The sequence below is a fragment of the Bicyclus anynana genome, chromosome 25, assembly GCF_947172395.1.
Source record: "Bicyclus anynana chromosome 25, ilBicAnyn1.1, whole genome shotgun sequence".
Classification (NCBI taxonomy): domain Eukaryota; kingdom Metazoa; phylum Arthropoda; class Insecta; order Lepidoptera; family Nymphalidae; genus Bicyclus; species Bicyclus anynana.
Genome location: NC_069107.1, coordinates 2,414,193 through 2,702,550, shown reverse-complemented (window position 1 = coordinate 2,702,550; position 288,358 = coordinate 2,414,193). Strand labels below are relative to the sequence as shown.

The 288,358-nt window shown below is 35.4% G+C and overlaps 3 protein-coding genes and 2 long non-coding RNA genes across 10 annotated transcripts in view; 3 read left to right on the top strand and 2 right to left on the bottom strand.

Moving 5' to 3' along the window:
* The first annotated feature begins 24,175 nt into the window (after nucleotides 1–24,175).
* On the top strand, nucleotides 24,176–30,975 carry LOC112056627 (trypsin-1-like). The gene is made up of 5 exons (XM_052889420.1): nucleotides 24,176–24,180; nucleotides 25,218–25,649; nucleotides 26,781–27,036; nucleotides 29,816–29,965; nucleotides 30,778–30,975. The coding sequence occupies exons 1-5, from the start codon at nucleotides 24,176–24,178 to the stop codon at nucleotides 30,931–30,933; spliced, it is 999 nt and encodes a 332-aa protein (XP_052745380.1). The 3' UTR covers nucleotides 30,934–30,975.
* A 34,880-nt stretch (nucleotides 30,976–65,855) lies between these two features.
* Nucleotides 65,856–232,409, top strand: LOC112056136 (zinc finger and BTB domain-containing protein 24). 4 transcript variants are annotated; one of them, XM_024096502.2, is made up of 10 exons: nucleotides 65,856–66,294; nucleotides 117,743–118,285; nucleotides 122,403–122,468; nucleotides 123,290–123,388; nucleotides 127,043–127,111; nucleotides 177,158–177,389; nucleotides 218,921–219,105; nucleotides 221,139–221,304; nucleotides 222,419–222,643; nucleotides 223,309–232,409. In XM_024096502.2, exons 2-10 carry the CDS (start codon nucleotides 117,794–117,796, stop codon nucleotides 224,286–224,288), a joined length of 2,514 nt encoding a protein of 837 aa, XP_023952270.1. In that variant the 5' UTR covers nucleotides 65,856–66,294; nucleotides 117,743–117,793; the 3' UTR covers nucleotides 224,289–232,409. The 4 variants fall into 4 exon arrangements, with proteins under 4 accessions (XP_023952270.1, XP_023952290.1, XP_023952304.1 ...); XM_024096522.2 differs by lacking the exon at nucleotides 65,856–66,294 and having other exon boundaries at nucleotides 116,941–118,285; nucleotides 123,290–123,358; XM_024096536.2 differs by lacking the exon at nucleotides 65,856–66,294 and having other exon boundaries at nucleotides 116,941–118,285; nucleotides 222,479–222,643.
* Nucleotides 116,853–118,023, bottom strand: LOC128199478 (uncharacterized). The gene is made up of 2 exons (XR_008252116.1): nucleotides 117,885–118,023; nucleotides 116,853–116,930 (listed from the first exon to the last, which is right to left on the bottom strand). It is a non-coding gene; the product is annotated as an uncharacterized LOC128199478 (long non-coding RNA).
* Nucleotides 118,132–119,324, bottom strand: LOC128199477 (uncharacterized). The gene is made up of 3 exons (XR_008252115.1): nucleotides 119,159–119,324; nucleotides 118,353–118,568; nucleotides 118,132–118,267 (listed from the first exon to the last, which is right to left on the bottom strand). It is a non-coding gene; the product is annotated as an uncharacterized LOC128199477 (long non-coding RNA).
* A 32,900-nt stretch (nucleotides 232,410–265,309) lies between the features above and the next one.
* The window catches only part of LOC112056645 (zinc finger protein rotund-like), a 213,620-nt gene continuing 190,571 nt past the window's right edge, over nucleotides 265,310–288,358 (top strand). For all 3 annotated transcript variants that reach the window (XM_052889393.1, XM_052889394.1, XM_052889392.1), the window contains exons 1-2: nucleotides 265,310–265,537; nucleotides 276,016–276,697. In XM_052889393.1, the coding sequence (XP_052745353.1) occupies nucleotides 276,521–276,697 (177 nt within the window). In that variant the 5' untranslated portion in view covers nucleotides 265,310–265,537; nucleotides 276,016–276,520. The remainder of the gene's footprint in view (nucleotides 265,538–276,015; nucleotides 276,698–288,358) is intronic.

Below are 288,358 nucleotides of genomic sequence, written 5' to 3'. Positions count from 1 at the left end.
TAACAAGTTAGCCCGCTTCCATCTTATAATGCATCATTACTTACAATCAGGTGAGATTGTAGTCAATGGCTAACTTGCAAAAAAAGTCAAGGGCTAACTTGTCATTGAATAAAACTTATTTACAAAGGACCGTTTGAACCCTCGTGACAGTTATTTAATTTTTTTTTATTTTATTATTTGACTTGCTACGTCATTTCCACTGTTATAAATAAACTTATTTGTCCTTTTTATTTTTTAACAATGTTATTAATACAAAATATAAAAAACACTATTAAAAAATTAAAAAAAAATCAAACCCCCGCTGCGGGACATTTGAGTACACTAGCAACCGACGGTCAGGGCTCCAGAGTGAGGAACCTCCTCACAATACGCGCCGTCTCAAGAATCACTGCCTTCTGTATCCGACTCTTGATCCAACAGTTAAGCGAAAGCGTCTTAAGGTGTTGGTCGAAGGTTTTCGCTATATGACCATTGACTGAAACAACTATCGGAAAAATATAGTTGACTCAACTCAATAACTATTAATCATTATATTAGTTGTATTTTAATATAATTATTACGAAATCACAGTATGTAAATGTGTTACCAGATAAAAATAATTTCCACACAATAACTCCACCGGCGAATTAAAATGATTCATAGATACGCAAAATAGTCGAGCGAAATGTAAATGTGTGCTTTTCCGTAACACTCCGTTGTTTTCCAAACAATTTGTAAGGCAAATTTTTAGTGTGACGTAGCGCGGATATCCTCCGAGCTAACTAACTATTCGCAGCCGGATAACCGGCGTAAATCTTACATTAGAGCCGCGCACAGGCGCACGGGAAATTGGCTCGCTCGGCATTGTAGAGATTACCTGATATTTTTTGTGAATAGGTAATTCAAATTCTATGTAATGTTGTGCGGACCTCCGAACCTCATAATATAAATTGAGTACACGCCGCCGGATAAACGACGTAAATATTACATTAAAGTCGCGCATACACACGGGACATTGGCTCGCTCAACAATGTAATAATTAGCTGATTTTCATCATCATCATATCAGCCGATGGACGTCCACTGCAGGACATAGACCTTTTGTAGGGACTTCGAAACATCACGATACTGAGCCACATGCATCCAGCGAATCCCTAGCTGATTTTGTTTTAGCTTAATTGGAAAATTTACTTAAAATGAAAATTCGTCGAAATTTTTGTAATTTGAAAAATGGGCGACTTACAAAATATTCTGTCTCATTACAACATTGGATTTGAATTGACAATTTTATTCAGTAGCAAAAATGCGAACTATTGAAAATATTTTCATCCAGTTTCAGCCGAATCAGCAAACAATGAGATTTGTTTCATATTAGTTTGGCGATTGGCAATTGCTTTTGACAGGCCTCAAAAATTAATTCTGAATACTAAAAAATAGGAATATATTTTTAAGGATATTATGACAAATATTTTCATGTATTCATGTATATTTTACACAAACATAACGATTAAAGTATATTTTTTAAGGATTTTCAAATAAATTAAGCTTTTAGCAACCCACTTTCGGCTCACTGTTGAACACGAGTCTCCTCTCAGATTGAGAGGGGCTGACCTAACGTGGATTGGCAGACAGAATTAAGAAAATTCTCATGTATGCAGGTTTCCTCACGTTGCTTTTCCATCAGCGTTTCTAAGTAGTTAGTAAATGCACATAACAGAAAAGTTGGAGGTGCATACCCCAGACCGGATTCTAACCTGCGGCCTCCGAATCGAAGGCAGAGGTCATATCTACTGGGCTATCACGGCTCGCTCAGGTGTGTAAGCGGGGCTGTCAATCTTACACACCAGCTGGGCTATTCTGTAACGATGCTTCGTATAACTCGCAAATGTGAGCCGAACTCGAATTCACCTATATATCTCTCTGTCTTACACGATACTATAGAAAGAGAAAGATAGAGGTGAATTCGAAATACGCACGTGCAAGTTAAGATAGTCACAGAATAGACCTCCAGATATTAATTTTGACGCCTACGTACATTTAGAATACTGTTACTCCATTGCTTGATGGGTGTTATAGTAAAAAATAAATTTAGACATACTATAATAATTATTCGGACTTTTTGTAATCCAAGGGAGCGTTCACCTGTGCCGCATATCTGGGCTCAGGCAATGGTGTTCGCGAATTCCCGCGCCTACATACCGGCGCGCCGTCGCGTGCCACACACTTGTCACCTCGTGTGTAGTGTGTTTCATGATTGGGGAGATAAAAACTGTTACAACTGATTTTGTACGAGATTAGGTGACGCTCACTTAAAGGACTAAGAATCTGGGAAACTCAAAATTACCTATACATCTACCAAATGTCGTAATATGCGGTAACTAATCATAAAGTCTGTATTGTGGCGGATTTGGAAGGTAGCAGGAATCATACTTCACGACCCACCGCCTTCCAAGTATAGTGTCATCATCATCATCATCATCATATCAGCCGATGGACGTCCACTGCAGGACATAGGCCTTTTGTAGGGACTTCCAAACATCTCGATACTGAGCCGCATGCATCCAGCGAATCCCTGAGACTCGCTTGATGTCGTCAGTCCACCTGGTGGGGGGTCGACCGACACTGCACTTACTTGTGCGGGGTCGCCATTCCAGCACTTTAGCACCCCAACGTCCATCGGCTCTTCGAACTATGTGCCCCGCTCATTACCACTTCAGCTTCGCAACTCGTTAAAAAACCATCAGGAAAAACATCGAGGCAATCCAGGACGTAATGAATACAGTGAGAAGAAAACGGACCAAACCATTTGATTTAGTGTTTAGTGACCAATCATAGTAGATATAGTGTTAAGTATTACATGGAAAATGGTTAAATTACTAATTAGTCACATATGTAGGCTACAGTCATATAAGTAGGAATACAGTGAGAAGACTCAAACGGACCAAACCATTTGATTTAGTGTTGACCAGTGATAGTATAGTGTTAAGTGCTACATGGAAAATGGTTAAATTACTAATCAGTCACATAAGTAGGCTAGTCGTAATCTTATGTAGTTCCAAATTGGTACTTTTAAAAACAGAATGTAGACAAATCGTACTGATACATCGATAACGCATTTTATGTTCCCTTAACACTGACATCTGCTCAAGGACCTTTCGACCCCAACAACAATAGCGCAAGAAAGGGTCAACTGTGCCCAACTGGCCAAAACCGGACCTTGTTCCGGTCGGAACCGGTTTGCTCTAACGCGGACACCATGACACAAGCATGTTGCAGGACTTCCGGGTACCGGAGAATGATTCGTGTTTACCCTAATTAATTAATATTATAAAATTAAGTGAAATTGTTCACGTAGATTTTTTTTCGTTATCATTGCATCTGAATAAAAGCGTAAAATAGTTAAAATTGTTTCTATTGTGAAGTATTGATATTTGCTACTATAAAGTAGTAAAGTATATTTACTTAAAAACGATACCAATGATAACACAAGCTTATAAAAAAAATAATTTTCACAAACTAATTGCATTTCACAGTTTTACTTTGTTTATCCTAATTAATTAATTACGGAAACTCGTGAAATTATTCACGTAGTTTTTTTTTGTTATCATTGTATCTGAAAAAAAAAAATGAAATAAAACAAAACATAAAATGGTTAACATTGTTTCAATTCAACCACATAAAATCCCGTTTTGTTCTTTGTAAAACTCGTATTTTTGAGTTTTACAAATTTATATACCTTATAATCCTCAAAGTATTGACAACCGGTTTCTTCTCTACTATATTTTACCGAAGTTATAGCTGTTATTTGCTACTGCAAAGTAATATTTGTTTAATATCATAAATGCACAAAATTAAAACATAATATTTTGATAATTCTTGTCATTTAATTATGTATCGGCCACAGTCATTGCTTTTCAAAGTTTTACTTTAAAGTAATTTAATATTTCGATATGACAAAACATAAATTCAACAAACTTGTAATTTTTGCTTGCACAGTTGACTGTGATAAATAAACAATACATAAAAATCTTTTAGTTTTAACGAGACCTTAACTCATAAAATTAAAATATAATTATGTCCGGCCTTGCCTAAAAGCAGTATTTGCAAAATACTCAATTTACGGGTCACCCTAAACTGACCATAGTAGCTAAATTGCATTCAACTGTGTCTATCTTATTATTACAAACCCAAACAAAAGAGCAGGACATATGGACATCGGTCTAAAGGTATTATTTGCTTTTTTTATTTGCAGTCACGTTCATAAATTGTTGTGGATGTTAACGAAAGGACATGTGGCGCGAAAGGGTTAAAAATAAAAAAAAAAGATAAAAATTGTCTATTGACAGTCCGTTCAGAAACGGCTCATTAGTTTTGTGTAGAAACAGAAATATACGTCTGTGGTATAAGATTTATATATTAGTTTTCTGTTACTTTGCGAACCCTGGCTACTTAGCGAAGATGCCTCTTCAGGTATTAAGCTTCTTTGTGATGTTTACTATCTAATATAGCCTAGTGGATAATTGACCTCTGTCTTTGATTCTGAGGGCGTAGGTTCAAATCCGGTCCAGCGCAGGCATTTACAACATTTCGGTTGTGCTTATGAAACTAAATATCACGTGTCTCAAATGGTGAAGTAAAACCATCGTAAGAAAACCTACATACCTGAGATGTTTTTTAATTCTCTACGTGTGTGAAGTCCAATTGGGTTGTTGTTGTGGACTATTAGGCTAACTCCTCTCATTATGAAAGGAGAATCGTGCTCAACAGGGCGTTACCTTTGGAAATATACTTTATTATACACCAAAAAGAATAATAACTAGCAAGAAATGAACTTAAAAACTAATGTACAATTGGCGGCCTTATCGCTAATGAGCGATCTCTTCCAGACAACCAATCGAAAAAGAGAAAATAAATACAAGGAGTAATGAATAATGAAGAATGACGGAACTTTTTAAGGAGCTAAAGCTCATCCTAAAGTTGTATAATGTAGATATACCTATACATTTTTTATTATTTTTAGGCATTGTCTATTTAGTTGTATTTTATATTTTTGTAGTTATATTGTTTTATGTAATTTTTTTTTTTTTCTTTTTTTTATTTTTTTTTTATTTTTTATTTTTTTTTATTTTTTTTTTTCTTTTACTAATTTTATTACTTTTGATTACTGTTGTTTGCGCCCGTGATGTCATCCTTTTAAAGGCTTCCACTGAAAACCAGCGCTGCAGCTAGCTGCAGCTTTAAGCTGAGTGGGAGACCTTTATTTGGTCAGTGCGCTTTTACTTTCAATTTTCTTCTTCGTTGTAAAATATAAAAGCTTAGTTTTAAGTTTACTGACCAAATAAAAATATTTTTCTTCTTCTTCTTCTTCTACAGTAGAATCCGTTTAATACGATTTCGCAGGGACACAAATAAAAACGCGTCTTAGACGGAAAAACGTATTTATTATACGGGATGTCGAATCGTATGAAAATATGTTTCAAGTTGTAGGGACTGGCGTAATGGCGTAAAATGACGTATAATGCGAGAAATGGGGATGATGACTAGGTTTGAATATATTGATTTTTATGATACATTCGGGTAAATAAGGTCAATGTTAACTGATTTATACATAAAAAGCAAAGATAGTCAGGATATTTGCAAAATAAATAAGATTATAAAATTTCAAAATCTATCAAAAAATCTTTTATCGTAATTAGATGAAAATTCACAGTTTTAGCTTCCTTACATTAAATGTGACATTTTTTAATAAATGAACTATAAACATAAACGCTCAAATAACAAAGATATTAGTAATTTTGTTTGTACGCACATACAAATCTAACGCTCATTACATTACCTACGACGTCATTAAGTTCGTGTCATTTTGTATGGGGCGTTTTTCAGGGATCCGCGGCAGCGCCGCAAATCTGACCCTTTAAATCCCTGTAGCTCCGAAAGCAATGATCGCAGATACCCTGTTACTTATACAAAATTGCTTTACTATTAGCGTGCTCTTAATTTATAAACAATTTAAAAAACTGTCATCATCCCATCGTCTTAAGCGGGTTCTACAGTACTCATAATGATAATACTTGTTTGAAGATAGAAACAAAATCGATGTTTTCAATTTGTCCTCGTTTAGCATAAAATATTACACGGCAATCACGCGAAATATCGATAAATTCGAAAGATGTTGCTTTTTATCGATTGTCTTACATATTCTGACTGCCTGGTACCATCTGATTAGGGTTTGGGTTTTATAGCGAAATTATTTTTGTTCCAATTTTGAATTATTGCTAACTATCAGGCAGAGTTAACATAAACTGCCTTGTTAGTAACAATTCGTACAATGATGGGCTCCGGATCCTGAGGTCTTAGGTTTGAGACCTAGGTTGTGAAATGAGATTATCTATTTCCAAGCACTTCGGTTTAGCATGTTCTTTTAAGAAATAAAATATTTGAACTTTTTAGAGCAACCCAAGACTCGAATCCAGGACCTCGTGATAAAAGTCAAAATACATTTTGTTCAAATAGGATAAATTTACAAAGGCATTTGATACGTCTGTTATTGTTATAAGATACTGGTGATACACGAAGTACATTAGTCAAAAACTTAAAATATTATAATTCTTAGCCCGCTTTCATCTTAGACTGCATCATCACTTACCATCAGGTGAGATTGTAGTCAAGGGCCAACTTGTAAACAATAAAAAAATTAAACTTACGAGCTACATAGGCTATTTGGCTGGTGGGAGGTTTCGGCCGAGGCTAGTTACCACCCTACCGGCAAAGACGTACCGCCAAGCAATTTAGCGTTCCGGTACGATGCCGTGTAGAAACCGAAAGGGGTGTGGATTTTCATCCTCCCCCTAGTTAGTCCGCTTCCATCTTAGACTGCATAATCACTTACCATCAGGTGAGATTGTAGTCAAGGGCCAACTTGTAAAAGAATAAAAAAAAAAACCATCTTATAAACAATGTTCAAATGAAATCAATTAGTTAAAGGTGTTTGTTTGTTTGTTTGATTGAACGCGCTTATCTTAGGAGCTACTGGTCCGATTTGAAAAATTCTTTCAGTGTTATATAGCAAATTTATCGAGGAACACTATATATTATCCCCGTTTTCTTACGGGAACGGGAACCACGAATGTAAAACCACGCGGTGTGCTTGTAATCTATAAAGTAAAAAAGAAAACAAAACCTATAGGACGAGGATTTAAATCCACACTCCTTTTGGTTTCTACGCGACATCGTACCGGAACGCTAAATCGCTTGGCGGTACATCTTAGTCGGTAGGGTGCTAACTAGCCACGGCCGAAGTCTCCCACCAGCCAGACCTGGATCAATTAAGAAAACCTCAGTCAACCCAGCCGGGGATCGAACCCAGGACCTCCTTCATGTAAATCCACTGCGCGTAGTAGTGGTTAAGTACTTGAAATACAAGTAGCAATTTCGAAGCAACAATGATTAGTAGTGTCTTCGTGTTTAGTGCATTGAATTTATGTGGAAACGACGTGTAATTTGAAAAAGGCATTATAAACAATTTATAGCCCCGCCCATCGCTCGGCCTCTGTCATTACCATGGCCTACGGTACGTGGACGCATTTTAGAATTATAGGAATTGAAATTAACAATGGTAAGATATGCGTTATACACACAAACAGATATACAAATCGTTGTGCATCATCTATAAAACTGGTCGAATTCTATTCGCAATTTGAGATTTTACTTGTAGCATTTGTAACAACAAACGTTAGCGTGGCATAACGGACGACAGCGCCATCTAGAATCTATACTTATAATACGAATTCTGTACATTATTACATTCTGTACATCGAAGATATTTTGAAAATTTTTGTTGGGGGGCATTATATAATCAATACTGAAGCTAAAAATATTTTTTTTCGATTTTTTGTCTCTCTGTCTGTCAGACAAACGAATTTCTTTCGTCATGTTTAGGAAATATCCTTTGATTAATTCGTTTTGAATATTATATCTGAGGGCCTAGTGACAGTTTGATACTGTTACTATCGCGTTAACGTAAACGCGAATTTCTAAGAAATTGAAACAGCGCCATTTTGTGGCACTACTGCACAACTGTTTCAGTTCAATATACATTTGCGTTTACGTCAACGCGATAGTAACAGTATGAAAATATTGAAAACTCCCACTAGGCACATTGATAAGCAAACACAACATAATATGTGCATAATACCTTTTAATTCAGAAAATAATTAAAACAGCAGATATGCAAAACAACAGAATACAGTTACAACGTGAGTTAGCATAATTGTTTTGTCGCTAAACCAGTTAAAAGTAGCAGCTGCATTAAAATCCTAACAAAAGATTAAAAAGGTAAGAAAGGGTCAGTGAAACCAGATTGACCGGTCGGTCCTATTCAAAAAATAGACAATACCGGCCCCGAAACTGACCCCTGGGGGACACCGGTCACTTTCGCGCTTTTTATCCAAAACCGGTATTAAATCTAAAGGGTTATAAGTTTTGGTTATTATTAAAAATGTTCTGTCTAACGGTCTATCAAATGGAGTGGTCAGTTTTGTATTTGTCTTTGGTGGTGACCGGTGCGACACGGTGTCCAAAGCGTTAGTTGAATTCATACTCGTAGTTGAAGTTTCACAGAAAGACGGAATATTTATCGTACTTTTATCAATCTTCTTACAGTCATTAGAAAAGTGAAGTGAAGTTATTTTTTGAAACATGTAAACTATTATTATCATACAACTTGGTAACTTGAATAATTATATTTTGTAAATTCAACACAAAAGTTAAATAATTAATATTTAAGATTACATCTTTTGTAACCCCATTAATTACTGCAAATCAATTAACAGTAACAGTCTTAGTTATATCATTATCCCTGGAATAAACATAACATTATGTATTCTGTGCTATATTTAAAACCACTTTATAGTCAGCATGTTTAAAGTTTTCGTCTTTAATTCCTTAAATTAGGTAAAATATCAAATTTTCTATAAAATAAGTGTAAAGATATAAATTATTCACTTAATGTTCCTTTACAAGTCGCTTTCCCGCGTCGAAAAAGGCCAAGAACTTAAAACGAGAAAAAAAAACAACAAAACCCAGCTTCCGTGTCGTAAAAAAAAATCGCCGTACAATTATCACCTCCCCCGTTTTTCCTCGGCAAATAGAATTAGGCGTGAATTAAATTATCCTGGGAATTAACATGGATAATAGCGGGGCTCTCTTCGCTTTTTCCTTATTTTTCCCGCCTTTTTAACCGTTTTTTCTGCTGACACGTCCCTTGTCGGTGACGTGGGAAACTCACCCGCCAATTTTGAACGACAAATGTTGTGCTTGTTCCCGCTTTAATGGAAGTTTTTATTTCCACTCTCTCGATATGGGACCTCGTGTTAAAATTTTTCATACTTGATTTTATCGACGAAGCCATTTTTTTTCGTGTAATGTGACCTTATTTGATTTAATTTTGCTTTTTAGCACAATGTTAAACAACGGATTTTTTCCGATAAATGTTTGAGTGTTTTATTGACCTATGTTCAATATTTTTGACAAATAAAAGTTTTAATGAAAAATTCTGTGTTATTCAGAATAATGTGTATTTCTAAAATAAAGTATATAAATAACCTATATTGTGGTACCAGGACAGGTTGAGCAAAGATCTAAGCAAAAAAAAGTATAATCATGGTGTAGGTATAGAAGAAAAGAGCAAGAAAGAAAAGTTAATAATAAAAGTTAAGTTAATAAGAAAACTTATAATTGTACCTGCATTAAAGTACGTATAGGTATCAACAACAAGTATAAATAAGCCATAACGAATATGAAGTCAATGTTCCTCAAAAGTACAATAACAGTTCAAGAGATATGTTCGTTTGGTAATTATAAGCAATATACGCTTAAACGATCTAAGGTTAACTGTACACCAATGTAGTTGCTAGCATAATATGATGGAAGAGCCATGAATTTTTAATTTTTTGCAATTAATTTTTTTTAATAAAGGTTTGTATGTAAATAAATGTTTTTAATAAATTTTCAATTCAATATAAACAGGATTATTTTTAATTTTTATACACTCGATGCATAATTAGCAAAATATCAATTTAAAATGATTTTACTGTGTTTTAATTTCACAAATATTACTTGCAATATTCAAGCATCTTTCTAATATTGAAAATTGTAATAGATCATCAATGATGATGGAAAGATAAAACAAATGAAAAATGTAATAAAGATACAATTAAACAATTTTTTTTTAATCAATTAAATAATATTTTGACTTTTTGATAAATTATCAAATTAAGTGTGATTCATGTAAGCGTAAGCTAATATTAAATCGTTGGCACTTCCAGGCAAGCAGTACAACAAAACATTTATTTGATGCAAGGGCTAAGAAAGGGGGCCTTTAAAATGTCGAAAGAAGGCGAATTTTCCCCAAGGGTGCGCCTCCCCCTTAATTATATCTTTAAATTTCTAAGTGCATTTTTAGAAAGGAGGGGTTTTATATAAAATGGCGCACATTTCTGGGGTGCGAGGGTGATTTTGGGGATCGGAATTAATAATGGATTTTCTAAGTTTTGGTGAATTTGCTTTATAGGCTTTAATTACTTTTTGATGAGTTTTTTAATTGATATTATTGAATATCTTTGATTTCATGTTTTATTAAACTAACGAATTAAACATATGGATCTACGGATGGAAGGATATAATTATGTAAAGATTTTGTAGAATGTATACTTATTGTATAATGATAAAATATAAATAGAAACATTAAAAGTGAATTTTATAAAAGTATTATCTTAAAACCTACAAATTATACAGATACATACAATGATTTTTTTAAAACTAAGAAGCATTATATATATAATTGACAGATATATCAATCTACTGGATCTAACACTGTAAAAATTCACATCTCGATCACTTTACAGTTGGTTAGGACTAAAAAAAAATCAAATTTTCAAGATATGAAAATTTCCTGGACGCAGATGAAGTAAGGAGCGGCCATTATTTAATAATTAATATGGGAAGGTACGCAATTATTATTATGACATAATACTATTTTAAGCATTCATATAATATCTTGATTCATGATAAATTAAACAAAACAAAACATCAGTATAAGAAAAACAAAAGGAAGAGAATCTACCTACATTAATCAAAATGAAAGTACATTAAAAGCGTAGAAAGCGGAAAGCGGACCACCCTCATCTTAGCAATTTAAAACAGGGGATGCACATTTATTTCTTCTTTTCACCCTCCAAGGCGTCAATTTAAATCTGACCTACCCTCCTTGCAAATTACCTTATAGTTAGCGTTATATAAGATAAATAAGAAGGGAGCCAGGGGTCTACCTTGAGTGGTGCCCGCTCGGGGTAGCATCCCCTAAAAAAGCCCCTTCTTAAATCGAGGGTGGTACGTCACGGTAGGATTGTTTCTTATTATTATTACTTTTTTGTATTGAACTGTAGGTAATTTAACCGGCTTAAAAAGTAAGCGTTTTTTAATCTAGGTAGGTATTTTTGTTAAATTTTAAAGATATAGTAAATATGTGAAGTAACAATATTTTAATTATAATATCTATATTGACAGTGTCGAACTTTTACTTAAATCAAATTGAAAAATGAAGCTTTCAACCCCTGTTTCACCCCCTTCTGATTTAATTTTCGCAACAAAAAATATCCTACAATTTTCTTCGTATTATGGTTTCAAATAGTGGCAAGTTTTATTTGAATTCATTCAGTAGTTTCAGCGTGACAGACAGTCAGACAGACAAATATAAAGAAAAAATTATAGGCTTAGTATCGATTTTAAAATATCCTCCAACAATTTTTTTTTAAATATCTTGAGTGATATATTGAATGAATATAAAGGAATATAATGTACAGATGTTGACCGGTTACCATTTATATTCTAAACTAGATCTAGGGCACACTAGCACTTCAAAACTGAGGCGAACAAATGTACATAATTGTCCTAATTTAATTTAGTCGCTTATTTAAACAACGAAAGTTATTTTAATACATAATACCGAATATTAAACAAAGTCGAGTTGTGTGTTTAGGAAGTGTTAAAACTATATGTACATAAATATAATGTAAGGAAACTCAAAATAAATTAAAAAAAAATAATTGGGCATGTGTGAAGTCAGTGGAGTTGCTAAATTCGGATCGCTTTTTGCGCTGATTTTGTAGGCACGTAATATATCTAGGTATAGTATAAAATAATCAATGCCTGTTACAGTTTTATTAGTTTAAATTGTAAAATACCTACATAGTAGGTAAGTATTATATTTCTCAGCTTCAATCGACCCGATTTTATATTAACATATTGTAGTATGCTACAGCCTATGACACAGTTTTTTAAAGTTAATGGGATTTTTTCAAAATATCACCATGGCAACCCAAACACCACCTCCGCGCGGCCATAGGTCGCCATTTTCATTTAGTTTAGAGTTAGGGATATTGAGTAGTTCACATATTGGGTAGAGAAGAAAATAAATATTTGCTACATATGGGAGGGTGCTTATTTATAAATCGGGTCAAGTGAATCTGATCATATAATTATGATCGAACTTCACTTCCAGGTAAGTTCGTTTGATCCTTAATTATTAAATTATTTGTCAAAATATCAATCTTAATAGATATAAGAAAACAAACATAATTTTATTTACAGATGTCCCAGAAGTCCAGATAAATATAAATAGACCTAATTCGAAATTCAAACGAAAATTTCAGAACGCAAGCCGCCATTATACGCCCGCGGAATTCGAATGACGAATTGCGGGAGGTTTTTCTTGTTTTAAAAACCATAATCATATTTGCTGTTCTAAATACAACATTTAGACAAATATCGCTCTAAGTTCCTTAAGTTAAGGGTGTATGGTGTCGTTTGTGGGCGGTAAATGTCGTGGCAAGATATCTCCCCGCTGTCTGTAGCATGGATTTATCGTCTTGCAAGGGGGCAGAGGAAAAATAAGAAAGGGATGTTTTTCCTGGGGGACGAAGGGTGGTTATTCAATTAAGGCGGGTGGCGCGGGCGATTAATTATGCTTTCGGAATTATGGATGTAAAAAATTAAGAAAATCATACTTTAATGGCGTCACTGATAAACGACATTGTATTTTCAAAAGAGATCGACATTTTAAATATATTTATGGACCCAAATTTAATGAATGTTACAAAGTCCAAGTAAGTATCATTAAATAATAATAATATAAGTTTTAGAATGGTTTAATTTCAGTTTTATTGAAAGTTTCCTAATCAAGAAATGGTCAATGGTCTACATTATAAAATGCACATTATAAAAAATTTTGTTGATTTTGATTTATTATTAAATGAAGAATTTTCCGTATTTTTTTTCTGTAACGTGCTGGGCCTCCTAATGGTCGGTCTCCCATTCTTATTTTAACTGACTGAAAAAATGAATTTTTTTACACCCTTTGCTTATGTAGTGTCTATGAAGCGAATTTTGTATGTACTGCCGGTTCTTCCCCGGACTAGCTCTGTCACAAAAAATCACTAAACTAACGAATCATCATCATCATCATCATCATCATCATCATCATTATAAGTCGATGGACGTCCTTTACTGAACATATCCCTTTCCAAAGAACTTCCAAAATACGCAGTTTTAAGTCTCCTGCCTCCAACGGTTCCTTGCAACCCGCTTGACATCGTCGGCACACCAAGTGAGGGGTCGACCAACACTGCGCTTTCAGGTGCGGGGTCGTCGTTCCAGCACCTTGAGACCCCATCGGCATCCTTGAACTAATATCGGTACCTACCTAACTTTGGTTCTTCTGCGATCTCCTCATTTCTGATTCGATCGCACAGAATAACTCCAAGCTCCAATAGCTCCATTGCGCTGAATGATGAATTGTCATCATTAACAACCCATATTCAGCTCACTATAGAGAACGAGTCTTCTCTCCGAATGAGAGACCAGGATTGGCAGACTTTTCTTTTCAGAGAATTTTCTTAATTCTCTACGAGTGTGAAGTCTGCCTATCCGCAATTTGGCCAGCGTGGTTGACTAAGGCCTAAACCCTCTCATTCTGAGAGAAGACTCGTGCTCAATAGTGAGCCGAATATAGGTTCTTAACGATGATAATGAAAGAACCTTAAGTTTGAAAACATTAGATAAATACTTTATAGGATATCAGTTCTCTGACCTTATTTCAGGCCCTTTACATGAATCAAAACGTACGTTGACCTACTACACCGCATATGTGAAGGTTAAACACGTGTGATCAAACGATTAACGACTTTACACAATTAACATACAGTTTATTTCAGCTTAAATATAGTAATTATCGTAAGTGTAGTGAAGTTCGTATAAGTTTTAGTATTAAATTGTTAACTTTTGTTATTTGTTTCGATTATTTTGTATCTATTTTTGACATTGGCACGTAAATGAAATTGTTTTTGTATAATTACTTGGTTTTTCATTATTTAACACAATTTATTTAATTTAAATGTGGGTTCGAATCCAGTCCAGGGCATGCATCTCCAACTTTTCAGTTGTGTGCATTTTAAGAAATTAAATATCACGTGTCTCAAACGGTGAAGGAATCCTGCATACCAGAGAATTTTCTTAATTCTCTGCGTGTGTGAAGTCTGCCAATCCGAATTAGGCCAACGTGATGGACTATTGGCCTAACCCCTCTCATTAACCCCTCTCATTCTGAGAGGAGACTCGAGCTTAGCAGTGCGCCGAATATGGGTTGATGATGATGATTTAATTTATGTGTACCTAATGTAAACAAACGTACCCTACTGATATACTTGCTTGTATGTTCTCAAAAGAATCACGAGTCAATTAAACCTATAGAAATGAATCAGTAGTTTAAATAGGCCTCTGCTTACCTCAATCAAATTGATTTGTTTATAATGTGTTATTTGATATAAATCGAAGAAGGCGCTACAAACAATTACAGGCACTCATGGCTTAAAATTTTTGCTTTCTCAGCATGGCTTAAAATTTTTGCAATGGTATACCATAGGGAGCCTACCAGTGGTAGAGTATCTATAAATAGTCAAATTTGACGTTTTAAAAATGCTTGTACAAAGCCTACTTTAAATACACGATTTTTTTATTTAAATTTGAATTTCTATGAATCAACGCAAGATATATTTTCGACACTTTTCAGTGCAACTTTTCATTAGGTAATTCATTAACTAGACAAACTTACGTGAATGTGTAGATATCCGATTAAAATTAACATAATACAGATTACTATAAACGTACAAAAAATCTTTACCCAACCCATGTAGGTAGATAAAAATCCACACCCCAAAAATTTCGCATAATTCAAAACATTCGAAAGCGAAAAAAAAAGTCCCAACCCTTGGACCAATTAAAATTCGCATCGACTGTACCATCCCCACCTTGAAGGTGCAGACTTTTATTCTGCCCGGTCCACCCCGTTTTAAAAGGAGCCATCTTGGGACCCGGGCGAGGGGTGGCAAGGGTGGGGGGTGTACTTTTCTCTCCAAGTGTTGTTTTAATTCCGCCAAATATCTTTTCGCGAATACCTCGGTGGAAGTTTTGATATAATTTCCTCTTATATTGTGATCATGCGGCTTTTTATTTGGCTTCTAATTCACTTTTATTTTTACCTACAATACCTATACTATACTAATACCTAAAGAGGTAAAGAATTTATTTGTTTGCTTGCTTGGTTGAACGCGCTAATCTCAGGAACTAAGCTGCTTCGAATTGAAAAATTCTTTTAGTGTTAATTTTATCGGGGACAGCTACGACTAATAGGAGCGGAGAATCAATAAATTTGGCAAAAATGAGAAATAGTTGAATAGGAACGCTATTGGTCCTTTAGTAAAGATTTATTTGTATGTATTTTAGCAAATAACATATTATTTTCAAAAAGTAATAAAACTTACCTGTTAAATTAAAAACATTATATCTACATTAAAAAGCATCTTTGTGCTATTCACTGAACGGTTTGAAAATGGTGTCTTATTAATTTATGATGATATGAAATAGGTGGCTATAGCCAGATCAGAATCAGATTTGACCTACATAAAATTGGTTTAATAGTTTCCTATTTAATGCAAACAAACAAACAATCAAAGATTTTCTCTTAATAATATCAGTAAAGATTATAAGGGCTTTTTAGCGCTCTGTAGGTATGTATTGTCTTAATATATTATATATTTATTATTGTAATTAAAGGCCGTTCGAGAACAGTTTTGTTAAAAGATATGTTATCGCCGCGTTGCAACGACTTGCGGTACGGACGGCTTCAGTGTGCTCGTAGCGTTCGAGCCGTCCACATCTCTTGTTGTGTAATTCTTTATGGGTTACCTGGGATAGGCGGGGAGAGTGACGTGAGTGGAAAAGGGAAGTATTAGTTAACAGTCAAAGGATCCTTTAACCCTACACACAACGTTCACAAGTGCGTAACTTCACTCAAGGTCATTCTCTGCCATTCTAGGATCTTATTTTGGTTACAGTTTTTTGTTAATTAAGTTGTCCTGACAAATGTTGTGAATTTACGACATTAATTTTCTTATTTTTGTAATCACTTCTGACTCTGCTAAAAGATAAAAATCTTAATAAACAGGGCAGAAATCACTCTGTACACAAAATAATAAAAGGAGAGTTCATTAAGGCACCTCGTCTCCGCGTCGGAGCTCGTAGATTTAGAATGAAGCCGACATTTGCATGGAAATTAAAATTTACCTGACCTGCAGCTAGATAGTGGACTTAATCCCTTCTTTCCTTCCACCTCACTGAACCCCACCTACTTTTATATTCATTAAAACTATTCTTTATGCAATAGGTCACTTGCGAAAAAAAAGAGCGCGATTAAAGATCCGTTTATCTACAGACATTAAGGTTCGAGTTCACCGACATTCGTTTGAACATAATCAACCGTTTAAATAAGTTCACCACAGCCCATATCCCAGTTAAAGACGTAAATCAGGCGGTTATCTTAACCGAGCTTGCATACCCCGGTTATTCTTCGGTTAAGACGTCTTTGACAGATATATTTGCAGGCTATTTCGTGAATTTTACTCAACTCAACTACCAAAATCCAAAGGACCCATAAAATTATAAAAGAGTATATTTTTCAACTCAGAAATTATTCTTTGTCTCCCTTATATCAAACACTTCCTAGCTTCGAGGTTTTATGAAACTGGATGCTACCAGCTTCGATTTCCAAACAAAAAATATAACAAAATGACAAATAATTGTCAATTTGACATGGTAAATAATAAATCAGTGTTGCCAAGACGTATGGTGCATGCCCCGGACCGGATTTGAACCAACGCCCTCCGAATCGAAAGCAGAGGTCACATCCACTGGGCTATCACGACTCAGTCTACCTAAGATGGAAGCGAACTAACTTATTAGGAGGAGGATGAAAATCAATACCCCTTTCGATTTCTACACATCATACTGTAACGCTAAATCGCTTGACGGTACGTCTTTGCCGGTAGGGTAACTAGCCACGGCCGAAGCCTCCCACCAGCTATGTATGCTAATCACTATAGTCATCTGTCTCCTAGGTATCTGAAAGTAAATTTTTGCTACCTGCCGCTCCAAGATAAGTGTAATAAAAGTTACCCTAATGTGAAAACTTGCTAATGTTATCGGCATACGTGATCTCGCCTTTTCGGGCGCAAACGATCCAACTAACGTTTCTCGACTTTTGGCGGCAAAAACTGTAATTATGTCGGAATTGGGTTGGGTTGTAGTTTTACTATTTGTTTTTGTATTAAACTTTGTTTGAGCTTTGTTGAAATTGTTTTTTTTTTATAAAAATTAAATGGACTGTACTTAGTTTGATATGATTTATCTATCGTCAAAAGTATGACATGCGTATGATTGTGCCAGATTAAGGCCTAACCCCTCTCATTCTGAGAGGGTTTAGGCCTTAGTCCACCATGCTAGCCCAATGCGGATTGGCAGACTTCACACACATATAGAATTAAGAAAATTCTCAGGTACGCAGGTTTCATCACGATGTTATTCCTTCACCGTTTGAGACACGTGATTATCTATACTAATATTATAAAGTAGAAGAGTTTGTTTGTTTGTTTGATTGAACGCGGTAATCTCAGGAACTACTGGTCTGATTTGAAAAATTATTTCAGTGTTAGATAGCCCATTTATCGAGCAAGGCTATAGGCTAAATTAAAAAAAAAAAAATATCCCCATATTACTACGGGCACAGGAACCATGCGGGTGAAAGAGCGCGGCGTCAGCTAGTTAGGTGATATACTTCTTAGAATATAGACTGATCGAGATGCGATCTTCTTATCCTATTATCGAGAAGCAAATAGTAACGCTGGAGCAGCGAACCGTGTTCAAGGAATTCTTTAAGACATTATCCGCGGAGTTATTATCGACTTTCAGCTTTCGCAGCGTTTGCAGATTCGTTCCACATTATTCTTTGTTACGACTTCCAATTTTTATTATTATACCTACTTAGATAATAGTACTTTAAGTATACCTACTGGTGGTATATTTGCATTTATTTTTTCTTTTCGTAGTAGGTGATAGTTGCGCTACATCATGAGTGGTGCCGAAATATGTGCATATAATGTAACTCGTTCAACTTTTATAATGGCGTATTCTTAAGAATAAAGAATTAAAGAAAAAAGTATTGATAAATACCATTTTTGTAGATAGTTTTGCTAGCTACAATTTGCGGTAAAAATCCAAGAAAAATATCGAAAGTTTAGACCCTGAATATCTTTTTTAAGCGCCCTTGGGATCGATGTCGCGTTCCATACTTTCAATCTACAGTAGACCAGACAGACAGACACACCTTGTACTTACAGCAGTAACTGCTGTAAGTACAAGGTCTTACTTAAATTCAGCTTTATCGAAGTTTTTGTTGATTGATTACTATTTTTATGTTTAACTAGCGAAATTTCAATTTTTCACATATCCCGCGGTAACCATGGATTTTTCCGGGATGAAAAGTAGCCTATGAGTTAATCTAGAGTAAAATCTATTTTCATTCTTAATTGCACCTATATAGCTGCAGCGTAAAGAAGAAACAAACTTACACACTTACACACAAACTTTCGGCTTTATAATATTAGCGTGACTTTAGCTCTAATTTATAAATTATAACTTGTCTTACCACCATAATTATTATCAGATTTTTACCTTTATAATATTAGTGTTATTATAACTTTAATTTCTAAATTACAACTTTTCTTACCATCATAATTATTATCAGCCTATTTGTATGGCTCAGTACAGACCACGGCCCACCTTATAAAATAAATGAATTGGAGCTTAGACACATCACGCTACTGCAATGCGGGTTGGCGAGCAACACTACAATAATGTCAATAATAATTATAATTAAAATAATTATTAGGTATTTACTAAATAAACGTAATTTGACTTTGTATTTACCTATGAGGCGTAGGTACCAGGCATCCATGAGTATAGAAGAGGTAGTATAGAAACACAATCAGAACAAATGACCGAAGCTAAGCGACTACGGACGGGTTTACGACAATGCCTATAAGAAAACGGGCGTCGCGTTATAAAATTTGCATTCGGCTGGCGGCGTAGTGCAGGCGGGGGCGGCTTGGAAGTATGGAGAGAGATTTTGTTTTTTTAAATCGAAATCATACTGATATTATAAAGAAGAAGAAAAAATTTCGCGTATGTGTAATATGTCTTTTACTTTTTCTTGATGCAATGACTAAATCGATTTGGCTTATATTTAGAAAGGAGATAGATTATACCTTGTTCGAACAAGCTATTTTTATTCCGGAATAATTTCATGATTACCGCGTATTTCATTATTTGCAAAAATTAGATAGATAGATAGATATACTTTATTTGCACTCCACAAAGACAAATACAAGTGAAATAAAAACAAATTAGGAAGAGATAAGCATACAAAAGGCGGCCTTATCGCTAAGTAGCGATTTCTTCCAGACAACCTTCGGTTTAGGAAAACTTAAGAACATCAGCAGGTGGCGTAAAACCAAAATAACCATAGGATTAGTAATACACATACATACAAATAAAAAATTAGGATTATTTCGCGAACGGAGTTCCGCTAGTAAAATAAATACAAGCTTCTCTGTGAATGAATACTCGTAAATGTTCTATAACAACCATTGAAAAATAACATCGTCACATTCCTTGTAGTAGTACCTATCAAGCTATTCCTGTATTTTACATTGTAGCTATAATTAAAACCGGTCACACGTTGTATCGATATCTAATTTTTGTTATTTATTTTGAACTTCGTAAGCGTCAAAATGTTTCACAAATACATAATATAATCACAGATTTTTTCCGAAACAAAAAGTAGTCTTTATGTTGCTGACTAACCTCGGACGTCTATTTTCCAGTGACGTTCCCATTCAAATCGGTGCAGCCTTTCCAGTGATTAGCCCAGACAAACAGACAGACGACTGAAGGAAATTTTGATAAAGATTGTTTGTCTTTTAGTATCGTGTAATAAATAAGTGCTTAAGAAAACAGTTATTTTAAAATCACAGACAGACATTTCAATTATATTTTTATGTTTTGATGGTTCATTAATTATTTAGTATAATTTAGTAATAAAAAAAATATTTTTTTGACATTCTTTGTTTTATTTTGTCAATTAGCTTTTGAAGATAAGAAAAAACTATAAGTTTAATAAGGCAAGTTAGATCATGTAAACAAATTAATGATGACGTAAGACATGATTGCTTACGACAGACATGGACAAACTACCACCTTCCATGGCAACCGAAGGTCCTGATCTTCGTCCTCTGTCTCTATTTTGCATGCCTAGTTAGCTTTTTTTTTCTTTTTTTTCTTTACAAGTTAGCCCTGGACTACAATCACACCTGATGGTAAGTGATGATGCAATCTAAGGTGGAAGCGGGCTAACTTTTCAGGAGAAGGATGAAAACCCACACTCCTTTCGGTTTCTCCACGGCATCGTACCGGAACGCTAAATCGCTTGGCGGTACGTCGTCTCCCACCAGCCAGACCTGGACCAATTAAGAAACCTCAATCAACCCAGCCGGGGCTCCACCGCGCATACCACTGCGCCACGGAGGCCGTCATATAGCTCCATGTGAATGAATCGTTCAGAGTTCGTGTATTGGCACAACGAATTTCGTATATTAGCACGTGCAAAAGACACTTAACCGAATTTGGCCCGACTTGATATGTACTGTCTGTGAGCGTGACAGATAAGCACAGAAATAATACTCGCTTGTTTACGCATGTGACTTACCGTTGAAAAATAACTTCATTACAATTCTGATCAGGGTTTTGTTGAGACTAGCCACAACGCTCTACAATTGCTTTTAAAGACACTATTTACGACCACCACAAGTTTGTCTGTATTTTTATTCCGGCTAATTTCCGAAATGACTGAAACGGTTTTGATGAGACTTTCAAATGCAGATATCTGATTAGGTAAGTATATTTTGTAATGACTAACATAAGCTTCTTTTACTGAATAAATAACATCGCAAACTAAATACCTAAACAGTATGACGTCATCGATTAAAAAAATACCATTTAGGTATGTATGTAGCATAAGCCACCTCCATACCACTGTACCCAAGGAGGGGGGTGTCCAACCTCTCGGAGGCGAAAGGGGGGTAAACAGGAAAAAGGAGGGTAGGAAAATTTCCATTTTCTTACGTCTTTCCAGAGCCCGCTCTGCAGCAGTTTTTGATTAACGGACGGCAAGGGCGAAATTTCATTATATATTCACCCCCCCCCGGCTTATTTACTTGGGGGGTATTGTTCGGAATATCGACGGAGATTCTTTTGTTTGAGATGTTTAAGATAACTTTGGGAGATGGCGACTTGCGCATTGTATTTTGGAAATATATTTTGAAGGAACATTTCCAAGATATTCTTACATTTTAGGTGAGTAATACCTTTTGTATTGAGCAGGTAGGTACTTACTTACCTTTTTATTACAATTTTAATGCCTTTTGTCTTGTGTACGCAAAGATTTTACACTATTAGATATGTCACTAACGCGTCGACCCTGAGGCTAACAAAGGTGGCTAATTGTCTTAATTTAATTTAGTCTGTTTGATTAAAGTTATTTAAATTTAAACAAATAATACTAATATTTTTTCAAATCGGACCAGTAGTTCCTGAGATTAGCGCGTTCATTCAAACAAACAAACTCTTCAGCTTTATAATATTAGTATAGATTACTTATACAAGTTCCGCCAAAGCCTTTTAAAGCGGGTTTTAAAAACTCCACATCCTCTCTCCAATATGGAGGGAGACTGGGCCTATAAAAGAGGCAAAGAATGAGTAATTAAAAAAAAATATTTTACTATTCGACGATAATTAATTTACCTACTAATTTTCTTTCATGGACATATTCTTATTTTTTAACCACATAGAATCCATGGTTGCCATTTCTAAAACAATCTGAATTCATTTATTTGATTTTTTTAAATAGGAAAGAATACAATAAAGAACATAAGTTAACTTATCATAATAACCATTATACATTTATTTCAATTACACTTAGTTTTTAAGCACTTTTGAAACGTCTAGTTATGTCATGATTTAATTTAATGGTGGTAAGTAAAGTCGAAAACTTAAAATTAATATTACGAGGGTTCCAAAGCGCCTTTGTCCGAGAAGAGTCCACAACAAACTCAGCCAAGGTTAAGGCAGCTAATGGTCAGAAATTGTGGCTTAGTTCTAGTTCTTAGTCGTCGTTATCTAACCATATTCGGCTCACTGCTGAGCTCGAGTCTCCTCTCAGAATGAGAGGGGTATGCCAATAGTCCATGGTGGCCCAATGCTGATTAGCAGACTACACACACAGAGAATTAAGAAAATTCTCTGGTATGCAGGTTTGCTCACGATGTTTTACCTCACCGTTTGAGACACGTGATTTTTAATTTCTTAAAAAGTTTTAAGTCCTCAGTAGAGTTTTGAAATATAGACCTTCTTTCAACCAAGTTCCCAATAAAAATTCTCAGCCCGTAATCGGGGATTTTGGTCAATATCTGATAGTGGTCGTTACAAAATAGATTTAAATACTTATTTTAGTTAAATTATTATAATAATCAATAATTACCAATAAAAAATACTCCTTCATTTTCTTTAATTTTTGTGAATAGCTTATAAAACATTTAAGAACATAAGACCCCATTTTTCTTGATTAATACAATTATGGTGCAACGCTTCGTGTCGTACCTAAGTACTGACTCGAGAATGTATTCGTTTTTGAATTTTGTTTTTGGAGTGGCTACGACACCGCAAAAATGTTTTGCGTAGCTTACATAAAATTCTTTGTGATAACATCACATTAAGTTAATCTTATTTTAATATATTAAATATCAGTAAAATAAAATATTTAAACTTATATTAAAATGGTTCAAAATATTTTCTTGTTACTTTTTTACTACTCAACAATAGATGGCAGCACTTTCATAAAAGCAAAATAAACATATAAGCATGTTTACTATTAATTTTATTTGTTATTAAATTTTAATATTTTATAAAGACACTTTAAATAATTTTTAATATATTTTACAGGATAATAAGCATTATATATTCGAAATACAAAGCTTACAAAGTCGTCAGTAGATGGCGCAATTCGTTTCTTATAAGTTTTCACAATCATGAAATAGGTGGCAGCACTATGTTATTCTTTCTGAAATAAATGACAACAATGTGAAAATTACAGAAAAATGAAAAATATAAAATTGTTTAAATTTAGATTTATAAATGAAGACAATGAAAGAAGAACAAAACAAAAACTTACTAAGAACTAAGAGTTTGTATTGCAGCTGTTTGCTTGTAAGAAAATGATTAAGAAATTAGAAAACCGACATTAGAAAAATTACAAACACGTTAGCAATTTAATCAGTTTTTAATCAAATAAGAAATCCTTGTCTTGTTATAATTGACGCGATTTTTTAATTTCACGGTCAATTATACTAACATGATTGATTGTAATTTATTATTTTGTATGACTTCATTAATTTCTTTAATACAAAAGTCATGGTTTCGTATAGTAGTGTTATAGCAATATTTAAATCTATTTGTGTATATTTCGCATTGAATATTGTTGCACCGGTTAATTTAAATAGTAAATATCGCTTTTTCTTATAATATAATGTACTTATTAATTAATATTTTATTAAATTTTATTATGTAGATATAGATTTAACCAATAAATATTCATTACATTTTCTCAATCGAAGAAACAAATCATCACTCTTTCTCTAATGAAGTAAGCTATTTTTTGCATAAATGCCATTTTCAAAAATTGTAGGTCAGATTAATACTCTTTAATTAATAATAAAAATAATACTCGCAAGCTCGTTACATTTTTTTAAGTTTTCTCAGTTCGATCTTCAAGAATCTATAGGTATAAATCTGTACATTAAGAAGAGGTCAATTCTGTACATGAAATATATTTCCAAAATAACTATCAGGGGGTGATTATTGATCGATACTGATGCCAAAAATGCAATCTGTCTGTATGTATGCTGTCTGTCTGTATGTTCGTTATAGAAACAAAAACAACTCGACGGATTTTAATGAAACATGGTACAATTATTATTCATACTCCTGGGCAGGATATAGTGTACTTTTCATCACGCTACGATTAATAGGAGCAGAGCAGTGAAGGGAAATGTTGGGAAAACGGGAGAAGTTACTCCATTTTTACAGGGATACTACTGTAAGGGTTGGTTTAAAGAGGTCTAAGGGCGGACGAAGTTGCGGGCGTCTGCTAGTTTCAAATAGAATACGTCGCTAAGCGGATGAAAATGAGATTATCAGTTTGGGATATCAATGTAGACGAACTGACAAGTTTTTATACTTAACTTGTTTGGACCATCGTTGTGCCTGAAAAAGGACGCCCTTCATTATCTTTACATCCAGTTTACAGTTTTACATTAAGTTGGTCTTATTTTTGAGGTTTACTTTTTAAAAAAAAAGTCATTTGATCGGATTTTGGTCTAGAGACTGATCTCCGATAGACCAACAAACAAGAGAAAAAAAAAAAAAACTTTTTAACCGACTTCAAAAAAGAAGGAGAATCGGTTTAGTCATTTTGTGTTAAAATCAAAATCATTGAAATACGTTTTTGAAGTCGGTTCCATTTTTATGTTACGCAGGCGCATAAATGGCGGTTTTTATACTATTACCTACCCAAAAATTGCTGATTAGATCTATAAATATTATGTAAAGTATTTCATGTACAAAGTAGATTGTGAATATTAATTAGTGGGTATAATAGAAAATAAAGTAATAACTTAAAAGTCAATTACTAAAATGTACTTACTGTCATGTGTTGCTTTTAGAATACGACCTCATAGTCATACCCATATACAATGTGAAACGTAGTCTTCTAGAAACAGAAAAATGGCCGAAGCTTACAAAATATAAACGTAACGATCTCTCAAGACTAGATATAGATCATTATGAAGAAGCAACTGAACTAATAGATATAGACAACTTGGATTATAATAATGATAGGAATGATGTACAATTAGAAATCAATGAAGTACATAAGAAGATCGATGGTAATCTGGGTCGATATGGTCATATGATGACCATGGATGATGGTCAAGATAAAATAGTGGGCGGTACAGAGGTTGACATCAATTTGTATCCATATCATGCTGCGTATGGTACTAATTGTGGGGGGGCGATTTTGGATAAAAAATGGGTCATCACAGCTGGACATTGCGGGTAAGTAATTGTTTTACGTGTCATTTGTAATTTATATATCGAGAGAATACTTTGCATTGGACTTACCGTGCGTGTGACAGGTCCAATGTATGGGATGTCCAATGAATTTAATTACGAGCTGAACCCAGTAATTGTTATGGTATAGTTCTAAGGAGCTCCTTTAAAACTATTTAAAAAAACAGCTGGTTAGTTTACTTTTAATAACCTCGTAATTGATAGGTATAAGTCGGGTGGAGGGTCGTTTACCAAAAGTTGTAACTAACCAGATGTTTTTTTCGTCATCAACCCATATTCGGCTCACTGCTGAGCTCGAGTCTCCTTTCAGACTGAGAGGGGTAAGGCCAATAGTCCACCACGCTGGCCCAATGCGGATTGGCAGACTTTACACACGCAGAGAATTAAGATAATTCTCAGGTATGCAGGTTTCTTCACGATGTTTTCCTTCAGCGTTTGAGACACGTGATATTTAATTTCTTAAAATGCACACAACTGAAAAGTTGGATGAAAACTGCACACAATTGAAAAGATCTTTTGTTTCTGTTGCTTAATTAATAGTTATACAACTTAACAGCTACAAATTGCGTCTTACAACTGGTACATTATCTTGTTACGACGCTCAAAATTTTTATTACCTACCTACCTACCTACCGAGTAGTAGGTAACTCAGTTAGCTACCAGAATCAAGAATTCTCTTAAATAAAAATGTTGAGCGTCTCTTTAATCTTTAAATAATAACAATTAACAATGATTGTTTGAACGCCCCTACAAATCTGAAGATCATTATGTATCTACCTACGACGTCATTAGTTCGTACCATTTTGTATGGGGCGTTTTTCAGGGATCCGCGGCAGCGCCGCAAATCTGACCCTTTAAATCCCTGTAGCTCCGAAAGTAATGATCTCAGATACCCTGTTACTTTTACGAAATTGCTTTACTATAAGCATACTCTTAATTTATATATAATTTAAAAATATGTCATCATCCCTATTGTGAAAATATTCCACGGATCCTGGCCTAGCATTACAAATAAAAGTGCTTTTAAAGATTTAATTAATTAGAAAACATTTTTGCCTTTTTTAACATTATCATAATTTTTCAATTATAAAAAATATCAAAAACTTTAATTCATAGGAAGAAACCATTCATAAGAGTTGGATCCAAGTACTTCAACCAAGGCAGAAAACACAACATAAAGAATTACTTCGTCCACCCGATGTGGTCGGCCAGTGCGAAGGAGCATCCTTTCGACTTCGACTTCCAACTCCTGGAGCTGGAGGAACCCCTGAAGTTTGGAGACAACGTCCAGCCGGTGAAGGTGGCTCATATCGAGGACATGGTGATAGGGAAAGTTGTTAGTGTCACTGGATGGGGAAATACACAGGAAAATGTAAGTGGAAAAGTCTCAGACTGTCAGGTATTCATCATCATCATTATCGACCCATATTCAGCTCACTGCTGAGCTCGAGTCTCCTCTCAGAGTGAGAGAGCTTAGGCCAATAGTCTACCATGCCAGTTATGACTAAGGTATGCAGGTATCCTTACGATGTTTTCCTTCACCGTTTGAGACCTGTGATATTTAATTTTTTAAAATGCATACAACTGAAAAGTTGGAGGTGCATGCCCTGAACCGGATTCGAACCCACACCCTCCAGAATCAGAGGCAGTGGTCATATCTACTGGGCAGTGGCGTGCACTTCATACATGCATTAAAGTACTGCATACTCTAAAAGTTGTCTTCTTAGTGCTTGCTCAACTGAAAAGTTGGAGGTGTATACGCCTTCAGAATCGAAGGCTATGGTCATTATCCACTGGGCTATCAAGGCTCTCATTTTAGCTATACATCTTACAAATTGGTTCCCGTACTTTTTATCTACATACGTATTTTATCTGTAAGCTGTAGGTACATATTATATTAACTCTCTAAGATACTGAAGAGCATCGCAGCGCTATATCAAGAGCCGGAACATATGCAATAACTCCTCGGAACATAGAGAGCATATAGGCTGCAGTATTTATGGCCTACAGAACTAGATGGTCGGGTCCTTGGCGCTATGAATATCAATTTCTTTTATTATCTATGATCGTTTTATTTGTCTGTGAATCAAATTCATTTATATTATATCGTAGTAAAGATAATATATAAATGCAAAAGGTCATTTATCACTAAATCTTGAGAACAGCTTGACGTATAAAAAAAAATGGTTGTTTTAGTTCCTGCAATAGAACATTTTATAGTATCTAGATTAGTGTCTGCGTTGATGACTATTTAGACTATGGACCTGTTTCGCACCCAAATTCACCAACAAAAAAGTCTGTCGTTTTTTGAGGGGGACGAGGTAAACTCACACACCGAAAATATTTAAGACCGTTAAATATATTATGTGTCCATATATTATTTTATAGTTGAGTGTAGTGACACACAACTATAAATTTGACTCGCAATACACATAAATTTTTACACAGTCTAACAAACACATCGCTTAGACTTACCACAGAATATATACATAGAATATTCGATTACTTGATCGATTTTTTGCTGTTCCGTCAAAAGACCCGATAATTTTTAGAAATTGTTTTTATTACAAAGTTGATAAAATTACGGAAAAAAATACTTACAAATGAAATCTTACTCCATGTTTTACTAAACAACAAGTTTTTGGCCGTTTTTCATGCCATTCAACTACACAAACGAGCATTTTTGGGAGCTCTTTACACGACGAAAACGATTACAAGAATGAAACGTCGATTCTATAGCAACAGTTTTTATAAACGCGTTAGATCATTGATTTTTGCCAGAGGGGTAACGGTTAGCGAGGCAGGTCCTGTTATTATTGGTCGAAGTATAGGATTGATATTAAACATTATTTTTTTATTTCTATTTATTTAGGTAATGGGCCATTTTTTTTATAACCCATCACGTTTTCTTAAAAACAATAGCTACTAATTTGATTTTAATTTAATTTTACGGAGGGTTTGTGTTCGAATCCGGTCCGGGGCATGCACCTCCAACTTTTTAGTTGTGTGCATTTTGAGAAATTAAATATCACGGGTCTTAAACCGTGAAGGAAAACCATCGTGAGGAGACCTGCATACCTGAGATTTTTTTTTAATTCGCTGCGTGTGTGAAGTCTGCAATCCGCAATGGGCCAGCGTGGTGGACTAAGGTCAACCCCTCTCATTCTGAGACGAGACTCGTATTCTACAGTGAGCTGAAAATAGGTTGCCAATGATGATGAAAGCCAAAATAATAATACAAAGCAATAATACAAATATTTGTTCAAAATTGGTTGTTTTACTACTTATAATTGAACATCTCATACTATCTAGATCATTGTCTGTGTTGATCATTTAGGACTGGTATTAAATAACTTCGTAATTTCTTAACCAGTTTTGAAAATTCTTTTTTTGTTTGATAGAGTATACTTTCAGATTGGTCCCATTTAATTTTCATGACAATCGGTTCAGTAATTTTGTGTTAAAATGAAAAAAGCGAAATTTCCCGTACTGTGGCGCTTTCGTTCACTATGCTAGGACGCACTTAAAAAATAAAATCTTTTTAACAGAAAAATTGAACCGACTTCAAAATCACAAAAATATACTAAAAAGCAAAAAAATAACATCGTAAGTACTACCTTCTGATCACTTTGAAGGCGGTACCAACACAGTGATGCATTAACTAAAGCCGATTAAAGCATAAGCTTAAGGTTAAGGAATTTTAAGACCGAAAGAACTTCTCATGGTTTGTGGTGGATTTTTGTGATTTTAAAGTCGGTTCAATTTTTTGTTAAAAGAATTTTATTCATATTTTTTTTATAACCCATTACGTTATAAAAACCATAGCCACTTATAATATACTGTTAATCTCTATTATTTGACGGCCGCGTGGCGCAGTGGGTAGTGACCCTGCTTTCTGCATCCACGGCCGTGGGTTCGATTCCCACAACTGGAAAATATTTGTGTGATGAGCATGGGTGTTTTCCAGTGTCTGTGTGTATTTATACATTATATGTAGTATATAAATGTATATGAATATTATAATATCAACTATCTTAGTACCCATAACACAAGCTACTCTGTATGCTTACTTTGGGGCTAGATAGTGATGTGTATTGTTTAAGTATATTTATTTATTTACTATTTATTATTATTATATTATTAATCTCCAGGGTCCGTACTCCAGTAATCTCCGCGCTGTCCGAGTCCCCATCATAGCCAAGGAGAACTGCCAGCGGGTTCCCTTCCCCTACTTCCGAGGTGCTCTCACCTCCAGGATGTTCTGCGCTGGCTTCTCAGAAGGGAAAAAGGATGCTTGTCAGGTTAGAGTGTAACAGTACATCCATACTAATATTCATCATCATCATCATCATATCAGCCGATGGACGTCCACTGCAGGACATAGGCCTTTTGTAGGGACTTCCAAACATCACGATCCTGAGCCGCCTGCATCCAGCGAATCCCTGCGACTCGCTTGATGAGTGATCGTCAGTCCATCTGGTGAGGGTCGACCTACACTGCGCTTTCTACTGCGGGGTCGCCATGGGACCCCAACGTTCATAAGGTCTTGAGCTATGTCGGTGTCGGAGCTATACGGTTAAAGGGTTGGATTCAAAGTAACAGGTCTAGAGTTTGATCCTTTCCCGTTAGACTGTTGTGGTAACCACACTTAGCATTATCGCTTTATTGACGGGGAAAGTGACGTCACCATGACGGTGAAGATATTATTTTTTATTAAAAAATATGTTAACAATTGCATCTACTTTATTGGTTTATTAGTTATTTCGAATCAAAAGACCCGGGTTCAATTTATGGGTCGCACTGTGAAGGTTTCTTTCAATATATATTAACCCTCGCGGTGAAAGTAAGGAAGAATAACTAAATGTCTGCATATATACTCGAGTGGGGTCTCAAATGAAAGCGCATTGAATGAGACTTGATCAAGAGTGTAATAAATAATTTAATGACAATCGGGAATTTTTCAAAATTTTCAATGTTTGCTTTTAATTAAATTAAAGTTCCTCAGGCTTACTAAATACCGAGAGGCCTAAACTTCAATATACTCTACACTTACGAGTACAGGGTGGGACTAAACAGTAATAATATTTTTTTTTAATTAATTTTTTTTTTGCAGGGAGACTCCGGTGGTCCAGCGGTAGCTTATGACAGACTTCTGGGCATGGTGTCCTTCGGTTATGGATGCGCCACTCCTGGCTCTTACGGGGTTTACAGCAAAGTCGCCAAAGTCAGACCCTGGATTCAACAAGTGACAGGATTAACTTTGGACTAACTCTGCGTTAAGAGAAATATATTTTACCCTTTTCTCTATCTACAAAACACATGATTGATGAAAATTTCGTTTAGTAGCTTAATTTATTTAAATAAGTTTAATAAAATAAAAGTTCTTTCGTAATATTTAATGTTTTAAATGCATGTAATTAAAAGCCTCAATAGCTCAACGGTAAGAGCGGTCGGACTCATCACCGAGGGGTGGTGGTTCGATCCCCGCCCCGTTGGTTTATTGTCGTACCCACTCCTAGCACAGTCTTTCCCGACTAGTTGGAGGGGAATGGGAATATTGGTCATATTACAAAAGATATTATGGCAAATATTCTTTAAAAAAAAAAAAAAATAAAAAAAATATATATTGACTGTATTCATTGATTGACCTTTGCCTCCGATTCCGGAGGGTGTAGGTTCGAATCCGTACCGGGGCATGCACCTCCAACTTTTTAGTTGTGTGCATTTTAAGAAATTAAATATCATGTGTCTCAAACGGAGAAGGAAAAACATCGCGAGGAAACCTGAAAAATATAATGATATTTTTGGCTGGTGGGAGTTACCGCCCTACCGACAAAAACGTACCGCAAAGCGATTTAGCGTTCCGGTACGATATCGTGTAGAAACCGAAAGGGGTGTGGACTTACGTTCTCCTCCTAACAAATTAGCCCGCTTCCATCTTAGATTGCATCACTTACCATCAGGTGAGATTGTAGTCAAGGGCCAACTTGTAAAGAATAATATATATATATATATATCAATTGTGATTAAAACTGAACTAAACAACTAGGCCACTCCACCGTCGACGGTTCTACGAATATAACCAAAAACACGATACCAAAATGGCGGCCATATTAAAATATGTTATTAGCTAATGAATTAGATAGCGGCCACCGCGTTTGATGTTTAGAATTTTGGAAATTCGCCAAAACACGATCATTACCGATTTTACTTCATTAATAACGCAGGCCGGTTTACTGGGGGTCGTGGATTGGATTCCCATTTGTAGAATGTGAATTTTTGCCGTCACTTGCCGTCCGGAGTGATTGCGTTACGCAGACACACACGGTCAAGTGAACTGTTAAGTCTGTTACGTGCCTTTGGATGTGGGCAGTGAAAAAATGACAATATAGTTAAAGGTGTGGTTTAAGAAAGAAAGAAGAAAGAAAATATATTTATTACTACATTATGCCACACATCACAATTATTTAAGAATAATACCCTGCGATATGTGGCATAACCTAGAAAAAGGTCCTAGCTCAGCATATTGCTGTATGCTCCCCATGAACAAAGAACATACAGCGCTGATTTTCAGCTAGGACCCAGTTCTAAGTGCCACCACGAAAACAGGCAACATAAACATATATTTAAAGCAAAACCAAATTAAAACTTATAACTAGTTTAAAAAATATAAAAAAGAACAAAAAGAAAAACTATATAACATTAAAGTACCTACAGTATTAAAACCAACAATCAAATTTATTCCCAAGTTTAAATTTACCTACAATACTATTATTATTATATTTTCTTACTATAACTGCATAATAAATAAAAAAGAAAAAGAAGAAGAGGTTTGTTATACATTTTTACTACCCATTGTTTAACGCGATGCAATGGGGATGATGACTAGGTTTGAATACATTGATTGTTATGATACATTCGGGTAAATAAGGTTAACGAATTTATATTGAGATTTCATTATATACCTACAGATTGTCTGGATATTTGCAAAATAAATAAGATTATAAAATTTCAAATTCAATTAAAAATCTTTTATCGTAATTAGATGAAAATTCATACAGTTTTAGCTTCCTTACATTAAATGTGAAATTTTCAATATATGAACTTTTCATTTGAAAACTTTCAACTTGAAATATATACCTATGTATATTTTCAATACATAAACGCACTAATAACAAAGATATTAGTAATTTTGTTTGAGCGCCCATACAAATCTAACGATCATTATACCTACGACGTCATTAGTTCGTACCATTTGTTATGGGGCGTTTTTCGGAGATTGCGGCAGCGCCGCAAATCTGACCCTTTAAATCCCTGTAGCTCCGAAGGTAACGATCTCAGATACCCTGTTAATTTTACAAAATTGCTTTACTATTAGCATACTCTTAATTTATATACAATTTAAAAAACTGTCATCATCCCAGGCCTGTAGCCATGTGGCACGTCGATTCTCTTTTTACAAACGCTAACGCTTCGAAAATTTAAAAATGTACGGGAATAACATTCACTATCAACAGGTCACGTGATCAAGTTGTCGATCGTATCTATCATTCCCATACATTTTGTTAGTTTTCGAAGCGTTAGCGTTTGTAGAAAGAGAATCATCCTGCCACATGGCTAAGGCCCTTGTTTCCATACTGGCGTAGTCTCTAGGGACGACACACCGATCCGGCCGGAGAGAGTTCTAACGACAGCTTTACGTGCTCTCCGAGGCACGTAGTAGAACAACTTGCTATCAAATCAAAATCAGTTTGAAGTAGGCTTAGTTCTTTGATTATATATCTATATATTTGATTATATATCTATATAGCAACCTACTTGACTGGGTCTGTCTTTCGGTTCCGATTAGATATCCCCGTCATTGCAAGAAGCGTAAAACATTTCATATCCCTTTCGCTAGAACACATCTCGGAAACCAAGCCCCCGTTGCTCGTATATGCGCAAAATATAATGAACTATCACGTTCTATACCTGGCATCGACAAAAAAAACTCACCGATCATCTGTCGGTGAGTTCTTCCCCATAATAATTAAGTTAAGTTATATCTGTTTTGTTCCTTGTGTGGTATTTGACTGTTTACATGTTTTTTAGTTTTTAGTGAATGTTGTGTGCACTTGTCATAGATGTACGTATAAGTCAATGTGAGCTAGTTATATATTATTTGTGTATGTCTCTATATGTATATTGTAAGTGTACGTAAATAAATAAATAAATAAATAAATAAATATATATGTATATAAAAGGCTTAGTTTAATAGTACAGGAAATCTAGAAAAAGTCGTATAGGATTTGTAAAAAAATTAAATGACTCGAGGTTGTTTAACCATCGGTAGGGAGCGACCCAACAAGCTTAACTTACAAGTTAAGTACATCGACCGCCCCCCCCTCCCCTTGGGGTAGTTCAGAAACTCGAAAAGTTTTTGGATTGTATTTTTCTCCTAAACTATGAGTTTTTAAAGTTTATTTGACAAAAAATGTAGAGGACATTCTCATCTACAATGGGGATGATGACTAGGTTTGAATATATTGATTTTTATGATACATTTGGGTAAATAAGGTCAATGTTAACTAATTTATACATAAAAAGCAAAAATTGTCTGGATATTTGCAAAATAAATGAGATTATAAAATTTCAAAATCTATTAAATTTTTTTTATCGCAATTAGATGAAAATTCAAACAATTTTAGCTTCTTTACATTAAATGTGACATTTTTTAATATACAGACTATAAACATAAACGCACACATAACAAAGATATTAGTAATTTTGTTTGAACGCACATACAAATCTAACGATCATTACATTACCTACGACGTCATTAGTTCGTGCCATTTTGTATGGGGCGTTTTTCAGGGATCCGTTGCAGCGCCGCAAATCTGACCCTTTAAATCCCTATTACTCCAAAAGTAATGATCGCAGATACCCTGTTCCTTTTATAAAATTGCTTTACTATAAGCACACTCTTAGTTTATATAGAATTTAAAAAACTGTCATCATCCCTATTAATGTCATTGAGGTACCATCGTACGAGTGTAAATACGGAAGGTAGGTGGCGCCGAAGTTGCTTGAAATGTGTTTTTTCAGCGTATTTTATTGTAAAAAAAAATTTTACAACTAAAGTACACAAGAGAAAAAATATCACGTGTCTCAAACGGTGATAGAAAACATCGTGAGGAAACCTGCATACCAGAGATTTTTTTTTAATTCTCTGCGCGTGTGAAATCTGCTAATCCGCAATGAGCCAGCGTGGTTTACTATTAGCCTTACCCCTCTCATTCTGAGAGATACTCGAGCTCAGCAGTGAGCCGAATATGGGTTGATAACGACGACGACGACGTATAGCGCGAAGCAATTGTAATGGTATCTCTGTTTCCATACTGGCGTAGTCTCTAGGGACGACACACCGACCGGACCGGAGAGAGTTCTAGCAACAGCTTTACGTGCTCTCCGAGGCACGGCCACAGAAAACAATTGTATCAAATCAAAATCAAAGATCGTTAAAAACAGATTTTTAACGATGAAATCCACAGCATGAATGTAAAATGTTCGTTAATCGAATCTTGATAAAAAATTAATAAAAAAGTTTATTTAATTATTATCAAAACTATACATGAAAAACAATCATAGTGTAAATGTTATGTTTATATTTGCTTGTTAGCGATTTACAGTCAGTGATTGGGTTAGTTGCACATATTCATAACTGTTGGAATAAAATCCAATGTTGTTAGGTATAAAAAAAGTTTATAAATGCTAATAGTGTGTCAGACAATGTTCCAACCATTGGCCATACCTTAATTTACCAAAAGGCTGGCTTTTGTCTGGTGGGAGGCTTCGGCCGTGGTTAGTTACCCTACCGGCAAAGACGTACCGCCAAGCGATTTCGTGTTCGGGTACGATGCCGTGTAGAAACCGAAAGGGGTGTGGATTTTCATCCTCCTCCTGCCAAGTTAGCACGCTTCCATCTAAGACTACATCATCACTTAACATCAGGTGAGATTGTAGTCAAGGGCTAACTTGTAAAGAATAAAAAAAGGCATGTTGGTCAATTTATGTTACACTATACGATAGTATTTTGTAATTGGGTGTAGATAAATTTGTAAAATGGTGATAAACAAATAAATAAACCCTGGTTGAGTTTTGTTGTGGGCTCTTCTCAGACCACGTTTGAATTGGCATGGGTTTCGTCGCCCCAAATATAAAATTATAGTTTACTAACCTGATAGCCCAGTGGATCTGCCTACGATTCAGAGGGCACAGGTTTGAATCCAGTCCAGGGCATGCACCTCGAGCTTTTAAGTAATGTGCATTATAACAATTTAATATCACGTGTCTCAAACGATGAAGAAAAACATCGCGAAGAAACCTCTATACCAGAGAATTCTCTTAATTCTCTACGTATGTGAAGTCTGCCAATCCAGCATTTGGCCAGCGTGGTGAACCAAGGTCTAACTCATTCTGAGCTCGTGCTCATCAGTGAGCGAATATGGGCTGTTAATGATGAGGTTACTAACAGACGTCCGCGACTTCATCCACCCTTATGGTAGGCGTCCACATATCCGCATCGCATCAAACGGATTTTTATTTTTCCGCTAGATAAAATTCGTTTGATGCGATTCGTACGATGCAGCTCAGTGGACGCCTGCCGTTAGTGATTGTGACAAGGTGGTGTGTTATTTTGTGACAGGGCCGGATTACGACTAAAGGTAGGCGTCCACTTATTTTTTTTTAAGGATACTGGGAGGCTATGACATAGACATCCAAGAGGCCCCATACCAGGTCAATTATGGTGATATATGTGGTGGTGTTATTATCCATAGGAAATGGATTTTAACTGTAGCACATTGCGGGTAAAATATTTTTCTTTTATAATACATTCAAAAAATGAGTTTGTCTGTGATTTCAAAACAAGTGTGAAACTTAAGTGCTGTAGAGTTGTTTACACGATACCAAAACATAATCGATTTTTAATTTTATTATTTATTCTTTGTGTCTGTTTGGCCGGCCGGCACAGCTAGACCGATTTTAATGAACCTTTCACTGGAAGATAGAGGAGGTCATTGAAAAACATAACTTTATCCCGGACAATTACATGGTTCCCGTGGGAACTTAACTTAAGAAACTGAATTTCACGCAGACGAAGTCAAGGTCTTTTAAATAAAAAAAAAAATAAACAAAAATTTTTTTTAAATTCTAACAACATAAAAAGTTATTCAAACACAAAGATAATAAAGATAATATAAAAATCAAAGATTTCTTTGTTAAGTATTTAAAACTTGATTTATCAGCTATGTGAAAATTTCTTAAGGTTCTTCAGGTCGAATAAAAACTTAAGGTGTTGGTCGCAGCTTTTCGCAATAAGATCACTTAAGTTGGGGTCATTATCATATTTTATATCTGAGAGTGATAGCCCGCCAACCCGCATTTTAGTAGCATGGTGGCCTAAACTCTATATTTAGAGAGAAAACCCCGACACTGTTAACTTAATTTTGTAACATTTTTAGCTCGGAATCTAACTTTATCCGTACAGGAAGCAAATATCGTCTCGAATCTCCGAAATTAGAAATAAGAACCCACTTCATACATCCCTTGTACAAAAGAAACCATTCATTCGATTACGACGTGCAATTGTTAGAGTTGTATAGCGAGTTACAATTTGGAGAAACTGTGAAGAATATTGCAATCAGTGATGGAGAAATTGGTGAATTTATTTATGTTTCTGGTTGGGGATACTCGAAAGAAAAGGTAAGCTTTGTAAGTCATTATTAACAATCCATTTTCGGGTCACTGCTAAGCACGAATCTCCTCTCAGAGTGAGAAGGGTTAGGCTAATAGTCCACCACGATAGCCCAATGCGGATTGGCAGACTTCACACACGCAGAATTAAAAAAAATCTCAGGTATGCAGGTTTCCTTCACCGTTTGAGACATGTGAAAATGCACACAACTGAAAAGTTGGAGTTGCATGCCTCGTACCGGACTCGAATCTTCACCCTCAGGAATCGGAAGCAGAGGTCATTTTTTTTTTAAGAATATTTGCCGTATCTATACTAATATTATAAAGCTGAAGAGTTTGTTTGTTTGTTTGATTGAACGCGCTAATCTCAGGAACTAAACTGGTCCGATTTGAAAAATTCTTTCAGTGTTAGATAGCCGATTTATCGAGGAAGGCTATAGGCCTATATATATATTATCCCCGTACTCCTATGAGAAGTCTATGAGAAGAAGCTAGTCTTTGAATTATGACCAATATTCCCATTCCCCTCCAACTAGTCGGGAAATACTGTATTAGGAGTGGGTACGACAATACACCAACGGGGCGGGGATCGAACCACCACCCCTCGGTGATGAGTCCCACCGCTCTTACCGTTGAGCTATTGAGACATTAACTAACCTAAATAACTAAATTAGGCTGACGAAAATGATTGAGTAGGTATATAAAACACGATCAGGTTAATGATCAGGGAATCAAACCCTACGTACGTAGTTTCGAACTACTGCACTACTGGGGTCGTCTGGTAGAAATAATGCAGCATCAGTAGAAGCCGGACATCAGTCATCTGCAACGATAGCTTAACGCGTGGATCGATACTCGCCATATTATATTCATATTTCCTTTAATGCAATGCAGTACCGATTTTTAAACGCTGCAGTCATGCAACGTTGTTTCATCCGATGAAGCGGTGTACAGATTCCTGCTGGCCTATTCACTAACTCTGGTCTAGCCACCTATTACAATTAATATCAAATGATTAACAACCGCATTTTTCGTATTCCGTAAAGCAGATTGTTAACGAAAATCTCAACGGCAATCACACTGGTGCCGTGATAGCCCAGTGGATATGACCTCTACCTTCGATTCCGGAGGGTGTGGGTTTGAATCTGGTCCGGGGCATGTAACTTCCACCTTGTCAGTTGTGTGCGTTTTAAGAAATTAAATATCACGTGTCTCAAACGGTGAAGGACATCATCGTGAGGAAACCTGCATATCAGAGAATTTTCTTGATTCTCTGCGTGTGTGAGGTCAGCCAATCCGCATTGGGCCAGCGTGGTAGACTATTGGCTTAATCCCTCTCATTCTGAGAGGAAACTCGAACTCAGCAGTGAGCCGAGTATGGTTTGATAATGATGATGATGATGAAACACACTTGTTAGTAATTTGGATCAGTTAGCAATACATTAATAGTGAATACGAAATCAGGTGACTTAAGAATTATTTACATTAACTAGTTGGTTAAATTCGTGTATATCCACTAAAGTTACTCAAAGTAAGTGAATAGGCCCGCTGGACTTACTTTCTCGGTATTTTTCGGGTTAGCAAAGAAATATACTATTTACCCTTAATATACTATATACCCTTAAGTACGATTTCACTAGATGATAAGTGATGATGCAGACTAAGATGGAAGCGGGCTGACTTAGGAATAGGATAAAAGTCCACACGCTAAATCACTTGGCGGTACGTTTTTACCGGTAGGGTGGTAACTAGCCAAGGCCATACTACTGCACCACGGAGGCCGTTAAAATCTATTGTAGTTCGTTATTCGTTTGTCTGTATAGTATTGTAGATACATAAGAAGGCTCATAGTCACACGGCGAGTGATGAATGAGCTATGCTAGGAGTTTCTCTGCGTGATCGAATCAGAAATGAGGAGATCCGCAGAAGAACCAAAGTCACCGACATAGCTCAACGAGTTGCGAAGCTGAAGTGGCAATGGGCGGGGCACATAGTGCGAAGAGCCGATGGACGTTGGGGTCCCAAAGTGCTGGAATGGCGACCCCGCACTAGTAAGCGCAGTGTTGGCCGACCCCCCACCAGGTGGACTGACGACATCAAGCGAGTCGCAGGGATTCGCTGGATGCAGGTGGCTCAGTATCGTGATGTTTGGAAGTCCCTACAAAAGGCCTATGTCCTGCAGTGGACGTCCATCGGCTGATATGATGATGATGATGATGATGATCTTAGTTATATTTTCAGGGTGAATACATGAATGTATTGCAGCAAGTGAAAATGAACTTAGTTGATAAGAAAAAGTGTCAGATGATTGAAAACGTGTGGTACAATCATACATTAACTTCTAGAATGTTCTGCGCGGGAAACAAAATGGCAGACGCTTGTCAGGTAATCAACTGATTACGGTAAAAATACTTTCTTCCGAAATAAATCTCCAAACAATCTGAAAATCAGCGCTACAGTTACTTAACTGTAGCATCGAGGTGAGGCAACCCCCATCAGCCAGAAGTATTACAAAATACTAAGTTTAGATATACATACATAATTTATGTAAGAAGTTGGTAGTTTCTTGTTTTGGCTTTTTTTTTTTTTTATTCTTTACAAGTTAGCCCTTGACTACAATCTCACCTGATGGTAAGTGATGATGCAGTCTAAGATGGAAGCGGGCTAACTTGTTAGGAGGAGGATGAAAATCCACACCCCTATCGGTTTTTACACGGCATCGTACCGGAACGCTAAATCGCTTGGCGGTACGTCTTTGCCGGTAGGGTGGTAACTAGCCACGGCCGAAGCCTCCCACCAGCCAGACCTGGACAAATTAAGAAAATCTCAATCTGCCCAGCCGGGGATCGAACCCAGGACCTCCGTCTTGTAAATCCACCGCGCATACCACTGCGCCACGGAGGCCGTCAAAAAATAAACGACTTTATTATTATTATCACACTAATATTAAAAAGGCGAACGTTTTTGTGTGGGGTATGTTTGTTCCACCTCTACATTGCGGTAGCTACCTACTACCTATTTGGCTATTTGGAATGGAAACAGATTTTACTCTTGATTAACTTATTATTATCAATACATATTCGGCTCACTGCTGAGCTCAAGTCTTCTCTCAGAATGAAAGGGGTTAGGTCAATAGTCCACTACGCTGGCCCCCTGCGGATTGGAAGAAGTTCTCAGGAATGCAGGTTTCCTCACCGTTTTGAGACACGCGATATTTATTTAAAAAAAACCATTAAATTAAATTAAATTAAATCATGACATAACTTGACGTCGAAATGATCAAAAGTGCTTGTATACTAAGCCTATTTGAAATAATTTTATTTATTTATTTATTACATACATATATAAACATTACAGGGTAAATCTAATGCGTTTATATAATTCGTGATTGGCAGAAATTCTCAGGAATGCAGGTTTCCTCACCGTTTTGAGACACGCGATATTTATTTAAAAAAAACCATTAAATTAAATTAAATTAAATCATGACATAACTTGACGTCGAAATGATCAAAAGTGCTTGTATACTAAGCCTATTTGAAATAAATTTATTTATTTATTTATTACATACATATATAAACATTACAGGGTAAATCTAATGCGTTTATATAATTCGTGTGTTCTATCTATAAGTCCTCCATTACATGAACATATTTGTGAAATTTAAATTAAATTTAAATTTAATTTTTTTTATGCATTTTTTAACTAAAAAAAGTGTAAACAGTTAAAATTGAAAATCAATATAGAAACATTTAGCATTGTACACAGACAAACAATTTAAATTATTAACTATTTGTATTGTCAGTTGAATTGATCGCAGCGGCCCGGCAGTGATCTATTGACACCTAATAAATCTAGGTCCCAAACTCGATACAATGGCCGAAGCTCGCAATCGGGTAGAGATAAAATCGATTTCCACGCTCTGTGCTGCTGGAAACAGTTTCCGATATTGATGTAATCAATACTTTTAGCAGACTTGGAAGTGGTTTACAATAGGAAAACCAATGTCGAACAAAGACATTCACAACATTTGTCAGAATAACTTAATTAACAAATCAAACTGTAGTCCAAATGCCCTATAAAGGCAGAGAATGACCTTGAGTGGAGTCTCGCACTTGTGAACGTTGGGTGTAGGGTTAAGGGTGCCCTTGAGAGTTAACCAACACTCCCCTTTTCCGCTCAAGTCACTCTCCTCGCCTATCCCAAGTAATCCATAAAGATTTACACAAGTAATGTTACGGACAGGAGCTACATTCCCCGTGCGGCGTCAGTGGTGACTAACGCTGATTGGTCAACCGCTGACGCCCCCCGCTCCCCGTACGTCTCTCAGCCCCCGCGACCGCCCCTCTCCCGTTCGGTCTAACTGACCGCAGTGCCGGACGGGGGAATTGTATATAATCCGAGCCCCCAGTGATGAAAAATCACTTCCGCTCCAACCGTGAACCGATCCAGAACCTAAGAGTGTGAAGTACAAGATCCAGAACCAAGAACCACGAACCCCTTCATTATCAAGAACCCCTGACCCTGAACCATTGCAATAGTGATCCGACCATGAAAATACAGTCCACTTAATCGATGGAGGGCTTCTAATTTATTATGATTAATCCCTCCCCAACATCTTTGGTCCTTCGAGCCGGATCTCTGAATCAAGAACCGAACAAGAACTCCCTAATATCTTTGGTGCATCGAAACGGAACTCTGAACCCTGAAGAACTCAAGAAACGGACAGTGAAGAATTGAACATTGAAGAAACAAACACTGAAGAACCGAACTCAAGATTAGAACACTCAAGATACGAACATTCACGAACAGAACACTCAAGAACCGAACACACAAGACCCGAACACACAAGAACCGAACTCTCACGAACCGAACACACAAGAACCGAACTCTCACGAACCAAACACACAAGAACCGATCTCTCCCGAACCCAATACAAGACCCGAACACACAACATACGAACACGTCAAGATGGTGCGAACTATGGCTGAAGACACACAAATCGAAGTTGAACATGGCGAGGCCATTGCGTTGCAAGATCCGAACCCTCGTGCGCCGAACCCAGCTCGTCATGTACAGATTCAATGTGTGGAGTCTTTTTGGTCTACGTTCGTACCACCTCGCCACGAACAAGCGCGTCTGCAATCACCGACGCGATCAACAAGCACGCTGAGAACCTCTGTAAGCACGACTTTGCGCATAAAGCAGGCCGAATATGAGGCGGCAGTACGACTTGCCGCTATCAACAAGCTAAAACTGCAAATTGAATATGAGCAACAACAAATGGAACTAGAAGCGGAAATTAGAAAAGCCGAGGATGACCTTGCCAGACTCCAAAATGCACGAGGCTCTGAGATACCAGCCGACAGAAGTCTTCGTACAGAGGCTTCACCACGCCACGCAAATCCTGCACGAGGGGAGCGGTCCTCCCATTTCTCTCCTGAGCGTGTCGCCGGACAATCTCACGTTGCCAGAACCTCCGATGGATCCACAGATTGGAACGAACCTGTACGGAACGAGCAAGAACTGCTGCCTGTTCGGAGCTCGAACAGCTCTCGAGTTTTGTCGATTCCTGATGAACTCACTCAACGTCGTGAACGGGATGAACCAACGCCGACACCTTTGGGAACTGAACCACATTGCTCAGAGCAGACCCAAGAACTGCTGCTGATGCCCGCTCATGATACCACTGTATTCGATGCATCGCCAGATCGAACCAAAAGTCAACAGTACACGAAGAACCGAGCACCAAACAAGAGAGGAAATCTGGAAACCTTTGGCCAGCTAGGACTGCTGAGCCATTCTAGCGTCATAAAAGAAAAGAACGCATTGCAGAACCTATGGCGAGTGCATGTATCCGCAGAAGTCACGGACGTATTCAGAACCTGGCACATGCAACGCCGTCAGCTTCCACGTCGTAACAATACGAGGGGAGCTCGATCCACTCAGCTCAACGAACCTCTCAGACCCGAACCACTCAGAAGCTATCCGAACCGTGGATGTAGCACCGATGTCCCCGTGATCAAGAGCATGACCAGAACAGAGGCGCGACAATCAATTCCAGACAATATGCAGCGCTACACGAGGGGAGCGCGATCCGCTCAACTCAACGAACCCATCAGAACCGAACCACTCGGATGTTATCCGAAACATGGACACACTGATGAACTCTCCGTGATCAAGATGAATAATGGAATAATGGCGCAACAATTACTGCTAAGTAATACGCGCTACAAATTAAAGAACCTATGGGCTGGCGTGGATGATTTCTCCGTCGTGCACGCCACTATCAAGAGTGTTGTGAATGATGTTCAACACAGCGCAATGGTCATCAATCGCCAGCGACTGAAGAAACAAATGAGCCTTCATGAACGAAAATTGATCCAGCAACGAACGAGCCATCTATGCAAGCTCAAGATCAAGATAGAAGATCCAGTAACTTGGCACCTTCAAACATGCCGAGCACACGCCGCGAGATCCAGACTTCTCAGGATATACAAGTGCAAGTACCTGAGTTCAAAGAAGCAGCACTTTATTGGACCAGAAGCTCGCTGTCCTGAACGTGGAAAAGAAGAGCTACGCGGAAGCTTCGCTGAGGGGAGAGATGTTACGGACAGGAGCTACATTCCCCGTGCGGCGTCAGTGGTGACTAACGCTGATTGGTCAACCGCTGACGCCCCCCGCTCCCCGTACGTCTCTCAGCCCCCGCGACCGCCCCTCTCCCGTTCGGTCTAACTGACCGCAGTGCCGGACGGGGGAATTGTATATAATCCGAGCCCCCAGTGATGAAAAATCACTTCCGCTCCAACCGTGAACCGATCCAGAACCTAAGAGTGTGAAGTACAAGATCCAGAACCAAGAACCACGAACCCCTTCATTATCAAGAACCCCTGACCCTGAACCATTGCAATAGTGATCCGACCATGAAAATACAGTCCACTTAATCGATGGAGGGCTTCTAATTTATTATGATTAATCCCTCCCCAACAAGTAATGTGTAATTCTTTATGTCGCCACGCTACCCCTCTCTAAATCTCTACTCTTTACAAAGCAACCTAGCGTCGGCACGAGCCAAAACATGATCGAGCTACGTCGTATCAGTTCCAGACTACTATACAATACATATAAATAAAATTCAAGTATCTGTCTGAATTGGTCCAAGCGCAGTGTTGGTCGACTAGGTGGACCGAGGACATCAAGCGGGTTGCAGGGAGCCGCTGGATGCTGGCGGCTCGAGACCGTTGTTTTGGAAATCCATGCAAGAGGCCTATGTCCAGCAGTGGACGTCCATCGGCTGATAATGATGATGAATGATATCTGTCTGTGATTTATAAATAAGTGTGTTTTTAAAGTGCTTATAGTTATTTACACAGTATTAAAAAAACCAACAAATTTGTTTAAAAATTTTGTCTATTTGTCTGGAGTAGGTGAACAGATTTTAATAGAATTTTCACTAGACGATAGGCTATTAGAGAGAGTCGTGATAGCTCAGAGGATATGACCTCTGCCTTCGATTCGGAGGGCGTAGTTTTGAATCCGGTCCGAAAAACACCTACAAATTTTCAGTTATGTGCATTTTAAGAAATTAAATATCACGAGTTTCAAACGGTGAAGGAAAAACATCGAGAGGAAACCTGCGTACATAAGAATTTTCTTAATTCTCGGCGTGTGTGAAGTTTACCAATTGGGTCAGTGTGGTGGACTATTAGCCTAACCCCTCTCATTCTGAGAGGAGACTTCTGCTCAACAGAGAGTCTAATATGAGCTGTTAATGATGAACTGATTTTCAAAAAGGAGATGGCTGAATATGGGTTGTTAATGATGAACCGACTTCCAAAAAGACAGAGGTTCTAGGTTCAGCTGTATGTATGTTTTTTTTTTCTACAGGGCGACAGTGGGGGCGCTGCCGTATCCTACGGCCGATTGGTCGGAATCTCGTCTTTTGGATACGGCTGTGGTCGGAACATCCCCGGCGTCTATGTCAACGTATCTAACCACAACATTAGACTGTGGATTAGAAGACATACTGGTCTACAATAAAAACTAACAGCCATATTTATTAACTATGTAATTGTCTCACCACTAATAGTTTTATTTTAAAGTTCTTGTTCAATTTTTTTTCTTTTGGTTTATGTCAAAATGTGTAAATTTAAATATATTTTGTTTTTTTTTCTTTCTATTTCTCAACTTTAAGTTCTATTATTCGTACGACCTATACTTTTTGCATGCTGTGGCTACCTATAAGTTAAATTATATGTGTTAAGCTACCCTTATTTGTAAAATATTTTGTATAATTATATATAAATATAATTTGTACAAACGAAAAGGAGATTTAAACCCACGTCTTACTAGACACGGGCATAAGTTAGTTATTTCTGCATATCGTCTCCAAAGAGTTAAAAAATCTTTTGTGGGTTTGGGTGTACTCTTCTATAACAAGATCCCCAAGACTGTGATGGACTTGCCAATGCACAACATTAAGCAATGTGTTAAAAAACATTTACTTAGTCGAGGTTACTACACTATTGATGAGTTCCTTAACGACAAAGGTGCTTGGAGGCCATTGGATCAGCTTCCACCTTCACACAGGAAATAAAACTATAAGAAATTGTAATTTAATTGTTATCAAATGTAAATTGTAATACTGTATGACTTTTTCAAAAGAGCAACTGTTGAGTTTCTTGCCGGTATCTTCTCAGCAGAACCTGCCTTCCGAACCGGTGGTAGAATCTTTACAAATGGTCAACTGACGTGTCAAAAGTGCTTGTAAACTGAGCCTACTTGAAATAAATGAATTTTGATTTTGATTTTGAACAAGTTAGCCCGTTTCTATCTTAGATTGCATCATCACTTACCATCCGGTGAGAAAAAATAGCAATATGATATCCTTTGAAATTGTGAAAAAAATATCAAAGATGATGCAGTGATTCAAAGCTCGCCAAGTCACACAGGAACAACGTGGTGGGCTAAAGTTCCATATCCATTCTCCTAAAGAGAGAAGACTGGTCCTTAAATAGGTTGATTATGATAAAAAGTGATGACTATTAGTAGTGACAATGAAGAAATGATGATGGTTTCTGATGATGAATGTCATCAATATTTCGATATCCGAATCTAATTTAACAATGCATTTTCAATTCATCACGTCTGCAAAGCGTTAAATGCATTTCCAAATTTTCCGCACGAAAAATCCACCAATTTGTCTGCGAAAAGCAATAAAATGCTACAGTACAAGCCTGCGCGCCCATTAAAATCGGCGTATCGGCAGAAATTTCCAAGCGAAAAATCTCTGAAAAACATTTTCCCATTTTCCCTCGAAATCCCACCCCACGGATACATACGTACCCTATATAAACACCCTATATATAATGTTAATGTAATTATCTGCCTTCAATTTTGTATAAATATGTTTTTGTGTGTGTTAAAACAGCGTTTATGTGTGTATAAACTCGCCTCATACAGATGCATACAAGCGTGCGCGTTGCATTTGTATGCGTTTATTTTATCTACGCTGTTTGCCGTATATTGATGCTGGGGGGTACCACCCGACTCCCAACACCCCCGGGGGTCATGATGACGATGACGGGTCTGCGCAAGTGCTAGAGCGGGACAGAACTAAAAACTATCTAGGCTTCCTATAGCACCATCATTTCACCCTGCGTTGTGTATAGCACTTCAGCTATTCGCTGAGAGCTGGTGACCATTTTACTTATAACCTTTTAAGCATTATTATATTTTTAACAATGTTGTAATTTTGGATTACATTGCTTTACTCACTTCAATATGTCTGTCCTATGAGCACGGCTATTCTCTAACGATGTTTTGTATAACTCGCAAATGCGAGTTTCGAATTCACCGCTATCTTTCTCATTCTACAGTATCGTGTTAAACAGAGAGAGATAGAGGTGAATTCGAAACTCGCACTTGCGAGTTATACAAAACATCGTTAGAGAATAGTCTAGCTGTAACGATATTTGTAGAGAATCACACTAGTGTGTGTGAAAGTCAAAGTGTGTATGTATAAAGGCGGATTTACATTTGTCTGACGTGCCGTGTCGTGACGCATCATAACAGAATTGGTATCATACATTTTGTATTGTGACGTTTACACTTATGTGTGACATGTCGTGATGGCTTCTGATGCGTCGCATACAAAATGTATGATACTGATTCTGTTCTAATGCGTCACAACACGACTCGTCAGACAAACATAAATCCGGCTTAATTGTGTGTGTGTGTGTTCCTCCTTTGTGCTGCGGTTACTAAAGCGATTTGGCTGAAATTTGAATGGAAATAGATTTTACTCTAAATTAACACATAGGCCACTTTTCATCCCGGAAAAATCCATGGTTCCCGCGGTATTGTGAAAAACTGAATTCCACGCGGACGAAGTCGCGGGCGTCCGCTAGTTAGTAGTTAGTAGTTTATAAATCGTAAGAGTGAGTTTCCAATTCGTCTGTATCTTTCTCTGTCTATAGTATCGTGTTAGACAGAAAGAGATTGTGATGAATTTCTATGGAGTTATAAAAACTTTTTCCAGAATAACGCTACAGTTATATACAGTAATTATAAACGAGTGTTTACTATTCGAAACTTTATTATTTTCAATTATTAAATTCCTATTTGTAAAGTTTTTATATAAATGTCAGATTTTAATTTGCGTTTTAAAGAAAAATTTGGCATCAGATGTCATCTTTCAATCTAGTTAATAATAAAAATTATTTCAAATTTTTCAATCTATTAGAACGATAATCGTCTCTTTAAGACCATTTAAAAAAAAGTGTCAACTAGCCTATTAAGACGTTGTTTGAAAAATCGACATCAAGCGGGTCGCTACTTGATGCTGGCAGATCAAGACCGTGGTGTTTGACAGTCCTTACAATAGGCCTATGTCCAGCTGTTGACTCCATCGGCTGACAATGACAATGATGATTTTTTTTTTATTTTTTACAAGTTAACCCTTTACTAAAATCTCACCTGAGTAAGTGATGAGGCAGTCTATGATAGAAGCGGGCTAACTTTTTACGTGGAAGATGAAAATTTATATTCCTTTCGGTTTGTACACGACATCTTACCGGATCGCTTGGCGGTACGTCTTTGCGGGTAAGGTAGTAACTAGCCATGTTCGAAGCCTCCCACCAGCCAGAATTGAACCAATTAAGAAAAACTTTAATAGGCCCAGCCAGGGATTGAACCCAGGACCTCTGTCTTGTAAAGGGCTATAAATGTTTAAGTTTTCCTTTCTTCCACTAAGTTTTCAGTAGCAGTCTCTATCATCATTATACTAGATATATCAGATAATATACCAGATAATTGCAGAATCCAATCGTTACTACCAATTCGCATTAGACCAGCGTCATGGGTTTTAGCTCCAATTGCGTTCTAACATAAGAAGGAAGCCTGACTCTGTGGAGGACTTTTCAAATACGCCGATAATGATGAATGACGAAAACTTTCAATCCGCCCAGCTGGGAACGAACCCAGGACCTCCGTTTTGTAATACCATTTCGCCACAAAGGCCGTCAAAAGATAGTTAGATAGACAGATAGATATACTTTATTTGTACACCACAAAGACGACAAATACAAGTGAAATAAAAACATACCAAGAAGAGATCAGCATGCAAAAGGCGGCCTTATCGCTAAGTAGCGATTTCTTCCAGGCAACCTTCGGTTTAGGAAAACTTAAGGACATCAAAACGTGATGAGACAATGAAGATAATGTTATGAATATTATTTAAACGGGTGCATACCACGATAAAACGACGAGATTTTTATTGTCGATATTTCGAACCAGTTGCATGGATCGTGGTCACGACGGGACTGAAGTTGCTAACAGCTGATGTCAACTTCGCATCTCGCAACGATCCATGCAACTGGGTCGAAATATCGACTTTAAAAATCTCGTCGTTTTATCGTGGTATGTACCCGTTTAAATAATATTCATAATGAACAACCACGAAATAAGTTTAAAATCAAGACAATGTTACTGATGTTTTAAAAATCTGGTCGCTTGCTCCTAGACTACAGCCATTTTTCGTTAATACCGCGTTTTATTGATATACGAGCGTCCGGCCGGCGCAAGTAAATTATTAAAATTTTTCAACCTGTACCCGCGCCGCGTCAAAAGCGCAAATGGCTTAATGAAAATGGCTGCATAAAGCCTAATATTAAAAACTACTTTTCATCATAAAGGTCGGTACTTACTAATAATTATTTATTTACTGCGCGGATATCGGGGCGTGGAATTTTTAATTGTCGTGTCATCCCTTTGTTTGCTTACAGCCTTATGGGTCTGTGGTTAGTTGATTCAGCCTATGATCATGAGGGTCAAGATTCATATTCTTCTTCAGAGAGATCCGCGATAGATAGATGTAGGTTTGAAAGCATCGGGCAAGCACCTTTAACTTTTCAGTTAAGTGCATTTTAAGACATTAAATATCACGTGTCTCAAACGGTGAAGGAAAAACATCGTGAAGAAATCTGCATAAATAAGAATTTTCTTAATTCTCTATGTGTGTGAAGTCAGGCAATCCGCATTGGGCTAGCGTGGTGGGGTAAGGCCTTAACCCCTGTCTAACTGAGATGAGACTCGTTTTCGCCAAATGATGGGGTCATGTGCCTCCATGGGATTTTTGTAATTGTTTAGTTTAGGAGTCCCATGACTTGGGCATTCCACCACCATACAAGCTAATAGTAACATAATTATATTGAAAGTTATCAATTAGCTCAATGTTATAGGAGCCGGACTCATCACTGAGAGGTCGTGGTTCGATCCCCACCCGTTGGTTCATAGTCGTACCCACTCCTACATACACTCTAACCTATACCACTCTTTCCGACCAATTGGAGGGAAACGGGAATCATTAGTTATATTTAAGATACGTGTATTTTTTTTTTATTTAAATTAAAAAGTATAAAAGCAAAAGGCTCTATAGAATCATCAATGGCATTCTTTAGTAGAAAATTCACGGCTGGTATATTTTTTTAAAGATTTTTCAGAACACATCACAAGAAAATCTTATGCTGAAGAAAAACGGGTAAGTATACTGTCCATGGGAGAAAAGTAAGAATTCCAACTGATGAAGGAAAACTTAAAACTAAAATAACTATAGACGTGGTTCTTACAACTGAAAATCATTTTCGAAGCACTTAACAAACTAATCTTTTCCTGAAGTTTCTTGTAAGAAATCGAACCTAGGTCCTGGATAAATCCACTGCGCACACCACTGCGCCACGGAGGCCGTCATCACTTCTTGATTCCTGAAGACATCCAAACATGACGATGCTGAGCCGCCTTCATCCAGCGAATCCCTGTGACTCGCTTGATGTCGTCAGCCCACCTGGTGGGGATTCGACCGAAAAAGCCTCAATTCATCAACCCCTAATCGGCTCACTGCTGACTGAGCTCAAGTCTCCTCTCAAAATGAGAGGGGTTAAGCCTTAATCCACCACGCTGGCCCAATGAAGATTGGCAAACTCAAACACGTAGAGAATTAAGAAAATTCTCCGGTATGCAGGTTTCTTCACGTTGTTTTCCTTCACCGTTTGAAACATGTGAGGTCATATTCCCTGAAGCACATGGAATCATCTCCTTCGAGGTAAACCAGTATAGCCGAGCTGGCTTAAGTTGGCAATCGCTCAGATGAAAATATTTATGTGAGATATACAGGATGCTCGGAAGCATTTCCCATAACTTCAATGTGTTGACGAGTCCACTTATAGGAGCCGGACTGCATAAGTAATATTTTTTTTAACTAAAAAATAAAAAAAAACAATTATGTTTTAATACAAAGGAATTCAAATAATTCTGACTCTCCATGTAACATACGCCTTTATCTATCCTTGCATTTTCTAATACGTAAAACTTGGCTACGTCATAATTATAAGGATGCACTAAAAGGGACATGTTATAGATCTATTTACAAAAATAACGTCATATAATATGTCGTGCATTGTCATCCAATCTTAACGTGTATACAAAATTTCAGCTCAATCGGTTGAAGATATCTACTTCAAAATTGAGCTCAAAGAATCCACCGTAACATCCTACATACATTGCAAGTTAAATAAAAGCTTTTAAAATATTATTTACCCCGAAAATACTAATTTTAGAACGCATGTTCCTTAGACATTTTTAATTACTTTTTTATAAAGAATATAACACTAGAGTTACGGGACATACTCCCGAGCACCCTGTATAAAGCCTCAAATAAAAATTGGAATTCACCTGATTTGTGCTGCGTTTAATTACTCAAATGTGTTAATGCGATACGATACAGTAAACAAAGCGATTAACACTGTCACATAGAAATTTTAAGACCCCATGATCCGAGGATCACTCGCCACTGCGCAAACTGAGCCATTGTCAAACATTAATAAACTCAATACAAATCACAGACTTTTGTATAAATTTCAATTTCGTTTTTTTTAGAAAAGAATATTTGTCATATCTTTTGAATATGACCAACTAGCGGACGCCCGCGACTTCATCCGCGTGGAATTTAGTTTTTCACAATTCCCTCGGGAACCATGGATTTTTCCGGGATAAAAAGTAGCCTATGTGTTAATCCATGCTATAATATATCTCAATACCAAATTTCAGCTAATTCGGTTTAGTAGTCCAGACGTGAAAGAGTAACAAACATTCATATCATTAAAATCATCAGTTTTCGCAAATCTCAGGAAAGCATGGATTTTTTCGGGATAAAAAGTAGCTTATGTGTTAATCAAGAGTAATATTCATTTCCATTCCAAATTTTAGCCAAATTGCTTCAGAAGTAGCGGCGTTAAAGAGTAAGAAACATCCAAACATCCATACAAACTTTCGCGTTTATAATATTAGTAGGATTAGTAGGATATTCCCATTCTCCTTCCTAATCGGGAATGACTGTAAAGTGGGTACGACAATAGACCAACGGGGCAGGGATCGAACCCGCACCCCTCGGTGATGAGTTCGACAGCTGCAGTGTACCTATAAAGTACCTATTAAGTACGTAAATACATTTTTTTACATGTATTTTTTTTTATTCTTTTACAAGTTAGCCCTTGACTACAATCTCACCTGATGGTAAGTGATGATGCAGTCTAAGAAGGAAGCGGACTTGTTAGGAGGAGGATAAAAATCCACACCCCTTTTCGGTGTCTACACGACATCGTACCGAACGCTAAATCGCATGGCGGTACGTCTTTGTCGGTAGGGTGGTAACTAGCCTCGACCGAAGCCTCCCACCAGCCAGCCAGTTTCCCTTGACTACAAACTCCTGATGGTAAGTGATGATGCAATCTAAGATATATAGGCGAACTGATTAGGAGGATGATGATAGCCAATCGTATATTTTTACTAGTAGGTATAGTATTTAAAAGAGCAGAATAGTATTTGAAAAAAATAGTAGTTTTTAACCGACTTCAAAAAGGAGGAGGATCTCAATTCGGTCGGTATTTTTTGCAACGTACTTAAGTACAACAGCATAATAGTTAGCTCAGAATCGAACCCTATTACTTCCAATTACGATCTATGTGCGGAGCAGGCTAGTCACCAGAACCGGGATAATAAATTCAAATTATGTTATAGATAGGACAAAGTGAACAAAACAAGTAACCACTTGATGTTTAAAGTGCCTCAATGGCGTAGTACTTAGTAAAGAACGTAGATATCAACTTCGTCATTATCATTAACAACCTATATTCGGCTTACTGTTGAGCACGAATCTCCTCTCAGAATTACAGAACTCTCTAATTTGCCATTTAGATCGAAGCGAAATTCCGTGTTTCAAATGGCAGCAGAAATTAAACTTTGTATAGGTAAATGAACATCATCTTTCAACTTAGGCTTAGTGTATTTATTTATTTGGTCCATATGTAATTATGTAACAATTTTTACATAATTACAAATTCAAAAATACAAACACAAGGCTCTTTACAGTTTTAATAAAGCAGAGACATGCTTATTTCCGTAAAATTAAAAAGACAATTAAACAGAGATGAGAAAAGTGACTATAACGCAACAAAAAGAAACAAAAAAAGTATTAAGGTATTTTCACAATAATTATTTATCAATTTACAAGTAAGTATGTACTATTTATAACAAAAATCTCAGTTTTCAAAATCAGTGTACAATGAATGCTTTGCCAACTTGAGGCATTGGTGTCAAACCATATGTGGTTACTACTAGTTATTACTAGTATTGTAAAAACATGTGGTAACTAAATAAATAAATATACTTAAACAATACACATCACTATCTAGCCCCAAAGTTAGCATACAGAGCAGCTTGTGTTATGGGTACTAAGATAGTTGATATTATAATATTCATATAAACTATCACCATTATCAGTGTCATCATTTATTTGAATAGTTTTCTGTAGAACTACTCCTTGTAGGAGATTTCCAACATCATTAGCTCCTCTAAATGTCGAGGGAATATCTCAAACCCAATGAGTACACTGCTGTTGGGCTAGGTTAGTTATAAGCCATACACAATGCGCGCCGTACAACCGGAGGGTTTAGAAATGTAGCCTCTAAACACATGTAGACAACGACCATTGTCTAACGAACAGGCAACCAACCCACCAGCACAGTAGTTAGAAACGATCAGGGAATCGCTAATTCGATTCCAAATTATAAACGTTAAATGTTAATTATTAAAGTGTCGAATGCGTTTAATAAAGTAGGCAAATCTTTATAGGTAACATTACCTTGCAGCAATTTCGATAAAATGGCCGCCTTTATATTATATAATTCGGGGCCCGCCTGGCCATTTTGTATATAATCTTTATGTATACAAAATTCGCGGTATTGATCGCGCGTTGATAACGCCTCAGTTGATATTAATAACAAGCAAATAGTTTATTCTAAACGTCCGCGCAAATTGCACACATAGACGCATGTAATTTGTAAATTGAATTCCTCGGTCGGGTTCTACTAGAGCCTCCAGCCGTATATATATGTGGAGTTTTATAATAAACACACAAAATCATTATTTGATGATTCCGAGGTGTACGCGGGAGCGTGGAGTGAGGCCCCCCGAGGGAGGTGCCCCATCCCCCGGCTGGGGGTCGCTGCAGCAGCGATGCAACCTTCCGACATCAGTGTGGCCAGCGAGGCTGATGACGACGCGTGCTTACCACCTACGCATCGCGTGCCAAACAACTCAACGCGCCAAAAAACCTACAAAAAATTAATCAAAAAAAAAATTCAAAAATTTCAAACGGCCTAAAAACTCAAAAAATAAAAAAAACAATCGAAAATTTAAAAATACCAATCTTTTGGTTTAACAAAAATTTCGAAAACATTACGCGCATGCGTTAGAGTCATCGCTGCCGCCCGCTGACACATTCAAGAGATAGTTTTATGCAATAGACGATATTCAGTTTTTTCACATAATCATCTTAGATTTTAAGTGATCGATTAACCAATAGTATTCAGCAACACTTGAACTCTTCGCAATAGATCGGAACACCGGTTTAATTTTCTGTAAACTGTAAAATTAGTGTTAAGGCAACTGAAAGGCAGTTCAGCTCGGATTCGTCGTGAAAGGGCTAAGTAACATCGAAACATCTTCGACCATCCGGGAGGAACGGCCAGCAACAATAAGAAGAAGAAGGAGAAGAAGATCCATGGGAAGACCACGCCGAAGGCAGTGGCTTTACAGATGGAAAAACAACTAAGTTAAATGCGCAAGAGGCTAAAGATATCCAAGATTTTATAGCAAAAGGAAATTTAGGATAAACAAATAACAGCCATCGCCATTTGACGATAAAGAAACACGTTTTTTCGCAATAGAACAAGTTTTACGTTTATATCAACCGTTATTACAAGGAAACAATAGAAAAGAGAATTTAAAAGTTTGAGTTTTTTAAGTACATTTAAACAACACTGGTTATTTTTGGAACTTTTCGATTGAGTTATATTGAGTTTTATAAGCAGACTCTCCATATATATATAGTGAACTAAACATAAGGCTAAGTGATATTTGAGACTTTTGGCAACTAAGTTTTGGAAAAGTTTCGACCAATTTCATCTACCGATCCAGATTCTATGGGAGGTGAAAACAAATTAAGCAAAGAATACAAAAAAACTCGTGCCTTAAATTGGCCTTAAATTAATAGTAAAAAGGTAAGATAAAATTACGCCAAAAACGTTACGAAAAAATCTAAATTTACCAAGTTTACCTACCTGTTGAAATAACTTCTAGATTTCTTTAATAGTACAAAATTATAAGGAAATTAAAGTTAAGACTTAGTTAAATGTTTTGTTATTTCTATACCTGTAATGTTTTATATGAGTATGTATAAAATTAAACGGGCTTAATAATAAGCAAGGACTTTACAATAAACAAATATCCTATAATCAAGACAATACAAGAGAAGATAACTTAGAACACTATATAAAGCAAGATAAAGAACTTAAAATAAAGAATACAGATTTTAACTTGGAGAATAGAATAACTGTACAGACAACACAAAATCCAGCTAGACTTCAAGCTTCAACAGATTTCACTTGAGGTAAGTACTACTAAAATGCCATGTAATTTGTCTATAGAGCGAATAGTAAAACGTTAGAGTACGATGTACTCTAACGCCGGGTTATGTACATCACAGACACGATGAATACACGAAACTGCTTGCTCTGTAGACAAAATTTGTTCTTAAAAGTTCATTTCATGCTCAAAATTTGTAATTTCAGCCTATTTTAGCATCATTATAACATGTTCGTCCATATTGGATATTACGATCTCCATTTTTAAGCCTACTATAAATGTTCGGCTCACAACCGTCGCCAAACTATCTGTCTCGCTTGCTCTCACGTGATTTTACTTAAGCGTCGCTAGCAAATAATTTGCGTGTACTAAAAAGAAATCATTTACAACAAACTAATCTTTATCATCAAATTTACGTTAAAAGACATTTCCGTTAATATCTTCTTAAAAAACGTTTATATCATCAAAAATGTCTTTTTCATCGTCAGGAAATTTTCAAGGCGTGTCCGAAAAACGGCGTGTTTCAAAGTCTTGGAATTTGTTTTCAAAATAGTGTCTAGCTTTACGTTAGGTGGCACCTCATGCGTATCCAATGCCAAGAATGGCATAGAAACATTCGCCTCTAACTTTCGTTTTCGTCAAGTCAAGTTCAGGTTTTGCCGATGACTCGAGCGGGTCGCACTGCGCATGCCCAAGTCATCGCAGTCATTGCCCAGCCAAATTATTGATTGCGGGTAGTCGGAAAACTGCGGGAGGAAGGGGGAGCGTCATTTACCAATGTGATAGTTTTCACAACGCTCAATTATGTAGGCAGGGGGTGGTGGGGGAAAAAATGTATATATCAATATGGCGGATTTCGGCGGATTTTGTATTAAATTCTATCGGGCCCCGCCTGCGTGCTCGGAATTTATGGACGGGCTTTAGCGGAACATTGATGGGTTTTCATTAAAACGGTTTTAAATTTTATATGTATGAGCATGTACGAGTGCTTTTCCAATTTCATCCGCAGCGCTGTAATTGGATATTCATTAATTTCAGTATATATTTTAATGCTGCCTCGCTGCTGCATAAGACTGTTTGCCGGCTACTTTATATTTAAAGTAGCGCGTCGTTAGCTCGTCACTTCTAAGCAAGGAAATGAAAAGTTTTACTTAGGCGTATTACTTCTTAAGTTGTTAATTTACTACTCGTTTATAAACCTATTGTATTCTTTTAAGTTCTAGAACAATGGTCAAAAGGATATTTATCGAAACTTAGAAAATTAGGTATACTCAATATACAAGACTACATAAACGCTAATAAAGATTGAGAGATAAATGCTCAGTATTCATTTCTAAATAATATTGTGGGATAGTGATAGAAGTCAGATAATAAATAGTTTAGAACTACCATGACTTTAAAGTTGAGATGATTAATTAAGAGAGATATTAGAGATATTTGTAGCTTAGAATAAGCTATCCGCTGATTCAATTTGTATTTTCAGGCCTAAGGTGACAATGTTTGGTACTGTAACGAATGCTATTAAATGTTTAGCTACTTCTCAAACTTCTAAAATATCGTCATCATCATCACTATCTTCTTGATGTAGTCGGACCATCTGACTGGAGGGCGTCTTACACTGCACTGTCTGGTACGCCGTCTCCACTTCAGAACACGTCTACAGATATGGCCCGCCCACTGCCACTTCAGTTTGCTAATCTTTTGGGCTACGGGCTTTCAGATATTTATCCTTCAGAGAGACTCCTAACATAACCCTCTCCATAGCTTGTTGAGCGACTTTAAATTTGTGAAAAAGGCCAATCGTCAGTGTCCACGTTTCCGCTCCATACGTCGTCACAGGCACGACACACTCATTAAAGACTTTTGTCTTCAGGCTTTGGGGTATTGACGATTTGAAGACGCTACGCTATTTCCCAAATGCTAATATGCTAATAATGAAATTCTAAAATATATTATGGCTTAACTCTTAACTCAAGCAGTTTAGCAATAGAAGAACGCCCTGCGATATGTGGCATAAACCTAGAAAAAGAAACCTTAATCAGCCCAGTTTAAAAAAGTTTTTTGCCGGTTCTTCTCAGCAGATTCTGCTTTCCGAACCGGTGGTAGAATCATTACAAATAGCCAACTGAAGTTTCACAAGTAAACTGAGCTACTTGAATTTTAAATTTTTTAATCTAAATTTTTCAAAAAAAAAATACTGAATATCGCCTAGCGGTTAAGTGTCAGGGTTCTCCTAGGATAATATGCAAAAATGAGATTTACAGAACACGGTCCGTGGATTTATCTGCGCGCTGCGTGGGCGCATTTACTTGTTTTGCGTCTCGGAATGCGCTGTTTGCGGCCGCTAAGAATGCGCGGTAAAAACTCGGTGTCAGCAACCATGCGCTCAGCTGTACGTAGGCTCTATTTGAGGTACCTTCCTAAATTTGACTGGTAGACGCCTCGCAGTTTTGCCCACGTAGTTTTCGTGTCAATACGGGGATAAAATATAGCATGATGATCGCTGATAATGTAGCTTTATATTAGTGTAAGAATTTTCAAAACGGTTTAATAGTTTCGGAGCCTACAAGTAAACAAAGTTACAAACAAACAAGCGAACAAAAGAACAAATCTTACCTCTTTATAATTTACTAGCTGATTAACCTTCCCGTTCGTGAAAGAAGACTGGGATAAAATATAGCCTACAGCCTTCCTTGATAAATGGGCTATCTAACACTGAAATGATTTTTCAAATCGGACCAGTAGTTTCTGAGATTAGCGCGTTCAATCAAACAAACAAACTCTTCAGCTGTATAATATTAGTATAGATTCATCATCATTCATAGATAGCATCATTTCATTTATGCTAGTTTAGCTTAACATCGGCATATTGGAATGGCCTATATAGGGCCTAAATTCTCATATACTCATCTCATTTTTTACGAATAGCTTTTTTCTGTAGCACACAATATACTATCAATATCAGCAGCATTACATTGCATTAGCATTTGTCTGATAACCCCATAGTAAAATACCATATGACAATATAATGGTATGAAAGTAGCTGTACTTTATACACAAGTCTAGCAGTGTCTGTCATAATATGACGATTTTTTTTACTGCATTTTTGGATATTTTAACAGCTGAAACTGCGTATGCATTTTTTTGTCGTCCATCGGCTGACATAACTTTTTTTTTTTTGTTAGTCCTTGACTACAATCTCACCTGATGATGTAATCTAAGATGGAAGCGGGCTAAATTGTTAGGAGGAGGATGAAAATCCACACTCCTTTCGGTTTCTACACGACATCGTAAGACCTACCTACATAACAAAGCAAATTTAAATAATTATCTTTCTTTCTTTTTTATAAAATAAAATGATTAAAACGAAGTAGAGCACCATTCCCTCGTGCACTTCCTCGAAGAGGCATAGCGTCAATTTTCTAACACCATTAAGTACATATGTTTTTGTTTGAGAAAAATGCGTCTTATTACATTACGAGCGCGCATGTTGTTTTGTGCGCGCCTAATGATGTGGTGTCGTCGTGCGGCTCGGTTTCACGCCGCCGCGGGTTCCGGGTTCAATTCCATGCGTTTCAAAATGGTTTGAATCAGTGCATTATAAAATAAAGTCGTCATGTTGGTTTGAATGAGATATAATCAAAAACATTTTCGTTTGGTTCGAAACTAGTAAAATAAATAAATAAATAAATATTTTTTTTGACCGACCGACGGGTCACCGAGCTAACTTTGAAAGTTTGGGCTGCTACTGAGAATTTAGCATAATTCACATTTTTTTTAATAATTACTATTATTAATATTCCTCCAAGTAGACAGAAAGATTGTTTTTTTTACTCTCATTTATTTATTACTTCTTTTTTTTTAAATTTTTAACAATATAAGTATAAAATACAAAACATTATTAAAAATTTATAAAAAGATTGTTATTATTAGAAGTGAGCACAACAATAGTTTTTTTTTATTCTTTACAAGTTAGCCCTTGACTGCAATCTAACCTGATGGTAAGTGATGATGCAATCTAAGATGGAAACGGGCTAACTTGTTAGGAGTAGGATGAAAATCCACACCCCTTTCGGTTTCTACACGACATCGTACCGGAACGATAAATCGCTTGGCGTCTTTGCTGGTAGGGTGGTAACTAGCCACGACCGAAGCTTCCCACTACTCAGAATTAAGAAAACCTTAATCTGCCCAGCCTGGGATCGAACCCAGGACCTTCGTCTTGTAAATCCACCGTGAAAACCACTGCGCTACGGAGGCCGTCAAAATAGTATACAGTCCACCGGGCTGTCCAAAGTCAAAGTTCATTTGTTTCAGTTAGCTCAGTTTACAAGCCCTTTTGAAACGTCAAGTTATGTCATGAGTTAATGGTGATAATTAAAATCGTAAACTTAAATGGTACTTAAATCTAATTCAATTAAACCACAACCTCTTGCCCTCGGTGATGAATTCGCAACTTCGGAGTTATTGATGCAAAAATATAATCAACCAGAAAAAAAAATAATCAAAAGATATCATTATTGACAATTATAATTAAAGTTAAAGTAATTGTAATAAATGAACGAATGATATCGCTGCGCGGATGCCGACATTCCTCTCAGTTACCACATTAGCCGTTAGCCGTCCCTAGCTGCAAGCAGCAGACGAAAGGGCCTAAGTACAGATGTGCCTGTTTTATGATGACAGTTTAGTATAGTTGTAATATTAAATATAAACATGTAAAATACCATGCTAAAACTATCATCATAGCCAGAAAAGAATATATAAAGAAGTTTTGTTTTAATTTTATGCAGTAGGTATATAAAAAACAAAGATCTTTATAGATAAAAACAACAACTAGGCACATAGTGTTGTTTTTTGTAAATTTAACGTCTTGTTGTCTCTGGTTGGTTTAGATTCACAAAATTGGACCAAGTAGAAAACATCAAGTACAGGCACTTGGTTCAACCAAATCTAAAACGTCAAATATCATAAAAAATGGATAAGCCGTTTTGAGTTATATAGTTATTCTAAAACTAAAACTATTTTGTTTCAGTTGTGTTCCATTTAAAAATACTTAATCCAGAATAAGTGATAAATCAAAATAAAAAAACATCGACTTTAATAAAATAAACCTTAGTAAGTATAAAAAATACTGATTAGAAATAATATTAAAAGCTGTAGAAATTATTCGAAGGGTTTTTCCTCAGATTGGAAAAATGAATTTTTCCAATCTGAGGAAAAACCCTCAGTAGAAAAAATATTAAAACCCAAAACGATACCTATAATAAATAATTTAAGCTAGAAGGATTATCATGATTAATTATTACAAAAAAAACACTTTATTGAGTTAGTCCTTCACGAAACTGCTTAGCAATAAAAATAAGCGTAAAGAAAGTACTTCCAAAATAATTTAATCTACAGATTTTTATTAAATATTAGTATATTTCCTATAAATAATTTAATAATTTACTTATGCCGCTTTGCCTGCGGGGCGCAAATGACCCGACAACCATCTTAACTACTCGCCAATCGAATTGGCAAATGTGAAATAATGCTTTTTCAACTTATTTGTAAATTAATAACATCATATATATAACAAAACCAATACTGTCTGTGTGTTTATCATGAAAAATTAATATTTTAAATGCGAAAGTAAGTCTGTATATCTAAAATCTTTATGGCTAAATATACGGCTTTTTTTAAAATAAATACAACCTTTAAGAAAAAGGAAAACAATAATGAGTTTTTATTAACATTAAAAAACTTTTTGCTTGAAAAAGTATATTATAAAATTAATGATTTTTAGACCGAAAAACAACAAATCCGCCTCGTATCTTATGTTATGTTATGTTAAGTTAAGTTAAGTTTTACTTTGTAGTTACAACACCCTCACAGGGTTCCATTTGTTATAATTATGACAAGTGGAAATGTAACTTAAATGAATAAATGAAGAACATAAGTTCAAAACTAAAAAATGGTTAAAGTTTGAATGAAAGAAAGTCCTTCATTTTTTAAAATTATATTTACAAAAATTAGGAAGTAATTATAAACTATGCAATAAAATGTAAAATACAATGTCATTTAAGAATATATTTCTATTCTTTCCCTTGTTTTAATGACCGAGTGGCGCAGTGAGTCTGCCTTTTCAATCCTAGATTCGATTCCCACATATAAAAAAAAATTGTGTGCTTCCCAGTATTAGGGTAGTATAACCTAGCCTCAATCAATCAAAATCAATCAAAAATCATTTATTTCAAGTAGGCTCAGTTTACAAGCACATTTGACACGACAGTTGACTATTTGTAAAGCTTCTACCACCGGTTCGGAAGGCAGGTTCTGCTGAGAAGATACCGGCAAGAAACTCAACAGTTGCTCTTTTGAAAAAGTCATACAGTATTATAATTTACAATTGATAACAATTACAATTTCTTATAGTTTTATTTCCTGTGTGAAGGTGGAAGCTGATCCAATGGCCTCCAAGCGCTTTTATCAATAAATTAATCTCAATAAATTAATGGTATGAATGCCGGATTCACTCAGAGACTCCGAGTGGTCACGGATTCGATACCCGCCCGGTTATATTTTTATTACCTTAGTGCCAACCTATAAATACATTTACTTATTTCTTTTAAAAAAGTTGAAAATTTTAGCAATGCAAACAAAGTCACGGCTAATCGCTAGTTGTTACAGTAAGAACTTAGGAGTGTTACAAAATTAAATTTAAATAATAATGCGATGTGGTTAATGATTTGGTAGTTTCTTGTCAACTATTAAGATTACATATAATTTAACTTTATAAACTACGCAATCGTTTAGAATAGGTTCTTCATGTAAAATCCTTATTGCTAATGTACTTTCATAATGTACTTGAAAAATTTCAAAAGTCCGAAAAAAACAATAAATTTTGTCACCCTAGGGAGTTTTGGGAAACTATTCAAATTAATTTTAGATAATTATGTGGTGTATCTACCATTTGCGTTTTATCCATTAATTACGGGAAAATCTGAATAAATTAGTACAGATTTAGGTAATTAATATATTCATCATTAATAACTCATATTCGGCTCACTGTTGAGCACGAGTCTCCTCTCAGAATGACAGGGGGTTGGTAAGTTTACTACGCTGGCCCAATGCTGATTGGTATTTCCTCACAATGTTTTTCCTTCACCGTTTGAGACACGTGATAATTAATTTCTTAAAATGAACATAACTGAAAATTTGGGTTGCATGCGCCGGACCGGATTCGAACCTACGTCCTCTGAAGGCAGTGGTCATATCCACTGGACTATCAGGTATTACTATATTATAATTAATATATTATAACGTTTAAAATACTTAACCGAGTGCGTATAAAAGGCGGTTGATTAGAAAGTAGCTACTTAATGAAACTTTCGCTATTAATTGATAGGCTTGAGTAGAACTGGGTTATAGAATAGCTAGCATATTTTTAACCAACTTCCAAAAAGGACGATTTTTATATTATTCGGCTGTATGAGTTTTATTTTCATGGACATTAGAGCATAGATTTTCTTTTTATTTTACCTGAATCGACTACCAACTTGGGTAAATTTAGGATGTTATCTTTTCTAAAGTGGCTTAGATCTGGAGGCATCGGCCGTGGTTAGTAGGTACTACCACAAAGTCGTACCGGAACGCTGAGTTGCTTTGCGGTACGACTTTGAAACGTTCAGAGGTATGAGTAGAATAACCTCACTTAACATCAGGTGATCAAGAGATCATTAAAAAATCTATAAAGTACAGATTACCCAATATTAAGTATCTTGTTTAACCGACTACCTTCAGTAACGGAAAATCTCTATTTGCCTTCAATAAATCAAAAAGACTATCTTAGGAGTGGATATTTTAGCAATAGCGAGGCGGCGGGCATCGAATCCGAGACCTCTAGAAATCATATTTGTACCTTCAGGTTGACAGATAGCAAAAACAAGATTTTCCTTGTTATGTTAATTTCTATCTATACATATAAATACCTATAATAATAAAAGAATAAAAAAACTACTAAAGTTCTAATACCTACCTAGATAAAGTCCTGTTTTTTTAAATTAGATTCTTGCTTACTTTTTATATTAAAAAAAAAATAAAGTAAAAGTTTTGCTATAATCGTAAGATGTTAAGTAAGAAGAACATGTTTCTCTTTAAAAAAAAAACAAATAAAAACAAACAAAAAAAAACTTGGAAAACTCCTAGTGAATGCTATAGCACAAATAAATATTGCACACATAATTGAGTACAAGGACTTAATATATTACGAAACGACACACACAAATACAAAATAATAGAGAATTCAAAATAAGAACGCGCCATAACAAAATGCAGACGAAATAAATTCTAAATTCACCACTCAGGAACTAACTCCTTTCACAATCCTATCCTAATAATAATTATACCGCTATACAGCGAAGATTTCTACCAGTTGCGTCCTAGAAACCTACGCCTACAGACAAGCATTTCTTTCTATACGTAATGCTATAGCTAAAATTCATAGTGAAATAAGTATAAGAACTAGCTTCTAAAAAACTAGTTAGAAGGGACGGCTTAACCCCATCAAAAAATCCAGACGAAAATTGTACTTATTACTTTAATGTTAGAGTGGTTTTTACTTTGGTTTTTATGATGCAGTTAGGACGTTCTGCCACATTGGAATCGAATGCGGCAGTACAGGCCAATGCACGGTGCATACAACTAATAGTGTTGCGTCTTGCATCGGAATAGAATAGTGATGTGCGCTAGTTTAACGTTAGATTTTTTGCAATTCTAATTTTATTAAAAAATATCTTACATTTAGGGAACACATTTTTAACTATTTTCATAGTTTAGTCTTTATATTTAATTTTTTATCATACAACAGTTTGATAATATTTTTCATAACAATAATTGTTATTTAAATACAAACAATACCTAAATGGTAACTTAGATTTAGCTTTACCATTTAAGTTTATTAAAAGAAAATGAAGTTATACTGTTCTTACAGTTTACTTGATAATAATAAAAGTCTTTTTTATGACATAAAGCTATAATATAAAATATACAACTAATTTTGGCTATTTTTACCTTTTTCCAATTTTATGTGCCTTAAATTGTGACTATTCTTTTGAAATACTTACGAGTATTTATCATACGTCTTCATACATCATAACTAACAATTCTATTCTCAATTCAATTCAACTAAAAGTATAAAAAGCAACCTAGGAGCCTGTTAAACGCCCACTTTTTAATAAAATGAATCAATCTAAATCGAAAAAAAATGTTAACACCAAGTTTTTGCGAGAAAATAAAGTTTAAAATCGTAAAAACGTTTAAATTTTAACAAAACTTACCATTCCGGATGTGAATAACTTAAATTTTTTAATAATATCTAATACATATCTAGTGTTGTAGTCACATATACATTTTAGGTTATAACTAAAATAAAATTATTTTTTAAATTAAAGCTAAAATTGTTCACTAAAAAGAACCAGTTTAAAAGCCAAGTTTAGTGTGCGCGCCGCCCTGTTGCCTGTAAGCGTTCGATATAGGCTAAAACATATTATTATATGCAAGACGTTTCTTGTACTACGCCAAATCTAGGGTTGGACAAACATATTCAATTTATTATCTATAAAAAAAACTATAAAATTAAAAAAAAATAAAAAACATCAAATCAATAGGTAGATATTTTCTATTTTCATTTAATTATTTGTAAGTACATATTTTTTTATTACAAAATTTGTGCAAATAAAATTCAGTAGGTTTGATAGACGTTATCTTAGAGCGTTCTAATAATAAACGATTATAATGAGGTATTACAAAGCATCGTGTCACCGTGAAACGGTTACAACAAGTTGGTATCGATGCTAAAAATAACATTAAGCCGATCGCTAAGCCCTAATGACGTATGCAAAGCCGATGCAAGGAAGTGGGGCCCTAGTCTAGCACAGCCCTACGCCCCGCAGGCAAATATGAACGAATGTAAGTTGACTTAGAATAAGTATGTTCAGCAATCGAGACTCGGCCAGTGTTAGATCATAATGTGTTGAAAGTGCTTGCGCGCAACACTACGGCTAACAATGAAAACGCTATTCGATTTTCGAAAATTTCAAACTGAAATACCGATGTGAAATTGAGAACGCGCCAACCGTCTCCGAAATACGGCGATCCCGAACGCAATGGGATCACAGATTATCGTTTTTTAAAAAAGTGAACTGACGCTTTATAGGCGGGAAATGAAAAATTAAAAAAATAATATTTAATCCTATCAATCCGTGAAATTAAAGAAATGTAATGGGCTATAAAAAAAGTGTTTAGCGATAAAAATATTACCGCGTTAATACGGACACATTATTCTTCGTTATGGTTTGTTGCGGAAAAGAACCATAGACTACAAAGTTTTGTAATGTGAGCTATTTGGACATTTTTTAAAGAGCTGGACATGTCTAAGGTCAGTTGAGTGTTTTGTATTGTTGTCTAATCCATTATATTTTACGTAATACTGCCAGGATATTAATGATAATGCTAATTTTTAATGCAAGATTCAGTCTCTTGAATCTATAGTTATTAATTATAATTTAATAAAAATCTGTAATATTATAACAACGAATTTCAAAATTAAGACAATATATTATCAAAGTAAAGTTTATAATCACGAAATAGATAGATAAAAAGTAACTTATTTCAAACATTACTTTTGGAGTTATTACTTATTTTAGTAAATTGTATACAAATAATGTTTTTATGAAAACAATTCAAAGGAATGTGAAAATATCAGATGATAAAATAGTTATCTCTGTTATAACAGAAGGAAACCATTTTTTACTACGGTCTGTTAATTTTTGCAATGCGATTTAAGATTTCTTTAGTTTCCTAACGGATGGATCCATTTACATTCAGATTTAATTGATTAATTCAATTTTTACCCGACTGCAAGAAGGTTTATGTATCTTGCGTATGTATGTATGTTTGTATGTATGTAATATTCCTTATTAACAAACTTAATAGCCGTGATATGACTTCTGCCTCTGTTTCCGGAAGATGTGGGTTCAAATCTGGTCTGGGGCATGCATCTCCAACTTTTCAGTTGTGTGCATTTTAAGAAATTAAATATCACGTGTCTCAAACGGTGAAGGAAAAACATCGTGAGGAAACCTGCATATCAGAGAATTTTCTTAATTCTCTGCGTGTGTGAAGTCTGCCAATCCGCATTGGGTCAGCGTGGTAGACTATTGGCCTAACCCCTCTCATTCTAAGAGGACACTGGAGATCAGCAGTGAGTCGAATATGGGTTGATAACGAACGAACAAACTTACTATTAGTTTTTACTTGCTTACAATTATAAGCCCATCATAAGTCATGGATTGTCTAGAATCAGTAGGTTATCGGGTTATATATATATATTTTGAACAAACATGCACGAAGGTCTATTTTACCCATGCTCCTGAATATTTAAAATGACAATTAATTTATTTTAAGTAGGTAAGCTTAGTTTACAAGTTTTGAAACATCACGTTCGACCATTTGTAATGACTCTACCACCGGTTCGGAAGGCAGATTCTGATGAGAAAAGCCGGCAAGAAACTCAACAGTTGCTCTTTAAAAAAATCATACCTACATTATTATAATTTACAACTGTCATCATCATTATCATCATGTCAGCCGATGGACGTCCACTGCAGGACATAGGCCTTTTGTAGGGACTTCCAAACATCACGATACTGAGACGCCTGCATCCAGCGAATCCCTGCGACTCGCTTCATGTCGTCAGTCCACCTGGTGGGGGGTTGACCAACACTGCGCTTTCTAGTGCGGGGTCGCCATTCCAGCACTTTGGGACCCCAACGTCCATCGGCGCTTCGAACTATGTGCCCCGCCCATTGCACTTCAGCTTCGCGACACGTTGAGCTATATCGGTGACTGTATTCTTCTGCGGATCTCCTCATTTCTGATTCCATCACGCAGAAATACTCCTAACATGCTCGTTCCATCGCCCGCTGTGTGACTCTGAGCCTTTTTATGAGGCCCATAGTTAGCCAAGTACATAATGAAAATTATTACAAAATTTATCACACGGTGTCGTATTGGAACGCTATTTTGGCGGTTTGCATTGATTGCATTTAGCGGTTAGACGGAATCCAGCAATTGAAGTTTACCAGATCAGAACCGATTTAGAGTTTATTTATCAACTTATTCACATTTCTTGGATTAAAAAAAACATATAGCCAAACATTCTGCATTTTGGAAGTTGGTAAATAAAAATCAATTTTCTCTAACTCTTAACTTTGGCTTTACCTTCAAAATCTTTTATAACTTTATACGTGAATCATAAAATCGTCCAAAACCATCACAGAACAAACTCTATTATTGCCTACCGCAGGACCGTAGGCTGTATATACTTATGATAGGAACATGGAAAGACAAATTTTCAACTGTTGTCTATACTATTACTAGCGAAAGCCTGTGACTTCGTCCGCTCTTAGACCTCCTTAATCCGGCTCTATCGCAAAATCCGTTCTTTCACCTAATATCTAAATCTCGGCCAAATTTCATCTGTAGATACTTAAGTACCTATAAGTCATAGGTTATCCGAGATTTCGTTCGTCGACCATTCTTATTTAGGTATTAAGATTATAAAGAGGAAAGATTTAAAGTATTATAATTTTTTTAGTAATAAAATATATTAAAGTTTGCCATGATATTTTTGAGTAGCTTTTATGTTTTTTTACATATCATTTTCAAATAATGGAAAACAAATGATCGTATTTTTTTAATTATTTATTTATTATTACTATTATTATATATGCTATATATATATATATATATATATATATATATATATATATATATATAACCCATCCTATTTCCGGGCAAAGGCCTCCCCCAAACTCCTCCACAGTTTTTGATTTGTCTTTTGGTGCCATGAGGGCCCATATACTCTGCTAGGTCGTCTCCATCTACATAATGGTCTTCCTCTTCTTCTCTTGTTATATCTTGTTATTTTTTTAATTAATGAATGTGAATTTGGTTAAGAACCGATTGGTAAAACGATACAAACCAATTGAGTGCCCATCAGCCTGATCGCTCCAGATATCTATTACCAAAAAGACAAAGTTCAAACGCATCGTTCGAATCTAGGACTTATTTTAATTGCCGTAATACGCAGCGATGGTGAATGAGTTAGTTCCAATTAGTGCATAACTGGTATAAAGAAGCCGATGGAAAAGAGCCATAGCTCAAAATCTTATGGTACCTTTTCATTATACCTATAAGGGGTCTTATGGTACCTATAAGGGGTCCGCTTGCCGGCATAATCTCGCCCACTTTGCACGATCTTGGGCATTCGAAATCTTAAGTTTGTAGGTTCAATAGATTATACCAGTTAAATCTGATCGGCAAATCATGTTAAATGGTTTAAATATACCTACCGTTTATGATTGATTGATGATTTTTACCTTTTTCACCTCAAAATTAATCTTAAAAATTCTGTTAGGTATGAAAAAAATAAAACGGACGGGAATCAATGTCAAATTTTCAAGTCGCATTTGAGCCAAAAGTCAAAGTCAGGTTTAGTTTACAACTATTGAAACGTCAGGAACGTCAGCATTATAAGATAATACTGATAATTTAGGTCGAAAACTTAAATAAAGTCACTAGTCATTTATATCAATCATGTTATACGATGTTTCCAATACTTATCTCAACTTATAGTCAAAGAAAAACTTATAATTACGCGCCATTTTTAAAACCGCTCAAACGTTTTCCTCCAACACGTTTTCAATCGCAAATCATTTATATTTATATGCATTTTAGAATATAAAAGGCTCGGCGCCTAGTTACGCAATGTCATTTTAAAGGCAATATGTTCTTTCGTGGACGAACTGTGCATGTATTATGAAGATGTTGACCGTTTCCATTGTCACTCTGTTGTGTTATCGTGAGCGTTTGTTATTTGTGTTATTTGTTAGAAAAATATATAAAAATGTATTTGCCGGTTGTGTTCATGCATTAGTATTAGTTGTGTTGAGGATAAATATATATTAGTTTTGTACATAAGAAAATAATGACTGACATAGACACTTCTAGACTAGTATACTTTAGCTACTTTCACAGCATTATGTCATATGGTATTTTACTATGGGGTAATGCTGATATTGAAGAAGAAGAAGAAGAAGAAATACTTTATTGCACACAAAAATACAATTATAATTATTAATAATTATTATTATTGATAGTTAGATAGATAGATTTGTTCTGCAGAAATAAGCTGTTCGTGCGATATATAATGTTGGTCTATGGTCATTATTATTCGAATAGCAAAAACTATTATGTTTTATATTTTATATAAGATGGCAGAAGACGGGTATATTTAGTACATCCTAAACTTAGAAGGGACTTAGTAATAAAACACAAAACTAATTAATTTTGATCTTACTTTACGGGACAGGTAACTTGGGAAATCTATACTAATATAATAATGCTGAAGAGATTGTTTGTTTGTTTGATTGAACGCAATAATCTCAGGAACTACTGGTCCGATTTGAAAAATTCTTTCAGTGTTAGATAGCCCATTTATTGAGAAAGGCTATAGATCACCGTATTCCTACGGGAACGGAAACCACGCGGGTAAAACCGCGCTGCGTCAGCTATTGTATAATAAGACTACCATAGTTTTTCTTTTATGTCTGGTGTATAAAAAACATTAAAGTGTAATGAATAATGTAAGTACCTAAATACAACATTTTCATTACATTTTATAATAAGAATGAAGATTATTCTGATACTAATTGTAAAGAGGTAAAGTTCGTGAGGTTGTAGGGGTATTCCCTGAATCTACTAAACTTATTTTGAAAATTACCACTAGAAAGCCACGTTATGTGTATTTTCATGGGAACAGAAACTGGACGATTAAAACCGCCGGGCGTCAGTCTTTAGTAGGTATACTTTTTACAAAAAAAAATATATAAAGTATAATTTATAGAAATATAAAACTAAGTCAAGGCAGGAGGTATCAAGAACATAAAATGTGATGGTGCAACAATGGAAACAGATGTGAACGTATTGCCTGGTTTAGCTTACACGCGAATTTACATACATTTTAATAAACTCTGTCGCGACTTAAGTGGAAAAATGTTGTAATTCTAACGAGAACCAAACAAACTATTCTTATTATAAAACCACTGAGATTTATTTTTTTTATTTTATTTTATTTATTTATACTTTATTGCACAAAACAAGAAAACAAAGAAAACTAGAAAACAAGTATGTGCAAAGGCGGTCTTATTGCTTATAGCAATATCTACCAGACAACCTTTGGATAAAGAAATACAGGAGATATACAGTTTGTAACTGTGCAGTTCTCGGTGTTTTTTTATTCTTTACAAGTTAGCCCTTGACTACAATCTCACCTCAAGTGATGATGAAATCTAAGATGGAAGCGGGTTAACTTGTTAGGAGGAGGATGAAAATTCTTCCCCTTCCGGTTTCTACACGACATCGTGCCGGAAGGCTTAATCACTTCGCGGTACGTCTTTATCGGTAGTGTGGTAACTAGCCACGGCCGAAGCCTCCCACCGGCCAGACCTGAACCAATCGTCGCAAGTGTGTAACAATAAAACACACATTTAAAGTAAAATTGTTACTTTTGTAAAATACTTACTCGTAATGTTAAGCTCTTTTCCACGACCACTATCAGATGTTAAAAGTTTTATATGGAAAACATTTACGATAAAAATTGCATATGCTTCTTTTATCTTATAACCTTCTACGTATTATCTTAAATCATTTCAAGTTTTATTTTTATTTGATTAAGTAGTTTCAGCGTGATGTCTGAACAAACACGATGGACAGACAGACACAGAAAATAATAAAAAATCTGGCTTCAGCATCGATTATAGTTAATATTTCAAAATATCTTCAATGTACAGAAATGGACCTATAACAGTTTTATTAAAAGTTGAAAACTAGAGACTGGGCTATTCACTATTTCTGAGAGAAAATCGGAATAAAAACATATCCGAGCCTACCTACTAGGCTATAATCTATCATCATTATCACTGCTGAGCTCGAGTCTCCTCTCAGAATGAGAGGGGTTAATGAGAGGGGTTAGGCCAATAGTTCATCACGCTGGCCTAATGCGGATTGGCAGACTTCACACACGCAGAATTAAGAAAATTCCCAAGTGAGCAGGTTTCCTCACGATGTTTTTTCTTCACCGTTCGAGACACGTGATATTTAATTTCTAGCTGGAGAAATCCACTGGGCTATCGCGGTTTTATTTATATATCTAATTATTTATTGATGATGACTTACACACACGTAGATACTCGATTTCTACTCTCTCACAGTATAGATATTCAAGTATCCAGTAAAAGGTTTAGATTAGTATAAGTCTGTTCCGATCGCTCACAGTTCGCAAGCTAACAGAATTATTCATCCAATTAAAATGCTCTTAGGAAATCTACCGATCGTTTATCTGTTAAATTTAACTAGTTAACCAACTGGCAACCATCTTACTGAGATGGTATACAAAATTGTGTTTTTCACCATTATTTTTACAAACTATCGCGACTTCGTCCACGTTAAATTCAATTTTTCACAAATTCCGCAGGAACCATGGATTTTATCGGCATGAAAAGTAGTCTACGTGTTGCTCTGCCGTCCAGTGAAAGACCCATTGAAATCGGTTTCTAAAGATTAGCCTGGATAAACAGAAAGACTTAGGTATGTCTTTCTATTTATCACAGGGGTCTGAAATTTGTGAAAAGCTCGGTAAAAATTGCGCAATGTTATTCCTGAACTATTCTAATGATCCTACCTCCTACCCTCCGAACCTCCGGTGGGCGAGTCCGACTCGTACTTGTCCGATTTTTGGTAATAGCTGACAAACCAAGCCGATGGCCCATCTGATGGTAAATAGAAAACCAATGTCTGTGAACAGAGTAATACTTTATGAAATACATGGCTTAAAACACAGAATAAAGAATGTCCAGAATGAGTCTTTATAAGCAGCGTGGTGAAGCCGGAGAAACCCATAAAAAAACAAACGTCACGCGTCTCCTTGACATCCGCAAATATAAAAACATTTTTCATAATTTGTATTTCGAAATTTAATACTAACCACAATTACGTAAATTAATATAATAATCAAATTATTACTCGTACCAATAACTCCATCTTAAATACTCCGTCTTATTTCTTTAGTTTTTGTGATCAGTTATTTCCATTAAAAAAATACTCTCATCTTATTTATTTAGTTTTTGTACACAGTTTTATAATATTTAAAAACATAAGACGCCATTTTTCTTCAATAATATTGAAAATTACTGTTGCGACGCTTCGTGTCGTACTGACTCGAGAATGTATTCGTTTTTGAATTTTGTATTTGTAGCGGTTACGACATCGTCGTGTTCAGTGCGCTCTATCAGCCTATTCTTTAATCTGTGGTTTAAAAAGTATAAAAAATCAATTAAAAATAGTTTACATAGCTGTGCCAAGTAACAGTCTAGCAATTTTGTGGAGTTACATCAAAATGTGTCAACACGCGAAGAACAATGGTTTGTTTGGATTATGGCGGCCGTTTGCAGGAAAAAGTGACAATAGACATACATGCCTCTACGTAACTATACATAGGTTATAATTCTAGACACTATTTCTTTGTCCTAGAAATTGTTGGTACATGCTGTGTTTGCTTGTGTATTCAGAAGCGTGACAATTTGTATGAACTTGTGTATAGTATAGTTTTATAACGAAAGATCCTAGATACGATTCTCGGTATTTTTTTTACTGACACACCTAACGAGCTATATAAAACTCAAAGGAATTTAGTTTTTCACATACTATGGAACTCACTGGAACCATGGATTTTTCCGGGATGAAAGTTACCTATGCGTTACTATAGAGTGAAATCTGTTTCTATTCCAAATTTCAGCTAAATCGCTTCAGTAGCCGCAGCTTTAAGGAGGAACAAACATACAAACACACTTACACACAAAACTTTAGCCTTAATAATATTAATGTGATACCTGTGCGAAGCCGGAGCGGGCCGGTATGTTTTTACATACAATGTTCAAAGTTTTTCTGTAGTGTATTTAGTATTAGCATTGCACCCGTGCGAAACCGGGTTGGGTCGCTAGTTATACTTATAAACCTTCCCCCATCCTCACTCTATCTATTAAAAAAAACCGCATCAAAATCCGTTGCGTAGTTTTAAAGATATAAGCATACATAGAGACATCGGGATATAGGGACAGAGAAAGCGACTTTGTTTATACTATGTATTAATTAGGGACTGTCTGTAGAAAAGACAATTTTTTTTTTTTTTATTCTTTACAAGTTAGCACTTGACTACAATCTCACCTGATGGTAAGTGATGATGTAATCTAAGATGGAAGCGGGCTAACTAGGGCTAAATCCACACTCCTTTCGGTTTCTACACGACATCGTACCAGAACGCTAAATCGCTTGGCGGTACGTCTTTGTCGGTAGGGTGGTAACTAGCCACGGCCGAAGTCTCCCACAAGCTAGACCTGGACCAATTAAGAAAATCTCAATCGGCCCAGCCGGGGATGGAACCCAGGACCTCCGTCATTAAATCCACCGCGCATACCACTGCGCCACGGAGGCCGTAAAAAATTATAGACTTGCATGCATGCAGAGTAGTAGCCTACGAGAAGAATATAGATCCAAAATAGACATTACAATTTGACCTGAGTCATAGACAAATTTGTTCTACAAATTCAAAAATAGAACACATATCAGCCTTCTACCCAAATTGAAAGTTTGTTTTCTCTGCACCAGTACAAATGCGTTTTACGAGTGTGTTAGTTTTTCACGAAGCACCCGCGATGGACGTCTCGCATAAACCAGCGCTTGCGGCCGTGCCAAAAAACACAAAGGAGTGTGCGTGGATCGGATGATCTTGATATTTTAGATGGTATCATGGTACATTTACCTAAAAGTATGCTTTAAAATTATTGTTTAGAGAAGTTTTATTCAAATAAAATTGGATTAAAATGCTAAGAGTTCAAAATATGATTAAATTAGATCAATTTATTTAAAAATAAAAATAATATTTTTAATGCGCTTCGTAGGTATAAGAGCTCTTGTAGTGGTGTTAAAAAATGTGCACTCCGCATGGATTGGATGATTTTGATATTTTAGATGGTTTAATACCTTTATTTTTACGCTCATGAAGAAATAATATTATATATTTGTTAAGAGAAATGTGCAGTTTCTATAATTCAAGTTAGTTTCGTCAAAGACCACGCAGAGTGACCAAATAATTTTATTAAAATGAAAAAAAAAAAACAAACAATTATTTTGATTGCGCTGCGCATAGCTATAACCAGCGCTTGCGGTAGGTGCCGTATTATATAAGAAACCCTTTGTGCAAATAAAATGGTTGAAGTTGTAGGGAAATCATCTTAAACATCATTTATTTTCATTGGCCCACGAATCAGAGGCCTTTTAACTCTTGTTCTGTAGAGCTTCAATTTCTTCTTCAGACGAGGATTTTAAGCTAATAGCCACCACGCTGCTTCAATGCACATGTTTATTTTTGTAAAAAAAATGTAGGTTTAATTTTGTAAATTAATTAGGTAAAATTTATTTTGAATTATTAACTACCTAACTCAAGTAATAAAATACAAATATAATATTAGATTTAGGCTATTCGCATAAAAAAATGTGGGAAATGTTAAAGGAAATGACGTTCATGACTTAGAGGCTTAACTGGGTGCAGTTATACATAAAAGATGAAAGCTTTAACAGTATCAGGCCCCGCTTTAAATACAAAACGAATTCCTCTTACGGTCACAGTCACGGCTGTATGGGCGAAATCTTAATAACCCCATTGCGAGGAGATTCTGAAAATATTTTATTTAGACATTGTTAACATTGAATTTTTTATGCTTATTAAAATTGTAATGTGAACTAAACTAAATAATTTCTTTTGGTATTACGTTTTTATAACTTGATAGTTTAAGTGTCGTCGCCTCTATCTCTCTCTTTCTATAAATAATTTATCTAAGCATTTTACATATTTGCCGATGACATCAATCAGCAAGTAAAGAATTGGTTGTTACGTGGTTTCTTATAAATAATCTTAATTACTTTAATCTTATACGGTATTCTATGAGAGTGAATTGAGTTACCAATACAAAAAATATTTTAGTGATAAAATTCTTCAATCTTAGCAATTCATCATTAATCTAGTTATGTCATTAGCTTCAATCATTACGTTTTACGACACTCTGTTATTTGATTTTATTATTCTGTTATTTGTGTTTGATTAAGATCAGTAGCGCTAATTCTGTTTGATTGTTTTTATAACTCAAGTGTCAAAACTCACACTTTCGAGTTATAAAAATAACGTCACAAAAGAGCGCTACAGATGTAAGAGATAATGTGCATGACCGACAGATCAACGTGCTCTTCGAGGCAGAGGTTAATGCCTTATTGGCACAGTGATCTAAATAAGTTCCAAATATGGCTTTATACTTCGTAAAAGCTTCTTTATAATTTATATAGACCACAAGTCTATTATTTTAATATTCTAGTTTATTATGCATTATGAAAAAGTAGATTAATGTTACTGGTACTCAAAATTTTCGATTTTCTACTTTAAACTGTTTAATTAAGGTAGAAATTAACCCGCGTTGAAATGGTGTCAGTTTAATATGCCTTAATACAGAAGCATTACCAAAAAGCATTACTTTATTTGTTTCAAATATGCGAGTTAAAACCGAAAATCAGTAGATACATCAAATAGTTCATCTAAAATTAAAAAAAAGTTATAGTAGGTAAAGCTGTTTTAAAAGCTATTTTGTTGAATGTCTGTACATGCTAATCTCTGGAACCACGTATTTTCGTGCTTAACAGGTTTAACTCAATGTACGTCATTTAATATCAGGCTTTATCACTAGAGACCAATTATGAAATCGTAGGCGTCTAATACTTAATATAAATCTCTAATGTTAAGTTTTAAATGGTCAATATCATAGCACAGGCTTTTACTAAGTTGGATATAAAAAAGGATTTCAAAACAAAGACATGCTTTATTTTAATATGCTATTAGGTATACATAAAAGATAATAAATACAAGTATCAAAACATATCGCATCTAGTATGAGCGGCATAAAAACTCAGTACCACAAAAATAGATGTTCGAAAAATGAACATAACATATTTAAACGGAGTGCCGCCAATCCGCGTTCTACTTTCGCTGTGTGAGTGACGTTAGGATTTTTAAATGTGACCATGTGTGCGCGGTGTTAGAAAATTTCGGCTGCCATTGGTTAGATGTGTTTGTATCTAGTTTGGAGGTAGGTGGGCTATACGATTAGATAAGTGTGATTTTTTAAACATATAAAAATTTTACTACGCTACGTTCAAATTTTTGTGTAGTACCTAATATTTGTAATTTTTAACCAACTTCATAAAAGATAGATATGTTCATCCTTGTGTATGTTTGTACGTCTGCGATTTTCTCGAAAACAACTAGACAAATTTTCCGTTATTTAATTGCATATTTTTCGAATATATGCATTGTTCGAAACTTTATTGTGACGAATATGTATATTGAATCCTAGGTACAGGCTTTTATTGCAACGCGAAGGGAATAACCTACTCCTCTCTTATACAAGAGAGGAGGCACTGCAGTTGGGCATTAAATAGTGAGAAAATTAGAACGCCTAATCTGCCTGTAAAAATGTAAAAACCCTATGAAAATCCGTTGAATAACTCCTGATAATAGGGCGATAAATAAAACAGAAACTATAGACACTTCACTTAAATTCCCACCAGCAAGACTTACCAATTAAGAAGACCTCAATAGGCCCAGCCGGGGATCGAACTCCGTCTTGTAAATCCACCGCGCACACCACTGCGCCGTGGATTTACGGCCACGTGGAGGCCGTCAAAATATATATATTCCTACTATAATATTATAAACACGAAAGTTTGTATGGATGTTTGGATGTTTGTTACTCTTTAACGCCGCTGTTACTGAAGCGATTTGGCTAAAATTTGGAATAGAAATAGAAATTTTACTCTGGATTAACACATAGGCTACTTTTTATCCTTTTTGAGATTTGCGAAAACTGATGATTTTAATGATATGAATGTTTGTTAGTCTTTCACGTCTCGACTACTTAACCGAATTAGCTGAAATTTGGTATTGAGATATATTATAGCATGGATTAACAAATAGGCTACTTTTTAGTCCGGAAAAATCCATGGTTCCCGAGAGTTTTGTGAAAAACTAATTTCCACACGGACGAAGTCGCGGGCGTCCGCTAGTATATAATACAGTGTTATGTAGACCCTACATGGGGTAGGGGGTCGTACTGTAGGCTGTGACAATGTTTTGATTTCATTTCCTCCGCCAACAAACAAGCACAGAGCATGATTGTGCATTACACACACAAGCTATGTTATTTCACTATAATAATATAAAATAATGCACCACTACATCGGCGGGAATTTTCATCTTAAAATAACAAATTTTCATTATAATTTTACTGCCTCGTTAACGCAGTGTTTTGGCTACGCAGTAATTGATTGTGAGGTCCTGGGTTTGAATCTTTGGTAGAGTTATTAAGAGTTTTTTTTCTACGATATTCATTCCCCATTCACCCAGTCATTAGGTGCCTATCATTAATAACTCAAAATTTATGTTTTGTTGTATTTTTTTTTACAAATTAGCCCTTGACTACAATCTCATCTGAAGGTAAGATGGAAGCGGGATAACTAGTTGGGAGTAATATAAAAATCCACACTCCTCTCAGAATGAGTGGGGTTAGGCCAATAGTCCACCACGCCAACCCAATGCGGATTGGCAGACTTCACACACACAGAGAATTAAGACAATTCTCTGGTATGCAGGTTTCCTCACGATGACCGATCTTCATTCTGCACATATCTGAATAGCTGGAGGTGCGTGCTCCGGACCGGATTCGAACCCACACATCCTGTGGAATCCGAGGCAGAGGGCACCACCTATCCATTGGGCTATCACGGCTCGTAGGTACCTACTTGAGAAACGCGTTGTGTTTGAAAAGGTACTGTCTGTCAAACTTTGATTTAGGGTTTTTTATTTTTTAAAGAACATTTGCCATTTTTTTTTATAATATGACCATTCCTATTCCCCTCCAACTAGTCGGGAAAGACAGTGCTAGGAGTGCGACAATAGACCAACGGGGCGGGGATCGAACCACCACCCCTCGGTGATAAGTCCCACCGCTCTTACCGTTGAGCTATTGAGGCTTCTAAAAATGTTTTTTTTTGATGCGGTTGATGCGATGATGATGATGATGATCATGAATGAAAAGTTTTTTTTTTGATGACCCACTTAAATGACCCTTAGGAGTCTGGATGACGTCACGCCCAGCTGCCGGCGCATCTTTCCGCCGGTCTTTTTATAATCAAAACCGCTGCGCCAAGTGCATGAGCGCAATACAAAAATACCCACTAAAATTCAAGGTTGGCCGGCGAAAATAACGCACGGATTCCAATGGTCTGTTGCTCTTGAATCGCATCTTTGCGAATTGATTTAGACCGACCGCGCTGGAATTAATGAGGGTGTGTGTCTTACCGTGTATATGACCTCTGCCAGACCAGAAGCCCATGTATATGACCTCTGCCAGACCAGAAGCCCATGTATATGACCTCTGCCAGACCAGAAGCCCATGTATAATTATGACCTCTGCCAGACCAGAAGCCCATGTATATAACCTCTGCCAGACCAGAAGCCCATGTATATGACCTCTGCCAGACCAGAAGCCCATGTATAATTATGACCTCTGCCAGACCAGAAGCCCATGTATATGACCTCTGCCAGACCAGAAGCCCATGTATATGACCTCTGCCAGACCAGAAGCGGGGCATTTGCCCAGAGTGGCAAAATTTATTTAATAGGTCCAGTATATTTAAATGGCCTCCGTGGCGCAGTGGTATGCGCTGTGGATTTACAAGATGGAAGTCCTGGGTTCGATCCCCAGCTGGGCCGATTATGATTTTCCTAATTAGTATAAATAAATAAATTTATATTATAAATAAATAATATATAAATAAACATATAAATAAATTTATATTATGATGAACATACATGGTTTTGGCGGGAACTGCGAAAAACAGAACTTTACGTGGACGAAGTAAAAACTATATATATTTTTTTATTTTACTTTACAAGTAAGCCCTTGACTACAATCTCACCATTAGGTGGGACTTGTAAATGGTAAGTGATGATGCAAGTTAAGATGGAAGCGGGCTAACTTTATTAACTTTAACAATAGGTAAATTTATATGAAGCTGAAAAGTTTGTTTATTTGCTGAACTTTGAACACGTTAATCTCAGAAACTACTAGTTCGATTTGAAAAAATCTTAATGTGTTACATAACCGACTTATCGAGGAAGGCTTAGGTTATACATTATCCTGTATTCCTACGGGAACGAGAACCACGCGGGTGAAACCGCGCGGCGTCAGCTAGTACTTAATATTACTCAATTCATGAACAAAGTTAATATTGAAAGTGTATCTGTGATAAAAAATAAATACTTGGCACAGTGAGACTTGCGATGATGCCAATAATGAGTTTCTGAAAAATGCATCAGCTTGTCAGTTTTGTTCATATGATTCAAATTTATTGGCGTAACACCAGAAAGTTTCTACTTTTTGGTGGGAGTTTTCTTTGTCTTTTAATTTGATGAAAAGAATGATACAGAATGACTATAATGAAATGAAAATAATATAATGGTTTCGTTTTATATATTCTTTAAAGCAAATCATATAACCAAATACCATTATTATTTGAAAACTTCTTAATTAATAGGTACTGAATCTTACTTCTATAGTAAGTTTAGGGCTAAGGTACCTTAATGTCGTAGGATGTAAATGTCTAAAACAATTTCATCATTATTAACCCATATTCGGCTCACTGCTGAGCATGGGTCTCATCTCAGAATGAGAAGGGTTAGACCAAATAATTCACCACGCTGGCCTAATGCGGATTGGCAGATTTCACACAAGCAGAGAATTAAGGAAATTATCAGGTATGCAGGTTTCCTTACGATAGTTTTCCTTCAGCTTTTGAAACACGTGATATTTAATTTCTTAAAATGCAACTGAAAAGTTAGAGGTGGATGCTCCGGACCGGATTCGAACCTACCCTCTCCGGAATCGGAGGCAGAGGGCATATCCACTGGACTATCTCGTCTCTCAAACAATTTCATATTAGACTAAAACATAATAGTTTGAGATAATTCTAAAGATAAAGTGTTTATTAATACAAAAGCAAAATATGCAAAATCTCGCGATAAATTACAAATGGCGTCTATACTCAATAGACAGGAACTGTTTAAAAAGATCAAGGCCTAAAACATCACCTTCAAAGGAATATAAAACACACATTCAAGTTAGACATAACAATATTTAATTATATGTTAGACTTAAATAAACAACACAAATCAAGATTATATTTTACTACAATATCAACATAATCAATTCGATTTTACTGCCATACCATAGTCAGCCGCCATGTTTTTATATTACCTGGCTACATAGACTTATAAAATAGGCAGACGGTATCTTGCTGTCGAACAACTGAATCACCATAATGACGTCGCGTATATAATATGTGGCAATTTATGTAGAGCCATGATAGCCTATTGGATATGATCCCTGCTTCCGATTCCGGAGGGTGTGGGTTCGAATCCGGTCCGGGGCATGCACCTCCAATGTTTCAGTTGTGTGCATTTTAAGAAATTAAATACCACGTGTCTCAAACGGTGAAGGAAAACATCGTGAGGAAATCTGCATACCAGAGAATTTTCTCAATTCTCTGCGTGTGTGAAGTCTGCCAATCCGCATTGGGCCAGCGTGGTGGACTATTGGCCTAACCCCTCTCATTCTGAGAGGAGACTCGAGCTCAGCAGTGAGCCGAATATGGGTTGATGACGACGACGATGACATAGACTTATAAAATAGGCAGACGGTATCTCGCTGTCGAACAACTGAATCACCATAATGGCGTCGCGTATATAATATGTGGCAATTTATGTATACTAATAGCATTAACAACTGAGTCTTAGGGCCATAAATCATTTCTCTATATCTATCTCACTTGCACTTATGGGTCTTATGGAGCCGTCTAGTGAAGGGTGTAACAATGAAAGACATATTATCGATAAGTAAAGTTTATTATCGTATCTTGTTCACAAAATTAAAAAAATTAACAATATTTGATTTAATATAATACATATTTCATATTATATAATTATTAACTAAATAAAATTAATCTTCATCTGAGTCTTCATCATCAGAATCTTCGTCTTCTGCCAAATTTATTATATATTAGTATCCATAGTGCGCAACGAGTAACACATGAATGTATTTATTTAATTGCAGTAAACACATTTATAGCAAAAAAAATACGCAATGCAATTACATTAGAAACCGACCAATCAGAATCGTCCAAATCATTATTGACTCATCATTAGCACGTGCGCAGGTAGCCGTTTATCGATAATTAGGGTGCGCAGGTAGGCGCGCTGCACATTCCTATCTTTTTTGACTTTTATGACCGGACGACTCAGATGATAATGCGCATACTATAGTGCCGTGATAGCCTATTGGATATGATCCCTGCTTCCGATTCCGGAAGGTGTGGGCTCGAATCCGGTCCGGAGCATGCACCTCCAATGTTTCAGTTATGTGCATTTTAAGAAATTAAATACCACGTGTCTCAAACGGTGAAGGAAAACATCGTGAGGAAATCTCCATACCAGAGAATTTTCTCAATTCTCTGCGTGTGTGAAGTCTGCCAATCCGCATTGGGCCAGCGTGGTGGACTATTGGCCTAAACCCCTCTCGTCAAAGGAGACTTGAGCTCAGCAGTGAGCCCAATATGGGTTGATAACGAACGAACGATATAATATGTGTGAGTGTGATGTGTATTGCTAGATCATCATCATCAACAGCCGATGAACATCCACCGCTGGACACAGACCTTTTTGCATCGACTCTCAAACACTACGATCTCCAGCCGCCAACATCCAGCGGTTCTCTGCAACTCGCTTGATGTCCTCAGTGGGTATTGCCAGATACAGAAAATTAAAAGTGGTCTGTCTTCAAATCTGCATCTATATGTGTGTGTGTTGGCATGTATGTGTACTAAATGCGAACTGGCATCATTGGGGTGCATCACGTTTTAGCTCAGAGAATAACATGCGACCAAGTGATGAGAAATAGACAAAATATCGTCCAATGGCGACATAGTTGTCTCAGTCCAACCTCTTGTTTCAACGCAATGAAAATGATATCAGTATTACAGATTGCACCGTCATTTGTTAAAATTTGTCTATTGCTCTTCACGAGGTCTCGTTGGTCACATGTTAGCACCACATGAGACGGTATCTGGACTTTTTATTACATCTATGCGTGGCTGCATAATATTTTCTAGTTGCCGCCAAACCACGCCTAGGCGAATAAATAAAATTCGAAAATAGAACTCGCTTCCTGCGATTCGGTTCTAAAATTAAATTTAAAAATGGCGGCGTTTCATCCGGGCGGCCGCAAAATTGTGCATAAAACTGCAACGCGCATTGCCGATCTAAACATCAAAAATAGAATCCGCTAGCTTGAGCGTGGTACACACGTGCGGGAAATAAAAGTAAGGAAGTTGTTACGTTTAGAAACTACTTGTTCAACCTTTTTCGTGTCATGCAAAATTAAGAGTTAGATTATTAGAAATGTTTGTTTGATTTTGATCTTGTACTAGCTTTGCATATTCATATCAAGAAAACTACGTTTTTTTATGCAAACTGAGAACCAAAGAGAGAAAAATAGTTTCCTATTGAGATACATACATATACTTACCTACTAAGAAATTGTTTCGACTGTCTGTCAACTGTCTTCTGTCAAACTCTTCTCACCAACTCGCATTGAAGCGTGGTGGGTCTAAACTCTAGTTCTATATGCAGGTAGGCCTGGCTATGTAGTCAGACATTAAAATAGGCTGTTAATGATGATGATACTCAACCATTTTCAAACGCTTATCCGTATAATGTACATCCAAAGCCAAATAGACTTCCAAAAGTGTTTAATTTTACTCTACAGTAGACTGCTGTATCGTAACTATAAGGAGGCTACATTTACGAATCCATGGTTCAAACCCTCTACCCGAAGTTATGAGCCGAGAATTAATATGACATTAAAAAAATATGAACCGTCACGGGACGCCTGATAGATGTGAAAAATCGACATTATTTTGTAAAAGTAATATGCAGAAAAAACAGATTTAGATAGGAACTAACTATGTCACAATGATAAAATAAAATAGCGCATGGCGACGCGTCGCCACACCATACACACTACTGCATATAGACTGTATATATCATATAATATAAAAAAAAATATGGCGAACATTCTTTTAAAAAATATATACCATCATATAGCGTGGCGACGCGTCGCCACGCCAGAAATCGGTTTTACGTGCGGCTACGATAGATGTTTCACATCAAAAGTTACAATACGACTCAATTAAAAACTTCAATTCTATTCTATTTAATCAAAAACTAAAATTAGGTAATTAAAAAATAAATAATGTTTTTTTAAATCCCTGTTAAATAGTTAATCGTCTGTTAAAAAATAATCATTACATAACACGGCAGTGAGTTCTGGTCCTATGAACGCCAGATTGCCTTCTTTCAGTCAGCACAAACAAACACAGCGATAGTACGCAGCTCTTTCGAGCGCCATATATTTTACCACAGTATTTTACACTAGTGTTTAAATACGCCCACACGTGTATAATCAGATGTACCAAACCTTTTTACTTCAGTAAATACTGTAGCATGCATGCGAGAGTTGCATGCTTGCCTCATCATTAGCAAACCATACAGCTCACTGTTAAGTGCGAGTCTCTTCTCAGAATGAGAGGCGTTAGGCCAATAGTCCACCACGCTGATCCAATGTCTTCGTCAAACGCGGATCTTCACATACGTAGAACTTCCGTTTGAGACACGACGTGATATTTAATTTCTTAAAATGCACTTACCTGAAAAGTTAGAGTATGACCCGAATCGAATATCTACGTCCTCCGAATTCAAAACAGAGGTTATATTATCCACTAGGCTATTATGCTGGCCTGTATCCAAATAAAGTCTCGGATTCGGATCCGAAAGTAGCTATGGGCCTCATAAAAAGGCTCAGAGTCACTTAGCTAGTGATGGAGCAAACTATGCTTGGAGTTTTTCTACCTGATCGAATCAACAATGAGGATAACCTCATTGCTGATTCAGAATCACCAAAGATGAATCAAAGTCACTGACATACTCGTAGCTCAGCGAGTCGCGAAGTTGAAGTGGCAATGGTCAGGGCACATAGTTCGAAGTGCCAATGGACGTTGAAAGCGCACTGTTGGTCGACCATCCATACTAGATGGACCGAGGACATAGTGAACGGGCTCATCATCAAGACCGGTTCAACGGACGTCCTTTGGACTATAGTCCAAGTAGTAGTCCACTCCTAACATTAACATTGACATTATTTTCCGACTAAATTTATAGAGGGTAACAGAAATATTGGTCATATTTAAAAAATATGGCAAATAATATATAATAAAAAAAAATATGGTACGGTGAAAACGAATCAGCAAATACACATCTCTTTCAAGCGCCATAGATTTTACCACAGTATTTTAACACTGGTATTTAAACACGCCCATACGCGTACATAATCAGGTGTACCAAACCTTTTTACTACAGTACATGCAAGATACGTGTTGCATAATGTCATTTACCGTGGCTTAAGATAAGCTAATTCGGATCTTCTAGATCCGAATTAGAAACGACCTTCACCTATCAGTTTAATGGATGAAAAATTTAGTGCGTTAAAACATGTATTGCGAATAGATTGCCTAAAAATTTCCTGGAAAACTATTATTAACCGTTATTAATTAAAATAGATTGTCTAGGAGATTCTCCTTCTTCGTTCCTGAGAAAATACTTATAGTAATAAATAGTTAAAATATTAATTATAGTTACATTATAAACATAGCGTGAATTTTGATAAAATACCATGGATGTTCGATTATGTAGATAATTTAAACTGGTTGTAAAAGAAAAACCCATACCCAAGCGCGTAATTCAAACTGGATACTCCAGTTAGCCTTTTCCGAGATAACAATGTATAGATGGGCCCTAAATCTGGATTTATCTAAACAAAATGGCGTCTAACGCCTAATAATGCCATTGTCTCGAACTGGTAGAATTTTGGTTGCGAAAACTGCGCCCGCGCACGTTGACTCACTCGCAACTATGCCCAGAGGGGGGGAGGAATAGGCAAAGGAGGCTTTAATTAAAATTGAATCCTATCTATTGAGACATAGAGATGTTTTTACCGTGTTAATGGCCTCGAAGGCTGCGACGTTAGGTTTTACGAAACCTTAACATGAGTTTTCGTTTTAAATCCGTGAATTGGTCTCAGATATTTCAATGTGAGAGGAATATATTATGGATTTCAGCTCAGCGCCCCAATGGCATCCCATTCTAATTAGATTGCATAAGTTGTTAGCATAAAACCAGAGTCGCACAGTTTCTATGTGAATATTGAATTTTGTTTGGTATCTGACGTATTTATCTGTGAGTATTTATTACTAACCTCTTCTTATAGGCTGGTGGGAGGCTTCGGCATTGGCTAGTTACCATAAACGATTTAGCGTTCCAGTACGATGCCGTGTAGTAACCGAAAGGGTTGTGGATTTTCATCCTCCTCCTAACAAGTTAGCCCGCTTCCATATTAGATTGCATCATCACTTACCATCAGGTGAGATTGTAGTCAAGGGCTTATTTGTAAAGAATTAAAAAAAAAAAGCTACCGAGTTTCCCGCGTTGTTTAAAAACGTCATTTTCAATCGACGAAAGACAGAAAGAAGGTTAACAATTAAACGTGTATATATTTTTTTACGTATTAACTATTTTAATTGAGTGGTCTGGATTTTATTTTTTTTTTAAATTAGGAAAACAGGCGATGATTGATTGTATACCCATTATTTGTTAAATAAAACCACGCATAATTTTTTTAATGTAATCTGATTTTGATAATTCATTTTTTAATAGATAGGGCTTTATAATAAGTCCCATATTAGTTGAAAGCAAAGTTTCTACCCTAAGGGTGGGAAAATAGGGGTGACATATTCATCACTAGAACGCCCTACATTTCGCGCACGTACTTCCCTTTTCAGTGAGAATAAGAGGATGAATATAGCCTATTACTCTAAGAAATAATGGGGCTTTCTAGTAGTATTTTTTTTTCTAAATCGTTTCAGTAGATCCTAAGATTACCCCCTACAACACCACAAACTTTACTTCTTTGTAATCTTACTAATCCTATCCTACTAATATTATAAACGCGAAAGTTTGTATGGATGTTTGGATGTATGTTTGGATGTTTGTTACTCTATAACGCCGCTACTACTGAAGCGATTTAGCTGAAATTTGGGGTGGAAATAGATTTTACTCTGGATTAACACATAGGCTACTTTTTATCCCAAAAATCCATGGATTCCCGAGATTTGAGAAAACTGATGATTTAGATGATATGAATGTGTGTTAATATTTCACGCCTCAAGTACTAAACCGAATTAGCTGAAATTTGATATTGAGATATATTATAGCCTGGATTAACAAATAGGCTACTTTTTATCCCGGAAAAATCCATGGTTCCCGAGGGATTTGTGAAAAACTAAATTCCACGCGAACGAAGTCGCGGGCGTCCGCTAGTATTAGTATAGATAATATAATTCACGGAGTATAATCATGTAGAGTTTTCGTAAAGTGTCTAACAACGTCTTAAATATTCAGTGTCTATTCAGAATACTGATTATCACTTAGTTAATGATTATTATCAGTTAGGGCTAATGGCCGGAACGTTGTGGTATAATCATGTGGTCTACGCACATACTAAGGTAATAAAATAGAACCTACATTGTTGACCTTTTAGATAGACAATCTTCACACTAATAGCCGAAAGTTTGTTTTTTTTTATTATTATCTACAAGTTCGCCCTTGACTAGGCTCTATAATCACCTGATCACAATCTCACCTGATGGTAACTGATGATGCAATCTAAGATGGAAGCGGGCTAATTTGTTAGGGGTAGGATGAAATCCACACTCTTTTCGGTTTTGATTGACGGCCTCCGTGGCGCAGTGGTATGCGTGGTGGATTTAATGACGGAGGTCCTGGGTTCGATCCCCGGCTGGGCCGATTGAAGTTTTCTTAATTGGTCCAGGTCTAGCTGGTGGGAGGCTTCGGCCGTGGCTAGTTACCACCATATCGACAAAGACGTACCGCCAAGCGATTTAGCGTAGAACGATGTCGTGTAGAAACCGAAAGGAGTGTGGATTTTCACCCTCCTCCTAAAAAGTTAGCCCGCTTCCATCTTAGATTACATCACTTACCATCAGGTGAGATTGTAGTCAAGGGCTAACTTGTAAAGAATAAAAAAAAACCTCTGGACAAAACACCATACGTATTCAAATGAACAAGATAAACGCAACACACTTAATAGACATTGTAGTAATATCGCATTAGAACTTAGAATACCTAAGTAATGCGATATGTAGAAAAAACAGGTTAGGCAAGGCTCGACAGTCCGGCTGCGATGTTATTATATTTCTTTTACGAAAAATTTACATCCATTCTGTACTCTATTGTCTAAGGAATAACGAACAAAATGTGAGGAAAAAGTGTGCCTAACATATCTATGGTCTAAAGTAGCGACACTGTAACAAGGCCATTCTAACGTGACGCTTGTGAAGTTTTATATGTACTGACTAGTAATTATTATAATTAGTAATTAATCTAATCTGCTATAATACATATACATCAATATCAACCCATATTCGGCTCACTGCTAAGCACGAGTCTCCTGTCAGAATGAAAGGGGTTAAGCCCACCCAATAGTCCACCATGACAGACTTCACACACGTAGAGAATTAAGAAATTTCTTAAGTATGCAGGTTTCCTCACGATGTTTTTCCTTCACCATTTGAGACACGTGATATTTAATTTCTTAAAATGCACATAACTAAAAAGTTGGATGTGCATGCCTCGGACCGGATTCGAACCTACGCCCTCCGGAATCGACAGAGGTCATATCCACTGGGCTATCACGACTCATTAATTTAATTTGCCATAATACATATTGAAAAGTGAAACGAAAATCATTAGCAAAATAAAACTGTTCACTATTCCAACATGTAGGTTGGTGCAAACCCGCGAGTCACCTCTTGTTCGCGCGTTGGCATTGCTAAACGGGGTATTGGAGTGGGACCCGGATTTAGATTTGTTTTTCTCCTCGCCTGCTGAATTTCACAGAACTTTCAGCAGATACGTTCAAGTAATTCAGGAATTATAGATAGTTTATATAAACACATTAGGTTAAGCCTGTAATGTTTATATATATATGTGTATAAAATAAATAAATAAATAAATTATTAGGTACAAACGTTAGTTCTTGATTAATTATTAAGTAAACTTACGATAAATTTATGATATATTATACAATTTATAAGAGCTATAATTTTAGGACATAAACTTTGTTGCTTATCTCGTCTCTCCAAATGAACGGAGAAAACTGTTAGAAATTACGGAAGTTAGTTAATATAATAAGTATTGTAAATATGATGTTTATTTATATAACTAGCTAACGCCGCGCGGTTTCACCCGCGTGGTTCCCGTTCCCATAAGAATACAGGGGTTATATATATCTTAATAGCCTTCCTCGATAAATGGGCTATCTACCACTGAAAGAATTTTTTAAATCGGACCTGTAGTTACTGAGATTAGCGCGTTCAAGCAAACAAACAAACTCTTCACCTTTATAATATTAGTATACATAAATAAGCCGTGATAGCACAGTGGAAATGACCTCTGCCTCCGATTCCGGAGGGTGTGGATTCGAATCCAGTCGGGGGCATGCTCCTCCAACTTTTCAGTTTTTGCATTTTAAGATTTAAATATCACGTGTCTCATACGATAAAGGAAAACATCGTGAGGAAACCTGCATACCAGAGAATTTTCTTAATTCTCAGCGTGTGAAGTCTGCCGATCCGGATTGGGCCAGCGTAGTAGACTATTAGCCTAACCCCTGTCATTTTGAGAGGAGACTCGAGCTCAGCTGTAAGCCGAATATGGGTTAATAACGACGAAATATGCGTCCAGTGGTAAGCTGATGTGGTTAGGAATCACGAGGTTCTAGATTCGGTTCTATTTTATCACCGTGTTCTTACGGGAACGGGAACGCGTCTACTAGTTTAAAGATATGTGGAAAAAATTTCCAATTTAAATGATTGCAATTAAATATTGGATAGAAGCAGGCGTTACTTTGCGGAAGTTCATCATGATTATATAATGATTTATTTATTTTGCTATCATCCGCGAAAATTCGGCGAACCCATGCGACAATGATGTTGACTCTACAACGTGCAATTGCAAAGTACGTTGTAGAGTCAACATCTCCTGAGGATGCTCCGGTTTCGGGGTGAAACGTACGTAGAGAGTATTTTGTCGGACCTGGGTGACGTTGTCGCATGGGTTCGCCGAATTTTCGCGGATGATAGCAAAATAAATAAATCATTATATAATCATGATTGCAATTATTTATATACATCAGAGCATTATTCAACGTGTCTGTCCATTTATAAGATAAACTCGAGGAGCACTTGACCAATTTTACGAAACGCGCGGTCGATTGCGAAACTATCTACAAGATTATTCGTTATATTTTAGCTATCGTATTTAGTTCGTTATATGTACTTGGTTCTTCTGCGGATTTCCTCATTTCTGATTCGATCTCTCAGAGAAACTTTGTGAGAGAGACCATAGCTCGCTCCATCGTCCGCTGAGTGACTTTGAGCTTTCATATGCGGGACACAGTTTGCGACCAAGTCTCAGATCCATTAGTCATCAATCCCAATAGAATTAAAGTCACTGACATGGTTCAGCGAGTCGTGAAGCTGAAGTGGCAGTGGGCAGGGCATATAGTTCGAAGAGCCAATGGATATATACTATTATTTTTAAAAGGTGAGAATAGACCTTGCTACTACTGGACTGGTTTTTAAAATTTCACCAAAGGAAAGCTACATTATCAGCAAGGAACACGGGTTATATTTTATACCAGAATTCCCATGAAAATGAGAACTACGCAGGGGTTTGTTAGTAGGTATCTTTATAAAAGTGTAGAAAAAACTTAAATAAACATATCTTTTTTTTCTAATACAACAGCAATTTGTCGACTTAATTAACTAAAGCAATTTACGATCAATTAAGTTTTATGTTTATACTTTGTTCTATTTTAATTTACTATAAAGATAACTATGATATAGATGATAATACAACGCAAACTAATATGTAGTTAGTACCTACCAAGTTAGTTTTATTATTTTTTAGTTGAATACTAAATCTCATTTTATTACTTTTTATTAATCTACTTACGAGTACATCTGACAAGGAAACATGATTTTGATATTATGTATTTAATATTTAAGTATGTCTTCATCATCATCAGCCGATGGACGTCCACTGCTGGATATAGGCCTCTTGCATGGACTTCTAAACAAAACGGTCTCGAGCTGCCAGCATCCAGCGGCTCCCTGCAACCCGCTTGATGTCTTCGGTCCACCTAGTGGGGGGTCAACCAACACTACGCTTTCCGATGCGGGGTCGTAATTCCAGCACCTTGAGACCCCAACGTCCATCGGCTCTTCGAACTATGTAGCCTGCACATTGCCACTTCAGCTTTGCGGCTCGCTGAGCTATCTGTAACTTTGGTTCGTCTGCGGATCTCCTCATTTTTGATTCGATCACGCAGAGAAACCCCAAGCATAGCTCGCTCCATCGCCCGTTGACTAACTTTGAGCCTTCTAATAAGGCCCATAGTTAGCGACCAAGTCTCGGATCCGTAGGTCATCACTGGCAACACGCAAGAACGAAGACGCAGGACATATTATAGTGCACAAGTGTGCTCAAGCACAGGTGCACTCTCTTTTCCCTCACTCTCGAAATCCGATGGGACGGCAGACCGACACGACTGGTGCGAGATCAGGCGCAGGACCGACGGCTTTACGTGCTCTCCGAGGCACGGGGGTGTATTAACACCGCCAACTTCCCAACTCCAGGCTGCTATTAAGATTTTTCTTGTAAGAAAAATCCCAATAACCTATTTTTTAACCGACTTCCAAAAAGGAGGAGGTTGTATGTAGGTATGATTTTTTTTATATATGTCCAGCGGTAATTCCGTTATATAAAGACCGGTATATTTGCTACCTTCTGATCAGTTTGAAGGCAGTGCCAAGCCAGTGATGTTTTAATTCAAGTAGTTTAAATTACAAAATTTCTGTGGTCGGCACCGCCTTCAAACTAATCAGAAGGTAGCACGTAAGATGTTATTTTTTTGCTTATTAGTTTAGGTTATTTTTGAGTTGAAGTCGGTGGTCTTGGTTGTTTTATTAAATTTTTTTTTTTGTTGGTCTGACCTGGGATCTGAACTTTACATAAAAAGTGAATTACCTACTCAAAAAACTAATAATAAATAAATATGTAAATATAACATTACATTGAAAAATTATTTCACCATTCATAGTTCATAGCACTTCATACTCACATCAAACAGGAAGAAGTTTCCCGCGCCGCCAGCGCTCCAAGCGGCAACGCACGGAAATAACAGACGGGGCAACTCTTTCGCGCTTTCTTTTGCTCTATCCCTCTCGCACTTACCACACGCGCACCCATTTTTGGCGCTAGAAAGGGACGGCTAGTAAAAAAATGGCCGAACATGTGCGCACGAGCTCGATTTCGTCTTATTTTTCGCTGGTCATTCGCCTCGGGTGTATTCGCGTTCATTCGCGCTTTTTTTCCTTTGCAACCATAGACTTTTGATGTGTTAGACAGGCAAGACGCTGTTACTGTAAAGATGAAATAATAATTTATATACTAATTTAAAATGTCAGTTATAAAATTAATTCGTATTTCTTTTGGTTATACCTTGAACACGTAATTATCATTATCTTAAATTATCTTTTTTTGTTTTCTAAAATTTCTAGAACCTTCCGAAAAATACTTACACAGAATACAGGTCAAATTAAAAAAAATGGTTGAGTTTAATTAAAAAATTCTGTATTAATTACTTGAAACTACCTACCTAATGATTTTTATGTCCGCCAAATCCGGCAAAGTACTATAATCATGTATTTTTCTGACGCCAAGCTATATTGCTGTTTTTACTTCTGAAAAATTCTATCATCTATTAGTTATTACTATCTAGTACCTAGTAGAGATTTTTGTACCAAAGCTCGTCCTACGAAGTACTATAATCGCGTTTACTTCTGCCGTCTAGCATCATTGCTGTGTTCTATTCTGAAAAGTATACTTTTCAGTGTATATTAAGGCTTAATATTATGAGACAAACGTCTAAACTTATATCTTTGTCGAACGCTCCGTTTGTAAGGAATTTGTTATAGTGATATCATGAAACAGTTTAAATATAGTCCATTATGGCCGACAGGCGTTTTGCCTCGTATTGTCAAAAACATATTTAAAAACTGAAATTGTTATGTAATCACGTCTCAAAAAATATGATAAAAAAAATCTATCTACCTATTGATGGGCACTGGGTGGTACTTTGCTGTACCTACTCGTACCTATACGTTGCACGTTCCATGAACGTGAAGTGTTACTCTTTACAAGCGATGGTTTTTCACGTTTTCACTCACCATCAGATAGGACATCTGCTTCTATACAAACAGAAAAAAAAATTTAAAAGAAAATATTTTTTGCTCTAGAGATAAAAATGCTATTTTATCCCCGATTCGTTTTAATAGCGGAATTTTCAAACAAGGGAGTTAAAAAAAGTAATGTCTATTACATTTGTACGTCTATATCAAGTTTATTATTTTTTCTGTCGGTCCATTGGGCTAGGTCTGGTCGCGTGGGTCGCTGATTTATTTTTCTTCGCGTTTAATCTCTTATGTTTTCTAATGCCCGCTTTTATTTTATGTAGCGCTTTCGCTGCGCCGATCTAGATGCAACATTGTTGTGGCTCACCTATGCCTGGAAATAGATTTTTATAGCACTTTTTTATCATTTTTCTTTTATAATGCACTAGCGGACGAGTGGAATTTAGTTATACACAAATCCTTCGGGAACCAAGGATTTCCGGGATAAAAAGTAGCTTTTGTGTTAATCCATACTATAATCAATCTCTATTTCAAACAGGTGATTCGGTTCAGTAAGCGTAAAAGAGTAACAAATATTCATAACATCAAAATTATCAGTTTTTTGCAAATTTCTGGAAACCATAGATTTTTCGGGATATAGAGTAGCCTATGTGTTAACCCTTAGTAAAATCTATTTTCGTTCGAAATTTCAGCCAAATCGGTTCAGTAGTTGCGGCATTAAAGAGTAACAAACATCCAAACATACAAACTTTCGCGTTAATAATATTAGCAGGATTGTGCGCCTTTATTTCAGACGGTTTAAATGATGCACGTAAATCCGAGAGATATTTTTTTTCACTTCCGAAACCCATAAGGCGCTGCAAACTGGACGGAAAACTTGATTGTGTGTAGCTTCCGTAACAGACAATGGATAGCAAAGCTTTGCAGAGCACGATATGAACACATACAATGCGCTACCTGAGTCAAACCCGAGGTAAACCTGGGGCAAACTTAAGGCAAACGTTAGTCAAACTTGAGGCAAAAAAGAGGCAGGTTGTCGGGCGTATGATAGCAGGGCGGCAGGTACTTCGTCAGCTAGTTGTTATAAAACCTGTAATAGAAAAACAAAAAACGCTTTCAGTTACTTAGTTAGTGAGAATTAAAGACCCCTCGTTAGTCTATAAATCATAATTTAGTTAGAATGGATATTTATGTGAATAATTACAGTATCAATTTGTGATTATGTTTTAACTATATCTGACCGATTAATCGAATGTTCTAAGATAGAAATTAGCGGCAAAAATGGCGGCTTGTTGTCTATGTCTTAAATCTACATCTACACTAATGTTTTGTGTGAAAATATAGTAGTATTGGTTATTTCTTTAACAGTTTAAGACCCGAGATGTAGTAAAATACTATATATTATAGTACGGTTGGCAACCTTAGGTATCACATCAGTCATCACGAAATAAGGTCGAAAGGCAGGGAAGAACTTTATAATCAGTAGACTATTCGTTACGATCGGATTTTGCGAGAATGCTAGATTAAGGATGCCTAAGGCCTAAGGGTAGACGAAGGTGCTGGCGTCTGTTAATATAAAAATCTCGTGTCAAAGTACCTATTTGTAAGTATGATTAGAACATACAAATCAAAGAATCTTTTACCGACTTTTGTATAGGTAAATTCGATACCATACGTACATCGACATGGTAGTCAGTTTTTCACTCCCTTATCCTCATTTTATAATCACGATTTTAGTATTTTTTTATTTTAGAATACGTACTTATCTAATGAAATTTATCTAGGTAGGAGAATGTTTGTCAAGTTAGATAGTATTACTATAAAAATACAAACTTAAAATACTTCTTTTTCGTCAGTGGTTACTGGTTAACTAGGACATATAACATTGTTTATGATTAGTTAATCTGTCAGCCCTTATTGGGCTGTGGGTGCTGTCAAAGTTACACGAATTGATTTAGGCTTCGGCCCGCGGCATTCCTAATTCGTTAATCACTGGTAACACAATTAACAAATGGACAGGTTTTATTGGTAATTTGCATGTTCACTGTTATACAATAGGGACAACTATATAAAACTTCGTTTTGTGAAATTATTATTTCCATCATAATATATAACAGTACATTAAGTATATAGTGTTGCTTCTAAACGGCACAGTAAGCTGCACCGTTACTAAGTATATAGCATCTATTTTACGTATGCGTCACCAGTAGTAATATAACGACCAAGTCTCTATGATAATTATATTATATCATGCTCTCTTGCTATTAAAAATATTAGTTGCATCCACTATCTAATGCAAAGGGCGCTCCGTTAGGGCCGATATCTATTTGAATTATTGGCAGAAGTTGCAAAAGTATACTAAGATATAATGTCTCTTTCTCTTCTCTCTTTGTATTTATTTTATAAAAATAATATTTTAGTTCCTAAAAACTACGCTTCTAGCCTAGCTAGCTAACATGGTGTTGCTTTTAAACGGCACAGTAAGCTGCACCGTTACTAAGTATGCAGCGTCTTTTTTACGTATGCGTCACCAGCATTAAAAATGCAGAGTTAATTTTATTAGTTGCATCCACTATCTAATGCAAAGGGCGCTCCGTTAGTGCCGATATCTACTCCAATTACCGGCAGAAGTCGCTAAAATATACCATGATATATTTTTCTTTTTTTATAAAAAAAAAATCTTTAAGCATTATTCCTGGTTACTGCGGGAATAATATAAATGCCGTAATTTTTATAAAATTAATTATTTTAGTTCCTAAAAACACGCATCTAGCCGGCACTATGTTATATACAAGCTCTATAATTAACATGGTGTTGCTTTTAAACTTCACAGTAAGCTGCACCATTACTAAGTATAAGGCATTTATTTTACGTATCCGTCACCAGTTGTAAGTAGTAAGTTGCAAGCTCCATAAGTAAGAGCTACTTATTATGGAGCTTATTAGCTTATTTTTCTCAGTGAGCGTGTCTTACTCATGCTCACTTACCATTAAAAATGCAGAGTTAATTTTATTAGTTGCATCCAATGACTAACGCAAAGATAATAAAGAAGAGACCAAGATAATTATATCTATCTTTTTTTAAATATTTCAGTTAGTTCCTGGTTACTACGGAAATAATATGAATGCTTTTAAAACTGTCGTGTTGTAATCTTAGTAATGGTGCACCACATTAAGCTGCACCCTTACTAAGTATACGGTTTCTGTTTTACGTATACGTCACTAGTAGTAATATAGCGACCAAGTCTCACTCATGCTCACTTATTATTAAAAATGCAGAGTTAATTTTGTTAGTTGCGTTCACTATTTAATGCAAAGGAAGCTCCGTTAGTGCAGACATCTACTACAATTACCGGCAGAGATCGCAAAAGGATACCAAGATAATTATATCTATCTATTTTTCTTCTAAATATTTCAGTTAATTCCTTCATATTATGTCCGCAGTGCCAACTGCGGACATAATATGAATGCTTTAACGACTGTCGTTTTGTAAAGTTATTATCTTAGTAATGGTGCACAGTAAGCTGCACCTATACTAAGTATACGGCATCTATTTTACGTATGTCTCACTCATGCTCACGTACCATTAAAAATGCAAAGTTAATTTTATTAGTTGCATCCACTATCTAACGCAAAGGGCGCTCCGTTAGTGCCGATATCTACTCCAATTACCGGCAGAGGTCGCTAACGGGCGAACAAGATATATCTTTTTACGGCGAGCGCGCACGATTAGAAAATTCCATTATTAATTGACTGTGGTAATTAAGCCGATTTTGTTGTAACTTCCGTACGATAAAGCTTCCCTCTTAAAGTGATTTAATAGAGTGTGTGTACATTCATTAATGTATTCTACAAGTAACTGATGGTTTTTTTTTAACTGGGCCCATAACCTGAGTAAATGAAATAATATACTTAGTAGTGAAAAAGTTATATATACAGCAATTAATACAATTTAATGAAGTTTGAAACATTACAACGCGCACAAGGTTGGGAACAAAGAGAAAGCGACATAGACAAGACAACCAACCATAGACAGCCAATATATGTTTTTTTTTTAATTTTGAGTCTACTTTATTTGAGTTCTATTATTTAGCCAACAATTTACTATATGGTGAAGGTTCGTATTGGCTTAAAATATTTACAGGCATCGGAGCACGATGTCTTAGGTTCAAATCCTGGGTAAGGATTTTAAAATATTAAGCTTTTCTTTCGTCTAAGAAATTCTCAGTAACCTACTCACAAGAGACGTGGTACTCAAGTGGATATGTCTTTAATTCGGAGGACGTAGGTTTTTTTTTTAATTCTTTACAAGTTAGACCTTGACTACAATCTCACCCGATGGTAAGTGATGATGCAGTCTAAGATAGGACTACCTTGTTAGGAGGAGGATGAAAATTCACACTCCTTTCGGTTTCTACACGGCATCGTACCGGAACGCTAAATCGCTTGGCGGTACGTCTTTGCCGATAGGGTGGTAACTAACCACGGCCGAAGCCTCCCACCAGCCAAAATAGTTATAAGTAATAGCTTAAAATAGTCACAAACATCAGAGCACGAGGTTCTAGGTTCAAATCCTATGTAAGGATTTTAAAATATTAAGCTTTTCTTTCGTCCAAGAAGTAGGTTACTGAGAATAACCTACTCACAAGAGACGTGGTAGTCAAGTGGATATGTCTCTTATTAGGAGGATGTAGGTTCGAATCCGGTCTGGGAATACCTTCAACTTTTCTGTTGTATTTTAAGAAATTAGTTACGTCTTTCAAACGTTAAGGAAAAACATCGCGAAGAAACTTGAGAATTTTCTATATTCTCTGCTTGTGTGAAGTCTGCCAATGAGTATTGGGCCAGCGTGGTGGACTATTGGCATACATCCTCTCATTCTGAGAGGAGACTCGTGCTCAACAGTGAGCTGAATAGGTATGGGTTGTTAATGATGAATTACTCTCAGTCCGTAGTTGGAAAATTGTTAAATCCCCGTATCATGTAGAGCACGTTAGGCAGCAATATTAATTTTAATTTAACTAACTAAACGTTTAAAGAAATATTTTCTATTAGTTAAAAAGGATTTTTAGTAATTATTATTATTCGAAAATAAAAATAAGTTAAATTAAAAAAAAAGATTAATAAATGGGTTTCTTACTTGTAAATTTAAATAAATTTGTTTGTAACTTTCTACTCAGCCATAGTAAATCTCTTCAGATTGTAAACACTATAATTTTTTGAGATGGACGAATTGGATCACCTGAAATTTGAAAACATAGCACACATTAGGTTTTTACATCAAAATGCTGTCATTCTTGGCACTTATATTCTTCACTAAGATCTGCGTTCTGTGTCTTAGAAGCATAATAAGATTTTTGGTAATCCACCTCATACTACCACTTTAAATATTCTAGAATACCCTTCCCCAATGGATATGACCTCTGCCTCTTATTCCGGAGGGTGTGAGTTCGAATCCGGCCCGGGGCATGCACCTCCAACTATTCAGTTGTGTGCTTTTTAAGAAATTAAATATCACGTGTCTCAAACGGTGAAGGAAATGAGGAAACCTGCACCCCAGAGAATTTTTTCAATTTTCTGTGTGTGTGAAGTCTGCCAATCCGCATTGCGCCAGCGTGGTGGACTATTGGTCTAACCCCTCTCATTCTGAGAGAAGACTCAAGTTCAGCAGTGAGCCGAATATGGGTTGATAATGACTAAAAATGAGCCTTCCATTAGGTATATCTAGACCTGACAATGCATTGCTTTAAGCAATGTGTTAAAAAACATTTACTTAGTCGAGGTTACTACAACATTGATGAGTCCCTTAAAGATAAAAGGGGCTTGGAGGCCATTGGATCAGCTTCCACCTTCACACAGGAAATAAAACTATAAGAAATTGTAATTGTTATCAATTGTAAATTATAATACTGTATGACTTTTTCAAAAGAGCAACTGTTGAGTTTCTTGCCGGTTTCTTCTCAGCAGAACCTGTCTTCCGAACCGGTGGTAGAATCTTTACAAATAGTCAACTGACGTGTCGAAAGTGCTTGTAAATTGAGCCTACTTGAAATAAATGATTTTGATTTTGATTTTGACTTTAAACTATAAGCTAGTTTTTGCACACAGCTCCCCATTTTAGTGTTCCATAATCAACAAGGAACATTTATAGTTTTGTCATGTCCAGGAGCGGCGGTTGGGCGACCGCCCAGGGGCACCAGGTAACAGGGGCGTCCGGTATACGGTAGATATCTATCGCATAGTTCCCGCGGGATTTGTAAAAAAAAATTACGCTGATGATGTCCCGGGCGTCTGCGAGTAATAAATAAATCCATTTTTGTTCGTATGGGTTTCAATGGGAGAGGGGCGTCGTAAAAATCTCGCCCAGGGGCGCTGGTAGTGCTAAAGCCGGCACTGGTCAATGGTCATGCCCTTCTTTCCGTCTGTCTGTCCGTCCGCAGTATAGCTCAGACTATTAGTAATAGAAAACTCCAGTAAGCACAAGCATTGTGTACATACATTAAAACCTTTTATAAAGAAAATATTTTTTTTAAAGTAACCCTAGGTACTTGGTAATACACTAAAACTAAATTATGTATTAATAGAAAAACAACAGCCTTACTTATTAATTAGTACAAAACACTTTTCAAGTAACTGAACCTTCCGAGTATCTAGCACAGACTATCTTGTAATATGATCTACAAAGGCTTTTCAATTTGGCCAGGTTATACCGACTAGTCCAAAGTATCTACGCCTAGATATGAGTTATCTAGACGCTCACAAAGACACCCTATCATGAGCGAGACAACATATGCAATGTTGGTGATAACGCTACTGCAAATAATAAATACTTGTCGGTCATAAGGTTTATTTATAAGATGTGTCGTATCTATAGAAAGGACTTCAAAATCAAACTTTAAACCTCATTTCATTCAATCTGACATACCATAGCAATTATAAATAACGCGTTAATTATCACTATCATTAGTGATTTTAATGATATATGGCTCTTCTTTCGTATATGAAAAGACAGTATGAGCTTAATTTATTGAGATGGACGAATGAGATGATCAGGAAAAATATATTAACTGAAATTTTAAAACATAGCAGGTACACATTAGGTTTTTAAATCAAAATGCTGCCAAGAATTACTAAGATTTGCACCCTGTGTCTTAGAAGCATAATAAGCTTTTTAGTAATCAACCTCATACCAATGCCAGGAATTTGACTATTGACTTGAATTTAATTATTGTAGGATATGTTTTTACCGCCGTCATCAACCCATATTCGGCTCACTGCTGAGCACGAGTCTCTTCTCAGAATGAGAAGGGTTAGGCCAATAGTCCACCACGCTGGCCCAATGCGGATTGGCAGACTTCACACACTCAGAGAATTAAGAAAATTCTCTGGTATGCAGGTTTCCTCACGATGTTTTCCTTCACCGATTGAGACACGTGATATTTAATTTCTTAAAATGCACACAACTGAAAAGTTGGAGGTGAGCCGAATATGGGTTGATGACGACATGTTTTTACCGTGTTCCTTGCTCAAAATACTGCATATTTAGTTCTCCATTAAACAAAACTCACTTAAAAAGACATACTCGTGAGTAAATTATTTGGAACTATCAAAATAACTTTGAAATAAACTAGTGGTCGCCCGAGTCTTCACCCGCCCTTGGACCTCCACAATCCAAAATCCGCAATCCGATTGTCATAAAATCCGAAAAAAAAAAAATAGTGGATATCTAAGTATAAACTACCTGCCTGCCAAACATCGTCTTTCTCCGTCAAGCGGTTTTCGACTGTGACACTCACAAATAATGTGACATTTTAGTGGTAAAAGAATCTGGTTCAAAATTGGTTCTATAGATCCAAAAATACTTCCTACAACACCACAAACTTTACCTCTTCATAATATTAGTATATATTACATCTTAACCAGAAGAAATAACATTGAATTACCTACACTAAAATAACAAGTGGACATTGTCAAAGTCATCATCATCATCATCATCATCATCATCATCATCATCATCATCATTATCAGCCGATAGATGTCCAATGCTGGACATACGCCTCTTGCATGGACTTCCAAGCACAACGGAAAGTATTTCAATACAATACTCAATATACATATACTCAGTATACATATTTACGAAAGATTCGATTTCAAAATAGGCATTATCTGCGAACTCATACTATAGATGCGCGTCGTAAGCTTTTTTCTACGCGCCCGGGCGGGGTTATCGCGGAAAAGTTAAGAATTTTTCAAAATTTTATCTACTTACGTAGTTGAGCTGATAAGACGCGCACAAATGCAACTAGTGATGTAGTTATAATGCAGTCATGCAAAAATGATACCGACTACGCATTGTGCGTAGTCGAAAATGCAACATGATATTCTTATTGGAATTTAACCTACCTATACCGTAAGTGAATTTGAAGTAAATGAATTACATTCATTCATTTACTTCAAATTCACAACAGTAAATCAACCCCAATCAACGTAATGCTGAAATGCCATAAGTTTTAATTGTAGTTGTGGGTATATTTTTTTATTTTCAATAGACGGTAGAAATAAAATTATTTTTATTTTCAATAGACGGTAGTAATAAAAGTCAGTATTGGATGAACTAACTTGTGTTTCACTTAAAGTGATGCAGCAGGATTTGTTTAAAAAAGAAAATTAATTATTGTCTTAAACAATAAAATTTCTTTTAAAATTATTAAGTAAGTAATATGAATTTCAGTGTCGAAAGGCGCGATCTCCGGAAGAATTTACAGTTGATTTATGCAAATCTAAGAAAATATTTCTAATTATGTATAATATTTAAACTTTATTATAATTATAAAGATATGGGATTTTATCGGTTGTTATGCGTTTAGATCATTTCTTATTTGTAGCAAACTGAAAAGGAAGGAATAAGATAGCTGGTAATGAATTTATTCATCTACTACACAAGTAATTTGTAGTCTAACTTTCGATTACAAGTTATTATGTAAATATCCACCCCTTCCCTATTAACTAATAAAGTAGACCAAGAAGTTGAATCCGCATTTCTTGAGGACGTAAGTGGGGAATTAATGTAATTAGAAATGTGATTTATTTCAAATGACATTAAGTTTATAATTGAAAACGTGTTATGGGTTTTTATGATCACCTTGTGATGTATGAAGTCGTATTTTTTCGTGAGAAAAAAGATAATGAGCACAGTGTTTTAAATGGAAATTTTATAAGACGACGCGGTGCCGGTCGGTTGTTTTTTCACGATTTGAGGTAATTTTCCACAGTTACGTAACACTTGGTGATTTTTTTTTTTTTAATTTGGAACTCTTATTCTAAATGTGTTCTAATATGTAAATAGTTAATGAATTCTAAGCAAATTAAATTGAAAATTTTACTATATTTTATGTGTGTTAAGTGTTTCATAATTGATATTTTATAAGTTTTGATGATAGGGTAAGTACTTATTAGGTTTACTTTCCGTGTTGAAATTCTAATTGGAATGTGTGATAATTGAATTATTGCTATTGTATAATAGATGTCACTGTTGTAATTAAATTAACATTTTTATATTTTTAATGAAATTTTCAGTTTTTAAATTTAAATTCAAATTTCGAAATATATTTTTGCTAGAACGTGGAATGATGATAATAAATGCATTAATAATTTATTATCTTTTTTAAAAATATTATATTACTTTTATAATTTAACATGTTTCTTCGATTAAAATAATGACTATAGATGAATTAATTATTAACTTGTTCATAGGTATTTCTTTTAAAATTGCGTAACTTCTATATATTTCAACTGTATTATAAATGCATACAAGCATGGTCGTATAGTAAACGATATTTTACTAATAAATATTGATATTATTGATAATTATATTATTGGTTTTCCATAAATGTTTTAGTCTTCATAAATCGTTCGTCAAAATTTCTTTTTCTTTTTATATTACACTAGCTGACGCCGCGCGGTTTCACCCGCGGTTTCAAATGGACTATCTAACACTGAAATAATTTTTGAAATCGGACCAGTAGTTCCTGAGATTAGTGCGTTCAATCAAAGAAACAAACTCTTCAGCTTAATAATATTTTATATTACATTTCTACTTAGTTTTTATTCTTTCTTTCTTTTACTTTATTTTTCCCGTTTAGCTTGGTAGGCTTTCACTGTAGATAGATACTCGTGGATAGATAGATACTCTTAGATAGATAAATAGACCGTAGGGTTGTAGCTATTAACACAGTTTATTGATAGCGTTCTAGTACGACACTGTATATCATACTTATCGATAGCAGGCTTGCATACCTAAACAGTAGGTAGGATACCTTCTAAAGTATGTTACTATTATGTCAGACTGAATCATCACTTATCATCGGATATGATCGCTGACTTATCATGTAACTATACGTACTAATATAGCAATTAAAAATGTGAGTTTGTTTGAAACTACTCGACCGATCAGCTAGGGTATAGAAATAGCCTTATGGTGTTTTTTTCCCAAGGGATGGAAAATGACTTTTTAACGGAAGTCTACACTAAAATTAGGTGACAAAATCTACATTAAACTACATTACAACATCACATATTAAAATATCGTGAAAAGAGTAAATGTAAATGTTAAGTCAATAGTCGAAGTTTTTCATCCCCCCCTTAATCCTACAGTCATGCGAAGCTGCCTAATGTGTTGGATCATGAGTCGGATACAGTAGGCATAAGCCCTTGAAACTGCACGTATTGTGATAAGGTTCCTCACTCTGGAGTCCTGACCTTTGCTTCCTTTGGTACACAAAAGCCCAGGAAGCGTAATAGTGGATTTTTATATATTTTTAAAATTTTATATTGTTATTATGCTACTAGCGGACGCCCGCGTGGAATTTTGCGTGGCTCGGGAACCATGAATTTTTCCAGGATAAAAGTAGCCTATGTGTTAATCCATGCTATAATATATCTCAATACCAAATTTCAGCTAATTCGGTTAAGTAGTCGAGGCGTGAAAGAGTAACAAACATTCATATAATTAAAATCATCAGTTTTCGCAAATCTCGGGAAACCATGGATTTTTTCGGGGTAAAAAGTAACCTATGTGTTAATTCAGAGTAAAATCCATTTCCATTCCAAATTTTAGCCAAATCGCTTCAGTAGTAGCGGCATTAAAGATTAACAAACATCCAAACATCCATACAAACTTTCGTGTTTATAATATTAGTAGGATTTAACGTTGCCCTGCCTATTAATTTTCAACGTAGCCATATACGTAGCGCAGAATCAAAGCCAAGATTTGAAGAAGATGTCAAGAAGAGCGATTGTAACTTGCGAATGCGATACCCCAATAGACTTTTAAGCAAATATCACAGACAAAAAAAAACGTCAAAGACAATAAGAGGGATGGGTCCAGAAGTTTTTAATAGGATTCCACAAAATATTAAAAATATAACGAATATACTTTTAAAATAAATTGAAAGCTTGTCGAGAAGACTTTATATAGCTACAACCTATTTCTAGAAAATAAAGTTTATGTGACATTTAGTTAGTTATAATATATTGTTACTAAGTACTATAATGTTTAATGATTTTAAAAATATTTTTTTATAATTTATTGATAAAAATAATTTATAATTAAATATAATAATAATGATTTTGTGACGATTAATATGAAAATTTATGAGTAAAATATGACTATAACTGTGACTATCTGAATACATGTATGTAAACGAAAAAAATAAAGACTAAAGGCAATAAAAAAATATGCTCAAATTATTCACAACACCATACGATTGCGTTGTAAAACATCGAATTAAAAGCCCACATAAATTACACCGGGAAATTATGCAGCGCTAACTGTTTCTAAAAGGTTATAATCTTAAATAATTTGTCGGCTGAATGGCGTGTTGCCTACGTAATTGTCACAAAAAATGCACCCCACGGCAGTTTGAATTAAAAAAAAGTTACTCACTGGAGTCCAGAGCAAAAAAAAAAATGAAAAAAAAAACGTAAAAAGTAGGGCGGCACGCGCACCACCAATTAAGTCGTTCTTTTTTCAAACGATGTCGAACACGGTTTTTTTTATTGGCTCCAAATGCAGGGGGTGGTTTTTTTCTTGTCTTCCCTTTTCAAATGTGTCGGATTAAATGGTTTTTTTTTTTAGTTTTTTTTATTCAACGATTAGAAGCGGTTTTGAATTGACACGCGGTGTTTAGACAGGGAGTTTTTTGTGTTTTACCTTTTTTTGCTGTGAAAGTAAATTAGTACTTTGCCACTGTTTAACGGTCCATTTGAATGGGGAGGTTTTTCACACTTTTTCTTTTATTTCCGTTTATTTGAGCTACTGTTTGAGCATTTTTTTTTTCAATATTTGATAATAGACATTGCTCATTTCTGTTTTTTTGCCTTACTTCAGAGGGTTTAAAGAAACACCAGTGTGTGGGTATGTATGTTCATCTGTACTTTTATAGTTCCAAAACTTTAACATAATTAAATAATTAGCTAAGTTTTAGTTTTTGGATTTGGGTACTGTCTAGGTAGTATTCAATGTCAAGGTAGTGATTTTTTTATAGAAATATTAATATATAAAGTTACTAGCTGAACCGGCATAATTCTTAAATTAAAGAAACTGGTTAATTTTGGCTGGTGGGAGGCTTCAGCCGTGACTAGATACCACGCTACCGCCAAAGACCTACTGCCAAACGATTTAGCGTTCCGGTACAATGTAAAAACCGAAGGGGGTGTGGATTTTCATCCTACTTGTTATCCCGCTTTCATCTTAGATTGCATCATTACTTACATCAGATATATAAAGAATAAAAAATATATAAAATAAAAAAAAACTCAATTTTTCATAGCTCGAACCCAGGACCTCATGATCCGCAGCCAAGCAAACCACTGAACTAACGGGGCAGTTAACCCTAACATAGGTTTAGTTAATTATTCATTGAATTACCGTGTATTGTTATAGAGTAGTAATAATAAAACTTCCGTTTGGTTATCGACCGCCACAGACAGACACACAGCTTTGTTTCAGCGCCGGGTATCGCTTGTCACGGAATAGTACCATCAATAACGCTTACGTTTGTTGCTCTCTAACTATGGAAAAGGATTTTATCTTTTTAATAATGAATAATGTAGCCAATAAAACTCAAGTTATTAGAATCGTCAATAAAAGGGCATGCAGTTTTCAGTTGTGTACATATAAAGAAATTAAATATCACGTGTCTCAAACGGTGAAGGAAAAACATCGCGAGACAACCTGTATACCAGGGAATATTCTTAATTATCTGAGTGAGTGAAGTCTGCCAATCCGCATTGGGCCAGCGTGGTGGTGGACTATTGGCCTAACCCTCTCATTCTGAGAGGATACTCGAGCTCAGCAGTGAGCCGAATATGGGTTGATAATGATGATGATCAATTTAAAAGTAATTTTACAATTCTAATTGCTGTGATACCAAACGACAGCTTTTTTATTATCATCATTTCACGTAACATTAAGAATTTTAGAACTAAGTGATATATAATTACATACTACTTATACTTACGATGTATTGTACAAAATTCTTCAGGAGTACGCGGTAAGTCATAGTATATCGTCACATCAAAAACGAGATCACGCTTACAGTAAAGTGTCAAATGTCGATGATTTTTTTTTTGTAAGAAAACTAACTATCATCAAAATTATGTATTAAAACCTACCCTAAAAAGGTGCATTTGAAATCGATCGTGTTCAGAATCTTAAGGTCTGTCTGTTTTCTCCTAATGTACTGAACCAATCCAATTGAAATTTGGTACACATATCAATTCTTGTGACCCAATTACAGGGATGTATCGTGAATAGATACAATTTAAATATGGGGGCACTTATGGGGAAGATGGAAAGTTGAAAAAAAAAAACTTTTTTAAAAGTATTACGACTGTTATCCCAGGGATAGAGAAAAGCCATCTCCATACAAGTTAGCATTAACCCTTCACTCCACCAAAAATCATTAAAAATAGGTCGCGGTGCGTGAGCGTAGTGCCACAGTAAAGATATTACAACCAGTAGTTGGACTTCATACTAGAGGTCGAAACGCGAGCTATACCTACGCACCTTGTACATGGGGTGATCGTGGGGTGAAGACAGTCGCGACTGTGCCGCGGTGACGAACGAACGCACGGTGTATTAACAGAGTAAAGTGTATTAATAGTATTAGATTTTTTTAATTATGACCAGTAGGAAATACTGTGCCGTTTTTGGATGCATGAATTCAAAATTATCCCATCCAGAGATAACTTTTTTTAAGTTACCTGGAAACTCTGAAAGGTAAGACTTTAAAATAAATTTACTTATTAGTAGGTAGTTACATAATCTTGTAATTTTGGATGGATAAGGTATTTCCTTTTATCTCCAGAATAAAGGTAGGTATCTGGATTAGTAAATAAAGTGAATAGAGTAAAGGAAAGTGATTGACACGATTGAAATAGGTAGTTATACGCGGTTCATGAATCACGATACAGTAGGTACGATAAGCTTGTGTTAAAACCTCGACTGCTTGTACAATGTTTTGTGTGACTGTGCTCGGATCATTTGTGTTTGAATGTTATGACTTGTTGTTGTATGCGGGCGATGGGAGGAAAGGACTGCGCGGGTGTGAAGTCGTACGCGCTGGGCATCGTTACCCCCCCTCCCGGACCGCTCCGACCTTCGGGAGTGTTACGAACAAATTTGCCAAGCACACATACTGATAAATGATATGTCATTAGACTCGTCTAGATAGGCCGAGTGTCACTGGGTAACTTAGTTCTTAAAAAATCAAAATGGCGGATTTTATGCGCTTTAATGTGCAAGCTCATAAAACTTTTGCTCAGCTTGGCATTGGTGACAAGAATTTTAACCGACTTCCAAAAAGGATCGTATCGTATTTACAGCGATATTTCCGTCATTTGTAAACCGTTTCTTTTTTGTTTGGATGAATATTCTTTCAGGTTAGTCCCATTTTTTTCATGTCAGGATCTGATAATGGCATCCTAGAGAAATCTAGGGGAACTATCGTATCGTAGGGACAATTAGTGCGTTTGTTCATTGTTTCATTATCTATTTTAAATCACTACAATTTCATGAAGGTATTTATCTTTTTTTTTATTTGTTCACGTAGTGTGGAGGTAATACCTAGATGGCATCACCGAAATAAATATGTTTAAGAATACGACCAATCCTTCAAGATCATTGACGTAGTATCAGCCTTAATTAAATCAACCAATCAAAAACACGCATTTTTATTTATCACTTCCCATTTTATTACAATTTACAAAGTATTTTATTTGTTTATATAAAAAAAGTTTATTTACAATCACAAAACTAAGTTGAAACACAAAGTTAGCAAATGTAATTAAATTGCTGCAGGCGGGCAGCCCTATGACATGTTTACGTACCGCGCGGCTGTAGGTATTTATTTCAAAAATACGGCCGAGTTATTATACTGCTTGTAATATCTTTACTGTGGTAGTGCTCCGCGTCATTAGCCCTCGCTGTAATCATTTTGTATCGTTTCCTTTCCGTATTGCTATTGTTGGGCATCGAACCTGCGACCCGATTATTCGTTTTACAAGATGACAACTTCGCTGGCCTAAATTTTTGCCTTGAACTTATAACACACCTTTTTTAAAATATAAATATATAATTTGAGATATAAATATAAATATATAGTTCATCCTTAGTTTGGAGATATACAGGATGTCCCGTAATTAATGGATAAAACGCCAATGGTAGATACACCACCTAATAATCTAAAACTAATTAAAATAGTTTTTACAGAAATCCCTAGGGTGACTAAGTTATATTTTTTAATTACGGGATATCCTGTATATAGGTTGATTTAGTACCTACTACCTACTCTTCTGCCAGGTTCCAATTAAATTTAGTTCCGGGATTAAATAATCCGAAACCATAGATAAAATTGACAAATAAATAATCTAAACCAACGAGAACAATTTATGATCACAGAGAACCCAAGAACGTAAGCTCATATTGTCAAATCAGTTCCGCAAAAAAACAACCACTTTTGAAATTGACCCTTCAACGTATGCAAATATAAAATCTCGAAACTATATAGGGTGCTAATTTTTTTGTCTTTACCTTTTGTCAATGGTGCAAACCGGTTGGGACCGGTGTTTCGATGAGACTCCCTTTGTGGCATGAGAAACTGAGATTGTATGAGATTGAAGATAAAAGATGTTTTGTTCGTTTGAATTTTGATATGTTTTGTTACTGCGTTACGTGAGAAAATAGATTAAGGTGCTCGTTAACGAGATTATAGATTATAGGGTTATATAACAACTGTGTCTTGCTTTACTTGCTCTTGGTCTAAGATCCAGCATTAAAAATATATACCCTCATCCTGTTATTTATTAGTGATAAGAAATGAATGATAGAAATAATATTCACAATGACAAATAGGTTTTGACTGCCTCCGTGGCGCAGTGGTATGCGCAGTGGACTTACAAGACGGAGGTCCTGGGTTCGATTCCCGGCTGGACCGATTGAGATTTTCTTAATTGGTCCAGGTCTGGCAGGTGGGTGGCTTTGGACGTGGCTAATTACCACCCTACCGACAAGGATGTACCGCCAAGCGATTTAGCGTTCCGGTACGACATCGTGTAGAAGCCGAAAGGGGTGTGGATTTCATCTTGCTCTTAACAAGTTAGTCCGATACCATCTTAGATTGCATCATCACTTACTATCAGATGAGATTATAGTGAAGGGCTAACTTGTAAAGAATAAAAAAAATATAGGATGTAGTTAAATTGCGGCCAAAGACTTTTTTCATGCAAAATGTAAGAAACCTTGAAATAGATCAAAGGCAATTAAATTAGGCAAAACAAAAAAAACTTTTATTTGACATATTAGACGACTAAATAACTGATCAACTGTTTATATCAGGCAACCCACAGTTGCAGTGTGAAAGCATGCAACCTTTACGTTTTCAATTCTGTTGAGTATATGTTTTGACTAGTATACGTTTTTGTTATATAACCCATGAGGGAAGTAGATTAAATAAATTTAATTGTTTATTACGATCCGGCCGCAATTTTACTATACCTATTTGCAATATGTCAATATTTTTTCTATAATTTATTTCTTATCCCAAATAAATAACAGATGAGGGTATATATTTCTTATACCGGATCGCGTACTATCTTAGTATGGACCTGGTCTGTGATATGATATGGTTAATTTTAAATATTTATTTGAAAATTGAGTACTTATAATTGGTAGAATTTTTTTGTTCATTTATTTTAAACACCATTTACTTTAAGGTAGATAGAAAAAATAAATTAATTTAATTTACTAAAAAAAACAATAAAAATATAGGATATTACAAAGCAATACATATTCGAATAAAGCATCGGTATTTTATTTTTAATATAACCGTTTCCTCAAGTCTTGTTTATTTACACGACAGCAAACCACGAACAAGCTCAGTGTTTGTCTTTTTGTCCGGGCTTGTTTCTGGAAAGGCTTGACTGATTTCAATGGGGCTATCACTGAAATATAAACAGGTTATTGAGCAACATAAAGGCTACTTATCCCGAAAAAATCAATGATTTCCGCAGGATTTGTCAAAATCTTAATTTCACGGGGACGAAGCCGTGCCGTCTGCTAGTAATCAATAATATAGATACTATATTTTTTTTTTTTTTAACCGACTTCCAAAAAGGAGGAGGTTCTACGTTCGACTGCATGTATGTTATATTTATATATGTATTTTTTTTTATATTTTGATAGTCTGTTGTCCGTAGCACAGAATATAAATGAAATATAAAAGTGTAACAATGAGGCTCGCCAGCTGTCCCGTGGCTAGCGGCACGTTCACTAATGGTCTCAAAATATATTGCATTAGCTGACGACGCGCGGTTTTACCCGCGTGGTTCCCGTTCCCGTAGGTATACGAGGATAATATATAGTCTTCCTCGATAAATGGGCTATCTAACACAGAGAGAATTTTTCAAATCGGACCAGTAGTACCTGAGATTAGCGCGTTAAATCAAAAAAACAAAAAACTCTTCAGCTTTATAATATACCATACAAAACCCTACTACTGTTAAAATCTATACTGATTAGAACAGTAGTAGGGTTTTGTAAAGGAGTTAGACCAAGGTGGTACTACCACCAGACTTATTACTCTTCCTATACCTATTCAAAGCCTGTAGAAAGTGGCAAGTCGATTCTCATTCTGCAAATGCTTCGAAAACTAGAAAAATGTATGAGAATGACAGATCCGATTGACAACTTGTCACGTAACCTGTCGATAATTAATGCAATTCCCATACATTTTTGAATTTGCGAAGCGAAGCGTTTGCGATCGTAGACACAGAATCGACGTACCACTTAGCTGAAGGCCCATGTGTTTATTAATTGAGATGTTACGAAAGTAACAATAAAGAAAAAGAAAACACCAATTTCACGTTTTATCGACCGAATTTGAAAAAAATCTTTTACCGTAGAGCCACATTATTTGTAAGTGTCATGGGATATATTTTATCCATACTTCATTTATTGTAAAGAGGTAAAATTTTTACATATTGTGTATTGTAGGAAGTAATTTCTGGATTTAATAAGCCGATTTAAATTTTTTTTTACCACTAGAGCCACATTATTTGCGAGTGTCATAGGATATATTTAATCCCCATATTCAGACGGGAAGGTGTAGTACTACGTGGGTGAAACCGACGACTAGTATATTCAATAAGTGATATTGACATTTGGCTACTCCAATCGCAAAATAAAAAAAAAAAACAGTTTTCCAACATGTCACGTTATTGAAGCAAAAAGGCGATATTTTATTTATTTTATTTTAAACGGTTAAAAATGTAGGCACTTTTAAAAACTTGGATTTTTTGACTCCATTGTGGCAGAGCCCCTAAAATACGCGGGGTCAACGGAACAAGTGTTTGACCGGATATTGCTTTTGCGATACCGATTATTGTGTTTTATAAAAGCATAATATATAACTCCCTTATTGGTCCAGTGGTTAGATAACGTTGCTGCGTATCATAAATTCCTGAGTTCATATCTTGGGTCAGGCTATGATATATCATTTTTAGGGGTCTGTACCTCAAAAGAAAAAACTGGAACCCTTATAAGATCACTTTGTTGTCCGTCTTGTTCAGTGCCTGTCAAAAGTCTTTGAACAGTGCATGTTGCCAGATGACCTATGGTTCCGAGACTTGGTCGCTAACTATGGGCGTCACACAGCGGGCGATGAAACGAGCTATGTTAGGAGTATCTCTGCGTGATCGAATCAGAAATGAGGAGATCCGCAGAAGAACCAAAGTCACTGACATAGCGTAACGAATCGTGAAGCTGAAACGGCAATGGTCGGGTACATAGCTCGAAGAGCTGATGGATGTTGGGGTCCCAAGGTGCTGGAATGACGACCCTGCAGTAAAAAGCGCAGTGTTGGTCGACCACCCACCAGGTGGACTGACGACATCAAGCGAGTTGCAGGCGACTTGTGATCGTGATGTTTGGAAGTCCCTACAAAAGGTCTATGTCCTGTAGTGGACGTCCACCGGCTGATATGATAATGATGATGATTTTGTCCGCCGGTCTGTCTGTCTGTCTGCCTTTGTTTCGGGAATACATGGGAGATATCGAGTTGAAATTTAAATCGTATACTCAAGTCTACCCATGATGTTGTTTAAAAATAAAACTTCTATGTTTACCCAAAAAAAAAAAATACAGTAAATAAAAATACAAATACAACATTGCAAATTTGAAATATTAATATAAATACGTTTTTGTTTAAAACCCATTTTCGATACCAAACCTTATGATTCGTATCGAAGACAACTCGCTAAGGGTGCAAATGTTTTTCCCCGAACATGGATTAGAACCACGGGTGTGTTTTAGCGAGGGTTGTTTTAAAGGTTCTAGTTCAATTTAACCACAGTTGCAAATAAACTTTTCTTTATCTTTGATAAGAACCAAACCTAAATAAATGCAAATACTTAAAATAGATATTAACTGAATAAAAAACCTATCTTTTTGGTAGTCGGTTAAAAATTAAAGTGGTTCATTAAATAATATATAGCTACCCATACTAGAATGATGATAAAATATTAAACGAATAGACGTCAAGTAATTTCTTTTTATCTTTGCTAAGAACCATTATTGAATATTTACTGTGTCATTCATAATTGTTAAAGATGGTTAAAATATTGGCAATTTTTGTAAGCACCTTATTAATAAAAATTGCACAAAATGAGTTTAAAATATAAATGTTGTCCATATTATTCCGTAATTGTTAGAAAAAAGTTAGCGAAAAATTAACTTTCTTCTTCCTCAGAACATAGATATGAACCACGGGATGGTTTTCAGAGAGGGTTGTTTTAAACGTTCAAGTTCAAACTAGATGCCCTAAGTTTGATGTATAACTGCAAAATACAAGAATATAGCAACTTGACGGCTATAGAATTGCTGCAACAAATTGCTAATACTAAAAAGGCGGTATAAAATCGTGGTAACCTACTGTGACGATAAATGTTTTCGATTTCATAAAATAAGCTTAATTTTGACATATTAGACGACTACATAATTGATGAGGATATTTATATAACATTAATAATTTAACTGTTTATATCTGGCAACCTCACAGTAGCAGTGTCAAAGATTTACACCTTTACGTTTTCAATTCTGTTGGGTATATTATTTTAACTAGTTTACGATTTTCTTCAATATTAAGCAAAAAGAGAAGTAGATTAATTAAATTTTATAAAAAAAATATTTAATACTCACCGAGCACAATTTTACTAGGCAACCTTTTTGCAATGAGGCAATCTGAATATTTTCTATCATCAAATAAATAACAGATGAAGTTATACATTCCTTATGCCGGATCTTGTACTATATGGCTACAAAATTGCTGATACTAAGAAGGCGGTCAAAAATCGTGGTAACCTACCGTAACGACAAATGTTTTCGATTTTTAATTAAATAAATTATTTTAAAATAGATTAATCCCTTAGAAATATCACAGATACACTTGTAAACATGCTAAACTCATAAATGCAATAGGTGTACTAGTACTATTAGGTATACTATTACGAGTTCCTAAAGTTGTTGTTGTTAATTAGTTGTTAGTTGCCAATGTGAATATTTTCTATCATTTATTTCTTATCCCAAATAAATAACAGATGAGGTTATACATTCCTTATGCCGGATCTTGTACTATATGGCAACAAAATTGCTGCAACTAATTGCTGATACTAAGAAGGCGGTCAAAAAGCCGTGTCAACCGAGCGTGACGATAAAAAAGACTAGTCACTCCCAATGGCCCCGCCCGGCTATTATTACTGCTAGCATTGCCTGTGTGCACATTAAAAACATCTCGCTAATGACTTGGGTATGTCTTCGCTATTATGCCTAACAACGTTCAACGGCTACCTCATAATTATTCATTTTTTTAACCGCCTTTGAAGAAAAGAGATTCTGTATTTTACCTGTATGTATGTATGTTTGAAATTTTCTCAGAAACTACTGCTTCGTTTCGATTGGAAGTTTTCATTGGTAAAATACTAGCTATTGACTTGAATTGGTCTTCGCTATTATACCTAACATCTTGCAACGGATACCTAATAATTATTAATTTTTTTAACAGCCTTTGAAGTCTGGAGGTTCTGTATTTTACCTGCATATGTGTATTGTGTATGTATTGCAGTTTTCTCAAAAACTATTGATTGAATTTGATTAGGAATTGTTTAAATTAATTACCTACTTTATTTTTAAAACAATTTTTTTTTAACATTTACATGAATTTTTTTATCGTACTATCCCCCACCCTTTTACTGCGATCTCACCTTATGTTGTTAAGTGAAGAAAATATAGCCTTAGGCTGAACGGTGGTAAACTTTAAGGCACTAATGAAATAATTATATAGTCTGAAAGTACCTAGCGAGTTTATTTTACCCATCATCATCATCATCATCATATCAGCCGATGGGCGTCCACTGCAGGACATAGGCCTTTTGTAGGGACTTCCAAACATCACGATACTGAGCCAACTGCATCCAGCGAATCCCTGCGACTCGCTTGATGTCGTCAGTCCACCTGGTGGGGGGTCGGCCAACACTGCGCTTACTAGTGCGGGGTCGCCATTCCAGCACTTTGGGACCCCAACGTCCATCGGCTCTTCGCACTATGTGCCCCGCCCATTGCCACTTCAGCTTCGCAACTCGTTGAGCTATGTCGGTGACTTTGGTTCTTCTGCGGATCTCCTCATTTCTGATTCGATCACGCAGAGATACTCCTAACATAGCTCGTTCCATCGCCCGCTGTGTGACTCACTGTATTATGTGTATTTTACCCATACCTTTGCAAAATTTAACTGCTGTCTCACCTGGTATTGAGTGACAATCATCATCATCATCATCATTACCATTACCTGCTGCTGATGGACGTCTACTTCTGAACATAGGCCTCTTGCATGGAACTCCAAGCAAAACGGCCGCCAGCATCCAACTCGCTTGATATCCTCGGTCCACCTAGTGAGAGGTCGACTAACACTGCGCTTTCCGGTGCGGGGTCGCCATTACAGCACCTTGGGACCCTAACGTTCATAGGCTTAGTGATAAACAACTTAAAAAATAGCAGACTAAATAATTAGAAGACAATATTTGATGAAACTATTTACAACCCTAAAATGGAAAATGGATACGCTTATGTTTAGGGCTTTTTCAATATGATACAGTAAATCATATCACTATATTTTAATATCTAACTATCAACAAAATGTATTAAATGACAATGGATTCATCCCTTAGAAATACCAAAGACAGATATACGTAAATACACTTCGTTGTAGGTTAAATATTTAAGTACAAGACATAAGTATTTAAGTAGTAGGCTTTGCTTTCATCTACACACCAAACTTAAATAGCAAAATTATAACATTTATGTTTATTTTAAAAGAGTTATTTGTCAGCTTTTATTAGTAAAATTGGATTCCTGAACCTGTAGTAGAGTCACTTTCAGACTTTTAAAAGAAGTGGTTGAAATTCGGAAATAATTTTTTGATTGACTAAATTATTATGAAATTTTATTATTAAATAATTTGAATTTACATAAATATAAATAACTATTTAGTATATTATTGCGATAGAGAATATTTATTAGGCTAGGTATATATGTTTTAAGAGGATCGAAGTTGTTCGTAGCCTCGTAGCGGTACTGGCTACGCCATCTGTCGCGGGGTAGCTCGGTGAAAAGTTTCGCTACGAACGTCTGGGGGAGGTTGAGGAAATGAAACGACCGAGATAAGAACCTTACGTTTATTTGTCTCTCACTCCAAATATAGACTTCGGTGCTGGGAAAGTTTGAGATCGCACTTTGTACCTGAAAAACAATATTGAACTGTTACAAGTTGTAGAATAACAACAAGATATTTCTTGTTTTTGTTTCTTTTTTTTTAGGTATTAGTTGGTTTCGAGACTTTAGGTATGAATCTGAATAGGTGCTATGTCAGAACAAATTTCCAGTTTAGGTAAAACAAGGAAAAAACGCGGCATTAAAAGGCCGTTGGCTAAAACCCCATAAGCTAAGCTCCGCCTGAATATAGAAAAAAATTCAATAGTACAGTAGGGCGGAACGGAAAGAATTACTTAAAAACTCAATGCGAGACAGCGCGTAACGCGGAACCGTAAGAGCGAGCGAGACGGGGCGAATAAGAAAAAAATTGGAAAGAACCCATTCTTTTCTATTTCCTCCCTCACTAATAGCGGCTTAGAAAAAATCGTGCCACCCGTCCCGTTCTAACGCAGGGCGGCAAGCGGCCGGGTCGGGCGACAGAGAGGGGCGACCCTCGCTCGGTGCCCTTTTTAATAGTTGTTATTTCGTGCGAGGCCCGCTCGGTCACTCGCACGTGGCCGCGTCCGTCTTTTCCTTGACCGGACACATTTTTCCGCGGAAAAAACGCGGAGCGCGTGCGCCCAGGCTCGGTGGGGATGTTCTTCGCCGCGTCTAAGGCGCCGGGGGAGCCGGGGGCGGCGCCGCGTCTTGCTAGTTGGAGCGGCGTCTTCGCGAGGCGCGCGCGTCCGCCCCTCCCCGCAAGAAAGCGTCGCGGCGCTAAGTTTTCCACCAAGAAGTTAGTCGTCGCCCGCCCGCGCCTCAAGGAGGTCCGCTACCGCGCTAACCCTCACCCGTTGCAGGTCCGCGCCGCATGAGCCGACCCACCCGCCCGGACCCTCAAGCTGGAATTCATGTTGAAGTACTTCAATGAGAACATCTCCCTAGCGCTCCAGGAGAGGTACAGGGACCTCCATGAGTATCGCAAGGAGGTAGAGGACTCACCGCGGGAGGCCAAAGTACCGAAAATAGCGGAGGAGGGCGAGACGGTCGGCGGCGAGGGCGCGTTCGAGGCTAGCGCCGCGCCGCCGTTCCCGCGCCTCCTGGAGCCGCCCAAGGAGGACCCCTCGGACAGCTTCGTGGCCAGCTGGTTGCACAACTCCTTCAAGATGACGGCAGCCGACGGCGGCGAGGCGGCCAGCGGCAGCGCGCTGGACCTGCGGGCTGCGCCGCTGTCGCTGCACATCCCGGCGCTGCAGCCCGACGCGCAGCGCGGCTTCAAGATGGACTTCTGGCCCCGCAGTCGGCCAGCCTCGCCGGAGCCGCCCGCGCCAGCGCCGCCTTCGCCCCCGCCGGCCACGCCGACCGCCAAGCTGCCTGGGGATAAGCTGGTGCCGGACATGCAGGTCAGTGTCACACACTTCCTGACTTACCTAGTCAGTGCTTCCACTCACCCTGACTCGTATAACTTACCTAGTCAATGCTTCTCCACTAAATTACGGCTTGACTTAGGAACTTCTCTCCCATAACTGTGGCAAGTTTGTACTTTGATAGCACACTTCAACATTGTTTGGATCGTCTTAATGACCTTTAGGAATTTCTCTTCCTGACTCTTTATAGTGTATGACTCTTTATAGTGTATGGGGCAAGTTCGTATTTTGATAGTACGCTTCAAAATAGTTTTGATCCCTGAAAAAAAGTTTCAAAATAAAAAAAAAATTGAAGAAATTAAATTTAACCAGTTTAAATAAAAATAAGGTATCATTCAAATATACGTTTTTTGTACTTTGATAGCGCACTTTGAAAATGTTTAAAAGTATGGGTCGCTGAAAAAGTTTCAAAACAAAAAAAAAAAATATAGAACAAGTTCTAATAACACTTAAATACCTTGTATTGACACTACTATACCAATGTATAGAAACAGTTAATAGTTTAAATAGTTTGAAAAAATTAAAGCTGAAAAAAGTTTGAAAACAAAAAAAATCTAACAAATGAATATCAATACGGCTTTTATAATACTTGAGTATTTTTCAAATACTCAATATACGATAATTTCAGATCAATCTTTTATAACATGTTTTAAAAGGAAAATGTCTGAACTCTGAAACTTTCCGCCGGCACTTGCAAAGTAGTGAAAAATAAAAACTATTAATTTACTATTGATTACACAGAAAAATAAACAAATTTAGTTTTTTCTCTTCTTTAAACACTTATTTTTACTGAAATTTCTATAACATTTTACTTTTTTAAACTTAATACTGGAATGAAAAACAAATTACCTTAATTGAAATAGCCACATTTTTATGAGTTATTGTTTTGAATCCTCTGTCTAATCCATGACGTTAATATTACTTAGAATATATAATAGTTTTAGAAAAAAAACACTATTTATTTTCAAAATTAAAATCAAGACAACGTGTATCTTCTCCAAGCCATGTCGATAGACTGACCTCAGCGAGTTCTAAAACTCGTTCCAAATTTGAATGATCTCTTACTTCCTTAAAAAAAAGATACGAGAAGCAAAGGTAACATGTTGTAAAGCTTTTGTTAGCCAAGAAAGGGTTAAGGGCCGACTCGAAACTTATTATTAAATCGTTTTTGTCCTTCTGTCGCATCCGGTCTTACAAAGGATATGTAAATGAATGTAATCACTGATAATTCTATTATTTCTGTATTGTTGTGATCAAGTTGTCAATACTTGGGATACGTTTTTTACGCATTTCATAATGCTATGCTATCCGTTTCTACAAATGTTTGTTTAGAACATATGGCGTATATTTGTTGACGCGACGACAACCGTTGCGTAATATATGTTTACTCTGTAATTTCGAAAATGGAAGTAGTATTGTGATTATCCGCCATTTTACATTAGAGGAAATGGTGGGTCCAAGTTCCATAACCCTTCTCGCGGTGAGAGGTTCAACCTTGTATTGAGCCTTTAAAAAGTCTGAAAATTATGAGTAAAACTATATCAAAATTGAAGAGATAAACTCTCTGCTTTGTTGATTTCATGTAACGGCTTCGGATACCTAAAACAGTGGGTACGAGTTATTAATAGGACTATAAAAAATCAAGTTATTCTTTAGTTATATATTAGCAAGCAGCTCCCAATTAAGGTTCGTTCTTCAGATAAATTTTCAGTATCGGGAAGTTGAAATTAAACCCCTGTGCTTCAAAGAGCATGTTAAGCCGTCGGTCATTGTCATCAACATAGACCATAGAAAATCATCATCATCATCATCAGCCTGTATCCGTCCACTGCTTGACATAGGCCGAGAGCGTGCTAACACACATGATCCTCTGCCTTCCTCATCCAGCCACTTCCAACTACCTTCATAATGTCGTCAGACCATCTGGCTGAAGGGCTTCCTTCACTGCGCTTGCTGGTACGTGGTCTCTCCAGAACATGTCTGCCCCAGCGGTTACCTTACCTTACCTTACCTTATGAGCCGATAGCTGCTAGACATAGGCCTCTTGCAAGGACCTCCAAGCACAACGGTCTCGAGCCGCGGCGATATGTTCTGCGATAGATATGACCAGTTCAGTCAACCAAACTTCAGCTTGCTAGTCCTTTGGGCTACTTCGATTACTTTCGTTCTCCTACGGATTTCCTTATTCCGGATGAGGTAATAATACATACCATTCGATACATAGAAAATACTATAGATAAATTCCGTGATCATCAACATTGGATAGCGATTGTTACGGTCAGCAATATCACTCTTTTTTTTTACTCAATTTAGTTAGCCCTTGCCTTCAATCTCACCTGATGTTAAGTGACGATACAGAGTAAGAGAGAAGCGGGCTGACTTGAGATATTTTAACAAGTTTATTTTACCTACACCTCTAACGGTTTCTACGCGGCATCGTACCGGAACGCTAAATCGCTTAGTAGTACGTCTTTGCCGAGAATGTGGTAACTAGCCACGGCCAAAGCCTACCACTAGACAAAATTTGAGAAAATTTTAAATCCTAAAATTATCCTTCATCATTATCAACCCATATTCAGCTCACTGCTGAGCTTAAGTTTCCTCTTCCTCTTCTGGTTGGCAGACTTCACACACGCAGAGAAATAAGAAAATTCCTGGTATGCAGGTTTCCTCGCGATATTTTCCTTCACCGTTTGAGACACGTGATATTTAATTTCTTAAATCCACACAACTGAAAATCATTCCTCGGGCCGGATTCGAACCCACATCCTCCGGAATCGGTATCGGAGGCAGGTCATATCCACTGGGCTATCACCCGATAAGCCGATTTAGAAAATTTAAAACCTTAAAAAGACCCTTACTGGGAATCGAACCAGGCAACTGCGCCAGAGATCTTCAAAACTCTAAGTCCGCCGTGCGACATTAAAACAGCATAGTGGGTTCTAGCTACGCTCCAAAACTGCTCCAATAAAGAAAGAACACTAGTCGTTTAAAAAAAAACTCTAATAATGACAGACGCTAACTGTAGGTGCATGTATTTTTAAATTAAAATTTGTAAATGCAAGACAAAAGAATATTACTTTTTAAATTAGTTTCGGATTCGCTTACCTTGCATTTGTCTGTTTCCCACGGCACGGATTAGGGGTACATTGTGATTTTATTTTTTTAATTTTTTTGCCGCCGTATTGTTTCACGGAAGGGGTGTTGACAGTTATTTGTTGCTGAATCTATTCCCGTTTCAATTTTTTTTTGTTTTAAACATTGTTTGAATTTGGAACCGGTTTTCGATTCGTATTTCGTATTCATCGAGATTTTTTTTTTCGAGATTTTAACGGTTCAACGCGTTCGTCTTTTGTGATTTGTTTTTTTTTAAACAGCGGTTAATTAAAACTTGTTTTATTAATATTTTACGATTGTCGGTTTTTATATGAAGTGGTTGCTATCAAAATACAAATTATTTACTGCTTTAATCAACTATTGAAGCTAATAAGAAAATTTATGTCTAGAATTTTTTTTATTTTATTTCCATTTCATATTGATTCAGGTCTTTTATTATGTTAGATAATATACTAATAAAAAATAGCAATATGTTAAGTTCTTATATTTTTTTCATTTTTTTTTGTTTTTTATTATTTTCAAGTAATTAAAAACTTCTAGCTTTACTACAGCCTTTCTTAATGAGTACTGTTTACCAACAAACAAATTAAAAATGAGGGTATAAATCACTAGTCATTTCACACCTAATATTATTAATAATAATTAACTTGTTCCTAAATTAATGAAAATAGATTTGATTAATAAGTTTAGAACAGTTAGATATAGTTAATATATTTTATATAACATTTTATAAACAAACCATACATAATTAAAATTAAATAAATTACGAAACGACATGCGTTTTCTACCCTCATTTCTAATTTCTTTGTTGGTAAACAGTAATGAAAGAAAAGCTGTAGTATAGTAATAGTTTTATCAAAATTTTCTTACTATAGACTTAGGATACTTACCTTACAATAAGATTTTTCCAAACAAAAAAATTAAACATCCGTCTCTTTCTTTCACGTCTTATCCGCGGTACATTGGAACGGGACAGCAACAACAGCAATCACCTTCAGCGGACTCGACAATGAGCGAGCGGTCTCTAGTTCCATTTGCACTGGTAAGTTTATCCTTTACAATTAGTAACTTTTATTACTATTACTTGATTACTATTACTTTTTACTTTTTTTCATTTACTTTTTTAGTATATCTTTGTAGTTAAAAAGTTTGTAGTAAAAAATGTAATCCTACTAATACTATAAAATTTGTATGGATGTTTGGATGTTTGTTACTCTTTAACGCCGCTACTACTGAAGCGATTTGGCTGAACTTTTTAATGATAATAGATTTTACTTTGGATTAACACAAAGGCTACTTTTTAACCCGAAGAAATCCATGGTTTCCCGAGATTTGCGAAAACTGATGATTTTGATGATATGAATGTTTGTTACTCTTTCACGCCTCGACTACTGAACCTAATTAGCCGAAATTTGGTATTGAGATATATTATAGCACTAGCCGACGCCCGTGACTTCGTCCGCGTGAAACTCTATGTAAACTTTCAACTACCCCTATCCTACCCCTACCCTACTTTTCTGATTGATTTTTTACACCGTGTGTCCGAAAAACCCAAATATCTTATGGAACCCTATTTTTTTCCAAAATGAAATTTAGCCTATGTTACTTGTAGATAATGTAGCTATCGAATGGTGAAAGAATTTTTAAAATCGGTCCAGTAGTTTTTGAGCCTATTCATTACAATCAAACAAACATACAAACAAAGTTTTCCTCTTTATAATATTAGTATAGATAAATTAACACATAGCCTACTTTTTATCCTCGAAAAGTTCATGGTTCCCGAGGGATTTGTAAAAAACTAAATTCCACGCGGAGTCGCGGGCATCCGCTAGTATCTACTAATTTTTTTAAATTCCTATGCAGCCTCCTCAACACTCACCATCAGGAGAACCGCCGGTGGGCGACCGCAACTCCATGTTGCCCTTCGCACTGGTAAATTTCCTGAATAGCCTCAATATCGATGTAATTATTTTCTTCTTTCTTTCTTTTCTTCACACGACGATTGTCGCTTTGCGGAAACTCATTCATACCTGTTTATTTTCTGTCGTAAATGTTATAGTCTGACAAATTCGTTGATGATACTCCTATGATATGCGGGCGACGGGGGTAAAAATAAAGCGGGTATGAAATCGTGCGTGCGGGGAAGTGTGGTGGGTTTTTCATACATCGCTACACGCCCCCCGGCCCGCGCGGACTTTCGGGAGTGTTACGAACGAAGTTGCCAAGCTATAGTCCTCATTCGCACGAGAGTTAAAAAAGCGATACGTTAAAACCCAGCGTTGGCGCGTTTATTAACGTTCTTATTTAATTCATGGCCTATTTCCAACGCCCAAAATTGAAAATGCAACACTTTTATTTTATTTTTTACAAGTTAGCCCTTGACTACAATCTCACCTGATGGTAAGTGATGATGCAGTCTGATAGAAGCGGGCTAACTTGTTAGGAGGAGGTTGAAAATCCACACCCCTTTCTGTTTCTACACGGTATCGTACCGGAACGCTAAATCGCTTGGCGGTACGTCTTTGCCGGTAGGGTGGTAACTAGCCACGGCCAAAGCCTCCCATAAGCCAGACCTAAACAAATTAAGAAAATCTCAATCTGCCTAGCCGGGGATCGAACCCAGGACCTCCGTCTTGTAAATCCACCGCGCTTACTACTGCACCACGGAGGCCGTCAAAAACGCACTTTAAATATATTTCTACCGTCCGTTAAAAACGCTCGTGCGAATAAGGCCTTAAGCTTATTTCTTCTTTGTTCTGTATATTATTGTTCTTTTTATAACATTATTATGTAGTACTAGATTCGCTTACCTACTAAACTCAGCTAAGAGGAATAAAAATTACAGTAAATGTAAGTTCGAAATAAACAAATCAAAATATTTCGTGTTTTGTTCCTTTTAGCATGAAGTTCATACTTATGTGCCTCTAGTAGTTAGTGCTTGTATGGTATTTATTGAATTACTCAAATATATAGGGAAATTAAAAAAAAACAACTTCATTTCAGAACTTTTTAGAAGAAATAATAAATTCGTACCAAATTTTTGGGGTTATTTATTGTTTTACTAGGTACAGGGTTATTTGTAATAATAAATAAATTATAAACCCAAATAAAAAGCTAAAAATTTAATTAAATAAGCATAAGAATAAGAATTGTTTATTTGAAAAAACTTAGTACATAAATTGCAATGACGTCCTGACCCTTAAACTAAGTAAGCCCGTGTCTTAAGGGCCAGTGAATCAAAATTAATGATTGGGAATTCCCACATCGTCAATTTTAGATAAGTAATCTACTATTATCTAAGTCCATTTGGGTAAGCTAGTGTAATAAAACACTTCAAATTTCCATAATTACCATATTTATAATACAGTTTCAACGGTAATTGCTATTATACAGTTAAAAATCAATTACATAAGGCAATGATAGTCTGGTTAACCTACGTAAAATATTTAGAGGTCTAAGGCTTTGACCGTACGGAGCAGCCTAACGCGCTAGAAACGCTAAAACACTCATGCTAATCAGAATATATCGTTCAATCAATTAAATTATTTTTATGGTGATAAGAAAATTCAAGCTAGATTTTTTAAATACAAAGATAATTTTTTTTTTTTTTTGCAAAATAAAAAATAATAGCCGTGTTTCATAATCAATTAATATAAAAAATAAATATTTATTTGCTTTTATTTGTAGGGCTTAGTTTATTTAAACATAGGTACATATATTCTTATGAGATTAAAAATCTTACAATAACTGTAAAAAATACTTACTTAAAATACTTAAAATACGTATTTAAACGACAGCAAACATACATCCAATGAAAAGGAGTAACCTACAGAATCTGCGTTATTCTGAAAGCGGGATCTCAAAGTATTTCTTCGTCCTTATCAACCAATATTCGGCTCACTGGTATTGGCAGACTTCACACACGCATAGAATTAAAAAAAATCTCTGCTAAGCAGGTTTCCTCACGATGTTTTCCTTCACCGTTTGAGACACGTGAAAGTTAATTTCTTATAATGCACACAACTGAAAAGTTGGAGGTACATGCCCCGGACCGGAGTCGAACCGACACCCTCCTGAATCGGAGACAGAGGTATCCACTGGGCTATCAAGTAATTCTTACCTTTTATAAAATTCTCAGGATTGCAGTTTTCTTAACGATGTTTATTTTTACCATTGAAGTAATTTGTTAAAACGCACATAACTCAACAAATGTAGAGTCATCATAGCTTCAATAGCTCCATAGTAAAGGGTCCGAGGTTCGATACCCGCCCACTAGACTATCGTCGTTTCCACTTCTATAACAGTATCTACGACAAATTGTAAGGGAACAGGAATATTGGTATTTAAAATACATAGCAAATATTCCTTATGAAAAACGTTTTACGGCTTTACCCCGCCTAGTATGAACAGATACTTATTCTAGGATCTAGGTATATCACGTAATGTCTATTAACTATTAAGAATTATTTTGCATTTTATGCTATATAAAGACTTTAATATTGTTTTTAAGTAAACATTTGTAGTCAAATGAGACACGTACGTAGGTACCTCATTCAAGGAAAATAAAAAAATATATACATACTAGCTGACGCCGAGCGGGTTCACCCGCGTGGTTCCCGTTCCCGTAGGAATACGGGGATAATATATAGCCTATAACATTCCTCGATAAATGGGCTATCTAACACTGAAAGAATTTTTCAAACTACCAGTACCAGTATTTCCTGAGATTAGCGTGTTCAACCAAACAAACAAACGAACTCTTCAGCTTTATAATACTAGTATAGATTAATAAGTATGATTCTTAAATATTTATAGTTACTTATTTTGAATGAGTTTCCGTAACTTTTCTTCGCTTCCCAGTGGATTTTATAATTATTATTATTATTATAAAAAAAAAATCTAAACTTTTTTGGAATTCTTACTTCACCTTCAATAGTTTATAAAGTCCGCTGTAATATTTGCAATTAATGTCATGCTTTATTAAAATACATTATTAATTTATTATTACTAACCTAATTTATTTATATTCAAAATAACAAAATAAACAAGCTTTAAATAAATATAAGGAAATATTTTAATCATATTAAACGTAACCACGTGACTAATTTACTGTTATGGCGTTTTCCCCTACTACTGTTTCACTTCTCACTAGATTGTCGCTTGTATTTACTGTATTTTATTGACACCATACTTTTTGTATTTTAAATTAATATAATTTAGTTTACACCAAAGAAAATAATTTCAATAGTTATAAATAAATATGCTAGTTTATTTATATCCTGGTATGGCTTGTTTCTGTTGCGGTTTTTGGAAACAAATACATTTTTGTAGCAGGCCTATTTTCTTATTCAATATGAATTTAAACTACTCTGTATAACTTATTACATAAATACATATTTGTATCTAAAATGTAATGTTTCTTGCAAATAAATGATTTTGATTCTGTACCAAGTTCCTTTAACATTCATTTGAATTTTGTTTAATATTTCATACATTCTCTTAATTTGCCATTTTTTACTTCGAGCTTAATATTTAAAAATGTGCCTAAAAAGTAATATATATATACTTTTTGTTATGTTATGTTTATTAATGTATTTTCCGCTTTGTTTTTAACAGCAACAAGCGAGATCCGGGCAGAGCATCAGCGAGCGAACGCTGGAAGAATGCTGGTCGACACTTCAGCGAGTGAGTTGGCACCTGTTTCAATGCGTATTGTTATCTTCCAACAGTAGGGGCTACGCGGCGGCGGCTCTGTTTTTGACGTGTTCCAATTTCAAACCGAGTTTTTTTTTATTAACGAATTTGATAGCGATTAGCCTTTTTAAAAAGATTCGAACGCGGACATTTCAAGTCTAAAATTTAATATTCCTTTTTTAAATTATTTTTCAATTGTAACATTGCTCTACGAATAGAATACCTTTTTTTGCTTTGATAAATCTACTATAAACAATAAAAATACTAATTAAATATATAATGTATTAGAAGAGGTAATTGAGATGCTCGACGACTTTAAAACCTTGCAACATAAATAATATAGATTAATTCTTATCGTGCATTAGAATCTAAAAAGCTAGAACCCAGAGTCCGAAAAGTAATAAAAAAAAAAACACGCATCCAAACATAGCCGTCAAAACGTAGCCTCTATATACGGGGTATTGGTTTTATGACCAATTTCTCGTTATATAGTTCTAAGTTTATTTAGACTATTTATAATAATTTATATAATATGGGTCTACGATTTTATTAAGCAATAGTTGTTCTCCGAATAATACTTAGGTACTTTCGGTTATACTTAGCTCTTTAACGAACATTCACCAAAGCTTTCTTCTTTAGTGTTTTATAAACAATTATAATAAAGAAAGAATAAGTTCATTTAAAAAAATATGCTTTTGGTTTAGTTTTTACGTCCGTTTATTAGAGTTAACACTGAAAAAAAAATATACTCCGTTGATAATTCGTTAGAGATTCCTTTTATATAATGGAATGCTGATAACTTCAGATAGGCTTTTCCGAAATTCATCGCTTATACCTAAAAAACTTCTTTCTAAATTCAACTGTCTATTTAAATAAAACTACTCAAAAGCTTTTTATTCTTTACAAGTTAGCCCTTGACCTCAATCTCACCTGATAGACGATAGTAAGTGGTGATGCTATCTAAATGGAAGCGGGCTAACTTGTTAGCATTAGGATGAAAATCCACACCCCTTTCGGTTTCTACACGACATCGTACAGGAACGCTAAATCGCTTTTCGCTACGTCTTTGTCGGTAGGGTAGTAACTAGCCAAAGATGAAGCATCCCATCAGCCAGACCTGGACCAATTAAGAAAACCTCACGGTCCAGCCAGTGATCGAACCCAGGACCTCCGTCTTATAAATTCACCGAGCACACCACTGCGCCACGGAGGTCGTCAAATTGCCTCACACGATAACACAAACACACACATTAACACTCTTCATTTGATCAGTTTAAAAAAGGAACACAAGAAATAGGTTTTTTTATCGTGTACTGATCTTATCTTTAGAACCTAGCTGTGGGTGGTAGGGGAAACGATTTTTTCTCGACAGGAACTATAAAATATCTAGCTCGATCTATCTTGCATATTCATTAGTATAGCGAACATTTTCGCATAGGATCGATCGAAAGATAAAAAAATAAACCCTACTATAGGTACGCGATAAAACGCCTTGGGCGTGTTAACAATTTATTTTAATCGAGATTCGCGCGTAATTTTGTTCCTTTTTTAGGGTTCCGTGAGTACGGCTTAGTTTGAAACCGGAACAATATTTTATTGTATTTTTGTTGTCTTATTCTCAGTGCCTAGATTTTGTCTTCCGGCATAGAGTTGATACCCTAGTAAAGCTCCTTAAAATAAACGAATTGAAAAATAAATGAAAGGAAACGAAAATTAACGACTTGATTTAATATTTTTATACACATTAACTAGCTTTTGTGCTTCCACTTTGTTACACACACACGTTTTGTCAATAATTCTTATGTCAGACGGGTAGATATTTTTTTTCGAAAACAGTACTTTTTTCACGACAAATGATAGACTACTTAAAATCAATTAGCATTCGATGCGACAGTGTGTGTGATCATGTATATATAAGTACGTCAACTTAACAGATTTCTTGTTAAATTGCACAAAACCAAAAATTACCTTTTTGTTGTACTTAAGTGTTTTTCTTTTACTCAAATATAAGTTCTGGTCTGGTGGTTCTACTAACTTCTAAATAACTATAGTCAAACTTAACGTTTGCCTACTTAAAATAAATAGATTTTTTTATTTTTGGCCAGGTTTTTCACTAACTAAATGTTATTTGTATGATCCTAAAAACAATCACCTGATGCTTAAAGCACTCCCTCATTGTAGTTTTCTTACGGTACCAGTGTAACTTGTTCAGTTTCGATTTCCGACAATCTCCTCACTGTAGCGTAACGCAAAAGGTTTTAGGAAAAAAATACATTTAGATGCTTCAGGAATGTAACATCAATTTTAGTTACTCAATTAGTAGTATTATGATTACGCTTCCTTAAATGTTATTGATCGATTACTTCTTCAATTTTTTTTTATCATCTTTTTGTTTTTTTCTTTTTATTTAGAGAAAGTTAATATTTTACCTCGTATACCCAAAAGCATGTTGTGTTTGCTTCAAGTAAGCATAATTACATGAGGATGAATAGAAACTATCTATATTAATATTATAAAGCTGGAGAGTTTGTTTGTTGGTTTGTTTGTTTGAATGATTGAACGCGCTAATCTCAGGAACTACTGGTCCGATTTGAAAAATTCTTTCAGTGTTATATAGCCCATTGATCGAGGAAGGCTATAGGCTATATATTATCTCCGTATTCCTACGGTAACGGGAACCACGCGGGTGAAACCGCGCGGCGTCAGCTAGTATTTGATATAATGTTAGGTTAAGTCATTGTGGCAGTTTTGTTTTATTTTCTTATACGGAACCACTGTAATTTGTTCAAGCTCGCTTTTGGTCAATTTCTTCGCTGTCGGAGGCAGCGCCATCTGCGTAAAAGGTGGCCTGTACGCGTATGATCCAGGAAGCACTTGCAGTACAACATCTGTATATTGCTGAATTATTGCGAGCGAGCGAAAATAAACACTTTTTGAACTTGCATAGCGTATCGGCATGAAGTAGATTTATTATCCGATATGATATCCTATATGATTAATATTAAAATTGATATTTCTTTATACGATTTAAAAAAAAAACTCAATGTAGTAGCCGACGTTCTGAGATTTCATCCATGTTGTCCTCGTTTCCGTATAAATGGAGAGATAAAGTATAGCCTGTTACACTCACGATTACCAAACTTCAGGTAGTAGTAGCCGACGTTCTGTGATTTCATCCACGTAGTTCCCGTTCCCGTTAGAATACGCTGATAAAATATAGCCTGTGACACTCACATATAACGTGCCTTTTTAGTGTTAAAAGAATTTTCAGAATCGGTTCAGTAGATTCAGAGATTACCCCCTAAAACTCCACCAACTTTACCTCTTACATATAAGTAGTAGGTCGTATATCTAGATTTGGTATCCGATATTAGAGTATTTTTTTAGAGTAATTTAATTTTCAAGTCAGTTGACTTGAAAAAATACTGATAAAGCTGAGAATGACCCGGCTGAGTCAATTTAGGATTTTATATTTCCTAAATTGGCTCAAGTGAAACGACCGATTAAATAATACCGAAGCTGGGAATCAACCAGCTGAGTCAATTTAGGATTTAATATTTTCTTTATTCAAGAGATTCCGAGGTAGGCCAAAGCCTTATAAAATAATTTTCATTTTTCGACTTTACTTAGGTTATCAACATAACCCGACGCTTTAAAAGAGCTTGTAAACTACGAGTAAGCCTCATCACTTACAACTCATATACGGCTCACTGTTGAGCTCGTGTCTCCTCTCTGAATGAGAGGGGTTAGGCCAATAGTCCACCACGCGAGCCCAAAGCGGATTGGCAGATGTCACACACGCAGAGAATTAAGAAAATTCTCTGGTATGCAGGTTTCCTCACGATACCAGTCAGTGATATTGTTTAAATAAACAATAGGTGTCTTTCCTAATATAACACACTAAAGTCTTAGATTGCATCGTCACTTACCACCAGATGAGATCGGATTCATGCATTAAATTGTAGACAAATATGAACGTAACAGGCGCCGTAATCTACTAAAGTATCGCTCTATAAAAAAAATACACCACACATCACAAAAACGAACTAGCAAGCAGGAATCAGTGCATTAAACCGAATATATAAACCCTAGGGAACAAAATGCAAACTTTTAATCTGCAATTTAAAATTCGAACACGACTAGCAAAAACTTATCTATTACAAAAACGCGCAAATAAACTTCACAAAACTACTATCATGTGCATATAAATGGGTACATGCATTAGCATCGTGTTACACGCAAAAAGCACAGGTGGAGAAAAAAGTCCGCCCTCGTCTGACGTGAAACGGAAAAGTGTACAAAATAAGAACTTCTTTGTACAGCACTTTGATATTTTGGTAGAGTGGAACGAATTGCGCCGTGTGTGGAGTCGACTTTAAACAATGTTTCGCTTGATGTTCTATTTTCAAATTGATGTTTATTTTATTATATGACTTACGGGTAAGACTTCTTGCCGTTTTGATATTATTTCAAATGTCAAATTTAGTGGTTATTCGACGAACAATAGGTACATTTACAATAGTCAAAATATTTTTGTTGTTAGAAAAAAAGTAGTCGCAAATCTAAAATTTAAGCTATTTTGTTCTGAAACTGTCTTAGTTTGAAAATTTCACTTAGAACGCCAGGTTTTTGCAGAATTATCATCTGACAAGATCACGAAGGATTTGACTGTTTGAATAAGTTATTACCCCCTTGTAAGTTACCACAACTTACGATTTTTCTAAATTACAAGAAATCTGATGAAGTACCAGAGTAATAGTAAGTTTATTCTAAAATAAGTACTATAAAGATAAAATGATCATCATCATATTTTTTTAATTTAAAATACCATGTTCCGGACCAGGTTCGAACATACATCCTCCCAATCAAAGGTCATATCCGCTGGGCTATCAGGGCTCCAAAATTAAAATATTTAACGATAAAGCAGCTCCATTCCGTTTTGTTCCATAACAAAAGCACTTGATATGCGTTGTCGAAAAAAATACACATTTGCATGTCGATCCGCAATGAATTTATTGTTATTGCCGCAAGATTTATTTGCGGGCGGCTCTCCGAAAAAAATCTTCAGAAAATGACCGCGTTCCAAATTTGAAATTCAAATTTGTGATTGTTTTTCCGTTCGAAATTGAGACGATTTTGACGTCCGGCTTTCAGGCCGCGACGTGTGTTTTAGGTTAGCTTTTTTGATTATTTTTTTGATACATAGATATGAACTTTTAGAAAGTTAGATAGACCGGCTAAATGATATTATTTATAGTAAACAACCTAACTCAATTACACCTTGTGTACCACGTAAATTAGAAAAAAAGGCATTTTCATATTAATTTAGATTTTTCTTCTTGTCGATCTCATGTTTTTTCTAAATTTTCTATCTTTTTAAATTTTACTAAACTAACAAAGATATCTACTCAAACTGGAGAACTCGTTCTTGAGATTTAGACTAACAAACAGCTGCATAATGAGAATGCACTTCCAATTAAGAAATTTGTAAACCTTTTTTACATTTGTATTCAATATCAACCCTCACTCACTCACTCGCTCACTGCTGAGCTCAAGTCTCCTCTCAGAATGAGAAGGTTAGGTTAGGTTGGACCAATGCGGATTGGCAGACACACTCGCAGAGAATTAAGAAAATTCTCTGGTATGGAGGTTTCCTCACGATGTTTTTCCTTCACCGTAGGAGACACGTTATATTTAATTTCTTCTACAACCTATTTATAGTCAATATATCTTAACTATTTTGAAAACATAAATAGCTTTCAGATTTTAATTCAGAAAATCCGTCCTATCTGTCACTAATGTTTTATTAAATATCTCCGGGAGGCTTGTATCAGAATGTATCTTTAAACACATTTTTGAATCGCGTTAGTAAATCAATTCAGGGCTTTCTTTACTTTTTGCCGCCAACTCTTTCATGTAAGTACTTTAAAACGGAACAGTTAAAAGAAGGTTTAAATAATTTAATGTTCTTTTTATAACTGTTTCGATGGTCCAATGGTTAACTACACTATTTTGAATCGTATGTATCCTGGGTTCGCGTAGATCGGTTATTATAAAAAGAGATTCACTTATAATATTTAAATGTAAAAAAATAACATACCTACATACAGCCGAACGTAGAACCTCCTCCTTTTTGGAAGTCGGTTAAAAATAATTCACTAATTTACAAATCTATACTGTATATTATAATAAATAAGTACTATAGACTCCCCCCGGCTTCATCAGCGTAGTTCCCGTTCCCGTGAGAATACGGGGATAAAATATAGCCTATACAACTCGCTGATAATGTAGCTTTCTAATGGTGAAAGTGGTTATAAAATCGCTTGAACAGTTTATAAGATAAATCGTAATAAACGAATAAATCTTACCTTTTTAAAATATTTGCCATTAACTATCCATATTTGGCTCACTGTTAAGCACAAGTCCTCTCAGAATGAGAGGGGTTATGCTAATAGTCCACCACACTGGCCCAATAGGGTTTGGCAGACTTCACACACGTAGAGAATTAGGAAAATTCTAAGTTATGCAGGTTTCCTCACTATGTTTTTCCTTCATTGTTTGAGACACGTGATATAAATAACTAATTTTTTAAAATGCACATAACTGAAGTATTGGAAGTGCATGCCCTTGAACCAAATTCGAACCTACGCCCTCCGAATAAATGGCAGAGGTCACGTCTTTGACTGTGTTTAGTTGAAAATGTTAGTTTAGACGAAAAAAATACAAATAAATGTTACAGAAAGTTAAAAACGTTAATGAAATTGTACTTTTAAACGGGTTCCTCCATAACATCTTGTAACAAGGAGCCGGGAGGGTCGGTAATTATGAAAAGTGTCCGGAGGAGGAAAAATCGTCTCGAAGACGTTTAGAAAAACCGCTCTAACGACCCGACGGCTTTTAAACTTAATAGGTTTCGAAAGATTCTCTGCGACCGTTTTTTTATATGAAACTCCTAGGATTATAGATGACTTTTTTATTTGAACGCATAATAAGATTGGATAGGGAATTTTGAATTACTTTTACATTCTTATTTTTTTTTTTTAAATGATTAAATAAGTTAACGCTTACATGGATCTAACTATATTTTAATATGTAAAATCTAATAACACCGTTCGTGGCACCATAGCTCACGAACGGATGTAGCGATTTAAATTTAGTTTGTTTTGTAAAAAAGGTGATTTACCTGCGAGTGTTTTTAGACTTGTTTGATGAAAATCAGTTAAGCCGTTTAAAAGTTCTGGGGGGTTAACGTGGGTAAATAACCAAGTGTCAGCAAACATAATCGAGTGGGGTCTCAAATGAAAGCACACTGAAAGAATTGATGACTTGATAGTGTAATTAATAATTTCATGACCTTCGGGAGTTTTACAAAATTTACATTTTTTTTGTGTGGCTCAACATGTTAATTACATATTGGATAGAAGCAGGCGTTACTTTGCGGAAGTTCATCATGATTATATAATGATTTATTTATTTTGCTATCATCCGCGAAAAGTCGACGAACCCACGCGACAACGTCACCCAGGTCCGACAAAATACTCTCAAAAGTATTTTGAGAGTATTTTGTAAAAGTATTTTGAGAGTATTTTGTCGGACCTGGGTGACGTTGTCGCGTGGGTTCGTCGACTTTTCGCGGATGATAGCAAAATAAATAAATCATTATATAATGTTAATTACAATTTAATGTCTTTTTTTACTAATTAATTTTATTTATAGTTTAACATTCTTCTCCTGGATGCAGTAACGAAGTACCGCGTTAACAACGTTCCAAAGAGTTTTCAGTTTATCTTTCTTTTTTCTCTCGGCTCATAACTCACGCGGAGGAAAGCGTTTTTTGGGGCACAAACTTGGGAATTTATTTCGCAATTAGCGGTGAGACACTCTTCTTAACTTGGCCGGGACATTATTAGAAAACTTTGTTACTGGTCGTAAAAAAATTGCAGTTTTTTTTATAGCGACACCTGTTCGGTGGTCAATTTTTAAACCTGGCAACATTTTAGGTATACCTACTAGACTTTTCTTATTAACATGTGATTGTAAGCGACATAAGCTTATTAGGGAGAAATAAATTTTGTCAGCCATTGTCGATTTGGCTGACGCTCCCGCGCGTCCCTATTTTGTGTGATATGAAAAAGTAGGTAGCATCTAGTTTTTTATTTTTTTTATTCTTTACAAGTTAGCCCTTGACTACAATCTCACCTGATGGTAAGTGATGATGCAGTCTAAGATCGAAGCGGGCTAACTTGTTAGGAGGAGGATGAAAATCCACACTCCTTTCGGTTTCTACACGGCATCGTACCGGAAAGCTGAATCGCTTGGCGGTACGTCTTTGCCGGTAGGGTGGTAACTAGCCACGGCCAAAGCCACCACAGGCTGGACCAATCAAGAAAATCTCAATCGGCCCAGCCGGGGATCGAACCCAGGACCTCCGTCTTGTAAATCCACCGCACATACCACTTCGCCACGGAGGCCGTCAAAAAGTAAAAAGTAGTCTTGAGAAGAGAAGTAGATGAAATTAAATATCACGTGTCTCAAACGGTGAAGGAAAACATCGTGAGAAACCTGCATACTTTAGAATTTTCTTAATTCTCCAATGTGTGAAGTCTGCCAAACCGCATTGGGTCAGCGTGGTGAACTATTGGCCTAACCCCTCTCATCACTGAGAAGAGAACTATGCTCAACAGTGAGCCGAATATGGATTGCTAATGATGATGATGATCTATCTGATTGTGATACGTCTCAATTTTTTTCCCGTATTCACACCGGAATGTAAATTACGCGAGTGAAACCGCGGTGCGTCTGCTATATATTACTTATTTGAACAAAATAAAGTGATAACAATTATATATTTCAAGGTGAAATTTTAACAAACAGTGCAAATTGGCCGAAAGCATCCATCCCCTTGCGGACGAATTATGAGAAAAACTCCACAAAAATTGGATTTATTTACGTGTGGATGAATGAATCTTGATACTTTTAAACATCTCAAACTCAAGTAGTAAACTTATTATTTGCTACTAGGAAAGGGATTTTGTAGAGAGACTTCTGAACTTTGTGATGTAAATAAAAATAGATTGCTATTTTTCATTCATTAATTGTTTTGATTCAACTATAACTTGTTGATTATATCTGCAAATAAATTAAATTTAAATTGCAGGCAAGGTCTAATTTTCTTTTAAATTAATCAAGTTATAAAATTCATTTGTCATTTACCTTGTGATGGTGACCATGTCAAACACCAACTTTCCGTTGCATAAAAAATACAGAAAGTTTACCATTTTCACTACATCATGGTCAGTTAGGGGAAAACTCTCTGTAGCATAAAAATCAGATACTTAGTTTAGAAGTCTCTTAATATTTTCGGTTGTAGGATAATTGTAGACAAGCGCTAACTTTCCATTTCATAAAAACTGGGAAAATATATCTTTTAAGAAGTGACGATAGAAACGATTATTCGTTTTATAAAAAAATACACTTTGTAACTTTTTCAACTCATTTATGAAGTTCTTTATAAAAAAAAAATATAAAATCTATTAAAGTACCAAGACGTCACGGCCGCTGTACACTGTAGCTAATGGCCCATAGTCGTTAAAAAAGCGACGACGAAAGATAAAAATTAGCTGAAATTAAAAGAGGCTAACGAACGCCATTCTGTTTCTTGCCTGCTCTCTTGCCGTCTCCACGTATTTCTTGCTAAAATATGAATTTAGTACTGTAAATAACAGTCCGGTGTAAATTGAAGTAAATTGAGACTTGAATTTAATTTTTTTTACTAGTGTTATTGCGAACGTAATTCATATTATAAATGGATCAAACTCAGCCAGGTTTTTCCTTTTTTAGAAAATTTGAAACATGAATTTGATTATTATAGAAAGCAAACACATTTAAACATATAAAGTACAGTCTGTTTAAATTTATTAAATCTGCTTTATAATAAAATAGTACTTTAAGTATAGATAAAATAGATAAATAATGATATAATATAATTGACCTCCTATAGTAAAAGGACGCACAATCATGTAAAAAAATTCACTTAAAAACCGGCCAATTTCGCTTCATTTTGGTAAAGAAAATTATACATAAATGCCTTTAAATATTCAATAAAATCCCAAATTCAGACCAAATTCAACCTTAAGGATTGAGTTTAAGGTAGAATTTGCAAATGCGTCTACTTGAATTGAGGGCCAAGAAGTTGTGTTTGGCACTCATTTAGTGGGGACGTTTTTTGGTCGCTGATTGTGCATCCACTTTTTAACAGGAGATCGATGTATAATATTTACGAAAAACCGCATTACAAATACAAATTAAATAGATAAATCTTTTTCCTGAAAATATGCATTTAAGTTATCTACTTACTCATCTAAATTCATCTGTACATAAATACCAGTAGAATATAGAATTATCCTCTTTTAATAAAATAGGTTACATAAATGACAATTATAATTGTGTTAGTGGTGATGTATTTTTTCCATTGACAATACTAGTTTTTTTTTTAATTTACCGCGATCATAATTAACAGCACCACGGCAGCGTAAAACGATTTAATAACGTATTGTAAACGGGTAATGATGTCTCATTGGTTATGTAAAAATACCCCGCAGCTTGTGTGAGGCTACGAGTTGTGACGCTTGACGCTAAGTTTATGCTGCCAGCGTCAGCGTTTAGCGGTAAATATACCCCGCGTTTTGGCTCTTTCTTGTTCCATATTAAAGCCGCGAATTGTATCGCCTGGATCTGGCTCTTCTAAATTGAGTCTAGCGTCAGTAGAGTTATTACGAACAAGCAAACTTGATGTTTCAAATGTATTTTGTTCATATTAAAATATATTTTTCAGTTAGTAATTTAAAAATTTATTTTAAAATAATAATAGAACTACCTACATAAATTGACTTCCTAAACCTATTATATAAACTACATATTATAAAAATAAATAGACTTATATTATAAATGATCTCGATTGAGGAGGATATACAAGTATATTTGTGTGTATGTTGTGTGTGTATTGGTCTATACTCGTATGCAAGTGCAGAAGACTGAGTCCAAACATAGCAGTTAACTATATTTACATCCCTGACAGCTTCTACGCGTCATTATTTACGTTTGTGGTAGGTACGTTTTTGACGGTTCTGTGGTGACTAGCCGGCCATGCCAGACTACCCAGTAGTGAATATCTATCTATTTATGTATAACAACGATAGAAGTCTCAAATAGAAAGGTCATGGCCCAGAAGTTAGCACTTATCAAAAAATATTTCATCCACATCTCTGACAGCTACGCGCGTCATAATACGAGTATTATGGGAACTCTACATTGCTTGTTGGTTCGTATTTGCCGGTAATTAACAAGCTTACCACTAAACATCTATCAAGTTGTAGACATATCTACCGATATGTATGTGTAACAGAGATAGAAATACTTTCAAATAGAAAGTTCGTGGCCCAGGGTTAGCGCTTAGCACTTAGAGTTCTGCCGAGCGGAAAAATTCTAGAATTAGCCGACCTAATGATACGTTGTAAGATTATATGAACGGTGATTTTAAACATAGTTACATATATGGTTGCGTGCCTTATTCTTACACGGAAGTGGTTTGGGCTCTTTGCTATTATTTATTTATTTTGAAAATAATACCGTGATTAAAAAAATCATATTTACGCTATTTATGACGGCCTCCGTGGCGCAGTGGTATGCGCGGTGGATTTACAAGACGGAGGTCCTGGGTTCGATCCCCGGCTGGGCAGATTGAGATTTTCTTAATTTGTCCAGGTCTTGCTAGTGGGAGGCTTCGGCCGTGGCTAGTTACCACCCTACCGGCAAAGACGTACCGCCCAGCGATTTAGCGTTCCGGTACGATGCCGAGTAGAAACCGAAAGGGGTGTGGATTTTCATCCTCCTCCTAACAAGTTAGCCCGCTTCCATCTTAGACTGCATCATCACTTACCATCAGGTGAGATTGTAGTCAAGGGCTAACTTGTAAATAATAATAAAAAAAAAGAAGACGTCCGCGTGGCATATTAAAACTCTATGTAGGTTTCTTCCTATTTATCACTCTATCTATAAATGAAAACCCTATTAAAATCCTCATCTAAAGATCCGCATCGTACGTATTGGACGCATCGCATTAAACGGATTTTAAATTTTACAGTAGATAAAATCCATTCGATGCGATCCGTACGATGCGGATCAGTGGACGCACTTGTATGACTTTCTATACAAAGAATACTAAAATCCGTTTGATGCGATGCGTCCGATGCGTACAATGCGGATTTGTGGACGCCTACGTTAGATCTAAATTGTAAAACACTGCAAAACAAAGCAAAAACGACTTTGTTTTCTTATTTTAAGATTGTGTTATTAAAAACAAAAACATGAACCTACCTATTTTTAAATATTCAAACATGATTTTATTTTGTAAGAATATTTTTAAATATTCTTACAAAATAAAGGAAATATGTTTTTGTTTTAATTTCCTGAAATACAGGAGTTGAGAGATTACAGATACAGACTTGACTTTCAAAAGGGCTTGTATCGCCCACGTGGAGTAAGAGGATTTGTAATTATATAATAAGAGGATTTGATTTCGAATTTGAAAAAAAAAACCCAAATTCAATTCTGAGCTCGGGTTAATTTAGTTTTATATATATTTTTTAAATTGGCTCTAGTTCCTAGGTTACATAGTTGTGAATTCGTCGGCGTAGAAATTGTTATTTATGGTAAAACTCTTTTTTTTGATCGGCTAATCATAAAATAAATTTATAGTTAAACTTCAGCATCTCAATCTCCCAATAAAATTAAGTTCATTATGTTGTTTCGGTGATTCGGAGCGTCAAAGAGATAAAAATAACTTTGTCTTTTTTTACTGCTCAATTTTAAATGTTTGGTAATTTTATTCAAAACTTATATTGTTCATCTAAAAAAAAATAGTCATCCTCGTAAACATCCAAATAAATAGATAGCTTGCGGTACAGGAATTGAATAATAGATAAATTTGAGTAATGGAACCGTGAAGATATTGAGTCCAACTTATAGGTACACCAATGATTAAGGCTCATAAATAATCCTTCGATCAAAACGTCTAAATATTGTTCAATAAATTCAATTAACCCCATCTTATTATTTGAAAAAAAGAACAATTCGTTCCCTTATAAGTTTTTACAACTGGCAATCAAGACCACCTAGAAGATGGTATACGTAAAAAAATGTCAAGAGAACTCGACTTATAAGGAGAGTTATAAAAACGGAGCCGGGAAAAAATGCGCCAACGGAGAGCCCAGTGAAAAACTGCAGCTATCGCCCTCTCGCTCGCACGTGCCGTGACCACCGACGCACTAGTCTTGATACTTTAGCAAGAAATGCGTTTTGGTTAACAACGATTTGACAGTGGAGAAGAAATAAATAACTTGTCGTATGATCATGTCATGTCTTTATATAGTCTTAAATTCGGATTAGAAACGACCTTCACCCATCTGTTTATTGGATGGAAATTGTTTAAAAAAAATGCCTCCTCAAAAACTCCTTGCAAAGCTATCATTAATGATAGTTAATAATGGTTAAAATATTTTGGTCAGAAAATTTTTAGACAACCTACTCGCAATAAATTTTATAAAACAATTTCATCCAATAAACAGATGGGTGAAGGTCCTTTCTAAAACGGATCTTATACTAATATTTTATGACCTAAAAGTAAATAAAGGACTCGTTTAATAGTTTTCCTATTTTATGATGGTGGTTTTGCTTTGATGACCACAAAAAAACATCGACAAAGACATACAGAATTACTATTTAAATCAAAAAGTAATACCTTTGTGTTGACAGTTGAATTACACTAACTATTCAAAAAAAACGCTTTTTAGTTTTCAGTTCTGAATATATTTATAATATTTGCATACCTAAAGTACGTAGAGAAAGTTTATCTAAATCAAAACAAACGCATGTTCCATAAGAAACAAAATCACACTAATTATATTTTATCACGAAACAAACAAAATTATTGTTTTATTCCACAATATTTCGGTAAATATTGTAGAATAAAACGTTCATCGTATGGGTTAAAACAATTTTAACTATATTTGTATTTGTATTAGGTATGACTAGGTAACTACTAAATCAAACAATTTTGCAAGACAATTATATAAAAAAAATACATTTAAGTAACTATATAATTTGCCTATTATTAAAAAATGGAATGTTTATTTTTATAAATACCAATATCTCAGTGCCATCTACTAGGCATAGCAAACAATTTTTTGATTGTTCTTTTGAAGTTTCCAAGTTATTTTTTAACCATTCTAGTTGAGTAAACAAAAAATATTTATATAGGTCAGTAACTATTTTTTCTATATAAAATATGTGATTTAAGTTTTGATTATTACGTTATGAGAATAGAAGGAACTCTTCAAAGTTAAACCTAAAGTTAACATCTCAAAACCAATCGGTGCACTACACTCGAGTTTCAAACTAAGGAACCGCGCGGATATAGCCGGCTATAATAAAAAACTTAGCAAGTACCTACACATAAGTGCATTACGATGCCATACTTCTACAACTATAGTAGTTATAAACAGAACGCCTACGGGCCACGGACCGAGTGCATTGCATTTTTTGCCGCATTTGAAAAATACATTTTGACGATAACAGACATATTACTGAACCGGCGGTTCGCTAAAAGTTACTCGCACTCAAATCCTTGTCTATGATAACGCGTTTAATTGTAGAACGATGACGTAGTAGTTAGTTCTTTTTTTGAATTGTCTACTTTTTTGTGCTAGTGTTGTGACACGGTTACATTTGGTGTGACATGAATACTTAATGGAGACTTTTTAGTGATTCATCGATGCAGGTAAATAGTTATTTATCTAGTATACGTATCTAGCTGTTACATTGTTATCTTTGTTGATATAAAAACATTCTAAACACCATTATGGGTTTTTGTATTGTGCTCTTTGAGGAAAACGTGATTTATTTTTTTATGTCGTGAAAGAAAAGTATTCTTGCTCACCCGGCGGGTACAATCTAAGCATGCGGTTAGCGAAAGTAACCTATGCACCTAGCTCGTAAAAGTTCACCACTCTTTAATGTCAAATGAGATATTTACATCTTTTTCATGTTTGTTTGTATCACAATTGTTTTCTTTAACTTTTAACTTGTTCTGTGTTTTGAAAGATAAATTAAGAGCATTATCTTGAAGTTTCATTAAACATAAATTTGGTATACCTACTGTACTACCTACTATATTTTTTTTTACAAAATATAGAGTTGTTTTGTCGGGCATGGTTGTATGAACTAAACTAAACAAATTAAAAAATAAATCTGTACTCTTTTTGTTGCTTTATTACCAACTAGCGGACATCCGCGACTTCATCCGCCCGTAGACCTCTTTAATCCGACCTTATAGCAAAATCCATTCTTAGTGGATACCTATTAACTATAAACTACCTCACTGTCAGCTTTCAGCTTTGTATATGAAGCGGTTTTTGAGATTTCGTAATAAATGACCGCGTTTATACTCATATTTTAAGATTATGAAAGTTTGTGTTTATAAATATACATATTTTTAAATATACGTTTAATTGATTAGTAACTATGGATTATTTTTAGTATGATCAATAAGTACTTGAACTTTAAATAACTTTTAGAAAGTCTATATTTAATAAGTTTATATTCTTTATACTCTCTTTGTCAGTCTATATACCAAGAAGCTTTTTCTAAAGCTCAAGAAACAGAAAGCTTAAAATGTAACTCTTAAAATATTTAAAAAGCCCATCAAAACTCATATTAAAAAGTTCATTAAAACATATTCGAAATAAACCCTAGATAAAATAATTTTACTTACACAAAATAGGTGTTGCGATAATTTTTTTAGAGCAACAAAATGATATTACGATGGCACTCCTTACTCACTAGAGGAGACGGAAATTAGAGCTTAGACAAACCTCGCTGCTCCAATGTGGGTTGGTGGGTTTAGCACGATCTTGGTGGTGTAACAATCACTAATTAGACGTTTATTATAACTGGAGTCACAGGGGTGTAACACTACCATCTTCGGGCTGAAAATATTTACTAAAAATTTTGTATAGTCTTAGATCCGTATTAAAAACAACCTTCATCCATCTGTTTAATGGATGAAAAATATTTTATATCAAAATTTGTATATTTAAAAATATGTTGCGTATATTGCCAAAAACTCCTGGCCGAACTAATAATTAACGATAATTAATAATGGTTAATAATAATTTGGCCAGAAGATTTTTAGGCAATATATTTTTAACGTACTAAATTTGATATAAAAAACTTTCATACATTATGATGAAGGTCATTTCTAATTCCGAGTTTCTACTATTATAAGAAAGAAAAGGTCAGTTTCATATAACCCGACCCAAATCGCCTAGCACGCGACCAACTTGAAGAGAAATAGACAAATATCGACCTATGATAGCGCAGTTGTCTCAGTCATCTCTTTCGTAGACGTACCCAAGTACGAATGACTTTGATTGGTCAAAGGAGCGATTTTCTGGTTGCGCCGCTATTGGTTAACATTTGTTTATTTCTCTTCACGAGATATATTGTATGTTAGGCCTACTCGTACCCAGGAGCTTGTGATCCAAATCTATATAAACTAACCGCTGAATCAATAGGCTCTCAGGGTGGTCACTTATGGCATCTATATAGCAAAAAATTAAGAAAATACCATTATATCTTAATTAAATACATTTAATAGCTAACATTTCTAGAACCGAGAGTATTTTTTATTACTCGAGTCATTAAATAAATGTGTTACATGCCAGTAATTTACTACTATAGTAGTAATGGCTATATCGCCAGCTCGGAATGTTGCTTCAACTGTGAAGAAGTCGACAAAAAAACTGTAATGCATTAGCACATACTAATTATTAGTGATTGATTGATCTGCGTCGTTCTTTGTTAACCTGTTAGGTAAGAGGGCCTGGGTTCGAATCTTGACCATACCTACTCAGTGGCGTGCATACTATAGATGCAAGAATGCCCTGCCTACCCTTCATTACGAATCCTACATTAGAGAAAGTTTTCCACATTTTATACATTTGTTCACTTGCATACCCTATTTTAAAACCCTATGCACGCCACTGTACCTACTACATAAAATATTAGTTTTTTTTTTAGTCAGTAACAAATATATCATGCCTTAGGAGAACGTTATTGGCAGGCGTCCACAGATCCGCATAGTACTTATCGGACGCATTGCATTAAATGGATTTTTAATTTTACGGTAAATAAAATCCATACGATGCGGACGAGTGGACGCACTTGTATGACTTTCTATACGAAGAATACTAAAATCCGTTTGATGCGATGCGTCCATCATAGGAAGCGAATTTGTGGACGCTTGCCATAAGGCGTCGGTTAAAATCAGTTTTACTATCATTAATTAATTGCCTAGTTGGTCCATTGGTTAGCCTGTGCGGCTACTTATCACGGTAGAGAGTTCGATTCCTGAGTCGTAGTATATTATAATGAAGTTTCCTTTATTCCAAGAAAGTTTTGCAGTGTCTGCACGCAATTGAACAACGTGTTATATCTAAAATCCATGTCTATTACTAGCCAACGCCCGCGACTTTGTTCACCCTTAGGTCTCCTTAATTCGGCCCCCGTGATTTACAATGCGGAGGTCCAGGGTTCGATTTCCAGCTAGGCCGTATGATGTTTTCTTAATTCTGGTTGTAATTTATATTTAAGGTATGCCTTTATTTATTTTTATGTAATAAATACTTATTGCTACAATAAATAATAAAGACAAAACAGGAAAACATTCCACGCTAAACCGCAAATACTTTAGTTATCTAAAAAATATAAAGTATTATAGGTTACTAAATAACAAAATTTAGTTAATTAATAGATATTTAATTATTATTTAAACAATATAAAATAATAATAATTTATTTTATGTCACTATCAGCATATTTTAACAATTACTACAGGGTCCGGGTCTCCATAAAGGATTAGGAATCATCATTGTCAACCCATATTCTGCTCACTGCTGAGCTTGAGTCTCCTCTCAGGAATAGGGACAGTAAGAAAGAAATAGAAGGCTTGGAACCGGAATAGGCTTCAAACAGTAATGTTATGTCTTCCTAATATTCTATTTGTGGATCTATGGTTAAACTTAATTGTAATTAACAACTTTGAAAACAGCGTTTAATTCTCATTGAAGTAGGTTTTTATAGGAATTTAGTTTTTCACAAATCCCTCGGGAACCATGGACTTTTCCGGGATAAAAAGTCTATGTGTTAATCCAGAGTAAAATCTATTTAAATTCCAAATTTCAGCCAAATCGCTTCTCTAGTAGCAACGTTAAGGAGTAACAAACATCCAAAAATACATTCATCCATACAAATTTTCATTTAGTATATTTAAAATAAATATATCTATAGTATGACGAGGTCCTGGGTTCGTATCCTGGGTCGTGCTATGAGTTTTTCTTTCTTCTTAGAAATTTTCAACCCAGAATTAGGAAGGGTGGTTTTACATCCCCGTGCCTCGGAGAGCATGTTAAGCCGTTACTCCCGGTCTTTTTCATTATCTGATAATGATCGTCAATGAATTTAACTAAGCCCGCCAAGACTAATTGGAGCAACGTGGTGGGTCTAAGCGCCATATCTTCTCTCCTATTATATATTTTTAATATTAGTAATTATATATTTTTAAAATGTAACACATATTTGCTGCTTATTTTAATTTAATTTAGTTAATGTCAATTTATTTGTACAATTATAAGCTGTGACGTCACACGGGTCTCAGCTGAAAATCAGCGCCGTGTGTTATGCTTGTACGTAGTACACGGCATATGCTGAGCTGTACACCCTTTCTTTTTAAGGGTTACAGACAGACATGCTGTCATAAGGATAGGGTTCTGACTGTCTGTAACTTTTAGATTTGAATAAATTTATTTTCTTTCTTTCTTTCTTTCTTTCCTACAAGGAGAGAGGCATGGCCCTGTAATGAGCCGAGTAATGAAAACGTATGCATGTTGTCTGCATTTTAACTTTATTAATTTACCAGTAAGAACATTTGGTAAAATAAATATCCTTAAAGTTCAAACCGAAATAAATATATATCGTGTTAGTTACCTACATTTATATATATCATGCTTATTGCGCAGTCGGTCCGTATCGGTAAAAATAAACTTCTTTTGTCCATCCTCCGGCCGTGCGTTGTCAAGGTTTCAGTCCAGGATTGCGGCAAAAATATCGCTGAGTTATTAACAGGGTGACCACATTATATTTAAAACTGGCGGACGTCCGCGTGAATTCTGTTATTTAAGAATCCCGCGGAAACCTCGGATTTTTCCGGGAAAAGTGGCCTATTTTCTGCGCTAAATTCCTATTTAGCCCTATACCAAATTTCATCTAAATCGAGTCAATAAAAAGTTAATAGATAGACGGGCTAACTTTTGCATTTATAATATTAGTATGGATTCTCCAGTATGGGATTCATAAGAAGGCTCTTAGCGTGTCATTCTAGGGAGTCACTCAGCGAGCGATGGAGCGCTCTATGCTTGGAGTAGATACTTCTCTATCCGATTCGATCCTACTTGTATTATATCCTCCGACTCAGATATGAGGATATCCGCAGAAGAATCAAGCCACTGACATAGTTCAGGGAGTCGCAGAGTTGAAGTTACAAAATGGGTAGATAGCTCGAAGAGCCGATGCACGTTGAGGTCCTGAGGTGTTGGAATAGCAACTCCATACCGAAAAGCCCTAGTTTAACCACCCCCCTCAGGAAGAACGATGACGTCGAGCTTATGAATGGCTGCTAGTGGCTTAAGAGTGTGGTGTTTGGAAGTCCTTCAAAATCATCATTATTACCCTCAGACCTTTGGACTTGTATGGCACTCAAATCCAACAACAAAATTGTCTATTGGATAGAAGCAGGCGTTATTTTGCGGAAGTCTATCATGATTATATAATGATTTATTTATTTTGCTATCATCCGCGAAAAGTCGACGAACCCATGCGACAACGTCACCCAGGTACGACAAAATACTCTCTACGTACGTTTCACCCCGAAACCGGAGCATCCTCAGGAGATGTTGACTCTACAACGTGCAATTGCAAATGCAAATTGAAATTGCAAATTGGTTCGTCGACTTTTCGCGGATGATAGCAAAATAAATAAATCATTATATAACAAAATTGTCTGTCGTTTTTTGATGGGGTTGAGGTAAACTCGCACATCGAAAATATTTAACACTGATCCTATTTTGTGTCCTTACACTACACACAACTATAGATTTAAATCGTAATGCACACACGAGTCATTATAACACAATGAAACATCGATTCTATAGACGCAATTTGTATAAACGTTAGATCGTGATCATATACTTTTGACAGAGGAGTTACATCTAGCGAGGCAGGTCCTATGGTAATTGGTATGAGTTATTAGCCGATGGACGTCCACTGATGTACATGGGTCTCTCTTGAAGATTTCTAAACAACACGATTTGAGTCGCCTAACCTTCCGGTGTACTTCTTTAAGTCATTCGAACGAGAGCTTGTTTCGGGAATGTCCTGTCAAACTCGAACGGTTGGTCACTGTGAATTATATCAAAGTACTTTTAACAACTGTGCCACAATAACTTATCGCTGGCACAGAACATCGATAACAGTTCTTTTTTTATAAAACAATGCAATATCAGTATTAAAAACAAAAGTTCCGACGGCTAAATTTATCCATCCATACTAATATTACAAATGCGAAAGCTAGTCTGTCTGTCATCTTTTCATTGCTTAACTACTGAACCCGTTTGGGTGAAATTCGGTAAAGAGATAAATAGGACCTTGATGTAGAACATCAAAACCCGCGGGAACCATGTATTTGTCCGGGATAAAAAGTAAAAAAAATCCCAAATGTTGAACTATATATAATTGATAACCTCTACCTTCCAATAACAGCCCAAGTTAAATAGGTACAGCCATATTAGATATTAGCCCGGGCAAACAGACAAAGTTACAAATTTAAAAATCTTCGTTTGTTTTTTAGAATCGTGTAAATAACTATAAGCACTTCAGAAAACACAGTTAATTTGAAATCACAGACACTTTAATTTTATCTGTATGTTTTGATAATATTCTACAATCCATAGTAATCATAGTTACCTATAAAAAAATATAAAACCTCGCTCCAAATAACCAACAAAGCTCACCGCAAATCGCCAAGAGTTCAAGCCTCTCGATAAAGTGCGAAAAAAAAGAAAAAAAAAACGCATGACGTAACCGCCCCGTCACACAGACGTTGTCGTAGGTCAAGATGCACACACACACATACATGCGAGTGCAACGCTCGCGTACGGTATCGCTTCAACAACATTGATATGCATGATCCGAGATATTTGTTAAAAATTTTAAAATATTACAAAAAATTAAAAAAAAACTTGCCTTTTATTAATTTTAACTAAAAGGCTGTGGATAAACTTTTAAAATAAAAAAAAATCAAAACATAAAAAAATACTCAACTTTTTAATTTTAACTCAATTATAAGTCCAACGATGTCCCTATCAAAATCAGATTAAATAAAAGACTTTAATTAGTCTCTTTTTCGTCAATTTAAAAATACTTTAGTTATAAAAATCCAACGAATGGATAGCGATCTCAAGATCGGTCCGATTTGTATTCGGCCCTTTGGCTTTAATCACTTGGATTCGATTACTCTCCCGGTGCAATTTTATATCATAAAACAAATGTCATACATACATTTTTTGTAATTAATTTAATTTAGAGTCAACGTAATTCTTATACCAATTGTATCATACTTATCTTACTCGTACGTACTTTAGTGTCGAAATAGAGAGACTTGAGTTCATAACGGAGTATGTATTTACCCAAGCTTTACCTTCGAATCATCTTGTAATCCTTGGAAATAAGCCTACTGCTGGACATAGGCCTTACAGAAGTAAGGACTTACCAACACCACGGCTTAGATCCGCCTGCTTTCAACAACTTCATGCAGTCCTTTTGATGTTGTTGACCAATATTGGGCTTTTCAATGTTGTGTGCACTTCCAAATTCCAATACCTAGAACATGAACCTAAATGTCCATGGGCTTTTTTACCTATATACCCCGCCTATTGCTGCAACAACTTCGCGACTCATTGAGCTATGTCAATAACTTTGGTTCTTTTACGGCTCTTCTAATTTCTGTTGGCTTATTATTTAACTCGGTGTACCATTGAAATAATGAGTCATTGCAACATTTTTCACCGTTTCGTTTATGCGTTAATCATTTAACATCGTATTTTCAATGAAATGACATAAGTGTCTTAATTTTACGTAAAGTAGTTTAATATAAAATTGCTAGTAGCAAATAGTAAGACTATTTCAACGTAAACCCGTTATTTACGAAATTTCGTTGAAATAATCGTGTTATATGATCATAAAATAAAAAAATCTCTGCAATTTGAGTCAAGATCATTTCGTTGAAATAACTAAGTTAGATGAACACAATTACGAAAATACAGTAAAAACGCTGTAGTGACTTATTATTTGAATTGTACACCGAGTTACATAATAACCCTGCTGATCTATTCGCGCAGAGATACTCCAAGCATGGTTCCGTATATTCAAACGTTATAATATACTTGTTGTTATTTTGAGACTTTAGTGAATTGTAGGCCGATAATTATGTCACCGTTCTCCAGATTTTGATATTATTAATATCAATGTCCAGTAAATATAATTTTTACCTATAGATGTGTAATTCGAACTTCGGTTTCCTTTCTCTTTCTAAATGGAGCATCGTTTTGCTGCCTCAGGGTGTGTGGTATGTATAATGTATTGGAATGTATGTGTAGTTTGTTTTATAGCGTTTTATACGTGTGTTTACACTGGTGCGCTTCTTTTAGCGTATGCGTTTAGGAAAAGAACGCATGCGGCATGCTGTCTACACTAAGTCGTAGAATACATATGACTTAGTGACAGTTTTTAATATCTTTGTCTTTTTTTAACCGACTTCGAAAAAAGGAGAAGGTTCTCAATTAGATCCGTATGTTTTTTTTAATGTTTGTTACCTGATAATTTCATAATTTATTGACCAATTTTGAATTTTTGTTTGAAAGAGTACATTTCCAGATTAGTCACATTTCATTTTCATAAAAATCGGTTTTAAAGGTCTTTTAAGTCGGTTCCATTTTTATTTTAAATAGATTATGATCAATCATGTAACGGAATCAAATGTTAAAAGCTCTACAGTTTTATTGTTTTATATTCTTAAAAAACAATCCATTTTATCATTTACAATATCAACAGCATCACTGTGACGTCTGGTGTCTCTGTCAGTTGAACAATTTATGTCCACATTACTATTAACTTGATTTTTGCACTGTAATTAAATAATATCTTGTGAAATTACGGATTTTAAGAAGTTTGCCTTCATATGAAAATCCGTTTAACGAAAAAAAAATGTTGAAAACTATTATTGTTTGCACCCACTTAGAGTGCAAGTGTGTAAAGTACACCATCTTCTATCAAGTTAGGGTTATTTTTTGCTTACATCCCAGATTTCATGTATTGTAACTGCAGTAAGAATACATTTTGAAAGAGGCCTATGTCCAACAGTGGACGGCTGATAGGCTGGTAAATAAGATGATGATGATGATGATGATGATGATGATGGTGATGATGAGGAATACAAATTGAAAATTGACATAAATTCATGCGTTCAAAATGCGAAATAAATATAAACGCAAATGTGAACACACCTTTCCCAACATCGTACGTATATGAAAGGTATCGAATAAGCCATTTTAGTCGTAAACAAGTTTAATATGTACCTAAATTCTAGGACAACCTAAGTCATATTAATAGAACTCATTCAATTTTATGCCTACGAAAGGTATAACAATTCATTATTGCGACGTTAGGGTCCGATTTCTTTGCGTCATTGATTTAGATTATGTTTATTTAACAAAAACCTTCAGATATCCTATTTCAAAAGAACATTCCGGAAAATATGCAATAAGATTTACTATTGCGCATTTAAAAACAACATTATTTTTTACTTTTTTTTACATTGTGGTAGGTCTAGGGTAGGGCTAAAATATTTTCTGTAGAGTCGGAAGTTTGCAAAAGCAATAAATACCTAAATAAAATTAAATCATCACATCTCATTTCCGTAGAAGTAGGCGGAGACCACATCTTGCCACTAGCATCATCATCATCATCATCATCATCATTAACAGCCGATGGACGTCCACTGCTGGACATATGCCTCTTGCGTGGACTTTCAAACAAAACGGTATCGAGCCGGGAGCATACAATGGCTCCCTGCAACCCGCTTGATGTCCTCGGTCCACCTAGTGGGGGGTCGACCAACATTGCGCTTTCCGATGCGGGGTCGCCATTCCATCACCTTGGGACACCAACATCCTTCGGGTTTGAATTATATGGCCTGCCCAGTGCCACTTCAAATTCGCGACTCACTGAGTATGTCAGTGACTTTGGTTCGTCTGCGGATCTCCTCATTTCTACAAACTACAAAGATTAAAAAAGAACACGCGGTATTTGAAATTGCTTGAAATTTCGTGTGCTTGTTTTTTTCTTGATCATCTCTGGTCGTCTCTAAACGGATGCACAAAGCAATTGTTTAAATAGCTTATAGGCTAATCCAGGACTGCTCTTGACCTGGCTTTTAAGAATGTCCAGATACGTTCGCCTTAACATTACTCTTCCAACATTTACATTCAGCCCTCGCCTTATAATATATTTTGCTCTCGTCTCTCTTCTCTCTTTTAATGTCTTCTTTGAGTCATCCTCTCTATGTCCCCAAACCAACTAAACATACCTTTTTCAGTTTTATTCACTACGTTCCCTTAAGATGCTATTTTTTACTCATATTTCAACCAGCGATCCTCCATTCATACTCATCAATGCTCTTATTATCTACTATATTTATTTTATTTTTATGTTCCTCTCGTCAAACTAAAATTTCAAGTTTCCTTAAAAATGTTTAAAAATCATCGGCGATAGCATACCTATATCGAACCAAACCTAACCTAACCTAACCTAACTTACAAAAACAATTTTTAATATTTTTAAAATTTCCTCAAAAAAACATGGCACTCGTTTGAAGCTTGGGCCTTTAGCCAGTAAAAAAGAAAAACCCTACCTAACACAATATGCATTCGCAAATGCAAAAAAAAAATGGTCAATAGTGAATGTTCATTTATTTCAATTAGGCTTAGTTTACAAGCACTTTCGAAACTTCAGGTTAACATTATAAAATAATGGTGATAATAAATTAGTCAAAATCTTAAAATTGGTTTACGAGGGTTCCAAAAGCACTAAAAAATAAAAAAAAATATATTTTCCAAAAAGTTGCATTTCACAAAAAACGCAAGTTTGTTTTACTTACAAAAAAATAAAGTTTTTTTAATTCCAAACAACATAGCATTCGTTTGAAGCCAGGCCATTCACAGTTATCATATAAAACCCAACCTAACACAACATTCCCTCACAAACGCAAACGCGAAAACGCATAAAGCAAAAATAGCATTTCGTAAAAGCCGTGCCTAAAAAGAGAAACAATATTTCTTCCGTTTGTCTAAACTCGTTCGGCGCACGCGTCGCTGCGTGTGTGTGTGCGTGTGCACGCGATGTGTCTGTGTGCGTGGCGCGTATCTCTTGTCTTAGGTTAGGGAGGTGAGTGACCCCTGCTCCACAGACTCCCATTTATTTTTATTATGGCAGCACGTGGTTTCGCGCGCTTTTATTACAATCTCTCTTACATGCAATATACTTGGGTATTTATTACGATAAAAATATGTTCTTTTTATATTAATAAAGATATATAGCTACGCAGATAGAAATTAAATTGTTAGTCTATTTAAACTTAATAAAATTAATGTCAATTAATGATGTCACACTAGTATTATAAAGCCGGAAGTTTGTGTGTATGTTTGTTCCTCCTACTGCGGCTACTGAAGCGAATTGGCTGATATTTGAAATGGAAATAGATTTTACTCTGGATTAACACATAGGCTACTTTTCTGTCCAAAAAAAACCATGGTTCCCGCAGGATTTGTGAAAGACTGAATTCCACGCGGACGAAGTCGCGGGCGTCCGCTAGTTTAAGACTAAATTACTTATTGTGTGTAATAAAACATATTTTAAAGACCCACTACTGGACCAGGTCTCCTTTCTTATAGGAGAGGGAATGTGGAGCTTAAACCCACCACGCTGTTCCTATGCGGGTTGGTGGGATTAAGGTGATAATGTTTTAGTGCCTGAAGTCCGGCCTATGTCCAGCAGTGGGCGTCCATCGGCTGCTAATGATGATGATGGTGATGATGATGATGATCGGGTGTTAATAATAAAAACCGAGACCGACGTGCTCTCTAAGGCACGGGGTGTAATACCATCAACTTCCCCAACTTGAGGGGTCGCCATTCTAACACCTTTGGATCCAACATCCATCGACTCTTCGAACTATGTGCCATCTATTGAGCTTCGCAACCCGTTGAATGACTTTGGTTCTTCAAAATATCTCCGCTGAAACCTATAGACACGTAATAGATACAAGAAATAAAAAAAAATACCTTTGTTTCTGGTTTTAAAAAGCAGATGGGTTGATAGGCAATAAAAGTATATTTTGAAAGCTGTTTAGTCACTCCGCTGCATTTTATTTTGAGCTCTGACTCAAGGCCCTTTCTTTTCTCCTTAAAAGTCATACAAAATCACCAAAAAATCCAAAAGAAGGGAGCCTGACTATGTAGTGGGCAATCAAAATAGCTCAATAGCTCAACGGTAAGAGCGGTCGGACTCATCACCAAGGGGTGGTGGTTCGATCCCCGCCCCATTGGTATTTTGTCGTACCCACTAATACAGTTTTCCCGACTAGTTGGAGATGAATGGGAACATTGGTCATATTTAAAAGATATGGCAAATATTCTTTAAAAAAATATGCTGTTAATTGTGACCAAATAAAGGTTTTCAAAAGGACATATTGATTAAACTAGTTGACGCAATTTCACCCGCATGGTTCCCGTTCCCGTAAGAATACGGGGATACTATAGCCTAAAGCCTTCCTCGCTAGATGGGCTGTCTAACACTGAAATATTTTTTCAAATCGGACCAAGTAGTTCCTGAGATTAGCGCGATCAATCAATCAAACAAACTCTTCAACTTTATAATATTAAGTATAGATAATTAAATATATACATACTCACATACGTACAATAACAGTATGAATAAACAGTAGATGTACATACATAGATATATACCTACATAAACAAGTATAAAACAAACAATACCATATCGTATAAGTAATATATATTTTAGGATATTTTAATTATGAAATTTACACACAATTCGATATTGTTTTTAAACGGAGTAAAGATTTAAAATGCGATTGTGCGTTATACGATGTAAAGTTTCGTTTACACTTGTATTTAAACGGTCAGTTTAGCATTTAACGTCACTCTTTGTTTTGAAGTGTTTCTACTTTTTTAACGTTATTATTACAAAGAGATATTAATAAAATTCCATTTTATTATACAAATAGATGACGAAACAAGCGCTGGTCTGGGCCCCTTAACCCTGAGACATAGATCACCTCCATGTAGTAATTACACCGGCAACTATATTAGACCAGAACACAGTAATGCTGCTTGGCATAATGGCAAATATACATGATGGTAATTCTTCCCTAAACGATCTCTAGTATACAGAACTCTATACTCCTAAAACACATGTACCTCAGATAGACAGAGTTCACAAACTAGTAATTTGTAGGATGTTTTACTGGGATGTACTGCGAAGGTTTGTGCTTATAGACAGTTTTTCCTTAAAACCAGTTGCGTTTTCAGCGTGCTTCGTCATCTATTGCACTAAAATGAAATTTAATTTTCTACATTTGAATTAAGAGACAGGTGGCGCTGCTATCCATTGTAAACATTAGCTCCGCGTACTTTAATCACGAAAAATAGTTTAAGCAGTTGTTTTGGTAGTTTAAAGACGTAAAAGTGTTAAGTGAAGTGCAAATGCTTAGTGACATTGTTGGCAAAGTGTTATAATATGGACAAGTTACTTATTTTGTGCCCGAACGTAACAACAAGACAATTTGAAAAAGTGTAATTATAGCGTAAATTTAAGGATAGTTTACTGATCAGAAGTTATCTCTATTGACTATTTGGCCTATTAAACAATCTACATTGTGAAAAATTAGAAGTTCTCAGCTTTTACTTGTTGTGATACCGTTATTATAATTATTTAAATGACTTTTCATTAGATAAACAAAGAACAACCAATCAGTCACGAGCAAAGAATGAAAATATATAGACATCTGACGGTGATTACATAAACTATATCAACAGTTTATATCAACAGACTTGACTGATGATCGGGACATCACATAATTCATACAAGTGATAACAGATGGCAGCTTGTTGCTTGCTATGAAATCAATAGATACTAACATTTCAACGTAATGAAGTAATTGATGCTGGCCGAGTGGCTGAGTGACCGACTCTCGCAGCCATATAAACTACCCAGGACCGAGTTCGAAACCTGACACCGACGAATATTCACTTTTACGTTTTAAATATATTTATTAATTAATTAATTAATATCCAGCGATGGATTTGGATAATATTACTTTCAGAAAAATTCACAGATCCACGTCACTCTGTGATGTCTCAAACATGGATACTTCAATATTCGAAACAACCACGATGGGTACTAATGACTACATACCGATTGACGAAACCACTACTAATCTAAACGAAATTATACATAAATTAAATGTTGAACTGGAAAATGCCCGTCATCAAATTAATAAGCTAAATGCAGAAAACGAATTATTGAAACGAGACGTTGAGGAGTATAAAAGGACCAAAGAAGCATCCGAAAGTGAAATTCGAAAATCATCGACGATTGGTAAAAAAAGAAGTAGAAGGAACTCTGCACCTTTAACATCACCCAGTCAACCATCACCTAAGCGAATGAAATCCGTATCAGCACCGTTCCCTCACCAGTCTACACATATTTTGGAAGATGTAAATAATATCTCGGAATTACCCGGACCGCCGATAAGTACCGATATACCAATACATAAGCGGCGGATAATAATCTTGGGCGACCAACAAGGCAGAGACATCTGCCGCCAACTACAAGAATTAGTAGGGGACAAATTTACGGTTACTAGTTTCTGGAAACCAAATGCTAAAGTATGTCATATAATTAATACTTATAGGTCAGAAATTAAACTCTTGACAAAGGAGGACTATGTCATTTTCCTGGGTGGAATGAATGACAGCAGTCCTCATGAATTTAAATCCAGTATCTGCCAATGGCTTTGCAATATAAATAATACAAATATAATAGTCAGCGAAATTCCGTTTAATAAATATCTTAACGAAAAATGCTTAAATTACGAACTTAAATTTTTATGCAGCATGCAAAATAATTCTGTTTTTGTAGATATGGACTATGCACGGACAATACCCAAGAGAAATTACTTCGCGACTCACGTATGCCGGTCTTTACTAAAGGAATTATTACGCATAGACTATGAATTAAAATGGCAAAACCACAGGCGGAGGCTAAGCGCGACAACTAAAAAATCCTTTATGGACACATGTACACAGACGACTTTAATTAATATTGACAATACTAGAACTTCTGACGAAAACATTAACCTAAAATATTTTGTTAACGCATGCACACAGACGGACCATATTAACACAAACAATATCGATATTGATAACACTCAACACACTACTCGGGAAAACTCAAGTTCATCATTATTTTTTCGAGACCAATGAACATATGCTTCTGCATCAAAATATAGCAGGCATTTTAAATAAGTTAGACGTATTTGAAATCACTATACAGAATTTTATGACAACTAACAACTTAAAAAATATTAATATTATATGTTTGACGGAAACATTCATTAAAAGGGGATCCGAAAATAATTTAAAAATAAAAAATTACCAAGTAGCATCGCAGTTCACGAGAACTACTCAAAAAAGAGGTGGAGTATGTATTCTTCTGAGTAATGAACTAGAGTATGAGCCACTACCACAAAATATTTATAAGCACGTAAAGCCACTTGAATGCGATTTCGAGTATTGCGGGGTAATAATTACATCCCTCAGCCTGACATTAATATGCATTTATCGGACACCAACATCTGACGTTAGTATATTTTTTGAATCATTGGAGACACTCTTAATTAAAATAAATGTTAAATTACACAAGAATATTATCTTATGTGGTGATTGGAACATAAATGTGTTAAATAAAAATAAATTCTCAGAACGGCTGTTCTCTATATTGTCGAATTTCAATTTAACTAATCATATTACAAAGCCTACAAGAAAATTATCTTGCATTGATTTAATAGTAAGTAATATATCCAATCAACCTGTACACGGGTCCGTCCACTATCTTGCTCTGTCAGACCACGAGACTGCTCAAACCCTAACATTCAAGGGTCTGACAAACAAAAACAAAAATTCACTTAAACCAGTCACTAAATTCTGGTTTGAAAAGAGACGCGACTTTTCTAAAAGTAACAAATCAAAATTTAAGCAATGTATATCTGCACTGTCATTTAATGATGTTCTTCTAGAGTCTGACACTAATACAGCATTTGACACGTTCCATGAACTACTCACTCTGTTTTATGATCTTTGCTTTCCTACAATCACAGTTAAAATGGTTAGTAAAGAAATAAAAAATAATTGGATTTCTAAAGGGATAAGACGATCGTGTATTAATAAAAGAATTCTTTATCTAAGATATAGACACGCACCTTCCAACAAGCGTCTTAATAAAAAAAAATACTTAATATACTCAAAATTACTAAAAAAATGCATTGAAAAATCTCAATCAATATCGAATAGTAACTACATTTCAAGATCAAAAAATAAAAGTAAAGCCGCTTGGAACATTATAAATTCAAAGGTACATGAATCAGAAGTCGAGAAAGAAATAAAACAAATAATCACCCCTGACAACATAATACACACAAATCCAACCTCAATCGCTAATGTATTCAATGAATATTTTATTAGCGTTAGTAAAAAATATCCTTCAGCTTCTTTTAATAACCCTACAAAACCTAACATCATTAGTAATAACACCAACACTTTCTTCTTTCATCCTGTAAACGAGTATGACGTGCGGAAAACTATTATAGAACTGAAAAATTCCAAGTCAACGGGTTATGATGGCTTGAATACTGAAGTTATTAAACTATGTGCTGATTATTTGACGACTCCGTTAAGCCACATCATAAACACTTCTTTCTTGAATGGTATATTCCCCAATAAATTGAAGTATTCTATAGTAAAACCCATATTTAAAAAAGGCGATAAAAATAATATTAGTAATTACAGACCCATAACACTAGTCCCTATCTTGTCTAAAATATTCGAAAAAATAGTGTGTAACAAGATAACTGCTTTTTTAGAGAGTAATAAAATATTAAAATCACAGCAATATGGTTTTAGGAGAAATAGGAGTACAACATTGGCGTGTTTCGCACTAAATAAAACTATAACAGAAGGGTTAAATGAAAAAATGAACATGGCTTCAGTATTCCTTGATATGTCGAAAGCTTTCGACTTAGTTTGTCACAAGACACTACTGAGAAAGTTGGAACGTTATGGGGTAAGAGGAAAAGGGCTCCAGTGGCTAACAAGCTACTTAGGCCAGCGTGAGCAATGTGTCGAAATCCAACAAACTTTAAATAGTCATTGTAAAAGGTTTTGTTGCTGCTATAGTAATCTAAACCCTTACGGTGTACCTCAAGGGAGTGTCTTAGGACCGCTATTATTTATAATTTATATCAACGATTTACCAGAACACATCCCTCATGACTGCATTCTATACGCAGATGATACTACAATTACAATTAAATGCAAAGACAAAAACATGCTTCAAAACGAAATTAACACCACATTACAGAAAACTAAGGATTGGCTGGAAGCTAATAACCTATCAGTTAATACAACAAAAACTAAATGTGTTCAATTTCTGACCTACAATAGTACTCCATCAAATCTATGTATTGTATATGATCAAATGCCAATAGAAGAAGTAGATACTGTATCATTCCTCGGCCTCTTATTAGACAAACACTGTAATTGGAAGGACCATGTGGACAAACTATGTATAAAATTAGACCGATTCACCTATGTCCTGAGACGGCTTAGTCGAACCTCAAATTTAAAGACTGCCTTACTAGCGTATCATGGTTATGTATCGTCCATACTGCAATATGGATTAATCTTGTGGGGCAATTCAGTAGATGCTAATCGAGCATTTATACGTCAGAAAGCATGTATTCGGTCTATGTACGGAGCGCACTTTTTGGATAGCTGCAAACCCTTATTTAAAAAACTTGAAATTCTTCCATTACCTAGTCAGTACATATATCAAATGCTTCTTTTTGTAAAAAGAAACCCTAGTCTATTCTCTATTCACACCAACAACGCAAATCTGAGAACATGCCGCAAAAATAAATTGGTTAGACCTCCCACAAGATTGACAATATATGCCAAGAGTTCTTTTTGTATGGCAATAAAAATATATAATAAACTTCCTCATAGTCTAAAAGAGATGCCCTGGTCAATATTTAAATGTAAAATTTATAAATTATTATTAAAAAAAAGTTATTATGACATTCAAGATTATTTTATGGACATGGACATTTTCTAACTTATTATTTTCTAATTGTGACATTGTATTAATTTAGATTCTTTTTTTTTTCTTCATTCAAATGTATTTAATTATTTAAGATAATTCATACACCAGTTATGGTAAAATGTATAAAGGCTCAATTGTATAATATGTACCATCATGTTAAACCTACATTTTCATGAATAAAATATCATTCATTCATTCATTCAAGAACATTTACATGTTTACCAGTTTCGTCGTCGTCTTATCAAACAAATTAACAAAGTCAAGTAAAAGTTAATGTGATAGGTCCTTAATAAAAGTAAAAATGCGAGTCTTTGGTCGTGACCTGCACTCACATGCATGTATGTATGAGCGTTGTGTTAGTACTAAAGGACGTTCAAAAAAATATTCAGTGTAACTAAAAAAGTATACCGGCAAGTTTTTTATCATTATCATCACCTTATTTTTTTTTACATTTTTCCATTTTGTGCCATCTTGACGTATAATGCTTATCCCTCTTAAAAACCTTGTGCGCGCCTCTGATTTCCAACAACCGATTCCATGCTGTTCATGAAGGAGACAGGGTTAAAAATATTTCATACACAGTACAAACACAAACACGCAATTACAACATACACAAAAACTTTTGTTTTTAAAATATTACACCGAGGAATTTGTAAAAAAAAAATTGACGGCGTTCGTGGCGTAGTGGTATGCGCGGTGGATTTACAAAACGGAGGTCCTGGGTTCGATCCCCGGCTGGGCAGATTGAGCTATTCTTAATTGGTCCAGGTCTGACTGGTGGGAGGCTTTGGCCGTGGCTAGTAATCACCCTATCGGCAAAGACGTACCGCCAAGCGATTTAGCGTTCCGATATGATGCCGTGTAGAAACCGAAAGGAGTGTAGATTTTCATCCTCCTCCTAACAAGTTAGCCCGTTTCCATCTGAATCACTTACCATCAGGTGAGATTGTAGTCAAGGGCTAACTTGTAAAGAATAAAATATATATATATATATAAACTTATTTTAATAATTCTTTTCTTCAGTTTATCAGCAAGGTCTGAGGAAGACCTTCACCTCGATAAAAAAAAATGTCGCATCTTTAATGACTATAAATACTTTTACTGCACAATAAAGAATGCGTTGTCCGGCTGTATCTTGAAGGGCTAACGCACCTTCAGGGCTAACTGATAACGCAACAAAGCTATCACTACAAGTAGGTAGGTACGCACTAGAGTTCAATGACCCTAGAATATACTTTTTTTAATATTGTCTATTTTTTGAAGTAAAAACTTCTTTTGGGCACTTTTTGGTAGGTGATAATCTTTCGCGTTACTGATGGTCAAAAATGGCGCACGCAAAATTAGCTATACGCCAAAGATTTTATAATATAGATGCACTAGCCCGTCAAAACTGAGGCGAATAAAAGCAGTTAATTAGCCACATTTCATTGAGCCGCATAGTAGACAACGAAAGTTATTTAAACAAATAATACCTAAAGATACATAAACATTATACAATATCGAGTTATGTGTTTAGGAATTTTAAAAAGTGTATATACATAACTATATAATGGAATTAAACACAAAATTGTGCTCAGTGAAGTAGCTAAATTCGGCTCTTTTTGCGGTGATTTTATAGGCTGACGCTGTATACACTTTTTGGGTGAGTCCTAAAAATAATTATGTATAACAATTTTAGGATTTAGCTAAAAAACCTACCGCTTCAGAATATTTTGTGATAAATTAGGAATATAAATATTGCAAAATATATAATATCAAGTCAATAATAAAAAACTGGGAAGTCTCTAAGTATAGAAAAGGAATAAAAATTCTAAACGCATCCCATTTCTCTGATAAACACTGTTAGATATTGCATCATCGTACACAATGAATATAAAACATACAATACACGGTAAAACAGTCCTTATATATATTAGTTCATAAGGACAGAAACCCTTTAAAGCTATTTCAATAAAATGTCACTTACACCGTTCGTACGCGGATATTGCAGATTCTTTCTCTATAGATAAATGTCGCAAGCAATTATAGGCTTAGTTTTATAAGGGATAGATAACAGTTTGGCTTGAAATAAATATTCAGGTTGGATGGAGTATTGCAATTGATGTATTTTTATTGTGTTAGGCTTGTTAGAAAGTAGAGATGCCATGATTTTCAAATAGATATCGAATTGTTTTTTTTTTCATATTTTAAATAAAGAGTTTTCTCATCGTTTTACCTGAACTACTTTTAACATATTTAGGTAGGATTCTCACTAAAATACCTTGTTCCTAAAATCTCCTGCCCTCTGGTTGACTATTGCGTATCCACAACTAACCCTGGTCTCATCATTAGCAACTCATATTCGGCTCACTTTTGAGCACGAGTATTCTCTCAGAATAAGAGGGATTAGGCTAATAGTCCACGCTTACCCACCCAATGCGGTTTGGCAGACTTCACACACGTAGAGAATTAAGAAAATTATCAGTTATGCGTGTCCTTCATGTTTTTCCATCATCGTTTGAGACACGTGATATTAAACCTTAAAATGCACATAACTGAAAAGTTGGAGATGCATGCCGGATTTGAACCTACGGCACCCAAATCGAAGGCAGTGGTCATAACCACTAGGCTATCACGGCTCACTATTCACTAACGTACTATATGTAATATAAATATTCCGTTTATTGGTCATATTTATAAAATATGGCTGATATATATAAAACAAAAAATTATCGAATTTAGTTTTAATAAAATGCGATGACAATTCGCCAAAGTATGTGAGCACACGATAAATCACGCCAGACTTTTTTGTTTTAAAACCCTTAAAACTAAAGTTTAGACAATCCGTCCTAACCTCTACAACATGGTCACAGTACACCTATGAATGTGTGTGTCAATACTTACAACAGGCGACGCATGTGTGCTATCGCGAAAGAAATGAGGTTATCTGAATGCGCTGTCACTGTTTATATAGAGTGTTCGTATGCGACAGGAAGCATTGCTTCTTAAAGACTTTTGATGTTATCTATATATTTTTGTTAGTACATCTTATACGAGAGACGGGCTGTGGGAGGTCGTAAGTTCAGTTCTTTGCGGGGTTATTTTTTTATTAGGAACTGCCTCTTTGGTCCAGTGGTAAGCCTATGGCTTCAGATCGAGATGGCCTGGGGTCTAGGCTAGTAGCTATGAAAAACTGAGATTCTCTTTCTTTATGAAATTTTCAGTAAAGCTATTGCATCCGGTGTCAGGATGATTTGATGATTGATGGTGTTACATATTTTGATGATCAGTGGTGTTATACTGTTTGTGTGTGTGTCATCATGATCATAACAATTGCTATTGGTCATTAAAAAGTCAAACATTATCACCAAAAGATCGTCAATCTGCGTCTCTTTCTCTCTTTCTCTCTCTCTCTCCTTTATGAATACTGATGAACTGATGAATACCACGAACGGGTGGACTGAATTAATTTTTCTTTTATATATGTAGTAAAGAAAAATACTCGCCAAAATTCCAAAATGGCTGGCTCCCCTGGGGGTCTAAATTTCAAATCCTAAAATTAACTACAGCTGGAAATCGAACCTCCTTATGTACTTACCTACCTATAAAGCAAGGTTTCATTATCAACTAGAACAATATCAAATTTAGTATAGTAATTTGGCTGGTGGGAGGCTTCGGCCGTGGCTAGTTACCACCCTACCGGCAAAGACGTACCGCCAAGCGATTTAGCGTTCCGGTACGATGCCGTGTAGAAACCGAAAGGGGTGTGGATTTTCATCCTCCTCCTAACAAGTTAGCCCGCTTCCATCTTAGACTGCATCATCACTTACCATCAGGTGAGATTGTAGTCAAGGGCTAACTTGTAAAGAATAAGAATAAAAAAAAAAAAAAAAAAAAAAAAAATAGTACCTACCAATTTTTTTGTAATATTTAAATTATCATCCTATATAATGTACGAAATAAAAGCACACATAGACACATAACACACATGTAAAAACAGTGTAAATACACAGGCACACACACACACAACACGCCGCCTGTTGACATAGGTCAGTGTCGGCAGTTTATTGTACTTTTTATTCATACTACATCGCATTACGTGTAATCCAATGCGGTAATTAAGGTATTACGTACGATATCTTGTAGTAAAGTAATAAATAAATGTTAGGTATGGAACACAGGTTCTAGAATGGGTATCATCATTATCAACCCATATTCTGCTCACTGCTGAGCTCGAGTCTCCTCTCAGAATGAAAGGGGTTATACCAATAGTCCACCACGCTGGCCCAATGCAGATTGGCAGACTTCACACACGCAAAGAATCAAGAAAATTCTCTGGTATGCAGGTTTCCTCACGATGTTTTTCCTACACCATTTGAGACACGTGATATTTAATTTTCTTAAAATGCACATGACTGAAAAGTTGGAGGTGCTGCCCTGAACTGGATTCGAATGGTATTATAATAGGTATTATATGGAGCCACGACCGAAGCCTACCACCAGATCAGACCTGAGCCAATAAAGAATAGCTCAATCGGTCCAGCCTGGGATCGAACTTAGGACTTTCGTCTTGTCAATCCACCGCGCATACCACTGCGCCATTGAAGCCATCATTAATAGTAGTTCCTCTAATAATAAAATCTTTATAGCAAAAAAATTTAACCGACTTCAAAATCACAAAAGTTAACTAAAATGCGAAAAATAACTTCGTCCACGTGGAAATCAATGGAAATTCAACCACTCTTTCACCACTTTATTGGTTGAATTTCAAAAAATCTTGAATGAAATTATATTTCGTATTTTTTTCATGATTTATGAATAATTTTTCATTTCAACTCCTGTTTTACCTCCTTCTTATTTTATTCGCAACAAAAACTATCCTATAACCTTCTCCGTATTATGGTCTTAAAACGAGCCAAGTTTCATTTGAATTCAATTAGTAGTTTCAGCGTGATGTTTAACAAAAAATAAGGACAGACAAAAAATCCAAAAAAAAAATTGTCTTCAGTATCGATTGCATAATGCCCTCCAACAAAAAAATTCAAAATGTCTCTTTTCATTTTCTATAAAAGCTTGTTGAAAATATGCAATAATGCCTTGGTCTGAACTAAGTCTTTTCGAATATATTTTATAACCGTTGAGTTATCAAGGACTTACCGTTGAGTTATTAAGGACACTAAAACACCCATTTAACGATTAATTATTAACACTTAAAGTTATACAACACAATAATCTCCTAGAAAAACAATAATCCAATCAATACTGACCAATTAAAAAAATATAACATTCTTGTATAATTCTTTTAAATACCAAGACAATCACCTATTCAAAAACATCATAACCCAATAAATCTGCCATTCTAAATTGAGTTTTAGTATCTAAAAAATAAGGATACAATTGGAATGTAAATCGGAACGCGTGTGTGCTAAGTTAGCACAACAATAGTAGTAGGAAGTCCACAATCACGTGGGCGTAATGCCGAGATTGTGTTATCTTAACAACCATCTGACCAGACTGATGCTGTCTCTTTCGCACGTCATAGCCTACATTCCAGAAATCGGGACGAATTTATCTAGCGCCTGTTCTAACTGACCATAGACTAGAGTTCAAACCATAGACATAAATCATAATGTATAGAGAAACTAATTCTTCCCAAATCGATTGTTTATAATAAATTTTTGTAAATGCCTTTATATTGTATCTTAACAACCATCTAACTAGTCTGAGGCTGTCTCTTTCGCACGTCACAGCCTACAGAAATCGGGACGAATTTATCTAGCGCCTGTTCTAATTGACTATAGACCAGAGTTCAAACCATAGACAAAAATCTTAATGTACCTATAGAGAAACTAATTTTTCCAAATCGATTGTTTCAATATTTACGGCTGATATGATGATGATGATTATGTTTTAGATTTTTTGCAATAATTTTGAAACTAACTGTGATTCTTTCAAATTCAGTAGGCACTGAAAATGCGAATGACGTCACAGTCAGAAATCGCTTAATCAGACGTGGATAACGTCATTGCGATGAGACACGCACAGTTGTTGGAAAAATGCATTTTTATACAAAGTGGGTTGGTATCGATTCAAGGCGAGTAATAATCATATTATGTGCCTTTTATAAATCTGACCTTGTGGTATCAAAAATAATGAATAAAAAAATAATACAATAAGGAACTTAAGCTTACATATCCTAATAACTATACAAATCATGCCCAAGTGGAATGGTGGCAAGAATACTGGCTGCATTTCCGCGCTGGACAGCCAGGCTGATCCTTTGCGCAAAAAATGAGCCAGCCCTTCTGTCACCAGTTGAGGCAACTGATGCCGCTGAGCCGCGGTGAAATTCATTCGTTTCACAGCAAAAGGTAAAAATATGTAACTCTCTGTCAGAGAGGCATACTTGAGCCACCTACGCTTTTTGAGTTAAAAAAGTAGTTGAAAAAACTCTCGTGCGAATGAGGGCTTACACAATAAAATCTATACACAAAATCTAAAACTTCAAAAATGGATAATTACGTACCAGCGTATAACAAATATAGCATTTTTCCCCTTTACATGAAGCGAGCCGTTTAGCGACCAAATTACAGGGCCCTACGGGAAGCGATAACTTGTTAATTGTAACTTTGACACCTGTTTCTGCGGTGGCTCCGTTGACAAGCGGACCACGCTGTCAAACGTGGCATGTCATTTTTGTGTCATGACATACCAACTGTTTGCATTTTTGCCCGTTTAGAAAGCGGTGGTTTTCGGGTAAGAAATGTAGAATAAAATAATATTTTTCACATCTAAACTTAGGATAGGGTTTTCGTGGACAATAACAGAATAAAAAAATAACACCTGCTTCTATTCAAAGCAATTATAAAAGGTCAACAGTAAAATTGCTGCACTTATTACCGAGGATTTGGCTGTTGGGAGGCTTCGGCCGTGGCTAGTTACTACCGTACAGAGAAAGACATCACGTTCCGGTCATGATGTCGTGTAGAAACCGAAAAGGGTGTGGATTTTCATCCTCCTCCTAACAAGTTAGTCCGCTTCCATCTTAGATTGCATCATCACTTACCATCAGCTGAGATTATAGTCAAGGGCTAACTTGAAAAAAAAAGGCAGTGGTTCGATTCCCGCTCTCTAGGCTTTTTCGTGCCTACTGGTACACACACTGAACACTTTATTCAATGACTAGTTGGAGGTATTGAAAAAATCATCATATCTAAAAGATCATCATTATCATCCAATAGACTTCCACTGCTGGACATAGGCCTCTTGCATGGACCTCCAAGCACAACGGTCTCGAGCCGCCAGCATCCAGCGGCTCCCTGCAACCCACTTGATATCCTCTATCCACCTAGTTGGGTCGACCAACACTGCGCTTTCCGGTGCGGGGTTTCCATTCCCAAACGTCCATCTGCTCTTCGAGCTATGTGGCCTGCCCATTGCCACTTCTGCTTCTCAACTCGCTGAGCTACGTCAGTGACTTTGGTTCGTCTCTCCTCATTTCTGATTCGATCACGCAGAGATACTCCAAGCATAGCTCGCTCCATCGCCCGCTGTGTGACTTTGAGCCTTCTTATGAGGCCCATAGTTGGCGACCAAGTTTCGGATCCGTAGGTCATCACTGGCAACACGCACTGTTCGAAGATATGGCCTTTAAAAAAAAGCTGCTAATGTTAACTGTGATTTTTGAAAGCTCGTGAATGCAAAGCGCTTTGTCATATTTTATTTTTAGCACGCCTGCACCGTCGACACTGGACGCATTTTTCTGAACTTGACTCAATTCTTTTTGTTTCATGTCTCACTTTTTATTTATAAACGTAACACTTTTTTATACTGTGTTTATAGGTCGTGTTTGTAGGTTACTTACACATGGTTTTGTGCTCGTTTTACCTTGTTGAAGATATTGCCATTGTATCGGTTAGCGCGGTGGATTTACAAGACGGAGGTACTGGGTTCGATCACCGGCTGGGTTGATTGAGGTTTTCTTAATTGGTCCAGGTTTGGCTGTGAGGTTTCGGCCGTGGCTAGTTACCACCCTACCGACAAAGACGTACCGCCAAGCAATTTAGCGTCCAGTACGATGTCGTGTAGAAACTGAAAGGGGTGTGGATTTTCATACCAAGGTAGTCCGCTTTCATCTTAGATTGCATCACCACTTACCATCAAGTGAAATTGCAGTCAAGGGCTAACTTCTAAAGAATAAAAAAAAACTCCCGAAGATCATGAAATTATTAATTACACTCTCGATCAAGTCATCAAAATTCTCTTTCAGTGCGCTTTAGTTTGTGACCCCACTCGAGTACCTATATTTGAAAACATTCGTTAATTCTTCCCCACTGTCAACCCCCATAACTTTTAAACGGCTCAACCGATTTTCATCAAACATGTCTAAGAACACTCGCACTTAAGTCACCTTTCATACAAAACAAACTAAATTGAAATCGCTTTATCCGTTCGGGAGCTATAGTACCATAGACAGACTGACATACATACAGACAGAGGTAGTCGTCGACTACCTCTTCTCGTATAGACTTCCAAACACCACGATCTCAAGCTTACAGCATCCAGCGGCTCGCTGCAACCCACTTGATGTCATCATTACTATTAATAAATAACAATTATTAAATAACTTAGAACAATATGTTTTATAAACGACTATGATTCACTTTTGTGGTAAAGTATACAAACGTAACAACTTAAAATTAATTAGTTATCAATACAATACCGACAGGCTTGTTGTTAAGCTTGCTAAGGCTGAACGCACATTGTCTGCTTTAAACATATCGCACGTTCCGCAATTTAGCAACGGATGCTCGACTGTTGACGCTCGTAAAAATCCTTGACAATTCTCCTATAGTCCCATTAACAACATCTGCATTTATCGCACCGCACGCCCCGCATTCTAGTAATGGTCACGTGTGTTCGACCCTAGTCGAGCTTTTATTCTCATTCAAATCCATGGTGATGCTTGTGGTCCTATTAATAAAACTTAATTTAAATACATAGTCTAAAAAAAATATAACTTTTAATTTACAATTCGTGTATTACATGTAGTATAATGCTGTCAATATATTTCAGTCTTACAATTTGCATATTAAACTTGCAAGAACATTTTTGGTTACGTATATTCAAATAGTGTATTGTGAAAAGGTGCATAATTGAAGTTATCGGCCTCCGTGGCGCAGTGGTGTGCTTTGCGGTGGATTTACTTGACGGAGGTCCTGGGTTCGATCCCCGGCTAGGCCGATTGAGGTTTTCTTGATTGGTCCAGGTTTGGCTGGTGGGAGGCTTCGGCCGTGGCTTAGTTACCACCCTACCGACAAAGACGTACCGCCAAACGATTTAGCGATCCGCTACGATGTCGTGTAGAAACCGAAAGGGGTGTGGATTTTCATCCTCCTCCTAACAAGTTAGCCCGCTTCCATCTTAAATTGCATCATCACTTACCATCAGGTGAGATTGTAGTCAAGGGCTAACTTGTAGAGAATAAAAAAAAAAAAGTTTTAATACAAAGTTGTTATACTCGTACGAATGAAGATAGACACAATTAAATTGCGTAAATGCGTTAAAAGAAGATAGATGTGCGATCAGCTTTTAGACAGGAATTCAAAATGAAAAAGTGTTTGGTAAAATAATTATGATTAAATTTATAAATTGACTGAAAATCGGTCCAGTGGTTAGCACATGTGGCTACAGTTCACAAGGTCCTGGGTTCGAATCCTGGTTCAGGTTATGGAATGCCAGGAGCAGCGTGGTGGGTTTAAGTTCCATATCACCTCTGTTATAGCGAGAGAAGCTTAGTCCTGTTAAAATAGGCTGATAATAGTGATGATGATGGTGATTTTTTCCTACCAACACAAATAATAATTAACAGGAAAAAATTACTGTCCGGTTTAATCTAAATAATTAAAAACCACGTAACACTAAAATGCAAATACAATTTATTTATAAATACAAATACATATATATAAACTAGCGGACGCCCGCAACTTCGTCCGTCCTTAGAACTCCTTAATCCGACTTTATCGCAAAATTCTTAGCGGACACCTACTAACTATTAACTACCTCCCTGCCAAATTACATCTTTGTACGTCAAGTGGTTGTCGAGATTTTTTGACTTTCGCATTCTTATAGATTCCCACACGAGCGGGATCTATGCGAGTGACTGTATCAAACAGATTTTTAATAAATTATTTGTATATTTTACCTATAATTTTCGATTTATGATTCGTACGGAACCCCAGGTTAGTGTGTCAGCCTCGAACTTGTCCGGTGTTTCAAAACCAAACATCATTTATTACAAGTACAAGTTTACAAGCACTTTTGACACGTCAGTTGACTATTTGTAAAGATTCTACCACCGGTTCGGAAGGCAGGTTCTGCTGAGAAGAAACCGGCAAGAAACTCAACAGTTGATCTTTTGAAAAAGTCGTACAGTATTATAATTTACAATTTATGACAACATTACAATTTCTTATAGTTTTACTTTTTGTATGAAGGTGGAAGCTGATCCAATGGCTTCCAAGCGCTTTTCTATTTAAGGAACTCATCAATGTTGTTTTAAAAAAAAACACTCAATATCAAAAACTTACATTTTCTTCCGAACAAGAGTCATTCTATCCAAATTAAAATCGACTACCGCTTTAACTAAAATGCTTCCATAAAAAAATGTCATTAAAAACGTGCTCCGCGGAAGGGTTGGAGTCATTTTTCTTAATAGAGCCTTTTAATGGTCGTCCGGCGGAACAATTTACGGAAAAATTATGTTTCGTGCATTTTTCATGACGATTTTTACTCGCGCTCAATTTTTTATACCCCTAATTACCACCCTGAGGGATGGTGACACGTTCGAGTATCTTTTTTGATTGCGCGATTTTGTAGGTGATTAGGCTTTAAGTGGTATTTTTAGAGTTATTTACGCGTTTTAAAGGGTTGTGTTTGGGTATTTTTAGTCAACTTGCAGTCCCCTACGGTTTTACTCGTTTTAGCGGTATTATGAGGATAAAATATAGCCTATGCTCTTCGATAATAATGTAGCTTTTTGTTGGTATAAGAACTTTTGTAACCGGTGTAGTAGTTTAGGCGTTAAAGCGTATTAACAAACTCACATACGCACATATACTATACTAGTTAGGATTATGGAAAAACTGCTGATTAGATTTAGATGAAGTTTGGCACAGAAATAGATTATTTTATTATTAGTAGAATTCTTTTCTCCCGATTATAGTTATCTCCGATAGTACTTATGGCATTTAAAACCTGGTAAATAGAATTATTTATTCTGGACCGACTCAAAAACTACTAAAAGTATTTTTATTTTTCTATCCATTAAATATACATAACCAATTAACACCACACAGGCAAATAACCAATTAGAGAATATTAAAACAAACTGACTGAAATAAGAATTGAACCCGGGCATTTCATCGGACCACAGAGGTCAGACATGTAGATAATGTGGCAGTAAGCGATAAAACAGATAGGCCACATTACATAAATCGGCCAATATCTCATGCCTTCCGGGAACTGAACCTTAGACCCCATCACATTGTATCAAAAGCATAAATTCTTTGCAATTTCTTCGTTGCGTGATCAAAACGTCTAGTTCTACTTTCTAACACGCGTGAAAGGGCTACACCGTCATGCAAGAAAATCGTACATCTTGCAAATTTATTATTTCCAACTAACATTTATACAAAAGTGGTTTAGTGGTTAACCTAAGCCACTGGAATACGAGGTCCTGGATACGAGGATTGTGTCGAGCTATGAAATATTAAGATTTTCGTCTCTCAAAGAAGTTGTAATTTCTGGTTGCTAGCAACTTTGTTTGCAAACAGATTGTGGTAACACAATACTTTGTACTTTGACAACAACAAAACATACATTTAATCTAGAAAAAAAAGATTTTTCAAAAGATCGGTAACTCATAAAGACTGTTATGGAATTTTTTGACATAGAGGTCAAAAATGTTACAACATTTACACAAATAAATCGCCTTTTTCCTGTTGTTTTATTAAAAATAAACGTGTTTACTACAGGCTATGAAATATTAAGTTTTTCGTCTTTTAAAAATGTTCTAATTTCTGGTTGCTAGCAGCTCGGTTAGCAATCAATTTGTGGTAACACCCTCGTACTTCAACAACAACAAAACATACTTTTCACTTAGAAAAAAAGATTTTTCAAAAAATCGGTAGCTTATAAAGATTGTTATGGAATTTTTTTGACATTGAGGTCAAAAATGTTACAACATTTACACAAATAAATCGCCTTTTTCCTGTTGTCTTATTAAAAATAACCGTGTTTACTACAGGAAATGATAACTTCTATATTCTATGCTACGATATTTAAAAATATTTTATATAAAATCATAATATAATAAACGTTTACGGTTTTCCTTAAGCAGTGCAAACTGAAACATATTTTATTATATTTAGAGGTATCCTCAAAGTATGCACGCATTTTTTTGTAATGAAATGTCTTGTGATTTGTGGGAATTTAATAAATACAAAAATGCTTCCTTTTTATCACAGGTGACTATTATTTTTTTTCTATGAAATTAAATAAAACTAACATTAAAAGCCAGTGACAATTTATTGTATTTTTTATGGAATTTTCCAATACTAACAATTTAAGTATTAAGTTATCAATTGATTTGAAGTATTATTATACTTTTAATGACTCTTGAAACATTTAATTAATAATAATTAATATGAATGTGAGTTTTTAAGTTTGTTTGATTGTAACGCTTTAATTTCTTAACTACTTGACCTTTTATGAAATTTTGCTTATGCGTTATCAGGGGTACAATAAAGGGCAACATTGCTCTGTTTTCAGAATTAAATAATTATTGAGAATTATCTAATGATAGCAGAAATGTTATATATTTTTTTACTCAAATATAAATTAAAGTTAAGTTAAACTTTTATTGTGAAATTATAAAAATGTTTGAGTTTTATTACTTAGGTACCGCTATCATTAATCAGGTACGGTGTAATTGTAATTTAATTGTAAATTAATGATTTTCCTTTAATAAACTAATTTTTTAGCAAACGCGTACGTATTGCTAACTTTTATTTTGCCATATGTTTTGCCATATCGTTGGCATATGGTCAACACACCGTAAAAATAGGCACTTTGTGAACTTGTCAGTTCCATGATTACTAATTTGTGTAAAAAATGATTTACAAATTGTCATTGCTTTTCTTTTTATATCGTCAAAAGTCCGCAAAAATAGGTACTTTGAAATGTGCACTTGTGCGTTCTAATAGGTACCTACGAACTGTGTGTAGGAAATTTATACTATATAATAAATCTTATAAAGCTCAAGAGTTTGTTTGTTTGATTGAATCTCAGGAACTACTGGTCCGATTTGAAAAATTCTTTCAGTGTTAGATAGCCCATTTAACGAGAAAGGCTATAGGCTATATATTATCCCCGCGTTCCTACGGAAACGGGAACCACGCGAGAGGAACCGCGCTGCGTCAGCTAGTAATTTATAATTTGTAATTTCACCACTGGGTCGAAAATGTTTAGAAAATATACAGGTAACATATTACGGGATTGAGGTGAAGTTAATTTATCTAATAGCAATAAAGTTTATTCTGCGTGTACAGTTTCCCTGGCCCACATTGTACGCTTGCGTGTCCAAAGTCGTTTCTTCGAAATCGCATAGAAGTAAGGTTTTCGATAAATATACCCAAGTAATATTTAACTAAGATTCTACTGATTGCGTTTTGTAACGACAACAATAATTGTTTATTTTAGAAATAATATTCACATAATATATAAGAGTTGTGATAGCCCAGTGGATATGACCTCTGCCTCCGATTCCGAAGAGTGTGGGTTCGAAAAAAAAAAAAAAATACGTGTATCAAACGGTGAAGGAAAACATCGTGAGGAAACCTGCATACCAGAGAATTTCTTAATTCTCTGCGTGTGTGAAGTCTGCCAATCCGCATTGGTGGACTAATGGCCTAACCCCTCTCATTCTGAGAGGAGACTCGAGCTCAGCAGTGAGCCGTATATGGGTTGATAACGTTTAAAAGAGTGTGCCATTAAAATATGCCGATAATGATGTTGATGATGAATATCGAAATTATATTACAACTCTTTAGATTCATGCCTAAATGGCAAATTAAAAAAAATATATTTTACAATATTAAAATTAAAGCCGTGTTAGCCCAGGGGATATGACCCCTGCCTTCGATTCGGAGGGCGAGGGTTCGAACTATCGTGAGGTAACGTGCATTTTACATATCTGAAGTCTATCAATCCGCATTGGGCCAGTATGACTATTGGCCTAAGCCTTCTCATTCTGAGAGGAGACTCATGCTCAACAGTGAGCCGAAAATGGCCAAGCTGGCCAAATGCAGGCAGACAAACACTCACAAATTTTATTAAAAATTAAATTTGTGTGTGTGGAGATTTAGAAAATTCCCATGTAAACAAGTTTCCTCACGGTGTTTTTCCTTTACTGTTATTGAATACGTATCACTGTAAACACGTGATATATAATTGCTTAAAATGCACATAACTGAATAGTTAGAGATGCATATCCTGGATCGGATTCGAACCTACGCCCTCCGAATCGATGGCAGAGGTTATGTCCACTAGGCTATCACGGATTTCCTTATAAACCTTACCTCTTTAAAATATTAGTAAAGATAGATAGTTTGTTATTTAACGTAATTTAGTTTAAATAGATAGTTTGTTATTTAACGTATTTTAGTTTAAATAGATAGTTTGTTATTTAACGTAATTAATAATAACACGTACAAATAAAGTGTTACAAACTAATTTTATCTAAGTATTTGTGTTTGATTGCCGCGATAATGGTATTTTATTATCTTTTATCAATTTATAAATAATACTAGATAAAGTATGTCTAGATTTTTCTATGATAACACGGAAAATTTCTATGCGATTTTATCTGAGGGTCGATTCCTGTATTTTATATTCGTCGATATTCGTCTATAACAAGTTTTATTAGAATTTTACTTTATTTCTATGGGATGCCAAAATAAAATGTCCTAACATCGTTTGCCATGGAAATGAGCGATGTCTCATCGCTGTAACTTTACAGAGCATTCTTAATTTTAATTGATGACTTTTGATGTAACACGCTGAACTTAAAGAAGTATAACTAGAAATAAGTTCATTAGATTACATAATTACAACACAAGTGCATAAAACAAAAGAAATATCTGTATATCACTTGTCATCTTGTATTAGTAACATTTTAATTATACCTATTTGCTAGTGAGACACTGTGTTGCAGTTATTAAAGAGGCACAAGTTCGTTACATTCATATTAAATTAACCAAATGTAAGCGAAAAATCCTTAAAGCCTTCTCATGAAGCAACACCTTGTGAGATGTTGCTTCGTCAATATCTGCTAATAATCATTATTTTAAAGAGGAAATTATTGGTTGTTTGTTTTTTGAATTGAATAATCTCTAAAACTACTAAATATACCTGAAAAGACCCTAGTTTTACCAACTTAGTTTCCGTTCTCGAAGTAACACGGGTACGAAATAAAGCCTTAAGGCACTGAGAAATAAAGTGGCCTTCTACTAGTAAAAGGTTTTTCAAAATCGGACTAGAAAGAAACTACTGGTCCTATTTGAAAACTTCTTTCAGTTTTAGATAGCCCATTTATCAAGGTAGGCTATAGGCTATATATTATCCCCATATTATTATGGGAACGGGAACCACGCGGGTAAAACCGCGCGGCGTCAGATATAAATAATACATACAAACCACGTATCAAATACAAAATATACTCATACGAATCGCAGCGATACGATAAATAATTTCAAGTCCCTATAATTCCGCCTTATCTGACTTACGGCTGGAAAGTAATTTCTTTGCCATGGCAAAATTATAGGAGGCCTCGCGCGAAACTTTACACCCGCTAATGTTGGCTACACACGACACTATACGATGCGAGTGTGATACGCGCTTTATAATCAAATCAAAAGGAATCAAATCAAATTTATTACGGTTAAAGTACGCTTATATCGTCATCGTCGTCGTTAAATCAACCCATATTCGGCTCACTGCTGAGCTTGAGTCTCCTCTCAGAATGAGAGGGGTTAGGCTAATAGTCCACCACGCTGGCCCAATGCGGATTGGCAGACTTCACAAACGCAGAGAATTAAGAAAATTCCCTGGTATGCACTCACGATGTTTTCCTTCACGTCTGAGACACGTGATATTTAATTTCTTATAATGCACACAACTGAAAAGTTGGAAGTGCATGGCTCGGACCGGATTCGAACCCGCACCCTCCAGAATCGGAGGCAGAGGTCATTTCCACTGGGCTATCACGGCTCAGGCTAATATACTTACCTAAATATAACTTGTTGTATAACTTACTACAATTAGATCATTTAAATTGAGGAGGATTAGAAAAATATGGAGGTTTATATTCCAAGAATAAACCTTATAGGATATGCTTTTCAATGTAGTTACCATGCAAAAATTTAAAACACTTTGGAAATGCACATATCTGTTTAACTAAAAGTACCCATATTATATAAATTGTTAATATTTTACTAGATTTATTTGTTTACAGCGGATTATACGAAGGGTTCGAATCCCTGTTGGCGTTTTATAAGAATCTTCGGGATTGTAGTTGATATAACAAGGAGAAGAATCTGATAATAAGAAAACTATTTCTTATAACAGAGCAACACCTCATACGACATTCTACGGATACACCCTACAAAGCGTTGTCCTATGAATCACATTATCAAGTGATACTGTTTGAGCCCAAACTTGATAGACATATCTTGCTTATATTATAAGTTCCTATGGTCAACTTCTAATTCCTGCAACATCTCCATCGTATTGGTTATGTTTTAGTGCCAAAGATTTGTATCTAACCTTTCTCGTTTCCTTTAATGTATTAAGACATCTATCATAAAAGGAGGTTGTACGACAATTGGGTGGGGGATCGGACTCAAGGACACCTAAATTCAGTCACATATTGATGTTCAATAACCCATTAGCCTATATAAAACATCCATAGTAAATCGAAGCTCCTAACCCCCTTTCTAGAAGTAGAAAACTAACTAACTCAAGAAGCGAGATCCGAGAGAGAGTTGTTCTGTCCATCTTGTCTACTTCTTTCTGACTTCGGGCCCCATGAGGCGATGCTTCTACGCTCGCCCAAACCCCCCAATGACACCGCTGAGTTCCCATTAAGAAGCTCACGCCAATCACAATCAAAACAAAAGCGATGTGGATCAAAGCTTCAAATTCCATGAATGTATCTATGAAAATAAGCTCAGACCTAGCCCAGCAGTGGGCCAAAATTTTTTTTAAATAAAAGCTTTTATCACATGTGAGAATCATCGCATAATTCCATCAACAGATCTTCATGCACAAGAACGCAATGCAAATGCACGCGCGCGAACTCCAGCGCGGCCTGGGCGGAGAGGTGAAGCCTCACCAGTGCCAGCAGTGCCTCAAGTCGTTCAGCTCTAACCACCAGCTGGTGCAGCATATCAGAGTGCACACTGGCGAGAAGCCTTACAAATGCTCCTACTGCGACCGACGGTTTAAGCAGCTCAGCCATGTACAGCAACATACGCGCCTTCATACAGGTCAGTTACTCTTTCAGGGATTGGAACAGCAGCAAATGACACGACCAGTCGGTCAAGAAGTGCTTTAATCATCATCATCGTAGCCGATGGACGTCCACTACAAGACATAGGCCTTTTGTAGGGAGTTTCAAACATCACGATCCTGAGCCGCCTGCATCCAGCGAATCCCTGCGACTTGATGTCGTCAGTCCACCTGGTTCGGGGTCGACAACACTGCGCATTCTAGTGCTAGGGTCGCCCACCTTGGAACCCCAACATCCATCGCCTCTTCGAACCATGTTGCCAGCCCATTGCAACAGATCCTTATATCCTGAGGGCTATATTATGGCATTATGTTACATTTACCGACGCCCCGCGGTTTCACCTGCGTAGTTCCCATCCCGTGAGAGTAAGTGGATAAATTATAACCTATAACACACACAAATAATGTGGCTTTCTAATCTAATTGGTAAAAGAATTTTCAAAATCGGTTTAGTAGATGCAGAGAATACCCTCCAACAACACCACAAACATTGACTCTATAAAATACTAGCGGACGCCCGCGACTTCGCCCGCCCATGGTCCTTCTTAATCCAGCCCTATCGTAAAATACCTACTAACTATAAACTACCTCCCTGCCAAATTTCATGTTTGTAAATCAAGCGGTTTTCGAGATTTCGTGATGAAGGACCTTTCGCATTAATATAATTATTACCTCTAGCAAGTTACAGAATACCACTGTACATCTAGCAAAGAATAGAAATAGACCTTTACCAGTTAAGACGCTGAAGGATCTGTTAGTACAGTTTGAGTTTGAATAATGATGGAACTTTGATCATTTGTTCCACATAAATAACATTGTTTATCCAAACAACATTATGATAATCGTTATAGTATGCAACGTATTTGCGAATGCAAGTTAAAACGTTCAGTCTAGTGCAAATAAACAAATTTAATAAAACATGAACGCATACATCACGGCATACGGGATGTGTCTTCCAGGATTCCAAATTTAAACTCGCCGGCCATTATAAAACAGATTGCATCGCTGGCTATTCCGCGCAAAAATACTTACACTAAATCACAGAGTATACATAACGTATGCACCATAGACAAGACATTACGTAAATTACGGAGTGTCATTTTATAAGATAAATTTCTAAATGACAAAAATACTTGGCTACTCGGATACGTTTTCTAGTTTATGGTTTATAGAGTGCTCTTAATAATTTTATTGCATTTTCTAATTCTGTATTATTTATGCTTACTAATATTATAAAGAGGTAAAGTTCGTGAGTTTGTAGGAGGTTATCTCTGGATCTACTGAACCGATTTTGAAAATTCTTTTACCCATCTTATCTTCGTATTTCCACCGCAAAGGAAACTTCGCGAGTGAAACAGCGCGTCGCCTGCTAGTAAAATAATATCTCAGGTGATAGTTAACGTAAATGTGGCTTAAGGTGAAATCCGATTGGAAAAATGCCTAATTATTTTTATTTTAAGGAAACCCATTAACTTGTAACAAAATAACTGACTTGCCTTGCCTCGTCTTGATATTACGCATAATGCGTTGAAAGTGACAACAATTACACGTAGAAATGAAAACCTACCTTTATCTTTTATTTTTTGACATTTACCTACACAAAACCAAAATTAAAATATACCTATAATTATGTATATTGTACCTAGACATAGGTACAATTGAGCCGTGAAAGCCCAGTGGATATGGCCTCCGAATTCGGAGGGTGTAGGTTCAAATCCGGTCCGGGCATGCACCTCCAACTTTTCAGTTGTGTGAACGCTGAAGGAAAAACATCGTGAGGAAACCTGCACACCAAAGGATTTTAATAATTCTCTGCGTGTGTGAAGTCTGCCAATCCGCATTGGGCCAGCGTGGTGGACTATTGGCCTAACCCCTCTTTTTCTGAGAGAAGACTCGAGCTCAGCAGTGAGCCGAATATGGGTTGATAATGATGATCTATACAAAACCAAAATTAAAATGTACCTATAGGTATATTGTATCTAGACGTAGATACAATTAAAATATAAGTAATAATATTCTGCATTGTCAGGTCACATAATCTATCTACGAGTATATTATGTAAAAGAAAGTCGTGTCAGTTACACTATTTATAACTCAAGAACGGCTGGACCGATTTGACTGAAAATTGGTGGAGAGGTAGCTTAGAACCAGGAGATGGACATAGAATACTTAAAGTAGGGGTAGGGTAAAATAGGGATAGGTTTTCACACGGACAAAGTCGCGGGGCCCCGTTAATTTAACATAAATCAAAGAATTTTTTTTAAAAATAGGTACCTATACTAGAAGAGCATTAAAAGATAGCTTTGATTCTTTTCTCTGTACAAATTCCTGGAAATCGTGGAAAACTTGATCGATGACCTAGATAAGTTTGTGCGTGCCAGTCAAAGGGCAGGTAGTGGGTGGGCAAAATATAAATGATCTGCAAGGAAAAATAGCGACTAACGTTCTTAGCACAGCTATTTACGTCTCAAAAAATCAATACAGGCTTATTATAGCACCTACTGAGCATGTCAGACCAAATATTGTATGGACCTGCCTCGCTAAACGTTACTTTTCTGTCAAAGTATATGATCAACGATCTAATGCGATTATAAAAACTGTCTATAGAATCGATGTTAAATAGTTGTAATCGTGTTCGTCGGTTAAAGAGCTCCGTAAAAATACCTTTTTGTGTAATTGAATTGTGTAAAAAACGGGCAAAAACTTCTAGTTTAGTAGAAGATATATACCAAATCTAAGCTCGTTTTCTTCAGAAAATGACAAACAATTTTGTTCGTGACTATGAGTGCGATACAGGTCCTTCTATAATTGGTCTGAGACAGCATGGCTATACAAGGCTTTTTAGGTGATGTATTTCCTCTAAATATTTTGCTGGTTTAAGGCTTTAGCCGTGGTTAGTTACCACTATACAAGTAAAGACGTACCGCCAAGCGATTTAGCGTCCGGTACGATGTCGTGTGGAAAACGAAATGGGTGTGGATTTTCACGCAGTCCACAAAGTTTGACGATTTCCGTGGCGCAGTGGTATGCGCAGTAGATTTACAAGGCGGAAGTCCTGGGTTCGATTCCCGGCTGGGTCGATTGAGATTTTCTTATTCGGTCCAGTTCTGGCTGGTGGGAGGCTTCGGCTGTGGCTAGTTACCAGAAAGACGTACCGCCAAGCGATTTAGCGTTCCAGTACGATGTCGTGTAGAAACCGAATGGGGTGTGGATTTTCATCCTCCTCCTAATAAGTTAGTACTTTCATCTTAGATTGCATCATCACTTACCATTAGGTGAGATTGTAGTCAAGGGCTAACAATGTTAATAATAATAAAAAAAAAACAGGTCCCCGTGTCAGGTTTATAACGTGAATACTTATTTACGGTCATACTATAAAAAACGTTCCACAATTGGATCCTCCCATAGTAAATAATGGTTAGCATATAAAAAACGTTCCACAATTGGATCCTCCATCACAGTACATAATGGTTAGCATATAAAAACGTTCCACAATTAAATTTCCGCTTTTTAGAATACCTATAACCGCCCGCACGCAACGACCACTCTACCATATACGTCCGCGGCAAAAACAATCCGCTAGAACAACTTTTATAATTAAAACTACGTTCGTTCCATTGGCCGGAGTTTCCGCGGAAAAAAACACACTCGCCGTATACGTGAAAAGCGGGAAAAAAAATCCGACCAATGGCCACCTCTCGGCGGATGGCCGGCCAATCACAGCGTGGTATTGTGCAACGTACATTCTACGTGGCTTAGAAAAAAATTCACGTGTTTTTTTCCATTCAACAACTGACCAATGGGCGGGCTAGGCGATTTGTATGCGCATTATAATTGGATTAGTATAATTTTTTTCCAGCGTTCGAACTTGTTTTGTTTCTATGTGAAGGCTTTATTGGGAATATTTATTGAGTGAATTATATGAATACTTTAGTTTGCTAAATAGACTATTTTTTTATATTCATATATGCAAATATGTAAATAAAAGAATATAGCCGTGACATCCGAATCTAGTTTACAATTTAATAAAATATTGTTCTTAATAAATAAATTGCAATCAAAATACATTGATTTCAAGAAGGCTTAGTTTACTTTTGAAACGTCAAGTTAGACTATTTGTAAAGACTCTACCGTTGATCTGTATAGCCCAGTGGATATGACCTCTGCCTCCGATTCCGGAGGGTGTGGGTTCGAATCCGGTCCGAAGCATGCACCTCTAACTTTTTAGTTGTGTGCATTTTAAGAAATCGAAAACGAGGTCTTGGGTGTTGTCTTCTCCTGATACTGTGCCGACTAACTGTTAACTGTGCAGGTGAAACCCATATTTACAGACATTATTAATATTATTATTTTGGCTGGTGGGAGGCTTCGGCCGTAACTAGTTACCACCCTACCGGCAAAGACGTACCGCCTAGCGATTTAGCGTTCCGGTGTGATATCGTGTAGAAACCGAAGGGAGTGTGGACTGTCGTCCTCCTCCTAACAAGTTGACCTGCTTCCATCTTAGATTGCATCATCACTTACCATCAGGTGAGGTTGTAGTCAAGGCATAGCTTGTAAAGAATAAAAAAATGAATCCTTATTGCATAAATAGTATATAGCATCTTGGCAGATATTTATTGCACATATAAAGTATAACAGAAATAGGATGTTCGACATTTTATACCACCGTTTATGAGGTTGATGCTGTTTATTAGAAACTATTAAATCTTTATACGGGCAATAAAAGTTTGTATAATTCAATAATGTTTAAAACCAAACAGTTTTCATATCCTCGTGTTGTATTCTACGGCTTACTGATTTAATTCGCACGGAATTAAGCAATAGTTTAATAGTAGTAATTAGCATCTTTGTGTCTAAAAATGATTTGTACCGGTTTTACGATTTCCTCAAAATGTGTATAAAAATACCTTTTATTCCATTATTTTTCGACTGTACGATTTATTTTATTTTTTATGTAGGTATGTGTAATTACGTAGAATTTAACGTACCGATTTCGTTGTACTTAAATATCAACGATTATTTTTTGTATAAACATAATATAAAATTACTATCTAATCTAAGAGAACGTACAGAGTAAATAAATTACGCAGTGTTGATAAAATACTTTCAGAAAAATAACGCCTGTTATATATTTTAAGTAAAAGTTTTCTATAAGATTTGGTTTGGATCAAAAACGTACTTGGATATAAAAGCACTAGCTGACGCCGCGCCGTTTCACCTGCGTGGTTCCCGTTCCCGTAGGAATACGAGGATAAAATAGCCAATAGCCTTCCTCGATAAATGGGCTTTCTAACAGTGAAAAAATTTTTCAAATCGGACTAGTAGTTCCTGAGATTAGCACGTTAAAATAAACAAATCCTTGAGCCTGACTGACTGATCATATAGTGATCTATTAACGCACAGTCCCACTGGACGGAACAGCACAACCACTGGACGGATAGGGCTGAAATTTGGCATGCAGGTAGATGTTATGGCGTAGACATCCGATAAGAAAGAATTTTGGTCAATTCTACGCCCAAGGAGCTGAAATAGGGGATGAAAGTTTGTATGAAACTTTGTGAATTTTGCGGCGATTTGGCTGAAATTAAGAATGAAAATAGATTTCACTCCGGATTAATATATAAGCTACTTTTTATCCCGAAAAAATCCATAGTACCCGCGGGATTTGTGAAAAACTGAATTCCACGCAGATGAAGTCGCGGGCGCCCGCTACTAGATAAATATGTCAACATCCCCGTCCATGACACAGACGAGTCGACACGATAATCTAATGTCTACGCAACAATGTCAAAGTATACGTTGACGTGAAGTCAATTTTACACTCTATTTAACCCAAAGTCACACTTCAAGCCGTCTGTCATGGGTGGACACTGCATAGCAATTAGCGTAATTAAAAAACCACCACACCCTAGCCTGCAATCATTGCAGCCGTGAATAAATATTTAATTACTGCACACGTCACTGCCATCCACTATTGTGGCGAAAAATACGTGGGAACTACAACGATTGTCTATTTTTTAACCGACTTCTAAAAGAATACTCGCCTTTTACACCGTGCTAGTTTCACAGTCTGTAACCCGCGCCGGCATTTATTAGTACAATACAAGAAACACCATAACAATATTAAAAATGACCTTAAGCTAATTCACACGCAAGCGAAAAAATTTTTTTTAATTTATCAAAAAATTTAAACATACTGGCCAAAGGCCAAAGCCTCCCACCAGACCTAAACGTAAATGGCTGGTGGGAGGCTTAGGCCGTGGCTAGTTACCACCCTACCGACAAAGACGTACCGCCAAACGATTTAGCGTTCCGGTACGACGACGCGTAGAAACCGAAAGTGGTGTGGATTTCATCCTCCTCCTAAAAAGTTAGCCCGATTCCATCTTAGATTGCATCATCACTTCATCAGGTGAGATTGTAGTCAAGGGCTAACTTGTAAAGAATAATAAAATAAAAACAGTAGATATTTCGTGGAAGGATCTCTAAATCACACTCCACTTCAAAAATTACCTAAAAACTCCAAATTTAGCTATCCATCAAACTATCGCTTTGTTGTTGCTACGTAATCATAAGTGCACTTTGAATATCACACTTATCGCAGGAATGTAGTTAAAAGTTTATTATTTAAAAAACGATTTATGTACACATTAGCACTGTAAATTATCGGCAATTATCTGTACGGACATAAACTTCCATTTTCCCTCTAATGAAAAGAAAATTACAGGGTTTTGTGGTGGTGGAAAAACGTAACTAGTTATCATAAGGAATTTGTAATTATGTACGTATTATCTGACTTAAATATTCAATGACTTTCTGTATAGGGTTGTTGGGTATCCAACAACCCTGTAAGCTTTCTTTTTAATCCGTAAGTCCTAGATTCGATTCCTAGTCTAATATTAATTTATTTATTGTTACACCAACAATGGCAACAAGAAACATTAGTGTTAATATATAATCTATATATAGGAAAAGTTATAGGCAGTTTAAAGAGCATTATTAATAATTAAAAATAAATAAGATACCTAAAATTAAAAATTAAGGTATTCATCTAATGTCATATTGATTATTGTTAAATACAACTAAAAAAATAATAATAATTTGTAACAAATTAATTATACAACAAAAGAAACAAATTAAATGAAATTGAATGTATCTACAGAAATAAGTCAAAACAAACAAATAAACTTATAACAATTATATCGCATAAATTATAAAAATATTTTTTTAAAGAAAATTTGCCATATCTTTTTAAACAAGACCAATATTCCCGTTCCCCTCCAATAAGTTAAAAACGGCGGGGATCGAACCTGGACCTCTCGGTGTCTAGCCTTTTTTTTTATATGTACATAATTTAAAATTTTCAACAACCAAGTTATTTTTAAACAGCATGTTTTCAAAGAAAATACCTAAGCTTTTAAAAAAAAACTGCCTTCCATTTGAACAAAAGAAGGGGGGAATGAAAATATAGAATAGATGGCTCTTTTCCAGCGATGTCTTTTGAGTTTTGCATGACAATGGGCCAGTGGGGAAAAACATCGGGTGACTGAGAAAATGTATTGGAATGTTTAAAGAAAGCTACGGAAAATTGTTTAAAGAAAAGAAAATACAAGAACGTAATTTTCAACATATTTTTACCAGGCTTTTTTAGAAAAGAAAATACTTTTTGCTAGTTTTCTTTTGGGTGCTCGGGAGTTCAATTTATGAAATTACGGTTAAATATGGTTATGTGCGTTTTATAAGTTAACATTAACAAAAATATTGTGAGGAAGCCATGTAAGCCCCCATTCGCTCGAGAGTTTTTTAACGGACGTTAAAGAAGCGTTCAAATATAGTATGAAGTTAAATGAAGATCTATTTCCAACGCCCAAAATTAAAAATGGAACACTGCTCGAAAAAAGGTTAGTGTTGTTGAATTTGAAAGCTTTATTAACGTCTGTTAAAAAAAATATCGTGAGAATGGGGGCTTAGCCTGCTAAACTTTTACATCGTCACTTAACATCAGGTGAGTTAAGAGGTAATTTGTCATACAATAAAAATTAATAATAAAAATCCTAATTATAATGTTCTTAAAATGAACATTACTGAAAAGTTGGAGGTGCATGCCTCGAACCGAAGTCGAAGTCAGAGGTCTTATCCACTGGGCTATCACCGTTAAAATAGTTAGTTATTACATATTCGGCTCACTGCTGAGCTCGAGTCTCCTCTCAGAATGAGAAGGGTAAGGCCAACAGTCCACCACGCTGGCCCAATGCGGATTAGCAGACTTCACACACGCAGAGAATTGAGAAAGTTCTTTGGTATGCTGGTTTCCTTACGATGTTTTCCTTCACCCTTTGAGACAACTGAAAAGTTGGAGGTGCATGCCCCGGACCGGATTTGAACCTACACCCTCTGGTATCGGAGGCAGAAGTCATATCCACAGATCATGGCTTTTTTCCAAAAATAATAGGCCCGAATTTCACGAATAAAAACAAGGATTTCAAGTAAAGTATGAAAGTACAAATTTCTCTTTGACGGGTCAAGATAAAAAAAAATGTCAGGTGAACCGGCAAGTTTCTTTGAGATCTTACGCTTGGAGGCGCGAAAACTTGATATTAACGAAGTCGGGCCAGAGCGGAACGGTCAAGCGTGAGTCGGGAAAATAATTTTCTTGGTTTTTCTTACAGTATCTATTTTTGAGCTAAATAAATTAATTACAATAAATGCCCACTTCTAAGGAAAGTGCATGATTTCTTTGGATTTAAATACCTAAGTGCTTTATGCCGTTTTTATTCTTTACAAGTTAGCCCTTGACTACAATCTCACCGGGTAAGTGATGATGCAATCTAAGATGGAAGCGGGCTAACTTATTAGAAGGAGGATGAAAATAAACAATCTTTTCGGTTTCTACACGGTTCGTACCGGAACGCTAATCACTTGGCGATACGTCTACGATACGATATGATATTAGCCACACCTGGACCAATTCTTTATGATTACCGATTCCACGAATAGTTGGTAAAGTTAACTAGCAGAACTTAATGGTTTCTCCCGCGTAGTTCCCATTCCCATTGGACTAATTGGATGAAATGTAGCCTGTGTTACTCCTTGATAATGTAGATTTCTATTGGTGAAAGAATTTTTCAATTTGTTTCAATAGTTCTGGGTTTTATACTCGTATAGTAAGGTCTGGTCTGGTAGGCCGAAGGCCAGACCTTAGCCAATTTAGAAAATATTATATTAAACCGAATCGAATTCAGGACCTCTTTGTTGAGAAGCAAACCAAAGAGGTCTTCAAGACACTCTCCCGTGAATTAACGTGGTTTTCTACTTCGGAATACAGTAAAAAATGCGTTCGCAGTTTTAAACTAACAACAAAGGATCTCTAAAAGCAAGAAGCAGCCAACAAAGACTGTCCGAGCGCAAAGTATTTTACTAATTTCCAGAGTTTCATCCCTTTTGTGAGTGTTGAGAAGTTTTTTTATTAACATTTTCTGATATCACTTTTGATTCTTTCGCGAGGTGATTTAACGTTGGCCAACTTTTACGATTTTGCTGTAAAACTTTATAAACTCGCGTTTAATATTAAACCTTTATTTTAAACGTTATATTTTACCTCTTATCTTGGGTAATTGTAATAGATTATATTCTTTACAAGTTAGCCCTTGACTACAATCTAATATGGAAGCGGGCTAACTTGTTAGAAGGAGGAAAATCCACATCCCTTTAGGTTTCTACACGGCGCGACATGAGATACCCTTCGATTTGGTGGGCGTAGGTTCGAATCTGGTCCGGGGCATGCACCTTTCCAGTTATGTGCATTTTAAGAAATTACACATCACTTGTCTCAAACATTGAAAGAAAACTTACCTACATATCTGAAAGGTTTCTTGATTCTCAAAGTCTGCCATTCCCCACGCGTGGGCGACTAATAGCCTAACCGCTCCTATTCTAAGAGGAGACCCGTGCTCAACAGTGAGCCAAATATGGGCTGTTAATGATGCTAATAATATATTACGAGTATTAAGAGCTAAAAGTGAGTGTGTGAAGTTTCTGAGGGTATTTCTAGATCTCTACTAAACCAATTTTAAAGATTATTATACAAAGACATGTGATTTGTGGGTGTTACATAATTATAGCATAGGCTATATTTTATCCTAATTGAAGAACTGCCTGGGTGACTCCCGCGGGGAGTCTGCTCATCAAAAATATTTGCTTTAACAAGGAGGTTTTAGTCTATGGTTCTAGTATAACTATGGTCGTTATCTATGGTTCTAGTCTATGCTCTAGTTTATGTTTCTAGTCCATTAAGCGTGACGTGTCACTTACGACCTTTTTAAGGTAATACGTTGTTAATATTTACACAGTCATTTGAAACTTCGCTGCGCATTTGGGGGTGTTGTGTCAACTATCAATTATATAGGGGTCCATCTCGCTCGGGGGAAATCAATACCGTCATTGCATTGGGATGATGTTGATTCGCGGTTTCATACAAAGTTACACCTTATTTTTACGTAAACAAGGCCTATATTCGCGTGTCGCGTTGTGCAAATGTATGCGTTTACATAGTGCGGTTATATGGGTGTGTGCATGTGTGAGTTTAGTACTTTGTTGGAGATTAGTGCAACGCAAACTGAATATACTTATACCTATTTTGTGTTTAGAATAATAGGTTAGATACCTATATTGTTAAATGGAAATGTGGTTTAAATTGACGGCGCAGTGGGTAGACCCTGCTTCTGCATTGTCGTGGGTTCGATTCCCACAACTGGAAAATATTTGTGTTGATCATGGGCTTTTTCCAGTGTCTGTGTGTATTTATACATTATATAAGTATTTCTATGTAGTATATAAATGTATATTAATATTATAATATCAACTATCTTAGTACCTAAAAAAAAACAAGCTACTCTGTATGCTCTCTTTGGGGCTAGATAGTGATGTGTATTGTTTAAGTATATTTGTTTATATAAAAGTGCAATCTATAGCACACTGCTATCGTCACCAAAGTTCAGGGTTCAATCAAATGTACGTATTTGTTTTTAAGTGAGAAAAAACTACAGTTTTGTTTTTAAATACTCTACTGAGTTTTTTTCCTTTAAAGAAATTTTTAGTTAAAATTCTCAAAATAAGAAATTAGAGTTGTACACTCTTGTATGATCAAAATCAAAATCAAAATCAAAAATCATTTATTTCAAGTAGGCTCAGTTTTGACACGTCAGTTGACTATTTGTAAAGATACCACCGGTTCGGAAGGCAGGTTCTGCTGAGAAGATACTGGCAAGAAACTCAACAGTTCAACATTTTATAGTGATCTTCAAAGGAATAAACCCTTAGCCATTTAATTAAAGCAGCACCAGTGGATATGACCTCTGCCTCATATTCCGGAGTATGTGGGTCTAAATTCGGTCCGGGGCATCCAACTTTTCAGATGTGTGCATTTTAAGATATTAAATATATTAACGTGTCTCATACGGTGAAGGAAAAACATCGTGAGGAAACCTGTATACCAGAGAATTTTTTAATTCTCTGCGTGTGTGAAGTCTGCCAATCCGCATTGGGTCAGCGTGGTGGAATATTAGTACTATATAGTCAATTCAATTTATTTGATATAAATAAACCAAGTTTTATAAAAAAAAAGCACTCGACGCCATCTTATTAGCCCAGTGGGGCAAACCACCGATTTTATGGACAAAAATGCTCACATAACTCGCAGTCATATTCCACGGTACGCCGGCCACGGAAACTCTTGTAATATTTCACTAAATATTAAAATGGAGATAGAAATCCCCTCGCAAAATATTCTGTGTGTAGGTACCTACGGTTTGCGGGCAGTGGCTAATGCATTTCCTTTAAATTAAACTAAGCTTATATCGAATTGCGGAATAAATGATAATGGCGTTTGCGGTGTGTTCGATTTTGTTGTACCCTGAATATATGGGACTAGCTGACGCCGCGCGGTTTTACCTGCGTAGATACAGCCCCGTAGCCAAGTGACACGTTGATTCTCTTTCTACGATCGCTAACGCTTCGAAAATTAAATAATTTATGGGAACGACATTCGGTATCGACAGGTTATCGATTAAATCTGTCATTCCCATAATTTTTTTCAGTTTTGGCTACAGACCTGGGCTACAGAACATATTAATTTGCTTTCTAATTCTAAGATACAGAAATGTACACTAACAGTTATTGCAAGCGCCTGCTGAGAAAATTCTAAACTATAGAATACTAGCGGACGCCCGCGACTTCGTCCGCGTGGAATTTAGTTTTTCACAAATCCCACGGGAACCATAGATTATAGGATAAAAAGTAGCCTATGTGTCTAGAGTAAATTCATTTCCATTCCAAATTTCAGCCAATTCGCTTCAGTAGTAGCGGCGTTAAAGAGTAGCAAACATCCAAACATCCATACAAACTTTCGCGTTTATATCATTATTAGGATATTTTTTTAAACCAGAACTGAACCTGTACATTATTCATGATCGCAATTGAACTACTAAGCACTAACCAACGAGGTAGTGTTATTTAGATTTAGTATTAACTGGATGTTATTAATTAATTTAAATCCAAAATGGCTGCTATCAAATGCAATGCGCGTTCCATATCTATACACGTGTAGCGTTTTATAATTTAGCTATTCTGTTTGCTGCTGACATTTTGTTTAGGTATTTTGGATACGTTAGGCTTTGGTATTAGTTGTGTAATTATTTTACCAAATTTAGCTATGATAATTATTTTGAAACAATGTAGCTTTTGTATGCGGAATAATGTAGAGTTGATGGCGAAATTAAATTGTTTTTAATGTTCAATAGTTTTATGGTAAATATAAATTTTTTAATATACATATCTATTTTAATATTTTTTATTCAAATTTTATAAAATAAATAATTTTAACTTGCGTTTTTCTATATTAGTGTTATTAAGAGGAAATATTTTTTGTTTGTCTGTGGCGAATAGGCTCTGAAATTACTGGGCCAATTTTTGCCAATTGAAAAGTACCTACATTATCGGTAATTAATAAAAGCTTTATTTGATCTTCGTATTCCTACGAGAAAATATGCGTAAAACGGTTATAGTTTCGCAAAAATGATGTATAACAGAATTGTCCTAAATTAAAAATTAAAAAAAAGTCCGCGACAGTCTCGCGGGATTTGTGAAAAACTGAAATCCACGCGAAGTCATGAGCGTCCGCTAGTCACTAGATATGTATGAATTGGTATTTTCATGATGCTTATCATTTGTTAGATTAATTAAATGTTATTATTCTTTAAGGCTAATTTAGTCTCGATATTGGCGTAAAAACAGTTTTTTTGTTAGACATAAAAAAAATATTCTGTTAATTTTTAATGCAAAAATAAATAGGTAAAAAATGTAGGCAATAAAAAAATGTCCGCCATATTTTTCCCACTTTTACCTAACGTCATGTTAATCTCTCAGTCTCAAGAATGAGGGGATGATGAATCTGTACCCGCCGGGAATTGTGGTAACTTGAGCACGTAATCCATCTTATCATTTACGAAAAATTTTTAATGGAAATTTTTGTCCAGGAGAAAAGAAATCCGGCCCATTGGGGATACTGCTTGTAAATGCAGCTTTTGTAATATAAAAAGAGTTATTATATTTTTGCTTATGTTTAGGTATTTTTATACTAGAAGGTAAGGCAAAATATTTTTGTTAAAAAAAAATATTTTACCCCATAAAACATTTTAACTTATCTTATTATTTCCGATTGGATACAATTCAAGAATTTAAAAAATGTTCTTGTAAATTATATTGAGAGTTCTAAAGATTATAAACATTCAATCAAGCCCGCTGGACTGGTAGATATTAATATGAATCTGCTGGCATATTTCCTGTTTTGGTCTTTTGTGTCATCTACATACTATGATACATACATACATACAAAATACAAATGTCATCCGGTGCTTACGGGTGCATATTATATAGAATGCAGATGGCATTTTGTCAATTGATTTGTTGCTTATTTAGGTTACTAATAAGGTTTTTTAAAAGAATATTGATCACAATAACAAATTAAAGGTTTTTTAATGTTTTATTATATAATACATATTACAAGGCGAGATAAAGAATGTAAACAAATAGACAACATAATTGCATACGACAGATAAGGACAGAGATAATACTCGCTCGCTTTCGCATGTAACTTAGTAACGATAACGTATTTTGTCACACCTCGTAAAACGCACTATAGATATCTATTCATAAAAAAATTTAATTCAAAACACAACCATTTAATTCAAGGAATAACTTCAATCATCTGTTTACCAGTCCACCGCTGCGAAGTTGTTGGCGCAAAATTATGAAATTTTAAATCAAATTTAAATTAAAAAGTTAGTTAAAAACATGGTTTTAACTTAGTTTTTGTCAGTCAGTGGAATACACGCGGGAGTAGGAGTAACAGTTGGAACATTTTCCCTCCAACTTTTTCCGTCGAAAAACCAATGCGAACTTATTTTTGGACGAGTTATATTATGTTTACTAGCTGAAATCAAAAGTGGTTCAAAAGTGGTTTACGCACTTTTGAATCCTACTGATTTCCCATCAAAAATGTACCTAGTTGTATTTTTTTTTGTGGATTACAAAAAAAATATGATTGAATGATTCTATGGAAAAGGTAATTATGTAAACAATTAGCATTATGTTTTGAAAACCTTGTGTACGCAGTTTTGGATTCTGAATAATTATATACTATATTTCTTTATTCCATATTTCTAGCCATATTCTGACAAAAATTTAACGAATTACAAAAAAAGTTGATTGAATATGAAAAACTATGAATAACTTAATTATGTAAACAATTAACATTATATTTTTAAAAACCTTTATACGCAGTTTTGGATTTTGAATAAATCCATATTTCTAGCGATATTCTGACAAAAATGTACGTAGATATATATCTAGTTTTTAATAATTTACTATAAAAAAATGCCGTAATTAAATGAATCAATTTAATACATAAGTCTACAAATTACATTACAAAAATAATAAAACCAGTTTTATGCACTTTTAGATACTTTTATGCACTACTTTAAGCAATTTCTATCCAAAAATATATAAATATTTTTTTATAAGGTTAAAATATAAATTTATAAATAAAGGAATTATTAAAATGAATGTACGACTAAATGTTTATCAAATACTAATTTTATTCATTCAGCTTTTAGCTAAAAATTAAAGAAGAAGAAGCTATAAAACAATAACACTTCAAAAACAGTACCCATTTCCACTAAAGTTGAACATAAGCTGTAAAAAAAAAAAACAAAAAACGAACCCAAATGCTTTCAAATTCCAAGAAAAGCAAAACAAACAATACATTGAAATTATCTTCTTATAAATAAAGGTGAAACTCAATTGAAATGGAAATGTTTTCCCAGTGTAAATAAAAACAAATGAACCCAATGGAGTAGACGTAATTTCCATGATTGGTCCGGAGTCCCTTTTGGTTATCTTTTTTTTTTATCATTTTTTTTGTTCCTTTGCGTCTTTATTCCACCCTCCAGAAAAGAGGGCAGGTTGTACCGGGATCGCTTGATCTTGATACTGTTACAGTGAATGGTATTTTCTTAAAATTAGTAATATTTAAATTGATAAAACTGAATTTGTTGAATTAGCGACTAGCGGACGCCCGCGACTTCGTCCGTTTTGAATTCAGTTTTTCACAAATCTCCGCGGGAAACTTTTTTCCGGGATGAATAGTAATAGTAAGTGTGTTAATCCAGGGTAATATATATCATCGTTTCAAATTTCAGCCAAATCGGTTCAGTAGTTTCAGTCCATCCGAGGTTCAGAATCATGAGCTTGTGATTCACACCTTAAGCTAAAGTGAAAGCTTACGAATATGACAACATAAAGTAATTAAAGACAGTCGCATTAGCTATAAAAACTTAGTAGGTTAGCTAGTTAGTAAGTTAGCTAGTTTTAGGTAGGTGGGTACCTGATGTTAATCCAAGAAGTTTAAATTAAACAGTATACTTAGATTTCATTGATGATTTCAACAAATACTAGCAACAGTGCAATCAAAAAAAGGTAAAAAAAAATTGAGAATTCCCAATTCTATAAAAAAAAAATCTACAATTACAAAAATACAATATTTTTCACTTTTATTATTTCTCTTGTCTCCTTTTGCTTGGAAGTCTATTTGAGAGAAACTTTGAGAGTTCAGAGAGTGTTCAGATTGAAAAATACGAGTACTCACGAATGGTTGACACAAATTTCTAAGAAATTTAGTATTTGTATCGTTAGACTAATATAAATCATATAAAACAAAATTATATTTCTATCCCACTTGAAATAAATTAAATGGAATACAAATGTATTTAAAAGTATCAAGGCATCGCCGCTTCACTACATCGAAGACTATTTACAGAAGGCGAGATGGAAAAAAGGTTGTTTCGCGTGATCGGTTTTTATTTGATTTGCGCTGTTTGCGTACAAATTAGCGACCGACTCTCCCGGAGAGTTTTACGTCTCTACTTTGTTTCCTTTGACTACTTTTACGGGTTTTATAGATAAAGAGCTTTCCGTTTTTATTGAGTTTTTGACCTAAATCAACATCATCATCATATTAGCTGATGGACGTCCACTGCAGGACATAGGCCTTTTGTTGGGACTTCCAAACATCAGAGGGGGGGCACATGGTTTACATCTAGCTAAAGCTACAAATCTATTAATGTCCACTGCCACGAAAATTATCTTATTATTTCATCATCATCATCATCATCATCATCATCATCATCATCATCATCATTATAAACCCATATTTGGTTCACAGCTGAGCTTGAGTCTCATCTCAGAATGAAAGGGGTTATTCCAATAGTCCAACACACGCCAATGCGGATTGACAGACGTCACACACGCAGAGAATTATGAAAATTCTCTGGTATGCAGGTTTCCTCGCGATGTTTTTCCTTCACTTATTATTTAATTTAATCCAAAAAAATATACATGAATTCTGTTAATAATATTAGATAAAACGTAACGTATATTTAATCATTCTACATATATAAACAATAAATTATTATTTTGATGAAATGAAATCCAAACGGTGTGCCTACGAAAAGTTGAAATAAAATTTTAATGTAAACGAAAAGTCTTTAACCCTTGCTTTTTTAGAAAAGTACCCACCGCTTAACTGCCGAGTTATCTTTTAATTAAGTTGGAAGTGTTTTTCTTGTAAAAATTTTCACAGATATTTTGCTTGTTAAAGAATTCTCACTGAGACTTTCAAACACCGTTGCTTCTAAATAGCAATTCTCATGAGATTCTTCTTCTTTTAAGTATTCTTGTCAGAAGAATAAAGATAGTAGAAGATCCGAATTAGAAACGAGCTTCACCCATGTGTTTATTGGATTTAAAGTGTTTTACATTAAATTTAGTTTGTTAAAAACATATTATTACTAGTAGATCGTATCGATAATCCCGGCCCAAATAAGTATTAAAATATTTTTAATAATAGTTATTATTGATTAAAAATAATGTGGCCAGTATTTTTTACTTGCAATATATTACTTTTTAATATACCAATTTTTGTAACAGAACACTTTTCATCAACTAAACAGCTAGGTGAAGGACATTTCTAATTCGGATCATAGACCAATACATTTCGCTTTATACTCGTATGTCTTGATTATTTCAAGTTAAAATTCAAAACCTGTACCTACCTATGTGTTTTTTAAACTTTGAAACAAAACTCATCTCGAAGATGAACAAAACATATTACCTACCTATGTACTTTTTTATCTCAAAAGTCAAAAGGTCTACTTTCACAAAAACACAGACAAAGTATTTTTAGTATAAGAAGTGAAGAGAAACTCTAGGACCTAGGCCTAGAGAAACCTAGGACTTTTGATTTACAAAACAATGCATACACAACTGCACTACAAAAGTCATCTAAATAGGTAATCAAACTTAACTAGTAACTCAACTAGTAATTATACCTCACCCTACGCACTCAAGTCTCAAATAGCTTTATATCTAACTACATCATAGCGTTCTATATAACATTTAAAAATGGAAGGAATTGAAGTGCTCTCAAACTGAGGAATAGTAATGGAAAAGAAATCAGCCCCCCACTACCCTCACCCCCGGGACCGGGCCGCAGATGTCGCGAGATTTTTGCCCCAAAATGAGCTTTTGCCTAATTTATTTTTTGCCGCCTTCTTTTCCCCGAGTAAATATTGACATGATGTCCCGTAGACATAGAGAGGATACGCCTATTTCTTTTTTTATTAAAAATTAATACCTATTTTAAGCTTTTAAATATAATTTTTAATAAGTATTATTGCAAACTGAAAGAGTATTTATTAATGTTATGTTGATTACTAATCTAATCAAATTAATTTTGGTAGTTATTTGTATGTACTTATCTATACATATTATAGTAAAATATTTAAATAAAGGGCTAGTTTATTATGAATATTATCGCATTGCACGTAATGTGATAATCAAGTATTATAATGATGAATATAACTTTTAATTTTAAGAAATTAATTATCACGTGTCTCAAACGGTGAAGGAAAACATCATGAGGAAACATGCATACCAGAGAATCTTCTTGATTCTCTGCGTGTGTGAAGTCTGCCAATCCGCTTTCCGCGTGGTGGACTATTGGAGATTCGAGCTCATTATTGAGCCGAATATGACGATCTAATTTTGATATACATATTTGTAAATTAAGAATAAATAAACAAGAAAAAACAATCATTTATTTTTTGCTGTATTGCGAAAATACGCAAGTGCATAATACAATAAAGACACATTAGAAAAGTGAATCGTCAACCATCTGTAACCGAAACCAAAAAATAAAACAAAAAGAATGACAATCAAAGTCACATGAAAAGAATCTTTCTGAAACAAATAATAAAAGAAAAGAACCCGAATTCCTTAAACAGAAATAAAATAATGAAGTCGTATCCACTTTATTCAAATCGTGTCAAGTTTGAGACGTATCTGAGAGTTTTTTTCCCGGAAACGGACGTTCGGCTCGGTGATTAGGAAATTATATTGGGGAGTGGGATTCCTTCGTTCTCTTCCCAAGGTGTCGGGGGCGATTGGTTATTAAATCGGACTTACCCTCTTTTTAATTGTCCCCTTACTTTTCTCGCTCTTTTTTTTTAATTGCGACGATTTTTGACGCGGTAATTTTTGGCTGTGATTTTTACTAGTACACATTTTTTTTGTTATTTTTAATACTGGGTATAGAGAAATAAAAGGGAAGGCATAATAGATATTGTTAGAGTGAAAGAGCATTTATATGTGAATTTGGAAGGAGATGAGTCGACGTATGTATGATAGAAGTGAATGGAAGAGACATATATTGCCGACCTCGTTTATTTATTTAGGTGAATCAACCGCCAATACATTCAGTTTATTCTTAAACTAACTAACTAACAACTAGCTAATAACAAGGTTCCCCTTTTTTTAATATAAATAATAAGGGGAAAAATACGGGAATAATTTATATATAGCCTATAGTCTTCCTCGACAAATGGGTCTGTCTAACACTGAAATATTTTTTTTAAATCGGACCAGTAGTTCCTGAGATTAGCGCGTACAACCAACCAACCAAACAAACTCTTCAGCTTTATAATATTAGTATAGATTTATGTATATTGTTAAATTAAGTGAATGCTTAGCAACTAAGTTATGTGGGAAAATGACAAGGATATGATGATGATGATATTTATAACAATAAGTCCACTGTCAGCCTTTTTAATCCAACTGCAAGAAGGGTTATGTTTTCGCGTGTATCTTGGTATGTATGTAATATTCTTTATTACCTCATAATTTTAAACCGCTGAACGAATTTACGTCATTAAGATGTCGTTAGATTTGTCTTTATAATTTGAACTATTATCTAATAATTCATGCGTTAAAAAAGACTAGCTTCCAAAGCCGTGTTAGAATTTAAAAAAAAAATGATCTCACTATGAAATTCGAAACGATTGAAAAACATTGCGTTCTAACACGATCCCTTGTTAGTCGAGTGTGTTCAAATGCATATTTCAAAAGCAGGAAACCTGTTTTTCTGTTGCAATATTGTTTAGCGCGTCAGTTCATTATGCCTTGTTAATTGTGATGTAAAATCCGCCATCTTTGTCTCATAGAATGCCGTGCGATTCGCTCCACTTCGGTTGGTGGAAAAAAGATACGTCTAAATAGTTTAAACAAATATGTGACGTGGTCAACGAGGTTAGGAATTTATACTCATCTATACTAATATTATAAAGCTGAAGAGTTTGTTTGTTTGTATGATTGTTTGAACGCGCTAATCTCAGGAACTACTGATCCGATTTGAAAAATACTTTCAAATCGGACCTAATGGCATCCTGAGATTAGCGCGTTCAAATAAACAAACTCTTCAGCTTTATATATAGATACGTGTAAGACATCGTCACGATGTTGTTAGAAATTTTATTAATGTCTGTCTTTACGGAATACTCATCATAGAAATAATAACAAATCGTTCAACCCTAAAAAGCATATGGCATTCAATTTACCAACCCTTCCCATCCGTCGTGGATTAAAATAATAAAACGTAAGAAAAAACAAAGAACTAAATAATTAATATCGCCAATTAATTATATTCTTTGTGATGTAATAAACGGAGATGCCGACTGCTTTTGCTTTTCTTTTATTTTTTGCTTTTCTTTTGAACGCATCGCGACTTCTTTGTATTGTTTCATTCTTTTTCGCTCTGATTAAATTGTTTCAGTTTTTGTTCGAGGTCCGTTTCTTGTTTTGTTTTCTTTTATTTTTATTGTTTTGTTTTGTTTTAGTCGTGTTTTAATTTGAATAAAGAGAATTAATAGTTGCAACTGTTTTGTGTTGTCTCGTTGATGTTTTTAAGTTCTTTAAAGTAGAACTTTTGATGTCTTCGTATTTGTATAGAATATGGGGTCTAAGATTGAATTCCCATTTTTAACCGACTTCAAAAAAAGGAGGAGGTTTTCAATTCAACGCGTTTGATTTTTTAAAATGTATAACATACATCATAATAATCCTCATAACTACGTCGTTAATTAACCAATTTTGAAAAATCTTTTTTTTAATGTTTGTTACCTCATAACTTCGTCATTTATTAACCAATTTTAAAAATTCTTTTTTTCAATTAAATGATTATATATTCAAATTGGTTCCAATTCATTTTCATGAAAATCAGTTTAGTAATTTAGTGTTAAAATCAAATTAACTGAAATACGTCTTTGAGGTCGGTTCCATTTTTATGGATTTAAAGATTATTCCTATTAGGTATTTTAGTTACATACCTACTAGCGCATGCCCGCGACTTCGTCCGCATGAAATTCAGTTTTTTACAAATTCTGCGGAAACCAATTTTTTGAAAAAATGCTTACAATCTGTCCAATAGTTTTGGAGCTCATCACTACTAATAAACAAACAAAAAATATTTCCCCTTCATAATATTAGTTGATAGTATGATTTCATACAGTGGCGTGCACTTCATAGACTGCAATACACTGCGTACTCTATAAACTTATTAGGAAGTGCCTACCATAGTTAAATGCTTTATGTACGCCGCTGATTCCATCGAAGGATGGATAAAAAAGTCAAGCAACAGTAACAGATGGTTCGCTCGCTACGCTCAATAAGAATCGTGTTTTAATGGAATCACCAAAAAACCGGAACTGACCCATCAATATCGGTGTAATGATTTTTTACCGGATTTTTGGTAACATCTGAATGTAACAGGTGCATTGCGTGGGATGCTTTAAATAATACCCACGAAAAAAAGGTACTAAATAACCTCTTTATACTCATACAGACTCAAATTGAACTACTTTCGAATAAAGAACAACTTTTATAAGAAAAAACATTGTAAAAATTTTGGTTAAAAAAAAGTTAAAACCTATTAACATCATTTTAATGATTCAAAAACGAGAAAATTCACGTTTTTTTTTATTAGTAAGTAATTAAGTATAGTTCTTAAATAAAAAAAAAATCATCTCACTATTGACCTGGATTTTGACTAAAAACAAATATAGAATATTAAAAAAAACAGTGTTTAAAAATATCAGGCAAATACTTCTCTATTCTCTCTACTATCAACAATTAAAAACTATCACAAGAACTTATAAATTCAAATATCGAAAAATACAATTCATAGACAAAGAACAAAATATTTTATCGGACGCAAAAGAATTAAAAAAAAACTTGTGAACTGACGCGAACATGCAAACTCCTTTTGAATTCCTTTTGTTTTTTTCCTAACTTCGTACTTAAGCGTCTTCATTCTTCTGAAGCCGTTTCTTTAATTAGCAACAAAGAATGGGATTGCGTGTTGCTTTTACTTTTTAATTTAATTACCGTTTAGAAAAGACAATGGAAATAATATGTTCGTCCATTAAGAATTTGTTGTGACATGCAAATTTTTAAAGTCTTTTGTTTTGCTAGTTTATTTTATTTTTACGGGACAGAATTGGATTATAATGATAGGTACTAAATTAAAAAAAATAATAGTACATAATATCATTTGTAGGTACAATAATAACAGTAATAACTAATCTACAAATGTATAATCTACAAATAGTGAAAAAATTAGGGCCAAAACTTCTCCTTTTTTTAACTGACTTTATGCCTCTAAGTTGTGACATTATGACCCCAAATTATTTTACAGTTTTAACATTAAATGACACTTATCAACATTTTTTAAAAATCCTTTCCTTGTTTTGTCTTTTTTTTCCATTTTCCTATTTCGTCATTCATATTTTTGTCTATAGAGAATTTCTTAAAAGATCGAAACACCAGTTCAATCCCAAAACAGGTCCACTGGACCAAAGTACAAACTACTTTTTTCTTATTTCGTCATCTATCTTTTTGACTGTTTAGTCCTTAGAGAATTTTTTGAAAGGACGAAACATCAACAATTATATATCCCGACGCATATATAGAACCCAAGACAACATGATCTGTAGCAGCACAAAACCACTGGACCAACAAGTACAAATTACTGGATACCATAATTAGGTACTTACTTAACCCGTGCAATAGTCTATGGTACTTCCTGGTATCGGTGTTACTTAAAAAATAAAACACAAAATAATAAATCGTATAGGAACAGATCGACTAGTTCAGTGATTCCCAAAGTGGTCTATATCGACCCCTAGGGGTCTATGACAAACTGCAAGGGGTCTATGACAGCGAAAAAAAATTTGGGGGTCCATTAAATGAAAATGGTTTCCACGATAGTGGATCATAACACATACACTCATAGTACTATTTTTTACATCATATTATCTTATAATATCAAAACATATACATAATTTTAAAAGTAACTATGAAGTAAAAAAAATGTTATACATGTTTATAAAATTATGTAAGTTGTAGGATACAGAAAATCAATATCAAATAAGTAGGGGGTCTACCCAACACGGAATAACATGGCAAGGGGTCTACGACACAAAAAAGTTTGGGAAACTCTGTAGTTGATCGTAGGGTCCGTGTATAGGAGCGCCTATTTTTGAAAACCAGTTCCATGGTATCGCACGCCTGAGTACCGTTAGTTCGCATGTACTCGTCCCACTGTAATAATGTAATAGTTCACTTTACAGCACAACCGATGTTTAATAATAATAAACGCTTCAATGTTCTACATAATAACTTCAGGGCAAGTAATATAATAAGTATACCTATCGTTTGGATTGGTTAGCAATCAATCTATCAAGATATTGTTAATGCAAATAGGCCTGTGAATTAATATTTTGTTCCGTTATAAAATTGTGACTGTTGTCTGAAATTATGTAGTTATTCGACTGTCTTCATTTTTACTGTATAAACAGTTATATAAAATAGGTTTTGGAAGCATTTCCAAAGATCATTTATACACTTTTTTGAACATTTATATATCAAAATTATTTTTATCTATACTAATACTATAAAGCTGAAGAGTTTGTTTGTTTGATAGAACGCGCTAATCTCAGGAACTACTGGTCCGATTTGAAAAATTCTTTCAGTGTTAGATAGCCCATTTATTGAGGAAGGCTACGTATTATCCCTGTATTCCTACGGGAATTGGAAACACGCGGGTAAAACCGCGCGGCGTCAGCTAGTTTCTCATATTCAAGCTTTACCAAAATGTATGTACTTGTATAGGCTGGCTAGATGATGTCTTCTGGTTAATCATAATCATAATAAACCAAGATCTGGGATCGTAATTGTAATCGGTCAAGAGAAAGAGGATGTAACTAATAACTTTCTAACTTTAGGCTGCTACTACGAGTTTCTTGGACGGAAAACAATTCAATATTTTGTAACCCAGGACTTCGTGATCCATTGCCGCACAAGCTAATTACAAAATTAAAAATACATTTAAACGTATAGCGGGTTAAGTTACTTTATATATCTTTCAAATATATTTAGAATTGCGTGCGGGCCAGTTCGACCTTTGTATCGCGGAAGGGTTAAGTGGTTTATCGTCTACAGCACGCCGATTACCAGACACACCTTAATTAAAACTGTGATTTGTATCAAATAACTGCTATTGCTGAATTATTTAACTGATAAAAGTGGAAATTTATTATTGAAAGTAAATAAAACAGTTAACAGGGATTTGCTAACCGTTTATTTTTTAAAAGGTCACTTAGAATATTTTTGAACGAGAATAAGATTTTACTGTTTTTTTTTTATGAAGCCAACTAGTGGGTTTGTCCGGTTTTGGCCTCTAAATCAGAATAATTTTAACTACACATTTTTTGGATACCTATTGGTTGGATACCTATTGGTTGTATCGCTTTGCCGACTTCTTTAGAGTAATTGTCATATAATCACAAGTTTATGTTAATTTAGTTCATAACTTTTTCGTTAACGGCAAAGGCTAACTAATGGGCAAAGAGAGAATTTGGAGATAAGTTTAACGTTTATAATGACCTGTAACACAGTCATAATATACCTACATCAATGAGCAATAGTCAATACAGTTATAAAAAGCTTTACCCAACACCCAAGAAAGAATCTCCCTATCCCCTCATCTTTTCTCTAACAACCCAAGTTTTTTCACTCCTCACTTAATTTGAACTCAAAAGATACTCGAGTTAATTGCTCACAGCCATTCACCGATGCCAGATAAATCGAACCGGGAGCAATTTTCCCAATTTTCCCCCATTTTCGGGTGATTTTTTGGCATTCTTAGCGGCCCATTGTGAGGCAAAGAATCGGTGATTAAAATTCAATTTTCGGAACAATCGGACGGGATAAGGCGCGGTGCATTCTAATTGGATGAATAATTACAGCGGCAGATATTCATTGAGACCGATTTAGCGCCGATTATGTTTTTTTACATGTTGATATTTTTTTAGATAAAACTAACCCGCCCCAGCTTCGCACGGCTGATTTCTAGATACTAATATGGAACATACATACAGCCTTCCTTTTTGGAAGTCGGTTAATTATAAAAAAATAATTATTAATTTCAAAACCACTGAGGGTTCTTAATCCTGAACTTGTTCTTGCTTAGTAAAAGTGTATTTACTTTTTAACTTTCATAGTTTTAGTAGGTAGATATACCTACTCTGGATTTTTATATATATTCGTATCTACTATACTTGTCTCCGAATATGCGTATGGTTAAAATTTGTAAACTGTAGCTCTGTATTCGTTTATAATTTAACTTATTAATTCTCTGTTTCGTAAGCAATAATAAATGATTGCATTTTATATAATTCTTTATGCAATAAAATAGAAACTAAATAATATACGCGTCAAATTGTGGGCTTCTTTGTAAAAAACCAAGATTTACAGCGTCAGTGATTCGCACCATATGTACTAATCAATCAAATTATACACGTTAGCGGGTCGGTCAAAAAACTCAACCCTTCCGCTCGCCTCGCGCAAACAGTGTCCGACCACAATGGGTCTTAGATACCCCTTAGTTCCTTATACCTGTGAAACAATAGCTTCGCACTATATTAGCATAATAATGCGTCCGGGACTATTATTTTCGGCATATTGGCTAACAAATGCGTGGACAGCTGCGGGCCATTTTTTTCTGGGGTCATTGTCCACCGGTATTTGTGCGGCGATGCGTTCAAAGGTCACCCTTTTGGTCGATTTTGTATGGATCCGCAACGAAAACAATAGGTAGGAACTTTTTGGCTATGCTCTTTTTAATAATGACATATGATGTTGTCTGTCTATAAAATCGAAACAACGTAATGTTATTGTTTGTAGTTTTGTAAATATAAACCCCTTTTCTAAGTAACTATTACATTTTAATATTGTATTAAGGGACTTGAATTACTACTACGTAGTAATTTGGTCAATATTTCCACCTATTAACTATTGATTGAATTTGTGACATAATTTTGCTTTCAATTTTGTATCTATATTTTATATCTAATGAAATTTATATATTACCTGTCACACCACTCTTTAGAAGCTAAACTATTTTTAGAAACAAATAGCGTATGGTGCGCATGATTACCAATGCTCCTTGGTACATCAAAAATGATTGCCTGCATCGTGAGCTAAAAATTAAAACTACAAAGACAGAAGTTGCACACTCTATGAAAACATACCAAAAGCGTATTCGTAAACATCCAAATCAACTTGCAAGGAACCTAATGATGAAGAAACCTGATACAACTTTCAAAAGGCTTAAGAGACCAAGCACCACAAGATGTCATGAAATAGACACTACATTATTATATTTGGGCAAATCACTGGATTTTGCACCAAACACGCCTTAATTCAAAAACTTAAAATCCCGCTGAATGTCTCACGACAGATTGCAGGAATAATTGAGAGACTAAATAAAAAAAAAAATATATTTATTAATACACTTTGATAGTTACACTACAAAAGTATATTACTCGTATTTGTGATCTGTTTTAGGCAGATTGTTTTATGTTCTAACGATACTTTGAAGTAATAATACGATGTTTAATTTAAAAATAATAATCATACAAATCCGAATGTAAGAGGGAAATTAAATCCAAATTGGCACACGGTGCCTTGGACCCTTCCGCCGGACAAAAAACTACAACAGGTAATCAAAGGGTTAACGAATAATAGTTTACGGATAGACAGAAAGGGGTTCATTTGAAACTGTAGATTTGTATTTGACGTATTGTGTTACAGTTATTTCGTTTTTTTAGACGTGCAACGGTCAACTTTAGGAATATTAAATAATCAACGAAATTTTTTTATTAAAATTATATTTCACTTGTTTTAGCTAGCTTTTCTTCTTTTAGCCGATGTTTCACCCGCGTAGTTCTTGTGCCCGTGTGGATAAAATATAGCCTATGACACTTACAAATAATGTGACTTTCTAGTCACCCTCCGGAACAGGAGCCAGGGGTCATATGCACGGGGCTATCACGGCTCAATTATATACCTAGATATAATAAAAATAATTAGCGTTGTAACTTAAAAATAAAATAATTTTTCGATTTAATAAAAAACAAAACTAGCACAATTATGAAAAAACCCATTTGACATGAGCTTGAATTTTTAAACCGCTTGAAATTTCAAAATGTCTGCCCGAGTAGAGTTGAGACTGCATTTGACGATGAATAAAAATTATTTGCTGGAGACAGACAGGCTAGAGCCAGTTCACACCATGCAGGGATGTGACAAACTTTTTTTAATATCTATTTTTTTTGTATATAATTTTAATCCCACCAATCGCATTGGCAAGCGATATAAAAACCGTGATAGCCTAGTGGATATGACCTCTGTCTCCGATTCCTCCAACTTTTCAGTTGTGTGCATTTTAAGAAATTAAATATCACGTGTCCCAAACGGTGAAGGAAAACATCGTGAGGAAACCTGCATACCAGAGAATTTTCTTAATTCTCTGCGTGTGTGGAGTCTGCCAATCCGCACTGGGCCAGCGTGGTGGACTATTGGCCTAACCCCTGTCATTCTGAGAGGAGACTCGAGCTCAGCAGTGAGCCGAATATGAGTTGATAATGAATCGCATTTGAGCAACGTAGTGGGTCAAGCGCCTTAAGAAGGGAGACCTGAAGGGCTATTTGAAACAATGTTTTGTATAACTCTCAAGTGCGAGTCTCGAATTCACCTCTATCTTTCTTTTTCTATAGTATCGTGTTAGACAGAGAGAGATAGAGTTAAATTCGGGACTCACACTGTCGAGTTACAAAAACATAGTTACGGAATAGGCCTGTAGCCATGTGGCACGTCGGTTATCTTTCTACAGACGCTTACGCTTCGAAAATGTATGGGTATGACAAGATTCCATCGACTACTTGATCACGTGATCTGTCGATAATGAATGTCATTCCTTCCCTTTTTTTAATTTTTAAAGCGTTAGCGTTTGTAGAAAGAGAACCGACATGCCACATGGTTGAAGACCTAGGCCCTGAAGTGAGCCGTTAAAATAGGCTGATGATGAAAATTATGACGATTTAATTATTTCAATCGTCCAATTGTTACATTTAACGTTTGAAATATAATACATAGGTATTATTATTGTAACAAACAGTAAAAGTATACAAAAACAAGTTTATCAAATGCAAATGAAGTAAATTGAATTTTGTCGAAAACTGTTCTTAGCAAAATTTGATAAAACATAATTTATTTTGAAATTTGTTTATATATAAGTTAATGAATTTTTTGATAACCCAATTTTTTATCTCGATATTCTGACAAAATTTATCTACGCGGGTAAAGCTGTAAGGCACAACTAGTGTAGTTTTGTGGACATAGAATTTAGTACTATGTTTTCACTAGAAGTGCATTGAACTCAAATTGAAGGAATCAAAGTTTCTAATACTTCCACGGAATGGCCTACGCACAAGAGGGTTCGACAAGGTAATTATTTTTCGCCTTTATTATTTTTCTTCTTATCATGAAAAACAACGAAGTTTATAAACTCGTAGGCTTAAAAGACGCCCACGACAAACACAGCTTGTTACATAACTTAATTGTATTCCAAAATAACGTGGAATTTCAATGATTAACATAAAAAAACTCGACTCAAAAGTACAATTTTAAGATAACAGCTAAGTGGGAAAGTCGTTAGCGGCAGCCCTAGAATAAACTGAGACGCTTTTCCTCGAACTTAAGGCAAACTTGCCAACTATAGTTTCTGTTCCTTTTGCATTTTTCTCTAAGGAAACGGTTATACCTTTTTTTTCTCTCTTTCTGTTATTTTTGTTCGCTCCCGCTCAGTTGAATCTTTTTACTTCACGAAACGTGTACCCTTTTCAGAGCCGGCTATCTTTCTTGAGTTCACTGTTTGGAACATAGGAGGCGTGGAGTGGACTTGTTTGGTAATTTAAAATTTTCTGTGGCTATTATGGTGCCAACTCGCATTTAAGCAGCGTGGTTGATCTACGCTCAATGTCCCTTCTATATTAGAAGGGAGGCCTGGTGTAGTAGTGAACTCTAAATTATGAATGATGAATGGCTATTTATTTTTTCATAATATAGAAATTCAGTGTATTTATTTCCTTTACGGCCAATTTTCTATTTACCTACTTATAACTATAACTTAATCTGGGCAGTTTTCGCTGGATTAGTGTTCGTTAGTGAGAAGATTTCTTTGGTTTCTGTTTATTTTTACATGGTTCGACATAAAGGTTTCCCTTTTCATCTACATATCTACAATTTACATTTTTTAAATTTGTATTTACTGTAGTTTTTACAGTAAATACAAATTTTAAAAATGTAAATTTTAAAAACAGTATTTTTTTTAAGTAAGGCCAACTTTTTAGAACATACATAACTAATTTTACTACCGTCCCGACAATAAGACAAATCTAAACAAAGCATCAACTTAACGTTAAGTTAGACGGAAGTGGATTTTTTTTTAAAACATGCTATTCCCTAAATAGTAGAAACTCGTATCTAGCCATCATCAGTGTAATAAAAAATATTTTTTTTTTTTTTTTTTATTCTTTACAAGTTAGCCCTTGACTACAATCTCATCTGATGGTAAGTGATGATGCAGTCTAAGATGGAAGCGGGCTAACTTGTTAGGAGGAGGATGAAAATCCACACCCCTTTCGGTTTCTACACGGCATCGTACCGGAACGCTAAATCGCTTGGCGGTACGTCTTTGCCGGTAGGGTGGTAACTAGCCACGACCGAAGCCTCCCACCAGCCAGACCTGGACCAATTAAGAAAATCTCAATCTGCCCAGCCGGGGATCGAACCCAGGACCTCCGTCTTGTAAATCCACCGCGCATACCACTGCGCCACGGAGGCCGTCATATGTCAATAATAAAGAAGATTCTCAGCTTTTATCTTTCACAAACACATTTTTAAAGCGTCTCCGTGTCTGTCACTGTTCCTTGAAAACTCCTTAAGTTTTTATTTGACCACTGAAGCATTCGCGAGATAGCGCCGCGGTGAAAATTAAAAAAAAAGCACCGGGAAAAAAGTGTGGAATCCAACCGGGATAGCAGTTCGCTTGAAGGGGGCAAAGTTTTATTGCTTTTGCCAACTTTGCAATTCTTTCAACTGTTCTTGTAAACTCGCCGTCATATCTATTTAATTTTCAGTGTTTCCTAGCCATATGTACCAATCTAATCTAATGTTTAAAATATATTCGAAAAGGAGATTCTTGTTACCTTTCCAAATATAGATTCTTTATTATAGTGAACATCTTTCTTTCTAAATATTTGTGCGACGTTCTTAGTTACCAACTTTGTATGACGTTAAGTTGTTATTAGATAACTTTGCAAGTTTCTATTCTTATCATATCCGTGATAGCCCAGTGGATACGATCTCTGCCTCCAATCCCGGAGGGTGTGAGCTCGAATCCAATCCGGGGCATGCACCTCCAACTTTTCACTTGTGTGCATTTTAAGAAATTAATGATTCTTGATTCTCTGCGTGAGTGAAGTCTGCCGATCCGCATTGGGCCAGCGTGGTGGACTTTTGGCGTAACCCCTCTCATTATGAGAGGAGACTCGAGCTCAGCAGTGAGCCAAATATGGGTTGATAATGATGATGATCATATCATAGATTAGTATAGTATAGTAGTATTTTAAATTTCTTAGTATATTCATATAGTATTTCTTTTCATTATTAAACATAAAATAGTGAAAATTTTCCTCAAATGTTTGTAGGATGCACTAACAGGACTACTTACGACTTACTAATGTACTTCAACATATAAAAAAATTTAGTAAAATAGTTATACTTTTATATACCTTTCTTTATTAACCGACTTCAAAAAGGAGGAGGTTCTCAATTCGGTCGGTATTTTTTTTTTTTTTTTTTTTTTATGTATGTACACCGATTATTCTTATACACTTACATTTAATTACATTAATTCCTTTATCCAAAGGTTGTCTGTTAGATATTGCTATAAGAAACAAGACCGCCTTTGCACATACTTCTATGTTTTCTTTGTTATTGTTTTTATTTTGTGCAATAAAGTATAAATAAAAAAAACTCACTATTTTTATCTGCCTGCATGAGATAGGCAAAGATTGGTGAACATACTGCCAAGTATTCACAACTCATACGTATGAAATTCTTAACTCGAAAGGCAACCAGAGATTATTGTAATCTATAAATTTGGAATCATTTAGGATTAACGTTGAGTATCAGCAGAACAAAATGGCAAAGATAAAATAATGTGTTGTATTAAAACAAAATGGCGGAGCGATATGCATATCGGCGTAAACGCCAATACGGGCAACATTTCGCTCGACGCAGGTGGAATACTATTATATTTTTTTCATGCCCGCTGCCCACCCCAAATAGTTGAGGGTGTGGGGGCGGAATGGGGTAAAATGGGGCAAGCGGGGATAGTTGGGGTTATGCGTGACCCCACCCCCGTCCCAGTCGGCGGGGGGAGATCGGGGGAGAATGCACTTAACGTGTGTGCACGCAAATTCATGCCCAATAATTTAAATTTCCGATAGGTACCTACCAATGATTAATACAAAATTAATGTTATGTAGTTTCAAGCACGCCTGATGTATTATGTAAGTTGGGGAATATATTATTATGCCTAGCGTTTAAAATATATTTCGCTCGGCTTGGCCGGGATTAATTTATGGAATATTTTACATCTGTTATGCAATTAATAATGGTGTTTACACGTAGATAACGCTCATGTCAATTTGGGTTTTACAATGCCCTTCTGTTCCTTTTCATGGTAACCAAAAATCTGCTCTGCTTTCTTTTGAAAGCCAGAATAAATTGTACAATTTATTCTGGCAATTATAGTAGTTTTTGTATTATTAATTTAAACAATCTTTCTAAACAAGTAAGTGTCGAGTTTCTAGCCTTCTTCTCAGCTTTTTCATCTAGTAGGTAGGTACTTTTCGAACTATAGTACCAACTTGAATCTATAGTAGTACTATTGGCAGACTTGACTTATGAAAGCCTGCTTCAAATAATAAATTTAATTTAATTTATTTTTTCACAATTATCGAATTGCAAATTCAACCTCATATGACATCTGAGTTTGGGGTTTTTAGTGGAACTTTAAGGGAAGGTAGATTTGGAAATGTGGACACATTTGAAGAGAAATTAGGTATTGCACAAACCCTCAACGTTAAACCAGCAAGACTGTTGGTTATCGAAGCGATACTGTGTGAGCCTACTATAATAAAATGGTCGATTCTAATTGATATAGTGGCAGAAAAAAAATATACAAGGTTATAGACACTTGAGAAATCAAATTCTCATATTCAAAATAGATCAACCATCCCATTAAATATACACAATACTGAACCAGCACTATCGAATGATGTGCTGTCACAACTAGGTTAAACTACCCTCGTATTACGGCTAGATGCATCTGAATTAAATTAATTTGTAGACATTAAGCTTGTTACTATTCACGTGGTCTATGATATATCATAGACCAACAATATTTACTATATATATACTATATATAATAATTATACAATAGATATTATGTACGTATACTTACATAATATCTATTGTAACTACTTGTTTATACTAGTTTATACAAAATATTATCTAAGTAAATTAATTATCAAACTTCACACTAATAAAATTTGTGTGTAAGTGTGTAAGTATGTTTGTCATCTTTTACGCTGTGGCTACTAAAGCGATTTGGCTTAAATTTGAAATGGAAATACATAGGCTACTTTTCATCCCGGAAAAATCCATGGTTCCCGCGGGATTTGTGGAAAACTGAATTCCACGCGGACGAAGTCGCGGGCGTCCGCTAGTAAACAATAAATATCTGGTTGTCTTTAATATTAGAGTAGATTGTGAAAAGGATGGAAATACTTTTAGATATTCCAAAAATAGAATAAGCAAATTAAGACATTCTTGTTAATATTGGTAAAACAGAATTTACCTATAACGAATACACGCAAGAAAATTACTCGTATAAACAAGACAAAATGGCGCAGAAGATGCGTTCCAAATTCAAAAATAAATTCGCTACACAAACGCGCCGTCGGCTTTGGCGTGTTTTAAAATCGACGAGGAATTTATTGCGTTTGAGATTTAATTAAAATCTTTAATTCTATTTTTTTTTTAATTTCAATTCGAATAGACTTTACAAATGTTTTAAGAGTATATTATATACTTTTGGTGTGAATATGTATTGGATAAATTTAGTTGCTTGCATTAAAAAGTTTTCATAAGAACAATAATGTTAGGAAATATATTAGATCAAAGTTCTATTTTGTACGTGTAAAGTATTAAAGTAAAGTAATAAAGATTTTTTTTTAGATTAAATTTCCTGGTGGTTAACAACCATCAATTCATTTTTAACCGACTTCTAAAAAAGTAGGAGGTTCTCAACTCAATGCGTATGTTTTTATGTTTGTTACCTCATAACATCATCATTAACCAATTTTGAAAATTCTGTAATTTTTTTTGTTTGAAAGACATTATACTTCTAGATCGGTTCCATTTAATTTAAAAAAAAAATCAAAAAAACTTTTCTTTTTTTTCTCTCTATTGTAAAATACCAATTTGGTACTTCATAAAATTACGATCTAGCCTACTTATGTGACTAATTAGTAATTTAACTTTAACCTAAACTTATAATACATTATTATTATACTAAGATAATGTCCCATAACTTAATCTTAGTCTTTCACTAACTATTACGTCTTTAGGTCACTTTGTTCGCGTGATCCTCCATGTAGCACTTAACACTACACTCACCATCAAAATAACTGAAATACGTCTTTGAAATCGTTCCCATTTTTGTGTTAAAAAGAATATTATGTGTTTTTGTAAAATGTGCAGTTGGGATCCGTGTTAGAGAATGCAATACCTACGCAGTCAAAAGACGCATTGGTAATTTATTAACCAAATTTGAAAATTCTGTTTTTTTTTTGTTTGAAAGAGTATATTATACTTCTAGATTGGTTCCATTTAATTTTCATGATAATCGATTTATTTATTTTGTGTTAAAATCAAAATAACTTAAATATGTCTTTGAAATGGGTTTCATTTTTATGTTAAAAAGAATATTATGTATTTTTGTAAAATGTGCAGTTGGGATCCGTGTTAGAGAATGCAATACCTACTAATAATGCAGTCAAAAGACGCATTGGTCATTTATTAACCAAATTTGAAAATTCTGTTTTTTTTTTTATTTGAAAGAGTATATTATAGTTCTAGATTGGTTCTATTTAATTTTCATGATAATCGATTTATTTATTTTGTGTTAAAATCAAAATAACTTAAATACGTCTTTGAAATGGGTTCCATTTTTATGTTAAAAAGAATATTATGTGTTTTTATAAAATGTGCAGTTGGGATCCGTGTTAGAGAATGCAATACCTACTAATAATGCAGTCAAAAGACGCATTGGTCATTTATTAACCAAATTTGAAAATTCTGTTTTTTTTTTTATTTGAAAGAGTATATTATAGTTCTAGATTGGTTCTATTTAATTTTCATGATAATCGATTTATTTATTTTGTGTTAAAATCAAAATAACTTAAATATGTCTTTGAAATGGGTTTTATTTTTATGTTAAAAAGAATATTATGTGTTTTTGTAAAATGTGCAGTTGGGATCCGTGTTAGAGAATGCAATACCTACGCAGTCAAAAGGCGAGCCTTGTTCCGCGGGGCGTTTGTATGTAAATCGAGTGCGTAGGCCCTAGGTCTGGGAGAGCCTAGATTGCAATATCTAGACGCTGTTCCTTGAAAGTAATTACCATTTTGTTTTGTTTATTTCTGCGAACGTTTTTGTTTAGATTTAGACGTTTATCTATTTCAACCGACTTGGAAATAGAAAGTTCTGTTTAGGACACATATTTGTATGCGTGATTTTCTCAAAATGACTGATTCTATTATGGCGGGATATTCGTTATTCTATATATTCCTCATTTCTCTAAAAGTCAGCGGCCTGGATTTTTTATGTAATGAATTTTAAAAAATGAATAAATATTTTAAAAAATATAATTAGGTAAGTTTTTAAGAAAAAAAATATAGTAGGCTAGTCTTATAAAACGAAACGGTTATTTATATATATTTTTTAATTATATAAAATAAAATAAAATGTTATAGATATTTAGATACCTACTTATAAAATTGTAACCGGTTTAGTTATGTAAATTTAAAATATCATCAGATTATATTATTTTCAATACGAATAGCAGTATATAACTTATCAAGTAAGCTAAAAATTATATTGATGATGATGATAATGATGAAAAAATTAATACTGAAGTGCCTAATGGAAGTTCTTAATTCTTGAATATTATTATATAAATTACATGAAAATTCAATAACACAAAAAAATAAAAAGAGAAGGAATACATAATTCACACAAACCACACAACTTATATTGCAAATTATATCCAATAAATATTATTACAATCTAAGCGGAAATACCATCCTTTGCGGGCATCGTTCAAACTGTGCTAAGGCGAACGCCTTTCCCTTTGCATTTATTCATAGTGAAATAACAAAAATATCCATAGAGCCGCGCCGCCGGCCACGCTTGACCTTCCCCCCGCGCCCCGCGCAAAACACTACAGGGGCTCGCACACTTTCTGGGAATATAAAAAAAAATAAAAAAATAAAATAAAATTGTCTTTGTTTAACTATGCCCAATTTACCCCTTTCCACTCTAAACGAAAAGTCTTACTTGTACAATTTACAAAAATCCTACTTCCTACTAATATTTTGCTACGAAACTTCCTACGAAAGTTTGTGTGTAAGTGTGAAAGTGTGTAAGTATGTTTGTTCCTCTTTTACGCTGCGGCTACTGAAGCGCTTCATTTTAGCTGAAATTTTGGCTGAAAAATCTGGCTGAAATTTTGAATGGAAATAGATTTTACTCTGGATTAACACATAGGCTACTTTTCATCCCGGAAAAATCAACGGTTCCCGCAGGATTTGTTTTCAGTCATTAATAATTGTCTTGTTAATTTAAATATGATCGACTTTCCCCTTTCTACTCTAATAAAAAAGTTTCTACAAGGTACTTGTGAGCGAAAGGTCATCTTAAAACTCCTAAACGTAATAAGATGAAATTCGGTATAAGGGATAGTTTATAGTTAGTAGACATCCGGTAAAAAGGAATTTTGCGACAGGGCCGGATTAAGAAGGTCCGTCCTTAGACCTTAACCGTACCTTAGAAGTAACGGGCATCCACTAGTAGTGAATAAATTACTTATTTTGCTATTCGACATCAAAAATCGAGATGTTCAAGCTATAGATACAGCTCACAGATCTGACAGAAAATCTTTCAAGTAGGTACCTACCTAATCCAAAACCCGGATATCCTTAAAAATGTTACAGACTACTATACTCAATTTTCAAAATAGTCAGATCTTGATGACGTTATAAAGATATGGATATTGATAAATTCTCTATTCATAATGAACTTTGACAAATATATGACTGCTTATATTCAACATAATGTTTTACTTAATAAATTTAGCTGGACTTGATAAAGGACTTTAAAATAAAGGAAAAATAACATAACAATGAAACGTTACATAAAATGTAATATGGCCTAATTTATTATCACGTTACGAGTAAGTACTCGTACTTCTAAGTAAGCAAGAGAGGTTCCATTACTATTTGTAACAATAGTTACTTATGTTTATTTTTTTCTACACAATCTAAATACCTGATTTTGATTTAGGAGTGACTTGTTGAAAACCCTTGATCCAAAGTATGAAGTATTAGATACTTTACTAAGTAAAATGAGGGGTCTTTGTAAATTGGTCGCTTTTACGCGTAGGTTGTATAGGTTGAAAAATGGCGGGCCCGCTACAATAGTATGGGGAACGGTGAACCCGGAAGATATATGCGCTTTGGATTTAATCTGTAAGACTAGTTTTTAGATAATCTGTACCTACGCCTAGAGTAACGAGATAGTAAAGGCTTAATACACTGGATTCCAAGGCAGGGAATAAATTAAAAATGCTTTTTTAAAATTGGCAAAGATCTATAACTGTACAGCCTGTTCAATCGAATGTAATATTTTAGTTTCTTTTTGCAATTAATGTCTGAAATGTTGGGTAGGTAATAATTATTCTTTTTAACTTTTAATATTAGTATTTAATGTAACGAAAGAACATTTTTTTTATTTTAAATCTAACTTTTACTAATTTATTTTTATAATTTTGGATGAATTTGTATGGCTTGTAATTGAGCTAAAAATTAAATTGTTGGTAACATTAAATGATATAAGTAATTTTTATATTAACATGTTTTTTACAAGGACGAAACGTTATCATATTATATTTAAAACTTCCTTAACATGTAGGTATTTAATTACAAAAAAAAAACATACAAACCTGATTAATTGTTTTTATGAAAATCAAAAAAATAAAAAATAAATCTTTTGTTCTTGAAAAATTCCTTATGCAAATCCGGAAAGCAAATTTTATCTTGCCAAGTCTTATGCAATAAATTTAAGTCAACCTAACGGTTATAATATAGGCAAGTACTTTTATTGATAGTAAATTTTACAAGGCAACTTTATTAGTTCAGTAGATAAAACTGATATATTGGGTAATTTGATACTAAAAAGGTTGTAAGTAATTACTTGTTGGTTGGATTAGGAAATCTGCTACAAAAACTCTGTTGAAATTTAGAATTGTCATCATCAATAATCTTTTTTTAATAAGTTACTGAAACTTAGATCCACCACGCTGTTTTCATGTGGGTTGGTGGGTTTGATAGTGATAGTCTGGGATAACTTGTTAGGAGTAGGATGAAAATCCTCTGTGAAGGATCTTTGCGGATCTTTTAATAAATAATAACCCAACGTTTCACAGCCCAACCGAAAATTTGAACCCAAATTCAAGAATAGATAAAGGCGTGTATTACATGGATAGTCGGAATTATTTGAATTCCTTTGTATGAAAACATAAAAAGTCTCTATTTTTTAGTTATACAGTTCGGTACCTGGAAGTTATGGAAAATACTCCCGAGCACCCTGTATAGTGTATAGCTTGGACATTGTATAATCATTATCTTTAACAGAACTAAGTCTCGAGACTCGCGATGTAGGCAAGCTCGGAACGCCTTTGACAGATTGTCTGCCCATCAATGTGTGTCTTATACCCATATTCGGCTCAATGCTGAGCTCGAGTCTCCTCTCAGAATGAGAGGGGTTAGGCCAATAGTCCACCACGCTGACCCAATGCGGATTGGCAGACTTCACACACGTAAAGAATTAAGAAAAGTCTCTGGTATGCAAGTTTCCTCGCAATGTTTTCCTTCACCGTTTGAGACACGTGATATTTAATTTCTTACAATCTTAACAACATAATTTCCAGTAATTTTATTCGGTAAAAAGATTTTTTTGAAAAATAACAAGATTTATAAAAAAATTAACAATTCCATTATACCAGGCAAACAATATTGAGAACACGCAAAATAACCAATAAACTATGGTCCATACAAACGCCGTTATCCGTTGTATGATTTATTCCTACATCTATGTCATATCCATACATCGAGCGTGGCATCTAGGAAATAATTCCACAATATCTCTTTTAAATGTATGAGTGCACGCGCATTCTTCGCAGACATGCAAAAAGCACACACACACGCAACTGTGCAGAAAAGATCCTGTACGTATACATATCTAACTTCTGTAGGGTTGCCAGTTAACTTTTTTGGAGCTTTCTCCTTAAGATTTATCCTTTTTGAAAAGCGACTTCGTTTTATACTATGTATGAAAGTGATCCGCCCCGGGTTTGCACGTCTTTGACGTGTTTCAAGGACTATCTGAAGTAGGTATTTTATTATACGACACACTAATAAAGTCACTAATAAAATGTATACGAGTAGCATAAACCAATTTACAGAAAACCTAAACCTTTATTACAAACCATTCTATTTAATTGTGACAACGGCATGAAATCAAAAAAAAATGAGGGTATATTCAAAATTTCATAAAAAAAATATTTCTATTATACTATAAAATTGAAAAAATATGTGAAAAATGCCTTCAATTCCTTCTTCATCATCATATCGATATTTAAAATTTTGCTTCAATATTATAATGGGTAGTATGATATAGTTTAACATAGAGACAGTCTAGCAGAGGTATGGTAGTTAATTAAACTCCTAACCTTAATTAGTTTCTACATGACATCGTAGCAGAACGCTTGACATGACTATATAGGACGGAGCCTTGTAACAAAGAAACAATACTAAATTGTTGGTATTTCATTACTTAAAACATCTCAAAAGCCAAAAAAAAAAAACAATACTTACATATTTTGAATAATAAAACTCAAACAAAAATTATATTGTCAGGTATAAATAATTCTTAAATTATTTTTTTTTAATTTTGTAAGTTAAAAAAACTAAAAACATCACGTTTCAACTTAAAAATAAAAAAAAAAATGCAAATCAATCTAAAATCAACAATTCAATTTAAAACCTCCTCGTCAAAGCTACGATGCATTGTGAGTAAGCATTGTCATTTTACCACCAAGCATTACCTCTTTGGTTACCATTAAAAAAAAAGGATGGTAACCCTACTACACCGTGCATGTGTGCGTGAGTGCGTTGACCCCTGCATTTGCTTGCAGTACAGGCTAAAAGTATGCGTCGGTTTTATTATGTACTTATTTTAAAAATGAACGCGGTCAACTTGGGTTAGGTCGCGGTTGAACTCCGGTTTCGGGTTATTCGGTGAACGACCGGCTTCGGGGGCGTTGGCCACTGTGCCAATGGGCTAAGGATCGGTTGCATAATATTGGCCATCGGTGATTAGCACTAACGTAATATTGGCCATAGGTGGTTAAGTTAATTACAACATATTTTTTTTTTTAATTTTTTTTAATATGACTAATATGGCGCTTCCTTTTCAATTAGTCGTAGAGACTGTAGTGGGTCATCATATCAGCCGATGGACGTCCACTGCAGCACATAGGCCTTTTGTAGGGACTTCCAAAGATCACGATACTGAGCCACCTGCATCCAGCAAATCCCTGCGACTCGCTTGATGCGTCGTTTGTCCACCTGGTAGGGGGTCGCCATTCCAGCACTTTGGGACCCCAACGTCCATCGTCTGTCGTCCGTCTATCGTTTACAAATTGTTCTGTAGTGGATATTATAATAAAAAAGAGCGGTAATCGAAGTCATGACCTCTCCGTGATGAATTCGACCCCACAAGCATGAAGCTATATAGTCATAATAATAAGAATGTTGGTCATTGGTCATTAGGTTATACTATATATAATATTGGACATTGGTAAAATCAAGCCTGAGAACTTATATAGAATTGGCCATCGGTGATAAAGATTCATGCAATTTCCTAGTATTCTTCATACTCTTTATAATTTTAGCGGTACATAAGTACTCAGGTGAGATAAGTTATTACATAATAACTTATCTCGCCTGAGACAGATTCATCAACCCAAAACTAAAATTATTATTATAAGAGTACTTACATAGGAAAGCTGTTCTATATATATAAGAGTACTTACAAAGAAAATCCATCAAGGACAAAGAAACATACGCACTCAAAACTGAGGACTAGAACGCAGTACCAAACAAGAAAGTACCAACTTTCTCTTTCCCGGAATAATATAAAAGTAATAAATTAACAGAACACCCGTAACTCGGTTACCTGATACTAAAAGCCGCTTTAGAAAATAGCCCATTTAAAAACATAGACTAACTAGATGGATAAACAACGTTAAGGAACCACTACATTTAACGTGAAGTCTGTATCCGACAGCTGGCTGATATTCAGCTTTACTGTGTACGCATAGATTAAGCTGACTCTATCAACTGGCTCAATAGTTATTTGGCTATGGATCACGAGGTCCATGCCAATGTTGAATTTGATACTTGGGTCGAGTTATGAAATACGGAGCTTTTTCTTCTTCCATTTCAACTAATAGCAGCGCAACCGGAAATGCCGTTACCTATATCATTACGTTGGTACGAAAGAGATGGGATAGCTCCGCTACCATTCGTGTGCATTTTGTCTATTTCTCTTCACTTGCTAGGCCCGGAGGACTTGCATACCATTTACTAAGTACTACAGTCACAGAGCCATCAGGAATAACGTTACATCATCTGTTTGCATCATCAATTTTTTTTTCTACATGTCTAAGTTTGATCTTTCTTTCCAGGTGAACGTCCATACAAGTGCCATCTGCCAGAATGTGGGAGGGCTTTCATACAGCTGTCCAACCTCCAGCAGCACCTGCGGAACCATGATGCCCAGGTAGAGAGAGCCAAGAATAGACCCTTTCACTGTAATATATGCGGAAAAGGGTTCGCCACTGAAAGTAGCTTGCGAACACATACGGCCAAGGTCAGTATTCAAGACTTCTTGGTGTTTTTTTTTCATTTCATAGACGCCCGGATTCACCCTCGTAATTTCCGTTCCCTAAAGACTACGAGGATAAAATGTAACCTATGAAGCTCACAACGTGGCTTCCTTAGTGGTAGAAGAATTTTTAAAATCGGTTCAGTAGATCCAGAGATTATCCCTACAACCCCACAAACTTTACCTATTTATAATTGTATAGATTAAACAGCCGGGTTGTAGGGAGCCGATAGATGTCGGCAGCATGAGAGCCTAGTGTTTCGAAGTCCACACAAAAGGCCTATGTCCAGCAGTGGACGTCTATCGGCTCATAATGAAGCTTGATGATAATGATCAGAAAATTAAGTCTCACTTCTGTGAGAATAAACTATGGTCTGCATTACTAAGATCATGTCTCTTCTCTTCTATAAGAGAAGATGTTGGTAAACTTAGGGCTAATAGACAGATTTACTGAGTTTTTTTAACTGGATCCATACAGTAACATGTTTTATTGGTTTTCTTTAAAAAGTGGGTCCAACACTCGTCTTAATTATTAAACTTAAGTTCATTTGATGTTAGTGATAATGCATTAGTAATGATAACCAGAACTAATCTTTCGGAAATACAAGGTCAAAATAAATATCAATTTCCTAACTTTGTGAACATCTCAATATCAGCATAGTCAGGAAATTCTTGAAGGGAACATTTTTGACTTAGTCTGACTTAGTGCTAGGTTAACTATCAAATCTATGGGTCAGTTCCTTGCTAACATTATTTATGCTGATGATAATGATGATGGACAATACTGAACGCCTTTCACAGTTCGTTTGATCTATGTTACGAAGCTGCTATCATTTTGGATGATACTTTCACCAATTCTGTTGTTATAAGTAGCAGTTACTGTGTATTTTTATCCATACAGATCCCTTTCCCATGGGAGTATCAGAATCTATATCTATGCCAAATTTCATCCACATACGTTTAGCCGTCTCTCCTACTCTAGTATGGAGTTATAATTGGAGTTAATCAGATCTTTTTATATTTATACGCGTAGATATAATAATAAGGTCTACGATAGAATGAGTTTTAATGCGCATGATTTAAATGCAGCCTGGTTGTAAGAATAAGGAAGTGTGAATTGCGGAAGTCGGGTGAAAAGAGGATATAAAGATCTAGTTGACGGGATATAGACAATAAAACGCCTATCTAAGATCTATATTACAGTGATTGAAGTATATTATTAATTTTTATGCTTGTCGACTATCTCTTTAGTCTGTGAATCTATACAAGCAAGATTATTTGAAATTAAAAAGATTCAATAACATTTAATTACTGTACATTAATTACTATTAGTCAAAAAGGAAATAATATTTAGTGAAGGTCATGATGATTTTGCTAATTACGTAATTAAACTTAATTATAAATCTCATGTAAACTATTTTGCCGTGCGACCTATTTTTTACACCAAATGAAAAAAACAATAGCTTTGATTAAAAACTAGGCCAACGTTGATAAACAAATACTTATTGGTGAAAAAATCGATATCAAAATATAAACGTAATTAATGAACTAAAAATTAAATTATTTTAGAACAAAAGCAGTTTCATAATGCCGTGAAGTTGTACAAGTTGATTATAACTTCATTTCCATTGGTTTTTTTTGTTACGAAGTTACTTTTATTACGATTACAAATTTGAATAGCAACATTGTTTTTTTTTTAATTTTTACTTAATTATAGATCAAATATTAGCAAATTGTTTATATTTTTGGATTATTATTTTAGGTTTTATTATAACGTTATCAGTATATTAAGTACTAAGATATTTTTATATCAACATTATTTTTATCATATTATTTTAATTTATTTCTTTAAATTTATACTGTTGTGTTACAAAAACGAAATTCCCTTTGGCTGTTACGTCTTGTGTTTGAACTGTTATTATTATTTTCAAAATTCCCTTTCGATTTAAGGTGTTTGTTTTTTTATTCAATGACGCTAATCTTTGCACTATGCCCGCATCGCCACTGCCGGTGGACAGGAGCTTCAGCTGCACCTTGGTGTTTTGCAGCAACATGCGGCCCTCATGATAGGAGGCGCCGCTGCCACTCCTTGCCCAATATGCCACAAAGTCGTTTTCGGTGGCGAAGCCCTAGTCGAACATATGAAGAACACGCATAAGGATCCAAATGCGTCCGGCGTTGCGAGTAAGTGTTCCGACAACTGGTTGATCGGTTTTTGCATCGTCTATCGAAGTAACTTCATCTATTTCATTTTTAATATGTGAGGTTTCTTTACTTGTTTGTTCTCGTCAAGGTTTATTGTTAAGTATTTGATAAGCTATATCTTTTGTTGATGATTATATTATCTATTTCAAAATATTCCAAATATTTCAATTGGAGATAATTTTTCAACAAAAGATATATTTAGTGTGTAAAATTAGTCGTTGGAAGTTTATAAAGTGTTTGTTATTATATCTGATTAATTAGAAGGAAAATATTTGGCAATTTGCGATTTGAAAAGCTTCCAGGCGACTCAAAGCCATCAGGGGTGTTGGTTTTACCAAAACCAAAAACGTATCGTTTCCATAGGCTAAGCTTTAACTATAGTGAAAGGCACGCCATCTGTAGAAACGTCTGTTATTGTTTCTGCTTTATTGGAAGGGTAGAATGTTTTCCAAACATTTCTTGCTTCAAACGATTCTTCGGATGGTGTGCAAACTTTATTATCATAACATGTTTTGTTTATATATCTTATATAGCTTTGTTTTCAATGTTTTCAACGGCCATCGTTTTAATGCCATCAAGTTAATTTGTTTTTGTTGATTCTACCTTTCTATCATTTTCGTTTTCAAATCATTTGACTGATTGCAATCTGTTTTAGCAGTTATATTTCGTTCGTTCACTTTCTATAATTGATTTATTTATCAGTTATTTCATGAGGCATTTACATTTTCAAAATTTTTATTTATAACAATATTTATTGATTATTTAAGATATTATTCAACGCAGTCAGTCACTTCGTTTAATTTTATTTTATTTTGTTAATTTTACATTACTTTTTATTATGTAGTTAAGCTATACTGTGACTTTTGCTTCAATACATCCCTTATAGAATAATTTTTAGTTAAATACCTATCTATAGTTAAAAAAAAACGTCCCCAGTTCTTTAGTGAGGGTATCACCTCACAAAGACAATGGAAAAACAATCAGCAAAAGTCACAGTCTTCAACAATACACTAACATGGAGACTAACCGGATTTTTTTTCTTTCTCCCCCCCTCTAACCCACTAACCTACCCACTTCCTGGTGATGCTGGTAGGTCCCCCCGCCACATCACCGTACCCGGCGCAAGCTAAACCACCTGTTGATCCTTATATAGCGAAGCGGAGGACTGCGAACCACCCCTGCCCGGTTTGTGGGAAGCATTACGTCAACGAAGGTTCCCTCAGGAAGCACCTCGCCTGCCACCCTGAGACCCAGCTGACGAGTGGACTCCGAATGTGGCCGTGTTCTGTGTGCCAAGCTGTGTTCACTCATGAAAGTGGTAGGTGTCTCTTTGGTTATTGTTTTAAACCACAAAAAGGGTCCCCTAGACCACGAGGATGTGAGCTCAAAAGTATCTACTCTAAAATTTGAACAAAAAACGTTAAAATTTTTTTTGGGACCCCATCTAATGAATCTGCCACAATTCATATATTTCAATTAGACTTAGCTTACAAGTACTTTTGAAACGTCAAGTAATAATATTATTAGTTAATGGTGATAATAATTGGATGAACACTTAAAATTAAAGTTACGAGGGTTCCAAAGCGCCTTGGTCCGAGAAGTACTCACAAAAAACTCAGCCAGGGTTTATAGTTACGCTACAGTTCCATCCCATAACATTTAGGGGATGAAAGTTCTAAGGTGGAGGAGGGTGGTATACAGTCACCGAACTGGTTTGAGATTATGCCATAAAGTTTTCTGCGCAGCCTATATCACTCAATGAAGTTGTATCTGCGAAATATAGCAAATTAGTGTGAGAGTCTTTAGATAGCACTTTGTTCCAATTACATAGACAATTGAAAATCATCTAGTTAAAAAATATTAGGTATTATCATTTCTTTTTAACATTTTATTCAAATACAGAAGTTTACCTGACCTGCTTATGCCTTGAACACTTAAACAATGAAAGATTTACTATTTTTAAAAATTTCAAACAAATTCCAGGTCTCCTGTCCCACATGGAGCATATGAGAATGGAGCCGAAACACCAGTTCGCCGCGCAGTACGTGCTCTCCCGAGCCGCGGCGGAGAGACGGGAGAGAGACATCCTAGCCGCTGTATCCGCGTCCGCCGGAGGATCCGGCCTCCTCAATTTAGCTCCTCCATCACCAGCGCACTCGGACTCTTCATCCAACGGCCGGCTCTCATCATCAGCTGGCTCCGAAGCTGGCACTGCGGTGAACAAACTCTCCGATCTCCTCCGATCAGCAAACAACGGGCATCAAGCATATGGAGACGAAAGGGTGGCAGCGATAGCAGCAGCCGCTGCCAACATGATGGCTCAGCCAGGAGAAGGAGCCAACGCTGTGCAAGTCGCCGCTGCGAATTTAGTTACAGCCATGCGCCAGCAGCTAGCGAGGGAACCACCCGCGCAACCACCTCCAGAAACACCACCGGTGGCCACCGAAGCGGCGCTGAGAATCCAACAAGCGGAAGCTTTGCTGCGAAGTCAGGCTGAAGCGTTGCGGCTAGCGGTTTCCCAGGCAGCAGCGGCCCACAGCAACGAGAGCCCGAGCCCCTTGAGACACAACGGAGGCTTTCCGCCAGCGAACGACGCGAGCGGACAACTATCGCCAGAACTAGTCGAGGCTTTCAGAATTGCACAGGAACAGCGGTTAGAGCAAGCTCTGAGGTTGCACGATCCGAGGATGCTCGGATTCAATCTGCCGTCGCCGGTCCAACAAGCGGCGCAACAGGCCGTCGCCGCTCAAGCAGCGCAAGCGGCTCAAGCGGCTCAAGCGCAGGCTCAGGCCGCTCAAGCAGCTCAGGCCGCTCAGGCTGCGCAGGCGGCTCAGCAAGTGGTCCAGCAGCAGCAGCAAATGCACCAAGCGGCTCAAGCGGCGCAAGCGGCTCAAGCAGCTCAACACGCTGCCCAGCAAGCGGCGCAGCAAGCGGTCCACCTCCAACAGAACCCTCAGCCATGAAAATTCAGCTATTACTAATCCGACGCGATTTCGGCTCTTCGACTTTTGTTAGCAAAAAAACCAATTATCAAACCGATTTTGAGTTATTAACTACTTTCGTGATGTGGAAAATTCATTATTTTCAACGGAGCGTGTTAAGAAATCGCCTCTGATTAGTGATTGAGTTGTTACAACAGCCACGTTTTTTTGTATGGTGTAACGTTTTTTTCGTTTTTTACGTTGGCCGAATAAATAATGAAACTTTAGATAGAACTAACTGTTGTAAATAAAAAACGTTTAGTGGAAGGTGAAAAAAAATAAATTTCTCTGTAAATATAATAAAAAGTACCTTTTAAAAATAGTTGAATGAACAAATTGGAACAGAAACTCGCCCGAACAAATTAATAATTAGATTTAGATAGGATTGCCACAAGTCCTAGTTTTTTTTTTGTGACAATTCTGAAGGGTAGGATTTGAGAAGAAAACTATAATAATTTAAAATATGTTTCTTTTAAATAATATCTAAAACCTTTTATTTAAACTGGAAATTAGAAGCTAAAAATAAAAACCTTGATAAAATTTATGGAAATTGTGATTTTAATTATGTCTTTTTTGGATAGTAGGCATAGTTTAGGAGTGTTTAAGCTATCCTGTCAAAAAACTCGGACATGGCAACCCTAGACGTAGAGGATATTAAATGATAATAATCTGTGCAATCTTCAATAAACATTTGTTTGGTTGTTTGAGTGAATTTATTATTGTGGAATAAAAATATTTATTTTTTATTAGCTTTATCACAGAACAATGTATTTTTTAGCTTAGTACAAACTTTTGGATGTGCCAAACGGTTTTAAGCACGTTTTTTCGCATTTAGCGAACCCTTGCAATACTTAGATGCATTAAGTTCCCAATATATTATTATTCTTTAGAAAAATTCTATAAAATAAGATATTAACGTCACGGCTGCCGTGAAATATAAAATAAATCTACATTTTACTCTTTATTATAAGTTATTTGTTATATTTTATTAACAAAACAAATAATTTTTAGTAAAATTTTTGCCGTGACGATATTATTTTATCTGTTTTTTGTTTTGCAATAACACTTCTCATGCTAGTCAAGTTTTGAACGCACAAAATGTTCTATTTTATGTTCATTTTCCAAATTATTTTTACTTTATTTTAAATTTTGTTTTCCATATTTTTATTATTAATTTTTGTTCTTGGCTTATAATTTTATTTTTTTAATGCCATATTAGTAATAATTATTGTAAATACGTAGACGCGTTAGAACAATGTTGATGCTTCTGTTTTATTTTAATATAACAATATTATTTTATTAATATGTTTAACGTAAGATTTATTAATTTTGACGGAAAAATCAAATTATTTACACTACGATTTTTTTGTATAGTTGTAAATAAAAAAAAAATATATTGACGAATTATGTTTTTTGTCAGAAGACTGCAGTTATTTTTTCTTTTACTTTTCTGTAAATACGTGATTGTTTTGTAATGATCATGGTATATATCAAAATAGCGATTATTCACTGAACCAACGAATACGCGAGGCGTCTGCCGACGAATACCGAATAGGACAGTCGAATACCGAGACCTTTTTCGACGAATACAGTCTTGAATGTACGATTAACACGAGACATTCTTTTTTTAAGCACGGACTTTGACACAGCCCAAATACATTCATATTTATTTTGATTTCTTCAATACATTTAATAATACTTAAACAATAGCCCGAATAATAATCATTTTTACAATGAACAAAGTATTACGCTTTTGCCAACAGCGTAATAATGGTATACAGTTGCCCAAACAGTAGTTTTATAGTTCAAAAAAGTTGCAAAATCGCTTCAATTTTTACAAAAACAAAAAAATCTAAAGAAAAAATGAAGCGATCTTGCAATTTCAATAAGAATGTCAAGTGTTGCCGAATATTAATTCTTTTAATATTATCATCTTGTATTATAATTAAGTATCGATTTGTGCGTACAAATACGTCTGTATACGGGTTTGGCTCACGAATACATCTGTGTACACAAATACGTGTAGGTGTGTTATCCCACGAATACCGTACACGAATTTGTTCGTACGAATCGAGTTATACTATAATCGTAACATAGGTAATGTATTGTAAGCTGATTTTAATGTACGTAATGATTTCATTCTTGAATTAATATTGGTATCTCAACGGCAATGGACATACGTGAAGTTGCCGTCACGGGGTGTCAATGTACATAGAAAAAAAATCACATGCAATAGCCCAAAACTCGTTTTTACGTTAACGTCTTGAGATTTTGTTAACGAAGGTGAATATTTTCGAAAATATTTTTTTCAATGTTACAAGTATTTAATTTATGAAATACAAAACTTTTCGGCGATTTTATTGTTATAATTTGGTGTGGAATGGACAGTTTTTCGTGTAAGGTTACCCGATGATGATTAAGTTTTCTAGGAAACGTGAGAAAAATCACACTCATTTGGACGCAAAACAAACTTTTTCGACTGAATATATTATTGTTATATTATACACACACAAAACGAAAAAAAATGACGGAAATTTCGAACCATCGCAAATGAACAAAAAAAAAAACAAATTAAGTGGACGGATCGCTATTTATGTAAAAAGATAAAAAAATCCTCAATAAATTTTAATAATATATAAATAAATTTAATATAACAACAGAAAAAAGTTCCTATGAATATTGTATAAATTGTATTGTTTTAAATTTAGGTGGTAGTAGATGGAAAAATTTATGGTCGTTTTGGTATTTTTAAAGTTATAAATAATCCATCGTGTTTAAGGAACTGACTCGCTAGTGGCGAGTTGTACAAAAGATAAAAAAGCACGGATCATGTATCCTAAATCTAGATTTTTAGAGCAAGAGTTACGTTTCCAAGAAAGTGTTCATGTCTTTGGACTGGCTCAGATCTTAGTGCCGCCCTCTGTATGTTCTTGGTGCAGTATTCATGATAAAAACACCAAAATTCATAATAAAATACACAAATATTTTTTACGTGACAACGTTTTATAATTCGATGGAGCCGACTGCACACTCGAAAAAAGATGACGTCATACGTTGTTCCCTCGTTCTAGGGTTGCCAACTTTTTTTACATGAAATAAAGTATATTCTGGTCTATGAAGATTATTAAACAGTATTTTAGAAAAACGAACATTTTCTTTTGAAAAATGCAACAATTCCATCAGTATTTTCTCATGACGTTGTCACGTTCAACTATCGTCAGTAACCGACTTTACAGACAACCGATTTTTTTTGTTGTAAAAAACTAATGTTTTTCATCTTATTTAGGCAAAATCAGGGTAAATGTACTTTGATATTTAAAATTATGTAATATTTAATTTTAACTAAAAATAACAAAAACTGTTTGTATAACAAAATTCCAAACTTCAGTTTATTTATATTAGGTAAAAATTAGAATTTTAATAAAAATATTTCAAATAAAATATTTAAACAGAAAACTGTAAGAGATAAATAACAAATAAAATTATGAATACTTCTCCAGTTTAATAGATCGCGATGTAACCTAAAATCTGAGTCGTCCCTTATTGTCCACATTTTTGTCACACACGAAGTTATTGTAAAAAAAATCAAGTATTTTCGAGATAATAAAATTTTAAATAATAGATAAGAGTTTTTTTGAAAACTGTCAAAATGTTAATATTAGGAATCTGCGTGTGCCGACAAAAATGTGGACCCAAACGTATTTTCTGTGATCATCGAAATGGGATAGTTAATTAAAAAAAAAAACAGGTCGAGTCTGAGAGTTGTCAGAGGTTATTTTTAAGTTTTGGAGGTTAAATTTTTTAATGTTAAAAGGAAAATAAGGAAAGAAAATTTTTTCTACATTTATTTTACGATGAGAATTCCATAGTTAAGCTGTGTACATTTAATATTAACAATAAAGCCTAATTAACAGTAAAGGTGGCGTAAAGCCGCCTGCAAACGTTGTTAAGGAAAAATATAATTGACTTTTTCTATAACAATTAAATTTTTCCTTTACATTTTAGTATCAATAGTACAGGATTCTGTTAATGTCACAATGCGATACGGAAAACCGTTATTTGATACGAGTTTTCAATTTTCAAAATGCGCTGTTGGTATGTTTCTATTGAGGAATGGATATGACACTTACAAATAATATGTTGTAGTTTAATTGGCACTTAATGTTTACAATTTAATAATTGTTTTACCAATTTTGTTACTAGGAATATAAGTTGACAGCCATTACAACTGAATAACATTCGTTGACGTCATACAATTATTAATTGTCACAATAAGGAACAGTGAGAGTCAGTGAGATATACTAAAATATTTTTTATTAAAAGTAAAAATACATGTTTCGGACAAACAAAAATTAAGTACTTAAAAAATATTATCATTACACACAGAAATTAATGACTACTTATTTTATAATAAATATAAAAACTTTGTCAAAATACTTAGTTCCCAAAAATATAAAATACAAAAAATAATTATAGTTCTCACATTATTGGATATTCAGTATGACGTACGCAAAATATTTCCAGTTGTTTTGTTTTCCAAAAAAATACCTAGATAAAATCTAATATTTTTTGTGGAAAAAAACATGGAAAACTACAACAGAACACGGGGGATTCTATGATTATTTTTATCAAAAGGAATCGTTGAATTTTGTGAAAAATAATTTTAGCGCATCGACAATTTGACAATAATGGCGTATTAATTTTGACACTATAGTCGTAGAATAACCCCACACATGTCGCGTTTTCAACTTGCGATTACATTACATTTTTTATTTCAAGTTAAAATACATTAAGGAGTCTGCATGTTAAATTCTTAATAAAAATAAATCACACATTTAATTTGACACCGCGAGAATTTAGCGTGCAGGCCGCCTAATGTAGAATTGTTAAGTTTTTAACAATGAATTGCTGTTGATTTGAATTACTCATCCTTATTAAATGTTAAAGTTATAATTTTCCCGCTTCATCGTTTCTGTTGATATTATCGGCTTGTTTTAACAATATTTAGCCAAATATACATTTATTAATCGTAACTTAAGTATAGACAGGATAGCCAGGTTTTCAATTCATAACTCAAATAGTAGTAATTTCATATATCTTATATTGTAAGTTAGCATAATTAATGTAATGTAATTCAGGACTCTTTTATAAAATTACAAGGGAGAAAAAAATAGAAAGGAGTATTTTTTATAATCGGGTCCGTGAGTGATGTGTATTGAGCATAAAATATCAAGATTCCGAAATGCTTAGTCCACATTGCTAACAAAATGTAGTGAACAACGAAGAAAAATACATAAATACCAAAAAAAAATAATTGTACCTAAAAGTACTTAAATGTAATAGATAATGGATCTCTTCTATATTGGTGTTTACAGGATACTTTTTTCCAACATGTTATGTGTCATATCCATTTTGAAATAAAGACGTTTTCGGATTTAATATTACATTAGACGGAAAATAATATTTATTCCATTCAAAACCATCAAATAAATTAATTTTGTTTTTTTTTTATTTGAAAGGATATGGGAACTTTTAGTTCTTATAAAGTGTTTCCTTTAAAAAAAAAATTAAAAAAAAAAAGTTCTTTTTAATTTTTTAAAAAATATCGCAGCGTAAACAAAAACAAAATTAATAATTTTGATCTTGAAAAATATAATGAAATATTAAAATTTAGGTAGCATTATTTTTAATGTTAACTATAAAATATAACATCCAAATTACCAACAAAAATATTTTTGTGTTTTGATTACATTATGTAATGCTATATTCCGGCTTACCTTCAACTAAACTTAAACTGTTGATATTTTATCTCAGGGGTCTACATGAATTATGCACATTTCATAAACCATTATTTTCTCTGATAATACGAAATTGAAAAAAAAATCCAAAATCCTAATTTTCACAAACCCTGAATTAAAATATCGATAAAGAAACGATCGTTATTTTTAATTAATTAATTTATAATATCAAAAATAAACCAACAGCGCATTAGTTTGTCTATACAATTACTCAGTAATGTCACGTAGGCATTTACACGTTGTAAGCACAGTCCCATAAAGCTGTACGTCCACTGGTTCGCGCACCAACAGTGCTAAACATCTTCATTTGATTCTTCAAAGGCACCGCAAAGATAAAGAATGACTTTTCAGTTTATTTATCACCTATGATGTGGGTGATTATCAGAAAATGAGATTTACAGAGAAATAGAGCCTTAACAGTTATTTTTTTGTGTCAAGTCTAGTACTTCTACTTTTAATCAACCATTTCGATTCACTACAAATGTCCTAAAGAAGACTCGTTAAATATTATGAACAATTATTAATCTCAGTCAAGCTGAGGACCTATAATCTAGTATTCGGAACTCACAAAAAAAATAAAAACAGGCAACTTAGAAGTTTCTTCTTTTAGAAAAAGTTTAAAATTGCAGTAATCAAAGTTAAATTGGTTACTAAAAAAAATGAATAAATTTACATTTAACCGTGACATTTCCACTCTAACCAAGTCTAAAAAATTAAAACATGCACGTTTCTAACCGTGACATATCCACTCTAACCAAGTCTAAAAAGTTTACGTCAAGTACCTCAATGTTGGATGAAAGCCGTAACTCTTTGTTCTCCTTTTCACTATTTTAAGCTTCATGTGTTGTATTTAAACTTCGAATCACCAAGATTACATTATATCTTATTTTCAGTACCTACCTAATTACAAAATTTTTGGTATCTCTACCTAATGTAGGCACTACACACAAACATAGTTGCGCGAACATAGTGGACACACAGCTTTAAGTAAATTCTTAATTCTCTGTGATATTGAAATCATACTTTAATTTTGACGTCAAAACGCAATTGCAAACGTCAAATTTTTAATATCATAGAGATACCAATCACATCGATCATAATAGGTATTAACGAAAAAATTATACTTTTACAACATTTTTCTATTATACTGTGCTTATTTATATTTATATATACACAAAAAATGCATTATATTTTTCCCCAATCGGTGAATTCTAGTCTTATTTTTTTATGAAATTTGTAATCCTTTATACCACTATTGTCGTGTTTTAATGATGAAAATGGATAATAATGGAGTGGGTGCATTTGTAAACCACGCCACGATATGCTACGTCATGCCACGATATACAATGCCACGCCACGATTTACTATGCGACGCCATGTGTGATTAACTTTAGCATAGCATGGCTTCGAGCGAGGTTTACAAAGATAACACCAAGTAATATTTGTGTATTTGGAAAATGCGAAAATAATACATGCGAACACTTTTTGGATAAAACAAAAATTGTATATTAAATGTTGTGGTATCGCATTAATTGTAAATTAAAAATTCAAAATTAAGTACCTAACTATATTTCGGCGTATGGAAATTGTAAAATTCAAAAATGTTTAGGCTGTAGTAGTATAAAAAGTTAGGTAGAAGTCAAAATTCAAGTTTGGCGTTGTATTTTACGGTTATTAAAGAATAAAAATTAACAAAATGTAAATAATAAAAGTTTTAGGAATGTGATGTGAAGGTATCATATTGTACCTAATCGGTGTTTTAACCTACGTTTAGGTAACCTACGTCATACAATACGTACCTAAGTCACGAGACAAATACTAAACAAATGATAGAAGTCCATAGTATATCACGACATTCTACTATGTTTTTGATTTCGTATTTTTGTATAGCGTTATTTAACAAGTAGTTATGTTAAATTAAATGTAATTTTTCATAGTTGCGTTAATTTTTTTGCGATGCCATGTTTTAATGATTATTTTTTTAGTGTAAGCTGCAATGTGTTTATTAAATATTATTATATTTTTATAGAGGTTATTATTATTATTATTATTATTTTTTGTATTCTACTAGTAGTCAATGATACGAATATGTATTTAATAGTTAAGTTTTAGTGTTGAATTATGTTACGCAATATTTTTTAATTTACTACTTTTACTGAACAAAAAATTAACCCATTAATTTGTAACGTTAAAATTAATTTTAACAACGGAAAATGCTTACTGTGTCATTAAAATGAGAATAGTAACTATTATTGCCGAAACGGTTAGCTATAATTATTTTAAAAAATAAAAAGGACGATTCATATCAGTGTTTCTCTTATTTACCTACCCTCATAAAACCACAATAATGCCTCATAGGTGTAGGACTGTAGGTGTCCCAAGGGTTGATAAACCTACCTACTTAGACTGTTTTCCACTTACCACGATAGAAAAAATACCAATAAATCTTCAATGTGCAAGTAATGTTTAAAAAAGTTATCTTTTAGTATCGTTTTATTAATGTACTTAATACAATTAACTGTTATTGTTAATATAAGTTTAATTTTAAAAAATGATACTATTTTAAATATATTCTAGCGCCATCTCTTGACAGGTAGACAAACTTCTAATAAAATTAAAGCTTCAACAACAACATTGAAATCTTTTCATTGCTGCGAAATTTTATTTTTAAGTATACTTACATTTCTATTAAAAATATATATATAGAAATTACTTAAATCGAACCATTTTTAAATGTAATTTTAAATTATTCTTCTTAGATATCTCGTATTTTCTTATTTGAAAGAGATTCAAATAAGAAATTTGTAGGTATATTATGTAGCTAGCTAAAGTAACTAGAGTGAGTTTTTATAAGCAACGTAGTAAAGCCGGTGAAATCCATTAAAAAAAAACAAACGACAAGCGAATCCTTGACAACCTTTTGTGAACAGTTTTTAAAATACCTACTTGAAAACATAAGACGCCATTTTTCTTGAATAATATTTCTAAATTAAATACCTGCGAAATTCAAAAAGTAATAATATTTTAAGTATTATCGTTTGAATTTCGAGGCTACGATTTCCGTACGCTCCATCACTATATATTTGATTAATCTGTGGTAGCTACATTCAAAAAAGTTTAAAAAAGCATCAGTCTTAATATTATAAATATTTTTCAGTATAATTTTTGGCGTGGCTTTGCTACGTATCGTTTTTTAATATGTATTTATTTTTTAAAATCAGTATGTCAATTTTTGAAACATTTAATTAAACTGTTTAAATAGGTATCTATGCAGTAGTTTCTGAGATTAATCTACACAAACAAATTTAGTCGCGTGGTATAGTTTATAAAAACATGAAACTTTGCTAAAGTGACATCTTGCAAAAACAAAGGAAACTTTCTACTGAAATTAGTTCCAGAAACAATATAAAAGCAGGAAGAGGTCTTTGCAGTACTGTTGTCACCTCCTCCCGTAAGATGGCGGTAGTTGTGAACGTAGGTTTAGCCCGCGTTCGTGGTTCCCATTCCTGTTTGCTCCTATAATCCTGCTTAAGTAGTTTTACTCGCGACACGATAGATGGCGCTACTTGTATACGAAAAAGGTTTTTACAGTAATAGGTACCTATTTCATAAAAAAATTGTAAAACAAAATATGCCACAGACTCAGTCAGGTATTTTTATTGTCACCATCATCACACGTTTGTCCGTGGGTTGGTCACCATCATCACACGTTTACCGCGCGGTTTCACCTGCCTTCCTCAATAAATAGGCTATCTAACACTGAAAGAATTTTTCAAATCGGACCAGTAGTTCCTGAGATTAGCGCGTTCAAACAAACAGACAAACTCTTCAGCTTTATAATATTAGTATAGATAATATATCATTGCACCTTTGCTTAAACATTTTCATCTATAATGGGAAAGTACTTAAATGTTAGTATTTTTTGTTATCACCATCTCACTTATGAAATGTCCTACCCACAGACAAACCGTTTTTATCTCTAGAGGTAAAAATACCTCACTGGTACATATACCAAACCGTTATATGAGCCTATAAGTATTATCTGACAGTGAGTAATTCTCACATTTTCATCTCTAGAGGTAGAAGTACTTCACTGGCACATAGCGATATATTCTAAGCCATGTTATCTGATGAAACTGAATTAATAGCAATCGCACAAATGTCAAGCCGCGTGTACGGTTCGCAGCGAAGCGTAGTAATTAATATTATATTAAAATATAGAATCGCTTCGATGAGAAAAAACTTTGATACGACGAGCGACCGCGCCGGTGTGGGGACCGGCTACTGTGGAAATGGACTGCGTTTATTTATTGATTTATCTGGATGCTAACACCAGACTACCGGCTAGCTGAACTGGCATTGGGCGGGGCACATAGTTTGAAGAGCCGATGGACGTTGGGGTCCCAAAGTGCTGGAATGGCGACCCCGCACTAGTAAGAGCAGTGTTGGCGACCCCCCACCAGGTGGACTGATGACATCAAGCGAGTCGCTGGATGCAGGTGGCTCAGGATCGTGATGTTTGGAAGTCCCTACAAAAGGCCTATGTCCTGCAGTGGACGTCCATCCGCTGATATGATGATGAAAACGGACGCCTATAACTCGAGCGTCCGAGTCATGGGCGTCCGGTGTTAGCACCCTTCCAGTTAGGTCAAAGTCAAAATTCGAAACGTCAGGTATATTAAACTTAAGATAATGGTGATAATTTATTATTTATTATTTATTATTCGAAAACTTAAAATTTAAGTTACGAGGGTTCCAAACGCGCCTTGGAATATGAATAAGGAATAAGGAAAACATGGATTCTATGTCGCGGCTTATGTACATTTTATAAGTATGTTTGACTTACTTGCGGGGACACGTCAGCGTATCACCGCAATAACCCCGGTTTGTCAGCTATTAGTTAATCTGAAAGTTAGTGCCTTATCTCTCATTAACTTTAGACCTCCCAAAAGATGCTGGATGGTGGAATAATGACCCTCCACTAAGTGGACCGACGATATCAAACAGGATGCAAGAATCATATGAATGCAGGTGGTTTAATACCGTGGTATTGGAAAAAATGTTTTTTTTTTGGAAAATTGGAAAAAGGTTTGATGTTGCTGCCTAAAGTTTTGTACTTAACTAGCAGATGTCTCAGGGTTTCTCGCAAAAATACGAGGTTAAAAAAATTAAAAATACAATCAAATATTTCCTTTTCATAAAATAAGAATATAAAAACTGTCTCATCGTAACAAATTATATTTATTTCTGTAGAATTGACAAAATTCAAACATTTAAAAGTCAAAATTTATTGGTATTTAATAGCAAATTAAAGGTACCCATACCCATATACGGCTCACTGCTGAGCTCGAGTCTCTTCTCAGAATGAGAGGGTTTAGGTCAATAGGCCACCACGCTGGCCCAATGCGGTTTGGCAGACTTCACACACGCAGAGAATTAAGAAATTCTCTGGTATGCACGATGTTTTCCTTCACTGTTTGAGACATGTGATATTTAATTTCTTAAAATACACACAACTGAAAAGTTGGAGGTGCATGCCCCGGACCGGATTCGAACCGAGAATTCGATCCGGATTCGGAGGCAGAGGTCATATCCACAGGGCTATCACAGCCTCGCAATATTAAGGTTACCTAATTAAAGTTGTGTTATGCTTAACGTTAAGTCGGATAAAAATGGAAGCCGACTCCACATTACACAGCCATTGTACTAGGCGATCGCGTGCATCGCTTATCGGCAAGAATACGTTAACTGAGTTTTTTTCCCCACTTCTTTTCCCACTTCTTAGCCCACTTTTTTCATATCGCCGATATGTAATTTTCATTCCGAGTCACTTTTTCACATCTCAGGGGCGCCTCACTCATTGTTTTTGCATTATTTTTAGCGTTTTTAATTTGATATGTTTTTGTTAACCAATTGAGAACACATTTTTTAGTGGTTTTGAGGTTAGTTTTTGTGTGTTGTTTACATTTTTTCGTGTATTAACATGATTGTTCGTATTACGTACTGGTTTCTTGTTAACCGTTAATAACTGCACGCATCATATATCTATTATTTACTCATATTAATGTGTTAGTCTTAGTAAGATAATGTAGAATTTGTAACAGTCAAAACGGATGATAACATTTCGACATATTAATATTATGATTATTATTAATCTACAACACATTATGGACGATTTATGAACTTTAAACAGCTTGGCAACAACTGGTTGTTATCGAAGATCTATCGAAGAAAATCTTTAATTGATGTTATAAAAATACTATCTATACTCTGTTAAAGATTCCCCTTCCCCCAACTAATCGAAAATCTTTCCTACCCCTAATAATAAGGGTAATTGGACCCTTCAAGTTCAAGTTCTTCCCGTAACCGTGGAGCTATTGTAGTTTAATTTATGCTACAAGAAAATAAAATACAAAAGTAACTTAATTAACAAAAATATTACTAAGTTTAACAACTAATATAATTATATTATCAAAGTCGCTGTTCATACACTTATAACTTTTAAACTTCGTAACAGATTAAAATGTGGTTTTCATCAATACAAAGAGTGATTTAAGTATGGCTTGCTTAACGTAGTTAAGTTACTCTATTCCATGCGAACAAAGTCGTAAGCGTACTCATATTTAACTTAACTTAATATATACTTTTTTATGTGCAATAAAGCATCGATATAAATCGTTAGATGGGCCCCTCCATATTAAAGAACGCTTAATGTTATATTATTTCTCAAAGACGTGCACGCACATCTTATCTAAGTACGCAACAAGCACATGCTGTGAGTGGATTTGGACCTAAAAAAATATTTTACTGTTTTTTCTTGTTTTCATTATTAACCCCTTAATAATGCCTTCGGGTTCGTTTTGGAAGTGTAAAAACATAAGCTGCAATATAGAGAACTGTTACTTTTCATGCGTAAGTATTTGCGAAACCAATGACAATTCAGCGACGCTTCGGGGCCCATCTAACGATCTACGATCGATGCAATAAAGAATATATCTATCTATCTTAAAAATTAAAACAAAAAACTTTGTTGTTGTTTTTTAAAAAGGTTGGTTACCCCTGCAATTACCTAGCATCCAGTCATCCACGGTCGCTGGTTCTCCAAACAACCATTTCCAGACACAATTACAATCTTCTGGCCAATTAGAGTCAGAAAAAATACCCTCACATAGGAAGTGTCTAGTTCTAGATAAACACTGTGAAAACATACAACTAATAGAATGTGGTTCCGTGAGAAACGTAACCTTTTCAAATGTAAGGTTCATATAAACAGACATTATCAAATCATTAAAGTTCATTTAAAGAAGCAATAACCAAATATTTTGTTTTTCTTTTTAACTGACTTCAAAAATAAGGAGGAGGTTTCTCAATTCGACCGTATATATTTTTTTATTTATTTTTTGCATATAATATTAATGTTTGAGCCGTGATAGCCCAGTGGATATGACCTCTGCCTCCGATTCCGGAGGGTGTGGGTTCGAATCCGGTCCGGGGCATGCACCTCCAAATTTTCAGTTGTGTGCATTTTAAGAAATTAAATATCACGTGTCTCAATCGGTGAAGGAAAACATTATCTTAATTCTCTGCGTGTGTGAAGTCTGCCAATCCGCATTGGGCCAGCGTGGTGGACTATTGGCCTAACCCCTCTCATTCTGGGAGGAGACTCGAGCTCAGCAGTGAGCCGAATATGGGTTGATGACGATTAATGTTTGTCTTTCGCTCCAATCTAATTTTACTTACTATAGATATGTGGATACATAGTAGTATATCATTTATCTATTTTAAGTTCGCAACTCTTTTTCGATCAGTCCGTGAGCTCACCCTGGGGTCATGCCTGAAAATCAGCGCTACAGTTACTTAGCTGTAGCATAGAGCTGAGGCAGCGCCCATTCAGCCGAAGCCTTAGTATTAAGTTAGTATTAATTCTCATGTATTTTTAGCTTGTTTATGTTACGTTTTTTTGGCTGAAAGAATATTTTTATTATTATTATATATTTTGTTTGTTTATTGAGATAGAAACTTAAGCTTAATTAACCTAATACAAATCGTGACCACGTGGAGTGGTGGTAAGACAGCCAGGCTTATCTTTTGCGCTAAATGAGCCGGCGTTTTAGTCACCAGCCAAGGTATTTTTTCACAGGACTTTCATTTACATACTTATACTAGCGGACGCCCTTAGACATCTAACATCTAATCCGACCCTATCGCAAAACCAGTTCTTAGTGGACTTCCTAACTATATACAACCTCCCTACCGAATTTCAGCTTTGTACATCAAGCAGTTTTCGTATTTATTAATGTTAAGATTATAAGAGTCGTGATAGCCCAATGTGAGGAAACCTACATACCAGAAAATTTTCTTAATTCTCTGTGTGAAGTCAGCCAATGCGCATTGGGCCAACGTGGTGGACTATTGGCCTAACCCCTCTCATCCTGAGAGGACACTCGAGCTCAGCAGTGAGCCGTATGGGTTGATACTGATGATGATGATGAATATTACGAGTACAAAGAGGTAAAGTTTGTGAGGTTGTAGGGGGTAATTTCTAGATACACTGAATCGATTTGCAAAAACGACGCTACGCTACGTTACGCTACGCTAGATTTGCTACGTTATTTGCGAGTATCATAAGCTGTATTTTATCCCCGTCTGTTTACGGGAACGGAAAATACGAAGTGAAACGGCGGGCCGTTGACTGTTAGAAAGAATCATACTAGCGAAAGTTTGTAAGGATGTTTGTTTGAATGTCTGTTACTTTTTACAGGAGCAACTATTGAACCGATTTGGGTGAAATTTAAAACCATCCACTCCACATCCAATCCACTTCTGAGTTTGCTAAAAATTGTTTATTTTAAATTTGATATAAGTCTATACTACGAGTAATAGTTAAAGTTAGTTGGGTCCTAAGGTGCTGGAATGGCGACCCCGCACCGCAAAGCGCAGTCTTGGTCGACCCCCCATTAGGTGGACCGAGGATATCAAGCTGGAGCTGTTGGATGCTGGCGGCTCGAGATCGTTGTGCTTGGAGGTCCATGCAAGAGGCCTATGTCCAGCAGTGGACGTCTATCGGCTGTTAAGGTAAGTTAATAAGGTTAAAGTTTTTTTTGACGGCCTCCGTGGCGCAGTGACGGAGGTCCTGGGTTCGATCCCCGGCTGGGCAGATTGAGATTTTCTTAATTTGTCCAGGTCTGGCTGGTGGGAGGCTTCGGCCGTGGCTAGTTACCACCCTACCGACATAAGACGTACTGCCAAGCGATTTAGCGTTCCGGTACGATGCCGTGTAGAAACCGAAAGGGGTGTGGATTTTCATCCTCCTCCTAACAAGTAAGCCCGCTTCCATCTTAGACTGCATCATCACTTACCATCAGGTGAGATTGTAATCAAGGGCTAATTTGTAAAGAATAAAAAAAAAAGGATTATGATAAGTAGATATATTTTTCTTATTTTTTTTTATTGAGAAAGAATACAATAAGGATATATAAGCTAACTATAAATATATTATTCAATGATATATTTATAGTCCACAATAGGGTATTGTGTAATTAAAAGTATGATCTATGAGCGGGTACATCATTAGTGTGAGTTTTGCTCAATCAATCGATTCATGCAATAACTAAGGTGCACACAGACTAATTGATACACAGAGCTTCATCATTAGCAACTCATATTCGGCTCACTGTTGAGTACGAGTGTCCCAGAATGAGAGGGCACCACGCTGGCCCAATGCGGATTGGCTCACTTCACACACAGAGAATTAAAAAAAAATCTGGTATGTGGGTTTCCTCACGATGTTTTTCCTTCATCGTATGTGACACGTGATATTTAATTTCTTAAAATGCACACATCTTAAGAAATCTTGAAAGGTGTTAGGCAATAGTCCACCACGCTGGCCCAATGCGGAATGGCAGACTTCACATACGATTGTAGTTGAAATGCACATAACTGAAAAGATGGCCCCGGACCGGATTCGAACCTACGCCCTCCGTATCGAAGGCAGTGGTCATATCAACTGTGTTTTCACGTATCACTTTAGGCCTTCAGTGTACGATATTACGTCAAAACATTATGGAATCGCTACTGATTTAATAGCTTGTGATATGATCCCGTGCCGTGATAGCCCAGTGGATATGACCTCTGCCTCCGATTCCGGAGGGTGTGGGTTCGAACCTGGTCCGGGGCATGCACCTCCAACTTTTCAGTTGTGTGCATTTTAAGTAATTAAATATCACGTGTTTCAAACGGTGAAGGAAAACATCGTGAGGAAACCTGCACACCAGAGAATTTCTTAATTCTCTGCGTGTGTGAAGTCTGCCAATCCGCATTGGGCCAGCGTGGTGGACTATTGGCCTAACCCTTCTCATTCTGAGAGGAGACTCGAGTTCAGCAGTGAGCCGAATACGGGTTGATAATGGTGGATATGATCCCTGGTCAATTTAGAATTTTACTAGCAGACGCCCACGACTTCATCCACGTGGAAGTCAATGTAAACTTTCAACCCCTATTTCATCACAGTAAGGGCTGAATTTAAAAAATTCTTGAATAACGTTATATTTCTTATTTTTTTTCAGATTTATAAACAAACTAGCGGACGCCTGAGACTTCGTCCGCGTGGAATTTAGTTTTTCACAAATCCCTGTAGGAACCATGTATTTTTCCGGGTTAAAAAGTAGCCTATGTGTTAATCCAGGCTATAATATATCTCAATGTCAGCTAATTCGGTACAATTCCATACAAACTTTTGCGTTATAATATTAGTAGGATTTTTAAAACTGTAACTCTAAAAGGACTTTCCATATAAACTTTCAACCCCTATTTTATAGAAGAGGGGGTAGAATTGATCAAAATCCTTTCTTAGCGGATGCCTACGTCACAACACCTACCTGCATGCCAAATATCAGCCCGATCCGTTCAGTGGTTTGGTCTGTGCGTTGATAGATCACTATGTCAGTCAATTACCTTTGAGTTTTATATATTTAGATGTCATTCGGCTAGTACAAATAATAATAAATAATAAATAAATATATATAAATATACTTAAACAATACACATCACTATCTAGCCCCAAAGTAAGCATACAGAGTAGCTTGAGTTATGGGTGCTAAGATAGTTGATATTATGATATTAATATACAATTATATACTACATATAAATACTTATATAATGTATAAATACACACAGACACTGGAAAACACCCATGCTCATCACACAAATATTTTCCAGTTGTGGGAATCGAACCCACGACCGTGGATGCAGTAAGCAGGGTCACTACCCACTGCGCCACGCGGCCATCAAATAGTAGGTAGATGATATTTTGTCAATTGGTTTGTTGTTTATTTTAAAAGGTCGATAATAAAGACCAAATTAAAGAATAGGTTAGCTAGTCAATTTAGAATTCATATTTTATGGTGAGCTGTGTTAGCCCAGTGGATATGACCTCTGCCTCCGATTCCAGAGGGATTCAACTTTTCAGTTGTGTGTATTTTATGAAATTAAATATCACGTGTCTCAAACGGTGAAGGAAAAACACCGTGAGGAAACCTGCATACCAGAGAATTTTCTTAATTCTCTGCGTGTGTGTCCACCAATCCGCATTGGGCCAGCGTGGTGGACTAAGGCCTAACCCCTCTCAATCTGAGAGGAGACTCGGGCTCAGTGAGCCGAATATGGGTTGATAATGATGAAAATAATAAAAAATTTATGGTGGTAGTCTCTGTTGCAAACTTAACCTGTAAAATTATGACATATGGGCGTATTACAAACAATAGAAGTAGTAGAAACTTAAGCCGCTATGGGAAAAACAACTTTCTAAGATTTATAATTAGTAATTACAGCACGACACGTACCTTGTTAGAACAGTGGATATTGTCACTTATATTCCGCACCATTATCAACTAAAAGAAACTAGAGTAATTTGAGTATCTTTACTTATAAACTTACTAAAATTGCTGTTAAATGGAAAACCATCGCTTACACAATAACGAAGTATATTATTTATAATAGGGATGATGACAGATTTTTAAATTGTATATAAATTAAGAGTATACTAATAGCAAAGCAATTTTGTAAAAGGACCAGGGTATCTGCGATCATTACTTTCGGAGCTACAGGGATTTAAAGGGTTAGATTTGCGGCGCTGCCGCGGATCCCTGAAAAACGCTTCATACAAAATGGCACGATTTAGTGACGTCGTCGGCTCGCTGATCGTTAGGATTGTATGGGCGTTCAAACAAAATTACTAATATCTTTGTTATTTGTGCGTTTATGTTTATAGTTCATTTATTGAAACATGTCACATTTAATGTAAGGAAGCTAAAACTGTATAAATTTTCATCTAATTACGATAAAAAATAATTGATATTTTATAATCTTATTTATTTTACAAATATCCAGACAATCTTTGCTTTTTATGTATAAATTAGTTAACATTGACCTTATTTACCCGAATGTATCATAAAAATCAATATATACAAACAAATACAAATATATACAAAGGGGATGATGACTAGCATCACCCTACTCCTAACAAGTTATCCCGCTTGCATCATCACTTACGATCAGCAGGGTTATTATGTAACTCAGTGTACCATTCAAGAAATCAGTCACTACATCGTTTTTCATCGTATTTTCATTTTTGCAATCATCTAACATTGTGTTCTCAACGAAATAATCTTAACTGCACAATTATACAATAAGTGGTAACGTTTTTTTGTTTCTACAATCATGATTATTTCAACGAAATTACGTAAATACCAGTTTTTCGTTAAAATAACGTTATTACCTGCTGCTACTACTAATAAAGTAATGTTACTTTACGTAAAATGACGATAATTGTGTAACTTAGTTGAAAACACAATGTTTGTAACTTCGTTGAAAACACAATGTTTGTAACTTCGTTGAAAACACAAAAAAATGTGTAACTTCGTTGAAAACACAAAAAATGTGACTTCGTTGAAAACAAAAAAAAATGTGTAACTTCGTTGAAAACACAAAAAAATGTGTAACTTCGTTGAAAACACAAAAACGAAAATAAGATGAAAAACGATGTAGTGACTGAATGAATGGTACACCGAGTTACATAATAACCCTGCAGGTGAGATTGAAGTCAAGGGCTAACTTGTTACGAATAAAAAAAAAAGTTTAATCGTACAAAACATAGTTCCATTATTAAATACCGTATAGTTCACAACTGCACAATCGTGAAGCATAAACAATCACTCACAATTGCGCAATTAAAAAAAAATATGACGTGCGAAGAGCAAGTAACAATGTATAAATTGCAAAAGTTAGATCAAAACGATAACAGGCCGGACACTTAAACCGATTGTGATGCTAATTTACACTCAAACGCTTGTGTGGTTACATTTTCATATTATATATTCAACTAAAGCAGGTGCGTTTAATATAAGAGCTTTTTTCTAAATGTTAACAACACAAAAACATGATTTTTCTTTCGTTTTTCTAGTATACATCGTAACTTACATACATACTAACATCCCTACATACATTGTAACTTGTTGAACATCATCTTATTGTACTAAATATCACAAACAAACTGCCACTTTCGCACGCAGTTTCGAAAATTCACACATGAAATTGTAAAACTAAACAAAAGTAAAGATAATTCGGAAAAACTGAGGAGATTCAAAATTCAATTTGTTTTGAATTTTGTAATTGAATGAATTTTTGGAATGAGCGACAATGTTTTTCTTTTTAAATAATAATAATAATAATTTGGTTTCTGTAATTGGGTTAGGACTCTAAATTAAGTAATTTATTTTTGTAAATTTAAACTTTGATGAAATTTTATACAAATATTTAAATGATTTAAATAAGTTGTCGAATTATATATACAACTAGCTGACGCCGCGCGGTTTCACCCGCGTAGTTCTCGTTCCCGTAGGAGTACGGGGATAATATATGTATAGCCTATAGCCTTCCTTGATATATGGACTATCTAACACTGAAAGAATTTTTTAAATCGGACCAGTACTTTCTGAGATTAGCGCGTTCAATCAAACAAACTAACAAACGAACTCTTCAGCTTTATATATTAGTATAGATTTCAAATTACGTATTTTCATAATACGTACGTATATTCGAAACATATGTGATATAATTAATGCACGTTTCGCATCAACGTTCCTAATAAGAACAGCGAAGATGTGGAATGCTCTTCCGGCTTCTGTGTTTCATAACACTTATGATTTGTGCACCTTCAAGGCAAGAGTGAATAGGCATTTTCTAGGCAAGCGCGCTCCAACCTAGACCTCATCATTGCTTTCCACCAGGCATGATTGTAGTCAAGCGCAAGTCTATTTAGAATTTTAAAAAAATGCTTACAACTACTAACTTAACATTATTTCTATGAGAATTCCAAATGTGCATTTGAGATAAGTCTTTATAGAAAAAGTATATAGCTGTTAAAAAACTCAGCTAAGCTAGCCTTTATTCTTAATTAGATTACTTTATTTATTTTCAGTTAGTTGTTTTGTTAGGAATCTAAATAACGTTAGGAAAAAAATCTAAAAAATTAATTAAGACCATGTCCAACTGAGCATGAAAAAAAACTTCTAGAGTTTTCTTGATAAATATAATAGTAGTTTCTATTCTACAGTGGTTCCCATAACCGAGCGAGCGTGACGTCTATGGTTTATGGGTAATTTTCTTGTAATAAAAAACTAATATTTATGGTCCATTTAGTTTTTTAAAGGGCATTGAATGCAATAAATTCGCTGGTACGTTGGAATATACGAGTACTTAGGTTTTAATGAATTTACTGTTTTAGTTTCTGCAGGTATAACTGATTTTTCCAATATCTACTTATGCAGCTGAGACCTGGACTATCAAATCAGATGATCGGCATTGCATAGACGCTTTCGAGATGTGATGCTGGAGAAGAATACTCCGTATTCCGTGGGCATCACATAGTACCAATGTCGTCGTCGTTATCAACCCATATACGGTTCATTGTTGAGCTCGAGTCGCCTCTCAGAATGAGAGGAATTAGGCCAATAGTCCACCACGTTAGCCCAATGCCACCTTTAGTTGATTAGTACCAATGTATCGGTGCTAAAACAATTTAACATCTCGAAGAGACTGTCCACCACCTGCCTTCAGAGGATCCTCGAATACTTCGGCAACATTGCCAGAAGAGAAGGAGATAATTAGAGAAACTAGTGATCACTGGTAAAGTGGAAGGAAAAAGACCTCGAGGACGTAGCCCGATGCGTTGTTAAGACCAAATCCGCGCAACGACACCAAGGTACACGAGGCTCTGCAAGTCGCGAAAAGTCAAGCCACATGGCGCGACATTGTCAAGAAGCAAGCTTGTGTTAGGGGTCATGATCCTCAGTAATGAGGAATGCGACGCAAGGAGGAGGGAGGCCTTTTATGTCTGTGTATGTGGTATTTTTTTTTCCATGTAGCTATCGCTTGGCTGCAACCACTGACTTTTTCTTTTTTTTTATTCTCCACAAGTTAGCCCTTGACTACGATCTCAACTGATGGTAAGTGATGATGCAATCTTAGATGTAAGCGGGCTAACTTGTTAGGAGTAGGATGAAAACCACACTCCTTTCGGTTTCTACACGACATTGTACCGGAACGTACGTACTTGGCGGTCTTTGTCGGTAGGGTGGTAACTAGCCACGGCGAAAATCTCCTACCAGCCTGCTAGACCTGGGCCAATTAAGAAAACCTCAATCGGCCCAGCCGGGGATCGAATCCAGGACCTCCGTCTTGTAAATTCACAGGGTATACCACTGCGCCACGGAGGCCGTCGACTGATGGTAGGTAAATTTGTAGCCTACGGCGTAATGAGCTTGAGCTGATTGCCTTATCTCTCTTGGATAAAGATGCGGTAAATGGTAGAGAAAACTTCATCATAGGTATCTTTGCAGTGAGAATCAGGAAGGAAAAGCCTCTTAACCAGTACCGTTATTTAAAGGTATGGAAATTATTATTATTATATATTCCAAGAAATTTTCTTTTGCCGCCAGGATATTATGACACCATTCGTTCCAACAAAATCATGAAAGAGAAACTATCTCATTACCACTTAATCTTAAAACCAAATCGCATTAGTACCTAGTTAGTGAGAAAGTTGTCCACATACAAACATAGATATCACATACAAATAGAAAATATACTCTACTTTTCTAAAGTTGGTTTACAACTAAAAATGTCCAATAGGTAGTCTCTGTGATTATTTGTTTTTTCAAAATCTTTCTGATTATAGTTTTTTATTCTACAAAATGTTCCAATAACATTAGTCGAATGTGTATTAAAAAAATAAACCGTACAGACGGACCGACGCACTTATTACGATCTATATTACTGACAACAAGGCTCACTTGAGACCTATAAATCTGATTGTATTTTACTGGCAAATTATAATAAACGTAACTCACATTGGAGCATTTATTACCGGAGGTACAGCTTCGTAATTTTTTTATATTTTTCTCGGCATACTACAAGAAAGCCGTGATAGCCCAATGGATAATTGATCTCTGCTTTTGGTTCGAATCAGGTTCGGGGAATACACCTCCTACATCTCAGTTATGGAAATTAAATGCTTTAAACGGTGAAGGAAAAACATCGTAAAACCTATGCAGGTTTCCTGAGAACTTTCTTAATTTATCTACTTATGTAAAGTCTGCCAATCCACATTAGGCCAGCGTGGTGGACTATTAACCTAACCCCACTCATGCTAATAGGAGACTCGTGCTCAACAGTGAGCCGAATAAAAAAAACATGTTTCTAGAAAATATTCACTTGATTTTGAGGCCCTTCGAAAACACCGCTAAATAACAAAAAGGTTATCTAGTGAATTGTTTGATGCGGGTTCCAAAAAAAATTTTATTTTGTTTATAAAATCTAGGGCTTAACCCTATATTTTATGTTATTTTAAGATAAAAATAACTTGTTCTGCTTAGTAGACACTCGGAATAAAGGCCCAGCCTCCATACAAAATTGGGACATGTTTATTACTTTACACAAGACCTATCAAAAGGCCCTTAACAACTTATTAAAAAAAACTAACTGGTCCTTTTGACAGTTGTAAAACATAAATCATTCACAGTATGCAGGCTTTGCGTGATACTGCTTACTAGTTACTACTACATGTGTGAGATATACAAGATATATAGATATACCATCAAAGGAAAAGCTCAGATGTGCTCGTAGATAGGTAATATTCTTAATTGATAACTAGCTAGCCGTTTCCCCCCGTCACGCTCGCTGGCTGGAGGCTCGACAAAAAGCAGGTTATCTCAGGTCATTATAATTTTATTGTGTACAGTTTTACGCCTACTGTTTCTCTGTTATCAGTGATAGAAAGGTTTTTTGTTGTTGGAAATAACAACATTATTCACTTGTTAAATGTATTATTAAAAAATTAAACCGACTTTCTAAGGGCGGTTTAAGTATTTCTTACTTTAAAAAGAGAAAACTGACTTCAAAAAAGACCAACTATTTTTTGAAGTCATTGCTAATCAACGACTAAAAAGTAACAATTATAAAGGCTGGTGCCTACTTCAAAAATTTGTGGATTAAATTAAACTACTTCTATCGAGTTTTAAGTTTTTTAGGTCCAATTATTTTTATATTTCTTTGAAATTATCTATACTATAATATTATAAAGCTGATGAGTTTGTTTGTTTCTTTGATTGATTGAACGCGCTAATCTCAGGAACTACTGGTCCGATTTCAAAAATTATTTCAGTGTTAGATAGCCCATTTACCGAGGAAGGCTAAAGGCTATATATTATCTCCTTATTCCTACGGGAACGGGAACCACGCGGGTCTAAAATAAATATGGCGACTATTCCTTTGCATATCTTTTATTAGATTATATCTTTGCCACCAGAAACTTTTTTTTTTAAATTTTGAAACTTTTTCTTCTTGCAAGATTTTTTTTTTTAAAAAGAATATTTGCCATATTTTTTAAATATGACCAATATTCAGATTCTCCTCCAACTAGGCGAGAAAGGCTATATCAGGAGTGGGTACGACAATAGACCAACGGGGCGGGGATCAAACCACCACCCATGAGTGATGAGTCCAACCGCTTTACATTTGAGCTGTTTAGGCTTTTGAGGCATTAAAAGTATGTGGTGGTTTTTTTATTATTCTTTACAAGTTAGCCCTTGCCAACAATCTCACCTGATGGTGAGTGATGATGCAATCAAATATGAAAGTTGGCCAACTGGTTGGATGAAAATCGACACATCGGTTTCTACACGACATCGTACCGAAACGTTAAATCGCTTGACGGTACATCTTTGTCGGTAGGGTGGTAAGTAGCCACGTCCGAAACCTCCCACCAGCCAGACCTGGACTAATTAAGAAAACCTCAATTAGTTCAGCCGGAATTCGAACCCAGGACCTCCTTGGTCTTGTATGTTCACCGCGCATACCACTGCGCCACGGAGGCCGTCTGAGCTCCATATTCTCTCTCACGTCATTTGCTCTTGTACTAAACCCTTAAACCGTTAAAATAGGCTGATATTGAATAATCATGACATTTATTTATTTATTTGTACACCAACATAATAAAAAACAAATAATAAGACAAAAAAAAGTATAGTACAGAAATAGGATACAAAAGGCGGCCTTATCGCTTCGTAGGAAAATGCGGAGAATGCAGGTTGTTATGTACAAATAATGAGACAAATTTAACTCTCTAAAAACAGAACTTTCCATAGACATTCAGACAACATTCAGATTCAACTCAACGAGGAATCAAACCCCACGTCCATAGCCTATCGCTTGCAGTCCAGTCGCCTGTATGTATAAGGCAGCAATAATTCCCGAATGGCGTGCGCCGCTCTAGCGTAACGCGTTATGAAGCGTATCGGAACAGAGAATAGAGTAGATCGGCGTTACTATTGTAAATATTTTTATCTATTATATTTTACTATTTGCCAGAGTATTTATTTTATTTTCAAACGAAAGTCACAATCCTAATGTCATAGTTGCTTGCCTATAGTAACTTGGGCGGGAAAAATTTACAACTTTTATACAAAAATAAATGTTCCATAGCAATAACAAATGATAGACACCAGTTTAGGTAAGATTTTTTGTTAGTAATTCATTAAGATATTTTCTTGTTGTTGATATTCAACACAATATCATGAATCATCCTTTTAGTATTCTTCTCTTCTTAATCGTACACTCTTGGCAGAGTGGTCGTGGTTGCAGTGACGAGCGACGCCTTCTGTGCCATGCTCCTTCACATTTGGCGATTGGCTGCATTTTGAGAGGTTAGTTGCATTCTAAGTACACTCCACTAAAGATGATTGTATAGCAGCCTTAATTAAATCCGTCCAGCGGGTTGGAGATCGGCTTCTGGATCCTTGGACTTGCCCCTGCACTACCAACCGCTCTATGGAATCATCATTTCTGGAGATGTGGCCAATGAACTTTAAGACCCGTAAAAGCACAGTCGGAGAAAGTCTTTCTTTTATCTTTAGTTCATTGAGAATGGAAATGTTGGTTCTGAATGCTGTCCAAGGAGTCCTCAACAAACGTCTCCAACACCACATCTCCAGGGCATCGATCTTCGACGACGATCGGTCGGCGACGGTCTTGTACCGTAGAGAAAGATTGGAAAAACAAGACACCTCATAAGTCGAACCTTGGTGGTTTTGGTGATTCTCCTATCTTTCCAAGTCTTGCTAAGTTTGTCCACTGCCGATCTAGTAATGGCACAACGTCTCCGGATTTCAATTTCACAACCCCCAGTATTAGAGATAGTAGAACCCAGAGAGATGTAGGTTGGAACAACCTCACAGTTTGCTATTTTGTCAGTATTGGCGCGGTCCACAATCATTATTTTGGTCTTATTTCTGTTAATGGCAAGTCCAAATTCAAGGCTAATTACTTCTAGACGGGTCAGCAGGTCTTCTATATTCTCTTTAGTTTGTGCAAAAAGCGTAGCATCATCTGCATACCGTTAGTTACAAATATTTCGTCCTCCCATAGATATTCCCTTGTCCCAGTTTTCCAGAACCATCCGCATTATTCTGCATAGGTGTTGATAGGTGTTGGTTTGTTTAGTATTACTTACTCCTTTTAGTGTTACTTACCTATTAAAAACACCTCATCCAAAGTGGTTCATCTCTTTGGAAGATACAATTAAACAGACAGACACAGATATATACACAATAAGCATCCGAGATTACCTGCAGGGTTATTGGTTAAATTTTTGGTAGAAATTTTGCGACCTGATAGGCTTTCATTCAATAACTATGTTTTGCCCTTTCAATCCACTGATAAAAAAAAAATAAAAATCTTGAAACACAAGGCGACTCAACGGCTTTTTTATCAGCGCGCAAAACGGAAATGTTGACATTTGTGTATAAAACAGTTTATTCCGTTTCTTGGGCAAAAAACAGGTGTTTGATAAAGGTCAACGCGACCGGCGCGCGCGCAACGGACAGGCATACCTACTAGTGATTGCATAATCACATCTATGTGTATGTATATGCACATACATACACATAGATATGAATTAATATGTACTATGTAGACGGAAATTTATGTTACTTTTCTTTAACTGGTAAGTAATATTTATTAAAACAAAAACGGTGCAACTTAACTATTAAAATACTCACAAATTAAAATAAATTAACTAGATCTAAAAAATTTAAATTAATTAAAACTAATACTTGACGACCTCCGAAGCGCAGTTTAGCGTTCCGGTACGATGGGGTGTGAATTTTCATCCTCCTCCTAACAAGTAACAGAATAGTTAAATTGTGGAATAGACTGCCTGAGGATGTGGTAACCGCAAAATCACTAAATGCGTTTAAAAACCGGCTGGATAAATATATGAAGCAATAAGAAACACAAAGATCAACGCATCAGCGAAAATTGCTTAGCCTATAAATATAGTAATAATAAATAATAATAAAGTTAGCCCGCTTCCATCTTAGACTGCATCATCACTTACCATCAGATGAGATTGTAGTCAACGGCTAACTTCTATAGAATAAAATAAACTAGATCTTTAAGAAAATTAAAATAAATTAAAACTACTTGACGATTTGACAAAATTTGCCGTTGAATAGGCTAGTTGACACTTCTATTTTAAATACTAGAATAGAAAAAGTTATCAAATTTTTTGAGACGTGATTACATTAAAATTTTAAGTTTTAAATATTTATTTGACAATCCTTGACAAAACGCTCTCGACCATGGTGGTCTACATTTCAACTGTTTCATGACGTCACATTAACTAATCCTTTTCCAAACAGAGCGTTTGACATTAGTTAATAATTAGTTCGACGTTTAGTAAGTACATCAAGTAGGTAACATTGTGACGTCAAAAAAATGGACGACAGCGTTTTTGACGTTTGAAAAATTTGTAAAATACACGATTTTTAAAGAAAAAAATGGAAAATTTACTACAAATTATACAGTAAGTAAAGTTTATCTGACTGACATAACATACAAGAAAGTAGTTTTTTGGAATTCTAATACCGGCCTTATATAATGCTCATTGGCTACATTTGTATGAACCATGTATGGATGTATGTATGTTCGCATCCGCTATGCCTTTACGGGGCACTATACGAAGTTCTAGTTTTAAGTCTCAAAGTTACATACTCATGCGATTGATACTAAATTGGGTAAAATTAACGGACAGACTTATTTTATGTATATTATATTATACATAAACTAATAAGGATAGTTGAGTAGATTTACAAAACGGAGGTCCTGGGTTCGATCCCCGGCTGGGCAGATTGAGATTTTCTTAATTGGTTCAGGTCTGGCTGGTGGGAGGCTTTCGCCGTGGCTAGTTACCACCCTACCGGCTTAGCGTTCCGGTACGGTGTCGTGTAGAAACCGAAAGGGTTGTGGATTTTTATCCTCCTCTTAAAAAGTTAGCCCTCTTCCTTCTTAGACTGTATCATCACTTACCATCAGGTAAGATTGTAGTCAAGGGCTAACTTGTAAGGAATAAAAAAAAATATTGAATTTAATATTAATATAAACAATATAAATTTCGTGTATACATGGAATAAGGGCCCAAAATTAAGATATTCATAAATAATATCAACATACCAGATATCAGCTTTCTAGTTTAAACAGACTCTGAGTTAATTTACTGACAACTTTATCTTTTTAATTAACAACGGAATTAGTATGCAATTTTCGATTTCCTATTACGTTTCTTTTAAGTTGGTAGACTATTACTCTAAGTAACCATTACTACTTAGCTGTTATAGTTTTCCTTGTAATTTCATTGTATATCCTACTCTCGTGAATTTTTTCACGTATCCATAAACAACCGTTTAGCCGGTAGAGGGTGGGGACACTTGACTCAAAAATTAGAACTAATTAGCGGACGCCCGTGATTTCGTCTGCGTGAAATTTAGTTTTTCACAAATCCCTCGGGAACCATGTTCTTTTCCGGGATGAAAAGTGTCCTATGTTAATCCAGAGTAAAATCTTTTTTCATTCCAAATTTCAGCCAAATTTGTTCAGTAGTTGCGGCGTTAAAGAGTAACAAATATCCTGTTATCGTCGCGTTTCAACGACTTGCGGTACGGACGGCTTCAGTGTGCTCGTGGCGTTCGAGCCGTCCACATCTCTTGTTGTGTAATTCTTTATGGGTTACTTGGGATAGGCGGGGAGAGTGACTTGAGTGGAAAAGGGGAGTTTTTGTTAACAGTCAAATGATCCTTTTACCCTACACACAACGTTCACAAGTGCGTGACTTCACTCAAGGTCATTCTCTGCCATTCTCGGATCTTATTTGGTTACAGTTTGATTTGTTAATTGATTTGTCCTGACAAATGTTGTGAAACATAACCTTTGTTCGACGTTAGTTTACTTTTTTTTGTAATCACTTCTAAGTCCGCTAAGAATCCAAACAAATATCCATACTAGCTTTCGCGTTTATAATAATAGAAGGATTTACAGCTTTCTACTAGTAATAGTCTCTGCGTTAAACCGCGGACAGACAGACGTACATGGCGATACTATAAGGGTTCCTTGTGGACTACGGAACCCTAAAAAACAATAATAATTTTCCGCAAGCAGTCAGTTTCTACGAGACAATAGTCGCGCGTTATATAAACAGTTTTATTGATAGTATCGGTGAAAGTCGCGTTCTGTGGGAGCCGATGGTTTTTCTTCACCATTGTAACACTGAGAATTCTTGTTAACCGCTAACTTATGTTACAATAATTAAGTTACACTTAAAGGTGGTTTCACAGTTTAAGTGTAAGTAAATTGGTTTTAAAAGTATAGCATACATACTAAAGAAGCAAACTTTTAAATAAAATTAATAAAATACTCAATATCTACGTATAAAATACTCTTCTTCTTCTTCTTCTTTAATTTAATGGCTCAATACCTTTGAGTTATACCAATTATTGTCAAAGCAAATGTAAAACGTGGATTAAATGTCTTTCCTATGACGAAACAGAGGAACTTTTGAGGTTTTACAAGTAAATCTTTCACAATCACGATTACCGTACACACACATACACAAGCACAAACACACACCACACGTACACACACACACACACACACACACACACACACACACACACACACACACACACACACACACACACACACACATTCACAATTGTAGGGACTTCCAAACATCACGATGCTGAACCGCCGACATCCAGCGAATCTCTGCGACTCGCTTGATGTCGTCAATCCAGTCTACATCCCGTGTTATAGGTATAAGAAGGCCTAGCCCAGCAGTGGGCCGTTAAAACAGTGATGATGATAATGATAAATTTATTAAAAAAAATCTCTTTAATTCCACTAGACAATATACTAAGTTTACAGTCATTTTTCATCATTATCAACCCATATTCGGTTCACTGCTGAGCTTGAGTCTCTTCTCAGAATGAAAGGGGTTAGGCCAATAGTCCACCACGCTGGCCCAATGCGGCAAACTTCATACACGCAGAGAATTAAGAAAATTCTCAAGTATGCAGGTTTCCTCGCGATGTTTTCCTTCACCGTTTGAAATTCGAACTTACACCATCTGGAATGGGAGGCAGAGGTCATGTTATCCACTGGGCTATCACGGCTCACTAAGATTACAGTATATAGTATTTATTTCAATTAACGCAATTATATTTCAAAAGGTGTAATTTCACACCTTGACAATAAAGATAACTGAAATACCTATTTACTGACAATAAGATATCTAATTGTCGTCCGCTATAATTTTCATAATTATGGAATAAATATAATTGTTCCAGTTGTCATCTTAATAAGCTAAAGTTATAATAAATTCTCATTTTTATTGAACGAATTAGCGAAACCGCGATGACACGTGTCGATTCGGTCTAAAGGGCAATCTAAGGTACAAAGTTTTTTTTTGCATTATGGCTTTGCATGTGTTCTTCCGAGCCGTGATAGCGCAGTGGATATAACCTCTGCATGCGAGTGCTATGTAGGTTCGAATCCAATCCGGGGCTTGCACCTCTAACTTTTCAGTTACGTGCATTTTATGAAATTAAATATCACGTGTCTCAAACGGTGAAGGAAAAACATCGTGAGGAACCCTGCATACTTGAGAATTTGCTTATTTGTCTGCTTGTGTGAAGTCTGCTAATCCGCATTCGGCCAGCGTGGTGGACTATTTGGCCTAACCCCTCTCATTCTGAAGGAGACTCGGGCTCAGCAGTGAGCCGAATTTGGGTTGATAGTGATGTGTTCTTCCTTCCTTAAGGTAATAAATTTTTAATCAAATTATTTGCCTTAAATAGGCGAAAGTGATCGAATAAAGTCCATCGTCCATCATTGTTTGTCAGTTGGTCCTAAGTAGTGTTGCTACATTTTTTTTGAGTGAAAAAAGCGGGATTTTTTTATCGATAGCGGGACATCGTAAAAACAACGTATAGGTATACCTATAGGTAACCAAAAATTTTTGAATACTTATCTTTTCGGGTTCAAATTACCTTTACGTGCCAATAGATAGTAAAAATATCCATAGAAAATGTATTTTAATAAAAATATGATATTTTAAATCAGATTTACCCTATCTTTAAAGAAATCGCATCGCTTTCTCAGTACCTACTCTGCACCACAGAACAGAAAACGCTAAAAGCTAACGCTTCTGCACCAACGGACGAGTTATTCCCGAAAAGCGGGACTCTTCATTTTGATTTAAAAATCGGGAAGTCCCACCAAAATCGGGACGTCTAGCAACGCTGGTCCTAAGTCAAGTCGTGCTTTAGTAAAGCGTAGGCAACCTTAAAAAAATCTTTTGTTCTGTTTGTTGTACTTTGTAGTTGTAATTAATCACTTACCAAACACTTTTGATTAACCTCCACTTCTGCACCTTTTTACAACTTTATTATTTATTTTTTTAAAAGAATATTTGCCATAACTTTTAAATATGACCAATATTCCCATACCCTGCAACTAATCGGGAAAGACTGTATTAGTAGGTACGACAAAAGACCAACGGGGCGGGGATCGAACCACCACCTCGGTGATGAGTCCGACCGCTCTTACCGTTGAGCTATTGAGGCTATTGTATTGGTACAGATCCGTGCTTCGGAGAGAACGTAAAGTCGTCCTACGTCTAGACATTTCCTGGTATCATAATGTACTATAAGAGTGAGGAAAGTAGATTGTACTTATTTGACACACTTCTGCACTAACGCAAGTGCACTCCATTGTCTTTATTATATATCTTGTATCGAAGACTTTTTAAAAAAAAAACATGACAGTCGTGTTCGAAATTCGAACGGAAGGACACTGAAAATATATCTATCTCTTTCATTGCGTTGGGACGAAAGAGATGGGACTGGGACAACTCCGCCGTCATTGGCTATTGCTCGATGTTTTGTCTGTTTCTTTTCACTAGATGTCGTTGGTTGCATGATAGGCCTACTGGAGTTAGGAGGTCGATTGTATTGGTACAGATCCGTGCCTCGCCTAGTCACTTTTTGGTGTCGGTCTGGTGTCTTAATGTTAATTAATGAATCTTAATGAGAGTGAGGAAATAATTCGACACAAATATCCGCCCACTTTAGTATCGTCGTCGTCATCAACCCATATTCGGCTCACTGCTGAGCTCGAGTCTCCTCTCAGAATGAGAGGGGTTAGGCTAATAGTCCACCATGCTGGCCCAATGCGGATTGGCAGACTTCACACACGCAGAGAATTTAGATAATTCTCTGGTATGCAGGTTTCCTCACGATGTTTTCCTTCACCGATTGAGACACGTGATATTTAATTTCTTAAAATGCACACAACTGAAAAGTTGGAGGTGCATGCCCCGGACCGGATTCGAACCCACACCCCCCGGAATCAGAGGCAGAGGTCATATCCACTGGGCTATCACGCCTTTAGTATACTCGCGTCATATTAAAGTGGGCGGATAATTGTGCATCTGAGTATATATTGTACTTATTTGACACACTTGTGCACTAACGCAATTCCATTTAACACTTTATTATATTTCTTGCGTAGAAGGCTTTTTTTTAATAAAAAAAAAACATGACAGTCATGGTCGAAATTTGGTGGGAAGGACAATAAAAAATTAATTTGTACCTTCAATTTTATTATATTTTCAACACATAAATAAAATAAAATACATAATAATTATTCCAATTATTACATTATTACGCAGTTGATGTGGACTGTTGAAGCAGTATTTTTTTTTAATTTTAAATACAGAACATCAACTTTTATATTTAAACGCTTCATTCCTACGTCCAAAAATAAGTTATTTATTACATACTGATAATATATCGACAATCACGTTTCTCCAGAAATTATTCAAGTCTGTGCATAAATATAAACTGTCATTAGCCGCGTATGCAGCTATCCCTTTTACCCGCGATAATAATAAACAAAGACAAAATGCTTTTTGTAATCCTTTCTTAAAAGCCAACCAATATAATTTGAACCGGGAAGGTGGTTTCGATTTCCTCTGGTTCATCGATTTTCCTGAAGTGCGCGGGGGTTGGGGGGTCTTCCTTCGGTGGTGGTGTTAGGCTGTCTCTTTCACTCTTGGAACGTATGTGATAAAATGGTGAGGACGCCCTTTTTGCGAATAGTCTGCGCGGCTAGGCGGCATATTTCTGAAAAACACGACATGGTGTTGAGTCGCTTGTTGTTACTTTTAATTTTAAAGTTTATTATTTTCATCATTTCCAACCCATATTCAGCTCACTGCCGAACTCGAGTCTCCTCTCAGAATGAAAGGGGTTAGGCCACCACGGGTTTCTCTGCGTGTGTGAAGTCTGCCAAGGCGGATTGGCAAACTTCACACACGCAGAGAATTAAGAAAATTCTCTGATAAGCTTCTGTCTTTACAATGTTTTTCCTTCACCATTTAACATACGTGATATTTATTTTATTTAAATGCACACAACGATTACAATTAATTACTAATAATGTTAAAGTAATAATTATAATTTCAAATTCAATACTAAAAGTTCAAACGTGTAAATGCAATAAGAAGCCTTGGTTAGATAAATAGTTTAATATCGTTTGAAAAACCATGCATAAAGACTTGCGCTTAATATAACAAAGAAAACCGCACATTATTGGGTACAGTATATCTGAGTTTGATACTCGTTTTATTTAATTAGTGTAGGTGTGTTAATTAAAATATTTTTAATAAGTACATATTTGATATTTTAATACAATTAATTTTTTTTCATGCACTGCAATAAACATGGCACCTACATGCCTACAGACATAGGTACATGTCAACATTACGTGTTAGTAATTTTTTTATTTATATCTGTAGATATATTAACCAATGCAATTAAGACTCGTATAAAAAATATTATTAATAGAGTAGGTAAGGTACCTACACTCATTTTCATTTAACCCAAGTACACTTCGACACAAGGATCTTATAAAGTGGCTTCTGCCACTATTGCAGGGTGCGTTTTTGAACGAAAATAATTTAATATGAGACATCCAATCTTTTAACAAAAATAAAAAATGTCTACTCCACGGCCGTCTATGTCGGGCGCAGATGACGGCCGGCATTGCGTGGTCAGTTTTTGCGCGTCATCCGAACTGGACGTTCCAAGTTCAAATTTGAAAATTGGAACTCGAAGCGTTCGATATTTGAAATTTCAAATTTAGCATAAAATTCCTGCGTTCAAGAATTCCGAGACGATTTGATTGTTTGTTAATTTAATTTTGTTTCGTAAAAATAAGAATACATTTTTGCATTATAATTTACGTTAATAGTAGAAATGTTTCTTATTTTAACCAGAGACTGACAAAAAGTTAATCGGTAACTGATTTATTTTACAATCTTGCGCAAAAATTAAAGCTATAATATAGCACCCAGGGACTTATTGATACCTGTAAAAGACCCGACTGAAAACCAGCTACGTATATTTCACGGATTAGCCTTTGAATCTTGAAGATTCTACAGTGTACACACAGATTAAAAATGGCGTCTTATGTTTTTAAATATTTTAAAATCTGTTCACAAAAACTAAAGAAATAAGGAGGAGTATTTTTTTATTGCTAATTGTTGATTATTATAAATTTACGTAATTGTTGTCAGTGTTAAATTTTGAAATAAGTAGGTACAAATTATGAAAAAAAGCTTGTAATGCGGATGTCAAGGAGACGCGTGACGTTTGGTTATGGGTTTCACCGGCTTCACCACGCTACTTTTAAAGACCCATTCTTTAAACCACTCGACTGAACTAAACTTCTTTAACACTCCCTATCAACGTCCGTTCGCCTCGCCCGATTGCGAATTTCGTAACGCACTCACCGGCTTATTCATGTGTCATCATAATTTTAATGGTCAACTAACTAATCCCAGTTATCTAGAACTAGGTATCTACCATAGTTAGTACTTAGTTCTAAATAAATTTGTAAAATGGTATTGAACAAAAAAAATGCAACCTGGATAAGTTAGTTGTGTGCTTTTCTCGAATAAATTTGTAAAATGGTGATAAACAAAAAAATTACAACCAGGATGAGTTTGTTGTGTGCTTTTCTCGGACCAAGGCGCATTTGGAACCCTCGTAACTTTAATTTTAAGCTTTCGACCAATGATGTTAGAATAATAAATTAATTAATTAAACAAATAAAAAAACCCGACTGCATAAAGTATAAAAAAACTAAAAAGAAATAAAACAAGCTCAGTCCAGAAGTATAGAAAGCAATTACAAAACAGTCGGGACCTTAGATATTGGATAGAATTATTTAATAGGTCCCGACTGTTTTGCAATTGCTTTCTATTATTTTTAATTTCGGATTTATTAGTTACGCTTATACATAATACGATACAAAGTACGATAATTTATACGTCCAACAGAGGTTAAGCAAATATTCAAAAAAATCTACGGAACGCTCGGTTCGGAGTCGCACTTAGCCGATTATTTAATTTAGTCTATTTTATATCTTCACTTCACAAACCTGCTTGCACCTATAGTCATCCGCCTCGCGTATTTTGTATAGACAACTAATATAGGTATATAACGTTTTTCGAATTGTAGTTTTTTTTAACATGGTCATGATATACTATTTTAGAATCCTCACAAGAAGTTCTTGAATTTGATGCCCATATTGCAATATTAGAAAAAAAAAAATTTCAACTCGAGTCTATAGCGTCTCACAGTCGTCTTGTTATTTTTTTTTGTTTCACCTATCTAAGAACACTTGGGTAATTGAGACAAATCTAACGATATCCTAATTACGTAAATCCGTTCAGTGGTTTGAACATGAGGTAATAAAGAATATTACATACATACATACATATATACATACATACATACATACAAGATACGCGCGAAAAACATAACCCTTCTTGCAGTCTGGTAAAAAAGATGTAGATAAGTTATACGCGGACCGTAAGTGCCACTTTAAAACTGTGCTAATTAGAAGTTTGCTAATTAGCACACTCAGTCGCCGCACTGTTGACACCGTTGACAACGCCGCTGAAATATTTTTTGTGTGCCAGTTGTAAACAAAATTTAAACATCGAATGTGGGATATGTAATCTATTTACCTCTTTTTTCTTCTAACTTCATTGTTTTCGACCCATTATCTAATAATATTATTTATTACTAGACATTTCGAAAGTGCTTGTAAACAGAGCCTTTTTTTTTTAAAAAAAAAACAATCTTTGCCATATTTTTTTTTAACATGACCATTTCCCTCCAACTAGTCGGGAAATATTGTTCCTATTAGGAGTGGGTACGGGTCCGGGGCATGCACTTAAAACGCACACAACTTTACAGTTGTGTGCGTTTTAAGAAATTATATATCCCGTGTCTCAAACGCTGAAGGAATTCTCTGCGTGTGTGAAGTCTTCCAATCCGCATTGGCCCAGCATGGTGAACTATTGGCCTAACCCCTCTCATTCTGAGAGGAGACTCGAGAGATGCACACCACACTAGATTACAAGAAAATAGTAATTCTTTAAAGGGCAATTGCATACGTTTTTATAATAAACTACCACATGAAATCACTGAAATATCTCATAAAGTTCAAAGTGTCAAACGCAAGCTTTTAGGAAAGTCTTGTTATAGTGTTAATGAATTATAAAAAAGCTTGGTGTTAACTGTATTATACGACTGATTGCTTAGTTTTAAATATGTTTGTAAAATGGTGGTAAACAAAATAAATAAGCCTTGGCTAATTTTGTTGTGGGCTCTTTTCGGGCCAAGGCGCGTTTGGAACCCTCGTAACTTTTATTTTAAGTTTTCGACAATTATTACCACCATTAAATTAAATTAAATTATGACATAATCCTGACCTTTCAAAAGTGCTTGTAAAGTAAGCCTAATTGAAATAAATGAATTTTTGAATTTTGGTATTTTTTTTAGAATTTAAACTATCGTGAGTGTTATTCATATTAATTGATTATGAAACACGGCTAAAACACACGTGATATTAGGTCGGAGTATTTTTTTATATAAGGATATTTTAAATGTAAATCTATTTGACGAAAAGGGTTTGGGTGTAATGTGACAAGCGTCGTACAGGTGCGTTGGTGTATGAAACTGATGAAACGTCATCATCATCAGCGATGGACGTCCACTGCTGAACATGGGCTTCTTGAAAGGACTTCCGAACCAGCGATCTGTGAGAATACTCCGGCTTCGTGGTGAAACAAGCATAGAGCTTTTCTGTCAGCAGGCCTATTCACTAATTTGGTCTCTACAACCTATTAAAACACACGTGTCTCAAACGGTGAAGGAAAACATCGTGAGAAAACCTGCACACCAGAGAGTTTTCTTAATTCTCTGCGTGAAGTCGACACTCAGTCAGACAGAGAATTAAGAAAATTTTCTGATATACAGGTTTTCTTCCACATTCACTATAATTCACCAAAATTCTCGAACTTAACAAATATCAGTCCGCAGTCTGCTGGTCCCAGACCTTCCATCTTCTAATCATAAACCTGCACCATCACAGTTTCAGTTGTTTTTCAAATTGCAATTTTTAGTGTGGTCAAAGCAGTGGCGTAGCCACCGCCGTATCAGCCGTATCAATAATACGGGGCCCCCGGACTGCAAGGGCCCCTTACGTGTAAATGCAAAATTAGTAAAATGTTGGTAATCCACAATCTCACTGAATCTGGTGCTTCCCGGAAAAAGCGTATATAAAAGCTGTAAGATCCATGATAGCCCAGTGGATATGACCTCTGCCTCCGATTCTGGAGGGCGTTAGTTCGAATCCGGTCCGGGGCTTGCACCTCCAACTTTTCAGTTGTGTGCATTTTAAGAGATTAAATATCACGCGTCTCAAACGGCGAAGGAAAAACATCGCGAGGAAACCTGCATACCAGAAAATTTTCCTAATTCTCTGCATGTGTTAAGTCTGCCAATCCTAACCATTAATTACCTTTTTTTTTTCGTGGGGAAATCCTCATGGATACCTCCGCGCCACGGGGAGGCGAGAAACCATTAATTACCTAACCTAACCTAACCTAACCATTCATTCTGAGAGGAGACTCGAGCTCAGCAGTGAGCCGAATATGGGTTGATAATGATGATGATGACACGTAAGGGGCCAGGTAGACGATGCCTATTCACTTTTACTTTGAAGGTCTTTAAATAGGATAATTACTCATATCAAAGGAGATGGTCCAAAATTAAATGGAGCCCAGGTTTATTCATTGTACCCTGGCGGAAATAAAAGAAAATATTTTTGTTAACTATTTTTGATTATACAATTCTACGAATATACTTTAATTCTTTCGAAATAATATTCATTCTTGCCAAAGAAATGCATATTAATAATGGCGAATTGATGATGTTTTCAACAAAGTGGTCGACTTGACGTTTGCTGTCAATTGTCATGTCATAGTTGCTCTATGGGCGCCATGTTAGTATATGTATAACACAAAAATTGGGTTTAAATATTATTTATTTGTTTTTTTTTTAGTGAGATTTATTCACTTACTTAGTTTTTAATAAAATCCTTGTATTTTTTAAATTTTTATGATACAGGGTACAAGAGTATATATATACCTCTCATATAAGCAAATAAGGGTCGAAAATATATCGATATCAATTAATGAAAGTGAATCATAAAAAACTTAATTTAAAAATTATGTGTTTAATAAATTTTACCATACGTCAAAAATGGTGTCCTCCATTTTGTGACGTCACGACGCTAATTAACGTCACACTAATTACTAACTAATAGTTTTGGTAAACTCCCCGTTTGGTAAATATTTAGTGTTTAAGTGACGTCATGAAAAAGTTAACATATAAACCATCATGGCCGTCTGTAATTTGGTTCATATTGTCAAAAAATATATAATTTTACGTATTCCTGTCTCAAAAAAATATTATAACTATTTTTCAATCTAGTAGAACGCAAATAAACAATTTTAGTTCTTTTTAAAAAAAGTGCCATTTTGGTCCTATTATAAGTGTCATGGAACACAAACGCCGGAAGGGCATTCCAAATTTTTGGTGTACCAATACACAGAATTGTATATAAATTAAGAGTATGCTAATAGAAAAGCAATTTTCTAAAAGTAACAGGATATCTGCGATCAATACTTTCGGAGCTACAGGGATTTAAAGAGTCAGATTTGCGGCGCTGCCGCGGATCCCTGAAAAACGCTCCATATAAAATGGTACGAACTAGTGACGTCGTTGGCTCGCTGATCGTTAGATTTGTATGTGTGATATTCAAACAAAATCACTAATATCTTTGTTATTTGTGCGCTTATGTTTGTAGTTCATTTATTGAAAAATGTCACATTTAATGTAAGGAAGCTAAAACTGTATGAATTTTCATCTAATTACGATAAAAAGTTTGATAGATTTTGAAATTTTATAATCTTATTTATTTTGCAAATATCCAGACATTCTTTGCTTTTTTTGTAAAAATTAGTTAACATTGACCTTATTTACCCGAATGTATCATAAAAATCAATATATTCAAACCTAGTCATCATCCCCATTATTGATTACCTATTATATTATTTACGTAATTGTTATTAGTGTTAAAATTTGAAATACAAATTATGAAAAAAGTTTGTATATGCAGATGTCAAGGAGATGCGTGACGTTTGTTTTTTTTTCATGGGTTTCAGCGGCTTTACTACGTTTGTAAAGACTCACTCTGTATGATCTTTACTCTGTGTGCCAATACTTGCGAAATTGACCTTTATAAAATACGTCAAATAAGCCTACTTTATAAGTAATGGAATTAATTTATATGATGTCATGTTTCTAAAAGAGTAAAAAAATCTTTTGTAGGTTTGGGTGTACTCTTCTATAACAAGATCCCCAGGACTGTGATGGACCTGCCAATATATAGCTTTAAGCAATGTGTCAAAAAATATTTACTTAGTCGAGGTTACTGCAACATTGATGAGTTCCTTAAAGATAAAAGCGCTTGGAGGCCATTGGATCAGCTTCCACCTTCACACAAAAAGTAAAACTATAAGAAATTGTAATGTTATCATCAATTGTAAATTATAATACTGTATGATTTAAAAAAAAAAAACTGTTGAGTTTCTTGCCGGTATCTTCTCAGCAGAACCTGCCTTCCGAACCGGTGGTAGAATCTTTACAAATAGTCAACTGTGTGCTTGTAAACTGAGCCTACTTGAAATAAATGATTTTTGATTAAAATTTTCCGTAAAAAGTCCTAACCCAGCTATGGGAAGTCTATGGTGTTACAACGCCGTGCTTTAAAGAGCACGTTAAGCCGTCGGTCCCAGATATCATCACCATCATTGTGGTGGTTTAAGAATTTAACACTGTTTTAGCCCACCAACCTGCATAACAGCAGCTTGGTGGTTCTAAGCTCCATTTCTCCCTCCTATGAAGAAAAAGGCCTGGGAAAATTATGGGCTGATTTTAACTGAATAAGATAAGTTATAATATTAGCTATTAATATATTATTATTGCATTATAATTATTTGTTATAAGTAAGTAGATTACCTGTAGTATATTTTGTTGTACCAGCAATAAATAATAATTCATCATCATTATCAACCCATATTCGGCTTAGTGTTGAGCTCGAGTCTCCTCTCAGAATGAGAGGGGTTAGGCCAATAGCCCACCGGCCACCACGTTGGCCCAATGCGGATTGGCAGACTTCACACACGCAGATAATTAAGAAAATTATCTGGTATGCAGGTTTCCTCACGATGTTTTTCCTTCACCGTTTAAGACACGTGACATTTAATTTCTTAAAATGCACATAACTGAAAAGTTGGAGGTGCATGCCCTGGACCGGATTCGAACACATACCCTCCGGAATTGGAGGCAGAGCTCATATCCACTGGGCTATCACGGCTCTTAAATAATTATTAAAGTAGGTATTTAAATACAAAAATAATAATTATAATTCAATAAAAGTTATTTATATTCAACTCATCATGACATTGGAACACAACGAAAACCTTATTAATATAAATAAATATTATTACAACCATCATTTTATATAAAACTATAATATATAAATGCTGTACAAAAAAAAAAAAGAAAAACAATCGGCTTCCCTTTGCATCCGAACAAAAATCAACACTTAAACAAAACCTAATTCATCCACCGATCCATACGAACCCTTTAAAAAAACCGCAAAGACAATGCACCCGTACAAAAAACCGAATAAAATATCGCCTCACGTAGCGAATGGAGCCTTATGCAAACTTAGGCCACTCCCCCCCTAACACGCCCACGTGAAACCTTCCATCACTTTCCCGCACGACCATTTTCCTATTTCCCTCTCGCACGGATGCACAACCGCCTACGCGTTTTCAGCCAAGCGTTTTTAGTTGTCGCAAAGACATCGCGCGAGTCCGTCGTCTAGAAAACCGTCGGGGGCACAAAAAACACCGTAAAAAAAACCGGAAAAAACCCCCGCCATTTTTTATGCCGGTTTTTCCCAACACTATTAGTGGCGCGTGTGTGTCTATCCTTTTTTTGACTGTGGCTTTTTGAGTGATGTGCGTGCTAGTGTTGTTTGTTTTTGTTTGTGAAGGTAATTATCGATTATCGATACGATTATGAATTAGTGTAAGTGTGAGCGCGTATCGATTGATGTTTTAGATAGTATTTTCGATAGCTATCTATCGTTTCGCGGTATAATTATGATTGAACAAAAAACTGAATGCATTATACGTTTTGCGACCCTTTTTTATATTTATAGGGTCATGTTTATTAATTTTTTTACTTGTAATATGATTGTTACGAATAAACAACACTAAAGTAACAAAAGAATCATTGCAATGGTTATACGTATAAATTCCGAGCAAGCTTTACAAATATTTCTGAAAATCTTTTAAGTTTTTTTAATAATACTTAAGTTTCACTTATCTTTCTAATATAACTAATGTTCCCCTTCAATTGGTCGGAAAGACTATGCTAGGAGTAGATTCAAAAATACGAGTAGTCCAGCGGTTTCGAACCCGTGAACTCTCGGTTTTGAGTACGGTCCTTTTATCGCCGAGTCATTGAGGTTTTAATAGACAATTGAATTAGAGTTATATATAATAATAAGAGTGTCTATCAATCGGATTTCCACAATATTTATTTCGGATAGTGCATCTAGGAACTTTTCGATCTAGTTTCTCCTTCTCCCTTTTACCGTATATAATTAATTGCTAGTCATAGCAGTGATCTAGGTACATCCCTAGTTAGTTGATGTCCCTTTAACTCGTACGAGGCGTTTTGACTCTTCTTTCTTGGTTCGCAAGTATTCCTTCTAGTGTCCGTTTTCCCTACCACCACGTAAGGACTCAATACAATATATTGGATCACAGAATACGTAGTTGGACATGGAATTTTCCAGTTTTTCCTTATAGTGCATACACTAGTTATAAACCTTAGCCACACCACTGCCTACCACTTACAACATGAGTATCGTCAAGTCAAGTGTGAATGGGCATTTTCTAGGCAAGCGCGTTCTACCGTAGGCTATATCTTCGCTTACCAAAAGGCGTGATTTCAGTCACGCGCTCGTCAACCAAGCAAAATAGCTCACTGATTAGAACAAAATGCTCTTTAAAAATTGGGGTTGCTAATCCCCCAGCTACCCGTACCTAACTTCGGGATCCATATTCATTTCACCTGCCTGAACTGGATCCTAACTGAAAATCAGTGCTACATTCTTTTTTTTATTGAAAATGCGGCAAAATGCTGAGTAGGTTATGCCACATATTACAGGGAATTCTTTAGTGCTCCACTGTTTGAGTGGACTGTTAAGCCATAATATAATTTAGATTTAATGTGATATATGGCATTACTTAAAAATAAAGATCTTTCTTTCTTTCAAGTAAGTACTTATGTACTTAAATAGCTCGTGAATGTAAATAGAAATCGTGATAGCCCAGTGTATATACCTAACCTCTGCCACCGATTCCGGAGATGTAGGTTCGAAAGTTGAAGATGCATGCCCGGACCGGATTCGAACCTACGCCATTCGGAGCGAAACAAAAACCAGTATCTATCATGGCTATAGGAAATAAAAATATAAAAAAATATAAATGACAGGCAAGTAATGTTAAAAGTTCAAAAGCGCGACTGCTTCTTTCTTGCCAGCTTTAGAATAGAATCCGGCTTTCGAACTGATGGTAGAGTTACTTACTACGATAATCTGCACGTTTTTAAAAAAGTATGCAAACTATATCTTTAAGTACTTCATCATCATCGTCACTATCAACCCACATTCGGCTCACTGCTGAGCTACTCGAGCTGAGCTCGAGTCTCCTCTCAGAATGAGAGAGGTCAGGCAATCCACCACGCTGGCCCAATGCGGACTGGCTGATACATACACACATGTGTGCTGACGCGCACACACGCAGATAATTAAGAAAATACTCTGGTGTGCAGGTTTGTTTTTCCTTCACTGTTTGAGACACGTGATATTTAATTTATTAAACACACACCTGATTAGAACCCTCACCCTTCGGAATCCGAGGCAGAGGTCATATCCACTGGATTATCACGGTTTAATTTCTTACATTAATGTAATTACAATTACACCTTCTTAATTCTTCTTTTTACATAGAAACCTCTTCTATTATAATTTATGAATTTATTAGTCTGATGGGAAATCTATGGGATTTCTAAAGGCAGAACCGTCGGTTTTATGAGGATTCATGTAAATTCAAATTCAACCTAGTTTATTTCATGTAGGCTTACTTTTGAAATATTTTTGTATTGTAGAGACTCTAGCATCGTTTTTGAAGACACGATCCTACCGAGAAGAGTAGGCAAGAACCTGAGTAATTGCTGTTTTAAAATCTTTTTCATTTATATTATAAATTAATTGAAATTACAAATTATTAATAACGAACGGACGGTAGGAGGAAAGACTTCGTTCTTGAAGTCAGCTATTGACGGCCAATTATTCTCACGTTTGTGCAGCGCAAACGGCAGCGAAGTCGTTTCATAAGTCGAACCGCCATGCACGCAGTGACCAATACACGATCAGTTATTGTCGTGAGTGCTAAAGAAACGTGAGAATAATTGATCGTCAATGGCATGCATAAGATTCTGTTATTACAAATCCCGCGGGAACTATGTATTTTTTCGGGATAAAAAGCAGCATTTATGTTGCTCGATAACCTCCTTTATCATCCAGTGGGAGTCCCATAAAATTGGTTCAGTCGTTTTAGAGATTAACCAGGATAAACAGAAAGACAGACAGACAAAAAATTCAAAAAAGCTTATGTTTTTTATTATCGTGTAAATAGCTGCACTTGATAAAACACAAACAAACACAATTTAGTTTTTATGTAGATATTGATTTTACTTCTATTTCAGGAGTGATGATAAAATCCGCTCTAATTATTTCCAAGTTTCCTAGTCATTTGTCATAGAATAGTCATCGTCCGAAACGGCATAAAGCGGGAAAATCTTGGGCCTCCAATAATACCATCATTAATTAATTTTCATTAGGTGGTATGTACTACTTTTGATGTAATGGGAGAACAAAATATGAACAAACACCTATCTTCATAACTTATTGATCATTAATATAATTATGTACCCTCCATTGATGTGGAAAATTAGGATTAAATGTTAGATTTTGATTTTTAAAATCTATGTATTAGGTAAGTATAAAAAAAAACGCCTTACCCTAAATCTTTGATGTATGTATGTATGTAGTAGGTACTAAGTAAGGTTTGAAAGGTTTACTATCCACGTTCTATGGATATCCTAATCAGATTTTCATGATGTACCTATGTAGGTTGTAGAATACTACTCTACAAAATGGCTTTGCAAGTTTTTTTTTATTCAATGACAAATTAGCCCTTGAATGTTCACATCTGAACAGTACAAAAAATACATAAGTAGGTACATATAATATTTTATTTCTACTAATATTATAAAAAGGTATTATAGGAGGTAATCTCCTACAACTCGAAAGCCACGTTATTTGTGAGGCTATATTTTCGCGGGAACGGGAACTACGCGGATGAAACCGCATGGTGTCGATAATCTTAATAATATTACAAACGCTAAAGTTTGTTTGGATGTTTATTACTCTTTAACACCGCTACTACTGAAACGATTTGGCTGAAACTTGGAATGGAAATAGATTTTACTCTGGATTAACACATAAGCCCGGATAAATACCGGAAAAATCTACGGTTCCCGCGGTATTTGTGAAAAACTGAATTCCAGGCGCAAAATCGCGCGCGTCCGCTAGTTAATAAAAAAGGTGATCGCAGATCGGTTGCCCAGATATGTCAAAGCTGCAGATATAAAGTTTACACTATTTAGCAACTTTGTATCATATATTATCAGATTGGTTTATCACATTGGCACTAGAGTCAAACATTTTTATGGCTTAGTTAGAAGCGTGTACGGAATTTTGTATTACAAGAATTATAAACGGTAATATTACATGACTATTAATTATTTTATCATGACTGAAAAACATTTACAATGAAGGTCTTTAACGAAGACTGTTTTTGAATCAAAAATACAGTGCTAGGCAATGATATTTTCTACTACAGATGGGGCAATAGCACATTAAAACTGAGACGGACAAATGTGGAAAATTGACGCATTTCATTTAGTCGCTTATTATACAACGAACGTTATTTAAACAAATAATACCTAAATATCGTCTACTATATCGAGTTGTGTGTTCAGGATGTGTAAAAACTATATAAACATAAATATATAATGGAATTAAGGACAAAATTATGCATGTGTGCGCTCAGCGAAGTCACTAAATTTGGATTACTTTTTGCGGTGATTTTGTAGGGACGTAACCTATCCTTAGGGTAAAACTAGCGGACGACCGCGACTTCGTCCGCGTGAAATTTAGTTCTTCACAAATCCCTCGGAAACCATGGATTTTTTCGGGATAAAAAGTAATCTAAGTCTATGTGTTAATCCAGAGTAAAATCTATTTCCATTCCAAATTTCAGCTAAATCGCACCAGTAGTAGCGGCGTTATAAAGTAACAAACATCCAAACATAAATCCAAACATCCATACAAACTTTCGCGTTTATAATATTAGTAGGAAGTAGGATTATCATTGGCGCTAGGTCTGTTTCGGGCTTATGAAAATAATTAGGTGATTTTCATAAACTATACATTCATGTAACGAGGGCCATTATAGCTACAATGGATAATTATGTGCAGTGGCCTACAATACTTTTCTTACTACATTGATAAAAGCAATAAAATAATTAACAAAACTAGGTGAATAATATATATTTGGCGTTTGGCATGGCCTTCACAATTTTGTATCGACATGGCCTCCTAGAGTTTGTCTTTTTTAAGGCAGCCTAAATTTTTATAACCAATGCCATGAAGCTATTTAAAAAAAAAACTTGATTGTAGCACGGTTTACCTGCGTTATAATAAACATTACCAAACAACCTGTAGTTATGAAAGAAAGAAAGAAAGAAAGAAAGAAAATTATTTTATTTGGAGACACACACACAAAAGACAAATTAAAAAGTTATGAATAGCTTAGTGATAATATGGTTTGAGGTTTTATATTAAGTAGATTACGAAATAAGAGTATAAAAAATATGCATTGCTAAGTAATCGCGTGTCACTTCTACCTACATAATGACTTAATTAATTACTCTTTGCCCAAAAGTTACAAACACTTCGTGTTTACACAATATGCAAATGGACGTGTCTATAATTTGTAGCTCTACATCGAACACGACAACGTTTAATATCTATTTTTATAGTGTATTAGCATATTAATTGGTCTATTCTATTTATAAGCTAATAGCACCACTATTTAGGAATCTTTTTCACTTTTAAGTCGAACGTAGTAAGAGAATAATTTATTTGTAACCATTTGGATAAGTTTCTTTGATTAGGTACCTATTTTTATGGCTAGTTACCGCCCTACCGGCAAAGACGTACCGCCAAGCGATTTAGCGTTCCAGTATCATGTCGAGTACAAACCGTCAAGAGGTACTTAAAGGTAGAAATAACTTATGTGTCTTCCAAATGAGCCTGCTTGAATCTTATGACAGCCACTGACGATCAACTAATCTCACATGCCTGCAGCGCTCACGGCTTGACAGCCGATAAAACTGATCGTGTGATGGTAGCGATGTGCCTCATGCCAATCGCGACCAGCATGGCAAATTAGATTACTTGATCGTCAGTGGCTAACGTTAGATTGTATCGTCGCATAACATCAGATGAGATCGCATCGGGACTTAGGTAGGTATAATCGGTCAGTATTATTACTCTTTCGCTTAGGAAAGCAAATTCTACCAAAAAGATAAGTTAGCGGTTGCCCTTTTTGAAAAATATAAAAGTTTACAATTTGTTTTTTCTAATTGGTAGACTATTACTCTTGAAATACCAATTGCTACTTAACTCTTATACTTTTCCTTGTAATTTCTTTATAATATATATCCTACTTTCCTGAATTTTTTCACGTACCTATCCAAAAACAACCGTTTAGCCAGTTGACTCTTGACTCTAAAATTAGCTCTTAAAAGCTTAATATTTTACAAATTATACAGTTACCTGGTAAATATTCAGTGGTTAGTTTATGTGATTTCGTATCACGAGGTCCGGGGATCGAATCCTGAGTCGGGTTATGAGATACTGAGCTATTTTTATGCTAAGAAATCTTCAGTTAAGTAGGTATGCACGATTCCTGGAACTCGGCTGCCGAAGAAACTGAAGGGGGTGGCCCTTCAGTTTCTTCGGCAGTCGAGTTCCAGGAATCGTAAAATTTTCAGTGTTCCACAAATCAACCGGGTACATGATACCCGACCTCACTCGCGGCGAGTTAAATAAATGAAATGGCTACGTATATTCACGTATATATGTAGGTACCTACCGTGAAAGTTATGCGTCGCTATAGCTTGGCAACTTGGTTCGTAACACTCAGGATTGTCCGCGCGGGCCTGGAAGCGTGTACCGATGGATGAAAAACGCACGACTGATGCACCTCACTTCCCCGTACGCACGATATCACACCCGCGCAGTCTTTTCCCCCGTCGCCCGCAGCTCATGGCAGTGTCATCTACGAACTTGCCAGACCATAATCTAAATTTTCAGTGTTTTAAAAACCACCGGGTACAAGATACCCAACCTCACTCGCAGCAGGTTAAATAAATGAAATGGCTACTCTACGTACATTCACGTACATATATAGGTACCTACCGTGAAAGTTATGCGTCGCTAAGCAGCTATAATGTACGAACATCGGTAATTATAAGTGACACTCAATACTGCCGATTAAACAGCGTTTAACTTAAACGGTGCAAAAAATGTTAATACCACGCCGCAACAAAAGAGGTTGCGTTTTAACTGAAATACAATGTAATATTTTGTTATGCGACTTTATTGACTGAATTTCAGTGTTATTTTTGTTAACTCGGCAATGTTTCATGAAACGAAAGCTAATGGGTATGATGAGTAAGCTTGAATAAATTATTTTTTATGAGACTTTCGGGTCAATTTAACCACTTCATACATAAAAAAACTAATTAATAGGTACATAAACAACTGACATTTTCTGGATGTTTGTAAAATAAATGACAAAATAATAAATAAAATTCTAAATCAATTAATAATCTTTTAACATACTTATCATTACCAACCCATATTCGGCTCACTGCTGAGCTCGAGTCTCCTCTTTCCTTAGAGAGGGGTTAGGCCAGTAGTCCACCACGCTGGCCCAATGCGGATTGGCAGACTTCACAAACGCAGAGAATTAAGATAAATTCATCCACGGCTCTACCTTGACTATTTTTGTACTCAGTGTTAGATACCTACCTTTGCATTTGGATATGGAATATTTTCTTGTTTTGTTCTTTTTAGATCCCTTTTTACGTAGTCGGGTTATAGTTTTTAAACTTTTTTATTTATTTCATAGAAGAGATATAGGTATAAGATAAACTTTGTCGAATTTACCTTTTTAAGCTACTAGCCGACGCCCGCTATACTAGGTTTCACCCGCGTAGTGTCCTTGCCCATGGGAATACGGACATAAAATATGACTATGACACTCACAAATAACGTGGCATTCTATTGGTGAAAGAAATTTCCAAATCAGTTCAGTAGATCCAGAGATTCCCCCTCACAAACATTACCTCTGTATAATATTAGTATAGAAACAACAATGTCGTGTTAGTTACAACAAAATAACACAAGAACGACTGAACCGATTTGAATAAAATTTGGCACAGATATAGATTATAACCTGGATTATGATATGGGCTACTTTTTATCCCAATATTTTTACAGAAATGTGGTCTATGTAGTTTAAAAAGCGACGCACAGCTAGTATGAAGATACTTTTACAATTCGTTCCATACAGCTTAAGGTCGCCATTGACGGTCAATTATTTTCACGTTTCTGAAAAGCAAACGGCAGTACCCACGCGGGATACTATATAAACCATGTACGCAGTGACCATCACAGGATCAATAATAGTCGTGGGTGCTACAGAAACGTGAGAATAATTGACCGTTTGTGGCTAGCGTTAGACAATACTAAAGCAACGTACTATTTAGATAAGGCTTATGCCAAAATATGAATGGGCGGAGCTTAGGGTGGGCGTGCTAGGGGGCGTGTCCCGGCCGGTCGTTGACCCCTAGAGGATGCGATAACATGCCTCTATATGGCATGGTTTAGTAAGACCATTTGCAATTCTATGACCGCTAAGCACGGAAATTCCTGCTTAGGCTGATCGCCCATCTCTCGCCACCGTAAGCGAATGCCCTGTTAAGATGATCTCTCATTTAATAGCAAATTAATAGTGCATGGGAATTCCTGCTAATGGTGATTGCCCATCTGAACATATCGTTCACGGTATCGTATTGTATCGTTTTACTATTTTTATAGTCTACTAGCGGACGCAAGCGACTTCGTCCGCGTGATATTTAGTTTTACACAAATCCCTCGGGAACCATGGATTTTTCCGGGATTAAAAGTAGCCTATGTGCTAATCCAGAGTAAAATCTATTTCCATTCCAAATTTCAGTCAAATCGGTTCTTTAGTTGCGGCGTTAAAGAGTATCAAACATCCATACAAACTTTCGCGTTTATAATATTAGTAGGATGTATTGTTCTATCTCTAAGCTAATTTTCATTTAGATCTGATAGTAAAATATAGCATAAATTGCGAGCTGATAGATTGATAAAAGAACTTTTAAAAACGGTTCAGTGGTTTAGCCGTAAAATCATATAACAAACAGACAAACAAACTCTCTTTTCTATTTAAAATATAGGTATGTATCCATAAATAGATAAGTATGATCTATCATCAAATCTAGATCCGTTGTTAGAAATATATACCCTCATATTTTATTTAATTGTGATTTAAAATAAATGATAAATAATATTCACCTTTACTCATTAAACCATATAGGCACATAGGGTAGGTACCTAGTTGAAATGCGGTCAAACAATAAAAAAATATTGAATTTTTAACTGAATATTTTTGCTCAACTACCCTCATGTGTTATTTATTGTACCAATTATAAAAATACTTTTACAAATAGAAACCCACAGTATTTGTGAGTGTTATATAGGCCTTATTTTAGCCCCGTATTCCTACGGGAAACTACGCAGGTGAAACCATGGGGTGTCATATTATTAAACATTATAATATAAAAAATAGGTATCTAGGTACTAATACTAATAACCTATAACCTTTTTACAATGTTAAATGCCTGCCTAAGGAATGCTCTTCGTATACCTACTGCGGGACAGCCCCCTTAGCCAAGTGGCACGTCGATTCTCTTTCTACGATCGCTAACACTTCGAAAACGACATTTGCTATCGACAGATCTTGATCACTTGATCTGTCCATAGCAAATGTCATCCCCATACATCTTTCTTGTTTTGGAAGCGTTAGCGATCGTAGAAATAGAATCGACGTGCCACTTGGTTAGGGGGGCAGGTGCTGCAAACTCAAGGCCAAAATTGGTAAACAATATAATTGCGTAGTTTTTTTTTTATTTTTAGCCTACACCTATTATGTAAAATTATATCAAAAAGGAATAAATATTTAAACGCCTTTGAAGCAACTATAATTTTTTATATGTAAGATGATTGACAGTAATTGTAACTATAATATATGAAACTTACGGACTCGGTCAATCTTCTCTTTGGCTTATGTGCACTTCTGCCCTATCCCTACCCTACACTACCCTACACCCGAACATTTCAAGACCAAGATAAGCTAAATCCGTTCAGCCGTTCTCGAGTTTTAGCGTGACTAACGAACAGAGGTCCATGCCTTCCTTATGAGGCCCATAATAGAGTAGTTGACTCATATCAAATGTAATAAAACATTAATTTAGTGTAGTACATGGGATAAGGGTCCGAAATATATCGATATCAATTAATATAAGGATTTCTTAAAAAACTTAATTTGATAATCATTTATTTTTTCAAATTTCCCAAGCGTAAAAAACGTTGCCGTCCATTTTGTGACGTCGCAACTTGACGTCAAACGTCAAAGTAATTGTTAACAAATATTTTTGTCAAACGTCCCGTTTTTATAGGATTTGTTAAAGTGACGTCATAAAACTGTTGAAATATAGACCATCATGGCTGACAGGCGTTTTGGTTCATAATGTCAAATAAATATTTAAAAATTCTCTCTCCAATCTCAAAAGATATGATAATTTTTTTTCAATCTAGTAGAATGATAACTAACAATTTAAGACCATTTAAAAAAAGTGTCGACTAGCTTATTAGCGTCCAAGACTTCAATTTTATTTATATGTATTGACTAGTGGACGCCCGCGACTTCGTCCGCGTGAAACTCAATGTAAACTTTCAACTACCTCTACCCTACCCCTACAATACGTTGATATTTTTCATGCATTTTCTTTGCTATAAACCTCACGGAGCCCGAGACCTCTCCAACGAATGCAAAACCGTGAAAATCGGTTCGTGCGTTCTGGAGTTATAGCGTCAGGAAGGAAAATTAAAAAAGAAAAGAAAATTATTTTTATATATATAGATAACACTGAAAAAGTTTTTGTTTGTTTCAGATGCCACCAGTAGGACATCCGGACGAAGTTATGTATAATGTTGACAGAATTACATTTATTATATTATTTATATTTAAATGTACTTAGTGCAATAGTTGATTATATGTAAATTATTGATTAAATCAAAAGGAAAATATAAATTATTAAAAAAATCAAGTTGTTAAACGGGTTCAGTGTAATAAATTGTTTATCATTAAAATAATTTAGATACAATACGATTAAATAATTTAAATATTTTTTTTATAAGTTTTCAAAATCGGTTATTTGTAAATAAATAAATATTGTGAATTACAAACTTAAAAAAGACTAAATAATTTAACAGAAAAGTGTAAAGTTGATATAAAAGTGACAAAAATGACAAGATGATCAACCATTCACACTCCAACACAAGTGAACTTGAAAATATGTCACTCACATTATTAACAGAGAAGTGATACTAGTTGATGTAAAAGTGAATGTTTATTTGCGAAGTGTTTCAAAGTGCGAGTGAGAACATGCGGTATTTATGAGTGACTGTTGCGAACAGAGCTGTGGGATGTACACCACGTGGTACAGCCGCGGGGAGGGGGGGATGCACCACCACCAAATGGGTCAACTATACCACGGACCCCCTATGATAAAGACTGAAGCTGGTGTCAATAGTGACTGTATGATGGCTGTGGACTATGCACCCCCGATTAAGGTGAGAGTTAAGTTTAATTTAGATTACTTTTTTTTAACCGCTTTCCAAAAAGGAGGAGGTTCTACGTTCGGCTGTATGTATGTTTTTTTTTTATTTTTGAGAAAGAATACAATAAGGAATTTAAGCTAACTTATCCTAATAACACACAAATCATGGCCACGTGGAATGGTGGAAAGAATACTGGATGCATATCCGCGTGGACAGGCTACTCTTTTCCGCAAAAAAAGGTCTTTCAGCTCTTCTGTCACCAGTCGAGGCAACTAGCCGCGGCGAAATGGTTCGGTGAAATTCCACATTTCCCAGGGAACCAGCGTCAATCCATCAGGTCTCTTGCCATCATCCCGACTTATTCCTGACGACTCGATTAGCGCAGGAATATTTATTGTGGCAAGAGCCTTCTTTATTATGAGAGCCATGCCGAAATAGCCTACCGCCACTCCTTTGGCATGAAAACCCGTATATTCCTTTACTTACCTCTTTTCCACATGGACAATTATTGTCTCTAAGCACAATGGTGTACCCAGTCTGAGATTAATTAAGATTGGAGTTTTACAGTTCATGACAAACTGTTTAACATTGATTTGTTGGGTTTAAATGTAACCTTCTGAGTTTTATTATGGACCCCTTTAAATAATAAAAAATGTGTCTTGAAAATTATTAATTGAAAGTGGGTAATATGATATAGGAGCGGTAAGTTGAAAATTACAGCCAAGGCAATATTGCAGCTCGAGCCAAAGGCGAGAGCTATAGTAAGGAAGCAGTTGTAATTATCAAAGCGCACGTATGTCATACGATGTTTTATAACACATTTGCGAGGAAACACACTTTGAACACACTTTCTGAAAACGAATTTGCATCTTTGCCTGTTTTCCTTATAACATTTTGATACGCTTGTCATTTTTGCACAGATAACGAAGTGCGCACACCAGGGTTTGTTTTTTTTTAGACAAATGCACCAAAAACAGCCAGTATTACTAATAAAGCTAATTAATATTTTGTATTTCTGATACAAACATTTATTGTCAAAATTATTAAAATTACAGAGTTAAATGGCTTTTTTATTATATTTTAGTTCACAAAGTTAACTTTATTAATAAAATGTAGTGTACTTTTCTGACATAAAAACTCTTTGCCAAGATTTAAAAAAGTACCTACCGTTTGTTTTTAGGCGGATGACATGGTTTTATATTACATTACGGTATAGGTGGTGCATTTTACTTTACATTACGGCACATGTGCGTAAAGAGATACATTACGATATTGTTATAAATAAAATTATTTATATTAACCAATATTATGGAACCGACGGGAATCGAATCCACGCCTCTTTGGCTATTGCAGTCTGAGCTTTCTTGCACTAAATATGGACTGTAAGTTCATTGGCAACCCTTACAGATACCCTACAGATCAAAACACCGCCATGTGACTTTGCGACAGCATTAGCATCGACAATATATTTATTCTATGGAATAATTTGCAAAGTTTTAAAGTTCTATGTTTTCTGCTTTGCAACAAGTATCCACTATTATATTATAATTTTTATATTGTTATTTTTAACCTGCTTACAACAATAAATACAAAAATAATTAAAGGCATACCTATAATTATTATCCTAATAACTATACAAATCATGCCCACGTTGAATGGTGGCAAGAAAAATTGCTGCATTTTCGCGCTGGTCAGCCAGGCTGATCCCTTGCACAAAAAATGAGCCAGCCCTTCTGTCACCAGTTGAGGCAAATAGCCGCGGTGAAATGATTCGGTAAAATTTTTTGGCACTGCGACTCCATGGCCCAAGGGTCTCCACGACAAAAGGTACAAATATGTAACCCTCTGTCAGAGAGGCATACTTGAGCCGCTTACCGGTTTCAGTTTTTTCTGCTGAAAAAATAAGGCATATCTTGATAACCTCAAGTACATCTAATCTAAATATATAAAACTCAAAGGTGACTGACTGACATAATTAATAACAACGCACAGCCTAAACCATTAGACGGATTGGGCTGAAATTTAGCATGCAGGTAGATATTGTGACGTAAGCATCCGATAAGAAAGGGTTTTTATCAATTCTACCCCCAAGGGAATAAAATAAGGGGAACAACAAAATTGACAAAGTTTGTATGAAACTTTGTCAATTTTGTTGGTGATTTGGCTGTAATTGGAATGAAAATGGATTTTACTCTGGATTAATACATAGGCTACTTTTATCCCGGAAAAATCTATGGTTCCCGTGGGATTTGCACCCCTATAGAAGGAAGGGAACCCCTAAGAACGCGGACAAAGTCGCGGGCGTCTGCTAGTTTATTCATATAAATTGCAGTTCTATATTTGGAGAATGAATAACAAAACGTCTTTTTCAGAATTTGGTTCCGCGTCAAATGAGCTATTGTTTATAATTTTCTTCTTAAAACTCACTTCTTGACTAGACTATAAAAAGGTTAATTGTAATAAAACAAGAGCGATGTATTGTAGAATGAGATTTATTTTGACAGGACGTCAAAGTAAATCTTTACTTCATCACAGCATCAACATAAATTAAACTTGATTTTATCGGAGTTAAGCGCACACTACGGTTTTTTTCCGCATGCGGTTCTAACTAAAGACTCTATCTAATTGATTAAATTAGTTTTAATCGTACGCTAACGGAATTGTTGCTCTAGACTAAATACTGGCGATTTGCATCCGCGGCTACGGTCTTGGGTTTGAGTCCGGGTTTTGAAAATCTACGAAATTCTTAGTAGCAGTGGTAAACATCGTAGTACGGAATTTTCGCCGTCTGTCCCGTTTATTATCATTAACATCTGATAGTGATCGTAATAGAGACAATTAATATTGTCACCCTACGCTGTTTTGAAATAGAGTGGTGGGTTTAAGTTCCAAGTATATAATCGTATACTCTTACTCTTACTATATAATCTAATATTATTAGTCATATTAATGAGTAAGACTTGTATATATAGTTGTATTTACATGTAAGTAATTGTTACATCGAGAGAGATTAAGTCAGTTAGTTAAAATTTTCATGTTTTAGTAAGTAATTAATAGTAAGTAATTGTAGGTCAACCAAATAAATATAAAATAACTTTAACAGCTTTAAAAAGTAATACTTCTGCAAGGCTACAAGATAAGATAATGAATATTTACTTTATAGATTTGCCTACATTTCAAAACTATCTTCGAAATCTCTATAAATTCACCGCAATACATTGCGTTGAGAAACCGCACGCGGTTTACCACAGTGCGAACAGTAGATCATCTAAACACAAACAAGAAATCAACAGGTATGAAGCATTACGTATCACTTTTTGCGTCGACGTTTTTCTCTCACAGACCAGAATTTTTATTCCGGGAAAAACTGGCAAAGTACACACGGACACTGCAAAAAACCGTCGTCGCTTTTTAAGTGCGTTCACTGCATTGCTTTGTGGCTAGGGCCACGAGTTACATCGTGCGAAGGTACTTTGAAAGCGTCAGCCACATTTGTTGCTATAGTTGATCGTGCCAATAGAGCTAATGTTTCGATTTTACGTTTGACTAGTAGATGCCACGCGGTTTCAACCGCGTGGTTCCCGTTTCCGTAGGAATACAGGGATAAAATATAGCCTATAGCCTTCGTCGATAAATGGGCTATCTAACACTGAAAGAATTTTTCAAATCAGACCAGTAGCTCCTGAGATTAGCGCGCTCAATCAAACAAACTCTTCAGCTTTATAATATTAGTATAGATTAAACTGCAGTCTGTAGGTCGAAAAATTCGGTTTAGAAATGCAAATGAACCGAGAAAGCTGAATTTTGAATATGAAGTGGTGGGGGTCTAAAAAACCATTAAAACAAAACTTTCATATCTCAACGGAGAACTGACTTATTATAAAACTGAATTCAACCCTTTTTTAAAGGTAGCGGAAAATGCACACGGGAAATCTTAGTCGAGAATTTGAAGTTAAGCTTTCTAGATTTCTAGCTTTGCACGTCCTCTCGTCAGGGGTTGCCTGGCAGAGATTGCTTATAGCAATAAGGCTGCCTTTAAATGCCTTTTAGATTAAATTATTATTTTTTAATATTTCTGAATATTTTTGTGTTGTTTTTGGTGCAATAAAGTATTTCTTCTTCTTCACTTTTCTCGGTTAATTTGCTTTTCCAAATGTACCGACTTGATTATTTTTATATTTAGAAGTAAAGTATTTTGTGATATAGGGCCTGTAGTAGTCGGACTTGCTTCATTTTACAAAGGCTCAAATGTTAGGAATGTGGTGGCTTTGGGAGAAAAATCATTTAATTTTACACTTACACACTATTGTAGTGCCTAATACCCAGATCACCATGACTAGCTACCCTATCGGCAAAGACGTAGCGCCAAGCGATTTAGCGTTCCAGTACGATTTCATGTAGAAACCGAAATAGGTGTGGATTTTCATCCTACGCCTAACAAGTTACCTTCCATCTTATTGTTCATCACTTACCATCAAGTGAGATTGCAGTCAAGGACTAACTTGTACCTAAAGAATAAAAAAAAACACCGTACAACAAAACCCATAGGAAAAGTCAAGCAACAATAACACCATATAAGGCATTAGATAATGATACTTTTAATTATACTTTGAAACATTCAACCCTAGAATGTGCTTAGAACATTTCTTATCCTAATCGAGCGTTTGTGATGAACCTGGGTGACTTTTTTTGCCGATCCTACGTCTAACCCGTTAATGGCGAAAGGCATGCTAAATATCTTCGTGATAGCGACAGTATCTAGAGATGGTCTGAATTGAAATGGTGTAAGTCATTAAATTATCCATAATTAGATATCCTCTACTTTTGGAAGACCGTTTGGCTTTGATAGTAAAGTGACAGTGCTTTGTGTGTGTAAACTTAAGGAACGTTAGCAAAACAGAAAAAAATGTTTTTATAGTTAAACTAGAGGAGGCAATATCGACACCCGTTTACGAAAAAAGTTTGCATATTCACAGATGTTTCGATTTTTCTTTCTTCCTTTCTTTCTTATTAATTGGGTTGGGATCCTCATAGTTCCTGCCAATTCATAATTAAACAGTGTTTTAAAACACATTTATTTCACTAAGCTTATTATACATTTGAGGAATTTAAAGATGACAAAGATACTTGAAGTCAATGGGGATGATGACTACAAATAACAAAGATATCTGTAATTTTGTTTAACGCCCATACAAATCTAACGATCATTATGATCTACGACGTCATTAATTCGTGCCATTTTCTATGTCCGTGTATTTAAATCCCTGTAGCTCTGAAAGTAATGATCGCAGATATCTTGTCACTTTTACAAAATTGCTTTAATATTAGCATACTCCTAATACAATTAAAAAAACTGTTATCATCCTTATTCGTTCAGCTATCATCTGCACCCGAGAATTATTCATTTTATGTAATTTTGTAGAGAACGATGATTTTGAAAGAGCAACTGTTAAGTTTATCGCCGGCTTGATTTTATCTTCTCAGGAAAACGTGCCTTTCTAACCTGTGGTTGGGGTGTAGATTTTCATACTACTCCTAACAAGTTACCTTCTATCTTAGATTGCAACAGTCAGGTGAGATAGCAGTCAAGTGCTAACAAGTAAAGAATAAAAAAACTTTTACAAAGAATCAAATTGAATGCTCCAAAAGTACTCATAAAATCTTGAAATAAAATTCAAAATTTTGAACGTTGAATTTGAAAATCACAAAGTATATTCATCTTAATGACCAAGAGATATTTATAGTGGAAACATTGAAGTCACATATGTAAGTTACGTTTAAAGTTATATATCACACATCCTTCGGTGCAATCAGCATTTTTCCACGAACCGCTATCCGCTACTTGAGAGTAATTTAATTATACCAGTACTGTCGAGCTACGGTGAACTTTTACTAGGAGTTATTCCACAGATCCGCATCGTACGTATCGGACGCATCGCATCAAACGGATATAATGTAAGTTTGGGTGTAATACTCTTCTATAATAGGTATACTAACAGTAGCCTGTCAATATATATATAACAGTATAGTATATGTAAGACAAAATATTAATTTGTACAAACGAAAAGGAGATTTAAACCCACGTCTTACTAGACACGGGCATAAGTTAGTTATTTCTGCATATCGTCTCCAAAGAGTAAAAAAATCTTTTGTAGGTTTGGGTGTACTCTTCTATAATAAGATCCCCAAGACTGTGATGGACCTGCCAATGCATAGCTTTAAGCAATGTGTTAAAAAACATCTACTTAGTCGAGGGTACTACAACATTGATGAGTTCCTTAATGATAAAGATGCTTGGAGGTCGTTGGATCAGCTTCCACCTTCACACAGAAAGTAAAACTATAAAAAATGTGAACAGTAATTGTTATTAATTGTAAATTATAATACTGTATGACTTTTTCAAAAGAGCAACTGTTGAGTTTCTTGCCGGTATCTTCTCAGCAGAACCTGCCTTCCGAACCGGTGGTAGAATCTTTACAAATAGTCAACTGACGTGTCAAAAGTGCTTGTAAACTGAGCCTACTTGAAATAAATGATTTTTGATTTTTTGATTTTGGAGATCCCCAAGACTGTTATGGACCTGCCAATGCATGTGTTAAAAAAATTATCGAGGTTACTTACGCAATTGATGAGTTTCTTAAAGATAAAGGTACTAACAGGCCATTGGAACAGCTTCCACTTCACACAGGAAGTAAAGTATATAAAACTAGCTGACGCCGCGTGGTTTCACCCGCCTGGTTCCCGATCCCGTTGGAATACGGGAATAATATATAGCCTATAGCCTTCCTCGATAAATGGGCTATCTAACACTGAAAGAATTTTTCAAATCGGACCAGTAGTTCCTGAGATTAGCGCGTTCAATCAAACAAACAAACAAACTCTTCAGTTTTATAATATTAGTATAGATTGTAATGATGTTATCAATTGTAAATTATAATACTTTACGTTTTTTTTTAAAGAGCAATTGTTGAGGTTCTTGCCGGTTTTTCTCAGCAGAGCCTTCCGAACCGGTGATAGGTAGAGAGTATTGACAAATAGTCAAACTTGACGTTCCAAAAGTGCTTGTAAACTAAACCTACTTGAAATAAACGAATTTTCATAATCTTGAAATAAATAAAATCTCATACTGTCATGTTACGCGGACAAAGACGGGTGTGAAACATAGCTGGTAAAACAGATCAATTCGTGAACGCCAAAAAAGAGCACAATAGCTCAATTTAAAAATAGTCCACAAAATTTTTCATTAAACAAAATTTTTATGTCAACATCGATTTAAGGTACCGTTAAATGGCAACAATTATTGTAATCTTAGTCAGGTTTTAACAAAATCTCGTGCAGCATTGCCCGCCTCGCACCCGTGCTGCGGCTAGGCGACAAAAACTCTAAACAACTTGTTTTATAACTTCAACGCACGACTGCGTACGATTCTCTACGGTTTGGCGTCGGGCGGTGTCATGACTGTTATGTATCAAAACCTGGTAAGTGACAGAAGCAAACTTTGCTTTCTGTGTTTCTTTGTAATTGAAAAAAACTTCTAGCCGCATTGGTAGGGGATCTTATATCTTCGCGTCACCGACATGCTATGTTGTGCGCGTTAGACAGTTTTTGGATGGGTTGGCAAACAATATATAGATTATAGCAGTATTATACAGCTGACGAATAGTGCTTTGTTTACAATGATTGTATAATTGACTATTAGATATGTTTCACTTCTATTGGTAGTCTCTTTATCTGTCCTTTTTTATTTTTCTATTATTATATCCTAGTGTAGCTAGACATCAATTCTACAATTTACAGTACTACGTAGATGCCTACAATACCTAATCAACCGTAATTTGAAAATATCCACGTACTATAGTTTCAATCATGAAAAGTTCCCATCTACAAAGTGTAGGCAAATATAATTTTCAACGGTTAGCTAACACAACGAATATAAGTATAAATATTGTTGCTTGAAGGAATTTTAATAACATTATCAAAATTTTAAAGGCAACTAATATTCCAATAACAAATTTTCATTCGAAAATAGGTACTAAAATAATTCGGTACTTCATTTCTATCAACCTTATGCATTTCAAAGCAATTTTATAGCAAAAATTCTTTAACTTACTCTGAAATACAATTTAAAACTATTAGGAAAAACAGATGTGGATGGATTCGCGGGCGATTACTAGTATTTCATAGCCTGACGTAACTTATGGTCCATAGTATAACTACCAATCCAACATCTGTCTTATGTAAATTAAATGTTTATTGATTCTACAATTTGTCACTTACCAGCTTCTATTTTACCATGGTCTCACCTCAAGAGGTAGCGTACCTACCAAAGTTTCTTTATTCCATTGCGACTTACCTTTTATCTTTTTTCCATTGCTTCCTATCTAAGCCGTGCTGCGGTCGAGACAGAAAAACCGTCACGTTTCACCTACGTGGACAATCATCTAGTTATCTGTTGACTTAGCCTCGTGCGGTGAATGACCAGACCCATTCATGCTCGTTGAATGACTGAGTGAATGGGTAACGCTTGGCTCTTCTGCCTTAATGTCTAGCCTTCGTAAGTGAAGTTACGAGTATGTATAACAACCACAGATTATAGAAAACTGTGGATGACACTTATAACCAAGGATTGACCCAGATAACAACCATGTCCTTTCAAACAGCTTAGGTAAAATACAAAATATACAACACTTACGATCTGGTGCAGTAAGGACGCGATAAAGATCTGTATCTATTATTTCTCTTCAATATTACTTTTTTTTTTTAAATAAATATATTGAATTTTATCCTGAGTAGGAAGAGCAAAGATTATTTTTCTAACTAAATTCAGGGTACTTAGCACTATTGTAAGGAGATTCTAGCAGTAACTTTCATTTCATTTCAATTCCGTTTCATTCAATTTCATTTAGTTTCATTAATATCAGTTTCATTTCCAAAGTTATAGGTATGAATGATTAGTTTTCATAATATTCGCTTAACAGACTTAATATTTATAGCTTATAGTTAGTTATAGTACTGTATATCAGTCCGTCCATCATTTTCTGTATAATCTTTTTTATATTGATAGTTAATTGATTTTCAGACTCAGTTCCATTATTATAGTTGCCTATAGATTACCATCAAAGAAGTATTGTAAATTAACATTGTCTCTGAGATAAAATATATCCTATGACACACGCGAATAACGTGGCTTTCAAGTGGTGAAAGAATTTTCAAAATCGGTTTAGTAGATCTAGAGATTACCCCTACAATACCACAAACTTTACCTCTTTATAATATTAGTATTGAAGATATCACACTTGATGATACTTAGTCGTTAATGAATTTAACATTATCAATTTATTACCCTAAACCCACCAAACCGCATTGGAGCAGAGAGGTGGGCTTAAGTTCCATATCTCGTATTCTTTGTATTCTTTGGCTTTGTGTTTGGCTGATAATGATGATTAATTAATGATGTAAAGCGTAAGTGTTGGTTCGTAGATAAAAGTGCAGAACCCTAATAACTATAATTGTAAACCAACTAAGCAATTTCAATGTTCCCAAAAAAAAAAGAAATTTCCATCATTTCTTTAAGAATCGGATCGATTACATATTTTTTTAGATAGTTTTTAATAAAATGACAAAATTTATTCACGATTCACTATTCATTATTGGACAAAAATTTTTGTGGTTTAGTGGAAACGAACTCTGACGCTTTTTTTCTATTTTTGCCGGCAATTTTCTATTAATTCGTGCTTCTAAAAGTGTTAGGTTTTTTGTCGAGCGGTTTTACAAATAGTGTCATAATAACTAACAGTTACAAACAAAAAAAAGGTTCCAAACTATTTTCGTATTTTCGAGACTGTAGTCGTGACTCGATGAACTTTTGAGTTTCTTCTTTTTTATACAAAAATGTCATTATTTAGGCACTTTGTATACTTAGAAAATTCTTGTTGCTAGCTCGGGACTTCATTGTGTTAACTTATCTGTACAAATATTATCATTTATAATATTTGTAAGTAAGTCTGTCTGTCTGTATGTTACCTTTTCACGGCTAATCGGCTGAACCGATCAAGATGAATTTTAGTATATAATGGTATAGTCATCACCATCGTCATCATCGTCATTATCAATCCATATTCGGTTCATTGCTGAGCTCGAGTCTCCTCTCAGAATGAGAGGGGTTAGGCCAATATAGTCCACCACGCTGGCCCAATGCGGATTGATAGACTTCACACACGCAGAGAATTGAGAAGATTCTCTCATATGCAGGTTTGTTCACGATGTTTTCCTTCACCGTTTGAAACACGTGATATTTAATTTCTTAAAATGCACACAACTGAAAAGTTGCAGGTGCATGCCCCGGACCGGATTTGAACCCACACCCTCCGAAATCGGAGGCAGGGGTCCACTGGGCTATCACGGCTTCATAGTGTTTACTTACATTTACAAAAAGTAATTTTAATAACTTTCTGACGGAAGTCCCGACATGAAATTAATTTGCAAAATCAACATCAAGTTTAAAAGCTAACAAAGTAAAACAAAAAATAACAATGCTCTACGCCTAATTGTCAATGCATTTGGTTAGTATTAATTACAATCGGTTATAGTTTTTACTATTATGCATCCAGGTGCTGGCATCGCGTCGATGACAAAATATGTCCATGTATAAACGCCTACGTGGAGTCAACGACAATTTTGTCTATTTATACAGAGTGCTCGGGAGTATTTTCCATAACTTCAAGGTGTTGTCGAGTCCACTTATAAGCCGCCGAACGCCGTAACTAAAATTTTTAACTAAAATTTCTTTATTTTTATGTTTTCATACGAAGTAATTCAAATAATTTCAACTATCCATGTAACACACGCCTTTATGTATCCATTTTAAAATATATAAAACTTGGCTACGTCATATTTATAAGGATGCGTTAATGGGTCCACATTTTATGATCTATTTACAAAAGAAATATTATTTACCCCGAAAATATTAATTTTAGAACACAATAATGTTCCTTGAACATTTTAAATTAGTTTTTGGTAAAGAATATAACTCCAGAGTTATGGAAAATACTCCCCAGCACCCTGTATATACACAGCGCCTAAATGGTTTTTGCATCTATTTCAAAGTATTTTAATAGCCTCATACTTTTTGTTACATTTCAGAAAGCGACTTTATCTAGAGAATTTTTAAATTTTTTTCAGTTGTTAACTTTAACTATGGAGTGAAATTTTTATTGAAAACAATTTAATGAATATTCATTAAAGCCAACCATAATTTTATGATAAATAAGGAGGTAATAATTATGCTGACATGTTGAAACAAGTTATTTACATATTTTGCTGACAACTGACATTGTTTGTACGGAATTCGCGAGCGTTCAAACTACAGTGCAACCTTATATGTGTTGTGCAATTAGTTATTTTTAATTATTAGGTATTTGTCTATGGTTTTTTGATGTATCATTTAATTTTATGACCATAGAGCTCTTTGCGAAAGAGCTCGTCTGGGGAAGTCGGTAATATCGTCGCCATTAAGGCTGCCAAGCAACATAGTTACATGTTTGTATGTTTGAAGGTCCCCTTGGCGCAGTGCCATGCGCGGTGGATTTACAAGACGGAGGTCCTTGGTTCGATCCATGGCTGGGCCGATTGCGGTTTTCCTAATTGGTCCAGGTCACTTACCAGTGATTGTGA

What these genes read in the sequence shown, in the direction of transcription:
- LOC112056627 (XM_052889420.1), top strand. An exon ending in ATCACAGCTGGACATTGCGG is followed by an intron (nt 25,650 to 26,780) that starts GTAAGTAATTGT and finishes TTTAATTCATAG; the next exon opens with GAAGAAACCATTCATAAGAG. An exon ending in GGGGAAATACACAGGAAAAT is followed by an intron (nt 27,037 to 29,815) that starts GTAAGTGGAAAA and finishes ATTAATCTCCAG; the next exon opens with GGTCCGTACTCCAGTAATCT.
- LOC112056136 (XM_024096502.2), top strand. Translation starts at nt 117,794, where the DNA reads ATGTTGAAGTACTTCAATGAGAACATCTCCCTAGCGCTCCAGGAGAGG. An exon ending in TGCGAACACATACGGCCAAG is followed by an intron (nt 219,106 to 221,138) that starts GTCAGTATTCAA and finishes GCCGGTGGACAG; the next exon opens with GAGCTTCAGCTGCACCTTGG. An exon ending in TGTGTTCACTCATGAAAGTG is followed by an intron (nt 222,644 to 223,308) that starts GTAGGTGTCTCT and finishes AACAAATTCCAG; the next exon opens with GTCTCCTGTCCCACATGGAG.